General features: G+C 44.6%; 2 protein-coding genes across 4 annotated transcripts; one reads left to right on the top strand and one right to left on the bottom strand.

Moving 5' to 3' along the window:
* Positions 1 to 36,104: 36,104 nt before the first annotated feature.
* FLI1 (Fli-1 proto-oncogene, ETS transcription factor) lies at positions 36,105 to 181,194 on the bottom strand. Of its 2 annotated transcripts, none has more exons than XM_049857594.1 (9): positions 181,120 to 181,194; positions 100,207 to 100,418; positions 87,811 to 87,965; positions 82,582 to 82,785; positions 70,809 to 70,874; positions 43,653 to 43,718; positions 41,163 to 41,222; positions 39,277 to 39,324; positions 36,105 to 37,786 (listed from the first exon to the last, which is right to left on the bottom strand). In XM_049857594.1, the coding sequence occupies exons 2-9, from the start codon at positions 100,335 to 100,337 to the stop codon at positions 37,257 to 37,259; spliced, it is 1,260 nt and encodes a 419-aa protein (XP_049713551.1). In that variant the 5' UTR covers positions 100,338 to 100,418; positions 181,120 to 181,194; the 3' UTR covers positions 36,105 to 37,256. The 2 variants fall into 2 exon arrangements, with proteins under 2 accessions (XP_049713551.1, XP_049713550.1); XM_049857593.1 differs by lacking the exon at positions 181,120 to 181,194 and adding an exon at positions 179,657 to 179,998.
* On the top strand, positions 179,933 to 183,687 carry LOC126061206 (uncharacterized). Of its 2 annotated transcripts, none has more exons than XM_049857596.1 (3): positions 179,933 to 180,939; positions 181,171 to 181,263; positions 181,790 to 183,687. In XM_049857596.1, the coding sequence occupies exons 1-3, from the start codon at positions 180,630 to 180,632 to the stop codon at positions 182,041 to 182,043; spliced, it is 657 nt and encodes a 218-aa protein (XP_049713553.1). In that variant the 5' UTR covers positions 179,933 to 180,629; the 3' UTR covers positions 182,044 to 183,687. The 2 variants fall into 2 exon arrangements, with proteins under 2 accessions (XP_049713553.1, XP_049713552.1); XM_049857595.1 differs by having other exon boundaries at positions 181,115 to 181,263.
* Positions 183,688 to 246,985: the final 63,298 nt, after the last annotated feature.

The raw sequence follows: 246,985 nt of genomic DNA, 5'->3' as shown, positions 1-246,985 counted from the left end.
TATCTTACAGTGAATTCCCAGCACTAAGGAAGACAGAGGGAGTGCCAATTCCTTATGACTCAAAGCACCTACTTTCTATGACGTCTATATAAATAACAGGAATATTCTTCAACCACATGTGATGTAGGGGCTAGGCTGACAAAGGGTAGGAATATGGTGTGCATAGTGATGGTTAAAACTTCAGAAGACAAAACTGTTTCAAGAGTTTTTCTTCTTTATCAGTTAGTAAGACCTGCCATGCTATCAGAAGATCTGCTGTAAAATCTTAAAAATAACATCTCATACCCTAATGCTGTTTTCTCTGTCCTTGAAGATGGCTAGAAAGAGGGGCTATGACTGATTTACTGACTCTTTGTAGTGGGTAGGCCAGGCTTGAGAGGAATTTATGTTGCGTCTCTTCCTCAAGAATGCACTTTCTTCCTCTGAGTAGATGTCTTCACCATTGGTTCTTAGCTCTGAGCTTGCTGAGATATTAACTCCAAACTTGGGCTCAGGCAACCCAGTGAGGGTTGATGACCCAGGAAAGAGTATGTTAAGAAAGGGGTGAGGGACAGGAAGAAGGGTGGTGTGTTGGAATTTGGAATAATTAAATTTGCTCAGCAGCCGGCATTTATGACTTGGGTCATCTGTTGGATCTTTGGCCGTAAATCTACCAAGACCAGGAAATTCCATGGTTAGGCCAATCTTCCCATTTTCCTCAAAGATCAAGACGGTTGAGGATTTAGTGAGGGATGATTTCCACCTTTTGGAAATGATATGACTCTAATATTTTTACATTAAGATTTTTGACTTACGGCCTGGAAATCAAGTTCCCCTTTTTGTCATATTTTCTTTCTCAGGAAAATTGTAGGTCCTCATGTGAAAAGGATGCTTGGCCACCTATTCTGATTGCCCAAAATGCTGGTAGCAGAATAGGCTCCCTTCAGGGACCTACCACACCTGAGTTGCCAGTTGTGAGGGAGTTGCTTTTTCTCTAGTTTTCTATCCATTGCCTTTGGGCCATTGCCTATGCAAAGATAGGTGGCCATTTGTAATTAACTCTCAACAAACTGGATAACTTCTGAAAACTAGATATTTCTTCCAAAGTAAGCTTTAACCTAGATGCACATTAAATGCAAGTGTGATTTTTATGGAGCCTTGGAGTTTTCTGGAAACTCTACAAATATTCATAATATCCCTCTTAGAATTAGCCAAGCCTCCCCAGAGGTAAGGGGTTTGCATCTTCTGGGAATGCAGGTCACCTAAGTGTGCAGGGCAGCCTGGGGCAGGGAGGTGTCTGTGTTTTTGACCATGAAGCCCACTGTGGGGAGGGAAACCCCTGCTTCCCTCTACTCCTCCTTCTCACTCCCATTGCCCAGAAACCGTTAAGGATTATCTGAGCACAAATGGCAACCCTAGGATTCGGTTTCTGCGTTGAAGCCACTTCAAAAATTGGATCCATTCAAATTTTGTGTCTTGGATTCTGATGAGGTAATCACTGAAGTTCATAAAGTTTCAGTGTAAAAGGACAAGACTGAGAATCATCCGAAATACCCTTTTGAAGGCAGGTTTAAGCTGTAATCCAATTACCTTGTTATTCAGATACTAGTGGCAAGTTTACATTTCTTTCCTAGAAACCAAGACCTTATGGATAGAGAGTTTGTGTTCTACACCTTTGAAAATTCTCAGATGGATTTCTGATGCAGCTTGGTCTCCTAGTGGTCATATGTTAAGTTATTATTATTTTTTAATGGAAACACTAAATTGAGTAATCCAGAAAAACTAAATACGTAGAAGTTCCTAAAAAGGACAAAAAGCAAAGGAAAAGAAAGTTGACAGCAAAGGCGGAGCCATCTGGAAAGTATTGCTGGAATATTGGTGCTGCTTGATTAAACATTTCTGAAAACCAGGGGTTTCTGGGCAATATACATCATCAGCTGCAAAAGAAATACTACATCTTTTGGGGAGACCAATCAATACCAAACACAGACTCTACAAAAATTGCCAGGAAATTAAAACGCCACTCTGATCTTATACAAATAAATGTAACATCCTTTCAAATTTTTTTTCTCTGTGTCTCTCTGGAGTGACCAGGAACTGAGCAGAGCAGACACCTCTCACTGCCTCTCAGAACTGCCGGGCACCAGTACTGGGCTTTGAACACTTTCTGCCCAGCAGGTGCAGTTGGACAAACAACAGGTGTGCATTGGATCCTCCTATAGGGCAGACATTTGCTAGGTGCCAAGGTTAAATAGACTCGATGGCAACTGGTAAGGTTAAATAAAAAGAAGGAATAAACACAATTGCTGCCCCTCGTGTACTTACAGTCTAATGGACGGCACAGACCTTCAAAACACAGGTAGATCCTGGGGCCATAAGACTCTGCCTTTGCATGATCCAACAACCAAAAAAATTTTTTAAATGCTGTTCTTCACCACAGCTCCTATCAAAGAACATTAAGGTTATAACTCAGAGCATGGCTTGTCCAGATTTCAACTTTTGCTCCTGCTCTGGAGCCGCTCACTCACTAGCCATGCCCTGTGTCTCTTCCCGCTTCCAGTCTCTGCCCTAGACACACTAGCACAAGGTGTTATTCTTATTTTTTCCACCTACCCCTTTGCCAACCAGCTCCTAGCTCTTTAATCCCTACTAATAGTTAATTCTAGGTAACGACTCCCCCATCCCCCTCTCTATCTAACTGTTCTCAAAAGATGCAGATGCGGGTGTGTATGTCCTATTTTTGAGGGGGAACCAGAAAGGCAGGCAAGAACTATAGATTAATAAATTTTGCAGCCCCTTTTCCCATCTGAGGCCAAACACATCCACACATTCAATAAGATATGTGCAGTTTTAAATGCATAGTCATGGATATTTCCTCCTTTCCTTTCTCTCCCTCTGTCCTTTCCTTCCCCTCCCTTCTCCTTGCCCTGCCAAAGGATGTATTCCTAAAGCCATTAGGTGCAGCAAAGCAAGGTAAGTATCAGCGTGCCATGGCTCAGAGTGGAGGGGCCAGAGCCCAAGCTAGGTGAGGAGGGCATTCAAGCAGGGGTGAGGCAGGTGTGGGGTACCAGCACCTGAGCAAGGCAGAAGGGCATCCATGTGGAGGGTCCTGGTGTGTGGGTTTAGCGCCCAAGTGGAGTGGGAAGAGCATCCATCTGGACAGATATGGGGAGACAGGCTTGAGCAAGTTAAGGAGGCATCCAATTAGAGGCACTGCCTGCTTTGGGGGTCAGAACCCACGTGGGGTGAGTAAAATAGAAAGCCACGAATCTATAGATAGATAAATTAATGAAAGAGTACATTGAAATTTGATGATGAATGGAATAGTTACATAACTTTGAAGTACCTCCTACAAAACACTTATTAATTACAAAGGGGAAAGCAGTAACTTTACATGTAGAAGCCTGCCAAACACCATCTCTCATGGATTGAAATGTGTTCCCCCAAAATATATGTCAACCTGACTGGGCCATGATTCTCAGTAGTTTAGCAGTTACGTGATGACGTAATTTGGCCCTTACGTAATCATCCTCCATGATGTGATCTGAAGCAATCAGCCAATCAGCTGTAAGGAGATTAGGGTGGGATGCAACACCCTTACTCAGGATACAGCACTGATCTGATGTAAGGGGAGTTTCCCTGAGGTGTGGTCTGCATCACCTTTTATCTTGCAAGAGATAAAAGGAATGAGAAGTGAGCAGAAAAAGAGGGACCTCCTATCACCAAGGAAGAAGAGCGGGGAGTACAGCCTGTCCTTTGGACCTTGGGTTCCTGTGCTAAGAATCTCCTAGACCCAGGGCAAGATTGGTGACAAGACCCATGGAGGTTTCCAAAATTTCTGTTTGTTAAAGCCATCTACTTGTGGTATTTCTGTTATAGTAGCACCAGATGAATAAGGCAGGATTTGGTACCAGAAGAGTGGGGTGCTGCTCTAACAGATACTTAAAATGTGGAAGTGGTTTTGGAATTGGTTAATAGGTAGAGGCTGGAAGAGTTTTAAGGTGCATTTTTTTTTTTTAGTAGTAAAAGCCTGGAGCCCTGGTGATGAAGTGGTTAAGAGCTCAGACTGCTAACCAAAAGGCTGGTAGTTTGAATCCACCAGCAGCCCCTTGGGAGCCCTATGGGGCAGTTCTACCCTGTCCTATAGGGGCATTATGAGTTAGAATCAACTCAATGACACACAACAATAACAAGAACAGTAAAAGCCTAGATTGCCTGGAAGAGACTTTTGATGGAATTATGGACATCAAAGGCAATTTTGGTGAGTGCACAGTGAGGAGAGTTGTAACACTGCAGATGGTGCAGACAGCAAGAAGCACCGCCCTCACCAAAATCTGCAGCAGAACCAGGAGACCAGCAAAAGATGGTGCTGGAGCCAATCCATACAGCAAGAAAGCTAGGTACCTTCCTGGTGGAGTGGGGTGCCTCTGGGCACTTGTCCACTGAGCTAGCCTTGCGACCCACAGAACATGAGAGCTGAGTGCCTTTGCGCTGAGGCTTACTGGGAGAGTGGGATGCACCTGGGCACTTATCAGTGAGCTAAAGAGCTTTATAACACTTGCCCAAGCAGGGCAAAGGCCAGGCCAGCCCAAAAAGCCCGAGGGGCAGAGGAGCTGAGAAGCCAAGGCACCAGAAAGCAAAAGCTGGAGAGAAAAGGAGCATGGGAAGCAGAGCTTCCTCGGTCTCAAAGAGTAGGGACATGACCTCCGGGGTCTCAAAAGGTGGAACCACGACCTGCTGAGTCTCAGTGTGCGGCCCCAGCCTCTTAGGATTCAAACAGTCAGATCTTCACCAACTCAGTTCAGGGGGATGGGGCCAGAGCCGCTGCCCACAGCTGAGGCGGCAGGGCTGCCAGGCCCAAGGAGCAGAAGAACAGGGCTTGTTGAAGTCAAGGGGATAGAGTCGCTACTCAGTTGGATTAGGAGAATGGGGCCACCCAAAGCAGAGGGAGCAGAATGCTGTCCCTGTGGGCCTGAAATGTGGAAGTCAAGGGCCGAGGGGCCTCCACCCAGACTACAGGCAGCATGGCCAACATCCAGAGTCTGGAGGGCAAGACCATTGCCTAGATGGTCTCTGAGCACAGAGGATTATTTTCAAAGCTTGATAGCTGATGTATACCCTTCTACTAGGCTTTTGACTTGTTTAATGTCCATTATTCCTTCTTTCCATACAATTTCTCCTGTTTGTAATGGAAATGTCTATGTGCCTATTCCACCACTGTATTTTGGAAACAAATAACTTGTATTCTAGATTTCACAGGTTCACAGATGAAGAGTGTCAAGGGTAACCACGTATACTCTGAATAAAGTAAAATTGAAAGATTTATTGGAAGTAAAGAAACAGCTTGAGCTAGCAGTGGATTTCCATGCAGTGAAATCCAGTAATTCAAAATGAAGACACTACAATGATGTTTTATAAGGGGGGGGGGGACAGGCAGTGCCTTTCTTGATTGGCATTTACAAACTTAAGCTATCAAAAGACATTACTTGATTGTTAGTAGATCACTATAAGGCAGGACTTCCTGTGGTGGGAACTTATAAGGCAGGATTTCCTGTAACGGGAGCTCATAAGGCGACTGACTAAAAGAACATACATGTCTTTCTTAGATGGGTTACAGTGTGGTAATCATGAGGGTATGTGGTGGGAGGGTCACAGGATAGTTATGTCATCATTACTGGACATTCTTCCCTTAGAAACAACCTGCCAAAACTGGTTAGGTTTATCACAGGGGGAGGATGTTTTCTTAGTTTCAGGATTAGGTCTGCATGGAAGATGGCTCTTGCTAGGGTGAAAACAGAACTAGCAATGAAGGAATTGTACCCAAACTTTAAGTCTTTATTTGCTCCTTTTGATCAAGGATTTTGACAGAAATTCTTTGATCAGCTCACCGACCACTATTCTGAAAGAAGGCTTTCATCTGCATTGACTTTGGACATATGTTTGTTCTGGATGGCTGCTAATTTAATGAGCTTTTAAGACCTCAGACACTATGTGTGAGAATAGGTTGTGATTGTTGTTAGGTGCTGTAGAGTCAGATCCGACCACAGTGATCCCATGTACAACAGAATGAAACCTTGCCTGCTCCTGTGCCATCCTCACTTCTGTGGAGAATTCTGGCTGTACTTCTTTCAAGACAGATCTGTTCATTCTTTGCCAACACTCTAGTACAAAGACATCAATTCTTCTTCAGTAGTCCTTACTCATTGTCCAGCTTTCACATGCATATGAGGCAGTTGAAAATACCATGGCTTGGGTCAAGAGCTCCTTAGTCCTTAACATGACATCCTTGCTTTTACATTTTAAAAAGATCTTTGCAGCAGATTTGCCCAAATATCATATGTTGTTTCACTTTTTGAGTGCTACTTCCAGGGGCATTGACCATGGATTCAGGAAAAATGAAATCAAACTATGAATAGCAGCAGAACAATTTGAAAAGTTATGTGGTACTATTTGATGTCTTTACCATGCCATAGCTTTAGCCTTTTGTTTCTGTGGCTTTATTACTTGAGGGCTAGTGCAGGGTAGGCCACATTAGAGAAATACCCTAACATCTGATGGCTTACTCAAGGAGTGGGCTCAAATCCATCTGAAACATAAGTACTGTCAATGTACATCATTCTTTTCACGGACATTAAGTTGTCTTTTGTGTAACGCTATTTATCAAAAATTTCATACAACATTTAATATTTCCTTCAATTATTATGGAGCCCTGGTGGTGCAGTGGTTAAGAGCTTGGCTGCTAACCAAAAGGTCAGCAGTTGAAATCCACCAGCTTCTCCTCATAAACCCTACAGGACAGTTACAATGACAATGAGAACTCTTAGTCTGGTTAACAATATAGACTTAGTCCATGATCTGACACCTGAGGGTAGCCAGCTGAAAATATCCAGAAAACGGGAGTCTGAGGGTGAAGGTATATGGAGCCAAGTAGCCTTCTGGTGAATTAGTTTAATATCTTGTTCTACCTCTCCTGAGGTGTTTATCCATGTGCAACAGGAGGTGTTAGCAATGGCGCAATCTCTTCTTTGTTATGCTACAAGGAAATCAAGTACTATTATATGATCTAGTACTACTTTGACAAGGGAGTTTAAAGATTTCTGTTGGACTGCCATTCCATTAGCAATATCGTCAGCTATTTGTTCCACCAAAAGCCAAAACCAAACAAAACAAAACCATTGCCATCGAGTCGGTTCTGACTTATAGTGACCCTATAGGACAGAGTAGAACTGCCCTGTAGGGTTTCCAAAGAGTGGCTGGTGAATTCAAACTGCAACCTTTGGTTAGCAGCCAAGCTCTTTAACCACTGTGCCACCAGTGTTCCATAGTATTAGATAAATTTCCAACTGCATGTTCTAAGTCAGCAACTCTGTACCAAGGAAGAAATTCTCTTTAGAAGGAGTAATCTAGGTCAGAATTTTCCTTTAAAGTGTTTGCACTGAGTTGGCCTTGGTTGTCTCTAGACCGTTTAGCTCTCTCTGCCTCTCTATCTCTTTTTAAATAACTTTTAATTATCAGTCCTGTGGAGGCTTTCATTCTAAGAGTGAATATTTAGGGGAACCCCTAGATAGATTAATATGTACTGGCTATTCATTTTTTTTTTTTAATTATTCATGCTCCATCCATTTAAACAAGGTAAAGCCCAAGTAAAGAGTTTGCTGTTGGTGCTTTCCCCTAAATATTCTGATCCTCCAAATAAAAATATATATCCAGATGGTGCACAAAGGATTCCTGCTCCAGTCTGATTATTAGGAAGAGGGTAGTTTGATTTGCTCTCTCAAGTCAATTTTCAATGAGAAAATTATTGCAAATAGACAATCCCTCTAATTCTGATTGTCTTTAAGACTGGAGCAATGCTTGTTTGCATTTCAGAGGTTTACTAGTGCTTAATATCAGTTATTCTCCTCAAAAGGAATAGGTCATCTATCAGCAGAAGTAAACTGAGGACATGTTCAGCAATGAATGAGGTAAAAGCCAGGTACTAAAGGGTGAGTATAAGAGCCAGGTGGATGTCAAAGTTTGACATGAATGGCTCTTTTTGCAATGGTGCTAGTAGTCACTGTGGCTTTGGGTACAAAATTATAATTCAAAAACTGGCAAGGCTAATGGGTCAATTGTTCATGTCTATTTTTGGGAATTTGATGGCATCAGAATAGCAGTGTTAGATACCGCTGGACTAGTCTAATAAAAGCACGTTCATACCAAACATTAATGGGGATTACAAGTAGGAAAAGAAGATACCTTAAGAAGTTTCATAATGAGAGAAGATTGTCCAGAAATAGTATGTATGGGCTAAAAGCATACAAATAATAGTAATAAGGAAGTAGGTTCTTTTGGTTATTGGCATAAAAAATAATATAACAGTGGATAGAAGGAAAATCGGAAGAAGTGGTTACAATACCAAAGGCAAAAAGGTATATAAGAACTTCTATGTTTATATTATAAATGTGAGAAACTGGACAATAATAAACATCTTACCAGTCAGTAAAATCAAATTAGTAAACCAAAGCTACTTCAGTGGCTACAAGTATCAAGCAAAGAGCAACTATCTCGAGAGTTGCATTACCATGTGATAATACCTACTTTATGTAGTAAGGCAATTACCATGAAGGTATCCCAGAATAAAAAACAAAGTCCAAAATATTCTTAATTTAGGTTTTCATCATTTTTGTCTTGTGAAAAACTGCTTCCATCACAGCCATCTGCTTCTGACCACCTGGGTGGCTGAAGTTTAGTTTGAGTCCCTCAGTGAGTTGGACTGTCCAGGTGGGAGCTCTGGCCTTCTTTAATTGGGAGATATGGATCCAAGTTTTAACTCCCTGTAATTTAGCAGCACAAGTATTAATGAGAAGGACCAAATAAGATCCTTTCCATCAAGGTTTCAGAGAATCATTTTAATTGGAGCCAGAATGCTTCTTAGAAGCAAGAATGGCAAGACTATGTCTTACATACTTTGGACATGTTATCAGGAGGGATCAGTCCCTAGAGAATGACATCATGCTTGGTAAAGCAGAGTGTCACCAAAAGAGAGGAAGCCCTCAATGAGATGTGTTGACAGAGTGGATGCAACAATGGGTTTAAACATAACGATTGCGAGGAGGGCACAGGACTGGCCAGTGTTTCATTCTGTAGTATATAGGGTCACTATGAGTTGGAACAACCTTGACAGCACCTAACAGCAACAACATAATTTCCAGGTTGAACATCAGGTAATCTAAAGATTTCTTTTTTTGATTATCAAAAGCTTCTTTAACTTGTGTAAAGTATTCTTTACAATATTGAAACAAAGATTTAAAATATTGAAACAAATCAGATTAAGCTAAATTTGAATCAGGACAAGTTGCTCAATAGGGGAGGGCCATTGGCAGCCCAGTGATAATTTCATGAGGAGTCAACTTGTGAGGTCCAAGTGGAGTAGTTCTTAAATTTAAAAAGGACCAGAGACAGCACCTTAGTCCAAGGCAATTATAAAGGTTTGGAAAGATGGTTAGTTGAGTTTTTATTGTACTGTTAGTTCTTTCAATTAAACTAGAGGATTGAGGCTGATAGGGACAATAAATTCTTTGAAAAAATAGAGAAGATTTTACTTATTTCCTTAATTATTTGCCCAGTAAAATGGGTTCCTTTGTCACTATGAAGGACCCTTGGGGCTCCCAAAATGGGGATAATATTCTCAGGAATTTTATTAGCCACAAAAACAGCAGTAGCTTGATGATTGGGGAAAGCAGCATCTTTAAAGGGTGATTGGGAAGTGGCTTGTTTAGCTGCTCTATCAGCTAAGGTGTTTCCTTTAATTTCCTGTTTATGAAACCCCTTTGGGTTGATGGATCTGGATTTTAATTACAGCAATATCAGAAGGGAGCAAAAGGGCTTCTAAGAGGACTACTACTAAGAGGATATTTTTAATTTGGGTCCCAGAAAAAAGTTGGGAACCTCCTTTGTTTCCATAATGTGCTAAAATCATGAGTAACTCCAAGAGCATGCCTGATGTTGTTTAAAATAGTTACTGACCATCCGGAAGCCAGGTTGCATGTCTTCGTGAGTGGTATTAGCTCAGCTTGGTGAGCTGAAGTAACTTCAGGAAGGGTACCACTTTTGAGGACCTTGGTGGAGGTAGTCACGACATATTCTTCCAGGTAATGAGACCTGGTAGGTTCAGGTTTTAAATATGACCCATCAAGAAAGAGAGGTAAATTAGAATTTGATAACATGGGTTCTTCTAAATCTTGTCTAGGAGACAAATGCTGTTCAGTAAGATTTAAACAATCTTGGGTGGATGGTCATCATTATTACATAAAGGTAACAATGTAGATGGATTGAGAAAGGTTATACAAGGTAACTGAATATTAGAAGTGGCCAAAAGAAGAACTTCATAAGAATTCAATCTGCTGGCCATCAAATGCTGAGTAAGTGTTGAATTGAAAATCACTAATATTACATGAAGAACATCAAGAAAATTTCCCAAAGCTATATCTGCTATGGTCTCAACTAGTCTGGCAGTTTCAGCAACTGATCTAAGGCAAGGGAGTAGCCCCTTGTGACGAGGCCCAGCTGAATGCTGTAATAACCAGTAAGTCTCTGTTGTCCTCCATGTTTTTGAGTGAGAACTCCAAAAGCATTCCCAGAAATCTTGTGGACAAAAAGTGAAAAGTTTAAATTACAGTTAGGAAACCCAAGAGCAGAAATGTTAATTAATGCTTCTTTTAGTTGTCTAGATGTTCTTTTGGCTATCCTCGGAGAACTGAAAGGGGTCAGGCTCTGAACTCTTTCGATAATGGTAAAGAGATTGAGCCAGCAAAGGAAAATTAAATACCCAAATTCTGCAATAGCCACAGAGCCCTATAAATCCTCTTAACTGTTTCTTTATAGTAGGGACAGGGTAAGCCAAGATGGTTTCTTTTCTTCCGGGGTCTACGGTGATACTTTTTGCTGATATAATATGTTCAAAGAATTTAACAAAAGGTTGAACTAACTGTAATTTTTCTCTGGAGGCTTTATGATCTCCTCTGTCCAAATGCTTTAACAACAGGATACTATTGGTAAGACATGCCAGGTGAGAGTTAGAACAGACGAGTAAATCATCCACATATTGAAATAAAATACTCCCCTGAGTGAACTGTAAATCAGCATGTAATATCTGAGAAAGTGGGTGGGGGGGATTGATAAAAACTTGGAGAATGACAGTCCAGGTAAATTCTTGGAATCCCCAAGTGAAGGCAAACTGATATTGACTGTGTGGATGGACAGGGATGCTAAAAAAATTAAAAAGCACTGCAACGATTGACTACTGTAAAGTGAGTCACTTCAAGGGGAATATTAGAAAGGAGCAGGTGAGGGATAGGAACTATGAGAAACCTTGGCATTACTGTATGATTAACAGTGCATAAGTCTTGTACACCCCCACGTGTCTGTCATTTTGTTGTACTGTGGGGGCTTGTGTGTTGCTGTGATGCTGGAAACTATGCCACTGGTATTCAGATACCAGCAGGGTCACCCAAGGAGGACAGGTTTCAGCTGAGCTTCCAGACTAAGACAGACTAGGAAGAAGGACCCAGCAGTCTACTTCTGAAAAGCATTAGCCAGTGAAAACCTTATGAATAGCAGCGGAACATTGTCTGATATAGTGCTGGAAGATAAGCCTCCCCAGGTTGGAAGGCCCTCAGAAGATGACTGGGGAAGAGCTGCCTCCTTAAAGTAGAGTCGACCTTAATGATGTGGATGGAGTAAAGCTTTCGGGACCTTCATTAGCTGATGTGGCACGGCTCAAAATGAGAAGAAACAGTTGCAAACATCCATTAATAGTCGGAACCTGGAATGTACGAAGTATGAATCTAGGAAAACTGGAAATCATCAAAAATGAAATGGAACGCATAAACATCAATATCCTAGACGTTAGTGAACTGAAATGGACTGGTATTGGCCACTTTAAATCGGACAATCATATAGTCTACTATGCTGGGAATGACAACTCAAAGAGGAATGGTGTTGCATTCATCGTCAAAAAGAACGTTTCAAGATCTATCCTGAAGTACAACCGTCAGTGATAGAATAATATCCATACGACTACAAGGAAGACCAGTTAATATGACTATTATTCAAATTTATGCACCAGCACTAGGGCCAAAGATGAAGAAATAGAAGATTTTTATCAGCTGCTGCAGTCTGAAATTGATCGAACATGTAATCAAGATGCGTTGATAATTACTGGTGATTGGAATGCGAAAGTTGGAAACAAAGAAGAAGGATCGGTAGCTGGAAAATATGGCCTTGGTGATAGAAACAATGCTGGAGATCGAATGATAGAATTTTGCAAGACCAATGACTTCTTCATTGCAAGTATCTTCTTTCACCAACATAAACCTCGACTATACACATGGACCTCGCCAGATGGAACACACAGAAATCAAATTGACTACATCTGTGGAAAGAGACAATGGAAAAGCTCAATATCATCAGTCAGAACAAGGCCAGGGGCCAACTGTGGAACAGACCATCAATTGCTCATATGCAAGTTCAAGCTGAAACTGAAGAAAATCAGTGCAAGTCCACGAGAGCCAAAATACGACCTTGAGTATACCCCTCCTGAATTTAGAGACCATCTCAAGAATAGATTTGATGCATTGAACACTAGTGACCGAAGACTGGATGAGTTGGGGAATGACATCAAGGACATCATACATGAAGAAAGCAAGAGGTCACTGAAAAGACAGGAAAGAAAGAAAAGGCCAAGATGGATGTCAGAGGAGACTCTGAAACTTGCTCTTGAGTGTCAAGCAGCAAAAGCAAAAGGAAGAATTGATGACATAAAAGAACTGAAGAGAAGATTTTAAAGGGCCTCTTTTTTTCTTGAGAAGACAAAGTAAAGTATTATAATGACATGTGCAAAGAGCTGGAGATAGAAAACCAAAAGGGAAGAACACGCTCCATATTTCTCAGGCTGAAAGAACTGAAGAAAAAATTCAAGCCTCAAGTTGCAATAGTGAAGGTTTCCATGGGGAAAGTATTAAATGATGCAGGAAGCATCAAAAGAAGATGGAAGGAATACACAGAGTCATTATACCAAAAAGAATTAGTCAATGTTCAACCATTTCAAGAGGTGGCATATGATCAGGAACTGATGATACTGAAGGAAGAAGTCCAAGCTGCTCTGAAGGCACTGGCAAAAAACAAGGCTCAAGGAGTTGATGGAATATGAATTGAGATGTTTCAACAAACAGATGCAGCACTGGAGGTGCTCACCCGTCTATGCCAAGAAATATGGAAGACAGCTTCCTGGCCAACTGACGGTAAGAGACCCATATTTATGCCTATTCCCAAGAAAGATGATCTAACCGAATGTGGAAATTATAGAACAATATCATTAATATCACACACAAGCAAAATTTTGCTGAAGCTCATTCAAAAACGGCTGCAGCAGTATATCGACAGGGAACTGCCAGAAATTCAGGCTGGTTTCAGAAGAGGACATGGAACCAGGGATATCATTGTTGATGTCAGATGGATCCTGGCTGAAAGCAGAGAATACCAGAAGGATGTTTACCTGTGTTTTATTGACTATGCAAAGGCATTCGACTGTGTGGATCATAACGAACTATGGACAATATTGCGAAGAATGGGAATTCCAGAACACTTAATTGTGCTCATGAGGAACCTTTACATAGATCAAGAGGCAGTTGTTCAGACAGAACAAGGGGATACTGATTGGTTTAAAGTCAGGAAAGGCGTGCGTCAGGGTTGTATTCTTTCACCATACCTATTTAATCTGTATGCTGAACAAATAATACGAGAAGCTGGACTATATGAAGAAGAACGGGGCATCGGGATTGGAGGAAGACTCATTAACAACCTGCGTTATGCAGATGACACAACCTTCCTTGCTGAAAGTGAAGGACTTGAAGCACTTACTAATGAAGATCAAATACCACAACCTTCAGTATGGATTACACCTCAACATAAAGAAAACAAAAATCCTCACAACTGAACCAATGAGCAACATCACTGTAAACAGAGAAAAGATTGAATTTGTCAAGGATGTCATTTTACTTGGATCCACAATCAACAGCCATGCAAGCAGCAGTCAAGAAATCAAAAGACGCATTGCATTGGGCAAATCTGCTGAAAAGCACCTCTTCAAAGTGTTGAAGAGCAAAGATGTCACCCTGAAGACTAAGGTGCGCCTGACCCAGGCCATGGTATTTTCAATCACATCATACGCATGTGAAAGCTGGACAATGAATAAAGAAGACCGGAGAAGAGTTGATGCCTTTGAATTGTGGTGTTGGCAAAGAATATTGAATATACCATGGACTGCCAAAAGAACAAACAAATCTGTCTTGGACGAAGTGCAGCCAGAATGCTCCTTAGAGGCAGGGATGGCGAGACTGCGTCTTACATACTTTGGACATGTTGTCAGGAGGGATGAGACCCTGGAGAAGGACATCATGCTTGGCAGAGTACAGGGTCAGCGGAAAAGAGGAGACCCTCAACAAGGTGGATTGACACAGTGACTGCAACAATGAGCTCAAGCAAAACAACGATTGTAATGATGGCTCAGGACCGGGCAGTGTTTCGTTCTGTTGTGCCTAGGGTCGCTATGAGTCAGAACCGACTTAACGGCACCTAACAACGACAACAACGAGTCTTGTACGAATCTCCAGCCCCGATTGTTGGGTTTCTTAACAGGGAAAACTGGAGTGTTGCAAGGACTGGTGCAAGGGATTATTAAGCCTTAGCCAAAAAGTCTTGGATTATAGGAGCAAGTCCTTTCCTAACTTCTCATTTTAAAGGATATTGAGAAATTTTAGCTAAGGTTTTGTTGTTATTGTTAGGTGCCATCAAGATGGTTCTGACTCATAGCCACCCTACATACTACAGAACGAAACACTGCCTGCAACATGCTCATATTCACTGTTATGCTTGAGCCCATTGTTGCAGCCACTGTGTCAATCCATCTTGTTGAGGGTCTTCCTTTTCTTCGCTGACCCTGTACTTTACCAAGCATGATGTCCTTCTCTAGGGACTGATCCCTCCTGATAACATGTCCAAATAATGTAAGACTTGCTTCTAAGAAGCATTCTGGTTGTACTTCTTTCAAGACAGATTTGTTCATTCTTTTGGAATTCCGTGGTATATTCACTATTCTTTGCCAACACAACAATTCAAAGGTGTCAATTCTTCTTCCATCTTCAGTATTCATTGTCCAGCTGTCACACGCATATTATATGATTGAAACTATCATGGTGTCTTAGTTATCTATTGCTGCCATAACAGAAATACCACAAGTGGATAGCTTTAACAAAGAGAAGTTTATTTTCTCACAGTAAAGTAGGCTAAAAGGCCAAATTCATGGTGTCAGCTCCAGGGGAAGGCTTTCTGTCTCTGCTGGCCTTACCAATCTTCCCCAAACAAGAAGCTCCTCTGCACAGGAACTCCAAGTCCAAAGGACGTGCTCTACTCCTGGCACTGCTTTCTTGGTGATATGAGGTCTCCCCGTGTCTCTGCTCACTTCTTTCTTTTAGATCTCAAGAGATTGCCTCAAGACACAATCCAATCTTGTAGACTGAGTCCTACCTTACTAACACAACTGCCACCCATCCTCCCTCATTAACAGCATAGAGGCAGGATTTACAACGTACAGGAAAATCACACAGTACCAGGAATCATGGCCCAGTCAAATTGATACACACATTTTTGGGGGGATATAATTCAACCCATGACATTCCACACTTTGCCCCCCCCCCAAAATCACATCCTTGCAACAAGCAAAACATATTCACCCCATTATATCATAGCAAAAGTCTTCACTCCATGTCCCAAATCCAAAAATTCCTCTTCATCTGTAAAATCTAGAACACAAGTTATTTGCTTCCAAACATAAAATACCAGAATAGGCACAAGCTAGACATTTCCATTACAAATGGGAAAAGCTGGAGGAAAAGAAGGGATAATAGGCACTAAACAAGTCAGCAGAACACATTACTTTAGCCCTCAAAGCTTTGAAAATAATTCTGTGTTCTCTGAGACCATTTACACAATAGCCCTGCCCTCCAGACTCTAGGTATTGGCCACGCTCTCCAGATTCTGAGTGGAGGCCCCTCGGCCCTGGGCTTCAGCTCTGCCTCCCAGGCCCACTGGGATAGCAACTCTGCTCCCTCGGATTTAGGTGCACAATTCTCCTAGTCCATTTGAGTGGCAACTCCACCCTTGGAAACACCAGAGGCCATGACTCCACCTTTTGAAACCCTTATGGTTATGGCCATACCTTTTGAGACTGAGGCAGCTCGGCTTCTTGTGTTGTCTCTTCAGCTTCTGCTTTCTGGTTCCTTGGCCTCTCGGCTCCTTGGGCCTCACATACACATCTGCCCTGCTGGGGCAAGTGTTCCAAAGCTCTGTATCTCCACCAATAAGGGCCTAGAGGCACCCTGCTCCACCAGGAAGCCTCCTGTGCACAGGCACTCAGCTCTTTTGCTCCGAGAATTGGCTCCAGGGCTGTCTTTCACTGGTCTCCTGGCTCTGCTGCTGTTGGCTCTCTGTCACTGCTGCCTCTCTGCAGCCACAGGTTCTCCAATGCTGCTGGCGCTCTGTCACTGTTGCTCCTCTATCCATTCACAGTTTCAAAACCACTTCCACATTTTAGGCATCTGTTAGAGCAGCACCCCAGTCCTGGTACCAAATTCCGTCTTAGTTATCTAGTGTTGTCATAACAGAAATACCACAAGTGGATGGCTTTAACAAAAAGAAGTTTATTTTTTCACAGTAAAGTAGGCTAAAAGGCCAAATTCAGGGTGTCACCTCCATGGGAAGGCTTTCTCTCTCAGTTGGCCTTCTCATCAACCTTTCCCCAGACTAGGAGCTTCTCTGCACAGGGACCCCAAGTCCAAAGGATGTGTTCTGCTCCTGGCACTGCTTTCTTGGTGGTATGAAGTCCCCATCTCTCTGCTCTCATCTTTCTTTTATATCTCAAGAGATTGCCTCAAGACCCAAACCAATCTTGTAGATTGAGTCCTGCCTCACTAACAACACAACTGCCGCCCATCCTCCCTCATTAACATCATAGAGTCAGGATTTACAACATATAGGAAAATCACACAATACCAGGAATCATGGCCCAGCCAAGGTGATACACACATTTTTCAGGGGACATAATTTTAATTCTATCCATGACACATGGCTTGGATCAGGTGCACCTTAGTCTTCAAGGTGACATCTTGGCTTCTCAACACTTTAAAGAAGTCTTTCACAGCAGATTTGCCCAATGCAATGCATCTTTTGATTTCTTGACTGCTGCTTCCATGGGCGTTGATAGTGGATCCAAGTAAAACGAAATTCTTGACAACTTCAATCTTTTCTCCATTTATCATGATGTTGCTTATCGGTCCATTTGTGAGGATTTTTCTTTTCTTTATGTGGAGGTGTAATCCATACTGAAGGCTGTGGTCTTAGATCTTCATTAGTAAGTGCTTCAAGTCCTCTTTCAGCAAGCAAGTTTGTGTCATCTGCATAATGCAGGTTGTTAATGAGTCTTCTTCATATAGTCCAATTTCATGGATTATTTGCTCCGCATACAGATTGAATAAGTATGGTGAAAGGATACAACCCTGACAGACACATTTGCTGACTTTAAATCACGCAGTATCCCCTTGATCTATGTACAGTTTCCTCAAGAGCACAATTAAGTGTTCTGGAATTCCCATTCTTCACAATGTTATCCATAACTTGTCATGATCTACATGGTCAAATGCCTTTGCATAGTCAATAAAACACAGGTATTCTCTGCTTTCAGCCAGGATCCGTCTGACATCAGCAATGATATCGCTAGTTCCGTGTCCTCTTCTGAATCTGGCCTGAATTTCTGGTGGTTCCCTGTGGATATACTGCTGCAGCTGCTTTTGAATGATCTTCAGTAAAATTTTGCTTGCATAGGATATTAATGATATTATTCAATAATTTCCACATTTAGTTGGAATCACCTTTCTTGGGAATAGGCATAAATAAGATTTTCTTCCAATCTGTTGGCCAGGAAGCTGTCTTCCAAATTTCTTAGCATAGATAAGTATGCACTTCCAGCTCTGCATCTGTTTGTTGAAACATCTCAATTGATATTCCATCAATTCCTTGAGCCTTGTTTTTTGCCAATGCCTTCAGTGCAGCTTGGACTTCTTCCTACAGTACCATCGGTTCCTGATCATATGCTACCTTTTGAAATCGTTGAACGTTGACCAATTCTTTTTGGTATAATGACTCTGTATTCCTTCCATTTTCTTTTGATGCTTCCTGCATCATTTAATATTTTCCCCATGGAATCCTTCAGTGTTGCAACTAGAGGCTTGAATTTTTTCTTCAGTTCTTTCAGCTTGAGAAATATGGAGCGTGTTCTTCCCTTTTGGTTTTCTATCTCCAGCTCTTTGCACATGTCATTATAATACTTTGTCTTATCTAGCCAACCTTTGAAATCATCTGTTCATCTCTTTTACTTCATCATTTCTTCCTTTCGCTTTAGCCACTTGATGTTCAAGAGCAAGTTTCAGAGTCTCTTCTGACATCAATTTTGGTCTTTTCTTTCTTTCTTGTCTTTTTAATGAGCTCTTGCTTTCTTCATTTATGATGTCCTTCCACAGTTGGTCTGGTCTTTGATCACCAGTGTTCAACATGCCAAATCTATTCTTGAGGTGGTCTCTAAATTCAGGTGGGATATACTCAAGGTCCTACTTCGGCTTTTGTCAACTTTTTCTAATTTTCTTCAGTTTTAACTTGAACTTGCATATGAGCAACTGACGGTCTGTTCCACAGTTGGCCCCTGGACTTGTTCTGACTGATGATATTGAGCTTTTCCATCATCTCTTTCCACAGATATAGTCAATTTGATTCCTGTGTATTCCATCTGGCAAATTCCAGGGGTATAGTTGCCGTTTATGTTGGCGAAAAATGGTATTGCAATGAAGTAGTTGTTGTTGCAAAATTTTATCAGGCAATCTCCAGTATCATTTCTATCACCAAGGCCATATTTTCCAACTACTGATCCTTCTTATTTCCCAACTTTCACATTCAAATCACCAGTAATTATCAGTGGATCTTGATTGTATGTTTGATCAATTTCAGACTTCAGAAACTGGTAAAAATCTTTAGTTTCCTCATCTGTGGTCGGTGCATAAATTTGAATAATAGTCATATTAACTGGTCTGCCTTGTAGGCATATGGCTATTGTCTTATCACTGGCAGTGTTATACTTCAGTATAGATCTTGAAATGTTCTTTTTGACGATGAATGCAATGCCATTCCTCTTCTCATTACCAGCACAGTAAACCATATGATTGTCTGATTCCAAATGGCCAATACCAGTCCATTTCAGCTCACTAACATCGAGGATGTTGACATTTATGTGTTCCATTTCATTTTTGATGATTCCCAGTTTTCCTAGATTCATACTTCGTAATTCCATGTTCTGATTATTAGCAGATGTTTGTAGCTGTTTCTTCTCATTTTGAGTCATGCCACATCAGCAAATGAAGGTCCCAAAAGCTTGATTTGTCCCTTAGCTCTGCCTCTGCTCTTGTGGCTCCACTGGCTTCTACCCCTGAGCCTGGATAATCCATGAGAAATTTCTCCTCTCAAGATCATTAATCACATCTTTTGTTATATAAGGTAATAACATTCACAGGTTTCAGATATTTGACATGACATTTTGGGGAGGCCAATTTTCAGCCTACCACAGGGCACAGACTAAGGCTAGGAAAAAGAGCCCAGCAGTCTACTTCTGATAAGAATTAGCCAGTGAAAATTTCATGAATAGCAGCTAAAAGTTGTCTGATATAGTGCCAGAAGATGAGCCCCCCAGGTTGAAAGGCACTCAAAAGATGACTGGGGAAGAGCTATCTCCTCAAAGTACAGTTGACCTTAATGACATGGATGGAGTCAAGCAAGGTAAGTGTTTAGAAGTATTTGTTTGAATTTTAATTAGTCAGCTGATAGGACCCTACCAACATCAGTAGAAGTAGTGGCCCATAAACCTTCAGGTATAGAAGAAAGACGTTCCATACAACTAGATAAAGTAGGGGAATGACCTTCTTGCAGTGGTGTTACAGATTGAATTGTGTCCCCCCAAAATGTGCATCTACTTGTCTAGGCCACGATTCCCAGTACTGTGTGGTTGTCCACCATTTTGTGATCTGATGTGACTATCCTATGCGTTCTAAATACTAACCTCTATGATGTTAATGAGGCAGGACACAATCTACAGGATTAGATTGCATCTTGAGTCAATCTCTTCTAAAAGAGAGAAGTGTACAGAGAGGAGAGGGACCTCATACCACCAAGAAAGAAGTGCCGGGAGCATATCGTGTCCTTTGGACTCAGGGTCCTTCTGCTGAGAAGCTTCTAGACCAGGGGAAGATTGATGGCAAGAACATTCCCCCAGAACTAACGGAAAGATAAAGCTTTTCCCTGGAGCTGGCCCCCTGAATTCAAACTCCTAGCCTTCTAAACTGTGAGAGAATAAATTTCTGTTTGTTAAAGCCATCCACTTGTGGTATTTCTGTTACAATAGCACTAGATAACTAAGGCAGAATTTGGTATCAGAAGAGTGGCATGCTACTCTAATAGGTACTTAAAACGTGGAAGTAGTTTTGAAACTGTGAATGGGTAGAGGCTGGAAAAGTTTCAAGTTGACTAATAGTAAAGGCCTAGATTGCCTTGAAGGGACTATTGGTGGAATTATGGACATCGAAGACAATTCTGGTGAGGACTCAGAAGGAAGTGAGGAGAGCTATAACACTGGAGACGACGCAGATGGCAAGAAGCAGCAGCAGAGAATCGGCAGCAGCAGAACCAGGAGACAGTCATGAGACGGCTTGGGAGCCAACCCACAGAGCGAGGGAGCTGAGTGCCTTTGGGCAGGTGGCTTTCTTGTGTAGTGGGGTGCCTCTGGGCACTTATCAATGAAGCTAGGATTACTGATCCATGGAGCAAGAGAGATGAGTGCCTTCCGGCCGAGGTTTACTGGCAGACTAGGGTGCCTCTAGGCACTTTTGGTAGAGCTAAAGAGCTTTGGAACACTTGTTGGAGCAGGGCAGACGCTAGGCCAGCCCGGGAGGCCCAAGGGGCCAAAAGGCCAAGGAACCAGGAAATAGAAGCTGAAGAGACAAGGACCACAGGAAGCAGAGCTGCCTCAGTCTTACAGGGCAAGGCCAAGGCCCCTGGGGTTTCAAAGGGTGGAGCTATGCCCTCTGGGGTTTCTAAGGGTGCAGCCACAGCCTCCAAGGTTTCAAAGAGTCAGATCTTCAGCAACTCAGTTCTGGAATGTGAGGCTGCCTTTCGCAAGTGCCAGTGGATTAAGGCCAGATCTACTGCCCAAACCTGAGGGGAAGGGATGTTATGCCTAAGGGGTAGAAGAACGGGCCCTGCTGGGGTCAAGGGGGTAGGATTGCCACTCAGATGGACCAGAAAGATGGGGCCACCCAAATGCGAGTTTGCAGAATTGCTTTTCCAGTGGGCATGGAAGGTGGAGCTGAAGCCCAGGGCTAAGGGGCCTCCAACCAGAATCTGGGGAGTGTGGCCAACATCCAGAGTCTGGAGGGCTGGGCCATTGCCTAAATGGTCTCAGAGAACAGAGGATTATTTTCAAGGCTTGAGAGCTAATGTAATGTGTTCTGCTCACTCCCTTGGTGCCTGTTATCCCTTCTTTTCCTCAAATTTCCCCCGTTTGTAATGGAAATGTCTACCTTGTGCCTGTTCCACCATTGTACTTTGGAAGCAGTTAACTTGTATTTATATTCACAGATGAAGAGGGATTTTGCAAGAAGATGAAATTTAGGACTTGGAGTTGATTTAAGACTTTTGGGATGATATGATGGGTTGAATGTGTTTTACATGAGGCAAGGGTGTGAAATTTTTGAGAGGCCAAAGGATGAAATGTAATGGATTGATTTGTGTACCCAAAAAATGTGCATCCATTTGGCTAGGCCATGATTTTCAGTATTGTGTGGTTGTCCACCATTTTAAGATCTGATGTGATTACCTATCTGTTCTAAATTTTAATTTCTGTGATATTAGTGAGGCAGGAATACAGGCAGTTATGTCAGTGAGGCAGAACAGAATCTATAAGATCAGGTTGTATTTTGAGTCAATTTCTTCTAAAAGAGAGAAGTGAGCAGAGAAGAGAGGGGCTTCATACCACCAAGAAAGAAGCGCTGGTTGCAGAGCATGTCCTTTGGACCTCGGGTCCCTGTGCTGAGAGGCTCCTAGACCAGGGGACGATTGATGACAAAGACTTTTCCCCAGAACCAAAGCAGAGAGAATCCTTCCCCTGGAGCTGGCACACTGAATTCAGACTTCTAGCCTCCTAAACTGTGAGAAAATATATTTCTGTTTGTTAAAGCCATCCACTTGTGGTATTTCTGTTACAACAGCACTACCTTAATCAATTCATCAAAATGAACTCCATCAAAATGGGATAAATTGATATCACATGCCATTTGGGAGGCTGTAGTGAGGACACAGCCTCCTTTTTGTGATATTTCTGCCAGACATGCAGAGCCTCTTTTAGTCATGAAGAAGTACCAGACAACCCCAAACTGAGGAACATTCTACGAAGTAACTGGCCTATAATATTCAAAATTGTCAGTCATGAAAATCAAGCAAAGACTGAGGCACTGTACTAAACTGAAATTACATGACAATTAAATGCATTAAGTGATTCGGAACTGGATTCTTTTCTTTGAAAGGCAATAAAGGCAGTCCCCAGGCTACGGATGTATGACTTATGGACAACTTGTGCTTGCCCTTTCATGTGATTTAAATTTACACTCAATTTGAAATGATTGAACCAACTCCTACTGGCAACATATTCTTCATCACAGTCATCTTCACTTGGTGCACATGCAGCTTTTACGTCATTGAAAAGGCTTCAAATTTTTCTTGCACTAAAGTAAGGCTGGAGCCTTGGTGGCTCAGTGGTTAAGTGCTTGGCTGCTAACCAAAAAGGTCGGCAGTTCAAATGCACCAGCGGCTCCTTGGAAACCCTATGGGGCAGTTCTACTCTGTCCTATAGAGTTGCTATGAATCGGAATTGAATCATCGGTAATAGGTTTTTTTTTTTTTTTTTCATTTAAAGTAGAGCTAAATAGAAACTGTCTGCACCTATTCCAACTTACCTACAAATTTGACTTAAAGGCATAGTTAGGAACTGATCTAGTTTTGAAACCCAGGGACTGCCTGTACTGAGACTATTGGCAAGTGTGAATTGTGACTGAGCATTACGTGGTAGTAATGCTAGTTTTCTAATTTTCATGATTGTATTGTAATATTAATTTCCTGATTGTCATGATTGTATTGGATTATATAGGAGAGGATGGCAAGACTTCATTCAGCTTGCCTGCTTAGGACACGCCATCAGGAAAGACCAATCACTAGAAAATGACATCATGGTTGGTAAAGTGGAGGGTCAGCAAAGGCGAGGAAGGCTGTTGGTGTTTGAAACAATGGACTCAAACACACCAATGATCATGAAGATGGCACAAGACTGGCAAAATTTCATTTTGCTGTGCGTAAGGTGGATATGAGTTGGAGCTGACTCCGTGGCAACTAACAACAACAACATCCAGAAGGAGGTTCTTGTTTGTAGGACATGCACGCCAAGTATTCGGGGTGACGGAGCATCAGGGTGGCAACTTGCTACCAAATGATTCATTAAAGAGTGTTTGTATTTTTCCAACTTTTCTGTAAGCTTGTGATTCTCAAGATATGGAATTTCATAAAGTTGAAGTATATTCATAATATGCAATATCATAGAGGGGTATGGTTAACTCTCTTTTAATATCAGAGAAGAACAGAGAGCTGCATAAAGTTTTGAATGAGAAAAAGGAGCCGCCTAAGTTTATCATCATGACAACACTATCTTGCACCTTCATAGTCCTTTTCAACATACAGAACATTTTTACTTATATTATCTTACTTAACTCTTGTGACAACCTTGTGTGGTTACTACTGTAATCCTCACTTTACAGATGGGGAAATCAAGCTCGGAGACATTACATTACAATATAACGTAAGGGCTCAAACTGCCGACCTTCTGGTTAGCAGCCGTAGCACTTAGCCACTACACCGCCAGGGTTTCCGACAGTGTAATTAGGGTAGCGGAAATGCTGAGATCACTTTCCCATATGTTGTTGTTAGTTGGCTTTGACTCAGATACCCAGGTCTTTGACTCTAACTTCACCGTTCTTTGTGTACTCATTCAGCATGTATTTACTGAACTGCTACTGTGTACTGCTAATAGGATAGACACAGTTCCTTCTCTCATGGAGCTTACATGCTGCCCTGCATCTAAGATTTAAAACAAACAAACAAAACAAACCAACCAGCTGCCGTGGAGTCGGTTCTGACTCATGGTGACCCCATACGTGTCAGAGTACAACTGCCCTCCATAGGATTCTGTGGTTGTGACTTTTCGGAAGGTGCTTGTGGACAGGTTTGTCACCTTTCAGTCAGCAGTGCAGTGTTTGTTTGTGCCACTACGATTAAAAAAATAAAATAAAATAACACAACCTTGTGTGCTACAGAGTAGAACTGCTCCATAGAGTTTTCTTGGCTGTAATCTTTATAGAAGCAGATCACCAGGGTTTTCTTCTGCAGTGCTGCTGGGTGGGTACAAATCACCAACCTATAGGTTACTAGATGAGTGCAAACGGTTTGTGCCACCAAGCTACCTTAAAAACAACAATGACAACAACAAAACTGTTGCCATCCAGTCGATTCCGACTCATAGCAACCATATAGGAACAGGGTAGAACTGCCCCATAGGGTTTCCAAGGAGTAGCTGGTGGATTTGAACTGCTGATCTTTTTGGTTAGCGGCCTGAGCTCTTAAATATTATACCACCAGGGCTCCACAAGGGGCCTTATTAGGTATAAAATCCCAGCTCCCAACCTCTATATTTTTTGCCAACTTAAAAATCCAATCTAACATTTTTGACAAAGTACATTTTTAACATTCCTTTATGACAATCTCACTTTATTTGTAACATCCTGCAGTTTGGCAGCATGTTCTACTGACTTTAGGTGTGCAGAGAGCCAGAGAGGACAGAGGCCTAAGTGGGACGGGCTGAGGGCTGAGGGTGGGGAAATCCCGTTTGCTCCCACTTTTCACTCCTTTGGAAAATCCTTCTCTGACCACACAACAAAATCTACACTGTACAGAACCCCAGTTATGAAGGACTTCATGACTGTTCTTGGGAAAACCTAGCAAATGCCAACAGATAACAGTGATTTATAAATATACTTTGTGTACATCATTTTACTAAGGGTTTTGCACATATATCACCTAATACCTCGCAGGAACCCTTGCAGGAAATATTACTCAGAATAGATGTCGACAACTTGCCCAGTATGTGCAAGGGTCAGGATTTGAACCCAGGGCCTCTAGCATTACATCCTTGCTCATTTGTCTACCCAAACTGCCTCTCCTCCTACTAAGGAAACACACAAGTTAACTCTGTGAAAATCCATAAGGTTAATCTAGCGATTGTAGGTAAGTGAGTGAGTGGTCTCCCTGGAAACTTTTTCTGTTTCCCCCTGGAGCTTTGAAGCTAAGTGTAAATTGGCTGTGTGCTTAGGAATTTGCCAGCTCAGGCAGACTGAAACAATTAGACAGGAGGCCAAGTAGGAGTGAGCGAGGGAGACAGACAGACCCCAGGCATGTGAACTGACACCGCTTGTAAAAGCTTCCCTCCATATCTTTTCTCAATTGGCTGAAACCCTAGAGGTTTGGCTGGCTGAACCACTTCCTCTCCGAAGTGGCCATTCCCCAAGGGAGCCTGGGATTTGTAGTCTCAAAATCAGCCAAACTTCCATAATCCTTTTGCAAGACTCCCTGGCTGAGAAAGTGTAGTGTAAATTTCGGTAGCTTTTTATGTGATGAAATATCCAATGTGCTTACTTTGCAGGCTGGTGGCCTGTTGCAAAACACAAATTCCTTCCTGGGTAAGAGTCAAAGCTCTGTATATGCACCAGAACAGGGTGCCCTGATTCCTAACTCTAGTTCTTTACTGACTCCCTCCTCCCATTGATACTAAGCATCATCTTACCCCTCCCCTGAAGGAGTGCCAGACACAAGCCCAGCGTTGCTGTTGAGCGTCCCAGAGCCTCTGGGAGATGGATCCCTAGCTAGCTGGGGGAGCAGGGCTGGAGCACAGTGGGTCATGCTCAAGGGTTGATTCCCCAAAGTGGCTGCCTTTTCAATAGTTTTTAAGGTAACATGTTTACATGATGGTTGTTAAGAAATAGATATTAGAGGAAGTAGGGTTTGAATCCAAGTCCATGGGCACTTACAGAAAATGCTGCATTTTTAAAGACTTATTCCCCCTCCAACCGTTGTCATGGCCTGGTAGTGCTTCGGTTCAGGGTAGACAGATGTTCCTTTCTGCCCTAGTGTTCTGGGACATTCTGATCTTACTTGGTCTAAACTAGTGACACTCTATCTGAAGGCCCACACTTGGAGGGATTGCAGAGATTACTGCCACCATCAACAACTTGAAGGATGCAGGGGTGGTGCTTCCTACCACAACCCTGTTCAACTCTCCTATTTGGCCTGTGCAAAAAACAGATGGATCTTGGAGAATGACAGTAGATTACTGAAAATTTAACCAGGTGGTTACTCTGATTGCAGGTGCTGTTCCAGATGTAGTTTCATTGCTTGAGCAAATTAATACATCTCCTGGTACCTGGTATGCAGCTGTTGATCTGGCTAATGCATTTTTCTCCATACCTATTTCAAAAGACCACCAGAAGCAGTTTGCCTTCAGCTGGCAAGGCCAGCAATACATCTTCACTTACCTACCTCAGAGCTACATCAACTCTTCAGCCCTATGTCATAATTTAGTCTGCAGGGAACTTGATCGCCTTTCCCTTCCACGAGATCTCACACTGGTCCATTACATTGATGACATTATGCTGATCGGACCTAGTAAGGAAGAAGACTTAAGGACTCTGGGCTTGTTGGTAAAACATTTGCATGCTAGAGGGTGGGAAATTAATCCCACAAAAATTTAGGCACCTTCCACCTCAGTGAAAATTCTAGGGGTCCAGTGGTGCGGGGCATGTTGAGACATTTCTTTTAAAGTGAAGGATAAGTTATTGCATCTGGCTGCTCCCACAACTAAAAAGGAGGTACAATGCCTAGTGGGCCTCTTTGGATTTTGGAGGTAACATATTCCTCATTTGGGCGTGCTACTCCAACCTATTTATCAAGTGACTCTAAAAGCTGCTAGTTTTGTGTGGGGCCCAGAACAAGAGAAGGATCTACAACAGGTTCAGACTGCTGTGAAAGCTGCTCTGCCACTTGGGCCATATGACCCAGCTGATATAACAGTACTGGAATTGTCTGTGGCAGATAGAGATGCTGTTTGGAGTCTTTGGCAGGCACCTATTGGTGAATCACAGCATAGGCCCTTAAGATTTTGGAGCAAACCCCTGCCATCCTCTGCAGATAACTACTCTCCTTTGGTGAAACAGCTTTTGGCTTGTTTCTGGGCCTTAGTAGAGACTGAACACTTAACCATGGGACACCAATTCACCATGCAGACTGAGCTGCCCATCGTGAACTGGGTGTTGTCTGATCCACAGAGTCATAAAGCTGGACGTGCACAGCAGTACTCCATCATTAAATGGAAGTGAGATCGGGTCTGAGCAGGACCTGAAGGCACAAATAAGTTGCATGAGGAAGTGGTCCAAATGCCCACGGTCTCTACTCCTGTCACATTACCTTCCACCTCCCAGTCTGCACCTATGGCCTCATGGGGAGTTCCTTATGACCAGTTGACTGAAGAAGAGAAAACTTGTGCCTGGTTTACAGATGGTTCTGGGCAATACGGAGGCACCACTCAAAAGTGGACAGCGGCAGCACTATAGCCCCTTTCTGAGACCTCCCTGAAGGACAGTGGTGAAGGAAAATCCTCCCAGCAGGCAGAACTTCAAGCAGTGCTCCTGGCTCTTCACTTTGCTTGGAAGGAGAAATGGTCAGCTGTGCACTTGTATACTGATTCATGGGCTGTGGCCAATGATTTGGCTGGATGGTCAGGGACTTGAAAGGAACATGGTTGGAAAATTGGAGACAAGGATTTATGGGGAAGAAGTATGCGGATAGACCTCTCTGAATGGGCCAAAGAAGTGAAGATATTTGTGTCTCATGTGAATGCTCAACAAAGGGTGACCTCAGCAGAGGAGGATTTTAACAATCAAATGGATTGGATGACGGGTTCTGTAGAAACCACAAATCCTCTTTCCCCAGCTACTCCCATCATTGCCCAATGGGCTCATGAACAAAGTGGCCATGGTGGCAGGGATGGAGGATATGCATGGGCCCAGCAACATGGACTGCCACTCACCAAGGCTGACTTGGCTACAGCCACTGCTGAATGCCCAATCTGCCAGCAGCAGAGACCAACACTGCGTCCCCAATATGGCACCATCCCTCGAGGTGATCAGCCAGCAACTTGGTGGGAAGTTGATTACCTTGGACCATTTCCATCATGGAAAAAACAGTATTTTGTCCTTACTGGAATAGACACTTATTTTGGATATGGATTTGCCTTCCCTGCATGCCATGCTACTGCCAAAACTACCATCCATGGATTTAAGGAATGCCTTACCAATTGTCCTGGTATCCCACACGGCATTGCCTCTGATCAAGGGACTGACTTCACAGCAAATGAAGTGCAGCAGCAGGCCCATGCTCATGGAATTCACTGGTCTTACCATGTTTCCCATCACCCTGAAGCAGCTGGCTTGATAGAACAATGGTATGGCCTCCTAAAGACACAATTATGGCACCAGCTAGGTGGCAATACCTTGCAGGGCTGGGGCAATGTTCTCTAGGAGGCTGTATATGCTCTAAACCAACATCCAATATACAGTACTATTTCTCCCATAGCAAGGATTCATGGGTCCAGGAATCAAGGGGTGGAAATGGGAGTAGCACTGCTCGCTATTATCCCTAGTGACCCACTTGCAAGATTTTTGCTTCTTGTCCCAGTGAACTTATGCTCTGCAGGCCTAAAGGTCTTAGTTCCAAAGGGAGGAATGCTCCCACCAGGAGGCACGTCACTGATTCCATTGAGCTGGAAGCTAAGAATGCCAGCTGGCCACTTTGGGGTCCTTATGCCTCTGGATCAACAGGCAAAGAAGGGAGTTACCATACTGGCTGGTGTGATTGATCCAGACTACCAAGAGGAAACCAGATTGATATTACATAATGGAGGTAAAGAAGAATATGTCTGGAAATGCAGGAGATCCCTTAGGGCACCTCTTAGTAATACCATGACCTGTGATTAAAGTCAACGGAAAACTACAGCAACTCCATTATGACATGACTACTAACGGCCCAGATCCTTCAGGAATGAAGGTTTGGGTCACCCCACCAGGCAAAGAACCAAGACCAGCTGAAGTACTTGCTGAGGGCAAAGGGTAGTGGAAGAAAAAAAAAAGAAGGTAGTTCTAAATACCAGTTAGGGCCATGTGACCAGTTGCAGAAGTGGGAACTGTAATTGTTATGAGTATTTCTGCTTTGTATGCATGCATCAGATATTTTTGTTTTCTTCACTTATAAAATATAAGACGCAAACGGGGCTAGTGCGTTTTTGATTTATGTCTGTTAGTTGTATCGTGTTAGGTGCAAGTATAACTTTGTAATTGTATTTATTCAGAGATTATGTATGGCTTGGGGAGATGTGTACAGATGCCAAGTTGACAAGGGGTGGACCGTGATGTTTAAGATTGTGTGTTAACTTGGCTGGGCCATGATTCTCAGTGTTTTGGCAGTTGTATAATGTTGTGATCACTTCCCTGTTGAAATCTGATATGCGATCACCCCCATGATGGAATCTGCTAAGTGGTACTGGCAGGGGTGGGGACTGTGGCAGCTCATTGCTCCCTCAGCCTTCATCTCTTTACCTTCCACCGCCTACTTCCTCCCTGCTTGCCTTGCAAAGGTTATTGGCTTGTTCTGGATCCAGCAGCTGTCTGTCTTCTGACCTGTAGTTCTTGGGACTTGAGCTAGCAGCTTATCTGTCTATCTGGGGATTTGTCGATCTTCATGGTCTGTGAGCAAGAGTCCTGCTCCTGGACCTGCCTATCTTGGGTTAGTCAGCCCCCACAGCTATGTGAATCAGGAGAAACCTTGCAGTCTTCCTCAACCTTCCCAACCTGTGAGCGGGAGCCCTGCTCTCCAACCTGCTTATCTTGGATTCACTAGCTTCTGTGGCCCCATGAATTGGCAAAGGCCTCTGTCCTGATCTAAGAACTTGGGACGGTCCAACCCCTACAATTGTGTGAGTTGTTTTCTTGATATAAATCTCTCTGTGTATACTTATACACCTTACTTGTTTTGCTTCTCTAGATAACCCAGCATAAGACAACCCATGGCCTAAATAAACATCATACATATTCTTTTTTCAATTGCGTGAGATATTATTGGTTAAATATAATAATTATCAATATTGGAAAACAATAACTCATTGCCGTTAAGTCAATTTCAACTCATTGAGACCCTATAGGACAGAATAGAACTGCTCCATAGGGCTTCCAAGGAGCAGCTGGTGGATTTGAACTGGTGACCTTTTGGTTAGCAGCATGAGCTCTTAACTACTGTGCCACCAGGGCTCCACTGATCAATATAGGTGTTATTAAATTTCTAGTGGCCATCGCCCATTAAAGATGTTTGAAAACAATAGATATTGATAGTATAACTTCCTTTGTATGGGGGTCAACAATATTTTTTGACATTAAAAACAAAAATGACCTCCTCAAGAGGGCTGTTCTGCAGTGTCCTGAACTGAGGGGAGGAATGGTTTTCACTAGAACAGCTCATGGGCTTAGTATGCCCCTCTTTGCTTGGCTTGCATTTTTTGTTTGACTGGATACACTTCATGGCATAGGCACAGAATGGGAGCGTGGGAAAAGTAATGGACTGGCAGCCAGAAGGGCAAAGATCCTGCTTATCCTCTGTGACTAGTCGGCTGTATGCTCCTGGGCAACCTATTGTTGTTCAACTTATTTATATATCAAGTTGACCCCTGACTCAAGGTGCCCCACATACAATAGAACAAAACACTACCTAGTCCTGGGTCACCCCATGATTGGTTACAAACCAGACCATTGTGATCCATAGAGTTTTCACTGGTTGATTTTCAGAAGTAAAACCAGGCCTTTCTTCCTAGTCCTCTTAGTCTAGAAGCTCCCCTGAAACTCATTCAGTATCACAGCAATGCTCAAGCCTTCATCGACAGACAGGTGGTGGCTGAACATGAGGTGCTCTAAACCTCAGCATTACGGAGATTAAATGCCAGCCCTCCCCTCTTATGAGGAGAAAATGGTGTCATGGTTGTTAGTGAGTAGACTAATTTAAAAAATGTGAAATAAATCATGGGCGAGTAAGTTCAGGGGGCAAGACCTGGCTAAAGTTCTGAGACTTTTGTAGAGGTGAGCAACTTAAGTCAGTGTTCAAATAGGACACGTAATGAAAACCTCTGAAGATGGTGAAAGACCCTCATAGTCTGGCCACCCCATTTTTCTTACAGCACTCAGAAATATGTGCCTCTTAGAATGGGAGATAGACCACTTGAAAAAAGCGGCCTATCCCGAGAAGGTACCAGGCTCAAAACGATCTCCTGTTACGGATGGAATCGTGTCCCCGCAAAATGTGTGTCAACTTGGCTATGCTGTGATTCCCAGTATTGCCCTCCATTTTGTCATCTGATGTGATTTTCCTATGTGTTGTAAATCCTATCTCTAAGACGTTAATGAGGCAAGATTAGAGGCAATTACATTAATGAGGCAGGACTCAATTTACAAGATTAGGTTGTATCTTGAGTCAATCTCTTTTGAGATATAAAAGAGAAAAGTGAGCAGAGAAACAAGGGTACTTCCTACCACCAAGAATGAAGGACCAAGAAGGGAGCGCATTCTTTGGACCCGGGGTCCCTGTGCTGAAGGGCTTCTAGACCAGGAGGAGATTGATGACAAGGACTTTCCCCTAGGCCCATCAGAGAGACAGCCTTCCCCTGAAGCTGGCACCCTGAATTTGGGTTTCTAGCCTCCTAGACTGTGAGAGAATAAATTTCTCTTTGTTAAAGCCAAAAAAAAAAAAAAAAAAGCAGCAGCCCAGTGGACCTCCTGTGGTCCGTACATACTACTCCTGTAGTAACCACATAGCCCCTTGACAACCAGGATCAATTACTCCCACCAGAAGAATAATCACCTTCATTGGCTGTTGGTTCACCTGCATGAGGAGGTCAGAATGTCCAGGAGGCAGTTTCAGCTTCTAAGTTATTGGAGACACAAATCAATGTAGACCTTTAACTCCTTTTTCAGGAAAAAGGAACAACCAGATTTACTGTTCAAAGCTCTTCCCCCGGGAGAATCTCCATAAACACTGTTCTTCAGAGCCATCACTAAATGGGATTGTAGTGCTACAGTTGTTCACTTTTGGGTGGTGCCACCATATTGGGCAGAACCACGCATTAAAAACAAAAACAAATATATGTGTGTGTGTGTGCATCCATTTTCCCTATTGATGGGAAAATTGCTTGGCTGAGATAGATGTTTGCAAAAGCATCCATCTAGACCATCCTTAAACACACTTGGCCCCCCTCATCTCTCTTTCCACGCTTGGGACATGAATGCTAAGGTTTTATTTTCTCCTTTCTTGGAAGTCACTAGAAAACTCATATGTGTCTGTGAACATATACACTCACTCCACCAAAGACAACTTCGTTGTTTTGAATGTTGATAGCAGAGGGTATGCAATATAAAGAAAACATTAGAATTTCAATTTATTTTTTTAAATTAATATTTTATTGTGTTTAAGGTGAAAGTTTACACAGCAAGTTAGGTTCTCATTTAAGAATTTCTACACAAATTATTCAGTGATATTCTTTACATTTTTCACAATGTATCATTATTCTGCATTCCATCTGGTTGTACCAGTTCCAGTACTCTAGTTTCCCTTGCCTCCTTACCTTTTCATCTTTGCTTTAGAGTAATTTTTGACCATTTGGTCTCCTACAGATGATTTTTCTCAAAGAAACTCATTACTTATGAGTGATATTCTTTATTTTATTAGCCAATCTGTTATTTCAGTGGTGGCCTCAAGGGATAATCTTGGTTTAAGGTTTAAAGTGTATCTCAGGGCGATAGTCTCGGGAAGTCCCCTAGGCTCAGCCAGTCCAGTAAGACTGGAACTTTTAAGAACTTGAACTCTGTTCCACGTTTCTCTTGCATTCTATAAGGATCCATCTATTGTGACCCTGATCAGAAGAGAAGGTAGTAGTAGCCAGGCATCATCTAGTTCTTCTGGCCTCAGGGTCATTGTGGTTCGTGTAGACTATTAATTAGTCCTGTAGACTACTTTCTTCTCTGAGTCTTTGGTTCCCTTCTTTCTCTTTTGTTCCAGGTGAGTAGATGGCTGCTCACAAGCTTTTAAGATCCCGGACACTACTCAGCATACTGGGATGTAGAACTTACACTTTATGAACTATATTATGCCAACTCCCCAAGTTGTCCCACATGACTATGGTCCTAAGTCTAAAAAACCAATCTTGCGAGATGTTTGGTTATGTCTAAGAAGTATACTTACCTATGTCCCTGTGGTTTATTGCATATATGGATATACACGCTTTCACACACATAACTGTATATTCAAATGGCTGTAGTTATTTCTGTCTGTGCACAGATGTGTGCCCACATATTCACACTCATACACTTACATGTCTAGATACAAATTTGTGTAACCATACACATATTTCTGGTTGTTGTTGGTGTTGTTGCAAAATTATATTTGTCATATCCTTTATTAAAGGCATCCTTTTCTCTTGTGCACTTCTTAACGACATGGCTGACCTTGGTCAAGCTGTGTGCCCTTCACCCACATTTGATGCTACCTCTCCCATCACCAAAAATAACGAGTGTCTACTATCTCAATAGTGCTTCCCTCTCTCCTCCCCACTCCATCCCAGTAACCACCAATGAGCATTGGTCTCTGTATTTATATCTATTCTTGTCATTATGAAAATACAATCACACAATATTTGTTCCTTATGGATTGACTTATATCACTTAGCATAATGTCCTCCAGATTCATCCATGTCATAAGATATTTTGAGGAGTCATTATTATTTTTTATGGTTGCATAGAATTCCATTGTGTCTGTGTACCACATTTTGTTTATCCATTCAGCCATTGATGGGCACTTAGGTTGATTTCATCTCTTTGCTATTTTGAGTAATGTTGCAAATGAACATAGGTGTGCATACACCTATTTGTGTCACTGATGTTAGATCTCTGGGGTATATACCGAGGACTAGGATTGCTGGATCATAAGGTATTTCTATTTCCAGTTTTTTGAGGAAGTGTATATACTGTTTTCTTTAGTGGCTGTAGCATTTTACAATTCCACCAACAATAGTAGATGAGGGTTCCAATCTTCCAACAACCTCGCCAGCATTTGTTGTTTTCTGTTTTTTTTTTTTTTGATCAGTGCCATTTTTGCAGGATTGAGATAGTATCTCACTGTAGTTTTGATTTGCATCTCTTTAATGGTTAATGATCCTGAGCATCTTTTCGTGTGTTTGTTGGCTGCTTGAAGGTCCTCTTTGGTGAAGTGTCTGTTCATGTCTTTTGCCCATTTTCAAACTGGATTGTCTTTATGTTGTTGAGTTGTTGAAGTTTTCTATAGATTTTAGAGATTAGACCCTTATGAGATTTTTTTGTTCCTGAAGATTTTTTCCCAGTCTGTAGGTTCTCTGTTTACTCTTTTGATAAATTCTTTTATGAGCAAAAGTATTTCATTTTTAGGAGGTTCCAGTTTTCTAATTTGTCTTCTGTTATTTGTGCATTTGTACCCATGTTTGATCAATGTTTTTTTATATCATTCTTTAAAATACTTTTGTGTTAGCTTTATAATATAAAATTAATGTGACAGTTTGTGTATATGGTTCATAAATAAATCAATGTGCATATATTGGGAATACATGCTTAACAAATTTAATGGTAGATGCAAGATTTAAAAAAAAATGGAGACCAATGTTTTGGAACACTTCCATTTCATTTAGGTAGACAAGTTGTCTAGAAGGTACTCAGTGCTACCCAGGGAAGGTTATAGGGTTATCAAGGCTGTGTGTCTAATTACTTGCAATATCAAGGACTTTCCAGATCTCATTCTCTTGCATTATAATATAGAAGAAATGAAAACAAGCTATCTAACAGTGAAGCGATTTGAAGCAAGTCTCTTCCTTGGAAGAGAAAAGACTGTAAAACTCCACGTGGGTTATAAAATCCCAGCTTGGGACCAGAAGGAAGCAGGTAATCTTATTCTCTTTTTGAGTATCAGGAGGATGGCCACCTGGGTTCTCAGTGCTTAGTGGATGCAACAGAGTGAGATTTAATGGATAAGACTACCCTGGAGGGACCTAATTCCTTGCAACATCAAGGAACTTCCAGATCTCATTCCCTTGCATTATAATATAGACGAAATGAAAACAAGCTATCTAACAGTGAAGCAATTTGAAACAAGTTTCTTCGTTCTGGTTCTTGGACACAGATTACTACTGGCTTTGGCTGCCATCTTATTAACTCTCTGAGGCTGGAGAAAGACTTAAATAACACATTTCTAAAACATCTTCATCAACAATACCACCACCAACAACAAAATACATTGGTTTTGTACCTTTTGCTGTACTGCAGTGTACATTTGAAAAATTCTTGATGGTGCAAGAGGTAAATAGACATTTTCCCCTGAGAAACCTCTTTGATATAACGGGGTAAATAAGAAAACAGTGTCATCACTTCTGGGAGAAGAAGGCACAATTTATTTAGTCAAATTATTTTACAACATAGTCTTCATTGACAGTTGTCAGCTTAACACTTAATATAGTTAAAAAAGTCAACGATTACCTGAAAAATTATATATATTTTAATATCTAAAAAATATATTGCGTATATGGAGCAGGAAGGTCCCTCGTATCCACAAGGGAAAGTTTGGTTTCTTTCTTCCAAGTTGTGATTATTGCAGTCCTGTTATTTACAGATATTTCCAAGCATTACTGATTTAAGTGGATTGCTTTTACCTCCTTGTGCACTCCTGTTAAATAACTGCGCCAGTGCTTCTCTTTCTACTAAGTCGGTGACTCCACAACATCCTGTTTTTCACAACAGTCACATTATGCTTTTTAAAAACCAGCTATAAAAACATACAAACAGCCCAAATGTACAGATTGACAAAAGATGTACAAATTACACTTAAAAAAATAACGACGACTGATTTGATAGTAAAATTGTATTTGTGACCGAGGTCAACTCGTTTATTTATTCTTTTTAATTTTTTATTTACTTATTTTTAATACTGTGAGATATAGCAAAATAACTCTGCATAATTTATACAGTAAGTTGCCTTCTGGTTGGTTGACCCTGGACTGACGGTCTGACAAACGCACAGCGCTTGCGAATCTGCTTGTATTTAGAAATCCCTAAGACTCTTCCAAGTTCTGGGACCCACTGTCATTATTAAAAAAAAAAAAAATTAGCTATTTAATTCTGTCTTTCTGTAATGCCTGTATTAGCATTAAAGTTCTGTATTTTCTATCTTGACTATTTCTAGAGACAATGGTCAGCCTAGTGCATCTTACCATTAAGAAGGCTTTTGCAATGCCCATGGCTTCTTAAATGCACACACGTGTTCTTTCTTTTAAATTCCAGTTGAGTTCTCACTGGCCTTACAGCCAACGTTCCAGTTGCCATCCACTGAATTAAGTCCTCCTAAAAGAAGATCATAAGCTTCTTGCCTGTGTTTTCACTAACACTCAAACAAGAACATGACTGGATAAGCCCATGATCCTTTACCATACTGAACCCCACAGGGTCCATGATGAGACCCGTGTGTTGTTAAGAATCTGCTTTGGTCATAAAAATATAAAGAGATTTTACAGTTTCTGTCCCAGAACTGTATAAAACCATTCCAGTAATCTAAACGTTTAATTCATAAGATGATAGGAGGTTGAGAATCCAAATTGGAGTACTGGCCCATGGAATTACCCATCTCTTTGTTGAAGGTAGAGGAAGCAAAAGTTACCAACATTAAAAAAAAATTGTTTTTAAAGAACAAATACAAAGGTTCTATCCAACAAGAAAGAACATCCAGTTTTGTTTGCTCTTCAAGGCCGCGTGTGTCCTTAGAGTCCAAAGTGTCCTGGGAGCGGGAGAGCCAGGGCTTTGGCTAGAAGGCCACCGACGATTAAGCTTCTAGTAGTAGCTGCCTAAGTGTGAGGGCACGTGGGTGTTAGGGTGGCGGGGGACATTGGGGTTGGGGTAGATCCCGCCAGTGGGGGAGGTCCAGTATTGTGACGCTGCTCCGAAGAAGCTGGAGGAAGTGACCGGCATGGAGGAGGGGTGGGGAGGGACAAAGTTCACCTTCTGTTGGTGGGTGTGGTAGGAAGGCATGTAGGGGATGTCAGAAGGGTACTTGTACATGGACGACTCAGTCGGATGTGGCTGCAGGGCCTGGGCGATGCCGTGGAAGTCAAATTTGTAGGCATACCTTTTGCCATGCACTTTGGTCATAATGTTTTTGTCATAGTAATATCGGAGGGCCCGGCTCAACTTGTCGTAATTCATGTTGGGCTTGCTCTTCCGCTCCCCCCAGCGTCTGGCCACCTCATCGGGGTCCGTCATTTTGAACTCCCCGTTGGTGCCCTCCCAGGTGATACAGCTGGCGTTGGCACTATCAGAAAGCAGCTCAAGGAGGAATTGCCACAGCTGGATCTGCCCGCTTCCTGCAGGCAGGGAGGCAGACAGGAGAAGACAAGATATCTCAGCCAGGGAAAGTCAGAACCCAGTTCCCTAAACATAGGGATTCTCACACCCGTTCTCAGAGCGTTTCCTGCTAGACTCGACCTATTTGACAACACTTTATCATTGTTGGTTTGCTTTTCTGCTTGCTACTGAGATTGATATAATACAGTTAGAGCTTAAGATAATTTGCCCCCCCTCCCCAAAAACCAGTTGCTGTTGAGTTGATACCCACTCTTGGTGACCCCATGTGTGTCAGAATAGAACTGTGCTCCATAGGGTTTTCAGTGGCTGATTTTTCAGAAGTAAATTTTCATGCCTTTCCTCTGAAGTGCCTCTGGGTGGACTCCAACCTCTAATCTTTCAGTTGGCAGCCAAGAACCTTAACCGTTTGTACCACCCAGAGATGCCCAATTTGTCCGAAGGCCTGGTAAAAACCGAACAAGGGAAGGAAGTGCTAGCTTTGCCCAGAGCTAGCTGTGTGATCCTGGGCAAATCACCCCCTGCTTCCTTTTGGCAAGTTTTTCGAATCCCTTCTTCTAGGAAGGCCTGAATCACTGTCTGATCTCTACTTGGTGGTGATGTCCCCCAAAGGTCTTCCCTGGCACTGTTAAAGAGAGCTGCTGGCCAGGTCCTGAGAGGTTTGTCAGGTTTATAGGAAGAAGCTTGTGGGCACACGTTTCAGGCTGACCCGTACCCAGATTGCACCTCAGCAGTCTTAGTGCTTGGCTCTCAGCTGTAGATTCCATGGAGGATGACTTGGGCAGAGAGGAAAATTACAGGAGAAGGAGCTGTGTGGTGTCTGTCCCACATAGGGACAGACAGGGACTAGAGAATGGCAGCGACTAAAGAATGGGCATGGACGGCCATGAATTAAAAAATGGGTTGAGAGACCCTGACAGCACTAAGTTAACAGAGAAAGGAAGATCTTTATTATTGCAAAGGGCCTCTTAGCTCACTCTCTCAATGGTCTTGTTTTAGAAGAACCTGTCTGAAAGTTATTTTTAATAACAAACCCTGAAAGTACCTTGTCAAATTGACATTATCTGTAACTTTTCAGGGATACACCTCTTTCATAAAGCCAGATAACTCTGCAGTACTTTCTAAAGTCAAGAATAAAACACTTTTGGAAGATGTACCTACTTGTTCCTCGCATTGGGGAGATAACTGAGAGCTCATTGGAAGCGTTTTCTTTTTCCTCCATCTTTCCCTACTGAAATGTCTACCTGTGGCCTTTATCACTAACCTAAAACTCAGTGGCAGACATGCAGTGCTAATGTCTGTTCTCCAGAAACACCTTCAGCTAAAAGACATCGCTCTCTGAGAGTAAACCCTGACCTCTCATTTGTACACTACAGAAGCTTTTGATGAAAGCATATTTCAAGGATAGAATACATGCTACTCTCCAGTCACGTGTCTGGACATGCAAACAGAACATTCTGGAAGAAAGTCTTGCAGGCCAAGGTGAACTCACCAGGATTGGCTAGGCGACTGCTGGTTGGGCCCAGGATCTGATATGGATCTAAGGAAACCAAAGGGGAAATTTGCTTCACTGTTCTCAAAAATATAAAAACAGCAGGATCATTAATAACAAAACCCTACAGGTTTATCCTTTTTTTTTCAATACCATAGGAAAGCTTGATTTCAGAAAACTTTACTGCTTTCCCATGCATATCTCAAAGGTCTTGATCACAGTTATGGTCTTCATCCCAATAATTACAGAAACGACATGGAACAGTAATGGTGTCACTTTTTCATATCAAGTGTCTAAAATTTATAGTTAAAGCTGTCATTACCCAAAACAAAGTAATGAAAATATTTGGAAAGGAGCTGGCTAATATTCAATCACACAAAGAATAAATGAAAGGACAGCTTAGTCAATGGGCTTCAGGAGGATCTAATAAAAATTGTTTCTCTGATGTAGCATAAAGAACACAGACTAGAAATAAGCAGCCTGGGTTCTAGCCTCAGCTATGTCATGAACTAAATAACTTGTTGGACAATCTCTGGATATCAGTTTTCTCATCTGCAAAATGAGTGGGTTGGGCTACTGGATTCCTATGGTCCCTTCTAGTACAACACCCTGTGATTTTAAGCTTGGAAATGGCCACTCTAACCAGAATTTGTATTTTAGCTATAAAATGACTATTCTTAAAATACCAGTTTACTTAAAACTTATGTGATTATTTAGCCATAAAAAAATCTTTGTAATACTGGTTAAGGTGAAGTTTGTCTTCTTTTATTCAGTTAAGGAAATCTTGCTAGAGAGCTGGATCCCAACTTGGCATGTTGTCAAATACTTTGTAAAATTTTCCTATATGAATTTTTTTTAATCAACAGAATTTTTAGTTAGAACCACGGGTTAACTTGGAGAGTCTTCAAGGCCATTTAGCCCACTCTTCTCCATGCACACAGTATGACAACTAAATATTTTTGACAGACAATGTCTAATTTTGTTGTTGTTGGAGAATCTTTAAAACTCTCTAAGTCTGACTTGTCATGTTTCACAGTCAGCAAGTCCTTTCTTAATCTGTCTGAGAAAATGGAGGTCAATTTTCACTTGCTCTGCCTTTTAGTGGAGATGAAGACAATGTTTGTCCTTCCCAAAGAATACGGCTGGTTCAGAACCATACTGTCAATTGTATCACATAGAGAAGACAGAGTAGAGCTGGGTCTCAGAGGTCAGCACACAGCTGTCTTTCAGATTTATGAAGGACCTTCTACAGAGAGGGAGGAACAACACTCCAGAGGGCAAAACTGGGAAGTTTGAGTGGAAGTTACAGGGAGGTGGGCTTCGGCTTAGACAGTGGAATCAAGCTTAGCAAGGGAGTGAACTCCCAGTGCTGTCACTATTCCAGTAGAGGGGAGGAAACCATAGGACTGAGATGTTATAGACCTCTATGGTTCAATATTCTATCCCAGGTCCATGGCTTTAAAAATATCTTTGCCTTTAATTGTTAGCCAGATCCATCGCAAGATGAAAGTAAGGTTTGGTGATGCATAAAAGACCTGGACAGGAGCTTGGGAGTCTGAGGTTATAGCTCTAGTTCTCTCAAAAACCAGCTTTGTGGCTTTTTAGCAAATCACTTTATCTCTCTGGACCTCGGTTTTCTCTTTTATACAGTGAGGCATTGGAGTATTTAATCTCTACCCTCCTTCCATTTCTGATATTTAACAAGTCTCTACCTGATTCCAGTACCTCTTACTTAATTCACAGATTGACTACAGGAAGTAATAATATATAATTTGAAAGAAAGGTGACAACAAATGTAGTATATTGTTTACATCCTCCATCAGTTGATCATTGGCATCAACAGCTACGCAAGAAACAAAGGAGACTGCACATCCCTGGACAGTTACCTGGTTGGGGCCGTTGCTCAGTATTCTTACTCATCGTTTGTGCTCCTCCAAGGGGAGGACCTGTAGAAAGAGGAAATGAAATATGAGAAGTGGGGCCATCTTCGTCTTCCATGAGAGGAGAGAAAAATCTTCTCACATGCCCTCCAGGAGGACCAACTTGCTTTCTCATTCATTCATTCATTTAGTCATAAATATTTTTCTAGAATCTGCTATGCACTGGCACTGTTCTAGATGGTGGAGATTCAGCAACGAAGAAGCAGCTCCTAGTGGAATTTACCTTTTAATGGAGGAGACAACAACAAACAAATACAAAAAGTAAAACATATAGTATAGCATGTTTGATAGCATTGGGGCTGTGGATTTAGTTTTTAAATAGGAAATTGAGATACCCTCAATATGAAGATAACATTTGAGCAAGGATCACCTGCCTCCTGTACTTCCATGTTTTTTAAGTTCTCCTCTACAGTATCTTTCACATATGTTCCTTCTATTCTTATCATCTCTTCTCTAATTTACTTATTTCTTTATTACTATTTTATGTTTTTGTTGCTGTTGTTGGGAATATAGATAGCAACGGATATATCAAGTTTCTGCACGTACATTTCAGTGACATTGATTGCATTCTTTGAGTTGTGCAACCATTCTCATCCTCTTTTTATGAGTTGTTGTCCCCCCATTTATGTAAACTCACTGATCCCTAAGTTTCCTATCTAATCTTTTGAGTTGCTGTTGTCGATTTGATCCCACATAGACAGATTTTAAAAGAGCATAATGCTCAGGGAAGATATTCTTTACTAGTTAAGCTACACTATTGTGTGGTTTTAATAATACTTTAGGGGATATTTTTGGTTTAAGGTTTAAAAATTATCTTAGGACAATAGTTTTGGCATCGTCCAGCCTCCATGACTCCAGAAAGTCTGAATTCTATGGGAAGTTGAAATTCTGTTCTGCACTTTCCCCCTTTCAATCAGGATTTTTCTATAGAATCTTTGATCAAAATGTTCAGTAATGGTAGCTGGGCACCATCCAGTTCTTCTGGTCTCATGGCAAAGGAGACCGTTGTTCATGGAGGCAATTAGCAACACATTCCATATCTTCCTTCTATTCCTGTCTCTCCTTCTTCCTCTGTTGCTCCAGGTGAATAGATACCAATTACCTTGCCTTGGATGGATGCTTGAAAACTTTTAAGACCCCAGGCACTACGCAACAAATTAGGAAGTAGAAGAGAAGCCCTAAAAAGGTTATTAGGCCAATCAACTGAGCTATCTCATGAACTTTGGTTTATGGTGATCAAAAAATCACATTGATTAAAGGTAGGGTTGCATAGCCAATTAGTGTAATTGCTGTCAATAAGCTGTACACCTGTAAAAAGTTGAATTGGAAAAAGTTGTGTGATAGATATATTTACAATGACAAAAAAAAAAAAAAAAGAGTAGCTGCTGAGGCTGCTTATGTACAACCAAAAACCTCATGGCATTTGGTTCCTTGGTTTGGAGGTTTAGGCTGTTCTCTATTTTAGATCTGCATTCCTTCTTACATGGTCTATGGCTTCATCTAACTGATATCTTCACCACTCCTTTCTCTTCCACCAAACTATCATATGTTATTTTTTGTTGTTGTTGTTAGGTGCCATCGAGTCGGTTCCGACTCATAGCGACCCCATGTACAACAGAACAAAGCATTGCCTGGTCTTGCCATCCTCACAATTGTTGCTATGCTTAAGTCCATTGTTGCAGCCACTGTGTCAATCCATCTTGTTGAGGGTCTTCCTCTTTTTCGCTGGCCCTCTACTTTACCAAGCACGATGTCCTTCTCCAAGGACTGATGCTTCCTGATAACATGTCCAAACTATGTGAGATGCAGCATGCTTTTTGGCCACTTTAATCTCCCTGAACCATTTCATTCCACTGGTCAAAAACTTTCAGTGATTACTCACTGACTACAGAATTCAGGTCTATCTTCACAGTGCCCTTCATGACTCATTTTCTATTGACCTTTCCAGACTTCTTTCCCTTCACACATCTTAATCTCCAGGAAGTTGGAGTCCTAGCTGACTTTCAGACATAAGCAAAGCTTTTAGGTCTTTCTCCAGGCCCCCACCTCTGCTGGGCGTGTCTTCGCTCTCCACTTTCACAGGCCCAAGTCCTGCCTCTCCCAGAGCTAACTCAAATGGTTCCAGGTCCACAAAGCCGTCCTGATATCACCCAGAGGAAAAGTTATTTGTGTGAATGACTCCCCTTCCCTGTTAAGGAAACAGTCCACGTCTGGTTCCTTTTGGTGAACTCCTTAGTGCAAACTGTTGTGTGCCAGGCAGACAAATATTGAGTACATGTTATTGAAAGGGATCTTGGTTCTTGCTTGTACAATTAATTTGTAATCTCAACCTTTTTCTTGAAAGAATTTCCTTCATTACCCATGTATGACCCTGTTTTCCACCCCTGTCCTGAGATAAATATTTTCCTCCTAAAGAGTGGTATGACATGTACTTACTTTTGTTGAGGCCAGAATTCATGTTATTGCCCCATCCTCCTCTCCTGACTGAGTCATAAGAAGGATCTAATAAAAACAACAAATAGAGGTGCATCAGCATCTCCTACTCTTCAGAAAGGTTGCATGAAAATTACCTCTTCGTTATCAGGAGAAATTAAATTTAATTCAGTAATAATTTTTTAAGCATCACTAAATTCCAGAAGTTTACTCTTCCTCTGTGGTGGAAGGAATTAGAACTGTGAAGTTGAGATGATTTCAGTCTTATATGGGAGCCAAAGTATTGGGAAGAACCCTGAATTTCAAATTATAGTCAGAGGATTGGTTCAAATACTAGCTGGGATGGGTAAGTAAAACTTTTCTGAGCCTCAATTTTCTTTAATATGGAAATAAAAAATCTAAGTAGTTTATCTAGTTATAGGGTTGTGGTAATGATCAAATAAGAACACATGTGAAGTACTTTTTTATAAAGCTTTCTATAAACATAAACTAATTCAAGGCTAGAGAGAACAACAACAAAAAAATGTCTATAGCTGTGTAGAAAAGCCATCTAAGCAGCTCTGAGGAGATTGGGAATGTCTGGACAAGTGAAGACTATCTCAGAGCTCAGGACTAGGAGAGCTGCTGGAAGACTGCCTCCAGCCCTGCGTTTCAGCCACATTCCAGCTCTCTTGGGCCTCCAGTGCGTTTCTGTTGATAATGGAGAGGGTTGGGCCCGATGACCACAGAGAAAGGAAAAGGGCTAGAGGCCTGGTGGGAAACAGGGTTGACTTAAGACATGAGAGGATGGAGAGCTGCTTCCCACCTGGGAGTGACTGGAGGGGTGCCTCCGGATTGTCTTGCAAAATTGTCCATTGAACCTGAGCATTTGTGACCCCAACTTCTTTCTTGAAAGAATCCACTTGTCTATACACTCTGCTCAGAAATTACTTAACTAGCTGGCTGGAAACATCCCTCTTTTCCTTTCTCATGGAGTGAGTCCCTCTGAGACACTGAGCAGGGATAGCAGAAGAGCTGAAGGACACAGAATTATGACTTTGAAAGTTTTTCCATGAACAACAAAGAAACCATAAAAACCATCCAAACAAATGGAGCACAAACCTCATCAAACAACAGTCTGACAGGGTGAAACACAAACCATTCCCTTCCACCCCATCCTGAGCCTCTCAGACAAATGAGAATGAGAGAGAGGAAGATAGATGGGCTCATCCGACTGCCTCGTTTCTGGCTCAGAAGAACCAAGAGCAAGAACAATTTTCTTTTGGAAAAATCCACGTGCGCATGCACATTCCTCATGGCCCTGGAAAAGCCAGTTCAGTTTTTAAATTACAGACTTCAGCAAATGGCATGAAAAGCAAAACAGAAAGTGAGGGGGATGGGATGGGGAGAAAGGGCAGAGAAGGCCAAGCTCAATTCATGTAATTCGCCTGCTTTTATTTTCATTTGACTTTTTCCCCCAGAGTTCCTCCAGTAAATAGACTCTTCTTCTTACTCAAAAACAAAACAAAACAAAACCAAACAAACAGAAAAACCAACTTGTTTACGTGCTTAGGATGAACGCTCTGATGGGCATCTTCTGGGATTTCTTGCATAGGTCTGCAGAGTACGTACAGCGCGGGTATAAACCAAAGGAAAGTTGAGACTCTTCGATGTTTTTTCTTTCTGGATAGGGTCGATGGTTAAGCCTCCAATAATTCATTTGGAACTAACTTCTTCAGTGTATGGTATGCTCGGCCCTACAGCGGGTGTGAGGCAATATGAAACAAGTTCCCTGTGCTGGCATTCAAATATAAATATGTAGAAACATGAATCATGTGTCACAGGAGTGGAATAGATATGAAGGGCTACTAGAGGTTAAGGAGGGACAGGGGAGTGTAACCAGGGTGGAAGTGGCCCTCATGGGGCCATGTTACTTGAATTAGACCTCTTTGGAGAAGAAAGAGTAAGCCATGCAGGCAGGGGCAAGGACAAGTGGGGGGTGAGAATGCGGACATAATGTCTGGGGACAAGGTTGGGTGGAGCTGTATGACTAAAGTGGTCGATAAGAAAGGGTTAGAAGACAAGGCTGGGGCCGTGTCCAAGGCTCTGGGTGGCCTTGATGTCAGCTAAGCAAGCTTTATGACAGGCAGTGGGAAATCCAGGGAGGATTTGAAGGATGCAGGGACAGAATGAAAACAGGGTGTGGTGAAGAACGAACCTCATGGTGGTGTGTAGGGCAGATAGGAGAATCAGGGGAAGGAGGCGATTTAAGTAGGAATAGAATGGAAAGTGAAAACAGAAAGTGACACATTTAAGCAAAAAAAAAAAAAAAAACACTGAGTTCCAGGAATTGGTGTGTGTGATCTGAAGCCCTCATTTCTGACTTACTGTCCTGATATAATCTCTGTCTCAAAATTTTTTACTCAGCTTTCTACTCAATCATTAGTCCACAGAAGTCTTCAGTTCTCTCTGAAAGCTTTGTTATGACCACTCAGAAGAAAAGTTTTTTAGTCCCAATTACAGCCATGGCTATAGTTACATTGACTTCTTATCAACTTTTCTTCCTATTCTTTTATTCTAGCTCCTGGTTCAGAGCAGACAGGCAAAGTTATAGAATGAATAAATTCCTTCTAGCCCTGGTGGGTGACCACTGGACTTTCCTCCAACTCTAAATGACCAATCAAAGCCTGAAGTTGGTGCCTTATCAGAGAAGTGGCTGCAAGCCCTGATCTCTTCTGGCAGCCTGAGGAGGAATACAGAGTTAGGAGGTAATGAGATAAGTCTCCTACAGGCTACCTCAGGGTGAAAGCCTGGCCGAGAGAACTTTAGATGTCCCATCTAAGCCTACAGCCCTCGGACAGGTACAAAAGGAAGTGACAGAAACAGAGGCCACAGAGCCATCAGCCTTGCTGTGTTCTCCCTGTGAATCTAATAGAGTAACGACGGGCAGCGTTGTAAGCTAGAGTCTTCAGCAAATGGGGAACACAGCAGCATGTGGAGCCCAAGCAACGAAGACCACATGTCTCCCTTTCATTTGCCCTTGCATTCACTCTATTTGCAGAGAAAGTCCTATCACTGGCTGCGAATTCACCAAGGACAGCCTGGATCCATGTACTCTGGAGTTAAACAACACATTCCGAGGGCTCTGGGGTCCTCAGGGACATCTGCCAAGTGTGAGATTTAAATCCAAACCAGTATTTCCAGAGTGATCCCTACTGCAAAGACAAAGCATGAAGATGGAGAAGTCCAAGGCCAAGAATTAAGGTCTGACATTCTGCCTTAGAGGAGAACCAGAGCAGCTTTACAGATTAATTGAGATATTCATGAAAATCCCCAGCAGAGTGCCCCGCACACAGCCTCAGTAAATGTCAGTAATTGATATTAGTATTTACAATAGTACTATAGGTCCACCAGCTGCTACCTTAAAGGCTGGCAGTTCGAACTCACCCAGCAGTGCTGCAGATGAAAGGCCTGGTGAACTGCTTCTATAAAAGTTACAGCCAAGAAAACCCTATGGAATCATTCTACTCTCTAACACATGCAGTCACTATGAGTGGGAAACAATTAGATGGCAATGGGTTTGGTTTTTTTCTTGGTGGTGGAAACTGTTAACATGCTCGGCGGCTAACAGAAAGGCTGGGGGTTTGAGTCTACCCAGAGGCAACTTGGAAAAAAGGCTTGGTGACCTACTTCCAAAAAATCAGCCATTGAAAACCCTATGGAGCACAATTCTGTTCTGACACACATGGGGTCGCCATGAGTCAAGGTCAATGCCATGGCAACTGATACCTTTATCAGATGCCTAGGAAATGTTCACACCCAGAAACACGTTCACCAGCCTACCAAAGACAAGCACTTCCTCTCCCCTTTCAGCACTCCCCCTTACTCTGCTCTCCTCTTTCTTTTTTTCACTCGTCACCTAATTTCCTCAAAAATTAATTCATATCTGTTGTGGACTGTCAGCATCTCCCACCTAACTGTGAGGTCCACAAGGGTAGGCATCTCTCTTCTGCTCTCTGCTCTCTGCTACGTCCAAGCACCTTCAACAGTACCCAAACAAAACCAAAAACCAAACCCAGTGCCGTCAAGTCGATTCCGACTCATAGCGACCCTACAGGACAGAATAGAACTGCCCCATAGAGTTTCCCAGGAGCACCTGGTGGATTTGAACTGCCAACCCTTTGGTTAGCAGCCGTAGCACTTAACCACTACGCCGCCAACAGTACCCAGCACACAGTAAAGCACCCAAAAACTATTTGCTGAAAGAATGAATGAATGAATGAACTGGGTCCATATTTTCTCCTTCTTGGTAAGTAGACTCAGTTCCTCTCATTGTTCACTCTATCGACAGCTGAAGAGAATTCAGCACTCCTGCTCCAACATGCACACTAAACTCCATCTCTACGTGGTATAAGTCTGAGGCAACAAGGAATGTAGGTTATAGGCCCTTATGTCCCCTCTCAGTATCATGGACAATAAACCACCCATGAAGTAGACATAGGCTACAAACTTGCCCCCATGGGAGATATAGGTCTAGATGCTATGCACTGAAGTTGTCTGTGCTGTATTTTATATATTTTTAAACAATATCATTGTTGAAAGGAGGGTTCAATTTTTTTCCTACTAAAAGTCAAGCAAGTGAAAACTTAGCAGTGTGGTCAGCTCTAGTCCCAGATAAAAACCAAAACCCACTGCCATCCAGTGGATTCCAACTCATAGCGACTCTACAGGACAGTGTAGAACTGCCCCACAGGGTTTCCAAGGCTGTAATCCTTATGAAAAAAAAAAAATTTATTTTTAATCCTTATGAAAGCAGACTGCCACATCTTTCTCCCGCAGAATAGCCAGTGGGTTTGAACCACCAACCTTTCAGTCAGCAGTCAAGTGCTTTAACCACTGCGCAACCAGGGCTCCTTAGTTCCAGACACACATGCACACATGCATACACACACACACACAGACAAATATGTGTAAAACAAAAGTAGAAAAGCCTGGACAGGGACTTAATCCAACAACTCACATTTCTGCAAAAACAATATCGCTTTTGAGCTCCTTGGCACCCCAGCGGCTGGTCAGTGGATGGAGGTGCCAAGGAGCCGCCCAAGTACACTCAGAGCCAGCCCAAATGTGGTGCACATAGTCTGCTTTCTGAAAACTGACTTCTACAAAGACAAGCTTGAGGCAGAGCCAAGGGTGCAGTGTGCAAAAACGTGACCGTGAGGGACCCGCAGACAGAGCTGATGATCTCAGACCTTGTCTGTGGTGGCCAAAGGCTTTATCAGCAGAAAATCACACCCTGCTTCCGACAAGCTCACTTTTTACTTCAGTGAAGCCTGACACCGGTGGCTTTATGGAGAACCCAGATGACAAATCCCATTGGGATTCTTTTCAGAGACGTCACCAGAAGGATCTCATCTGGCGTTAATGGTTTGGGGGAGTTTGAAATCAACTTTTGCCAAAGCAAAGAGGCTTGAGCCTTGTCCTGGTAAATCTGGGAATTGCCAGCCATTGTGCATAACTCAGCCTCTGTATAGGATGGCCTCAACAGTATCGCCATTATGTGATGCTCAGGGTGGCTGCTCTGGACACTAAATGGCCTCTTAGTTTCCAGGAGAGGCTTCCAGGCTAGAGAAATGTAAGTGTGGAGGTTTTTTTTTTTTTTTCTGAAAAGTCCCTGTTGGGAGGAGAAAGCTTTTTCTGGACACAACCCCATAGACATCACAGCGTTAGCTAAGTTTCTATGTGAAGCTTTCAAACTGGTCCTACATCTGGCCAAGTGTCTCAAGACCCCTCTTTCTGTCTGATGCCTTGGGATGGCATCTGAGGGCCCAAGTGTATCCACCCACACATGGCCCTCCACTCTGTCATGACCTCACCCAGAGGCTGAGACACAGGGATACCAGCACACAACAGCCTCTCTCTCCCTCCTGCATGACACAAGGCCTTGCTCCCAATGACTTTGTGGAAAAAGATGAATTTTCCCTGAAACTTCTCATCGAATTTCTGGTTGATGCTGAAAAGATTGGCAACACCTAGCCCTGTTTATCCTTGGAAAGCCTAGCTTCTGAATGCAGGCCTTTCAGCCGAGGACTGGGCAAGGCTGCTCATGCTAAGAGCAGGGGCCTGGGCCAGATCCAGACCTCCTTTCTTGAAAGAGGGGAGTGCCAAAGGAGGGATGCTCAATTAAAGGGTGGCCCTGAGGCTTCCCAAGAAAGAACCTAGCCCACCAGAGGAAAGAGATTAGCCAGACTCTGACAGGAAGAGCTGTGGAGGGGAATAACAGGTTTTGTTGTTGGGCAATCAGACAGGTTCCAATATGACTGGTAGAGGACTGGAGCTAATGATCCTTTAAGAAGCCTTCTTCCTCTGAGGTCCCGTGATTCCAACAGGCCCAGTCTCAGAGGAGGACAGGACCTGTTGACAACCAAGCCAACAGGCTGCTCTCCTCTGGGCGTTCCTTGGCTCTGCCTTTGACACTGTGCCCCACCAACAAATGCACGCTCTGCATCATGGGCCTTCCAACCCACAGCTCACAACCATGACCTTCCTGTGTGCTCCTGTTTCTGCTGTAATCCCTGCCCTTGGCCCTACAAGTGACCACAACAATACTGATTCCTTCTCGTCTGACCTACAGTCTCAGCCTACTCAGGCCCTAGCCTACTGGCCTGGCATCCCACTACAAAAATGGTGCAAAGGTGACTAGTGCGAGAGGAATCGAAGTTGATGCAGAGCTTAGGATGCCATCAGGAAGGAATCCTTTCTCCCTGCTGGGCCTCGGGGTTACTTATGGTTACCACACAGAGGTTAGAATCAGACCAGTTTTCAAATCCCAACTCTGCCATTCAGTCTGTTGGCTAAGTGAGCTTGGCGGAGTTACGCTACCTTTTTGATCCTTGGGTTCTGCTTCTCTAAAAAGGACCGATAGCAAATGTTTCAGAGAGTTGCTATGAGGATTAAATAAGTGTTTGATAGGAGTCCCTAGGTGGCACAAACGGTTAAGAGTTCTATTGCTAACTGAAAAGCTGGAGGTTTGAGTCTGCCCAGAGGTACCTGGGAAGAAAGGCCTGGTAATCGACTTCTGAAAAATCTATCACTGAAAAGCCTACAGAGTTCAGTTCTACTCTGACACACATCGAGTCACCATGAGTCAGAATTGACTTGATGGCAACCAGCAATTGGTAACTTAAAAATATACACAATATATGTATAGTCTACTCAATCTTGCTTGCACCTCTAAAACGTTTACAATGGTGAAATGAAGTTAAAATGTACATCAACATCCCACTGGCCTCACCCATTTGGGCTCAAGGAAGAATGAAGGAAACTAAAGACACAAGGGAAAGACTAGTTCAAAGGACTAATGGACCCCATCTACCAAGGCCTCCACCAGACTCAGTCCAATACAACTAGATGGTGCCCGACTACCACCACTGGCTGCTCTGACAGGGCTCACAATAGAGGGTCCTGGACAGAGCTGGAGAAAAATGTAGAACCAAATTCTAACTCAGAGAGAAAGACCAGACTTACTGGCCTGACAGAGACTAGAGAAACCCGGAGAGTATGGCCCCCAGACACCCTTTCAGCTCATTAATGAGGTCACTCCTGAGGTTCACCCGTCAGCCAGAAACCAGACAGGCCCACAAAACAAAATGAGACTAAAGGGGCACACCAGTCCTGGGGCAGGGACTGGAAGGCAGCAGGGAACAGGAAAGCTGGTAATAGGGAATCCAAGGTTGAGAAGGGAGAATGTTGACATGTCGTGGGATTGTTAACCAATGTCATACAACAATGTGTGTACTAGCTGTTTAATGAGAAACTAGTTTGTTCTGTAAACCTTCATCTAAAGTATAATAATTTTTTTTTTTTTTTTAAAGTATATCAAGGAAGGCCTTGGAAAGGAAGAGTAGCCTCAGCTGAGCAGCCTGGGGACCATAAAAGAGAAAGGAGCATTCCATTCCTTTGTCTCTAGGTCACTGGTTTCCACATTTGAGTAGAGTATGGTTCTCTTTTCAAAGATAAGTCCTGGCCCCTGATTGGAGAAACACTGCCCTAGAAGATAGTGAGGGACGGTGGTTCTGGGCTGTCTGTTGGTACACTGTTGTCAGCTGCCACGGAATCAGTCCCTGACTCAGGGAGAACCCACGCACAGCATAATGACGTGCTGCCCGGTCCTGTGCCATCCCCATGATCAGTTGTGGATCAGACTGTTGTAATCCATAGGGTTTTCAGTGGCTTATTTTCAGAAATAGATCACTAGGCTTTTCTTCTTAGTCTACCTTAGTCTGGAAGCTCCACTAAAACCTGTTCAGCATCATAGCCACACACAAGCCTCCATCGGTGGGTGAGTGATGGCTGCACGTGAGGAGGACTGGCTAGGAATTGAACCCAGGTCTCCTGCATGGAAGGCGAGAATTCGACCACTGAAGCGCTGCTGCCTCCGCTGGTATATTGGCTTAGGTATTATTATCCAGCATTCACTGATGGTACCTCCTCTGCCCTCCCTTGCTTGGTATGTCCCTTCCCAGCCAGGTCCTGGAGATGAGTACTGGGTCAGCACCTCATTTCAACCCGTTCTATAGGGCAGCTCAGCCTTTGCTAAGGTGGCATCTTATGTCCCAGAGAGCAAACAGGAGCCTGGCTGCCATTGGGATCACGGTAGGAGGGAGACACCCAGGGAAGGTTTTCCTCAGACTTGGAACTCACAGAATAAATAAATAAATAAATAACATCCTGGATCAGATTTCCTGAGCTCAAGGATCTTGTCCTGGAATCCAAACAGCCCTTCAGCCCCAGCCCCAGGCCTGCTGCGGAGCACAATGGAGGCACTGTCTAAAGTATTACATGCGCGAAGGCAAAGAGGACATATGAGAAAATGCCTGAAAAAATGGGTGGTTTTTAAGTATGAAAAGTTTGAGATGCCAAGTGACACATTCTCAGGGCACAGCCTAGCCAGTCACGCGAGGCTCCCCAAAGAGCACGGGGCTCTGTCATCTGTCATTTTCTTTCTCCCCTGAGCTCTGTGTATGCATCTAAATGACCTCTTATTTCACGAAGGCCTCAAAGTGGGATCTGGAGTGCAGCCTCTTGGGTGGTACAAACGGTTAAGCTCCTGACTACTAACCAAGAGGCTGGTGGTTTGCACTCACCCAGAGGCACCTTGGGAGAAAGGCCTAGTGATCTGCAACTGAAAGTTCACAGCCTTGAAAACCCTATGGAGTGCAGTTCTGCTTAGCAGACACGGGGTCACCATGAGTCGCCATCGACACAATGGCAACTAACAGAAACAACAATATGTGGAAAAGCAATTCATAGTGAGTAGGTTACTCAGATGTTTGTCAAAACTCCCTTTGGACATTGGACCATGTAGATGCAACTCAATTTGCGTACTTCTTTAGTTAAGTCTGCCTCAGGTTTAACAGGATTCCAGGTAGGAAACAGAGAACTTACTGGTTCACTTGGGCAACAGGGCTTGAGGATGAGTGAGGGTGGCCTATGCTTACCCTCCTCTGCCCTGCCAAGAACCCTGGCTGGATCGCTTACCCAGAAAATTCCACTGCCTGGTGGGCCACAGTGAGGTTGCTCTCACCTTCTTTGGCATTCAGCATCTTTTTCTTCCAAAGTTCTGGAGGTCAAGGCTCACTGGTAAAGGTCTCAAGCTTATTGTCCCTATCTTGATCAACCTTCTAGTGTACTTTTTGATAACTTACTTTCCTTGCTAGGTGGTAATCTTTTGGAAGAGAGGGACTATATCTTAATCACCTTTGTTTAGCTTGTTGGGCATAACTGATACTTTATCTCCCACAAAACATTCCTTCATTCAACAACATTTCCTTGAATACCTACTGTTGTGCCAGGTATTATTCTATGTACTGAGGGTAAAACGACGACTAGAGAAATCCTTGCTTGATGTAGGGAGTTAACACTCAAAATAGATAATAGCCTATGTTGTATATTAGAAGACAGTAAGTGCTATGAAAAAAATACAACACAGGAAAGGGGGGAGGCAGTGCTGGAATGGGGAGGGTCTCATCAAAACTGTATAATCTGACTAGAGACCTGACCCGTCCAATGTTATGAACGTAGAGCTCTACGTAGCACCAAAATTTTCCTCTGACAAGCAATGGGACAGCCCTACATTCATTGCCTTACATTGACTGCAATGTCCTCTGGAAAGTCACTTCCTTTTTGTTTGTTTTTTATTTGGTGAGAATTGCTTTACAGTGGAGGAAAGCAAAAGTAGCTAAAAACTTGACAGCTCCTCTTTGACCTTAGGTGAGAGACAGTGAACGGGAGATGAGCTCAGCCTAGTAAAGATTTCACTACTTTTTGCATATTTAGATCCAGGGTAATTGCCCAGTCTGTGGTCTCAGACTCACACTGATTTACAATTGCCTTTCAAATGAAGAAATTTAAAATTCCAACACTTCTCAGTGACTTGACTTTTGACCTGTGTCTAAGGTGGTTTGCAAGAAACAGCAATTCTCTGGGGTCAGTGGGGGAAGGTGGCCAGGTTTGTTCATGCTGAAGGACACTCGAGCTCTCGTGGCCTTGTGGGCGAGCACTGAATACTCTAGTCCCTGAGTCCTGCATCCACACATCACACAGAATCACAGTAGTTAAGAGAAGAACCATCAATTCTTGGTAAGTGGAATGTGGTCTCCCTTATTATATTATAGAATCAGAGGCTACTTCTCAGGCTGGAAGGGACCTCAGACATTATCTAAACCAGACATGCAAATTAGCACAGGCCTGGAGGCCCAACGCCTGAGAGAAAGCATATGTGGTCATGTAAGAATTTTAATAGAAATTGAAAATGTGACTCATAGCATACAAACTGCCTTTCTTTAAAACTCCCCTAGGATATTGGGCAGGACTGATCATTATTTTGCAGGCAGGCCAAAGATGTTTAAGCTCAACAATTTTTTCAAAATTATACCAAGTGATTTTCATCTTTTTGGAAAAGTGGTACCTAAATCTTATCAGGCATAGGGCTGTTGGTGCTACTATTACAGGCTCTTAGAGATTTTAATGGGAAGAAATTCTAAAATTTCTGTTTAATCCATTCCAAGTGGGGAAGCAGTGAAAAGAACCCTGGACTGGGAGTCAGAGCCCCTCTGTGTTTATCTCCCTTCTCTGTCACAGTTGGCAGTTGTGTGAACGTAGGCAAGTGACACAACCTCTCTGAGCTTTGGGTAGCCTATCTGTAAAAGGGAGATGCTTGGAGAAAGTGATTAGTGCTAAACTGGACAGTTCAGAAAATGAAATGGTGCATTTAATCCTACAGGGTTCTTCAGAGAATGTTATTGTTATTGTTAGTTGCCACAGAGTCATCTACTGACCCTTGGTGACCCCATGCACAACAGAACAGAACGTTGCCCAGTCCTGTGCCAGCCCCATGGACCAGTGGGACCCACAGGGTTATCATTGGCTGAGTTTTGGAAGTAGATCACTCTTTCCTCCTAGCTTGCTTTAGTCTAGGAGCTCTGCTAAAACTTGTTCAACATCATATCACTCTTTCCTCCTAGCTTGCCTTAGTCTAGGAGCTCTGCTAAAACTTGTTCAACATCATAGCAACGCGCAAACCACCACTGACACACAGGTGGTGACTGTACTTGGGGTACATTGGCTGGTCATTGGAACTGGGTCTCTTTCATTGAATGCAAGAACTTAAGTGAGATACTAAAAAAAAAAAAAAAAGGAACACCAAACCCATTGCTGTTGAGTTGATTCTAACTCATAGCAACCCTACAGTATAGAGTAGAACTGGCTCATTGGGTTTCTAAGGCTATAATCTTTACCTCTTATCTTTCTCCCATGGAGCAGGTGGTTGGTTCCAACTGCTGACTTTTCAGTTAGCAGTTGAGTGCTCAACCACTGTGCCACCAGGGCTCCTTTATACACTCCCGAGTGTCCTTTGTTGCTGCTATTCTTTACCAGAGTTTAATTCATGGCCATTAAATTAATCTTTCTTGTGTCATCCAAAGCTAATTTCTTCTGATTCTTTATTGGAGCAGAAGGGCTCACTAACTATTTAATTAAATTGACAAAGACTAAATTTTCTTCCCCCCGATGACTCCATCAACTGCCAGTGATATTTACTGAATATCTGCGGGGCTGGAAAAAGGGATACAGGACAAAACTCACAATTAAAGACTACAAGGAAATCTGTAATTAGTTCCATAAATAGGTTGTGAGTGTGGTGGGGTTCACAGGAGAGATTGTAGTCCTTAGGAGTAAGGAAAAAATGTTGAGGAGGGTGGAACTTGAATTGGGCTGTGAGGGGTTATTGGATTTTGACACGTAAAGCAGTAGTCCCACTTAATTTTGCTACTTTCTCTTTAGGTAGTGCCTGACACAAGAATTCGGATGTCATCACAGAGTCATGCTAGGTTTTCTGTTGATCATCACATGTGGAAAAGCGTATTAAATTCTGGGCTTGTGTTTCTAGCCTTAGCATTTCTTCTTCAAAGGCTTCACCTTCTCCCCCAGGGACACATCATGAGAAATAAGCTCTTAATGATCGTAGATAGGGGCTTTGCTGAAGAGAGGACGTTGTTATATCTACAAAAAGAACTTGGGAAAGTTGTTATTTATATTAAAACGACAAATCATGCTAAACCCTGGCTTTTCACAAGATGTTCCATACCCACTACACATCTGTCTGGCCCAAGAAAAACTTTTTTCTCTCAATAGCTAGATAGAGATAGAAAAAGAGATAGAGAATTTAGTTTACAAACTTGGGACTAAACAAGCTTCTTTTAAGACTTTCCAACAGCCATCGTACCCTCAAACAACCTCCCTGAGGTGGAATTCCGAAATCAGTGTATTTTGCAGAACAAATGCCTTAAAAAATATTCTGTGTTGAGGTGTCCACTAGTGGGTCATTTGGAACACTTGTGGGTGGATCTACCCTTTTTCACAAAGGACTTTGGGACTCTACTCCTCAAAACAGCCAACTAGGTTCACCTAGAGTTCTCATTACAATCCAAAACCATATGGTAAGGGAAACGAGCTGCATCTACCAAGGCTGGTTTCATTCTGAGTCTTGGCTTTGCCATCTGGAGTAGGATGAAATATTCAAGCCAAAGTGAAACTTGGTAGAGATGGTAGGCCTAAAATAGACACGGTCAGCAGTCTGGAGATGAACTAGACATTGAAAGCCCAAATGGCCCAGCCAGGAAGTGTGACATGGCACTGGGAAGTTAGCCAAATTGCACTGGAGCCCCACTTCATTGAGTACTCCCAGTCGTGGGGCCCCTCGCTGGCAGTGGTAGGAGGAGTAGCTATCATCTGACTAGAAGCCCAACTGGAAGGGTGCCCTAGAGGCCAAGTTGCCCCCAAATACCTTTCCCACTGCTTCCCTCCTTTTTCCATCCCACCTAGAGGTTTATTCAAAGTCATTTTCCCTTATAAAAATGCAAATGGGGCCAGCAGGGCTCATGCATTCGTTATTATATCCTAATGTGACAGCAAATTGGTGCCTACCAGTTCTTTATTTCCCCAGGAGCTCCTAAGATAGGTTTGATAAGCATAAATACAAAAGACATACCCAAGAGGTCAGGAAGGCCCGCCTTCTAAGCACCCAAGGAATTGAACCAGGTGGCGGGGATGCCTTTGGGCCCAGGGAGGAGGAAAGGTGAGCACTGTGGTGGCAGAAAGGCTATGGATGGAGTGCAGTGTGAGGACTCATTTCTTCTCTATTGAGTGTCCACACGAGGCACTGGTTCACAATATTTCAGAAGCGATACCAAAACCAAACCAAACCTATTGCTGTCGACTGGATTTCAATGCATAGCAACCCTATGGAACATAGTAGAACTGTCCCTTAGGGTTTCCAAGGCTGGAAATCTTTATGGAAGCAGACAGCCACATCTTTCTCCTGCAGAGCAGCTGGCGGGTTTGAACCATCAACCTTTTAGTTAGCAGCCACAGTGCCTAAACACTGTGCCACCAGGGCTCCTTTCAGAAGCAATGGATGGGGCTTATTCTAAAAACACAAATGCTGAGCTACAACTCCCTCGGCATACATGAATTTAGAAGAGTAGGGTGGGATGGCTGGTTCACCCTGGCAAGAACAGTTGCTGTCAAGCTGATTCTGACTCATGGCGACCCCACGTGTGTCAGAGTAGAACTGTTTTCCAATGGCTGATTTTTAGGGAAATAGATTATCAGGCCTTTCTTTGGAGGCACTTCTGCGTGTACTCAAACCACCAGCCTTTCAGTTAGCAGCTGAGCGCGTTAATCAATTGCATCTGAGGACGCTTGGCAAGGGTCTTTAAGAATGCTTCCCAGGTGATTCTGATCTGCTGTTTTGTCTTTTCCTTGAAAACCATGGGTCTATGAAGCTTATGGAGCCCTGGTGGTGCAATGGTTAAGAGATTGGCTGCTAACCAGAAGGTCAGCAGTTCAAATCCACCAGCTGCTCCATGGAAACACTGTCCTCTATAGGGTCACTATGAGTAGGAATCAAGTTGATGACAATGGGTTTGGTTTGGGTTTGGATGAAGCTAATAGGGGCAGGAAACTGATTCCCTGTTGTAATTTAAGGGAAATTTCTCAACTATATACCAATTCACTGGACTAATACCCCTCCCTTGTTTTTTAAATTAAGTTTATTGCAATTCACATACTTTGGACATGTTACCAGGAGGGACCAGTCCCTGGAGAAGGACATCATGCTTGGTAAAGTAGAGGGTCAGTGAAAGAGAGGAAGACTCTCAAAGAGATGGATTAACGTAATGACTACAACAATGGGCTCAAGCATAGCAATGACTGTGAGGATGGCACAGGACCAGGGAGTGTTTTGTTCTGTTGTGCATAGGGGCACTGTGAGTCGGAGCTGACTTGACAGCACTTAACAACATGTAATATATTACAATTCTTATTGGCAGAAAGAGTTACTTAATGTAATATTTCCTTTTCTAAATCTTCTTCTACCTTTCCTGTATCCTTTTTAATGTAATATTAAAAACAAAATAATATATGAAATATTATATTAATTATGAAGTATAATAATGAAAAGAACATCCATCTGTGAAACCCCCAAGTATGCTTCCTGAAATGCAAATTGAACTGAGTACCATGAGTCAGGCTCGTGATCTCTGGGACCATGTTTTTGTGTTGTTATTATTAGTTGCCTTCAAGTTGACTTCTACTTATGGTGACCCCACGTGTGAAAAGTAGAACTGCTCTATAGGGTTTTCAAGGCTGTGACCTTTCAGAAGCAGATCACCAGGCCTGTCTTCTGAGAATCCTCTGCATGAGTTTGAACTGCCAACATTTTGGCTAGCAGTCAAGCACTTAACCACTGTACTACCCAGACATCCTTTTGGGACCACTGTCATTGTAGCTGTTAGGTGTCATCGAGACGGTTCTGACTCAGAGTGACCCTATGTACAACAGAATGAAACATTGCCTGGTCCTGCGCCATCCTTACAATCGTCGTTATGCTCGAACGCATCATTCTAGCCACTGTGTCAGTCCATCTCATTGAGGGTCTTCCTCTTTTTCGCTGACCCTCTACTTTACCAAGCATGATGTCCTTCTCCAGGGACTGCTCTGTCCTGATAATATGTCCAAAGTACACGAGATGAAGTTTTGCCATGCTTACTTCCAAGGAATATTCTGGCTATACTTCTTCCAAGATGGATTTGTTTGTCCACAGTATACTTAATATTTTTCAACAAACTGACAGATGTGTGGTGGCTTGGGACCATAGAAGGAATCAACGAATCTAATCATATCGTCTTAATAGTCAGATGACATCAGCCACCTGGAAAAAACAAGTCTTTTGATGGAGTGTAGACAGAGTCAGAGGAGGTAATTTTGTGTCACTGTGTGGATAGGGAGGGGCCTGCAGCAAAAGACTGTTCTGCTTCATACTGGCTTTGTGATTTGGGACAAATTGCCTAATCCATCTGTTTCCTGGTTTTCTGCTATGTAAAATGGGAATAATAACACTGTTGTTGTTGTGTGCCATCAAGTCAATTCTGACTCACAGAGACCCTATATGACAGAGTAGAACTGCCCCATAGGGTTTCCTAAGCTGTAATCTTAACGTCTACCTGTGTTTTATTGACTATGCAAAGGCATTCGACTGTGTGGATCATAACAAATTACGGATAACATTGCGGAGAATGGTAATTCCAGAACAGTTCGTTGTACTCTTGAGGAATCTATACACAGAGCAAGAGGAAGTCATTAGAATAGAACAAGGGGATGCTGTGTGATTTAAAGTCAGGAAAGATGTGTGTCAGAGTTGTGTCCTTTCATCATACTTATTCAATCTGTATGCTGAGCAAATAATTTGAGAAACTGGACTATATGAACAAGAACTCAGCATCAGGATTAGAGGAAGACTTATGAACAACCTGCGACATGCAGATGACACGACCTTGGTTGCTGAAAGTGAAGAGGACTTGAAGCACTTACTGATGAAGTTCAAAGACTACAGCCTTCAGTACGAATTACACCTCAGCCTAAAGAAAACAAAAATCCTCACAAGTGGACCAGTAAGCAACACCATAATAAATGGAGAAAATATTGAAGTTAATAAGATTTAATTTTACTTGGATCCACAATCAACAGCCAAAGAAGCAGCAGTCAAGAAATCAAACAATATATTGCATTGGGAAAATCTGCTGCAAAATACCTCTTTAAAGTGTTAAAAAGGAAAGATGTCACTTTGAGGACTAAGGTGTACCTGACCCAAGCCATGGAATTTTCAATCACCTCATATGCATGTGAAAGCTGGACGATGAATAAGGAAGACTGAAGAAGAATTGATGCTTTTGAATTATAGTGTTGGTGAATAATATTGAATATACCATAGACTCCCAGAAGAATGAATAAATCTGTCTTCAAAGGAGTACAACCAAAATACTCTTGGAAGCGATCATGCTGAGACTTCACCTCTTGTACTTTGGACATGTTATCAAACCAGTCCCTGGAGAAGCACATCATGCTTGGTAAGGTAGAAGGTCAGAGAAAAGAAGGAGGCCCTGAAGGAGATGGATTGACACAGTGGCTGCAACGATGGGCTCAAACATAGCAACAATTATGAGGATGGTGGAGGGCCAGGCAGTGTTTCTTTCTGTTTCACCTAATGACAACAATCTTTATGGGAGATGGCCAGGTCTCTCTGTCTGAGTGCCTGGAGGGTTTGAACAGCTGACCTTTGGTTAACAACCAAGCACTTAACCATTGTACCACCAGGGCTCCTTGGGAATCATTGTAGTGCACACTTAATAAGGTTGTTGTGCAGTGGAACTGTGTAAGTGCTCAGTAAATGTTAGCTGCTATTGGGGGAGGGTGATAAGAGAGAAAACAAAAGAAAGGTTGCAGACAGCGGAAGATATTTTCCTTGCAACATCCTTTTTCCTTGGATGGATTCTGCTCTTTGAGGGTTCTTTCCTTGTCACTCATAGATGGGACTGACACAGCTCGACAGGAATCACCTTGGGGTCAAATGACGTGAGAAGTTAGGGCACGGTGGAGAGGAAAGGCAGTGCCATGTCAGTATCCAGAGTGGATGACGCCAGAACAGTCAGTATCACATTTAAAAACATCACGTAGGGTTCGTTTTGAACTAAAAGCTTGAGGAGCGTGTGGGTGCATTTGCCTACAGCCTTCACCCATCTATGCATCCAATGGCCTTGCTAAAACACGGTCCCCATCTCCAAGATGCTTCAACTCTTGCCGATAGAAGGCTGTTATGGTAACCCACTGCCGTCGAGTCGATTCCGACTCATAGCGACTGTTATGGTACAACCTGCTAAATGCTAAATTGGTAGAACAGTGTTATAAACAAAGCACCACCGGGAGGGGTGGATGGAGACTTTACTGAGGAGATGTCACCTGACCTGGGCCTTAAAGGGTGAGTGTGGTGGGAGCCCTGGTGGCGCAGTGGTTAAGAGTTTGGCTGTTAACCAAAAGGTTGGCAGTTCAAATCCACCAGCCACTCCTTGGAAACACTATGGGGCAGTTGTACTCTGTTCTTTAGGGTTGCTATGAGTTGGAATTGACTCCATGGCAATGGGTTTTGATGGGCTCCTGGAGTGTAGACTGAGGTCAGGGGTGAGGCAGGGGAGGAAGGCATACCAGGCCAAATGAGAAGGGGAAGCATTAAAACCACTCCCTCGGGAACTCACCTGGGTTTCAAAGTAGACTAAACAGGGATCAGTTCACATCAGGTAACTCTTTGAAGTCAGATAATTTGATTGGGCAATACTGTCACATGCCTGAACTGGGAGGTTATCTAGACAATTCTGGGACTCAGGCCCCTGGCAACGCAGCATATCTAAATTTGGATGACCATCAAATACAAGTATATTGAAAGGTAGGTTTTTACCTATTATGGATTGAATTGTGTCCCCCCAAAATACGTGTTGGAATACTAACCCTTCTATGTAATCCCATTTGGGAATAGGGTTTTTTATTATGTGAACGAGGACATACCAAGAGTACGGTGTGTCTTAAACCTAATGACTTTTGAGATATAAAAAGAGCAGATTTAGACACACAGGGCAAGCAAGCACAAGCGGGGAAAACAGAGGCCACGTGGAGATCATCAAGGGACCTGGATGCTAGACAAGCTGAGACAGAGAAAGCCTTCCACTAGAGCCAGTGCCCTGAATCTGCACTTCCAGCTGCCTATATTGTGAGAAAATAAACTTCTCCTCATTAAAGTCACCCACTTGTGATATTTCTGTTACAGCAGCACTAGCTAACTAAAACATGACTTCATAGTCTCTTGTAACTGAATGGCGAAGCAGTAATTAGGAGAGGCCCTGGTATGGCCCCATCCCAAGGGAAGAGGGTTGTCTACTTGGACCTTCAGATGGAGACCCCTACTTTCTCCCATCTCTCCACCACAACCTCCCCCCATGAGGCAGCGTGTGGTGACGTAATTCTTTAAAATAACAGATAAATCAAACCCAGGTCCTGAAGAGAATGATCACTGGAAGGTATTTTTTGTTTGTATATGTTTCAAAGGAATCCCCAAAGGAGGGGGGGTGGGTGGTAGTATGCATCCTGAATTATTCTTGAGACTGAGGAATTCTTTTAAGTAGGAGAATTTATGCCTTTGCTGAAGCTAGAGAGAAAGAACTGCCCCAATGAAATTCCTTTGATGCAACATAACTGTGTCTACGAGGCGGTGGTACAATACTGAAAGTCATTTGCCTCATTATCCTGGAGCAAATTCACACTTGTCTTAGGAAGCTGGCTAACTGTTTCCAATAATTTAGAGAAAGTGTGTCCCAGCCACTATGTAACCAACACGTGTGCAATAACACTGCACACAGCACACCCACGGAAAAAAAATAACAGTTCTTTCACTGAGAGAAAGGAAGGATAATGGTTACTTAGAAAGTGTCCCAGACAAGCTGTCAAGTTGAATTCGGAGAGCTGGAGTCTGACTCTGGGACAGGGCTGGCTGGCTGAACTCCCCTGGGACTGGGGTTTCCTGCCTGCTACAGTTTAGACAACGATTCTTTGTTTCCAGTTCTCTCTCTTTCTCCTTTTCAATCTCTCTCAATCTCTCCCTCTCTTTCTCTCTCCTTCTGTCTCTCCTCTCTTTCCCTCTCCCTGCCCCCAGTCTCTCTTTGGTGAGGAAAAAACAAACAAACAAACAAACAAACATGTAGCTCTCCAAAGAGGGTCAGATAGGAAGCAGACAAAACACTAACTCTGGAATTTCAAAGGAAAACAATTAAAAAATAAAATGGAGAGAGCTAGCTACTATCTGTTCTACAATCATATATCCTGCCTTTGGACCGACCAGGGAAACAGCAGCACATGCATACACACCCACTTAGCAACTGTTCCTGCTTTTTGCTAAGAATGAATTCAGGGTATTTCACCCTAACGGAAAGGCATCTAGTGACCAAGTTCTCACCAGGCTTTCCTGTGAGGCCTCCATGCCTTAGCGCTTAAGTGCATGTTAGTTGGCATAGGCGGGGCCTGTGGAGCGACACAACCTGCTACATAAGAGATGTTATTTACTCCCTAAAAATAACAGGACATTACCTCACAGGATTACAGGCCTTTTCCTTCAGGCCCACTGGTTGCAGAACAACCCCTTCCCCCACACGACATTACAAAAGGCAACACACACACAGCCAAAGACGTCCACACTGAAATCTAGGTGGGAATCATTCCCTCCCTGTCCCGTCCTCCCTCCCAGAGGTGGCCCACAGGCCACCACCAAGGCCCAGCCTCCTAAACGCAGGGTCCGCACCCTTGGCAGCAGAGGGCCCGGCTTCAGGAACAAATGTTCTGAGCCCTGTCCTGTCACCCAGGTACGCTTCTATCACCGAAGCAAAAACTCCCAGGCCTTTTTGCAACGATGGAAAATGTCAAAGACACAGAAAATTAGAGAGAAAAGCATAAGGACTCTCAGAGGAAGGAGCCATCAGTCTGCTTCAACAATGAGGAACTCTGGGCCAGTCTTATTTCAGTTCTCCTCCCACCCGCGCCCCCTCCCTGGCCCCTGGCTCCTTGCTGAGTGTCCTGGCCCCTCACAATCGAACCTCTCACTGGACTGGTCTTTCAGCTTCCTGTGGGACCTACCTGGGCTCCTTTCCCAAAACCCAGCCTGAAAACTCACACAAGCACCCTCACTCACACACACACACACAATGGAGCTGCACACACTAACTGGTTTCTTTCCCTTCATTTCAATATCCATTTCCGGCTCTATTGTGTTGCGTGTTTCTAGTGGCCTCCCATCTTTCAGCATGACCTCTAAATCATAAAGGATACCCCATGGTGGATGCAAATGCCGGGGAAATTGCAAGATTTGGAGATACTCAAATACACAGCATTTGATTACTTACTACCTGTCTGAATTTCTGTTCAACTACAACCCCCTCTGAGGGCAGGTGCTATGTTATGTTCACCATGCCTCTAGAGCTCAGCCTAGTGCCCCACACCTGACCGAGTCTTTAGTGAGTGAAGCGATGAATTAATGAATGAATGGGGTAGGGAGGATATGAGTCACAGAATTCTGTTCCATTTTTGATTTAAGCTACTGAGATCCGTCACTCGTCTCTGGTCTCAGAGTCTCTTCTGTGATGTGAAAGGTCTGGAATAGATGATCAGCTTCAGCATTTGATGACCTTTGGTCTCTTCATTACCCTCAGAGAACTTCTTGCATATACTATGCATTTTTCTATTGGATTATACTTAGTTTTATATTATTCCTTCGTAATATCATATGTGCATCTCCCTAATAAGATTTTGAGCAACTTGTCGGTTTCACCTATGTTATGGTATGCTGTGATGTGGAATTCTTCATCATCCTTGGCAGAGTGTTAACATAGTGTAAATTTTTGAGAAACAGTGCAATTATTTTCAATAATAATTACCATTCTAATTTATAGAGCTAACTTTTACTGAGCACTTATTATGTGTCAGATACTATGCTAAGTGCTTTCCAAGTGTCATATCATCTCTGAAGGGTATTATGTTGTTAGCTGCCATTGAGTTAGTCCCAGCTCGTGGCAACTCCATGAACACGGAAACAAAACACTGCCCAGTCATGCACCATCCCTGTGACCAGTTGTAGATCAGGCTGTTTTGATCCATAGGGTTTTCACTGGCTGATTTTCAGCAGTAAATCACCAGACCTTTTCTTACTCTCCATCTGAGTCTGGAAGCTCTACCGAAACCTCTTCAGCATCATAGCAACATGCAAGCTTCCACTGACAGATGGGTGGCGGCTGTGCGTGAGGCACATTTGCAGTGAATCAAACCTGGTTCTCCCACACGGAAGGGAATTCTACCACTGAGCCACCAGTGCTCTTTGAAGGGGTGCTATAATTATCCTTACTTTATACATGAGGAAACTGAAGCAGAAAAAATGTAACTTGTCCAAGGGGCAGAATTTGTTTGATTCCAGGGCCTGAGTACTTAGACAATATGCTGTACCTGCTGAAAGACGAGATCAATACCTGCATTAAATGAGTTTAAAGTATTAAAGGATGTTTAAGATGTCAGGTGCTTGAATTAAACATGTTGAGATAATGATGTGAGAAGCAGTCAGGAGGGAGGAGAGAATACCAAAGACCCGGATTTGAGCCCTGGTCCTGCCACCAAGACCTGTCGTTGTTGTTAGTTGCTGTCGAGTCTGGCCCGACTCACGGCGACCCCATGTGTTCAGATTAGAACTGTATTCCATAGTGTTTTCAAGGCTGTGACCTTTTGGAAACAGATTGCCAGTTCTCTCTTTCGAGGCACTGGGAGGGTTAGAACTGCCGTCCATTTGATGCTTAGCCATTTGCATCACCCGGGGACTGTACCATCAAGACTTGGGCAACTTTAAATGAATCTTGCCTTCTCTCTGTGTCTTACTATCATTATTTGCAGAATGGGGATAATAGTCAGCCACCCTCTGTCTCCTGGTGACGTGGTAAGGCGTAAATGAGACAGAGATGTGAAAATGCTCAGCACACAATCAAGTGTACAGAAAGGGGCTGCTACACACACAGCCACACCATCTGGAAACCTCCTTGAGTGAGTGGGGCAGGGCTCTCCTTAGCGCCATCTCCCATGACAGTTAGGCATCCCACTCTAAAGACACAGAGAGGTAGCTTCTCCCCTCTCTGTTCCAGCCTTAGAGGGTAAGCAGACAGGCATTCTGTCTATCAGCAAGGGCTAGCAATGATTACGCACAGAGCTATTGCTCGTAGCTCAGTGGAGAAGAGGTGTGGACAGGTCCTGAAAGCCTTCCCAGGCTGGGGCCAGATCCTCAGTACCACACAGGCCTTGGTGTACTTATGAGTTCCAGGAGTCAGTAAACAAGGAGTTCAGTATCCTCTGTCCCTTGGCCAGCCGGAGGTACTGAAACGGATTCAGAATGAGGGGCTAAGGAAATGAGGGTTCAGGCATGCAAAGCAGCTCTGAGAAGAACTGCTGATTTCTGCAGGCTGGTTTTAGAGCTGACACATTGGAGGGCCCTAGGGCAGGGTTTACACCGCAAAAAAAGCTGCACTCTGACCTATGACCAGTACACAATGATGTCTCCAGCATGGGACAGAAAGGACAAGGCTTAGAGAGCTCAAGTCCTGGCTCTAGGACTCACGTACTTGCAAAGGTCATTTAACATTCCAGAACCCCAGTGTCCCCCATGGGAAATCATGTTACCAATACCATATCTACTTTTTAGGAGGATCATGGGTATTTGGTGTTCCTGGGTGATGAAAACAGTTTGCACGCAGCTGCTAACCTAAAGGTTGGTGGTTTGAGCCCAGTCCCTAGTGCCACATAAGAAAGGCCTGGTGATCTGCTTGTGTAAAGATTACAGCCAAGGGAACCCTATGGAGCAGTTCTGCTTTGAAACACATGAGGGAACCATACTGTGAGTCAGAATGGGCTCGACAGCAACTGGTTTGGTTTGTTTGTTTTTTGGGGTGGATATACTGGAAAGGAATTTGTAAAACGTAGTGATGTGCTAATGGAAAGTCGTTAAAATCAACAATAATTACGGCAGCATCAGTGACAAAATGGAAAGAACTAATCATGACCGCATGGTCCCCCCTGGCTAGCCTACCCTTTCAGTATACCTACAGGGCATGCTGTTCCTTTGCAGGCACTATGGAGCCAGGAAGGGTCCAGGTCAGCCCCCCAGTGGGTCCCCAGAAGGCCGTGGGGTAGCTCTGAGATGTGTCTCATTCTCCTCTGCCTAATTTCCCTCTGCAGGGTAAAGCAGGGCTTCTCAGCCTGGGCTGCAGGGTATGAGTCACCTGGAGAGCCTGAAAGAAGTCCCAGTGCTCAAGCACGACCCCCAGAGATTCCAGCTGAACTGGGCATGTGGGGCCTGAGCATCAGTGTTTTCAGAGGGCTCTCAAGGTGATTCTCCCTGCACGCAGGACAAGGGCTGGTGCCGGATTAAATTCATCTTTTGGGAAGGAGAACATTTTAGGGGAGTCATTGGAGATGAAGGTGGAAAAGTTGCAAGGACAAAGAAAGAACATGGAAAAAAATTCCAATCTACACCCAAACTACATTTAGGCGAGGTATCGGTTTTGTGAAAAGTCAGCCTGAAGGTAAAGGATGCTTTTGTCAGGGAGAAGATTTGAAGTGTGGGACTTTTAAACTTCTAACCTGGGTCTGAGCCTTTGCTCTGCCATTGAATAGCTCTGTGTCCTGTTGTAAGCCACTCAGTATTGCTGAACCTCACTTTCTTTGTCTGCAAAATGGAGACAATAATATCTACCTCACAGGGGTGTAGTCTGGCTCACACGCAGTGGCAAAACATGGCAAAGTGTCTGATGAACTACAAAATCCTATATAGGTGACAGTTGTGGCCGCCGTTGTCAAGGGGTGACAGAAGGTTCCAGGCTAATTTATGTTTTAAAGTGCATTTGCCTTGATACTTGAACACAGAGAAAGCATAACTGTTCTAGCTGGGTCCAAACCACGGCCACAGGATATTGAATCTAAAGCGGCTTTAAAGATCATTATAAATAAATGTTTTAAATTTAGTCTTACTTCCTGGGCACAAATAAACCTTAGAGATTGCAGTCAATTTCAAGAGACAAGCTAGAAGGGTGTTTATAGCATTTAAAGGAAAAAGGCATTCTAGTTTCCTAAGTGCTGGAAGGAGCAGTAATAGACAGGACCTCTTTGACTTTTTTCCTTTGTGCTTGATGCCAGTGCCTGCCCTTTGTGGTACACACACACACACACAGCACACAGAGGTAGAGACACACAAACACACAGAGACACACAGAGACACAAAGACACACATAGACACACACACACAACTCTAATGCTTTTGATGAACTCTGGGTTGCTCTTGGGCTGTGTGTGCCTTATTCAAACAAACGGGAACCAGGGCTGCAAGAGGTCTTCTCTTTCTTTTTCCATTTAATATTAAAAAAAAAAAAAAAAAGATAGCTTTTACAGCCCAGCAGAAGAGAGGGTGAAAGGGAGGGAGCGAGAAGCCCAGGACTTTTGTCTTGCTAATGTACTTTGTTTTGTGGCCTGATGGGTCCTTCAGACAGATTCAGAGCACCTCACAAGTGGCGAGGCGGGAGAGGGGTAAGACAGCTTAAGTGGAAAGCTTGACTGGGGACAAAAGACGCACCTGCAAAGCACAGCCATAATCATCTCCGGAGACCAGGGCCGATGCTGGGAGCTCAATGCCTGGCACCACCTGTATGAGGTCCTGGCAGTGTGCACTTGCCTGGATACCACACTGAATTCATCTCCGAAGATGGAGTTGCTCCTGCAATCAGCCTGAATGAGGCCAACAGCACTACAAACACACTCGCCAAACACAAAAGGACCCCAGGGGAGGGAACGCAGTATAGGAGGTACAGGGGAGGGCTAAAAGCTGAGACACTGAGAGGAGTCGTGAGTTGATCATCCCTAGAGTTCATCTCTAACAAACCAGCTTCTAAACTTAAATCCATATTTTAAGACCAGCATCAGAAATTCTCTCATTGGTTGTTTCTGAGCCTCGTCGGTTAACTGTCATGTCAGTGGTACCCAGGCTGTAGAGATGGTGAACTTGGAAGAGTGCTAATTCAGCAGTTCAGTGGTGCTTTCAGCTGCTTCTTCCATCCTTCCATCCTTCCTTCCACCCATCCTTCCTTCCACCCATCCTTCCTTCCACCCATCCTTCCTTCCACCCTTCCACCCTTCCACCCTTCCTTCCTTCCACCCTTCCTTCACAGTGGATCCCTATCTTGAAATGAAACCTTCTTTGAAGCTCAACATCTCACACAGACCAAAGTAGAGTGACTGTGGATGAAGGTGGAACCCTGTGCTGTGTCTCCTGCACCATCTCCTTAGAGGCCAAGAGCTCCATGAGCCTGGGCTTGATTCTTACAGTTCCTTCCTTTGACAGGAAACTGAGGTTCAGGATGAAGTGATTTTCCCAAGTTAAGCCAAAGGTGCCCTGACCTCCAATCCAATGTGTTTGCCATGATACTAAATGTTATCTCTTAAAATGACATTTACAACATGATGTTAAAATAGATCATCAGGAAAAATGTGATTCAGGCTGTAGAGTGAGCTAATATACCTTCTTTTCACAGCAAAATTAAATACATCCAATTTGGTAAGGAAATAGTAGCAGAAACAGGACTGGCTCAGGGTGAGGTGGGGAGAGGGAAGCAAACAAGAAACAGAAAAGTGTAAAGGCAGATTCATTATGCTGCGTATTTCTTACACAAAACGCTCTGGTCATGATGTAAATATAAATTTTTAGTGGGGAACACAAGATCCTAGGTAATTAAAGATGTGGCCTTGGACCTCCATCTCCTCCATTACCCATGAGGACTTTGAACCAAGTAGTTGCTAAGGTTCTTACCAGCTCTGAAATATTACACTGTGCTACACCATATGCAATGGACACTGAAAACTACCTTCACATTCTGTTGTAGCAAGCATGGGTTAAAGAGAAAGTAGAGAGAAAGAGAGCTGAGGAAGAGAGAATACCTACCGAACTCCTATTCATGCCTCAAGACCCCCCTCAAATGTTCCTTTCTCCATGGAATTGTTCTTTTTTCTTGGTCATATTTTTTTTTCCCACTCCCTTTTTGTTTTCTAAGATTTGTTCACATTCTCATCTTCCTTAAATCAGGCACCATAAATTACTCACTCTTTCAAATCCCCAGAATCTAACACAGTGTGTGGAACAACAAACCTACCATGTCGTTTCGTAAATGAAGATGTCAAGAAATCCTTCTGTAATGTTTGCCAAAACCCTTATTGGCAAAAACCATTTGCTTAAAACTGTTTTATCTTTCAACCAAACCAAGCCCCCTGAATCACCTTTTGAAAAATAAATTGGCATTCAGAAAGTGTGTTAAAAAAAACCTCAGAATGCGGACATGCTGGAATCTTTGAGGTATTCTTTTCATTATTTTCAACAGAGAAAACCCCAACTTTCAACTTTAAAAGTGAGCAGTACACATTTTATTCCCCTCGCAGAGTAACCACTCTAAGTTATATCTTTATAACATTGTTGCAAAATATTTTAAAGCTTCATTATATTTTTACATCTAGAGTCATAAGCCAAAGCTTCTCCCCTTGTATGCTGACAAAATTGAATGGAACAAGGGACTGGTGCCCAGACCTGGTGATGCCCAGACCTGGGGGTCCCCAGCATGGGACGAAGTCACGCCCGACGCCAAAGAAAGCCTGAGTGCACGAGAGAAACAGACTCACCTTCTTTAACACTCAGCCGTGATGACTGGTCTGTGTGGGAGGTTGTATTATAGGCCAGCAGTGAACCTGGAAGGCAAAGAAAAAAACGGATTATAGACAAAAAGATATTCTGAGATCAAGAGTAGGAGACGCGGGAGGGAGGAGGAAAGGCGAATCATTGCTTGGGGGCGCTGAGCTTCTGCTGAGGGTGATGGAAAAGCTTGGAAATGGATAATGGTGATGGCTGACAACATGGTGGACACCCTTAATGTCACTGAATTGTGTGTGAACAATGCTGAAACGGCGAATGTTTTGTTACATATGTATTTACCACAATTCTTAAAAAAAGAGTATAAAATAAAATGAAGAGGGAATAAGAAGAGGAAAGATAGGGAGAAGGGTACGAGAGAGAGATTACCGGAGGGAAAGAAAAAGGCCATGTGATTCATTTATTTTGGAGTGAACCCTACAGGACTGTAATAGCTTCATTGAGTCAGGGTCAGAGTGAATTAGGACTAAAGGCTGGGCTTGGGGGTGGGGGCACGGCCAGTGCCCTTTAAGTTCCCTGTTTATCTGTGTATCATTCGGAAGGTCTCAGGAGGCCACACCACCTCATGGTGAGAACACAGGACAGAGAATCAGGAAACCAGGGTCCTGGATCTGGTTCTGGTTCTGCTACTAATTCGCTGTGTGACCTTGGTACATGACTTTTCATGTCTAGACCTTAATTTTGTCATCAGAAAAATGAAGGGACTGGATCAAAACAGGAAACAGCAACCTTTTTCTATAATAGACCAGATAGTAAACACTTTAGACTTTGAGGGCCACATACAGTCTTTGTCACACATTTGTCTTTGTTTTTGTTTTCAGTTTGTTACAACCCTTGAAAAATGTAAAACCCTTTCTTAGCTCAAGAGCAGTACAAAAAAAAAAAAAAAAAAAAAAAGCCACAGGCCAGAATTGGCCAGATTTGGACTGCAGGTCATAGTTTGTCACACCCTGACCTGGAAGATCATTAAAAGTCCTTCAGCTATGATATTCTTTGTTTTTTTTTTTTACGTACAGATCCTTCTATGGGAGGAGGTGATAGAAGTTGGGTTCATTGTTGGTGGAAGGAGTTGAGAAGTGGATGGGGCGTATGCCCTTAAGAGAATTCAACTAAATGAGAGGAGTAATACATTGGATTTGCCGTCATCCCAGAGTGCTGGTTTACAGTCTTTAAAAATTAGAAGTTAAGGCACTAGTCTAGGCATTTTGAAGGGATGATTTGTTGTTGTTGTTGTTGCATTCTCCCGTCTTTCCTAAGACAGCATTTATACCTGTGTTTAAAGTCAGTTTGCAAGTTTTATTTTGTAAAATTTAGGCATTTTTCAGATCTTCCTTGAGATTCTCCTGAAGAAACCCTAAACAGCCAACAAGAAACCCTAAACAGCCAACAAGACCAGGGCCGGGATCTGCGTTTACAAAGGACATGATAAATCCGTTGCCTTCCAATCGATTCTGACTCGTCGTGACCCTATAAGACAGAGGAGAACTGCCCCATAGGGCTTCCAAGGCCGTAATCTTTATAGAAGCAGACTGCCACATCTTTTTCCTGCAGAGCAGCTGGTGAGTTTGAACCACTGACCTTTCGGTTTGCAGCCAAGCACTTAACCACTACGCTACCAGGGCTCCTTAAAAAACATGACAGGCTTGACTTCTGTGTTTGAAGGCTGGGAAAATCTTTCTAAACAATCCCTTCCCTGCTTCCTGTGAATGAATGGGCTCATTTCAGGGCCAAGACTTGGAAGAGGAGCAGGCAGTCAGAACATTCTGATTTTTTTGTCTCCATGGAAAGGACGCGGGAGTGGAGCTGCTGCCTGGCTCAGCTGTGGGCATTTTGCTGTGCACCTCAGAGGGAATGTGGGTCCTGCTGGGTCAGACAAGGCAGAAAACTTCACAAGAACCATCCAACTGCCTAGAACGCATGAGTCTAGCTCAGGTGACTGTCACTTGGAGCTCTGAAACAGTCCCAGATGAAAACAAAGGGTGGGGAGAGTGAAGACGGCCACATGTCAAGAGTGTGGGGGTGGATACCATTCTAGAACTGAGACAGTCACATGAATGTAACATCCAAGAACCAGCTCATTTTGGTCGTTCCGTTCTCGAGAACATCAACAACAAGGTGGAGCCTGGAGCCGGACAACCTCATTTGAATATAAATTATCATGAAGATGAGAGTTTGGAATTGTTGCTGGTGTTAGTTGCCATGAATTGGAATCGACTCAATGGCAACTGGTTATTTGAATACAGTTGTTGAGAAGGTTAAGTAATGCATATAGAGTGGTCAGAACAGATCCTGGCTCGTACTCTGTGTCTGTTATGGATTGAATTGTGACCCTCCCCCCCCCCAATATTTGCTGTAAATCTTAACCCCTATACTTGTGGTTATAATTCCATTTGGGAATGGGTTTTCTTTGTTATGTTATGAGGTAGTATTAGTGTAGGGTGTGTCTTGAGTTAGCTTCTTTCAAGATATAAAAGGAGCAGATGGAGCAAAGAAGCACAGAACCTGAGCTGGGGGAAGACAGACACCTTGCCACATGAAGATGAAAGGAGCCAAGGAATAGAACCTGAAGAGACATGGACCGTTCCCCAGAGCTGACAGGAGAGTCTTTCCCTAAAGCCAATGCTCTGGTTTTGGACTTCTAGCCTCCAAAACCACGAGAAATTAAATTCCTGTTTGCTTAAAGCCACCCACTTGGGGTATTTGTTATAGCAGCACTAGATAACTAATCCAGTATCCAGTAAATGCTAGCTACTGTTTTTTACTATTGGCAAATCCTTCTCTCCCACAGACGTCACAATTATACACGATAAAAGCCCCTTTATAAGAGCTTGCTGAGCACTAGTCTGGCCCTCTGGCATTGGAGTTATGAATGGGTTCAGCTGCAATGAGAAATAATTCCTATGACTGGAAGAAGGTTAAGAAATGGAACTAAACGTTCCAAGGGATTAGAAAAAAAATCTCAGGAGTAAGACCAAGAATGTCTGCTTCTCTGTCCCCACATTCTCTCCCTCAGGCTAAAGCCTCCCTGCCGGAGCCAATAAAGAAAAATGAGGGCCTCTGTGGAGCAGGCTGCCTGAGCCGTTAGTGCAGATTCAGCCGAGAGCACGGAGTTTAGATAAACCACATTTATTACATTTTCCCCTTGGTGAAATTTCTTCTTTAGGCACAAGTGAATTCCACAGGAAACTCCCAGAAAGCCAAGAGAAAGGGTTGTTTGACCTCTGCAAAGCTTGCATGAAATGCATATTTCATGGTAACCTAGAAAAAGTATTTTGCCCTGAAGACTGTTCCTGGTTCAAGTTTCTTTCCTAGAAGGAGAGACAGCCCTCCCTGAAGAGGTGGGGGGCCCCTGGCCTCTCTCCCGATGGACCAGCATTCCCTCCTCTCCTTGGAGATTTATTTAACCAGCTTCTCAGGCTACAGAGGGTGGTACAGCACGCTCTTTTCCTAAGGGAGCTTGTTCTGGGCCCTAAGATCCTCCTGGAGCCAGGCCTCCTCCAGCTCTGTGGCTTTGGAGTTCTTTCTCCGGGTCTACTGGTCTGCGCCGACTCAGGAGGCTCATGAAGTATGGAATCCAAGCCTGTCCTGACACCAGGAAGGAGGGGAGCCGACACCCATGGATACTTACTATGTGCCAGCCCTATGTCCATTCTCTCATTAAGTCCCTGTGTGAGCCATGCAAAGCCGATACCATGTTATTCCCTCTTTTGGAGATAAGGAAAACAATATTCAGAGAAGTCAAGCAATTTTCCCAGGATCACACAGCTAGAAAGCGCAGGAGGCAGGATTCCTACTCTGGCCTGTCCATCTCTAAAACTTATCCCCTGTCCAGCCACTCTGAAGCCTCCAGGCAAAATTAAAGAAAACTCCAACATGGAGTTGGAAGCCCGATAGTGGTCACCTCTAGGGAGGGAGGAGGCTGGTGATTGAGAGCAGGCACAAGGGGGGCTTCTATTCTACTTTTGAGCTGGGTGGTGGTTATGTGAGTGAGGGGTTCACTTTGTGGTAATTTACCGAGTTGTATATTTATGATTTTTGCACTTTGCTGCATGTTATACGTCAATTAAAATGTTTTTTTAAACTTATTTGTTTATGTATCTATGTATATAATGTGCGTATGTATGTACCCATTACTGTCAAGTTGATTCTGAATCATAGCGACCCTACAGGACAGAGTAGAACTGCCCCATAGAGTTTCCAAGGAGCACCTGGTGGATTTGAACTGCCGACCTCTTGGTTAGTGGCCTTAGCACTTAACCACTATGCCACTAGGGTTTCCATGTACGTATGTGTATCTATTTGTTTTGTGCCTCCTTTTCCCTGAAAGGAGTCTGTGGGTGGCACAAATGGTTACCGGCTTGTCAGCTAACTGAAAGGTTGGCAGTTCGAATCCACCCAGGAACCTTGGAAGACTGGTCTAGCGATCTGCTTCTGGAAGGTCACAGCCTTGAAAATCCCATGGAGCAGTTCTACTCTGCGCACACAGGGTCATCATGAATTAGAATCCACTTGATGCCAACTGGTTATGGTTTTGTTTTTGTTTTTGCCCTGAAAACCATGCAGTGGCTACTCCTGAGACTGGGGTGGTCTTCCCAAAGGAAAAGTATAGGAAAAATAATTTTTCATTTCTGAGTCCTTTGTCACTAGATACAGTACTTGGGGTCTGAAAGAAGACAGAAATGAATGCAGAGACACTTTGCAGGTGTCGGGTAGGGCCCCGACAACAGGGCTTTCTTGCTCTGCATCCCTCCACCTAACCTGCTCTTCATTTGGAACACCTGGCCGGAGGAGAAACTGCCCTGGCCACAAAGTGCTTTGTCTCCTGCCTCATTGTGAACACAGAATTCACCAGCTCCCCCCTCCTCAGTCCATTGAAGCTGTTTTGCCAGCCCCCCACCCCTACCCCCATCTGTCAGTGGAGAAGAGTGAAGTGTATGGTCGGGAAGGGGAGGCTGGGAGGGACAGGGAAACGGGCTCTGTAGTCTTTACACAACGGGCCTGGCTGACTATTGAGTCCACAGGAAAGTGGGCCTTTTGTTCTGCCTGAGTCCTGTTCTGCTTTATGGGTCAGAACCTGGGGCCTGGAATGGATAAGACTTCACCCACTTAATTGCCCAGACCCATCACCTTTGCCCAACCATTTGAGGCTGCAGGTGGGAAGACCACAAAACGTAAAATGTGTTTCCCATTATGTTAAAATTAAAAGTGGGAATCAAGATAGACACCTTCCCAGTGGTCTTCCTGTCACACAATGTATTTCATTCTCTCGTGTCACCGCTGTTTGCCAAGTGCCAGTTTTTCGTACTGTTCACAGGTCAGACACAGACATACGTACAGCATAGAACTCTTTTGTAAAATGAAAGAAGACTCTTTTCCTTCTTCTGCCTCTAGCTACCCCCACCTAGGACCTGTTGGTCTCCCAAACATCCCCCAGCTCCTCCCAGTGGGCCCGCATCTGAACTGCCCACTGGTGAGAGCTCTCACTTCCTTCGAGGTCTCCATTTCCTGCCTGCCTTCTGGAAATATGGCCTCTGCCAAATGGGGCGTGTCTGAGAGAGATACCGGGAGCCACCTATCAGGCCCAGAGGAGGACTGGGTAAGTGCGGTGACAGGTTTGGCTTAATCTGCTTCATTCCAGAGCCTGCATGGAAAGTTTTCGGAAAGCATTTATCTCTTGGTACAAATAAAAACAGAAAATGCTGTGGGAAAAGTGGCCTGGCCCCTGAAGTGGAAGCCACAGGGGAGCGAGGCCAATTCTAAATGGAAATAGGGGACCAGGAGTGCACAGGATGGCTTGCTTCTCTGCATCCCTTCACCCAGGGCTGTGGACCAGGTTTCAGGCTGGCAGTCAAAGGGCCTGAGTCTTAGATGCCAAGTTGCCCTCCACAGGCTGTACACCTATGATCCGATTTTGGAAGCACTCTTGGCCTCAGTTGCTTTGGCTTTAAAATGGGGATTATAAATAGTTGTCAACATGGTGTCCACAAGGGGGCATCCTGCCCACATTGAGTAACACCTGGGGAGATGCAGGCTGAGCCTTGGTGTTAGGAAGACTTCAGAACGGAGTACCACGGGCATCCTTGCCGGCCTCAGCTCCAGCCCCACAGTTCTGCTGTGCATTTCAAGTGGAGGCGATGTGACAGAGGCCGGGGTAGGATACAGCCACTTGGCCTGGGACAGCTGAAATGTCACAGTATGAAGAACAAGTCTTTCCAAAATAAAAGAACCAAACCCACTGCTGTCAGTCAATTCCAACTCATAATGACGCTATAGGACAGAGTAGAACTGCCCCACAGGGTGTCCAAGGAGCAGCTGGTGGATTCGAACTGCCGACCTTTTGGTTAGCAGTCAAGCTCTTTAACCACTGCGCCGCCAGGTCAAAAAAAATCCTAACGCCCCAGGTCATTAGGCAGTATATACAGACGCTCACCCTGCGTAGTGCAAATGGTTGACACAACCAGCTGCTAAACAAAAAGTTGGAAGTTTGAGTCCACCCATAGGCACCTCAGAAGAAAGACCTGATGATCTACTGCTAAAAATTCAGCCCTCGAAAGCCCTATGGAGTACGGTTCTGTTCTGACACAAATGGGGTCACCATGAGTTGAAGTCAACTTTATGGCAACGGTCTTTTTTTTCTCCCAATATAGGGATTCAAAACCCATTGCCATCAAGTCAATTCCAACTCATCGGGACCCTATAGGACAGAGTAGAACTGCCCCATAGAGTTTCTGAGGAGCTAGGGATTCAAGACATTGCTATTTCTCCTCCACCCTGGAAAATACATACACAGTATATAAAATTTACAAGTACAGTTCCCCTCCCAGGCAGCCAGAATAAATACTCAAGCACCTTTGGTGAAAGTATAAATTAGATGCTGAATGAAAGTCTATCCTGCACAGCTTCCCTTTTTCTACTAAAGTCCAGAAGACCAAACACTTTGAGAAGCACAACCACTCTGGACTCCTCTGATAGCTTCACAAGCTCCGTCCACAGCTCCGCTCCATTGGCTCTCACCTACCCTACTGTCATGGCGCTGTCTGTGCTGAGGGTCACAGCCATGTTCCTTCACCTAGTGTCAAAGTGGATATGTTCCAACCCCACCGCCTCCCCCCCACAGGACAAGATGACAAAGCACCAGGAATTAGCACCCCTTCGACTCAGTCCTCCCAACTTCTTTCCCCAAAGTGCTGACCTCCCTGCCTAAGCACAAAACATCCGTTGGAAATAAGTCTGGAAAAACAATAATGCGTTTGAGGCATTTCAGTCGGCAGGAGGGCGTTCCCAACAATTCCCAGCCCAGAGTGCTGACAGTCACCAGGGTAGGGAGGGCAGACACCTTAGCAAGCCAACCCCCACCCGAGAGGGTCCCAGCGTGGGCAGCCTGCACACAGATACCACGCTAGCACTGGTGGGGCTTTCCTCCCAAATTAGAGAGAAGCAGGAGTCAAATCTTTTTTCCTGGAGGTACATGATTTTATGTCTGAGTTCCTCAAAAGGCCTCTAGACTGATGTAATACTAGGCCGGGGCAAGTGTTTTTTTAACCTTAATATGACTATTACCAATTTTGCTTTTGCAGGCAGACATTGTTTTTATATCAATGTGCACACCTCTTGATGTGTAGTTTCCACTCAACATCATATCGCAGAGTTTCCGTGTTTTTCCACAACAATTATTTTAATGGCAAAATAACCTTCCATCTTATGGATGTCCTATCACTATCCAAACATCTCCTGATTCAGGAAAACTGTCCTGCATTTTCAAAGATCTTCCATAGATGTGCTGGATTCCATCCCTTCTCTCTCCGAAAATATGCTCCTTTCTGCAAACTCCATACTTTGACTACCTCATGGCACCTTCCTTTCTATAGGGTCACTATGAGTCAGAATCGTCTCAACGGCGAGGTTCGCCCCCCCTTTATATCTACAAATATGCAAAAGAGAAGAAGACCCTCAATGAGATGATTGACACAGTGGCTGTAACTCTGGGCTCAAACACAGCAATGACTGTGAGAATAGTGCATGTGTTTCCTCCTGTTGTACACAGACAGTGTCGCTATGAGTCAGAACCAACTCAATGGCACCTAACAACAACAACAAAGAAAAAGCAATCCATGCTTTTTCTTACCATGCTACAACCCCAAAATACCAAACCCTCCGGCCTCCACTTCTTCACCACCTGCTCACCCCTTTGTCCTTTATCTCTGCCCTCCAATGGAAAGCCTCCCTGATGGTACCAACGACTTCCTCATCACATTCCTGAGCAGGTGTTTGTCTCACTTCAGTGTCTGTGTCTGGGGCTCATCTGTGACAGGTACTGGTCAGCACTAGCTGGAACCTGAGCTGCCCTGGGCTACTAAGAATGCAGTGCCTGGGGGTCCCGTGGTTTGAATGGACTTTGTCTCCTGGAGTCAGAAGGTGCTTCCACATTCCCCCAACAAAGGCATCTGCTGTAGTGCCCACAATGACAGGGCCACTAACTGTCCAGACCATAATGCTTCTCAGCTCTTTTCTCACAAAGGAAGCAAAGGGGTCAGTGATTCCTGAACCTCCAGCCACAGAGGATGCCGGGGAGAAGCAGAAAAGGTAGAACTGACCAGTGTTTTTGCTTTGCTGGTTTCTCCTTGTTGTTGCCCAACCTCTCTGTGCCTCCCTCCACACCTGCCATGCCTAGTATCATTGTAGCATTCTATCCATCAACGAACCTATTTTTTTTAATTCTCCAAACACTTAAAGGATAAGAAATATAGATTAGAAAATGCTAATTATCCAAAGCTTAAAAAAAACTAGGTGGAAAATTGAACCCCTCTTTTTGAAATGGTTGTGTCTTGGGCTGACCTCATGTTGCAAAAAAAAACTCAGACATGAGATCATTGCTCTGGTGTTAACATACACTGCATCTCCGCACTCCCTCACTGGTTACCAGATGCCTCTGAGGGGTGACCAACCAGATAGCCTGGAGGCACTGGCAGAAACTTTCAAAGGCATTTAAATTTTCAAAATTTTTACAGCCAGTGTATATCCCCGCACCCCATGTGGTACACTGTTGCAGAACAAGATAGAGCATCGCAAAGATGGTGCGTTAAAGTCTCCCCAAGAAATGGAGAGCAAGTAAGGAGCTAACATACTCAGAGCCAACAAGACAAGGAGAGTGGGCATTGTAGGTGCCTTCAGAGGATCTCAGCATTCAAAGGGGACTTAACATCATCTAGAAGTCTCTGGGTGGTGCAAACAGTTAACATGCTTGGCTGCTACCGAAAGGTTGGAAGTTCCAGTCCACCCAAATGCACCTAGGAAGATCTGCTTCTGAAAAAGTAGCCATTGAAAACCCTCTGAAGTTTTCTGAATAAACTGAATGCTTCAAAGGCCAGCGTAGCAGGGGCAGGGGTTTGAGGACCATGGTTTCAGAGGACATCTAAGTCAGCTGGCATAATAAAATCTATTAATAAAACATTCTGCATCCAACTTTGGAGAGTAGCGTCTGGGGTCTTAAACACTAGCAAGCAGCCATCTAAGATGCATCAGTTGGTCTCAAACCACCTGGAGCAAAGGAGAATGAACAACACCAAGAACACAAGGTAATTATGAGCCCAAGAGACAGAAAGGGCCATATAAACCAGAGGCTACATCAGCCTGAGACCAGAAGAGCTAGATGGTGCCTGGCCACAACCGATGACTGCCCTGACAGGGAACTCAACAAAGAAACCCTGAGGGAGTAGGACAGCAGTGGGATGCAGACCCCAAATTCTCTTAAAAATACCAGACTTAATGGTCAGACTGGGACTGGAGGGACCCCGGAGGCCATGGTCCCCAGACCTTCTATTAACCAAAGACAGGAACCATTCCCAAAGCTAACTCTTCAGACAGGGATTGGGCTGGAATATAGGATGGAAAATGATACTGGTGAAGAACGAGCTTCTTGGATCAAGTGGACACATGAGACTATGTTGGTATCTTCTGTCTGGAGGGGGGATGAGAGGCCAGAGGGTGCCAGAAGCTACCCGAATGGACGCAAGGAGAGAGAGTGGAGGGAAGAACTGTGCTGTCTCATTGGAGGGAAAGCAATTAGGAGTGTATGGCAAGGTGTATTCTGGGGCAAGGTGTATGTAAATTTTTGTATGACAGACTGACCTGATTTGTAAACTTTCACTTAAAGCACAATAAAAATTAATTAAAAAAAAAAAAAAAACCCTCTGAATCACTTCTACTCTGACACACATGGGGTTGCCATGAGTCTGAATCGACTCAATGAAAACTGGTTTGGTGAAATCATCTAAACACCCTCCCACCAATAACTCCGGCAAGATTCCCAGCAGCCTCGGGCATTGACAGCATGCTTGCTGCATCCTGAGGCTGCACAACCTGTCTTTGGACAGGACCAGGGCTTCAAACCTTTACAGAGCAGTGTCTCTCAAAATTTATTATACATAAGAATCACCTGGGGATCTTGTTAAAGTGTAGATTCTGATTCAGTATATCTGGGGTGGAAATGCCAATTCTCAGCAGGAAGTCAAACCGGAATGAGCCATTCAAAGACCTGAACAAGACTGACTGGTAGAAAGTTTCTGCATAGAGCAAGCCCAAATCTGCCTTCCTGTAGCTTCAATTCCCTGACCCTAGTACCATCTTTGCAGGCAATAAAGCAACCCTTCAAATACTTGAGGACCGCATTGATACTCTACCTGGCCTGGATTTCTGGGGGAGGTTAAAGTTGAGGTTATCAATGAGCCTAAAAGAATTCCATTTCTATTCTCAGCATACATTTTATATCAAAAGACAGAACCGATAGGATATTGGTGCTAGAGAACCCTGATATTGGATAAATAGTTTGGATAACTGCTTGCTTTCTGCATAAGCTCCCTCCCCAAAGCTTGACGTACCAGGAGAAAGCTTCCAGTAGATTCTAATTCATCTGTCACATCTGCTAGGACCCTGTTTAGCAAGGAAGCATGCAGGTAGCAGCAGCAGCAGCAGCAGTCATGTAAAGGTGGGGTTAGGGAATACTGCAATCAGTAAGGCCTCAACTACCAGCCGAAAGGTTGGCAGTTCGAATCCACCCAGAGACACTTTGGAAGACAGGCCTGGCAATCTGCTTCCAAAAGGTCACAGCCTTGAAAGCTCTGTAGAGCAGTTCTACTCTGCACACACGGGGTCACCATGAGTCAGAATCAACTAGACAACAACTAGCAGCAACACCAACAGGGAGTGCCAGTGACCCAAGGATAAGAGGAAGTTAATACGTAAATTTTCAAAACTTTAACGCTAAATCTACGAATCCAGAGTTTCCTGTAGGAACTTTGAATCATTGCTCAGGAAAACACTGGCCTGGGTAGCCACCTGTATATAATTACAGGGCACCATGGTTTCTGGAAAGGGGAAGAGACTGCCCTTCTCATGGAGGAGTGAGGCTAGCCCCTGGAGACCCCAGGAGGTCACAGCTCTCTGCTTTCTCTCCGTTCTTTATTTTCCTTTCTTCCGCTCTACAGAGGACACTTGACACGCAGGCTTGGGCCTGCCCCTGGCAGGGTCTGCAGGAGTCGCCCTGACCTTGGCAACTTTACTGGCGGCAAGCATCAGTCCAACATAAACCCCTAGCAAGGAATCAGTTTCCTCTCCCTGGGCTGGCTCTGTGGGAAGCCAGTCTTGGTCATGGTGAGGCAGGCTGGGCAGAGCACAGAGGGCCGGGCCTCTGCTCCTGGGCTCCCACAGTAGGCTGTGAAGCTGCCCCCAAGCAGACAGCACACTTACTTTCCCTGAGGTAACTGAGGTGTGACAACAGGACTTCGGTGTTGTAGAGGGAGGTGGCGCGGAGGAAGTCCTCTTTGTTCATTTTACACAGTTCCTTGCCGTCCATGTTCTGGAAGAAGGAGGTGTCGATCTCCATCAGGCCATACTCCTTGATGGCCCACTCCAGCCACTGCCGCACATGCTCCTGCGTCCAGAGCGTGGGGTCTGCAGAGGAGAGGGGCCGGGTTAGCAAGGGCGGCCAGGGCCTTGGCTGCTTCTCTCTGCCTCGGTGGGGAAGCTAGCCCCCTCCCACGTGGTTGTCCCAGCACCCATTCAGCTACACCACATCTAGCCCTGGCCGGACCACTTGGCCCTCTGGAGAGGGGCTTAGACTCCATGCTGTGTACCTGATAGGATGCTCTTTAAAGTGTTCAGAGGGCAATTAGAACTTTTTCCTGATAAATGGTGGCATCGAAGTGAAAATAAGCACAATGCCACCATCCCTAGAAAGAGAAACCATCTGTATTTTAAAAATATTACTGATTTCATGGAAGAACTCAGATCTTTCTAGGGGGGAAATACACACACAGACACACATACACACACACTTTTACTGCAACCCCATCTGTAGTGTTAGTCTTTAACATAAATCCAGTCTGGCTTTTTTCCTTTTCGGGGCAACTGTGCTGAAATTCCTATCAGACTGTCCCAAAAACATTTCTGAAGCTTTTAGGATATTTAAATCCCCAAAGATGAGAAATGGTGTCAGAGAGAGAAAACCTTTGCGCTCTTGAGTGAGCATAAATAACAGGAAGACTGAGGACATTCCACTTCAGAGTCCTCATGGTGACTCCTTCTCAGCTAGGTGCGTGTCTGTGGGGGTCCTCTTGGAGACCTCATGTCAGCCGAGCCCTTCTATCTTACCACTTACCACTGTCTGGATGCCATCCCTTCACTTGGCTACAATTATTAATTACTGAATCCAATAAGCACTTCAGATATGCTCATTATAGGAGAAAAATACCTGGCCCTCGCCCTCAGCAAACACCTGTGTGCTTGAAACAGTCAGAATACAGGGTGGGAAAGCCCACAATGGAGCAACATATTTTGTGGTGGTAATTCAAGGAGTCACAGGAGGAGAGGAATAGCATGGATTTGGAGACAAGGAAGGCTTCAGGAGGAGGTAAGACTTGACACCTCAACGTCTGTCATCAGCCTTCAGCCCCCAGCTTTGACTGGACCTGTGTTTTGGCACGGTTGCCTGGCATTGATATCTGTGCCACCTCTCAACCAAGCCATTGTGTCTGTGGCCTCAGCAAGATGAGAACCCGGATCTAGTGATCGGGGAGTGAACAAGTGGAAAGAAGTAAGGTTTCGGGGTGTCCCTCATAACCTGTGGCTGGGCTGCCAGAGGCAAGCTCCCCAGCCCTTTGACTCAGAGCTTTGGCTGACTGCCCTTGTCGCCTGGACTCTGGGCTTTGCAGGGCCCAGCACAGGCCTACGCACAGGAGTGTTGTTGTATCTACTGGACATGGAGGAGCTGACAAGATGAGGGGTTAGGAGAGGAGAATTTGGGGTCTCAGGCTGCTAGGATGTTGAAACATCATACCAATAATCTAGTATTAGTGATAGCCCAAACTTTAGGTGCTTACTCTGTGTCGGCTGCTTGTGAGTCCTATTTTTATTCACCAAGAAAATGTTGCAAAATGGATTTTATGCAGGGCTTTGAACTGGTTCATTCTGGTTTGAACCCCTGCTGAGAATTTGCGTTTCCACCCCAGATATACTGAATCAGAATCTACATTTTAACAAGACTCCCAGGTGATTCTTATGTATAATAAGTTTTGAGAACTACTGCTCTACTAGTGGTTCTCCGAATTGGTCCCTAACCAGCAGCAGTAACATCCTCTGGGAACTTGTTAGAAATACAAATTCTCAGCAGGGGTTTGAACTGGCCCGAACTGGCTGGAAGCCCTGGTTTTGTTGTCCCCATTTTGCGATGGAAATTGAAGTCTTAACAGGGTGAGTCGCTAGCCCAAAGCCCCACTGCTGGCAAGTGCTGAGCTGGAATCTCAACCAGTCTTCACAGGACTTAACTTGGTTGGAGAGGTAGGCCTCCTCCGAAACAAACAAACAAAAAACCTAAACCCGTTGCTGTCGAGTTAATTCTGATTTGTAACAACCCTATAGGACAGAGTAGAACTGCCCCATAGGGTTTCTGAAGAGTGGCTGGTGGATTTGAACTGCTGGTTAGCAGCCCAGCTCTTAACCACTGCACCACCAGGGCTCTGGTCTCTCCCCAGGCACCTCAAATCTCACCTTCACACAATCCTGGCTTCTCTTAACCTTCCCTTAGGCCCCAAACCAGAGCTCCCCATAAAGGTTCATTGCTCAAGTATATAACCTTCTCTTTCTCAGGTTAAGTTTCTTCTTTGTTCTATTTATCCTCTCTTACTCTCCAGAAGCACTCAGGCGTAGGCATGGACCACTGGTAAATGGAAATAATTTTGCAACCATTTCAGAATTCTGAAGAAATGTCTTGAGGAGAGCTGGATTACACGGCATATTCTCTCATCTGATCTCCTTCACGTCTCCTAACTCCTCAGTTCTCATGTTTAATTTTACACTGTGTATTTTATTTATTTTATTATTTCCTCCCTTGCTTTGGGCTCTCTCACAATATTATTTCTTTCTCTCGGCAGACAATGAATTATAAATCTTCCACTCTGGATCCTGCTAAAGTCTTCTAAATGTATCTTCTGGATGATTTAGACCTCGTTTCTTCCCATCTGAATGTGGAGCTGGGGATTAACTAGGGTCTTCATTTATACTTGTCTTAAAATCCCACCATAAATTCAATCAGTTGCTCCACGAATGTTTTATGGCCTTGATTTGTGGACTTGCACAAATGAGCCTTTCCCTCACGTTCAGGAGGCTGACCTGGAGGCAGCCAAACTGTCTGAGGAAAAAGCTTACAGGTTTAGCCAGAGGGACAATAATTAAGTAAATCCATAGGTATGAATTCATGATGTGGAAGTACTTTAAAAACAGTTTGATATGAATTTATGGTATTTTCACAATTATACTATGGCTACCTTGGCCCACTGAAGATGGACATCTTATTACTCCTTTTGAAAGGATCCAAACACCAGTCCGGAGTTGGAGTATGGACAAGGTTCCTGGCTATTCTGCTCCCTTTCCCTGACCCCTCCCCAAAGTGAGCCACCTAACTAATAGTGGGCTCTCAGACTATCTCTGATCCCCAGCCCTTCAGGCTCTGAAGACCTCAGTTCCATGCTGGTGGCTGTTTGGCTGAAGCAGGAGAGCTTAATGCCCAATGAGCAAAGACCTGCTGAGGTTTGACTTTGCTTTGGGGAGCATAAAGATGCTCCCTGTGACCACGTCAGTTTTAATACAATTTCACTGTCTGCCTTCTTTACGTGAGGACAGAGAAGATGCTGCTGTCTTGGACCTTATCAGTACTAGTTGCTGTCCAGTCAACCCCAACTCATGGTGACCCCATGTGTGTCAGAGTGGAACTGTGCCCCACAGGGTTTTCAGTGGCTGAGTTTTGGGAAGTAGATCGCTAGGCGCCTATTCTGAGGTGCCTCTGGGTGGACTCGAACAGCCAACCTTTTGGTTAGCAGCCAAGTGAATTAAATGTTTTCAGCACCCAGAGATTCCTGGGATAAACATTACTAACTGCTCTTCTGAGGGAGGTGGGAGGTCAAACATTAAATGATATAAGTACTGTAATGTAGGTAAAGTCATTGACATGGTGCCTGGGACCTAGAAAATACTCAATTAACGAGGATGGCGGAGACCGGGCAGTGTTTCGTTCTGTTGTACATAGAGTCGCTGTGAGTCGGAACCGGCTCAATGGCACCTAACAACAACAATTCTTCCTCTTCCTTTGTTAAATCATCTGCTTGTGGAAGAAAAAGTTTATCAGCAGTTTTTAAGTCCTATCCAAACCAAACCTATTGCTGTTGATTCCAACTCATAGCAACCCTATAGGTCAGAGCAAAACTGCCCCATAAGGTTTCCAAGGCTGCACTGTTTACAGAAGCAGACTGTCACATCTTTCTCCCATGGAAAGGCTGGCGGGTTCAAATCGTTGACCTTTTGGTTAGCAGCTAGCATAACCACTGCACCACGCAGGCTCCCTTTAAGTCCTTAGGGCACAGAAAAATCTACAGTAGCCTGGCCCATCTCCTGTGCCACTCCTTCCCACACCCTCCTCCTCCCTGCCACGTTTAATGTGGCCCAGAACACATGGATGTGCCCGCAGACCTCGGAGGTGGCTGGACACAGACTCCCACGGACCAACAGACAGCGACCAGGAGAGGCCCATTGCAAAGTCATGCCTTCTAGACCGTCAGACACATTTCTCTGGACTACCTCAAAGAGCTGTCTAATTCTTTGCTTTCAGACATAACTGTATTTACACTTTTCCAAATAGGTGGGGCTTTGCCTTTTTGGTAAAGTTATTTTGGTAAGATTACTTTTACCTCCTGCCCTATAATTCTCTTTGCTTAATGTTTGGATGTTCTTGCTCCTTCTACCTGGCGCAGATTCTACACATTGCAGCTTTCAAAATCCCTTTTTGACCAGGCAGCTGAGCTTGGCCAAAGCAGAGTGTCCAGCCAATGGACTAGAGTGCTGAACAATGATTTTACTTTCTGTTACAAATAGCCCCAATACCTAGGAAAAATAGGCTATTTTCACATTCTGACATAACTCACTGCACAAATGCTAAAGTACTACATTTGTTAAATATAGTTATTCCTATTTTAAAACTGAAAGAGCTGGCTGTAATTGTGGAAAGGTGGCACCCTGCAGATGCCAGGAAGTCCATGCCTAATGGGGCAGGCTAGCCTTCTGTAGCTGTCTTCTCCTTATAGGCAGGCACGGTTACGTCTGGGGATTCATGGGACTCTCTGGGCTCAGGCAGCCTTGCTTCTGCTCACTTTGCAGACCTAGTTCCTATGGTAGCAGGCCACTGATGTGACATCTGTGATGGGATCTGCCTGAGGGTGGGACTTCAGGAATCAGCACGCCAGGGATCTGGTGACATTGAGGTGCGTCTTGGGGGGCAGTAAGGGAATAAGGGAGGAAGTGCAGCCTTCCCCGTTCTGTGTTTCCATAGAGAATAGGGGATGAAGTAAGGGTTTAAATGCCCACTGGGCAGTCCTACCCTTCCACTACTAACCCCAAAGAGGGAGGAGGCGAAGGCCAGCCAGGCAGTACCTGCAGGGACGATGACTCTCCGCTCGTTGGTGGTCATGTTGGGAGGAGGGGGGCCATTCTTCTCATCCATGTAGGTGTTGTAGTTCATGGGGTTGGACTCGCCTCCACCAACGAGCTTGCTGCATTTGCTAACACTGCAGTCCACCGGAGACTCCCTGGAAGTGAGAGGAGACAAAGCCCAATGGGAAGTCATCGAGAGGGCTGCTGTCCACCCGGCCTGGGTGCAGCTCGCCAGCAGCCTGGGCACTGTAGGCCAAGAGTGCTCAGGCCACTGCGAGCCGCTTCCTAGCCTCGTCTGGTGGGATGAGGAGGATGACGATAGAGATGCCTCATTTTTGTCTTCCATACTGCATCAGCATTGTCTGCAAATCCCAGCCCTGTCCAATAATTATGGTACTTAACAACTTTGGGCAGCTCCTTCCTGCCCTCATAGTAACGTCTGAGCCTTTTAGGACGGTACTGAAGTCCTCCCCATCTGATGGCTGCCTCACTGCCAGGAGAACTACGTTTGCGCTGCTCCTTGTTCCCAGATCCACCTTCTTCCCACTAAGATGGCACTTTGCTACTGCCTTTTTTTTCCTTCTAGGACTTATCCTGCCATGTGACAGTTAGTTTGCCAGGCACCCTTCCCCCTGATGGGTTGCAAGTTCCTGGATTGTGTCCTAGCTTTCATTTCTTAACCTCCAGTACCTTCCACAGTGTCTTACATAGTAAGTGAATGATAAACATTTTCTGAATGAATACTTCTATTGCATGTACATAATTTTAACGCATTTCTCATACACTGTTCTATTTGAACTTCCCAGTAACCCTCCAAGATTGGCATGACAAGGGTTGCTATCACCTTCTTATGGCTAAGGAGAATGAAGCTTTCCTGAGTGGCCCAGGGTGGGTCACAGTGGTGGAGCAGCACTCAGGCCTTCGGGGGCTTAGACTTCCCTATCAAAACACATTTACGAAACAGCTGGTTGCTATATGCAGGAGGAATAGAGTCCAGGAACTTTGCCCTGGAAGAGAGGTTATGGCCCTCTTAGTACTTTACAGCTCTGGTGACCAAGTTCACAAGGGAAATGGCATGGACGTGTACAAGGGACACAGCAAATGACCCAACCTAATTACCCAAGAAGACTAATTACAAACCCAGACACAGTTGCCATCAAGTCAGCTCTGACTCGTAGAAACCCCACATGTGTCAGAGTAGAACAGTGTTTTTTAATTACCCAAGAAGACTAATTACAAACCCAGACACAGTTGCCATCAAGTCAGCTCTGACTCGTAGAAACCCCACATGTGTCAGAGTAGAACAGTGCTCCATAGGGTTTTCAGTGGCTGGTTTTGTGAAAGTAGATCACCAGGCCTTTCTTCCAAGGCACTTCTAAATGAAATTTGAACCTCTAACCTCTTGGTTAGCAGCCAGGCATGCTGGCCACTTGCACCATTCATGGACTCCCAGGCCCCATTGGCATCCGGTATTCTACACCATCAGTGCAGAGAGGCTGCTCAGTGGCTTCACCTCAGCACCAGTGACATCCCACCCGTGGCTACCCAATGTCCAGGAACAGGCAGGACACACATTCCCCCAACTCAGAGTCACAGGCTCCCGCAGGGTGCCCAGGGACAAGCCAACCTTCCCCGGCCAGCTCCTACTCAGGCAGCGGCTGAACCAAAAAGAGACCATTGGACGGCCAAGGTGAGGCCGCAGCTGTGGTTACAGCAAGTAGGAGGCATCAGTCCTAGCGCCCTGGGAAAAAGCCAGTTATCTCAAGAGTTTCCAACCAGGCCTTCAGGCCCAAGAAGTTCAGATAAGGCTCAGATTAAATCCTTCCAACTCTGGGACCCAGAACTTCTGGACTTCCCAAAGGCCTGGTTGCTGCCCCTGTCACTGCTATGGGTGGAGCTGGTGGTGCCAGCTGGGTCGGGCCTGTGTGCCATGCTGCAGGGGTGGTGCCGAGGCAGGGAGCGTGGCAGACAGGAAGGCAGTCACCAACAGGCGGAACAGCTCAGGATTCCCGAGACGCCGCAGGGGCAGGGGAAGCCCAGCATATTCAATAAAGAAAATTAAATGAATTTGTTTCTTAATGTGAAAGGAAAAAAATATTGAAGCTCACTTATCATAGCTGGGAGATAAACGCTCCACTGAGATATTAGAAGTCAGACGGTAATTTTTTCCTGATGTCTTACAGAAGGGAACATGGGCTGAAAATGAAAATAAGATGTATAACTTACACATGTTAGAATTTAAGGTTTTACTATTTGCCTACTGTTTTTCCAGGCAGAGAACCAAGACCTAGCCGTCAGAGTCCCAGGCCGCTGAAGGTTTAACGTCCCCGTGGCAGTCAGAGGGGAGGCGGTAGCACTTTGGGGCTTTTCACCAGAGTTTGGCCTTTTAGCTTCTGCTGTTGAAGGACTTGGCCTGAGATGAAGCAGCCCCAGAAAGCCCGGGTGCCTGACTGTGTGGAGTGCTGCCCTGGACTCGCCAGGCCCCACCCCACGGCTAACCACACACATGCATGCACGCACACACACACTCATGCAGACTCTCACCACACACACACACACACACACGCACACAGACACGCACCACACACAAAGGCACGCGCACACACACACACACGCATGCACACGTGCTATGCACACCACACCACATACATGTACACACACACACACCACATGCACACAAACACACCACTCATGCGTGCACACACACCACACACATGCACGCACTATGCACACCACACCACACACATGTACCCATGTACAGACATACACACACCACACATGCACACAGAAATACACACCACTCACGTGCACAGACATGTGCACACACCACACGTGCACACACACACCATGCTGTCTGGCAGCCTCTTCTAGCATACTTGTCAGTGTGGAACAACCAAGTGCAGCAGAAGTTTGGAGGATTAAGGCAGGCTACAGCCAAGAGAGCAACTTTCCTGTTGGCAGGGGAAAACTGGCAGAGGGTGGGGCTGACAGAGCAGACACTTCCCCGAGGAGAAGGAGGGGTGAGAGGCCATGCGCAGGGTCAGGACTCTGTGAAGGCGAGCCTTGCCAGCAGGTGATGGAGCAGGAGGTGTGTGCCCAGGGCTCTCCCCTTGGGCATGGGAACACATTTCTTTGTATCTTTGAGCCTGCCTTTCTTTTCCACCTCAGCGGGCCTCAGGGGGTTGCTGAGTTAACTGCTGACCTCCTGCAACACAGAGGTGAGAAGTCACACCCTCAGGAACTACCTCCTCGGTGACTCTTTAAGGTTACAGTAGAGGGGAGAGAGGAAGCGGGCAGCAGGGCCCAGTCCTGGTTGCCAGGAGAAGAGAAAAACAAAGAAGATGAAACCTTAGGTAAAACCTGCCTGCTAGGTGACCTGGTAAGGACAGGAGCCTGGAGCACAATGGGACCCAGAGGCTGGCCCCTGCTCAGCAGTGTGCCATCCCACAGAAGTTCTCCCCTCCTCTCCTGTTCCTCCAGTGCCTGTGTACACACCTGCTCCCCACCTGACAAGGTAGCCTATCTGGCCATCCACCTGCCTGGGGCTTTCTCCTCTGGAACAAGGCCCTGTCCTCACCAGAGAGCTCTCTTCTAGGATCTCCAAAGGGGGGCCCTTAGGAAGAAGCCGGGACACCCCCTGGCCCCTCACACTTCCCCCGGCCTGCCCTGAGACAGAGAAAGAAGGAAAGCCATACCTGTGCCATGGGCCTGCCTCAGCTCCCTCCATGCGGCCAGCTCTCAGGCTCTGTGCCTCGCCAGGCTGCAGGCGCCTCACTCACAGCCATTGGGCTGAAGGGCACCGCGAAGGGTGGGCACAGGTGAACAGAGCATAAAGGCTGCTCTTTAATGAGGCAGCTGGCGCCTGTGAAGAGGGCTGCTGAAAACAAGAGGGGGAGGGGGAGCAGGGGCCGAGGCGAAGAGGTTTTGTCCTTCAGCTTGCCTACACTGCCTGCTCGTTTGTATTGAGACCTGCGTTTACAGCTAGCATGGGCTTGGGGGTTGGGGCCCATGGGCAGCTGACAGCACTGGGGCAGGTGATCAGAGGGCCTGGGATGGCACAATAGAGCAGGGAGGAGGTGGCAGCTTAGAGAGTGAAACTCAGAGCATCTCCGTTTCAGGGTGACAGAAAGCAATGACACGGGGGTGTCACAGCAAAGGTGGCATGGGCCCTACAGCTCTTTTCCCAACTGAAGACATTTGTCTTCTCCACTGGGCATCAGCTCTTCTAGCCCATCTGGTTCTACTTTTGAGTGTTCGGTAAACATGGCATTAAAAAACTGCTAATGATTTCCAAAGGTGCCTTGCAAACTTAAGCAATTTAAAACAAGATGCAAAATCTTGGGTGTCTGGATGAAAGGAGACTCCAAAAGCTTTTCCCAGAGATTACAGCGCCAGACTACACAGACATCTGCTCTACCTTCCCATTCATCTCAGAGAGGCTCTCAGGATGTGCCACTGCAGACCTCCAGCCTGGACGTGCTATCAAGTGGTGCCTACAGGGTGGATTATCCAATAGGCAAGGTTTCCACACGGGTTTCACTACAGGTTAAGAAGTAAACACAACTAATCCTGTGCTTACCTTGCTTACCGGGTGATCTGTCCCTGTCAAGGATTGTAAATTTGAAAAGAGGCTTTGATTCTGTAGGAAGACGCTGTGGGGCTGGAAGAGAGACAGGTGCCAGCCATAGCTAGAAGCAGCATCCTTGATGTAGTGAAAAAAATGTGAAATTTTCCACTACTGATGATCTGGTAAGAAAATAAGCACTGTGCTTACCTTGCCTGTTGGATAATCCATACAGCCAACGCGCGGTTGCAAGCACTACCCAAACCAGGCAGGTATGGTAGGACCGTCCTTGTATGTGCACATCGCACAACAGTTAGGCCATCTGCGTGGCCTTGAGGATTTCTGTAGGGTCTATGCATCGATGTGTGCATATGACTTTTTGTTCTTGAAAAGGTGATGCAATAAAAGCAAACTTCAAGGAAAAAAAATCACCGATAATAAAGCCAGCTCCCTAACAGAGTGCTGTTTTCATCTGCGTACGCAGGAGACACTGACGGCTTTTCCAGGATGCTAAGTATAGCTTCATGCGCCCAGGTTACAGTCCACCGTTCAGAACTTGGGAACTTAGGAAGGTGCCTGCAGTCGGAGAGGCACAAGTTACTGGGTGGGTGTGCAAGGCTGATTTCTGTATGTGGAATGTCTAGGTATCTAAGGCTAAAGACCCCACTGGTCCTTGCTGGGTGTCAGGGCAGGCTAGCCAAGGTCCCACACGCCAGGCACACAAGGCAAGCAAGTTCCTGCACTTCCCTTCCATAAACTGATGTTCTTTCCTTCACGGGATGTTTTCCCCAGGCCCCGTGGTTGAGACAGGATGCAGCTGAGAGCTATTTGTAGACCACAGCTTGGATCAGGTTGCTGAAGTCTACGTCCAACACAGAACCTGTGGGCTGTACTGTCTCAGGGACACCCACCCAAAAAGATTCCACTAACGACAGGAAGATGGGAAGAAGGAGGGTGCTAGCCTCCCCCAACACGGCAAACCCAGGTGATCCCTGAGTTTCTCAGAGCTCAGTCTCTGGCCCCTGGTCCAGATGACAGGCTGCTGGGATAAAAGCAAGAAGAGCATTATAGTTTTAGCCACATAGAAACCATCCCTCCCACCAGAGGTACAAATATCTACAGAGCCTACGATAAGCATGGAGCGGTACCTCAGAAACGATGTTAGCAAAAAGCCTGGAGGGAACCCTCTGTGGATCACAGGGCAGTCCAAAACATTCTAACCCAGCACCATCCAATCAAAGTAGGATGTGAGCCACATATATAATTATAAATTTTCTAGAAGCCATGTTTAAAAAAACTGAAAAACAAACCCCAAAACAGGTGGAATTAATTTTAATAACATGTGAGCTGATATTAATATATTAACCCAATATAGCCAAAAGATTATCATCTCACCAGAAAGCCAAACCAAATCCACTGCTGTCAAGTCCATTCTGGCACCTAGTGACCCTGCAGGACAGAGCAGAACTGCCCCAAAGGGTTTCCGAGGCTGCAAATCTTTACAAAAGCAGAATGCCCCATCTCTCTCCTGCAGAGCGACTGGTGGGTTTGAACTGCTGATCTTTTGGTTAGAGCCAAGTGCTCAACCTCAGTGCCACCAGGGCCCCTTCATTTCAACATAAGAATATAACAAAGGATGAGCTATTTCCACTCCTTTTCATACTAAAAAAAAAAAAAAAAAAAATTTTTTTCATACTAAGTCTCCTAAATCCAGTGTGCATTTTACACTCAGAGCACATCTCAGTTTTGGACTAGCCACATTGCTTATGCTCAGTGGCTACATGTGGCTGGTGGCTGCCGTACTGGACAGCTTGGCTCTGGCCCATGAGCCAAGAGACCCCAAACGGTACACTCTACTAGGGTTTTCTCATCTCAGGTTAGGAAGCTTTACAACTATCTCGTCTGTCTTTTTTATTATTTGATGTTGTTATTGTTAGTTGCAGTTGAGTTGGCTCTAGCTCATGCTGACCCCATTTGTGTCAGAGTAGAACTGTATTCCAAAAGGTTTTCAGTGGCTGGTGTTCCAGAAGTAGATTGCCAGGCGTTTCTTTTGAGGTGTCTCTGGGTGAACTTGAACCTCCAACCTTTTAATTAGCAGCCAAGCAGTTAACCATTTGTACCACCCAGGGACTCCTATAATGAATCACCCCTCTGAAAATCATCAAGTCATATACAAGCAACAAAGTGCCGTTATCACTCAGGAAATATGAAAAGTGCAGTGTTCAGGCTAAGAAAACTTAGTGGCCTGGCATCTATTTTACCATGTTATTTCTTTTTTTGCATAATTAACTAATAGGACCTGATACGGTTTCACTCTAAGCAAAGACATTTTTCTAACAATCCTTGCCTCCTGCAGCCCACCAGCCCGTCTACATGTGAGCACTTAGACAATATTTATGAGGTGCTGGAGATGGCTGTGCCCAACCTGCTGGACTCTGCGGAGTCTATTCCATCTTCTCTGTTTCCCCAAAGGGGGAGAGAGCTTGTTCATCTTTCTGAACCTGCTCTGTCACCTGCTGATGGCCCAGGTCATGACAGGCAAAGCAAAAGCAGGGGCTGCTTTGTGCAACTGGAGCCAGGTAAACATCACGTCTGCTCACCAGGTATTTACAAAGCCCTCTTCCAGCTGGCTGCTGCTGTGATGGGAGCCAGGTACCAGCTGACAAGTGGGTTCTAAAAACTGATTTCCTTGGGGGGCCCTGACTGTGATTAGTATCCTGGTGTGCCTGGGGCTTTTCCTGTGGCAGGAGAGGGAGCAGTTAGCTCATAGGTGCAGCTTCGCTGAGCAGAAATGCGGGCTCCGCATGTGAGGGGCTAGATCAGCCCGTCTATGTCCTGGCTTGCTCATTAGTTATCTGCATGGCCTTGAACACACACCTTCATCTGAGTCTAGTTAGCCTGCATTCGTTCATTATTCATTTGACCACTGCTTATTAAGCTCCTCTTGTGTGCTCGGCACTGCTCAGGAAACAAAGCCAAGACCTGCCCACATTTTAGTGACAGAAAGAGACAATAAACAATAACCAAACAAGAGAATGTGTGGACGTGACAAGAGCTAAGAAACAAAGAGCATAAGGAGTAACCAAAAACCAAACCCACTGCCGTTGAGTCTATGCTGACTCATGGCAACCCCATGTGTGTCAGAGTAGAACTGCTCCAAAGGGTTTTCTTAGCTGTAATCTTTACAGAAGCAGATCACCAGGCCTTTCTTCTATAGTGCTGCTGGGTGGGTTTGAACTACCAGCCTTTAGGTTAGGAGTCGAGCACAAACTGTGTGCCATCCAGGGACCTAAGGAGTGAAGGGGTTCTATTTTACATCAGGTGGTCAGGTGTCATTATGGATAGAGACCTGAAACAACTGAGGGATGCAGTCATGTGACTAGATGGACTGGGAATGTTTCAGAAAGAGCGAACACAGGGAAGAGACTTTGAGGCAGGAGTGTGATTGGGGGCCCAGGAGTTTTGAGTGGCTGACTTGGAGCAGTGAGATGGAGGGGGGCTCGAGAGGATGTTGGAGGGATGTTGAAGCCACGCTAAGGACTCTGGATTTTGCCATGAGCCATTAAAGGGTTTTGAACAGGAGATTTAAATATTTTCTAAGGATTACACATTCTGCTGTATGGAGAACTGACATCAGGAAGGCAAGAGGAAGTGTGAGGCTAGGGCAGTGGCCGAGGAGAGAGAGAGGCATGCTGGCTTGGAGTGGGGGAGAGCAGTGGGGTGAGAAGTGGTCCAATTCAGGCCACGGAGACCCTCCAAAGGGGGAGGGGTCTGAATCTCCAACAAGCACCAGGAGCTCCTTAAAAACAGGCCGGTTTGGGAATCATCGCTGAATAGGCCACCTCATGGCTGGGTGTTGGCAGAAATGAGATTGCAGTGCCGTGAATTACTTAACATGGCCCTTCTAGCCATACTTTCTAGCCTCCCACCAAATGACTGGATGGGACTATGCAAATGAGGTGCTTGTGACCCACGAAGGGGATCGGTCAGTTTTGTCATCCTACTAGGCCTAAAATGAGTCATCCCAGAGACGGGACGAGAGGACCTTACCACCACCAAGAAAGAAGAGCCAGGAGTGGAGTGCATCCTTTGGATCTGCGATCCCTAAGCTGAGAAGCTCCTGCAACCAGGAGATCGAAAGAGAGAGAGAAAGAGAGCACTGTAACACTGAAGACGATGTGAAGCCGTGGCAAAGAAACGGTGTCAGAAGAAGCAGGAGACCAGCAGGAGATGGTGCAATGGAGCGGCCCATAGAGCTGAGTGCCTTCGGGCAGGAGGCTTACTGGCAGAGTAGGGTGCCTCTGGGTACTCATTGGTAAAGCTAAAAGGGCTTTGTAACACTTGCCTGAGCAGGGCAGAGGCCAAGGGGCTAGAGAAAGACTTGCCTGAGAAGGAGAAGAGGCTGTCTTAATTTAAGAACTGTGTCCTGAGGGTTCCTGAACCTGCATTGTAACCTGTTACTTCCCTAACAAACCTCATAATCATGAGTATTGTCTGAGTTCTGTGTGGCCATTGCAATGAATTATTGAACTCGGCGGAAAACCAGAGTGTGCTATGAGGGGGACAGTTGGTGTCAGAATTGGTAAAAAGGTTGGAGGGTGGAGGCATGTCTGACCTCTGCCTCACGGGAATCAGCCTTGGGCTGTTGATCTTGATTCTCCTTCCTTGTGAAGTTAGAGGACATCAGATATCTCTGCCACACCATTTTTACAAAGACGATGAATGCAAAATTGTGATATGCAGGCAGACAGGGAGGGGTAGAGAGGGGCAGGACAGATGGTATGCAGGGGTAGGAGTCAATGCCTGGGCTCTGTGGCCAACTTTTTCTGGTCTAAAGCCTTAGACCAGTCATCTGTCCCCTCAGAGCCCAAGGTGCCTTTACCTGTATAAATAGAGTTAGAATACCTATTGATAGGATGGTGGTGGGGAACAAAGGACAGGATAATAGGGAGAAATGTTTACAACTGGTAGGAGCTGCAGACTTGTCATGGTTATCTATGTGGCTCCTGGCTCAGAACACACAAGCCTTCCTGAAATCCTAGAATCTGGGAAGGTGGCTGAGATCCCAGGCCCTGGTTTGGTTAGTGGAATTGCCATGTGGTAGGTTGGATGTTCCCACAGGCAGTCTGCGACCATGGGCTGCTTGGAGGGGGCTCACTCTCACTGCACGCTCACTGGCTCTGCTCTTCTCTCTGGACTTGTTTCCTTGGTGAACTCATCCATTTACCCAGTTAGAACTCCTTACAGATGGTGCTCTCATCTAAATCCCAGCCCCAAAACACTATCTGACCTTCAGTCCCCCAGTTCCAAACCCTCTTAGACATTTCTGTCTGAACGTTTGGCTGATTGCTCACAGCAAATCTCAAAGGGAGCAGTGACTTCCCTTCTCAAAGCATTTCCTCCCCTCATCCTCGCTATGCCTGCCAACAGCACCATTCTTCTTCCATATGGCCAGGCTTCGGAGTCATCTCTGAGTCTTTTTTCACATTCGCCTCTCAACACACTTCAATATTTATTCACCCAAGACCTGTTTGTTATCTCTCTGATAGGTCTCTCACGTATCCCTTTTTATTTCCATAATCATTGCCATCACCTTAGCTCATAACTTCACTATTGCTTATCTGGGATATTTCATTAACTTAGCTTATCAGTGTCCCTGGGTGGCCCAAAGAGTTTGCGCTCCACTGTTAACCGAAAGGTTGGTGGTTCAAATCCACCCAATGACACCATGGAAGAAATGGCTGGTGATCTGCTTCCATAAAGAGTATAGTCAAGAAAACCTTATAAAGCAGTTCTATTCCATAACACATGAGGTGGACATGTGTCGGAATCTACTTGATGGCAATGAAATTGGTTTTTTGGTTTTGCTTAGCTTACCTTCCTGATTCCAATTCTCTCCCCTCCCTACTCTCTACACATCATGATTGTTGGCTCACCATCTTAAATTATAGCTCTGATGATGTTAATTGTCATAAAAAAAGATTGTCATATCGGTGCTTAAAGTTGGTCTCTGGTTGGTCACAGTCTGTGGATTAAATTCTGTATTTTTTCAGCCTACCACTCAGAACTGTCATGGATTGAATTGTGGCCCCCCAAAATATCTGTCAACTTGGCTAAGTCTTGATTCCCTTGTATGATTGTCTACCATTTTATCTTCTGATGTGCTTTCCCTAAATCCTGTCACTATGATGTAATAAGATGGATTAGTGGCAATTATACTGATGAGGTCTACAAGATTAGGTAGTGTTTTAAGCCAATCCCTTTTGAGATATAAAAGGGAGAAACAAGCAGACACACAGGCGCACCTCATACCACCAAGAAAGCAGTGCCAGGAGCAAAGCACATTCTTTGGACCTGAGGTTCCCGTGCTGAGATGCTCCCAGACTAAGGGAAGACTGATGCATGACAAGGACCTTCCTACAGAGCCAACAGAGAGAGAAAGCCTTCCTCTGGAGCTGGTACCCTGAATTTGGACTTCTAGCCTACTTGACTGTAAGAGAACAAACTTCTCTCTGTTAAAGCCATCCACTGTGGTATTTCTGTTATAGCAGCACTAGGTGACTAAGACAAGGATCCTCTCTTGCTTTTCATCTTTATCTCCCTGGGCTCATCGAACTACCTGATATTTCATGAATGAGACTTACACTTTCTCTTTCAAACCTTGGCTCATAACCATGCCTACTGCTACGGGACCCTTTCCAAGTCCTTGGCATTGTCCTGCATTCTCACCCTACAGAATCATATGTTATACCCACGCCAAGCCCACGGAGGTAAGTACCCCAGGCCTACTTCAGAAATGAGGGAGTGGTGCTTAAAGAGTTTAGACAACTCATTTTTATTTTTACCCAAAGGCCAAAGCCAGGACCTGAGCCCTAAGCTACCTTGGCACGAAGGCAGTGCTCTCACTTGCCCTCCCTGTGGATTTACTCTCCCTGACCACCTCTTCCATTGCCTCCTTTCCAGGTGCATGTGGTCTCGTCCTTTCCCAGTGAGCCTCCAGTGCTTTGCTTCATCACTCTCTGGACCTTTGCTACAAGAATGCTTTGGTCTGGAAACAACCTGAATGTCCCTCAACAGATGACCGGATAAACAAAATGTGGTGCATACATACAATGGAATATTACTCAGACATAAAAAGAAATGAAGTCCTGAGACACACTACAACATGGATGAACCTTGAAAACATTATGCTGAGCAAAATAAGTCAGTCACAAAAGGACAAATATTGCGTGATCCCACTTATATGAAATATCTAGACTAGGCAATGTATAGAGACCAAAGAAAAGTGGGAGTTATCACTTAAAGGACACTGAGTTTCTCTTAAGCATGACAAAAAAATATAGAAGCCGATAGTGGTAATGGTTGCACAGTACGGTGAATGTAATTAATGTTATTGAATTGTACCCGTAAAAAAGGTTGAAATGACAAGAGCTTTGTTATATATAATTTTAGGACCCACGCATTGAGGCTAAGTATCTTCAACGGGACAGGGAAGAGTATCTTACCTTTATCTCAAAGTCATCTCCAAGAAGGGATGTGCCTGGATCTGCCCAGTGCCCCACACTGAATAGGTGTTCCATAGTATCTGAATAGGGTCCGGGGGCCTCTGAAGGCTGCACAGAGGCCGAGAGAGTCAGATGGGCTTCCTGGCCCTGCTCCATCACAGCCTTCAGTTTTGTAGCCTTTCTGGTCTCAGCTGTCTAGGGACTGCCTCCCCAGCAACAATCACTATCTGTTGCAAATGCCTCAAGTGCAAGGAGCATGCCTCAGCCCCTCCAGCCCCCACTGGGAGGCAGACTGCCTGCCCTTGAGCAGTAGGCCTGGTGCCTTACCTGGATCCGTTCATGTGGTCGTACTCCCTCTTGACGTTGACCCGCACTGGCTGGTTAATCCACTCCTGCTGCGGCGGGAGAGGGTTGATCTTGTGGGGCTGGCCATAGTCGGGATTCCCTGAGGCGGTCATGTCGGCCTTGGGCAGGTGGGCCGCTGCTCCGTATGTGGAGTCAAAGAGGGACTGGTCGTCGCTCACCACTGACAGAGCCTCCTGAAGGGCAGAGAGGAGGCAGAAAGCTCAGTGTCACTCTTCCATCAGCTAGTGGCACTCTCCCTTTGAGCTGGCAGGGCAGTCCTAGGGCAGCTTTCCAGGAAGTCCCAACTGTGCGGATTGCTGATTGACTCAATTCCCCAGGGAGCTCACTGTTATGCAAAATTGATGGTTCTCTGCTAGCTACCCTGGACAGTGGAATGGAAATGGGCTCCTACCCAAAACAGTGAGTCTGTTTGTTGGGTCTGTGGGCTGGGGCCCCACAGGAAGGAGTGGGGGGTGGAGGCCAAGAACCGTGGTCAAAGTGTGGACATGTAGTTGTGGTAGTGTTCACACATGTGGGACTCTTTCAGGCATATGTAGAAATGCCTTTTACCAGCTGTGTGGAGTAGTCAAGCCACTGAAGGTGAAATGGGAGCAGACATTTATTTTACGGTAGGTCCCTGGGTGGAGCAAATGGATTGTGCTTGTCTACTAAAGGTGGGTAGTTCAAACCCACCTAGTGGCACTGAAGAAGAAAATCCTGGTGATGAGCTTTTGTAAAGATTACAGCCATGAAAATTCTACGGAGCAGTTCTACTCTGTCACATGGGGTCGCCATGAGTTGGAATTGACTTGACGGCAACGGTTACTTATTTTGTAGGTGAGGCCAATGAGACCCATCCAGAGAAGCTAGGTACCTAGCTCAAGGTTTCCACAAGAGAAGGGTGGGGCCCAGGGATGTCAGAGTCACCTAGCTTGGCGGCTAACCAAAAGGTTGGCAGTTCAGATACACATGCTGTTCCTTGGAAACCCTATGGGGCAGTTCTACTCTGTCCTGTAGGGTCACTATGAGTCAGAATCGACTCGATGGCAACAGGTTATAGTTACGGTTACCTGTAAACAGGAGTAAGAATAGCCTTCTCACATGTGGAGTAAGAGAAGATGTAGGGGCAGGTGTCTAGCTTGTAAGAAATGCTCTTCAGTTTGCTCTGAGACTCTCTAAGATGTGCTGAGCCACCTTCCAGATCTACTCCTGCCTCGGATGAGTGGCGGCCTACCACCCCTGGAATTAGAGGGCTTGGTCATGTTTTCTCGCCTGACTCCTTGAGATGACAGTTTCTTGTCTTAAGTTTGATGACTGGGCCTGCCAAAGGACAAGGGAGGAGTCTTAAAGAACCTGAGGTCTGTGGGCAGGGTGGAGTCAGGGGAAGAGCCTCTGAAAGAGGTCATTTACTCCACCCATTCATACTACCCCACCACCTGATCTGGTTTGGCTCTTGGAGATCATGGATTGAGAAAGGAAGCCCTGCACTTTCCAGAAATCTTCTACCAATCACAGCATGATGAAATTCTCCCATTAATCAAACCACATTAAATCATAGGGACCTTGGAGTGTAGTTCTCACTACAGTCCGTGTAAATCAAAGCCACTGCCTCATGGCAACCACACGTATGTCAATGTAGAACTGTGCTCTATGGGGTCTTCAATGGCATATCTTTCTGAAGCAGATCACAAGGACTTTCTTTCACACCTCTGGATGGATTCACACTTCCAACACTTTGGTTAGCAGTCAAGCATGTTAACTGTTTGCACCACTCAAGGACTCCACAGTTCATGTAATGACACCAAATTAAGTTTACCACTTTTCAGCAGAAGGTGGTAGTATTTATTATTCATTATCTGTAATCTTACAGGGCTGTCGTGAAGATGAAATGGAATTATACATGAAAAATGCTTAAAGCAGCTCTGCCACTGAGTAAGTGACACTCAATAAATGTTAGCTAAGATAGCGATTTTGGGAAAACCCGGTGGCGTAGTGGCTAAGTGCTACAGCTGCTAACCAAGAGGTCAGCAGTTCAAATCCGTCAGGTGCTCCTTGGAAACTCTATGGGGCAGTTCTACTCTGTCCTATAGGGTCGCTATGAGTCAGAATCGATTCGACGGCACTGGGTTTGGTTTTTTTTTTTGTTTGTAAGATAGCGATTAGTATTCAAATGAAGATTCTCTTAGGTCACCTTTACTCAGTATATAAATAAACCAAACCCGTCACTGTCAAGTCGATTTCAACTCAGAGGGACCCTATAGGACAGAGTAGAACTGCCCCATAGAGTTTCCAGGGAGCAGCTGGTGGACTCGAATGGCCAAACTTTTGGTTAACAGTCCAGCTCTTAACCACTGCGCCACCAGGACTCCAACAAATAAGTGAACAGCACCTCTTAAACCTGAGGTTTGTCTGTGTTCGTTGTGCAATTCACATTCCTGCCCACATCTCCACAGCCGATGCCCGTAAGCCTGGAACATTACAGTCTGCCCACCAGCTAACTGCTGGCCTCTCTCCAGGCCATTCTCAGCCCCCGCAGGGAGGACAGCCATATTTCTAAGAGGAGGGCTCTTCCTCAGCTGTTTGCAGCTGGAATCAGGGAGGAGCACTGGAACACGCTCCAGGAACTCTTCCCCTGCACCAGGAGTCTCTGGGGGTTGTAGATACACCCAGAGGTGGCAGTGTCAAAGTGAGCTTCCCCACAATGTGAAAAAGCTCACATCCCCAACCAGGAGAATGTTCCTATACTGGGACCTAAAATCTGCTGGAGTCCTTCCTCGTTCCCCTCTGACCCCCTGTGTAATGCTCAGAGGGAAGCTGCACTTCTCTGAACCACTTTCCTTTGCGTATCTATCCGTCTATAGTCAGGGACCAGGTCTGGCTTCAGATCCCAGCCCAGTTCTGAACTCTCATCCATGCACAAAGCCTCATGGCTCCTAGTGGAAAGGCATGACATTGTGACCTTCCAAAGGACTGACCCTGAACCATGAAGTTACTCAAGTTCCATACTAGGGGCACACGACACACCCAGAAGCGCCCTTTCGGTGATAAAGGTGAAAAATGTTTACTACAGTTCCACTACAAAAAAGAGACTAAATTTTAAGGAATCAGATATTGTCTCCTGCCATAGAGAGTGCTTTTTCTATTCTCGGTTTATCATATACGAACCTTGAGTTTTCCAGTAAGAGAATTCCTCCCCCCTCCCCTCCCGCAGGTAAGGGTTGAAGATGATGAAGTACGGGAGGCATGGAGGCTGGGAGACAGGACTGAGCATAGGAATGGTCTGCTGAAGCATTATCTCAAGGGAAGGCAGGCCAGGAAACAAGAGAAGGCAGGATTGTCAAGTTCAAGGGGACAAGCAGATGGCAAAACCAAGGTTCACAGCAAAGACGTTGCAAAAGAGAATGGGTAAGACAAAGCTGGGGTTCTAGTCTTAAGGAAATGGACAGTACACAGTGAAAGAAAATAATTTGTGGGACAGACAGTTGTCATTGTTAGGTGCCATCAAGTCGGTTCCGACTCACGGGAACCTATGTACAACAGAAGGAAGCGCTACCTGGTCCTGCACCATCGTCACCATCGTTATTATGCTTCAGCCTATTGTTGCAGCCACTGTGTCAATCCATCTTGTTAAGGGTCTTCCTCTTTTTCACTGACCCTCTACGTTACCAAGCATGATATCCTTCTCCAGGGACTGGTCCCTTCTAATAACATGTCCAAAATATGTGAGATGAGGTCTCTTAATCCTTGCTTCTAAGGAGCATTCTGGCTGTACTTCCTGCAAGACAGATTTGTTCGTTCTTCTGGCAGTCCATGGTATATTCAACATTCTTCACCAACACCATAATTCGAAGGCATCAATTCTTATTCAGTCTTCCTTATTCATTGTCCAGCTTTCACAAGCACATGAGGCGACTAAAAATATCATGGCTTGGGTCAAGCGTACCTTAGTCCTCAAAATGACATCTTTGGCTGCTAATCAAAAGGTCGGCAGTTGGAGGTCAGAGCGTAGGTGTTGTAAAGGGTACAAAACTGGTTTAGACTCACTTAGGAATGGAAATTTCCATCAGAATACAGTTCACAATTGAAAGAAACTTCAGTCAACTGGCAACATCATAACAGGAAAGTACGCTGACTTGCTCCAAAATCCCTCAAGTTTCTCACAGCTGTCCCATCTGTGTCCAGGGTCCAGGGTGGATTATGCCAACTGCATTTCTCTTTCAGGCTTTTTGCTTGCTGACAACACACTTAAACACTCTTCTCACAATGATTTCAACTTGTGTATTCCCTGGCCAGATCCAACTTCTTCGAATGTTGTGAATACTATCATCCTACCATTAAACCAGTTGCAGCTGAGCAGTGGTGACCTCATGGGCATCAGAGTAGAATGGGGCTCCATATGGTTGTCAATGGCTGATTTCTCAGAAGTAGATCACCAGGCCTTTCTTTCTAGGTACCTCTCGGTGGACTCCAACCTCTAACTTTTTGTTTAGCAGCCAAGTCTATTGCATCACCCAAGGAGTCCTTACTCCATAAAACCTTCCTTAACAAATGCTTTCTGAAGATTTGAGTTTTTCAAAGCCAGGTTAGCTTGATTAGAGACACACATACACACAGTGTTCTGTTTGCAATCATTATTAATGGGCAAAGAGCTTTTTTCTGATAACAGTATGTTGTTGTTAGTTGTCATCGAGTCAGCTCCAACTCATGGTGGCACCATGCACGGCAGAAGGAAATGTTGCCCGGTCCTGCGCCATCTTCATGATTGTTGGCATGCCCGAGACTATTGTTGTGGCCACTGTGTATTTTCAGTATTAAACACTGTGTATCTGGAGCCCTGCTGGTGCAGCGGCTAAGGGTTCGGCTGCTTATCAAAAGGTTCGAATGTACCAGATGCTCCTTGGAAACGCTCTGGGGCAGTTCTACTCTATCTTACAGGGTCGCTATGAGTCAGAATCAACTTGACAGCAATGTTTTTTTTTTTCCCCCCTAATCTCAGGGGGCTTATCTTCCAGCACTATATCAGACAATATTCTACTGTGACGCAAAGGTTTTCCGTTGGCTGGTATTTCAGAAGATCTCCAGGCATTTTTGTCTCAGTCCAGAAGCTCCACTAAAACCTGACCACCATGGGTGACATGCAGCTATTTGAAACGTTGGTAGCATACCTTCCAGCAACACAGCAACACACAAACCACCACAGTATGACAAACCGATAGCAGTGTAGAGAGAAGAACTGGTGGTTGGTGGGCACTGGGCAGACAGAGAAGACTGAAGGAGAAGGGGTCCCCGTCTGGCCTGCAAGGCTGAATGTGAAACGTTAGTATGGGAGGGGGAGAGAGGTGAAAGCAATTAAGTGGGAACGAGTGATTTGGAGAGAGATGAATCGGGATCAACTCAATGGCAACAGGTTTTGTTTTGGTTTTAAGCCCTGGTGGCAGAGTGGTTAAGAGCTCAGGCTGCTAGCCAAAAAGGTCAGCAGTGTAAATCCACAAGTCGCTCCTAGGAAACCCTATGGGGCAGTTCTACTCTGTCCGATGGGGTCGCTATGATTCGGAATCAGCTAGACAGCAATGGGTTTTTTTTGGGGGGGGGAGGGGGGCGAGTGGCTGGGTTGGCCCCAAACAAGCTGATTTTGGACCCAGCTGAAAAATTAAGGTTGGGAAGGAGAACCTTCTTCCCTCCACAAGAAAAAAAAAAAAAAACCCAAACCAAACCCATTGCCGTCGAGTTGATTCTGACTCATAGTGATCCTATAGGACAGAGTAGAACTGCCCCATAGGGTTTCCAAGGAGTGCCCGGTGGATTTGAACTGCCAACCTTTTGGTTAGCAGCCATAGCTCTTAACTGCTATCCCACCAGAGTAACAGCACCCTTTTTGCCCACCAGAGCTGAGGACTTTGGGAACATGTCTTTGCAAATCCACTGTCGTTCCTATGATGGGTCATAGCAGTAGGGAGCCTTCTCAAACAGCTTCAGGGGCAGTGGACACTGATGGGGGGCGGTTGGGGCGCAGCAGGGGCAGAGCTAAAGAAGGTAAAGGACGGGGGCGGTTCCGGGGGGCTGCAGCTGACAGGAGGGCATGAGAGCACTCACGTCACCGCTGGGACTTGGAGAAGTCACTGGGGTAAGGACACAGGGGTGGGCACTAGGGTCCCGCATTTCTCAGGTGGGGCGCTGTTAAGCTGGCAGACATCACAGTTACACGCTTGTAGCTTGCCACACCCTGGTAGCTGTTGCTGTTTCATGCATCTTATGAAGCCCTTTATTGACCCTGACAGGAATGAGCACTTTGCTGGTGTTCAAGAACTTTCCACTGAAAAAATTGTTGATAAGTATTTAACTTTGGAATGCCAGACAGAATATAGGAAGAACATCAACATAAAAGTTCAAGAGCTATCCTCAGAGTGATTAAATTCCCTCCATTTTTAAGATGGCCTGGCTTGCCCTACAGCCTCCGGGACTTGGTGGGTACCGTCCTTTCATCCAGGGGAGGGCCGGTTATTTTCTAAAAGATGTGGTAGTGTCCAGGTTGCTTGTTGTTAGCTGCCACTCAGTTGGCTCCCAGCTCATGGTGACCCCATGCTCAGTGGGATGAAATGCCACCCAGTCCTGCACCATCATGCAAGGAAGGTGAGAAGGTTGCTTCAAGCCATGCTATATCAAAATTGATTTCAAAGTGAGAAACACAGGAGGCGTGAGCTAAGAGCCTGTGTGGTGCTCAGCTCTGGGGTTTCCCCTGCCTCAACCAGTTGTCACTTTGAAAGTAAGCCCTGAGCTGGCTTAGTACTTGGATTCTGAGAAGTACCTTTCCTCTGCTCTGCCGAATGCTAGAAAGACCAAGCCACTGAGTTGCTTGACTCCAAGCAGGTAAGTTTCTAAGCACATGGGTGCCCGCTCTGGCCCTTTACCAGAGAACTGGGGCATGGGGCACCTACAGTGGCAGCTTGAGTTCTGACCCAGAGCAGATGGCCCATATGTGGCATAGACATGCTGACCTCCAGGCAGCCAGCAGAGCAGATCTCAAGTGACTCGCTTGTCCTGATTTGAGACTCTCCTTGAGTGATGGGTGAAGCCCGTCTCACCCCCACCCCGCCAGACTTGGGTAAAGTGTCTTTAGCATATCACTTATAATACATTCTGTGTTATCACTGTAAAAAACAAATAGACAAAAGCAGCAGTCAATTATCCATGCCCTCATTAAGTGCAAAACACTATTTACTTTACAGGACTTATTTAATTTAATCCTACCAGCAACTTTATTAAAACAAACAAACAAAGAAGTTGCTGTGGCGTCTATTCCAACTCATGGCGACCCCATGTACTACAAGGTAGAACCCCATAGAGTTTTCTGAACTGTAATCTTTATGAAAGCAGATCACCAGGCCTTTCTTCCCCAGTACTACTGGGTGGATTCAAACCGCCAACCTTCAGGTTAATGGTCGTGTGCAAACCATTTGCACCACACAGGGACTTTGAAATTCTCTGAGGGATGTCTTACTATCACTCCTGTTTTTTCAGATGAGAAAATGGATACTCAGAGAAGTTAGATAGCTTGCTCACGTAAGTCAGCCATGGAGAGAAATGAAGTCCTGATGCATGCCCGAGCACGGATGGACCTTGAAAACATCACGCTGAGTGGAAGAAGTCAGTCACAAAAGGAAAAACGCAACATGCTCCCACTTATATTAAACAGGCAAACAGAAACCAAGGCTTATCAGTGGTTACCAGGGGCGGGAAGGAGGGGACGAGTGGAACTATTGTGTAGGGACTCTGAGTTTATGTTAAAGTGGTGGGTTAATCTGGAAAACGAGAGTGGTGAAGGACGCACAACATGAAGAAGGTAATCAGTGTCACTGAATATTACAGGCAAAAATTGTTGAATTGGCAAATGTCTTGTTATGTATATTTTTACCACAATTAAAAAAAAAATTCTACCCACACCTCAAAAAAATAACTTGCTCAGGCACACAGCAGTTTAGGGTAATCTGGGATTTCGATTCAGTCTGCTGCCTGGGCACTTCACCATCACCACCCACTAATTCTCCCTTGGCGTATCTGACTTCCCAAGTGTTCGCTGACAGTAACTCTTGTGTGCATTGTAACTCAGAGCACAATCTTGGGAGTGACAGTGATCTGAGCTCCAATCCAAGCTCTGTCAGTTGCTCGTTAGGTCCCTAGTGCAATTTATTTATACTCTATGAATCCATTTCCTCATCGTTAAAATGGATAAAATGGTACCTAGACTGAAATATTTTTAATAAAGATAAAATAAGATAATGTGAGTACAGAAATCAGTTCTGGGAACATAGAAAATGCATTATTATTATTATTAATTGCACTTTAGGTGAAAGTTTACAGCTGTAGTTTCTCATACAAAAATTTATACACACATTGTTATGTGACCCTAGTTGCTATCCCTATAATGTGACTGCACACTCCTCTTTTCCACCCTGGATTTCTCACTACCATTCAACCAGCTCCTGTCCCCCTCTGCCTTCTCATCTCACCTCCGGACAGGACCTGGCCATTTAGTCTTGTGTATCTACCTGAATTAAGAAGCACTCTCTTCACTAGTATCGTTTTATGTCTTATAGTCCAGTCTATTCTTTGGCTGAAAATTTGGCTTCGGGAACGGTTTTAGTTCTCGGAGAGAGTCCAGGGGCCATGTCTGCTGGAGCTCCTCCAGTCTCAGTCAGGCCATTAAGTCTGGTCTTTTTACTAGAATTTGAGTTCTGCACCCCACTTTTTTTCCTGCTCTGTCAGGGACTCCCTGTTGTGTTCCCTGTCAGGGTGGTCACTGGCAGTAGCCCAGCACTATCTAGCTCTCCTGGTCTTGGGCTGATGGAGTCTCTGGTTTATGTGGCCCCTTTTGTCTCTTGGGCTCCTATTTTCCTTGTGTCTTTGGTGTTCTTCATTCTCCTTTGCTTCAGGTGGGTTGGGACCAATCGATGCCTCTTAGATGGCCGCTTGCTAGCTTCTAAGACCCCAGAGGCCACTCACCAAAGAGGTAGAAAATGCATGAAATTTTTTAAAAACCATTTTTAAATGAAGCCCAACATGGAAAGACGGCATGGAAGTCATTGGGTTGAAAATGGGGTGGAGTGCTCATTTAGCCAGGGTCCTCCTTCTCCGCTGTGTTGCTTACTTAAAAGATCAGTTGCTTAAGGTTCCAAATGACCAGGTTTTGGTGATAATAATTTGATTATGAAATGCTAATTCTATGGGCTTCTAGAGAACAGAGCCTACTTCACTACGCCATGCTTCCATTCTTCCTCTTCAATCTATGAGCGCTGTTCTATTCTAGTCTCAGTCCTCCCCATCTCCCTGGCCTCTGAGGTCAGGCCTTTCAGTGGCATAGATAAAACCAAAAACCAAACCCAGTGCCGTCGAGTCGATTCCGACTCATAGCAACCCTATAGGACGGAGTAGAACTGCCCCATAGAGTTTCCAAGGAGCACCTGGCAAATTCGAACTGCCGACCTTTTGGTTAGCAGCTGTAGCACTTAACCACTATGCCACCAGGGTTTCCGTGGCATAGATAAAGCTCTGTTAATTAGCCATGCAAATGAGGGGAGGAAGCATCTACTGCCGAAATAATCAAAATAGTAGCTGACTAATCAAAATAAATAAATAAAATCAAAATAAATAAATAAAACAACTAAATTCCAACTAATGGTGATCCCCTGTGTTATACAGTAGAACTGCTCCACAGGATTTTCTTGGCGATAATCTTTATGGGGAAACCCTGGTGGCATAGTGGTTAAGTGCTACAGCTGCTAACCAAAAGGTCGGCAGTTCAAATCTACCAGGTGCTCCTTGGAAACTCTATGGGGTAGTTCTACTCTGTCTTGTAGGGTCGCTATGAGTCAGAACCGACGCTACAGCAACGGGTTTGGTTTTTGGGTAATCTTTATGGAAGTAGATTGAAAGGCCTTTTCTTCTACAGAGCCACCGGGCAGGCTCAAATCCCCAAACTTTGAGTTACCTGTTGCAGTCGAGTCGATTTCCACTCATAGCGACCCTATAGGACAGAGCAGAACTGCCCTATAGGTTTTCCAAGGAGTGCATGATGGATTCGTACTGCCAACCTTCTGGCTAGCAGGAGAACACTTAACCACTGCACCACCAGGGCTCCCCACTAACCAAAAGATTGGCAGTTTAAATCCACCAGCCACTCCTTGGAAACCCTATGGAACAGTTTCACTTTGTCCTACAGGGTCGCTGTGAGTAGGAATCAGCTTGACAGCAATGAGAACCATTGAGTTGGTGGCTGAATATTGCTCTTCATATATCCGAGTACTCATTAAATATCAGACAAATGCTATGTGTATGTTCATGAATTCACAAATAAAAAGACTTCGCTTATTTTAGAATTTGTCTTTTTTTTTTTTTTTTTTAACCAGGAGATATAGCTTCCAATTTTTTTTTCCTTAGATTAAGTCAAATATTATTTTCCAGGTGCATGTCAATTGAGTGAAGGGGGAAGTGTTCAGAGCATTGTCACCTGACGGCCTGACTGACAGTAATGATGAGCAAACGATCCTGTCTCCAAAGCTTAGCTAAAGCAGAGGGGGAAAGGCCTCCAGAGTGGCAGTGAAAGGCTGAAGAGGGCGCCCTGAGGAGACCCTAATTCTATTCAGGAACACACAGAAGAAGTGAGGATGGAAACATGTCCTCTGTGCAGGAAGGACATAATGAGCTAAATGGATCTAAAAAAACAAACACTGCTGTAGAGAAGAACTGCCCCATAGGGTTTCCAGGGAGTGGCTGGTGGACGCTAATTGCCAGCCTTTTGGTTAACAGCCAAGCTCTTAACCACTGCACTTGGAGGAAAAGTCCCAGACACAGCTGTGGAGGGCAGGGTCTTTCCTTGGTCCACCCTTACAATTAGGCTGAGTTTCCACGTCGAACACAGGGAATGACCCAAGATGTGGGCCTGAGAAGCACCAATCACACATTGTGTCCCTTCCTTCCTTTTTTCTTGCCCTGAATCTTGAAAGGACAGGATCCTGGAGCTGATGAGCTTTGCTGGAGGAGGGTAAAGGAATGTCAAAAGCAGCCAGACCAAGCTTCCTGCTGCTGTCTCTGCTCAGTGGTCCACCCATTCACTCCCAGAGGAGGCCTCTAGACAGCTAATCTCTAGCATATCTGTCACCCAGAATCACCACAGAGAGCACGCTTCCTCAGCTTTTTATTACATTCTTTGCATAATGACATGAAATCCTTTCTCTTGCCAGTCAGAATGCATACACAATGAACTTAGCGGAGAGTCTAGGAGCAAAGTCCTCTCTCTCCTCTGCTTTTGGAAAACAGCAGTGAAGGGCCCAGCGTGGGGCGGGGATGTCACCCCACAATCATACCAAGAGGGGGTCAGCTGCCCTTAGTCAGCTCAAGCCTTTTACTTCTCCTTCCTCTCCAGTTCCAGCCACTGGCCCATTTCCTGCTCATTATTTTCTTCTTACAGAAGGCAGGCAGAAAAAGAGAAGAGAGGGCAACTTTTATAAAAGGTTGGGTAAGGAAGAAGGTGGAGAACACCATTCGGTCACCAAGTATTAACTGAATGCCTTCTTTACAAAGGATGAAGTGTCTTGTGCTACCTGTGTGCACACCTGACAGGTTGTAATATCCAATAATGGCTCTACCAACATTTCCAATCTTTACCACTTTCCTTCAGGAGGTAGGGTCTATTTTCCCTCCCCCTTGAACCCAGACAGGACTTTAGACTGCCTCAACAAATAGAAGGTGGAAGAAGTGGCTTCATATGACTCCCAAGGCTAGGTAATAAAAAGCATTACAACTCCCACCTGGTTGTTGTTCTTTCTTGGACCTCTAGCCCTTGGAACCCAGCCACCATGCTGTGAGGAAGCCCTAAATAGCCCGAGAGAGGCTCAGATGGAGAGGAACTGAGGCCTACAACTAATAGCCAGCAGCCAGCATGTATGTCTGTCTATCTGCATGGCCCATACAGACGGGTTGTGCCTCAAATTTCCAGGCTATCATAGACCGCTAGGAATGAGCCCCGTACACCCACTGGCATCAACCACTCTACGGGTGCTATGTTCATCTGTGATCAAGCCTGACACATGAAACACTTACACGGTGTTGGCAAAGTGAAAGCCATTATTATTATTTATAGAGAGCAAGCAATAAACAGTAACAACAGATTCGCAAAGGAGAAACCCTTCCCCTTCCCCAGATTACCCATGTTCATTTTTTTTTTTAATTTTATTGTGTTTTAGGTGAAAATTTACAGTGCAAATTAGTTTTTCATTCAAAACTATACACAAATTGTTTTGTGACATTGGTTGCAATCTCTGCAATGTGGCAGCACTATCCCCCTTTCCTCTTCCACCCCGGATTCCTCCGTGTCCATTCCTTCAGTTTCCCTGTCTCTTCCTGCCTTCTCGTCTTTGCTTTTGGGCAGGTGTTGCCCGTTTGGTCTCGTATACTTGATTGAACTAAAAAGCGTATTCCTCATGTGTGTTATTGTTTGTTTTAGAGGCCTGTCTAACCTTTGGCTGAAAGGTGGACTTCGGGAGTGGCTTCAGTTCTGAGTTAGCAGGGTATCTGGGGGCCATAGTCTCAGGGATTGCTCCAGTCTCTGTCAGACTAGTAAGCCTGGTCTTTTTTTGTGAATTTGAATTTTGTTCTACATTTTTCTCCCACTCTGTCCAGGACCCTCTACTGTGATCCTTGTCAGAGTGGTCAGGGGTGGTAGCTGGGCGCCATCTAGTTCTTCCAGGCTCAGGCTGTTAGAGGCTATGGTTCATGTGGTCCATTAGTCCTGAACTCATATTTTCCTTGTGTCTTTGGTTTTCTTCATTCCCTTTTGCTTCAGGTGGGATGGGACTAACAGATGTGTCTCAGATGGCTGCTCACAAGCTTTTAAGACCCCAGATGCTGCTCACCAAAGTAGCATGTAGAACATTTTCTTTATGAACTATGTTATACCAATTGATCTAGATGTCCTCTGAGACAATGGTCCCCAGCCCTCAGCCCCAGTAACTCAGTCCCTCAAGGTGTTTGGATATGTCTAAGAAGCTTCTATGACTTTGCCTTGGTCAAGTTATGCTGACTTCCCCTATACTGTGTGTTGTCTTCCTCTTCACCAAAGTTAACCCTTGTCTACTATCTAGTTAGTGATTTCCCCTTCCTACCCTTCCTCGCCCTTGTAAACATCAAAAACAAAAAAATTTTTTTTCTGTATTTACCCTTTCCCTCCCTTGTAAACATCAAAAAAAAATTTTTTTTCTGTATGTATACCTTTTCTTGAATTCTTGTAATAGTGGTGAGACCAGTATTATAAAAATTAAGAAAAGGTTTAAACAGAGAAGTAAATATTCTTTGATGGTTATGAGGGTAGGGAGGGAGGGATGGGGTATTCACTAACTAGACAGTAGACAAGAATTATCTTAGGTGAAAGAAAGGACAACACACAATATAGGGGAAGTCAGCACAACTGCAGTAAACCCAAAAGCTGAGAAGTTTCCTGAATACAACCAAACACTTCGAGGGACAGAGTAGCAGGGGCAGGGGTCTGGAAGCCATGGTTTCAGGGGACATCTAGGTCAAAGTGTATTAGGAAAACGCTCTGCATCCCACTTTTGTGAATGGAGTCTGGGATCTTAAAAGCTAGCAAGCGGCCACCTAAGATGCATCAATTGGGCTCAACCCACCTGGAGGAAAGGAGAATGAAGAACACCAAAGACACAAGGAAAATATGAGCCCAAGAGAAAGAAAGGGCCAGAGACTCCATCAACCTGAGCCTGTGAGGATTAGATGGTGGCCGGCTACCACCAATGATTGCCCTGACAGGGAACACAACAGAAAATCCTTGATGGAACAGGAGAAAAGTGGGAAGCAGACCTCAAATTCTAGTAAAAAGACCAGACTTAATGGTCTGACTGAGACTGGAGGGACCCCAGAGGTCATGGCCCTCCGACTCTCTGTTACCCAAAACTAAAACTATTCTGGAAGTCAACACTTCAGACAAAGATTAGACTGGACTATAAGACATAAAATGATACTGGTGAGGAGTGTGCTTCTTAGCTCAAGTAGACACATGATACATGAGACTATGTAGGGAACTCCTGTCTGGAGGCGAGATGAGAAAGCAGAGGGCGACAGGAGCTGGTTGAACGGAATGGGAAATATAGGGTGGAGAGGAGTGTGCTGTCACTTTGTAGGGACGGCAACCAGGGTCACATAACACTGTGTGCATAAGTTTTTGCATGAGAAACTGACTTGAATTGTAACCTTGCACTTAAAGCAAAATTAAAAAAAAAAGTGGTCTCATACAATATTTTTCCTTTTGTAACGGATTTATTTCACTCAGTATAACGCCCTCCAGATCCATGTTGTGAGATGTTTCGTGGATTCATCATTACTCTTTATTGTTGCGTTGGATGGAGTATTCCATTGTGTGTATGTACCATAATTTGTTTATCTATTCATCTGCTGATTGGCACTTGGGTTGTTTCCATCTTTTTGCTATTGTAAATAATGCTGCAATGAACATGGGCATTCATATGTCTATTCCTGTGATGGCTCTTATTTCTCTAGGATACATTTCTAGGAGTGGAATTGCTGTATTGTATGGTATTTCTATTTCTAGCTTTTTAAGGTGTACCATTTCAGATTCCCATCAGCAGTGTGTAAGTGTTCCAATCTCCCTGTAACCTCTCCAACATTTGTTATTTTCTGGTTTTTGATTAGTGCCAGTAATGTTGGGGTGAGATGGTATCTCATTGTAGTTTTGATTTGCATATTTTTAAAGGTTAATGATAGCAAGCATTTCCTCATGTGTCTGTTAGCTGCCCGAATGTCTTCTTTGGTGAAGTGTCAGTTATATTATCCTTTGCCCATTTTTCAGTTGGATTATTTGTCTTTTTCTTTGTTGTTGTTGAGATGTTGAAGTATTCCACATATTTTAGAGATCCGACCTTTGTTGGATATGTCATAGTGAAAGATTTTTTTCCAGCTCATAGGTTATCTTTTTAATCTTTTGGTGAAGTCTTTTGATGAGCATAAGTGTTTAATTTTTAAGAGCTCCCATTTACCTAGCTTAACTGCTGGTGTTTGTGCATTGTTAGCTATGGTTTGTATTGTATTTATGCCATGTGTTATGGCGCTTAGCATTGTCCTTATTTTCCTTCTGTAATCTTCATCGCATTAGGTTTTATATTTAGGTCTTTGATCCATTTTCAGTTAGTTTTTGTGTATGGTGTGAGGTATGAGTCCTGTTTAATTTTTTTACAGATGGGCATCCAGTTTTGTCAGCACCATTTGTAAAAAAGACTATCTTTTCCCCATTTAATGGGCTTTGATCCTTTGTCAAAGATCAGCTGACCATAGGTGGATGGATTTATGTCTGGGTTTTTAATTCTGGTCCATTGGTCTACGTGTCTGTACCAGTATCAGGCTGTTTTGACTACCATGACTATATAGTAGGTTCTGTGATTGGGTAGTGTGAGGCCTCCTACTTCATTCTTTTTTTTTTTTTTAATAATGCTTTGCTTATCCCTTTCCTTTCCATATAAATTTGGTGATCAGTTTTTCCACCTTGTCAATGAGTGCTGCTGGTATTTGGACTGGGATTGTAATCTATAGATTGCTTTGGTAGAATTGACTTTATTACTTCCTATCCATGAGCATGGTATGTTTTTCCATTTATGTAGGTCTCTTATGATTTCTTGCAATAGTGTTTTGTAGTGTTCTTTGTGTAGGTCTTCTACATCGCAGGTTAAATATATTCGTAAGTGTTTTATCTTTTTGGAGCCCTGGTGGTACAGTGGTTAAAAGCTTGACTACTAACCATGTGGTCAGGAGGCTGAATCCACTAGCCACTCCTTGGAAACTCTATGGAGCAGTTCTACCTTGTCCTATAGGGTTGCTCTGAATTAGCATCAACTTGACAGCAACAAGTTTGGCTTATTTTGGTTTTTGATCTTTTTAGGGGCTCTTATAAATGGGATTTCTTTCCTGATTTCCTTTCCATAGTTCTTTGTTGGTGTATAGGAATTCAATTGATTTTTGTATGTTGATCTTGTATCCTGCTACTGCACTCAATCATTCTAGTATTTTTCTTGTGGAATATTTGGGGTTCTCTATGTATAGTATCGTATCATCTGCTATTAGGGATAATTTTACTTTTTCCTTTCCAATTTGGATGCCCTTTATTTATTTTTCTTATCTTATTGCTCTAGGTAGGAGTTCCAGCACAATGTTAAATAGGAGTGGTAATAAAGGGCATCCTTGTCTTGCCTCTTTTCAAGTGGAATGCTTTTAGCCTCTCTCAGTTGACAACAATATTTGCTGTTGCTTTTGTACAGATGCCCTGTATTACGCTGAGTCATTTCTATTCTATTCGTGTTGAGAGTTTTTATCAGGAGTGGGTGTTGAACTTTATCAGATGTCTTTTCTATGTTGATAGACATGATCATGTGACTCTTCTTTATGTCGTGGATTACATTGATTAATTTTCTGATGTTGAATCATCCTTGCATACCTGGTATGAATCCCACTTGGTCGTTGTGTACTATTATTTTTTTTTTAATATGATGCTGAATTCTGTTGGCTAGAATTTTGTTGAGAATTTTTGCATCTATATTCATGACAGATATTGGTCCGTAATATTTTTTTTGTGGCGTCTTCGCCTGGCTTTGGTATCAGGGTTCTGTCAGCTTCCAAGAATGAATTTGGGAGTATTTCTTTCTTTTCCATGCTCTGAAATAGTTTCAGTAGTACCGGCGTAAGCTCTTCACTGAATGTTGGATAGAATTCTCCAATAAAGCCATCTGGGCCAGGGTTTATTTTTAGGGGGATTTTTTTTTTTTTTATTAACTCTTCGATCTCTTCTCTTGTTATGGGTCTGTTCAGATTTTCTATCTCAGTTTATGTTAATTTAGTAGACAGTATGTTTCTAGAAATTTGTCCATTTCTCTAAGTTCTCAAATTTGTTGGAGTACAATTTTTCATAGTATTCTGTCATGATCCTTTTTATTTCAGTTGGGTCTATTGTAATGTCCCCTCATCTCATTTCTTATTTGGATTATTTGCTTCCTCTCCTTTTTTTTCTTTTGTCAGTTTGGCCAGTGGATTGTCCATTTCATTGATCTTTTCAGAGACCCATGTTCATTCTTATGTTGCTGGGTGGGCACACCATGGTTCAAGTCACATGTTGTGTTCACATCACCAATGACTCTGGTTACCACTACACAGCTCCTGAGGCTTCTACACTCCCGTTGGGCCTCACTGGCCTCTGCCGTTGGCTCCTGACATGCTACCTGGGCCTGTGAGGGTCTCTTGACACAATGCTATCCAGCTCCATGCTGCCCAGTGTGGGGTGTGTAGCCCCTGCATAGGGCACACTGAGACCTCTCTTGCCCTGCACAAGCAAGTGTTACAACTCTTTTAGTTCCACTGACAAGCTTCCTGACCAGAGGCATCTGGCTCTGCCCTGCGGTAGGAAGACCCCTGCACAGGATCCTCTGAGACAACCCCTGCACAGGGGATACTTAGGCCTCTGCCCTGCATGTGCAAATGTTACAGGTTTTTTAGTTCTGCTGGCAAGCCTTCTGCCCGAAGGCACTCAGCTCATGCTCCATGGGCCTTCAAGTACACCACACTGTCTTGCTCCATGGGCCAGCAAGCCCACCACCACTCTCTTGCACCATCTCACGCTGTCTTCAGTGTTTGCTTTCTTCTGGGTCTAGGAGGTTCTCCACATAGGATCCTAGTTCCTTGGTCCAAAGGATGCGCTCTGTTCCAGACTCTTCTTGATGATAGTGAGATCCCCCTGAATCTCTGGTAGGGTTGGCCTTTATATAAAGTCTAAAAAGTCTACTCCTTGTCAATTTCAAGGCATGGTCACAAACTGACCAATCCCCTGGGTAGACCACAAATCACTCAATTTGCATAGTAAACTGACTAATCCCCTCAGCAGAGCATAGGTCACTCAGTTTGCATAGTTCCAGCCAATCATTTGGTGGGAGTTACAAGACCTTGGCTGAAAGCAGAGAATACCAGAAAGATGTTTACCTCTGTTTTGTTGACTATGCAAAGGCATTCAACTGTGTGGATCATAACAAATTATGGATAACATTGTGAAGAATGGGAATTCTATAACACTTAATCGTGCATGTGGGGAAACTGTATATAGACTAAGAGGCAATCATTCAAACTAAACAAGGGGGTACAGCATGAATTAAATTCAGGAAAGGTGTGTGTCAGGGTTGTATCCTTTCACAGCACTTATTCTATCTGTATGCTGAGCAAATAATCCAAGAAGCTGGACTATATGAAGAATGCAGCATCGGGATTGGAGGAAGACTCATTAACAGCCTACAATATGCAGACGACATGACTTTGCTTGCTGAAAATGAAGAGGACTTGAGGCACTTACTAATGAAGATCAAAGACCACAGCCTTCAGTATAGATTACACTTTAACATAAAGAAAACAAAAATCCTCACAACTGGACCAATAAGCAACACCATGATAAATGGAGAAAAGATTGAAGTTGTCAAGGATTTCATTTTACTTGGGTCCACAATCAACACCCATGGGAGCAGCAATGAAGAAATCAAAAGATACATTGCATCGAGCACATCTGCTGCAAAACGCCTCTTTAAAATGCTGAAAAGCAATGCTATCACTTTGAGGACTAAGGTGTGCCTGACCCAAGCCGTGGTGTTTTCAATCACGTTATATGCATGAGAAAGCTGGACAATGAATAAGGAATATTGAATATACCATGGACTGCCAGAAGAATGAACAAATCTGTCTTGGAAGAAGTACAGCCAGAATGTTCCTTAGAAGCAAGGATGGCAAGACTTTGGTCAAGTATCTTGGACATGTTATCAGGATGGACCAGCCCCTGGAGAAGGACATTATGCTTGGTAAAGTAGAGGGTCAGTGAAAAAGAGGAAGACCCTCAATGAAATGGACTGACCCAGTGGCTGCAACGATGGGCTCAAACACAGCAAAAATGGTGAAGATGGCACAGGACTGGGCAGTGTTTTGTCTGTTGTACATAGGGTCGTTATGAGTTGGAACTGACTGGATGGCACCTAACAACAACACATGGCTAGAGAGGCCATATAAAAGCAATTCATTGCATCACACACCAACAACTATCAGGCTTGTGAGTGAACGAGGCTTCAGAAAAGTTTGGCAGAATTCATGAGCGCATCAAACAGTAGTTTTATGCCACCAGGTTTTTGAGTAATCTTTTATGCAGCTTAGTAACTGGAAGATTTTCTATATCTTTAATCAACAACACAAGAACCCATATTCAAAGGTGTAGATGATTCTCTAAATACCCTTTTATCTATCCTGGCTGGCTAGAATTAGTACCATGACTAACCAGATGGGGAAACTGAGGCACAAAGTATAACGTCTCCAGGTTTGCACAATGAGAGAGTGTCAATCTCAGCATTAAGAACTAGCTCCACTGACTATGGAGTGGACTTACCCCCAGACACACAAACAAAACAACCACAAACATATACACAAACAAGGATCACTTTAGAAATTGGAACAAACAGAACAAGTATTTTTTGATATCTAGACATGTCCAAGGGATTTTTACAATCTTTGCCTCATTTAATCCATTACTATGGAAGTTAGAATCCTCAAATTATTATTGAAAAGGAAACTGGGGCTTAAAGAGGTTCAGTGCTGGCTTCAAGTCCCTCCTTTAGCTTGTCTCCAAGGCAGTAGCCCAACTGCAAAACTGAACTCTTCCTCCAATCTGGTTTCTGTTTGTCACCACTAACCCCAGGCCATGCCACACAGCCAAATCTGCTAGGTCGCTGATTTCTAAAGTCATTTTATTGAACACTGCCCTCTCCCCGCAACTTCCTCCCATCATTTAAATCTTCGTGTTTTGGGGAGGAGGCTTCTGCAGCGTATGATCCAGAGAAGTTAGCCAGCAGAGCTCCTAAAAGATGGAGTCAAATCCTTTGCAGATGAAAGTACTTTATTTAACGAGGTTTAATAATTTTAAGGGCGTGTGCCTAAATGAGTTGAGAGAAGAGAGCCTCCGAGCTCTATAAAGGCATGTCATGTAACAGAAGCCAGGGCTGCAGCCTCTGCTAATCACCGGTCTCCATTAGATGCTTCTCCAGGTCTCCCCTGGGTATTTACCTTGTCTGTTGACTTTGAGTTTTCGCAGTCACTTTTTTGACCATAACCACATTTAAAGGGCAGTACTAAAGATCAAAGTTATATTTTCCTCCCACGGAGAATGATTTTACTGCTGAAAACAAAAAAGTGCTGAATGTGGAAACTAACAAGAAGGGGGATAGGTTAGCCTGAGCCCCAAGAAAGGAAAATTTTATAGTATGTTTTACTTTCTGCTTCTTTACAATGAGTCTGACCACTTTCCAAGCTGCTTTTTCTCAATGACAGTGGGAACAGCAAAAAGGTTGGCAATGACCTGCTATATATAATCCATCACATTTGACGATCCAGACAAGCCCCTTTCAGATAATAAACCAGGGGGTGACCTGACCACTAAGGTGGGCCACATTGGTACTGGAGGGACAGGGCAGAATGAGGGTGGGATGTTGAGGCTTACTAAGGTTCAAGACGCTTCAATGTGCTCTTCTGTCAAATGGAGTCAGTGTTCTCCTGCCAGTTCCAATGGGCTGGAAGGGTTAAATCAAGTCTGACTGGTGTAAACCATCAACCAACAAGCAAAATCCCATATGTCATGGGGAGAACAAGTCAGGGAAGGCAGCAGTCCAGCAGAAATGGTTTCCTATATATCTTGCCGCTTAGCACTTGGACAGGGACTGTTTTTGGCCTATTTTCACTGGAGTGGCTATACCAGTCATTAAATATATGAAAATACTTCCATGTTGTTGTTGTTGTTGGGTGCCATTGAGTCAGTTCTGACTTAGCAACCCAATGCACAACAGAACAAATCACTGCCTGGTCCGGAGCCATCCTCACAATTGTTGTCATGCTTGAGCCCATTGTTTCAGCCACTGTATCAACCCATCTTGCTGAGGGTCTTCCTCTTTTTTGCTGGCCCTCCACTATACCAAGCATGACGTCCTCCAGTGACTGATCCTCCTGATAACGTGTCTAAGGTATTTGAGACAAAGTCTCACCATCCTTGCTTCTAAGGTCCATTCTGGTTGTACTTCCAAGGCAGATTTGTTTGTTCTTTTGGCAGTCCATGGTATATTCAACATTCTCCACCAACACCACAATTCAAAGGCATCCATTCTTCTTCGCCTTCCTTATTCATTGCCCAGCTTTCACATGCATATGAGGCAATTGAAAACACCATGGTTTGGGTCAGGCGCACCTTCGTCTTCAAGGTGACATCTTTGCTCTTCAACACTTTAAAGAGGTCTTTTGAAGCAGATTTGCCCAACGCAATGGTCTTTTGATTTCTGGACTGCTGCTTCCATGGGTGTTGATTGTAGATCCAAGTAAAATGAAATCCTTGACAACCTCAATCTTTTCCCTGTTTAACATGATGCTGCTTATTGGTCCAGTTCTGAGGATTTTTGTTTTCTTTTATGTTGAGGTGTAATCCATACTGAAGGCTGTGGTCTTTGATCTTCATCAGTAAGTGCTTAAAGTCATCTTCACTTTCAGCAAGCGAGGTTGTGTCATCTGCATAACACAGGTTGTTAACGAGTCTTCCTCCAATCCTGATGCCCCATTCTTCTTTATACAGTCCAGTGGCTCTGATTATTTGCTCAGCACATAGGTTGAATAGGTATAGTGAAAGGATACAACCCTGACACACACCTCTCCTGACTTTAAACCACGCAGTATCCCCTTGTCCTGTTAGAACTACTGCCTCTTGACCCATGTATAGATTCCTTACGAACACAACTAAGTGTCCGGAATTCCCATTCTCTACAATATTATCCATAATTTGTTATGATCCACACAGTTGAATGCCTTTGCATAGTCAGTAAAACACAGGTAAACATCTTTCTGGTATTCTCTGCTTTCAGCCAGGATCCATCTGACATCAGTAATGATATCCCTGGTTCCAAGTCCTCTTCTAAATCTGGCTTGAATTTCTGGCAGCTCCCTGTTGATATACTGCCACAGCCACTTTTGAATGATCTTCAGCAAAATTTTGCTTGCATGTGATATTAATGATACAGTTCGATAATTTCCACATTTGGTTGTTTAACCTTTCTTGGGAATAGGCACAAATATGGATCTATTCCAGTCGGTTGGCCAGGTAGCTCTCTTCCACACAGGTGGCTAAATCACTGCTGCTGAGTCCCCTCCCTGGGACAACTACAGAGTTAATGATCGGCACAGCAGGTCCTCCAGGACACAGCTCCCAGACAAGGGGTTGTGCCCTGGTGCCCGTGCATACTGGCTGTTACATATTTGAATGTTTTCCCTGACTCAGAGAATGGTTTTCTAATTGCAGAGACTGTGCCACGTAAGGCTGTAGCCTGGGCTGGGTGCAACCTCTTTCCTGCAGAGGATCCCTGGTGATGTTTGCTGCAGAAGGGGTCAAAAAGAGGAGGGTAAAGGAAGAAAGCACTTCATTGCTCTCTTCACTCCAGAGGATGCTGTTTCTAAAATCCATTCCAATAAGAAGCATAAGCTTCCAGAGGGGTCAGGGCAAAGCTTTATATTCTGTGCAATTTTAGGCAAGTTACTCAACCTCTTGGTTCCTGGAAAATTTTAACTGTCTTCCACCAAAGGTCTCATACTGTTTACGATGATAAATGGCCAAAGTGTCCAGACCACAGAGAGCTGAGAGCTGGGGGAAAGCGTCTTCAGCGGAGAGTGACTGTGGTGTTTTCTCACAGAGTCTGCATTTACCCCACTGCAGGAATTCTAAGGAAGTCTGGGGGCTGGGATGAAGATCCCATAACCTTCCTATTGCTTGACTGTGAGTCTCTATGAGGCATGGTCCTCATGGGCCTGACCTGGCAGCGGGACCCACAGGCTCTCATCCTGGGTCTGCATCTGTGAGTAATGGTAGGGAGGAGAGGAGCGAGGAAGTTCAGATCTGAGAGGACAGGCTTCCCCTGGGGCAAACAGACACTTGGCACCAGTGGTAGAGACAACACTTTTTACAGTTTCTGTAAGAGTTTGGAGAGGAGGAAGTATGGCGGTATGAGCCCCTAGGTGCTTCCTTAACTCCTGCGGTCATGGGAACTTTCTCATCCTTTTTCCCAAACACCAATTTTGATGCTTTAAGCCCCTCCCCCAACAGAGGAATGACATCTATCTTATTCACTGTGTTTCACCCCTGTTGCTAGCATAAAAAAATAGTTCCTGTCAATATCTTTTAAATGAATAAAAACCTCACAGCATGATGGGAAATGCAGAGACCCTGCCCCCCACACCGACACCTGTACCACCAGCCAGGCTTCCAGTCCTGTCTCTGTGCTTGGAGCAATGTCACTAAAGCTTGCTCCCTAGGTTTGTCAATTTTTTTTTTTTACCAGCCACACCCAATGACCATTTCTTGTCCAAATTTAAACACGAAGCCACTAACCACTCCCCCTAAATAACCACTTGAGGTCCTATTCCTAGAAGCTATGATCTTATCCGACAATTTCCTCATCTGAGTTTCCGTGGCAACTGGTGCCCTCATGATCACAGGAACCCCACGAGGAAACATGCACACAGAGGGAGGGCTCTTTGCTCTGATCATTTCGGCAACACTCAGGAGCACCCTGGCTGGAGGACAAGAGCAAAGGGTGTCTGCCTCACATCTTGGCTTTGCTTCGGGAAGTGTCTGTGAACCACGGTTGGCCCCAGCCTGGGAGAATGCTGTTTTAGCGAGATGGACAGACAGGTGCACAGAAAAGAGCCCATTTCCTCACGAGGCATTGGACACGGGAGTCCCTGAGCCCATTTCCCAGTTCTTACTAGCTGTTTCCCTGTGACTCACGCTGAGGAGCCACGCTTGGTGACCTCATGCCCATCAAGTGTGGAGGCAGCTCTGCCTCTGGTGGGGGCAGGGGGCGGGGCAGCATTTCCAACTTTGGCATCTGGTTGAACCATTCTCTCCAAGGTGTTTAGTTCTTTTGTGGCCAGAAGGCATATGGTGACCGTATTGTTGCAGCGACATGTGGAAACAACCTTGAGGGTGGGAGTCTTGTTAGAGGATGGGCCAACGGTGTCAATTCAGCAACCCAGGCTCTCCCTCTGTCTGACTCCCGCCCTTCATTCTATTCTCCTTCTTTCCTTTTGCACTGGTACCCTCTGCTTAGTGCTCCCTTCTGCTTCCTGCTCCCATTCCTTCCCTCTCTCTTATTCCTTTTCCTGGATTCTAATGTTCCATTTTAATAGTTTTTCTTCCTTTGTCCTAGCGGACACCCACATTTCTTAATTGCTCTTTGGGTGTCTGTAAGAATTCATGTGAAAATCAGCTTTCCTTTCCCCTTTGCTCAGAGTCCCTGGTTGGTGCAAATGCTTAACACACCTGGCTGCTAACTGAAAGGTTGGAGGTTTGAGTCCATCCAGAGGTACCTAGAAAGAAAGGCCTGGCAACCTGCTTCCAAAAAAATTAGCCATTGAAAACCTTATCGAGCATGGTTATACTCAAACACACACGGGATCTCCATGACTTGAAGTCAGTCCCAAGGCAACTGGCTACTGGTGGTTCCCCTTTGCTCAGTCTGGTTTTTCCTGCCTAGACCGGTCTCTCTTGCCCCCTCTGTCTCATCAAATCTCATTTACTCACCAAGCCTTTATTAAGTACTCATGTGTCAGGCATTCTGCTAGGCAGAGGGGATATAAAAATAAATGAGACATAAAAATCGCATGCTTGCCCTCAAGGAGCACCAGGGCAGGGAGGAAGTCAGACATAAATATTTATGGGTTTGGGATGGGAGGAAGGAGCCCTGAGTGGCTGTTTTACTAACCTAAAGGTTGATGGTTCAAACCCACCTAGAAATACCACAGGAAAAAAGGTCTAGAGATTTGTTTTCATCAAGATTATAGTCAAGAAAAACCTAAGGAGTAGTTCTACTCTGTAAGACATGGGATCTCCATGAGTCAACTCCACAGCAATGGGTTTGGTTATCTGGGGTGGGGGGAGGCAGGGGTGAAAGGGCGGGGAGGGAGCAGCTTAGGAATGGGCTCCTGGCGAGGTGGTGCCTGAGACAGCGTAAGAGGCCATTTTCAGGGTGTGTCAAGACTCACCACCTCCTCCAGGGACTCTCCCTGCCTGCTGCAGCCCACCATGGCCGTCTCTCACTCTGCCGAGGTCTTCAGTACTGACCATTTCCACCACCCCATCTCCACACTGATTAGGCATGCTATCCTCGCTGCCTTCCCTCACTGTTTTTATTTCTCTTTAACTCATGCCTTGTTTTGTACTTTGTCATAGGTACATGTCCTGTCTCTCCAGTTAGACCATGAATCCCTTGAAGGCCCAGGCAATGTGTGTTCTTTATGGTTTTCCATAGACATCATTACCACTTACTAGCTGAGGGCCTTCCTTCCCTCATCCACATAATGGGTGTAACAACAGTACTTACTTCCAAGAGTTAATGTGAGGACTGAGTGAGTTAGCAAACATAAAGGGCCTGGCTTGGGAGAGAGAGCAGACTATCAGGATTTGAATTCTGGGTCTACCACTCGCTAGTTCTGTGACTGTAGACAAGTTCTTTAATCTCTCTGTGCCACGGTTTCCTTTTGAGTCAAATAGGGATAATAATAGTATTCTAATTCATGTCTGTCACATAGTAAGCACTGCATACCGAAAAAAAAAAAAAAAAAACCACACTCTTTGCCATCAAGTTGATTCCTACTCATAGTGACCATAGGGTTTCCAAGGAGTGGCTGGTAGATTTGAACTGCCAACCTTTTGGTTAGCAGCCATAGCGCTCAACCACTATGCCACCAGGGCTCCATGTACTTCATAAATGTTAGTTATTCTTAATGTTCTTATTACCCACAAGCTCTAGTATAGGAAAAGCACTTCTCTTCTCTGAGCTTCTGTCTTTTTATTTATAACATAAGATCCCGTCCAGTGCTTCAATCCTAAAATCTATTAGTGGAATGATCCTACAGCCCCGTTTGCCTAGGACAGTCCCGGAAAATTCTTAGTAGTACTCCCTTTCACTCTCAAAATTTTCCCAGTTTGGATGATAGTGTATATGGCCACCCTGTCCATAAGTGAAGGAGCCCTGGTGACATAACGGTTAAGCACTTAGGTGCCAACTGAAAGCTCAGCAGTTCAAACCCACCAGCAGCTCCACAGAGGAAAAGACCTGGCAATCTGCTCCCATAAAGATTATAGCCTAGGAAACACTATGGGTAGTTCTACTCTGTCATATAGGGTTGCCCTTGGGTTGAAACCAACTCAATGGCACACAACGACAGCATCTGTAAGCAAGCTCTGGATTCTCAGTGGACCTTAGCTTCGAGGGCCCACGGACTGTCATCCTTTCTGGCCCTCACAGGGAGGAGGAAAGGGGAACTGAGGACAGCTTCATCTATACACAAGAAGCCAAGCACACGCTCATCTTGGAGCTCAGACTCCACCTCCGGTCCACAGCTGGTCTCTCGGTTGGCTGCCGCCCTTGGAGCAATCACCTACTGGGTTGGCCTTCATCCTTGTTTGATTTGAATGCCAAATCTAGGCAGGCTGGCACCAGGGCCTCCTGTGTCTCGGCATCCATCTCTAGGAAAAGCAGATATTTTGTGAACAAGTCCTGCCATGGCCGTCCAAAGAAAACATCTCAGCGGGATTACAGGGAGATACTTTCTTTGTCAATCTCAGTAAAGCTATTTCAACAAAAAACCCAGCTGAAACTCCCTGACAGTTCCTAGGGGCTTGGGACTGATTTAGTTACTCCATAAAGGGCCTTAGTGTTCTAATCTTGGAGGCTTCTGGAGGGATCAGCCTTGCTCAGTAGGAGCCATGCTGACTGTCTGTCTCAAGGACCTGTATCAAATGGCAGAGAGGCTCAATGCTTGACATTCCCAAAACTTAGGGGAAATGGGAAGCTAAACTTCCCAGGTAGGGATGCCCTGAGGAGATGCCCAAAACCTCATCAAGAAGTCCACTTTGCTCTTTTTTTCCTGCTCCATTTACTTTAGGACCCATTATCGAAGGCTGCCAAGTTCTTAGGCCACTATTCTTGCTTGGTTTTCTGCATAATTGAGATCTCATATTCATGATGGGGTGGGTGATTTTCATGAGAAGTCTCAGAATGGGCCAAAGTCAATGGTGCCCCCTCTCCCAGGAAACCGTGGGAGCAAAATGCCCAAGGGAGCTGTCCAATAGAAATTTTCATGATGATGGAAATGTTCTATAATCTGTGAGGTGCAATACACATGTGGCTATTGCAAGGTGGCTAGTGTGACTGAGGAACTGAATTTTAATTTTATTTTCAGTAAATTTAAGTGGCCACATGTGACTTAAAAAAAAAAAAAAACTGCTGTGGAGTGGATTCCAACTCACGGCAACGCCATGTGTGTCAGGATAGAGTTGTGCTCCACAGGTTTTCAATGACTGGTTTTCCAAATGCCTCTGGGTAGACTCTAATCACCCACCTTTTTTGTTAATAGCTGAATGTGCTAACCATTTGCCCCACCCAGGACTCCCACCAGTGACTGGTGGCTAGCACAGGCTCCAGGCACTTGTGGTGGTAGCTAGACTACACGCTAGTCAAAACACCCAAAGGCCACTTTACATATTTCTTTAACATGTCTTTTCTCATGGGGTCAAGGAGTCCTGGTGGCGCAGTGGGTGAGCGCTTGACTGCTAACCAAAAAGTCAGTGGTTCAAACCCTCCACAGGAAAAAGATGTGGCAGTCTGCCTCCATAAAGATTACAGCCTCGAAAACCCTATGGGGGCAGTTCTAGTCTGTGCTACAGAGTCACTATGAGTTGTAATCCACTCAGAGGCAATGGGGTTTGGCTTGGTTTTTATCTCATGGAGTCATGAAACTTACGTTGCCAGCAAAAAAGAGCATTCATTCATGGGTGCAGTCTTTGATTTAACAACTATTTACTGGATATCTGCTGTGTGCCACGCACTGCCATAAATGTCAGGGATCTGTCAAGGGCAAAATGACACTGCAGGGTTAATGACATTTACTGATTACTGTGAAATTTGGAGATTTGCAGAAATTTGACCCTCTCTGACCTGGCTATTTCTCCACAGTGAACTAAATATTTGACAAGTCTGTAGATTATTTTGTGAGTATCAGTGGCAGGTAAGTAGCCACTCCAAATTCGCCCTGCTAACACAGGCTGAGCTCGCAGGTAGGAAAGGTGATGGCAGGAAAAGGAGGAGGCAAGACCTGAATGAAAATATGGTTGGAATTATGGTATGTTGTGGGGATTAAATTAAATGAGAAGGAGGTCCTTGAAAGAACTTTGTGAAGTATAAGGCATTTACAAATTAAAGCAATGGAGTGTTGATGTTATTGGGAGCTCATTGAACAATCTGAAGCAATGGCTTCCCCAGCCACCCCAATGTCACCATCTGACCCATTGCCTCACAGAAGGTGACAGGACGTGAAGTAAAGAAAGATGGCACAATCAACTGACAAGGTGGGGGTTTCAGAGGGTAGAGGCTATGAGCCAGGGAGGCCTGGGGCTGAGAGGCAGGGTGTTGACACTTCACTGGTTGCCCACAGAGCACTCTGAGGGACTTTTCTGGGCATAAACAGTCAGCTAGGACTGCAGGTAGACATTGGGTCTAGCCTTCTAAAGACTAGATAGCAGGCAGAAAGGGGAGCAGAGACTCCCTGCCAGCAAAGGCATATTCCTGGGGGGCTGCCCTGTCTGCCTTCAGTGGACTGTGATGGCTCTCCCTGCAGGGTCTGGAAACCGTCTGTATATCTCAGCGGGGCTGGCCTTGTGTCCTGACCAGCCAGAATGAAAACTCGCCAAACTCGGTTGCTCAGGCCCTGGAGGCAGTGAAGCGGAGTAGGCTGGGTGTGAATTAGTGAGAGAAACCGAGTTTTCACCCAGAGCTCTCAGACTGTGGGATCTTAGCCCCTTAACACATCTCTAACCCCTTGCCTTTGAGTCAATTTTGACTCATAGTGACTCCACAGGGCACAGTAGAGCTGCCCCATAGTGTTTCCAAGGAGCACCTCGTGGATTCGAACCGCAGACCTTTTGGTTATCAGCCCTAGCTCTTAACCACTGTGTCACCAGGGTTTCCTAACACATCTCTGCTGCTTCGGAAATAGTAAGCCCTCAGGAGAGCAGCAGCTTTGATCTGCACAGCCTGCGGCTCTGGTGCACCAACTAGGACTGGTCATTCTTCCCTTTTCCCCTTTGGGTTAATGACACATTTGCATGAAAACAGGATCTCTGCCGCTGAGCTTTCTCTCCTCCCTAATACCCTCTCCTCTGCTCATCCCGCCCCATCCCTGCCTCCAAACTGCAGCCCAAACGTCACCAAGCACCCCCTCACCACCCCCAACTGAGGAGCAGCCACCCACCAGGAGTTGCCTGAGGGGAGGACTCCCAAAACCAAAACCAAACCCAGTGCCTTTGAGTCGATTCCGACTCATAGCGATCCTATAGGTCAGAGTAGAACTGCCCCACAGAGTTTCCAAGGAGTGCCTGGCAGATTCGAACTGCCAACCCTTTGGTTAGCAGCCGTAGCACTTAACCACTACGCCACCAGGGTTTCCAAGGGGAGGGCTATAGAGCACTAATTCCTCCAGGTGCCAGACACTGTCAACATCTGAGTGATCTAATTGAGAAAGATTTGCTCTGAAGCATTTACTGTTGTGACCCAAAGGAGTTACTGGACTATAGTTGGAGAGGGATTCCCCCTCCTGCCCAGCAGATTAACCCTCCTAATTGCTTTTAATTTAAGCTAAGGTGAAAATATTTGCATTCTCCAAGCATACAGAAAAATAACTGCAGCAATGAGGTAAGAAAAAAACAAAAACAGCCCAGTTGCCATCAAGTTGGTGGTGACACTGTGTGTGTCAGAGTAGAACTGTGTTCCATAGGGTTTTCAGTGGCTGATTTTCCAGAAGTAGAGTGCCAGGCCTTTCTTCTGAGGTGCCTCTGGGTGGATTCGAACCTTCAACCTTTTGGTTAGCAGACAATCCAGTTAACCATTTGCACCACACAGGGACTTTGGAGGGGGCTAAAATCTGAGCCAAAGTCAGGCCAGCCTAGGGTGGACCCTATTTATGGGGTCTTATTCTTTGACAGAAGCTTTAACAATTGGCGCTGCGGTTACATACTCGGCTGCTAACTGAAAGGTCAGCAGTTCAAACCCACCAGCTGCTCCACAGGAGAAAGATGTGGCAGTCTGCTTCCATAAAGATCACAGCCTTGGAAACCCTATGGGGCAGTTCTACTCTGCCCTATAGGGTCACTATGAGTCAGAATCAACTCGACAGCAGTGGGTTTGGTTCTTTGACAACTCAACATTGTTGAAAAATTTCTTTGAATTAAATTTTAGGACTCCTAAGGGCCATTGAAGGAAACCCTGGTGGCGTAGTGGTTAAGTGCTAAGGCTGCCAACCAAAGGGTCAGCAGTTCAAATCCGCCAGGCGCTCTTTGGAAACTCTATGGGGGCAGTTCTACTCTGTCCTATAGGGTCGCTATGAGTCAGAATCCACTCGATGGCCCTGGGTTTGGTTTGGTTTTTTAAGGGCCATTGGAGCTCTGGTGGCACAGTGGCTAAGAGCTTGGCTGCTAACCACAAAGTTGGCAGTTGGAATCCACCAGCCGTTCCTTGGAAACCCAATGGGGGCAGTTCTACTTGACGGCAGTGGGCTTGGTTTGGTTTTTTAAGGGTCACTACTTTTGTAAGCACCACGTGTAAGCACCAAAGGGAGAAATGGATAGACAGAAAAGGCGTTGTTTTTAGACACACTGTTCTTTGCTCTCTTAGGGGGCACAGACATGGGCAGAAATTGGTAACAAGAAGGCATCGCTTCCCTCCTCAGATCAGGGTAAGTGAATCAAGGTCCCTGGGTACCCTCACACATGGGACAGGGGCCAGCCAGGAGGGTCTGGCAGGGCCTGATGTGGCTCAGACTCGGCCCTCTGCTCCTGCAGCAAAAGGAAAATCCTGTCAAGATGGCTTAACGATCTTCTAATATTTCCATGCAATTAAGGCCACATCTGCCTCCCAGGCCCCGCACTCCTTGGCTAGTGCACAGACATGAACCAAACAGTCTGTCTTGTCGATCTGGAAGGCAACAAAGAGTTCCATTCATAACTGGAGGCACTTTCACCAATTTTTTTTCCAAAGTAAAATAGAGTTTTCACTTTGAGAATAACCTGTGTGGCAAGAGAGCAATGGATTTTCCCCCATAATAAATCAAATTCAACAGTCTAATAAAATGCGGCTCCCCTCGCCCCCGCTCCCTCTGGCCTCTCCTCTGTCCCAGCCTCCAACTGGCCAATCTGTCTGTCTGAATAGAGAGCTGGGCACCCAAGGGAGGGCAGGGAAGGTGGGTGGGGCAGAGGAAGGGAATTAAAACTCTTTCTGAGGTGCAACCAGCTTGTTTGGCAGATTACTGACAGGGATGGGGGGCCCTAGGTCATCTGCCTTCCCCTCTCCCTCCTTGCCGACTTTCTCAGCCTTTCTGGTCATCTTTCAAAATACTCCTTTTCTTCTCTGGCTCCCTCTGCCCTCATGCCCATCCCCAAACATTCAGCAAGCCCCTGCTTTCTTCTTCTGCTTTGGGAGGAGCTCTACAGGATGGAGCAAGCTCTGGGCCACACCTGCAGCCACAGGCACTCAGGCGTACTAGCTCCCAGTCAGAACAGGCTGAGAGATCTCCCCTGTCTTTGAAGCCTCCAGAGAGTGAGTTTGCAGGAGATAAGTGCTGATAAACATCGGGCTTGATGCTTCTCTGCAGCAAGCACAATCTTTTGAGGTTCTCTCTGCACTCGCAGCCTGTACAGACTCTAATCAGAAAACAGAAGGGAAAATGCAAAACCAAGCAGTATTCGCTGCTGCCCTTTCTTCTTCTTTTTGTTTTGTTTTGTTTTGAGCTCCACACTGAAAAGCTCAAGAGAACGAGTGTAATACAGGGAACTCCAGAGCAGAAACACAGCCCTGGGTCTTAGCTTTGTTCGACTTTATCGTTCTGACATCAATAGGGGATGTATTTTCAGTCCTGGGTAAGACAGGATGAGCTGAGCATTGATAACAACTACAACCAGTATACAGCTTTTTTTTCCCCAAAGCTTTTACAGGCGCTATGTTATTTCATCCTCGTGACACCCTTCTAAGGTACGTAGGACAGATGTGGTGCTATCCCCGCCTTACAAGTAAAGAAAACGAGTGCTGAGCTAGGTGATGTGAAGTGTCTGACGTAACAGGGCTTGAGCGGAGATGCCACAAGTAAATAAAGCCAGAACTTTGTGGCTATTGAGCTGGGTTCTGTTCACTCCATCACAGGCAGGAGCTCAGCAGCTAGAACCAAACCAAAACCAAACCCGTCGCCACAGAGTTGATTCCGACTCATTATGACCCCATACATTGCAGAGTGGAACTGCGCTCTGTAGGGTTCTCATGGCTATGACTTTTTGGAAACAGATCACCAAGACTTTCTTCCAAGGTGCCTCTGGCTGGGCTGGAACCGCCAAACTTTTGGCTCCATTTGCATCACCCAATGACTTTCTGTAGCTAGAAGATATTCTGAAACTGGAAAGGCCTTGGGCCTGGACATGCACCTGGAAGCACTCGGAAAGCTTGGGCAGCAGAAGGGTAGGGCAGGACTCTAAACCCTGCCTCGCCGAAGTGCTGCGGGAAAGAGGGAACACTGGCTGTCTCGAGGTTTCAATGCAGTTGTTGCTGTTAGTCGCCGTGGAGTCAACTTTGACTCATGGTGACTGCTGCAGACTGAACTGTGTCCCCCCAAATATGTGTGTAAATCCTAGCCTCTATGCCTGTGGTTATAATCCTCTTTGGGAATGGGTTGTCTTTGTTGTGTTAATGAGGCAGGATTAGTGTAGGCTGCATCTTTTGAGATATAAAAGAGATTAAACAAGCGAGCAGAGCAGAGATGGGGGAAGACAGATACCAAGCCACATGGAGATTGCCCAGGAGCAGAAGCTCAAAGTGACAAGGACCTGCCTCCAAAGCTGACAGAGAGAGAAAGCCTTCCCCTAAAGCAGGCACCCTGAATTCAGACTTCTAGCCTCCTGAGCTGTGAGAAAATAAATTTCTGTTTGTTAAAACCACCCAACTGTGGTGTTTCTGTTATAGCAGCATAGTAACTAAGATGGTGATGCCATGTACACAGAGTAGAATTGTTCCATAGGGTTTTCAACCTTTCAGTAGCAGATCACCAGGTCTGTCTTCTGAGACGCCTCTGCGTGGGTTTGAACTGCCAACCTTTTGGCTTGTAGTCAAGTGCTTAACTGTTTGTGCTACCTAGGGACTCCTGTAAATGCACCAGTTATACTGTGTGCTATCTGAAATAGATAGCCAGGCCTTTCTTCCAAGGTTATACTTTGGCTATACCATATTCCTTAGCACGGGGTTCTAGCAATACGATGATGTTCACGAAGTAGTATAGCGTCCAAAGAGTGCAGGACCAGGGAGCGCAGAGTCGACTCTGCACCGTCACTGCCGGGCAATGGGGCTTGGGCAGAGATGACTTCTGAGTCCAGTTTTCTCTTCTGTGAGATGAGGGAGTATGACGAGATGGCACCTAAGACAGAGGGTGGTCAGCAGACGAGGGTAGGATGGAACGTGTTTGCTCCCCCATGAAGGCACGCTCCAAAAATTACACAGTAACAACAACAAAATTAAGGTAAGGATTTGTTAGGACTGATATGACAGGCAGGACGGCAGAACCTGGCCATGCTGACCCCTCCCAGCTCCAAAGTTCCATGGCGTTGATCTGGGAATCTTTGACTAAGGAAACTACCCATGGTCATGTTACGTCCATGAAGATGATGATTGATTTCCACACAAGTTTTTACTAAGCAATTCTACTCCTGATTACCAAGTTCTCAATGTTGTACACCTAATAGGCCTCAAGCTTTCATCTGCACTTGAATAGGAAGTAAACTTTAAACACACACACAGGAAGTAACATTACGGCAAAAGTAACTAAAAGTCAGCCTAGAAGAAAGTTTCCTGAGGAAAAGGGTGTCTTATCATTTGAATGATCCACCCTAGGAGTTTGGAGTCCCTGGGTGGTGCAAATGATTAAAGTGCTCCCCTGCTAACCAAAAAGTTGAAGGTTTGAGCCCACCCAGAGGGCACCTTGGAAGAAAGGCCTGGCTATCTATTTCAGAAAACATCAGCCTATGGAGCACAGTTGTACTCTGACACACATGGGGCCACCACGAGTCAGGGTCCATTCAACAGCATTATTTACGCCATTAAAAATCAATTTTAAAAGATGGGGGGAAAGGAAAGAGAAATTATTAGTCTTGGATAATTTCCTGGTTTGTAAATAGGGGACTGGACTAAATTCTCGACGAAGGTTCTTTCAAGTTTTAGAACTCGCTGACATTAGAGAGAAGCACCATTTTGCAGAGAGCTAGTGTGTGGGTGTGGGGAGGCCACCTACAGGGACACGAAACATGCCGTGTCTGTCTCTAGTGCGAGTCTCACTCGAGGATACCTGGCACTGGGTTAGCACTTTGTGTTTACGTGTTGTGTTTTCAGCCACCAGTGAATGTGGTCCTAACAACGCCAAGGTGGCGTGGAGCGAGCAGCTCCTTCACAGATGAGGGAATGGAGCTGTGCTGGCCCCGTGGCCGTCTGTCCGTCTCTGTTCTGTAGTTGGAGGCCTTTCCTTCTTCCCACTGGGCACCTACTCCTTCACCCTAAGCTGGAGTCAGCGAATTCAGTTTGAAAAGAGCCTTTCAAGTCCCTGTCCCTGCAAGGGTTAAATCTACTACAGAAATTTGCCTCTGGAGCTCAGAAATATACCCTACCCTTTTGCATACACACACAAATCCTTTTGAAAATATTTGCTTGGGTCTTGGGGAGGGAGGCTGAGCATTCTCTTTTGGTCGGTACAGTGTGGACTGTGGCCTGGGGGCTGTGCTGGGGTGCTGAGTCAGGCTCCACCCTCAGGGACAGGAGTCTGTGTCTTGTTCATGGTCACCCCCCACACCTGCGTACTCACAGATACCCACAAATTACGGCACATTTTGAAAACCACTAAAAATTGTGCTACAAATATTTAACTTATGCAAATGCTCTTAGAGCAGAAAGTCTGCACACAGACGAAGCAGTAGCTGTTTATCTTCTCTAGAATCTGAATATTAACCATTCTTTCTAATTTTCCATTGATCATACGCACTGTATTTGCTGAGCATTTTCTTTGAATAATGGCTAGCCAATAAAAACAGCAGTTTAGTGATAGACATTAGCCATAGGCTTCTGTTGTTAGGTGATTTAACTACACTGGAAGCTTTGATCTGTGCCTGTCACGCTTCTGGTCTATGAGAGATGAAAGTTCTCAAGAAATCTCTCCAGGTTGCTAGTCAAACAATCTCTCCAGGTACTTTAGTCAAGCAATCTCTCCAGGTGCCTAGCCAAGTAATCTCTCCAGGTACCTAGTCAAGAAATCTCTCCAGGTTCCTACATTCTCACCCTAAGTTGCTCAAGTGACAAAACAAGCCAGGTATCAGGCCACCAGTTAGAATTTTCAAGTGTGACAAGACTTCTACATTTCTTAATTATGACCCCAAAGGTTTCAGAATCCAGAGTACTAATTCAACCATCAAAAGCCGTAGCTTATAAATTCACATTATGCCTTTCACTGGAAGTTTCCGGAATGGAAGCTTCCTGAGTGTCAGAATTACTACCAGGTCTTCCTTTTCTAATAATTTCTAGCGCATTACGGTGCATATTAGGAAATGAATGTATACAGCTCACCAGAATGGAAAGCAGAAAATGCTGCATTATGCTGGGTGGGGGCTGGGGGCAGTTATACGTTCAGCTCACACAGCTTGTATTTCCTGTGGGGGGGTGGGAGGGTACAGGGTTTACACAGGAAAGTCTCAATGCTGAGTTAGATAGACAGTCTTATGGATGATGCCCCAGGAACTAAGATTTAGCCTCTGGATATCAGATGGAGGCTGGGGGGTCGGCTCCCTGAAAATTAGAACCAAATGGTACTGTAGGAAGGACATCATTTTCTTAGATTTCTTCAAACCCCAGAAATGACAAGTTCATCCTCCATCTCTCAGCACGACTGGTAGCCTCCATCACGTCTGCGTTATCACAGAGGAAGGTAAGCACACAGGAAGGTGCCAGGAGAAAGGCCTGGCTGCTTTAACGCCCAGGCTCGGGTCAGTCTTGGTCTCACTCTCTTTAATGGAAATGGTGGGAGATGCATTTTCTAGATTTATCTCCCTCCAGCTACTAATAGCAACAACAATAATAATAACGGGGATTTGTAGGCCATTTTTAGTTTGACATTTATCTTAAGAGCTGCTTTCCTATACTAATAAGCCTATTTAATTTTTACAATAAACTGAAAAATAGGTACTATTATTCCCCTCTCCTCTTCTACGGATGAAGAAATGAAGGTCAATTCATGGTCACAAAACCACCAAGTGGAAAACTCCGAAGATATGAGCCCAGCCAGTTGGGCTCCTGACACCTGCCCTGCCCATTGGAAAACCCTACCTCTGATGCACTCTTTACTGAAAAACACCATGACAATGAGCATTTTTCCACATTGATGTTATTTTTCTGTTCCTCTTGATCTTGCCACTTTGCTTAGATGGTAGGCAGTTTTAAGGCAAGATCTTATTTGACCCCGTTCCTTACAGTTGCAGTGGGCTCCTTGGAGTCCCAAGGCATGTGTTGATTGACTACACGCATTGGACGGGAGCTTGCTGGCTTTGACATTTTAAAACTGCACACTTCCTTCAGTGACACAGTGCCCAAGCTACCGGTCTCATTGCCATTTTCTCAAAACCAGGAAATGAAACTGGCCACCAAGAGCAACTGACCACCCGCTGGGGTATTAGTACAAACTCAGCAAAATGCACCAAGATGCAGGCAGCTCAGATCGCAGGGATGAACGCATTCAACTTGCAGTTATCTTTGCAGACATGTGACTTCTTCCTTCCTGACGTGAGTCACAATCATCCTCAGCATTTAAAAAGTTAAGTGATGCTCCTATGTGTGTGCACCTCCACAAAATGCATCCCAAGACCTGCCCTTCGCTGGGCTCTCGGTCTCCACGTAAGCACAAACACAGCCTTCTCTGATTTCTTTGGCTGAACATTCCATCATAGACACGAGGAGGATGAGGTATGGATGTTCAGTGTGCAGGGGGACTCTATTTTTCCTCAGGTTCTTCTTTCTATACTCACCCCTACCCCGTCTCTTTTAATCAAGTCAAACCTCTAACAAGTGTTTTTAAGATCTTTTCTGCGTGTGACTGCAGAGAAGGTCCCTGAGTGGCATAAAGAGTTGTGCTCCACTGCTAATCTGGAGGTTGGTGGTTTGAAACCATCTGTGGTACTGTGCAAGGAAGGCCTGGAGATCTGCTTCCATAAGGATTACAGCCAAGAAAACCCTATGAAGGACAGCTGTACTCTATAACACATGGGGTTGCCATGAGTGGGAATGCATTTGTTGGCAACAGGTTTGGCTTTTTTATTGCAAAGGCGTTTTCTCTCTGGCTGCGGAGCTGTTTGGAGCTCTTCAGCCTCGGCTGCTGCACAGGTACCAGTAATTGGAAGACTTGCAACTCACCAGCAAACCCTAGTCAAGGTCATGTGCTCTGTCATTCTCCTGGTTGCCACTGATGGTAACCCAGATAGGAGGCACATGTGTGAGCTGACTTCTCTCTCAAAAGAGCCAGCTTCTCGGACCTTTTTCATTCTGATACGCCATAGCAAGAGAGAGAAAAAAGAAGACAAAACTTCTTTGCATATGAATGCATCAAGATGTGTCTTTCTGGGTACCTTTGTTCTATGTGAAAAGAAGGGAGACAGCCAAGAGACAGGGTTAATTAGACAAAGACAGATGGGCACATCAGAAAAATGCTGCTGGATCCTGTGTTTGCACAGCTTCAAGACGTCTGAATGCAGAGCATCTTACACCACACGTGATCCTCCTGCAAACCAAATGACAAATGTGCTCTACAGCTCAACTTGTGACACCCAGCAGATTCTAGTGCAGGGCTGGGTGAGTCTGTGACTCACTTTGCATATTATTTTCTATCTCTCCTGGCCCAATAACTTGGCTGTGTTCGCTCAGCATAAACTGGGTTAAAAGCAAGGAGGTGAAGCCCAGAAAGCTTTAACCTTCTCTTTACGGTGATGGGAAATTCGGCAATAATTATCGGTGCTGGCTGCATAGCATGATTTATCTAACTGATATCACTAAACTGTACACCTGGATAGTGTCAAATTGGCAAATGTTGTGTTAAATGTATATTTACAACTATACATATATAAAATATGTAAATATGTAAAGAAAGCTTGAGCGATAGAAATAATCGGAGCGGATAAGCTGCTCCTACTAGTTTTTCTCAAAATTTGGTTCTTGCAGGTTTATTAAATCCGTGAGCTGTTTATTAAACATGAAGACTCCCAGGCCCATTCCAGATCTAGTGAACTAGACTCTCCAGAGCTGGAGCCCATGAATCAGCATTTTTTAACAATCCCCGAGTGAGTCTTATTATACAGATGCAAGTTTCAGATCCACTCCGTTAGATGTCAGTGAGGAAACGGTTCCCTAATCAAATCAGTTTGGAAAATGCCACAGACTGTATTACCAGCCCCCTTCGGAGCTTCATGCTATACGTTAGCACACACAGACTCTGAGGCACAAAGCCCTATTTAAGTTTGTTTAAGGAAGGGTTTCCCACACTCATGTGAACACAGATTGTAGCTTTCATAAAGCACCTTTGAACATCCCTTGAACACATTTTGAAAGGAGCGAAATACCCCAGTAGAACCTTTATCACAGTCATTAAGGGCCTCTATCCCCCCAGTCTAACTTTTTTTGTTTTTTCCTGCCATGTTGTTAGTTATTAGGTGTCCTTGAGCTGATTCCGACAGAGTAGAACTGCCCCGTAGGGTTTCCTTGGCTGTAATCTTTATGGAAACAGATCACCAGGTCTTTCTCCCGCTAAGCCCCTGGATGGATTCAGACCATTAACTTTTTGGCTAGCAGCAGAACGCTTAGCTATTTGTGCAGCCAGGGATCGTTTTTCCGACCATACAACCACAAAAAAACGAATCTGTTGTTGAGTCAATTTTGACCCATAGTGGTCAGAAAGGACAGAGTAGAACTGCCCCGTAGGGTTTCCAAGGAGTGGCTGGGGGATTCAAACTGCAGACCTTTTGGTTAGCAGTGGTAGCTCTTAAGCACTGTGCCACCAGGGCTCCCAAATTATTGTGACAAAGAGGCACGGTACCCTTGGCAGAGACAAATGCTTCATACCCATTTGTTGTTGTTGCGGTAACAGGTTGCTTCTTATAATCATAGTATGCTTTGGTTTCTTCTTGGAAGCAAGGTAGCATCCCCCCATCTTCATCATTTAGGTGTAGGATGTCCTAGCTTTATGCTCTGAATGCCAGGGATCCTTGAATCTCAGAACACTTCTCACTTTTTCTTCATAGAAAAATACAACATTTATAAGTACATATCCGTTTGTGGGAACGTGTGATTAACGTCTCTCCCCAACTAGGCTGACGTCTAGGAAGGCAGGGTCTCCATCTATTTTGTTCACTGTGTACCCAAGGATTTAGTAGAATTTGAGGCAGACGGTAAGCACTCAGGAAGTACTTGTTGCATGAACGAATTACAGTTTTAATTGAACAATGCATATCGAACATGGAAACCCTGGTGGTGTACTAGTTAAGAGCTACGGCTGCTAACCAAAAGGCTGGCAGTTCAAATCCACTAGGCGTTCCTTGGAAACCACAGGGGGCAGTTTTACTCTGTCCTATAGGGTCGCTATGAGCCGGAATCGACTGGACGACAATGGGTTTGGTTTTTTTTGTTTTGTTTTGTTTCATAGAACATGAGAGTTGAAATTACTTAGACACACAATGGTTCCCAAACCAACTGCCTGCCAGCATTTCCTCAAAAACTTTTTAAAAATGAAAGGTTTTACCCCAGGCCTGGGGCGGGGGGAGGGGGGGGTGGGGTGGGGCAGGAATGCAGTCATCATGGCCTTAGTGGCTCCAGAAAGGCAGGCACTGTGAATCTTAGCCTGACCTTTCCTCGTGACTTGCTGTAGGTTTTTTTTGGACATGGCTCTTCATGTTTCGGTGCCTGAATTTCACTGTTCAGTAAAGTGGGAGTCCCGTGTGCCACCTGCCTCTTGGATACCAAAATTACATACACAGCAACCACTTATGCGTTTTGAAGCCCTAAGATGAGAGGTGATACTGAAGTTCAAGTCCTGGTTCCTATTTCTAGCATTGTGGCTTCCCAGCACGTGGCAGTATACCTTGTGTTGTGCCAGCTAATTCTTCCTAAAACTTCACTAAGGGAGTTTGTTTTTCACTGACACTGTCACTTTAACAACGGCAAAACAGACGGCTCAATTTGTTAACCGTGCTTTCATACTTGACCTCTTGTTTTGTGGTGCAAAAGTTACACAAGCCAACCGTCAGACACGCATGCTGGCTCACGGGTTTCTGCAGTGACGGCTCTCTGCAGCCAGGCAGGCTGGACCTGGGGACAAGGAAGGCACACCTCGCCAGCCCCTCACCCAGCTCTCCAGGCTCAGCTGCAGTGTGAGTCCAGCCCAAGTTGTAAGCAGCCCAGGAAGCTGAGAGCATGGCTAATGTACATATCACCGTGTGGGTTCTGGTTGCATCCTCACCCTACCTGAGAGCCTGCACAAGCTGCGACAGCAACAGGAAATGGCCAAGGGTGTATATATAGCCACACTGTGTTTCTCCAAAGGCGCTGTTTTGCACCAATTATTATGAACTTTCTCGTTGGGACAGGACACGCTGGCGCCTTCTCCTCAGGGCCTCCTGAGGAGCTTGTAACACTCATCAATCACTCCATCTGAGGCCTCTTTGACTTTTTCGTTTTCAAGGTGAACAGACCAGTGCACTGTCTTTTACAAAGGATTTCCAGATAGATTCAGCAAAGGCCCAGTCGGATGGGAAACAGCCATGGAAAATGCAGACTTTCCTGAGCCTCAAAAATGCAGCCATCTGGGAAAATCATTCACCCCAAACAGTGATTTCCCCGGCAATTCCTTCATTAGGCTTTGCTTCTCTCGATTTCATTTTCCTGGCCAATAAAGACGTACATCTCTTCATGGGGTATCCAACACAAACTCCCCCCGACTAAACCCACCCCCAAAATCCTATCTGAGCCAGAGCCAGCAGGAAAGCGGTCTGTGTCAGGGCTTAAAGGGTCCAGTACCACAGAGAACCTTTGTCCTCAAACTGGGCCATTCAAACGAAAATTTTAAAAATGTCTCTCCTTCCAGGTTCACCCTTAGAGCAAAGCCCTTCTTCAGGGCTTTGGAAGCAGATTTCTTGGAATGCCAGCTTGTTGATCTGCATTCTAGATGACAGCGCATATTCCTGAGGCTTGGACCGTGGCTTCAGCAGTGCTGAGCTGCCCTTTCCCTAGCTCCCGGCCTCTACTGACTAACCGTGAAAATGAGCACCACGAACATGGAGCCCCCGTGGCACTATTGAAACTCTGGTCCCACAAAGGTGGGTGTCGATGGCTTTGGTCTATATGTGCATGCTGGATGATCTTGGGCAAATTATAAAACCTGCATGAGATGGGAAATCCCTGGGTGGTGCAAGTGGCTAACACATGCTGCTGCTAACGGAAAGGTTGGCAGTTCCAGTATACTTAGAGGCACCTCAGAAGAAAGGCCTGGTAATCTACTTGTGAAAAATTAGCCACTGATTTTTACGGAGCTCGGTTCTACTCTGACACACGTGGGGTTGCCAGGAATTGGGACCAACTCAGCAGCAACTGATTCTGGTTAGAGATTCAGGTTTTCATCTGTAAAATGGGGACAATGCGACTGTGGAAGAATATAAAGTCTTTAGCGCAGCGCCCACTAACAAACACACCACAAATGGTAGTCACAGCAAAGCAGTAGTCATATGAAAGTCGGAGTGGTACTTCAGAGCAGAGAGAATCCTGTAGAGGACAGACCCCGCTTTCGAGATTCATCTCTTCCATGTCGTGAAACTTTTGAGTGCTCATCCAGTTGCTTGGCTCATTCAACGCAACGTGGATAAACTGTCTATTCTGACATTATCACTGCTTAGTGCTCAGGTGCTGGGTCTACATAGTTCCTTCAGAGCAGTTTCTAACATGCTGCCACTGAATAAATGTGGTGCCTAAAATTCCTGGCCCTCCCTATGCTGAAAAGACATTATAGTTGTAAAATGCATTTTGGAAAAAAAAAAATCGTTGTTGTTAGGTACTGTCGAGCCAGTTCTGACCCATAGCGACCCTACATACAACAGAACGAAATATTGCCTGGTCCTGCACCATTCTCACAATTGTTGCTATGCTTGAGCCCACTGTTGTAGCCACTGTTTCAGCCCATCTCACCGAAGGTCTTCTTTTTTCCCTGACCCTCTATCTTGAGTGCTTTCCAACCTGAGGGGTTCATCTGCCAATGTTCCGCTGCTATTCTTAAGGTTTTCACTGGCCAATTTTTTTAGAAGTAGATTGCCAGGTCCTTCTTCCTAGTCTGTCTTAGTCTGGAAGCTCTGCTGAACCCGTCCACCATGGCTGACCCTGCTGGTATTTGAAATCCTGGTGGCAGAGCTTCCAGCCTCACAGCAACACACAAGCTCCCACAGTACAATGAACTGACAGGCTTTAGGGCAAACATTCTGGAGAATGTTTAAAAGCTGTCCATCCTCACAGTTCCATCAGCCAGTGTCTGTGCCTCCCAACATCACCTTCAGGGACAGCACCCAAAAAGCAGAGGTTTTCATCCTTTTAAAAAAGGTAGGGACAAATGTGCTTATTTTTTATGCTATAAATTCATGGTACACGGAAGCCAAAGGGAGTAAAAGGGGACCCAAGTTGTACTAACCCCCACTCCTTCCAGAGCCTGCCTGTTGGATGGAAAGCCCCATATCCCTCAGACACCTCAACCCCATCCTTTTCCTTTCCCACCTAACTCACCAAATCCCAAAGCATTGCTCTGCCTCAGTCCTGAAAGGTGACCGCACGGTGGCACGGCCCGTGCCTGGGTGTGTGCCTGAGATGAGGGCTTGTATCTGATCTCCGACAGCTCGGGGAGAAAATTCTGCTCCAACACTCACAGCCCTTCTCGAGAGGCTGCCAGCAGTGCTTCCTCCCACCTGCCAGGTAAATCTGGACACCTAAAATGCTAACATGGGCACCTTGTTCATAAATAAAAGGAGCTCCCTTCCTGTCAGTCATCTATTAATCCTTCCCCCTTTTTCTTTTAAACCCAGAGCATCACAAAGTCCTCAGCGGAGCTCAGGGTGTACTTTGTGGGGTCCCCATTCATGCCCAGGGATGAAGTGGAGGTGCCCAGCAGAAGATGTTCCCTGCAAATAAAAACTCGGAATAGCGTGCCAGCTTTGGGATTCACGCAGGAGCTCAAGACAGGCACAGGCGGCTCTGCCAGCAAGAAACTGTGGCTCTCGAGTAGATTCCCACTCATGGCGACCCGTGTGTCTCAGAGTAGAACTGTGCTCCATAGGGCTTTCAGGGACTGACTTTTCAGAAGTATATTACCAGGCCTTTCCAAGGAGTCTCTGGTTGGACTTGAACTGCCAACCTTTCCTTTAGCAGCTGAGTGGGTTAACTGCCAACACCCAGCAACTCCTCTGCCAGCGATGCGAGGCCCCAAAGTAAGTCTCCAACCCTGGAGTGGAAGGACATCAGGCCGAGGGCAAGTTCTCTGTTGTCTGAGGTAAAGACTGTAGTTCCTTTAATCCCTTCCGGCCCCAGCTGGGAGGCCAACGCATGTGGATAGCTTTATATGGCTTATTCTATCTCTCAGCATGATGTAGACAATGCAGGTTTGTCTGAACCTCAGGTAAAGTTGGTGATGCCTGCTAGGGTAAATGAGGAGTGGAAATGAAATATTTCCTGCAACTGAAGGAAGGAATCCCAATACAGAATTTGCTATGGAGGGAGGCCCTGAGTGGTGTGAACAGTTAATACCCAGCTGCTAACCGAAAGGTGGGAGGTTCAAGTTCATGCAGAGGGGCCTTGGAAGAAAGGCCTGGAGATGGACTTCCTGAAAACCCTGTGGAGCACAGTTCTACTCTGACACACACGGGGTCGCCATGAGTTGGAACTGACCCCAGGGCAGCTGGTTTTGGGGAAGTGGGGGTGGTCTGCCTTTCTCTCTTGTGCCACCACGCCTTCCTCCACTTCCCTTAGCACAAAACGGGGGCAGACTGGGTTTATCTGCAGGCCAGGAGTCTGCCCCGGGCTGCGCTGGGTGCTGTGGGCATACACAAGAAGGAGAAGACACAGGACTCGCCTGAAGGTGCTTATACTTACAGGCCCACAGGAGGTTCAGAAGAGATGACATGAGCAAAGAGCATGACCATGCAGAGCGCCACCCAGAGGCAGGCAGGCAAGCAGCAGCATTCTCCTGCAGGATGGGGCGCAGGTGAGAGCTGTGACCCAGGGCCATGTCCTTGCCTGTCAGCAAGGGGGTGGACAGACACCCGCTAAGGTCTTTTTTGTAATGTTCTGTGATTCTGGGACAACCCCAGCAGAGAACTCATTAAGGACGAAGGCAGGCCCAGCCACTACCCTAAAGAGAAACCAGAAGTGACCCCTGGATCACCCCGGCACAGAGGCAGGGCCCACAGGGCACCGCTCCCCTGCCAGGGCATGGGGCAATGCTTTGCTCACCTTAGCTCACCAGAGTGAGTGTGAGGCAGACCAGATGTCAGGGCTTTCGGGGCTGCGCTCTCGGATCCCTTTAAAACAGGGCCCTCCGCTGAAGGGCTGAAGGCGCACTTGAGAGAGTTCTCTTTGTTTTGTTTCAGCTTGTGGGGAAAATGAACTTGCTAGTCAGTATGGAAGCGCCCTGAGAGGAAGTGTGTCTTGGGAGGGAACCTTTACTTCTGCCCAGTACAGGACAGAGGGAGCAGGCATGCCTGCCCTTCCCTCCCCTTCAGCTCCATACCTCTCTACTTAAACAAGCAAGAAGCAAAACTAGGCCAGGTGCGAAGGAAGGAGCCCAGTTGGCTGAGATGGGCGTGGCCAGCTCTGTGCAGGGCTGCTGGAGAGGGCTTGCACCGTGACAGCTGGGGGGCTTCTCCCCTGGACATCACCTTCAGGGACAGCACACGGGTAGCTTGAAACCATCCATTAAAAAAAGAAGAAAGAAACAGCTGCTGTGGAGTCGATTCCTACTCAGGAGAACCCCACGTGTGTCAGAGTAGAACTGTGCTCCATAGGGTTTTCAATGGCTGATTTTTCCGTAGTAGCTCACCAGGCCTTTCTCCTCAGCTGCCTCTGGGTGGACTCAGGCCTCTAACCCTTTAGCTAGCAGCAGAGCCATGTAATTGTTTGCACCACCCATAGTGGGAGTTAATTACCTGGGTTAATTAACCACCAACCACTGGCCTGATGCACTTCCTTCTCAATCAGATATACCCAGATCCACTTATGATGCTCCTGGGTGCAGCAGGCCAGCTTTTGAAGGTGATAGATCAGTCCTGTGCACGACCACTACTACAGACCCCCCGTTTGAACTCTACCCGAATCCTGACTGACCACCACACTAAAAGGTTGCAACCGCCTGACACACTGAATCAGCACCCAGTCATCCCAACCCCTACACTCTTCCTTTCAAGAGCTTCAAGCAGTGTGCCATGACACTCATTTTCTAATCCGTAAGTACAGACATTCCCCCGATTATTAATGAGTTCCGTCCTAAGTCTGTCTTTAAGTCAAATTTGTACATAAATCGGAACGGTTAGGTATTGTTCGTATCTAACATCAGTTAGTCAAATATTTGTCTTAGTATATAGTGCACCTTTCTATGCATAAAACACACTACAGAAACACTTCCAGATACGCTGAAACATTTTAAACATGATAATACAGTATTAATAATGTTTTAATGCCCAACACACAAAGTCGTACCCTTTTGTTATCACTAACCATTGTGTGTGCCTCGAATTTTTAATATAATAGGCTTTACGGGGATTGGTTCATAACCCGACGACTGCCTGTATAATTAATAATATTAGCCACTATTTATTTAGAAGTTAACTGTTTGCCAGGTAGGAGTCCCTGGGTGGTGCAAACAGTTAACATGCTTGGCTGCTTACCAAAAGTTTGGAGATTCAAGTCTACCCAGAGGCACCTCAGAAGAAAGGCCTGGCGATCTTCTTCTGAAAAATCAGCCGTTGAAAACCTGTGTAGCACAGTTCTGCTCTGACACACATGGGGTTGTCATGAGTCAGAGTCGGCTTGACGGCAACTGGTTTCCTATTTGCCAGGTACAGAACTACATACTTCGCAAACATTATCTCATCTGAGTTTATTCTCACCAGAGCCTTATGAAATAATTTCCTCACCTGATAGCTCAGGAAGGTGAGACCCAGGAGGTCACCTGGCTTAGAGCTTACAAGTGGCAGAGCCACAATTTGAACTCAGATCTGTCTGATTCCAAAACACGCTCCTCCCAAAGTTCTTGTCCTTTCTACTATACAACATGTCCATTTTTCATAAGTAGTACTGTCCTTTGTCCTTGGAAATACACCCAAATAACATTAACTCTAGGTATGGACCTTCAAGCACGGCACAGTTCCTAGGGCCGCCCTGCAATCAGTATTACCCTTCCCAAAGGCCAACCACCCTCCCCCACAGTACACACTTCCTCTTCCCCTCCTTCAAACTCAGCTCAGAACTTACTTCCTCCTTGAAGCTTTCTCTTATTAACCCCACCCAGTTTTGATCACTTCACCAATTTTGTTTCTCCTCAAATACCTCTGCTCAAATGAGTACTAGAGTTTGTTTGTCTTGTTTTTGCCACTCGAGTTCGAGGGAGTCTTCTTTATGAAGCGGTACTTGTTCCTCTCTTCTGTCCTCATCCCACGGTGCCTGGCAATGAGCACCACTCACAGTGGCCTCTTGGCCGCCTTTGTCTTTGCCTGTGGCTCCTCAGTGCCCTGCTGTTCCCATCCAAAAATGAGTACGAGGACATTCTCCCAAGTATTTGGCCAAATGATTCAAGTAACCACCTCGTTCTGGCCAAAGAAGTCATTGATGTGGGGCTCAGGCAAAAGGTCAGGAGAAGTAGTTCCTTGGAGGAGCCCTCTTCAGCTTTAATATCCAGTGACACGTCTAAGAATGTCATTTGTCTAGTCTTGGGGCTACACCAAGGCTCAATTCTCTCAAAGAGGGTCTTCTCTTAGGTCTCCTGTTACCACGTTCCTCCTACTCTCTTAGACTGAGTTGTAGGTTGAAACTAGCGTTGGGGTAGGAGTTTGGGGCTAGTAGGCTAGGTCTGCGGAGGCGTCTGTTTAGTCAGTGGTGTTCTGAAAGGCATGAGTACACAGGCGAGTATGTCTGAAGGGGCCTTAGCTGGGGAGGAGGTGGAGGATGGGGCTGAGGCAGGTGTTGGGAGACAGTTACATGTTAGCTGTGCTTCAAAATCTTTTGAAAGGACTTAGAGTGGAGGCCGGACTGGGAGAAGACACCAGTAATGTGATAGCAACAGCAGGTCTGATTTGCATTTGGGAAGCCAGGCTGTTTTCAGAGAGCCATCATTCCTGAGAGGGCTTCCCCTGCTAGTGAGAATCTCCCTCCTGCCCAAACACGTCTCCTGCCTGGTCCGCTATCTGCCCAGGCCCTGGACACGCAGCAACCACCCCCCCCAACTCCAGACAGCAGCCTGTGAGCCCGCTCTCCCTAGCACTGTTCTCCCGACAGGTTAGCAGGCGCCCCCCCTGCACTGCCTACCACTTTTAGGCTGGCACACAGTTTTCACAAGATGGGTTTTTGTGGTTTGCGTTTTTTTCCTTTGTAAGTTTGCAGCTGCTAGTTTTGAAACCACCAGCCCTGAGGCAACTCAGTCAAAAAGAGAAAGAGAGAGAAGGAGAGAGAGTAAAGGAAAGGGATAATATGTCTTTTGGTAAATCATTTATGACATGTAACAGGTCTGTGTGGTGGCCTTGTCCTTGCTCTGTCTTCTCTGCTGCAGTTGGTATAAGGGCTGCTTCCCAGAATTCAGGGGACATGGGTCTGCACTGGGGTGGTTTGAGGGAGTGTACTTCATATGCCTGAGCCTCTGGCTGCCTGAGGGTGACAGGTGAGTTGGGATGGGCCACGACTTTCGGCTGATTACCTGTGTAGGGACCTGGATTGGACCTGCGGGCTTCCTACATGCCCACCGCCAGAATGCTCTGGGTGCATAGACCACGTGTGAGGGGGAAAGGGGGAGGGGTACAGGAAGACCCTGATTGAGTTTGCAAATGTCAGGTGGGGATCAAGTTCAAGCCATCCAACCGGGTTAGTTTGCGTATGCAAACGTAAGTATTTAGCTGAACACAGACTTCAGGCCAGAAGCAGAGACAGAAATAAACTGACTGCGGAGCCAACTCTTCACATTCAGGTCCCCTTCCCCTCCGGCATGCACCCTCACTTGTGACGGTTAATCATAGATTCTTATCTTAACCAAGAAAGCACCAAGAGTCACAGCCTGGAGGGAGCAGTTGTCCACCTCTCACCCCTGGCAGAGCACAGACGGCTGTCAGGGCAGCGAGCTGCCAAGCTTTCTTTGGGTAGCTTTTGTGTGTCATCTACTTGCTGACATTTTTACTCTATCCCTATAGCTCCCTGTAGGATGAATAGAAGCAATTTTGCTGGTGGGATGAGAAAAATTTTGGTGAGATTACCAAATCAGAGCAATGAAAAAAGGTTGGGCCTCCAGATGAGGCTTGCTTGGACCTTAGAGGACAGGGACGAATCTGAGCTGTTGGGAGTCTGCTTCGTCATTCTTTTTTTTTTTTTTTTTTTTGTGCCTTTTCTAGAACGCTTAACCCACCTGGGTCTTACCTCAAAATTATTTCCCTTCTCTCCACTCACAACCCTCCCCAAATTTGTTGAGAGTCCCTGAGGGCTGAGGTACATTCTTTATATCTGCCATGAAACTCCTCAGCACAGTGAGTGCTGTGCACGCAGTAGGCACTGCATAAATGCTTAGTTAACTGAATTGAAGGGTATATAGGTCATCATACTCTTACAAAAATACATTCTCATAATCCCTGTTGTCTACCACATAAAATCCAAACTCTCGCTACCGTTGACGTGGAGTCAATTCCGACCCATGGTGACCTCACATTGTCACAGTAGAACTGTGCTCCACAGGGTTTTCCATGGCTGATTTTTTGAAAGTAGATCACCAGGCCATTTCTGTAGCGGCACCTCTGGGTGGACTTATACCTCCGACTTTTCAGTTAGTAGCATGGTGCATTAGCGTTCGCACCACCAGGGCATGAATTCTCTACAGCCTAGCGTAAAAGGTTCTTCACGATCAGGCCTTAACCTGTTTTTTAACCTCACCTCCTGGGTTGCCTTTAAGCCTATTTCCTTCAGCGGACCTTCCATGCATCAGGACAGGGATCCTGTCTTACCCATAGGTGCATTCTCAAAGTTGCAGAAGGCCCAGAAAGAGTTGGTACTCCGTAAATGTTTGAAGAGTCCACTAATGAAAGAATGCATGGGTTCCATGGATCTAGTCCTTGGACTCCCAAGTCCCTAGTATATCTCTCCTCATTCTTTCCCTCTCTGTTATCACTCACCCCCTCACTATCAGCACACATGACCACCTCCTGGAGCTCAGTATACAAATGGGGGCCAGGAATGCAGTCCTTGAGTTTCCATTCCTGAAATATACGTGCACCATTCTTGCACACATACTCCGAGGGCCTCCAGCGTTTGCAATGGACGTTAACTCAGGCCCCTTGTTATCCAGAGACTTAGACATCCTAGGTCACAATGCACTCCTCCATGGAGTCCTCCAGGGGCCGCAGTGCTGCATCCAAACCAAACACCAAACCCGTTGCCGTCGAGTCAGTTCCAACACATGGTGACGCCATGTGCTACAGAGCAGAACCGCTCCATAGGGTTTTCTTAGCTGTAATAGTTGCAGAAGCAGATTGCAGGTCTTTCTTCCACAGCGTCACTGGGTTCGAACCACCAACCTGTAGGTTAGTAGTCGAGGGCAAACTATTTGTGCTACCTGGGGACCCCAGCGCTGTTTACGGGGCCAGAATACAAAATTCATGTTAGATGTTCCTGCGCTGCCTTTCTGTACCTCGCGGACCACCCCCACTCCCCATGCCACGGGCTGTCCTGAAGGGACTTTGCCTGATCTGACTAGCTACCGATCGAGTAATATTAATTAAGAACACTTCAATGACTGTTTGGAATAAACAGTCCTATAATTCCTCTTGTGGAATAAATCTCCAAGAATTTATATCTTTTTGACCCATATAGTTGCACTTTGCTGTGGAAGCCATAGTACTTACTTTTTTAGTTCAAATATTGCTAAAAAGTATAGAACTCTGCCCAGCAAACGGAGCTGCTTTCCCTGGGGCCTGAGCAGGTACACCCCAGCAGGCAGTGAACGCCCAGTGTGAGGGCAGACTCTAGCTCAACAGGCCAGCTTGCTTTTGGGTGTTTACAGTCACCAAATGAGCGTCTCCAGCTAGCTCTGCTCTTCCAAGTACCTTCCTGCTGTTCCTCATCTAAACAACTCCTACTGTGGTACCCTCCCCCTTAGAAGCATCCCTTGATCTGGGTCATCTTCTCCTTTGCTTTTTCCCCCAAAATGTGCCCAGTTTCCCTATTCACAGGACTTTGCTAAGCTAAGCTCATGTAGTAAAAAGCCAATCATGTAATGGAGAAACTTCTGGACTCTGACATGAGGCTCCTGGACACTCAGAGGAGAGAGCTCAGGTGGGGGTTTCAGGCCAATGGGATATGCGGGATGGAGGACACAGGTGGTGGGGTGGATCTTTCAGGACATCCCCACACCTACCTGGATGCCTACTTCTAAGGCCAGCTGTGGACAGACAGGCCGACTCTCCCAACTCCAGAATGACCAAGAATCTCTGATCTTAAAGCCACTTAGTGGAGCTTTAGGCAGGAAGGGTAGGGGAAGAAGACTCCCAAATTAGTAGCTGGCCTAAATCTTCCAGCTCGGACTTCCGGGTTTGGAAAATCACCCAAATGCCTTAGTTCCCTGCCTCATTCCCAAACCTGGCCTTTGAGGGAGACTGGAGGTGGCGGGCTTCAGATGCATTTACATCAGCATGTTGTTTGGTTACTGCAGCGGAGCATCTAAGCCCATTTTCTTAGAAACAGGAAATCCCAGTGTGCCAAGAGTAAACAGATCCCAGCCCCCAAAGGTTTGAGCTCGTTTACAAATTCCCTCACCACAAGGGTCTGTGGGGCTTTGTGGGCCCAGCACACTCTCCCCTCGATAACTGAACTTGTACAAAGAGATGCTCTCTTTGCGGCTCAGTGGCTGGAAGAACTATGAACCTAAACCATGTGAAGGGCGGCTGGGAATAGGCTAAGAGCGTTGTTGCTGTTGTTAGCTGCTGTCGAGTCGGCCCTCCACTCATGGAGATCCCACGCCCAACAGGTTGGGACTGTCATGATCCATAGCGTTTTCACTGGCTGAATTTTGGGAACAGATCACCAGGCCTTTCTTCCAAGTCCTCTGCTAAAACCTGTTCAGCATCATAGCAACACGCAAAGCTTCACAGACAGATGGGTGGTGGCTGTGAATGAGTGCATTGGCCAGGAATCGAACCAGGGTCTCCCACATGGAAGGCAGGAGTTCTACCACTGAACCAATTTAAAGACTCTTCAATTCTTCTTTTTTTTTTAATTCTATTTGCTTCCCTTTTTAATGTTTGTATCTTTCATGAGAGCAGGAGCCTGTCTGTTTTGTCTTCCCTTCCATCCCTACCTTCTAGCACAGAGCCCAGAAGAGGAGGACCTAAGTGAAGACTAGATGAATGACTGAATCGTTAGATAAATGACACCATGTGAGTTGAGATGGCCACCACAGGAGGAATCAATGAAAGGCTTAACAGTCATAGCACTCTCTGAGCGAGCCTGGCAGAGTTACCGGTCTTGAGGGGCTCACAGAGAATTCTCTCTCACACACCTGTCAGTGCCTGGCTGGCATACACATAGATTCAACAGCAGCCACCAGGAGGTTGCAGCTTCTCCAGGCTAGCTCAGATTAGCTGGGGTGGGGGAAGAAGACACTTGTTGGCTATGCAGAACGTGACTGGGTGGAGGTGGAGGGCAGGGGATACCAGAGGGCGTCTCTGCCGCAGAGAGGTCCCTGCTCACCAGACAAAGGGCCCTCAGCAAGTACCTTACTGACCTCTGCCACACACAGAGAAGGCAGAGAGGCCTGGCTGTTTCTGACAAGGGCCTGGCTGACTGTATAGCTGAGGCCCTGGGACTGACAGACAGCTGCAAGAGCAGTAACTGCAGAGCCTTACAACGGAAGAAAAGCAGCAACTGGCTATTATTAGTAGCTGCTTTCCACGTACGTGTAAATCAAACAGCCTATGCAAAAAGAGGCCCCGAGTCAGTTGCAGGAAACTCAGAGTTGTGAGCATCTCTGTGCTATCAGATCAGCTCTATCGGAGCTGCGTCAGGAGGTGAGTGCAGGCCCGGCTCTGCCCCAAGGCCCCTGGTTTGATGACTCAAGGGGGACTTTGTGACTTCTTCAGCACAGCCTTCTCAGCATTTCACACAGGTTCATTTCTAAAGCCTCCAGTGAATATCAGAATAAAAAAATAAAATAAGTCTAGCCTTGCTTCAAAGGCCCGGGAGCTGGCGATGGCAAGGTGATATACCGTATTCAAGAGCCAGCACTTAGCATTCCCCGAATGGGTTACTGAACATGTCTTGGAGATAGTGCTGTGGAATAATATTCAATGACACAGGAAAAAGTTCATAATTTAATATTAAGAGAATGAAAGGAGGTTAGAAGACAATATGATTCTGATTATATAAAAATAAGACATATATGCCTACATATTTGCATTAAAATGACTGGGAGGAAATACACCAAAATATTAATAGGTTGTTTGGGGGTTGTGAGACCATGGGTGTTTTTGCATATTTCTTTTGTGATTTTCTGTATTTTCCAAACTTAATACACAGACGATATATTACTTTGGAAATCACTAAAAATAAACACCAAACCAACACTTAAAAATAAATAAATAAATAAACCGTACATGTAATGAATTTAAAAAAGTATAAGCCAAGAAGCAGAGAAGACAAGGCGCAGCCACACACAGGGCAGAGGCTCACACAGGCGCCATTGCCCCGCAGCTATGGTGGGCTTCTGACCAACCTCCCCATCCCTGCCCCTGACACCACGGCTTCCTGTGTTCCCAGCTTTTGCTCATTTCAACCCGTCACTGTGCAGTGCTCAATGGCACCTTTGGTTCCCTTGGCACCTGCTTGCCTGGCATTGCTTCTCAGCTCACCCCGGGAAAGCAAGAGAAGCCCTGGGAGCAACGGCAGAGAAAAATGTAACTCTGCATCCAAGTCAGGTTTAAGGCTCACGTGTCACTCGAGAGTGCGTGAGATTTTTCCAGTCCCACAAATCTCATCCATTCTGAATTCCAAGCCTTCCTTATATTTTTGAATAAAGCACCATTCCACAATTAATTAGGTATAAACCCAGAAACCCAGTGCCGTCGAGTCGACTCCGACTCATAGCGACCCTATAGGACGGAGTAGAACTGCTCCATAGAGTTTCCGAGGAGCGCTTGGCAGATTTGAACTGCCGACCCTTTGGTTAGCAGCCATAGCACTTAACCACTAAGCCACCAGGGTTTCCATTTAGGTTTGTTTTTATAGTTCAGTGAATTTCAAACGCCTGCTCTATCAGAAACTGACTGCCTAAGACTCCCCTGCGAAAGTATTCAAAGCATAAATAACTATGGGGCTGTGGTGGTTCAGTGCTAGAATTCTCGCCTTTCATGCAGGAGACCCAGGTTCAATTCCCGATCAATGCACCTCATGCATACAACCACCCACCTGTCAGTGGAGGCTTGCATGTTGCTCTGATGCTGAACAGGTTTCAAGGGACCTTCCAGACCAAGACAAACTAGTAAGAAAGGCCTGGTGATCTATTTCCAAAATTCAGCCAAAGAAAATGCTGTGGATCCTAATTTTCCAATCCACAACTGATCATGGAGATGGTGTAGGATTGGGCAATGTTTTGTTCCGTTGTACATAGGATCCCCACAAGTCAGGGGCTGACTTGATAGTAGCTAACAACAACAACATAGAAAATACACACACACACACGTACATATATATGTGTATATATAAAAAATAAATATGCATACACATGTGAACATCCAGATACATATATATCATAAATACACACACACTCCCACACACACATCATTCTGTCCTCACAGAATTATGAAATGGTATATTTTCTTCATCTAACTGATGAGGAAACTGAGACTCTAAGAGGTTAAGTCACATGACCGGAAGTGGTATTTGAACAGAGCCCTGCCTGTCTCCAAAGCCCGGACACTTGACCAAAGTACCAGGCTTCCTCCGACGCTGCAGCCCAGGCAGGCAGCCCTGGTTGCAGCGAGTCCCGAAGCTCCATAATTACTGAGTTCAACTTGGCCTCCAGAATAGCCTGACAAAATTTGTGGAAATGTTCACAACAGCTCTTTACTTCCAGGTTCTGAGATCAGAAACGGAAGTTTCAAAATACCGAAAGTTCGTTTATGTTGAACATACTGCTTCGGCTAAAAGCAGGAAGTCCAAGAAAGCCTGATCTCATGAGATTTTTCAGCCCAATTTGGATCCACATCTGCACTTCTGGATTTTCCGCCGAGTCCAAGCTCAGCTGCTCAGCTGCTTCTCCCGTTTCACCGACTTTGCACCTCCAGTGTGAAGCCTGTTGCTATTAACGGGGTTTTCTCCAGTGACTGGCCAGTTGCAAGGCGTGAGATGGGACAGTCAGGAGAGAGGAACAATTGAAATTTGAAAACTGTGGACATTTCTTTCCATACACACACACACAAAAACACCTAAACCAAAACAAACAAAAGCTCTAAACAATAAGTCATCTGAATAATGGCTCCATTGTTATCTCCAGGTGCAGGAAACAATGGAAAGAAATCTTGCCACCTACTCCCTCCCCCACAGACCTGGTCTCCCCATTGGTCAGACTTCAGCCAGGATGGAAGGGGACAGCAGGCTGACGCCCTGGGCAGCACCTTGGGGTGCCATCTTTGGGGGCCCCTCAGGACACTGGCAGGAGTTGGTTTCCATCTCCACTCTCATGACATGAAGAGTTTTGGAGATCACGTCCCTCGTGTTGTAGACGAGGACACTGAGGCCAGGAGAAGTTAAGTGATGTCTGATCAGGGTCACACATCTGGTTGGCAGCGGGAGCTGAGGTTAGAACCCAAGCCCACCCCATAATGGTGCATCTTTTTTCAGTTATAATGGCTGTCCTCCCTCCCTCTCAACACATCTACGAGTTCACAGACATGATAGTTTTTTAAGGATAAGGCACAAGGCAAACGTTAGCCGTTATATTTTTAAGTATCCCGGACATTTACATATTCTGGACAGTGGGTTAATTGGTGTATCCGATGTGATCTTTAATTTGGGACCCTTTCCATTCCAAACACGGGATTTTCTGGGACACCATTATCGATGAGGCTTCCCTGATCGGAAAGGCTTGGAGGAACCCAGGAAATCCTCACCCCCCACGCACCGATTGCCGCCCTAGCACCCGCCTTAGATGTCCCATACAAACATCTGGAAGGACTTTGGATAACCAGGATCCACAGGACATGGTAGCTTGGGCTCCTCTGTTCTTGAGGTGCAGCCTGGAGAGGTGGCAGGCCACATCCTAGGGCCTCCCTTCTCAGCTGGAGGCGTGCAGGCATGCAGAGGTTACTGTCTTATCTGTAAACCTGTTCAGACGGGGTACAAATGGCAATGTAGCAGGCCACATTAGCAGCTGTACAGTCTTGAGTAAATTATCCAACCTTTCCGAGCCTCAGTTTCCTTTTCATAAAATGGTGATAGTAATGTATCCTTCATGGGCTGGTGGGAAACTTAAAGGCTATGTTCATAAAGAGCCCAGCACACTCATAAATGTGGGCTCTTTCTGCCCTCCCTGCCAGCCTGCACTGCTCTTTGGGGAAGTACCCTTGAATTCCAGAAGAACTTCCAGAATCTGGAAGATTATGTCCTCAAATTTTATACTACACCATTTATTTGGGACGGATTCCTTACACGTAACAGTCTTTCAGCAGGCCCCTGGGTGGTGCAAACAGTTTGCGCTTGACTCCTAAGCTAAAGTTTGGCAGTTCGAATCCACCCAATGGTGCCGCAGAAGAAAGGCCTGGTGATCGGCTTCCATAAGATTACAACCAAGAAAACCCTATGGAACACAGTTCTGCTCTGTAACACATGGGGTCGCTATAAGTCAAAATCTACTCAACAGCAAAAGGTTTGGTTTTGTTTGTTTTTTCTTATACTGAACAGTCTTTAAATAAATGCCACATTTAGGAGCCTACTTTTCTATCAGTGAGGGCCTTCTGGGGGCACCCTCTGTCCCCTCCCTGAGCCACGTCACAGGTGCATGCTCATCACTGGGTGCTCTGGTGTGGGGTGTGCTTGGAGCAGGGAAAGAGGGTCACTGCCTCCACTCTAAGTTGAAGTGAGAGGAAACAGGCCTTTCATGTGGAGGGCCAGGCGCTCTCCCAGGACCTTAGGTTCCCTGGAAGCCAAACTGGCCTCCTTCCTACCTTGGAAAATTACACTGAGCTCCATCCATGTCCCCATTGAGGCCGGGGCAGATGCCCTGCAGCGTCTGAAGTTACTCCGCCTCCTCAGAACGAAGGACAACTATGTGCTCCCACCCACGGTGACCCCATGGTGAAGGGGTGCCTGCCTGCTCCTCTTCCTCCTCCATGCCCTGGAAAATGCAGGATCTGTAAACAAGTCATTAGATCCCAGATCCTGCCCAATTTAGACTCTTTGTCTCCGCTTTCTCCAGAGTAAACTCGTGGTCACACCCACCCAAACCAAGCAAAGGCTAGAAGGAATGCAGAGCCCTGCGGCCAAGCTAACCACAGCTGACCCCCCATGCCCAGGCGCTAGCCCTGGCTGGGAGGGAGCAGCCTGGGTGTGGGCTAGCGAGGAGCCCAGAGAGCACCAGCTCTGCCAGGAGAAGGACCCTGTGCTTAGATGGCAAACAGCTAGGACCTCACTCTCTGGGGTCAATTCCCCAAAGCAGATTTTTCTTTCTGGAAATGTCTCCCCAAACTATCAAAAGGCCTTTGAAGTCTGGCAAGGAAACTCCAAGATCAGTTTTTCTTCCATTCCTGTACTTCCAGTATAGGCAGGCTTCTAGAAAACAGAGGTTGGAGAAAATGAAAGCCAATGCCAAAGACTAGCCAGACAGAAGAATAACTGCTTTTCCCTGCGGCCCTCCACCCCCAGCTCTGGCATGATGGGCTGGGAGCTGGGCCCCTCTCCTGCTGCTGAAGGTCTGTTTATTTTGCACTCCATAAAGGGAAACCAGGCCTTTTCTGACATTTTGGCTGGGAGGGGGTGGGGAAAGGAGGAGGTCCAGAATTTAAACTCAAAACCAGATCGACTTCTCTAAATCGCCTGGTGCTTTGCTATGATCCCTAAATGGGCCACATTGTATGAATCAGGCCTTTTTCTCTCCCAACCGATGTGCCTTCGTTGCTAACAGTCTGGCTCCTAGCCCCTACTAATGCCATCAACTGCAATGACCTCTTATTGACTTCCAGCCACGCATATGCTCCCCAGATGGAATTGGGGACAGACGTGCTAATAAACGGCCTGGTGGCCCTCCATCCGCACTCTGCCACCAGTCTTCCCTCTCCCCTCTCCCCTCTCCCACCAGCAGGGGAATCCGTGTCTGTGCCCCAAGCCTTGTTCTCCTGCATGGACTGGGGCTTCCTTTAAACAATAAAACAGGGAATTTCCTTTGTCCTGAAAATGTTCCGCCTGTCATCAATGGTATCCTTATCAGCAGAGCACAATGCAGCCAGGAGAGGACCCAGCATCCTCAGGACTCATAGCATCTCATTGCAAAATGTTTTCTTCGTTCTTCCCTCTGCCTTGAGTTCAAAGCTTAACCTTTACAGGCAGAATTCAATCAGGTCATCTCTCAGATGCCCCAGTGGGGAAATAAAAGCAGCACAGGCAAAGCCTATTGTTTCCATTTTTCAAGAAGGGAGACATGTCACTTTTCTCTCCAGATTACCCAACTAAATGGGGGTGGGATGCAGGATAGGAGAGGTCATAAAAGACCCCTAAAAATTGTTGAAGCTCTTGTTAATGAAACATGGACTCCCTAGGTGGTGCAAATGGTGAAAGAGCTCGTCTGCTAACAGAAAGTTTGGAGGTTTGAGTCCATCCACACATGCCTTGGAAGAAAGGCCTGGCCATCTACTTCTGTAAAATCAGCCATGAAGACCCTATGGAGCACAGTTCTACTGTAACACACATGATACCACCATTAGTCAGGATCAACTTGATGGCAACTATTTTTTTTTTTTTTAAATAAAACACAGCTTAGACTCTACAACCCCGGTACACTGACACAGTGGATTCTCACCATAGGAACTGACCCCTCTATTTCTCCAGGCCTTCACTGTGGCTTTCACGTTTTAATGTTACTCATTTTCTATTTGCACAGGTTTGAACAGAGATTTTTTTTCCCTTGAAACAGCAGAGCAATCTACTTAGGAAATGAGGCACATGGGGAACCCCAGAAGGCCAAAGGAACTGCAGAAAGTAAACCTCTGCTAAAACTAACACCGTGTTGCGGGGTAGGAATAATTAATTGTAAACGTTGAGTCACTTAGCAGCCCTGAGGTCTTATTCTGAATAGCACAAATTATTTCACATACATAGTGAATAATGACTTCGGTGTCTGACAGAGCCAACTAGCCACATAACTCTGGCAAGTGACTTGTCTGTGCCTCAGTTGCTCTGACTGGTAAAATGTGTATAAGAATTGATATACTCCCTGGGGTCGTGGCACACATGAAGTGCTGAAATGAATTTATGTGCTCAGCACAGTGCTTGGCTCTTCCGTGGCTACTCAATAAACACCATCATCGTCATCATTATTAGGATTCCTGACACCTCCTGCCAAAGTTGTTCTAAAGTAACAATGAAGTAAAGGGCACAGTAATTCAGAAAAGATCTTGCAAGCCAATCCTAGTTTTTAACTTCTCCGAAGTCGTGGATCAGAGCATATTCTCTGAAATTCTACCAAACACCGGGTAGAGAGAGCATACCTGCTCAGTAGACACGCTTTTTCTTTCTTTCATTCTTTCCTTTTTTTTTGATCTTGCAAAATGCTTTTACCACCATCTCTATTACAACATCACTTCGAGGTAAAGTTATCATTGGCAGAATCTCCCTGTTTTGCAGTTAAGGAAACTGAAGCATGGGGCGGGGGGACCCAGGCCCTGGTTGAAGGGCAGATAGCAGTTCATATCAAAGCCAGGGAGCATGTCCTCAGAGCCGTATTTGCCAGAGAGCTACCTTACTTTACCGGCCGAGACCAAATGGATTCATAGACCAGGATTTTCAAAGGTAAAAGGAAGCCTTCCAGAATCATCTTGCCCTTGGAATTTCTGGATATGTGGCATATTAAAGGCATAGTAACCAATCTTTCGGTATTCTATACACTCAGTAAAACACTAGTCTAATAACACATTCAAAGATAACTGTCCTCTGACAGTAGTCTTCATTACACTTTGCTTGCCTTTTTTGAAGAAAAGAGAGGCTAAGAAAATGGCTTCTGGTCAGCCAGATAATCCCTGGAGGGACTATGGTTAGAATGACTAAGTTTATGATACTTAATTTAGCAATGCTACAGGGCGGCGGTGTAGGAAGGCACCATTTCATCCATTCATTCCCTCATTCAGCGAAGACTTATCGAGGACCTATTTTCTGTCGCGATTGCTCTGGGGTATCTCTCAGGGTTCAGCCCAAATGTCACTTCCTTAGGAAGCCTTTGACCTTGGAGACTAGGTTAGGTACCCCTGCTATCCTCTCCTCAGGCACTCTGAACTTCCTCTTTCACAGAACTCTTCGCGCTCACAACAGCTTGCTAAAGATCTGCTGTCCCTCTTGGCTGTAACGCTGTCGCGGTAGGGACCATGCCTGTGTGTCCCCAGCACCTGGCACACAGAAGGTTCTCAACAAATAGAAGAATATGTGCCAGGCACTGTGTCAGGTGCTGAAGACTCAAAGACAAACCGGCAGAATGTCTGTCTTCAAGGGGCACAGCAAACAGTAGAACCCAACACCTAGATGCTTCAAACCATCTAAGAGGAATAACCGAACCATCACATTCACAGAGTTGTATTCTGTACACACTTCTCACCTTATTGCAGATGCAATCTGAAAAGAAAAAAGGCAGAATGTTTCCCGCTGAAGACAGGGTTTTGAAATTGTGTGAGCTGCAGAAATACAGACCCAATCATGGGCTATATATGCAATCTGGATGAGACTATTGAAGATTCTAAAGGGGGCTTCGTTAGGGGCCTGTGGGCTGATCTCTGTTTTATTCTCTCTGACAGGCAGGTGGGAGTGAGAAGCCAGACTATGGTGGCCCATCACCCCTAAAGCCTTTATGGAGCATAGGACTCAGGGAGCTTTGCCTTATTGCCTCTGCAACTCAGAAGCGGATGCACACAGTCTTCACCATGGACGTGGAACTGACCTCCACAACGAGGTCACCTAAAGACTTCCGAAGCAGAAGCCACAACTGACTTGCTCCTTAGAGACCTTGGTCATGAAGTCAGACTTCCCCTGGAAGAGGAGGGGATATTTAGTCCTTCTGGGAATTCCAAAGCCATAGCACGTGCGCCAGGTCATATATTCCTGTTATCCGTGGGTGAGGGACATTACAGAAAGAGAGAAACTGCTTCATGGCTTGGGGATATCAGGATATGGATGTTTGTAACTGAACAATACAAACCTAGGGAACACTCACCGGGGAGAAATTGTATCTCAAAGACCACACTTTAGGTAGTTATTTGCTCAGTTAAGTTGCTTTGTTCCCACTTACACTTAAGGAAAAATCTTCCTACGGTGAGTTACAGGGTTATATAAAAAAACCTATAGTACAGAAAGTTACAGCAAAGCAAACCATCTGTTAATAGCACAGAGTTCTACGTAATAGGGAATAATGCCATCATGGTGGCATAGATCATCAGAGCAGAAACTCACCCTAGAAAATCATTTAGTATAGTGCTGTAATTTACAGATGAGAAAACTGAAATCACCAATGTGGATAGGAGCTCTTGTTGGGCAAGGTTATTTTTCAGTGAAAAAGTATAGAGCAGTGAGAAGGCGAACACCTTTCTCCGACAAGCCCAATATACATTCAGTCATGATTTGTAAGCGCCCTGTGATAAATTCCAAAAGGCCCCATTTTATAGGAGGGAAAAGAAGGCATTACATTCCCAAAGGGCAGCACAGAACGGCGATGAAACCAGAAGACTAGACCGTAACCTTAACTTCAGCCCCAAGAGGCATCCCCAGACTGGACTGTAAAATTATAGAAAATGAGGAATATGGGTAGTAACTGGGCAATGCTGGAACTCACTTTTCTGTTTCGTTTTGCTTTAATGTTAGTCTTAAGAGTAAGCGGGAACATCAGTCTACATGTGGATAACACATTGTTGACTCGGATAAAGATAATCCACGTAAACACCCTTCTGGCTGAATTCAGAGTTTAAGACAGTGTATTTGACCTGAATTATATACACTTGCGCTGTCCAATATAGGTAACCGTTAGCCACGTGTGGGTATTTAATTTAAAATTAAATTAAATTAAATATGCAGTCCTCCTGTTGCACTAGCCACTTTCAAGTGCTCCGTGACCACCTGAACACCTAGGCTAGCAGCTGTCATATTGGACAGTGCAGAACAGGACATTCAATCCTCACAGAAAGTTCTATCAGACAATTCTGGTAAAGACAATTTTCTTAATCTTTTTCTTTCTTTGGCCTTCGAGATAAGGCTAAAGAGGTTGAAAAGTACTGATAAAATTTCCCAAATCTCTTATCCTAAAAATTTTGCAAGAGGAGTTATCTCTCATTTCTATACATCGAAGCCTTTAAAAGACATTTAAGCCTTCTACAGCCAAGAAAATATTATCATTCCCTTGTACTCAAACGAAATTCAAAACCAGAAGTTTAAAGTTACTTGAAAAAAATTAGAAAGTGTTACATTAACTAGTTCCAGATCTGAAAGTGTTTGGGCAAGACATGGGACGTAGTTAAGATGGTAGGATGATAAGTTTGAACAGAGCCTTTATACAATCTCGCGAGAGTAGACATCGCCGTCAAAGACATGAGTTTCCTACACAGCTTCATTCTCTTCCATTATGTGAGATTCTCTTTATAATCTGAAATACATATCTGAGATGCTCCCTAATCTCTACCTTCACCCTGCAGTTTTGGTGTAGGAAAACATAATACTCCTTGAATACAGCATCAAGGTCTTGGGGGCCACTTGTTTTCGTGGGGAAAGAAGCAGTAGCACAGATCTTAGCTAGATTGTGGTCCTTAGGACATACATATCAGTGTCTGAGCACCTTGAAATCCAGCCCCATACACTTTGGACCTCTAATTCTGCTGTCCAGGAAAAAGACTCTTACCCTTAATCCTAAACGTCTGGATAAGCGCTTTAAAATGAAAACAGTCAACTTGATTTCCCTTCTTCATTGCTTCATTGTTTACCTACTTCAGTGTGGGTGGAATATGGGCAAATGTTCTCCCCATTCTCTTCCCTTCTGGTCACATAATCATATTTGTTGCTTAGTGTCCCATGGGAGACAGAGATACAGTCTTTCCAAAATGTTGATGAATGATGAGAATCAAGACTCAGCTTGCCTTGCTTGGTCTTACTGAGAGAAGAGCCACCAATATTCTTGACTTCAACACCAGCAGAGGACCACCTTCAAGGCAAATTGCTTCTTTCACTCTGTTGTCCCTTTATTCACGCTTTAGTGAGTTAAACCTATGTTTAAGGACTCAGCTTCTAACCAAAAGGTAGGCAGTTCAAATCCACCAGCCATACCTTGGAAACGCTATTGGGCAGTTCTATCTGTCCTATAAAGTTCCTATGAGTCAGAATCGACTTGATGACAATGCTTTTTTTTTTTTTTTTTTTTGGTATGCTTAAGACAGACCCATCACAACCTAAACAAGTTCACATCCCTTGATCAGAGAAGCTCAGTTCTACTATCCCTCCTAGACTGAGAAACTCCTCTTTTTGGAAAGGGATGGTCAAAGAGGAGTATAGAGGGACTGGAATGTTAGCTCCTTTCTGAGTTACCCGTCATCAGGGCTGGCCCTGTGTTCCCTTAATCCATCATTACAAGGACAGTAAGGAGACAATGGATGAGGTGGCACAGGCAGCTAGTAAGCCCTTGGCCCACCAGATGGGCATTTATAAGCTATTCATAGGGAAATGCTGCAAAAGATCTATGTCTTATATTCTATCTACATTTAAAGGCAGAGGTAAACTTTAAAAAAAAAAATGGAGTTGGGTAGCATAAGTTGGACAGGAGGATTTGTTTCTCCGGTGTTTTCTGTTTGACACAAGTCTTTTTATCAGCAGCACAGCCTAAAATTCCTGAAGCCACACTCATATCCTGCCATCAGTTTTTACGTAAAACCCCCATTGATTGGGATGGGAGTTTCACGACTAGAACAATGGCCGGATACGAGGGAGGGAAAGGAGGAATAGGGGGTGTTTGATCTGTACTGGCACATTCAGGGGGGCTGGTGTCTATATGGGCAAGCAGATATGAATAAATTGCTAACCAATGAATTTAACCAAACGTCTTCTGAATCATCAAGGCTAGGAAAAAGCAACCCAAGAGACTCAGTTTAAGAAACATTTATTACCTGTTATGTGTAAGCACTGACCTGGATAGTAATATCAACTAACAGTAACCAACGTTTGTAGGGTGCTTTACAATGACAAACGCGCTTTTACTTCCATATTCTTTCTAATTTGTATAATTAGTAAGGCCAGTGAAAAACGTAGCATTATTTATTATTACTCTTCTTGTTTTACAGATAAGAAATAAGATGTGAGAGGTTCATATCTGGCCCACGATCACACAGCTAAGTGGGCTTTGAACTTGAAGCTACATTTGGCTTTTACTGAATCATTCTCCCACAGTTAGAAAAATCTGGCAATGCACTCCAGCCACCCCACTGCTGGACTTAATAAATATTTGTGTCACCTTTCTTATACAAGAAGCACCACAAGGCACACAGCACAAATTACCACATGAGCACACAGAGCTACATTCTGACACTTTGGCTGACGGAATACTGCTAGCCTGTCCCTTCTAACAAAGACGGAAGGGTGCTCTCTCCTTAGAAAAAAGTCCAATAAGAGTCAGAAGCTGAAAAGTTGCCCCTTTATAATTGGTAACAAGGGCAACAATATAATGAGCCATCCAATATGAGACAAATTGTACTAAATAATTTTTTTTTCTGCAAGAAACCCAAAGCGTCTCAGTTTTCCATATTTTACCAAATCCATGGAGAAGGGGATTCTACTGTTAGTCCTAATCCCTTGGGACGAATGGAGAAGCTGAGGTTAAGAAAGAGAGAGTAGCTTGCCCAGCGCCACCCAGCCAGCCTACGGCAAACTCGGGAGCAGAATTCAGATTGCTCAAGGAACGGACAGATACCTACAACACGGGAACTCTCGGAGGCGGTGAGTCTGCTCTGTCAGTCTCCTCTGCATTTACTTCAGAGGTGTACCCAGACGGGTTCATCCCCCAAACTTTTGAGTGATAAAGAGGACTGGAGAATGTGACCTGCCATAAATGCAGACAGCTGCCTTCCATCAGGAGTTGGAAGCAGTATTAGCATCTGGAAAATGCCAGTCCACCTCTTCCACCTCTGATGAGACTGACCGCCCAACAGACAGCTTGTTGGTGGTGACCGGCTTCACTAAGAGGACCTTTATATTTCATGTAGCACTGTCCTCACCCCTCCAGAGGACCTGGAACGACCCCTTCCTTCCCAGCCCCACCCAGTGATGGGAACAACAAGGTGTCCAGCTCCAGAGATACTTTTATTTTCCCACAGAAGTTCACCTTCGTGGAGGCATTTCTCTCCTTTCCCTTGTAAACTTGCTTGTTTTGTGCACTCTGGTGAAATATTCTCTCCTGTTTCCAATTATTTTTAACAATTAAGCATGCAAATGTCTGAGCAACATTTATTAAATTTCTGTGGACTTTAGAAGGAAAAAAAAAGTTATGAACCAACAAGGATCTGAATCATCAAAGGGCTCTTACAAAACCAACACTGAGCCTTTAATTGGAATTGAATCAGAAACAGGCGTGTGAAATTTCCCATGAAATACGTACAGGGCTTAAAAATTTAAAAAAAAAAAAAAAAAAAAGCATGCTCTGGGCAAAAGGGAGTTTGGGTCATACCCAGCCCAAACTGATGGAAAGAAATCATTAATTCTTATGAGCTCCAAACCCAGCCCCACTGCCCAGTCATGGTTTGTACACATGACCTTCTGAGGGCAAACTCTGGGTAGGCAGGGAAGGGCAACCATGGTATTCACTGACCACACTACAGACCCGGTAAGTATATGGTGATGCACAAATTTCCAGAAGGAATAACGTAGAGGTTCTACTGTCCAGAACATCCAACCCACAGGCCTGTATGCCTTCCCCAAGGCACCTGGGAAAATCTTCCACATGCCAGTCTTCTGAAATGACATTTCCAGAAAAGCAGTCTGCTCTGGCTCCCCTCCCCTTTCTAGAATAGTGCAGAAAGTACTGTTCATGTAACTCTGTCTTCACCCCCTAGAGGTAGTCCTCCAGTCCTGACCTAGGGAAATCTGATATTGCACCAAAGGCCCTATTTGAGCAAAATGACCTGTGCCCTTTGACCCAATATGCTCTTACTATGGAGGAGGCTAAGGTCAGTTCTCCATAGGCACTGATTTCAGGGCTGGGAGATAGCATGAGATAGCGCATGGACCTGGGCTCTAGGATTCCAGGCTCGTCACTGGCCCGGTTACAGAACTGGTGGCAGAGAGCAGTGCTGGGGTCGTCCAGTGCTCGGAAGGATCTGCTACTCATGCATACAGGTGCAGTCATTCTAACCCTCGGCGTCACCAAAGCGAGTTGTGCAGAAACTGAACATCCCTAATCACGCCCACGCCCACTCTCACACTCCTCTCGTGCCACACAGTTTCTGAGTTATTTTCCGCTTCGAGAATGCCCTTTAACCCATTTTCCTCTACAGATGATCATGTTGAGGGTGGCACTGGGAGACATGAATATGAAGGAACTGGGCCCTCTTCCCTTATCGACGCCTCTTGCCAGGGGAGTTACACTGCAGCTTCAATTCTTTTCCAGTCCATATCAGTCATGGTTGTAAAGGGAAAAAGGCACTCCATAACATTTAGGGGCCCTGGTGGCACAGTGGTTAAGAACTCAGCTGCTAACCGAAAGGTTGGCGGTTCAAACCCACCAGCCGCTCCACAGGAGAAAGATGTGGCAGTCTGCTTCCATAGAGATTACAGCCTTGGAAACACTATGAGGCAGTTCTACTCTGTCCTATAGGGTCACTATGAGTTGGAATCGATACAACGGCAACGAGTTTCATCTGGTTTTTAGTAATATTTGGGTGCCTACATAATTGCTTAACAGCCTAGATGGCTCCCATGGAAAGTGCCATCTGCAATTTCCCAGGAGTATGATGACAACGGTCAGGAAATAGGAGCAATGAACAAAAAAGACCTGAGTGCCTGTGGGTTCAATGAGCCTTGATGTCTTTGTTCCAGGCAACACAGTTATTGCAGAATGTCTGAGTTCTGCTTTCAGTGTCTTCCAGAGTCTGCTGCCCAGTTCTCATCTTTGGACACAGCTAATTTTAGTCTCCATGACTCAGTTATTCTTCCATGCAATGGTCTTTTACTTCCTATGAGTAGTGGGAAGGAATACAATTCAGCAAGGTGTGAGAGTTGCTTCGGGAGATGTGACAGAAAGAAATGCAGTTTATTTAATAATGCTCTTTGGTTAACTTGGTTATAGCTAAAGGGCGTTCAGTAATCACGTGTAAAGTAGGTAGCAAGGCCTAGAGATAAGGGGTGAAATGGGCACTCCAGGCAAAAGAGGAAAGCCACAGTTGCTCCAATTTCTGAGTTTTCTTCTTCAATTGACTTGGATGAGACTTAAGATGCATTTTGAAATTATTTTCTTGTAAGTATGTTTTTACTTAGAACCTCAAACACAGTTAGGTTGAAACCTCTAACTAAGAGGGTTCCTTTGATGACCTGTTATGCTGAATGTGAGTAATGAAAGAGTAAAACCTATAGAGAGAGGTGGTCCATGTAGGTCTTAAAGTGCATGTGTGTACGGGGCAGGGGGCGCTCACACAGTGTTAGAGGGGAGAATGGGTTCATTTTCCTCCCTTGAATGAAATCAAACCATCGCCAGGATGGGTTCAAGTAGCTCATTGACCCCTGATAACTGCATGTGGCGTTCACCACGATGATGTACAGAACGCACCGAGAATATGCAAAGGCAGGCACTAGCCCCTACGCGTGGAGAATGAAAAATTTTAAATAATAGGTTCTTCGGTGCTAAATTATGTTTTGTCCCAAGGATCCTTGGAGCTATGGTTTTCTTTGTTCTGCCAAAGGAAAAAGGAAATATATCAGGAAGCTGGGCCAGTCCACAGGAAGTCTCACTTGTGCTGATAAAGGAACCGATGTGAGGTGGCTTTGGATGCAGTTACGAGTCAATCAACCTTGAAATAACAAGAAATGCTATTGAGGAGAAGCTGGAGCCCAAAGCTAGACTTTCTCTACAATTTCCTTTTAACCTTGCAAAACATTCCCTTCTTTGGGTTTTTCATAACCTCCCAAATCTGTTTTTTTCTTTAAGTGTGTGTAGTTGTGCGTGTATCTGGGTGAAAGAGAATGAAAAAGAGAGCAAGAGTTAGAGCAAGAGAGAAAAAGACAGAAGAGGTAGAAGGACAGAGGAGAAAGCATGGTCAAAAAACATGCTCGTCTCTACTGAGCTACAGAATTTTTTTTTTTTTTTTAATACATTACCACTTTAGCTCATTTAGGTAAAACAGAACCCATTGATTTTACCCTGCCTTGCTACTCGCTAGTATACCTGCTAACAAAGGCAGGCAGGTTCTCTTACCCGGGAAATACAGTGCTTAGGCCTTCTTGAGTAAAGGACAGCAGAGAAGGGAGTAATTTAATAAATCTGACCAGACCAAAGGGCAAAACAAAATCTGACCAGACTAAAAGAACAAACAACAGCAATGGAACCCATGTAGTTCTCAACAGGTAGGTTAAGTTTGGAGCCTAAACTATGTGGATGTGCATGTCAATCTGGCAACGTGTCACTGCAGCTAAACTCTATGAAAGAGATCATTGATGGTTCAGTGGTAGAATTCTCACCTTCCATGCCAGAGACCTGGGTTTGATTCCAGGCCAATGCACTTCATGTACAGCCGCCACTCTTCAGTTAGTGGAGGCTGGCGTGTTGCTATGACGCTGACCAGTTTTCAGCAGAGCTTCCAGACTAAAACAGACTAGAAAGAAAGGCCTGTTGATCTATTTCTGAAAATCAGCCAATGAAAACCCTATGGGTTACAATGGTCCCATCCTGTTGTGCATGGGGTTGCTACGAGTTGACGACCAACAACGACAAGCTCTATGAACTTTGGAGGTAACTAGGGTTAAAAAAATTCTAGCCATAGATCTTAGGTAAGTTATCCCACATCTTCAAAATGGAGATTTTAGTACCTTTCTCGGGTTGTTAAAGATCAAATGTGATTGTGTCTATAAAGGTTAGAATATATATTGGCACCTAGAGCTGGATAAATAGCTTATTCTTTTTCCTACTATTTTGATTGCTCTTCCTCATTGTTATTCCCCCTTAGGTGGGAGGCGCATGACTCTCTTGCTTTAGGTAAGTACCAGGAGAAGAAAGGTCTTAGCTGGGGCCATTGGGGCTCGTGAAAAATGGTGGGTGATATAGTTTCACACTGAATTGGGGCCTTTTGGGGTTGAGTGTGTTTGCCCATAGTGCGGTACCACTTCCTGTTTGAAGAAGAAGAAGAAAAAAAGCCTTCCAGAAAACTCATTACAAGGCTCAAAATTTTTCTTGGACATCAAATAAGTCCTCAAAATACTGCTTTTTGTTATTTTATGGTTTGTTTTTTTTTTGAAGGGCTAAGTGTAAATGAATTAAAACCAGACGAATTCAATTTCCCTCCTATTAAACAGGTTTTTTAAAAAGTCAAGTGGGAAGGCCTATAAGGCCGAATGTGCTGTGGGCTTTAAATGAGACAAAATTTTGGAAAAGAGTCTAAGACCCCAAAGCAGAGTCAGGCCCTATTCTTAGTTTACATTAATGCAAAAAGATTATCACAGTGCCAGTGTCACCTGGCAATAACAACGACCAGCTCACGGAAATTCACAGAGCACCTCCTAGGAGCCCCAGCCTTCAAGTGGCCTCGACTGCCACTCCCCAAAACGAAACTCAGTCCCGTGGTTGAGGAAGAGTATGTGAGCTCTGCTAGAACGTCCACGGGAGCTTCAGCCACCTGCGCCCCAAAGTAAGAAACATTCTTGAAGCCTGCCCAGGACTTCAGTTATACAAAGGCAAGAGCTGAAAGGAAATTGTAAAGTCATACCTTCATTTCATACCTGAGAGAACCTTACATACAGGAAGGCTGAAGGAGTGAAGCGAGTTGCCTAAGATCTCACAGCTAGTTTGGGATAGAGCTGGGACTAGAATTCAGATCCTAGACTACTTCTCCCTGTATTTACTCCAGAATGAGACTCAAAAATCTCTGAAATCAACACATTTGGGGCAGAAAAATGGTGCCCATCAGACTTTTTAAAAGTTTACTGCTTTTGATTTTTTCTATCAGTTTTTTTTATTATAAAAGTAATATATACAAATGATTTTAAACAATTGAACACTACAGAAGTTTCTAGTGTGAAAAATAAAAGTCTCCTTCTCCCTGCCCAGAGGTAGCCACTGCTAAGCGTTTATTTGTCCTTCCAGATGTTATTTATGCATAAGGAATCACATATTTGGGTATGTTTTCAATTTCTTTTACATAAATGAGACCACACATTTTGGAAGTTTTTTTTCCCCATGTGGTAATATACCTTGGAGAACTTTCTAAATCAGTTTATATAACTGACTTTATTCCATTTCACAGTTACATGGCATTTTCTTAAATGACTTTTCCGTAACTTGTGTAGCTAGTCCACTGTTGATGAGCATTTAGGTAATTTCCTTTTTTTTTGCCATTATAAACAATGCTGCAGTAAACATCTTTTATGTTTATCTTTAGTGTGTCTGTGTATATCTGTAAGATTAAATTCTTAGAGTTGGAATGATTATCAAATTTGTATAAATATTTAATATCTCATTAGATATTTACCGAATTGCCCTCCAGAAAGATTATACCAAGTAACATTCCCACTTCTAATAGGGTAAGACGGTGACATTTCCTCTCACCGTTTCTAACATGAGGCTTCAGGAAACTGCTTTAACCCTTGCCAGCCTCATAGGTGATACACGTTGGAATTTCATTATTTTCACCTGAATGTCTCTACCCAGGAAGTTGAGATTCTTTTCACATGTTTATTGGCTGCCCTCTGTGTTTCTTTTTCTATGATTGCCTGTTCATAGTATTTGCTATTTTTCTTATTGCTTTGTAAGCAGTCTTTGTATGTGTAAGGCATTTTGCCCTTTGTCTTATGTATGAGAAATATGCTTTCTCAGTTTCTCATTTATCTTTTCACTTTATTTACGGTATTTTTCTCTCATGTTAATATGCAAAAAGCTGAGAAAGGGAGAAGGAGTTTTCTTGGCTGAAGTCCCAGTTTTCAGAAAATGTCTCCACCATAGAGCAGTAGTACCAAGAGCAAAGCAGCCATGGAAGTTATGAGCTGGCTGTCACCTTTGCAATAATGAATCCAAACTTGCTTTTACCAAGAAGCCACAAATAAAGATCCCCCTAACGAGTATTGCTTATTTTGGAATCTCCAAAAGTTAGAGCTTAAAATCAGAAAGCAGGGAAACCTCTGCTCCCTAGCAGTCTGGAAGGCATCACTGAGGCATTTTGTTTTTGTTCAGTTACATGGAGTTCTGTTGAGCACTGTGCAGGGCAGTGTTATTCAACTGTTTGGTGAATGAATGCATAAAGCCACAAATGCCTAAAGACAAGATGACTGCAAGACTAAGGGCTTCCATCTAAACATAAGAAGGTATATAGATTCTAACGGTATTAAAGATGACTCTCAAACTGAGTAATTCCCTATAAATTCACCTGTCTGTTTTCATATTCCTGCTACATGAGAGATACCACAAAATCACTCACACACAGACTCCTTCACACATGAAGTCAATGCACACCCAGATGGTCAGACCCAACAACTGTGCTACTGGAATGCTGGGTGTCTAACTGAACCCCATGCATGTCTAGAAACTCATGGTTAAGGCTCCCACGGCACCTGTAATCCTGGCCTCTCGCGTGCGGGCAGTAAGATGTGACAGTAGGCCTTTCACTGCCTTGGACGCATAGCACTGGTTGGGTAATTGGGAGTGAATTTCAGTTTTTGAGCCTGAATTCTCTTTGGAGTGGTTAGAAAAAATTCATACTCTGGAATTTGGACCATGAACTCTATGGCAGATGCATTATTCCCCCAAAGGGGGGGGAGGAAATTTTCAAATACGCTGGTGTTTTGGTTCATTTTGGAATTTATGAACAATTTAAAAGCTGATCTGCAGTTGGTCTGAATTATCTGAAAATGCATCTGAACACTCACTCTCTGGTCCTACCTGCAACGCAGGAGATAACTCTTAGAGACTTTGGTTTGCTTGGGTAAATTGTCAATATTTCCAACTGACGATCAGTTCCTGAAAGAATACGACGAGACTCCTCTGAATTTCCATAGAAATATGATTTGAGTTTCAGGGAAACAACCTTTCCTTTTTGTCTCTTCTCAATTACTATCTGCTGACTCATTCTAAAAGGAACTAAAATTGTAGCCCAGGATAGATGTGCCAATTGAACGACTTGCTGTGAAATCCCCAGAACCCTGACGGAGAAGCCACATTTAAGGGAAGGAAAAGGATAAACACATTTTTATGAGATCTGATTAAATGAGGGTTTCTCCCTCCCACCCCGGCTCTGCATTTAATATACATATTTCTTTAAAGACAGCTGGTAGTGTGGTCTCGTTGCCTGGACATATCACTGGTTGTCAAAATTTTCTGCCTCTAATCCTGACTGTCGCTCACTTGTGTGGCCTCCCAGAAGTGATGGGACCACTCCCATCTCCATTTCCTGCGAAGTGGGGTGAGAATAGGAAGGATTCAGTCCATAACAGATTCCCATAGCTATGTAGATCATCCCTCAATTCAAAAACTTCTCACCCCTCCTTCCTATATATTTTATAAAACCCAAACTCTTTTATGGTATTTAAATTCTCTGGGTGACACAAGCAGTTTGAGCTTAGCCAGTAACCAAAATGTTGGCAGCTTGAACCCATCCATTGGCACCACAGAAGAAAGGCCTGGTGATCTGATTCCGTTAACATTACCACCAAGAAAACCCTATGGGGCAATTCTACTCTGTAACACATGGGGTTGTGTGAGTCTGTATGGACTCAATGGCACAAGACAACAACAAGGTCCTCCATAATCTAACCCCATCCAGTCTCCCCACTTTTACCTTCTCCTCCAGATGCACCCTCCCCAAAACTAATCCACTTTCCTGAAAGCCCTTCGACACCGGATCTTCCTTTGCAAAAGTCCTTCCCATCCTTCAAGGTCTGGATACGGATCCACCTGCACCAAGAGGCAGTGTGGCTGATACGTGCAGGAAAAGCGAAAGGCTGGAAACCTGGCTCTGTCACCCATTACCTGTAATCTTGGGCAAGTTACTGAACCACTCTGAACTTTAATTTCCTCTGTACAAAACGGGCATGTGATGATGCTACCTCGCATAGAACTGTTGTGAGGATTCAATGCAACAGTGTACATGAAAGAATTAGACAAATAACTACTATTATTAGACCGCTCTCTGCCTCTTAATTGAAATCTCTCCTTCCTCAGGGCTATCATCACACTTAATGCATTCTGCGGTACACACACATGGTTACCCTCCTGCTAGGTCACCAGGGCAGCAGCCCTTCTGTCCCCTTGCGTGTCTTCACAGGACACAGTCACCTAGTTCAGTCCCTGCATAACGGTCAGTTTATGAGGCCAGCGAGGCTAGGGTTATATATAGATCCCGGTAAGGTCAGTTAGCTTGGCACAGAGAAAGTTATTCTGTAGACCGTGCATCTAATTCTGACAAACTTCTGAGATGCCGGCGCTAACGGTGACAGCATGAGGATAGAGAAACCCCATCCATTGTCTCTAGGGAAACATCTCAACGTGCATGGGCTACTGATGGTGGATCAAACAGATCAGTAGCAGAACTGTAACATATGAAGAGTGACATCACTTAGTAATACCGCGCCATCGGTGAGTTAATACATGGATGGGATGAGCACTACAGATACTAAGTCATTAAAGCAACAGAAAGTGAAACAGGGTGTGGTCTTCTGCAGAAGAAAAGACACCTGCATAGCTCTGAGGTTACTAAAAAAGTTATTATGGCAAGTTGAAGGTTTTGTGAGATTGGTTGTGTCTATGTACACACATAATGGCCAACGTCCTTTCGCCTAGTCAATTTGCCACAAAACACCAGGCAAAGGATAAACTGAGAAAGACTATTCTGGTACCCCCGAAAACCCAAACTCAACTGCTGTCAAGTCAATTTCTACTTACAGTGACCCTACAGGACAGAGCAGAACTGCCCCATAGGGTTTCCAAGGCTGTAAATCTTTTGGGAAGCAAACTGCCACATCTCTCTCGGGATGTTGGTGGGTTTTGAACCACCAGCCTTTTGGTTAACAGGTGAATGCATTAACCACTGCACCACCAGGGCTCCTAGTTTTGGGTACAATCCAAAAAAAAAAAAAAAAAAGTCATGCTGTTCAAAACAAAACAAAAACGTTATTCTATACCTACACAATGCAAGTGGTTGTCTAAATTGATAGGAAATAGTGGATTTTTCCATTCCAGACTCTAAGTCAGTCAAATGGTAACTCTAGACAGTTGGGCCTAGCCTGAAAACGTTATACTAAGCTTCAGACAGAATCAGACTACTCCCAGGGAAGACTAGGACTTTGCCTATGGCCTGTGTGCTGATTTACAATTTAAGCATATTTTCTGGAAGTTGAGGGTGTATAAACGTCCAAACCCACTAGAAATTCTGCTGGTGGCTCAGCATCATAGAAAGTTTCTCAACTTCTTTTGCTGGGGGCAGCTAAGTTCTCACATTAGATTAATGCCATATTTCTAGAAAATAAAAAAATAGGCATGGTTTAAATGAACCACATTTTGAAACCCATGCCAAGCTAACTGGTCAACCCCAAATAGAAGGTGATGTAGAAATCTTGACTCTTATTTGATGCTGCTGTCATTTAGGATCTACTTGATACACAGTCTGAAAAATGTGTTCCAGTGCATCTGATTACATTTTATTTAAATAGGCAAATATTAAATTAATAAAAGAGTTGACATAGGAATTCAGCCTACCTACTTACGGCCTATAGTGGGGCCCATTGGTTATTTAAGGGAAATATTATCACGTCTTCTGGTATAAAAAATCTGATTTTCTTTGTTGACAGGAAAAAAAGGATTTGTTTTGGGAGACAGTTGTGTAAAAATCCTTCCTGGAAGTTTGGAATTACCTGTGTTTAGTATGGGAAGAATTCAAGATGATAGTAATACATTTTTCAATAAATAACAGAAGTGTCTTTAGTCTGAAGTGCCAGATTGTTCGTGACTGTTCTTTTAAACAGCCCTCTCTCTATCGCTTTATTTCTTCTCTCTCTCTTTCATACACACACACACGTACACACACACACGTGCACTGCTTCTAGGATTCTATAATTCACCATAATGTAATGAAAATAGATGAAATCATCATGGCATAGTGATAAGAACATGGCCTGAGGATCAGGAGACCTGAATTCTCACCCTGACTCTGTCAGTGTGTGACCTTGGACAATCTACTGTGCCTCAGTTTCCTCACCTACAAAATGAGAATGTCAAGCTAAATATTCTCTAAAGCTCTAAAGTTACAAACCTATAAGCCTGAGCAGCAGTTGAAGTGGAAGGAAGCTGTTTTGTAGACATTTTTCACAAACCAAACAGGATTCAGCATTTGAAAATAACCTGAGGGACGCAATTCTGCCAGGTCATGGGGGCAGATAAACTGATTGAGTCCATCTTGTCTCCATTCTTATGATTTTAGGTGATGGGACGGAGGCAAGGGGGGTGAATTTTCACTCTTCAAATTTCAGGCTACATCTTTTTGAGGCCGGGAGTAAAGGCTTTGTTCCCATGTGTTTGTTGCCTAAATTCTTTTTTTTCTTCTGCTTCCTTGCAGGACCCTGCCCTGACGCTTCCCATGGGCACCAGCGCTGCCCGTCACCAACAACCTCCCTCCTGCCTGTCTGCCACATTGACCTCCCTGGTTCTCAGAGCCTAGCTGAAAGGGCAATCTTTCTTTCCTGTTTCCCTGCTCTTCCATCATTGATGGTTGTGTGGTAAATGTGTCTTTTCTGAGATGAAGAATGATCACTAATTGTCTCTCGGCTCAACTGGGACCTCCTTAGAGATGCCTTCCCTGACCATCCTGATCTATCTCAATCATTTTCTTTCCCCTTACCTGCTTTATTGTTCTTCAGAAGATGTGCCACCACCAGGCATGCGTTTGTTTCTTTCTTTATGTCCATCACCTCTGCTAGAGTGTAAACTACCTAAGACTTTTGGTCCCTATTTTGTTATTCAATACAGAAAACAGTCTTGGAACATAAAAAACCAAACCTGCCGCCATCAAGATGATTCCAACTCATGACAACCTCACGTGTGTCAGGGCAGAACTGAGCTCCATACAGTTTTCACGGCTGTAGCCTTTCAGAAGCCAGTCGCCAGGGCTTTCTTGCAAGGTGCCGCTGCATGGACTCAAACGTCCAACCTTTTGCTTGGTAACCGAGCACTTAATTGTTTGTAGCACCCAGGGACTCCTTGAAACATAACAGACATATGATAAATACTTGTCGAATAAATGAAATATGGATTATAGCTAATCTAGACCTGTGATCTAGTTTTCTGGCCAATCAATCCCTACAAGTCCAATGTCAAAGGAGAAATTCAACTAAGTGTATTCAACTAAAGTCGTTGTTGTGTGCCTTTGCCTCCTAGGATTTCCTAGGCTTAAATCTTTATGAAGTAGTTCACTAGATCTTTTCTCCTGTGAACCAACAACCTTTGGCTGCCAGCCAAGCACTGAACCACTGCACCATCAGGGCTCCTTTTCAACGAAAGTACCAGACTTTAATTCTTACTGCATCTTGTGACCAGGAGGTAGTTTAGGGCCCACGTTATAACTGAAGAAACGAAGAAGACTCAGGGAGCTACGTGCCTGGCCAAAGGGCACATAGCAGTAAGTAGCACAACTGTGAATGAACCCACATTTCCTGACTTTGAGTTGCCTATTCATTTCCCTATTACATTCACTACAATTGCTTACCCATTTTGGAGGGCACTATGTGCTTGAGTTGAGCATCCACAGATGAAATTATTGGACTCAGTCGAAGCTTGCCTAGAACTAAGATGCAGTTTTTGAAACCAGGTCACTTCTTAAAGCAGCCGCCAGTATCACATGCTTTTCAACACTGATACTATCGCTGTGTGGAGCATGGGCGGAGTTGGGCGTTGTTTCATATCACAGGTTAACATGTCTGTGGCCAGAGAGGAGTGGAATGGATCCTGCCAACTCTGGTGGTACCAACTTGATAAGAAGATAACACGATACAGAAGGATTTATCATAATAAGGACAATGAGATTAAGATTTTGTAAAGACATGGAATTGTGCAAATTATGTACAGAATAAAGAGCTTCTGTGAAGAAATCCAAACTTCTCTGGCTTCTTAGACCAAACACCTCCCGAGCTCTAAGACCCACAGATATTTTAAAATATAGACATGCCTTATATCGGAGGATGAAACATGCAGGTGCGCAAACCACATCCCAGAATCACTCAGAGCTGAGTTTTCAGGGCAGTTCAAACTGGGATGCATGTTCTGAATCTGTGTCCACAAATTAGATCTGTCTATAGACCTCTGACAGGGAATTCAAGTCGGACCTCTCTCAATATAGTACCGGGTTTATTGGATAGGAAGGTAAGTACTCTCCTAAGAGCATGTGAGCAGGCTATTTGAGGACTAGAGATGGTGATGGAGACTCTGGTGGAGGTAAGTCAGTCCCACTGTTTGTTTCATGATTACTAACTTACCTCCACCAGACTCTCCATCACCATCTCTAGTCTGGGAACCCCAACATTCAGAGGTCACACGTGCACAGGCAACTTGACTTTTGCACAATTTAAATGCTGAAGTCTACGCTAAGATTCAATCCTTCTGAACTGTGGGACTGAAGATAGCTTGAGAGGCTCTCACAGCCAAGTAACCAAGCGAGAGATAAGAAATGTTCCTAGGGCAAAAGTGGAGGGATGCGGAGGCTCCCAGCACCCGCGTGAAAAGAGAGAACCTGCACTTCCATCCTAGGCATCAAGTGTCAGGTTCCTGGTCCAAGCCTATTCTCGCTGTCCGCCATGCCAATCCCTGTGTGTGTCTGAGAGGTTAGCACATCCTGGGTACACAGCCCACAGCTTCCTCCCTCCGCTCAGGGCCTGTGCTTAGAGGTCTGAGCAGTGCAGAAATATTGCTTCACTTCTCCTTAGGATGTCAAGACCCTGGAGCCATCTTACCACCCTTCCGGATAGGAGGTGGGCCTTCTGGGTAAGTGTCCTGACCAAGGGGGAGTTTTCTGGAGCGGAGCATCTTCTTACTAAATCCAGGGACACAGAGAATTGTACGCACACACCAACATGAAGGAGAGACCCAAAGCAGGCGTAAAATGGTTCCCTCCCCCAAAGCTTCTCTCACACACTCCTCACCACACTTAAGCTTGAGGGACCCAGACTCACACAGACTCCCATTAATCCCTTACAATCAGTTATCTCATCTCTAGATTTTAAAGTTCCTTCGGTTGGTGCCTTTTACCTAAGTCAGCATATTTCAAACTTTGCAGAGAAAACAAAACAAAATAAAAACCACGCTCTTTAAACCCCACCCAGATGATAAAAATCTCTGAAATTCTCCAAACGCAACATTCTTAGCCTCCTCTTACTCAGCCCCGAGCAAGGAGTCGATTCCTTTGGGCTCTGGGGTTGGCGGGCTCTGCCAGTCCCCACCTCACCAGCCTAATAGATTTTGCAGGCAACCCCTGCTTGGTTGTGCGCTGCACCGCGCAGCCGACTCCTGGCCCCATTCATTCCCCTTGGTCCCGGTCGGAAGGCCGGCCTTGGCCCGCCCTGAGGCTAGACACGTTAGGGGGTGTCCCTCCTCTCAGCTCTTGGCCCCACTTCTCCCTTTCAGAGGGAGCGGGCAGTCGACCGTCCTGAAGTTTTACTTGGAACCAGACCTTCATCATCCTCCGCTGCTGCACATTACAACTGACACCCGGGCGGGGGGCGCGGGCCGAACCGGTGCCGGGCAGCGGAGGGTAAGAAGCGGCTCTGAGGGGCACGGGACCCTCTTGGAGAAGACAGCGCCGGGAGTCCGTCCCCTGAGGCCGGAGCACTCCTGGGCGCCGAGGGCCCGGGTCCCAGGCCAGGAAAGAAGAGTCCCTGCCGGAGGGGCCGCTTCCAGCGCCGAGATCAGGTCAACAGACGGAGCGAAGAGGGAAGGGAAACCGGCCGCGCTGACATGTAAACAGGGCTTGCCTCCGGAGGAGCACGACGCAGACAGACCCGCAGACACACTCGCGTGCACCCCGACCGCCAGCAACCAGCCCACTTGCCCATCTCGGGGCCCCGCCAGACGGGATCCCGACTATTGGCGGCTGCACCTCCGCCCCCGGCTCCTTGGCCTCGGGCGGGAGGAAGCTGGCGGCCAGGCGATACCCAGCGCCCGGGCCCAGGCGCCTGGGCTGCCGGGTGGGCGGGAGTGGGGACCTGCCGGGCTCCTGCCCGGCTCCGGCTCCGCGCCCCGGGTCTCCGGGTTCCACCGCGCCCCGCCAGCAGCCCGGCTGCCGCTGGGTGGGAGGGGCCGCCCTCCTCTCTGGGGCCGAGGGAGCCGGGAGATCGCCTCGGCGGGGAGCCTGGTCGGCGCCCCGGCTCGCGGCACTAGCCACCCCAGCGCGGGAGGAGCCGGCGCGAAGCCTGGGCGGGGGAGGCAGGGAGACGGCCACGTCTTCCGGGACCCCGCGCCCCGCGCCCAGCCCTCCCGGGCCGGCCCTGCCGCTTACCTTAATAGTCCCGTCCATTTGGCGAAGTCTGCGGTCGAGCCCCCCAATATTCCACACATTGACCCGGTTGCAGCCTGCCCTCGCAGCCCCTGCGAATTCGCCCGGCGCGGCCTCCTGGCGCCTCGGGCCCTCCCTGCGCGTCCCGCGTGAGCGCCCTGCCCTCTTCCCCGGCGCACGTTTGTTGTTGTAGCGGAGTGAAAAAGAGACAGTTAACCGGATGAAACTTTTTTTCAGCTAATTTTGGGAAGTGACTTCACTTTGCGATTCAGAGAGGAAGTCCTATCTCTCTCTCTCTCTCTCTCGCTCTCTGTGTCTCTCTCTCTCTGTCTCGCGCTCTCCCCTCTGCTTCCCCTCGTCCTCCCTCCCCCACACCCCCTCTCCCTCTCCTCGCGGGTCCTGCTTTTCGCATCACACAGGCTATATAAATATACGCGAGATGCCCAGATACACTCGCGCTCGGCGCACACAGGATACTGGCTCTCGGAAGATAAGAACGCGCCGGGAACAAAGCCGAGGGCCTTGCCAGCCTCCCGCGCCCTGATTCCCGCAGTCTGCACCCCCCCCCGCCTTCACCTTCCCCAAAAGTCCAAAGCCAAGCGCCTTTGGCCTCCTTTCTTTTGCCGGGGCTGTTGGCCGAAGGCGGCCCTCCTGACTCATTCACTTTCCGTTTCTTCCCACAGATCCGTTCATTAATGCTTTTTCCAGCCGGAGTAAAAAAAAAATTTTAGAGGGGGGAGCCGCGGCGGGATAGTTCACTTGGGCTGGGGGTAACCTGGCGCCTTCTGCCGGGAAACCGCGGACACCCTCCGAGGCACACCAACAACTAAAAAGTGCATCCACCGGCAGTTCTCCACTCGCGCCCTAGCTGCCAAGGCGCGGCAGCTGTTAGTGCGGCTTCCCACTTGCCCGCGCGGACTCGGCAGTGTCTTGGTCGGACCCGGGCGGTCAAGGACGCGGACTGGGCTCAGAGCGCATGGTTCCGAGGGGGCACCCTAGGGATTCCGCGCCTGGGTCCTCACCTCCTGGAGAGCTTCCGGCGCCCACGGAGGGCAAGGATCGGTGGCACCCAGGCCACCTATCCGCTCCGTCGTGGGTCAAACCCTTCGCGTTAACCCGGATGCCACCGCCCAAGCCCCAGAGCCCCGGCCAGAGTCGCCTGCCTGACTGCACCCCCGACCCCCTGGAGCTAATACTTCAGGGGGCAGTATCTTCTTTCCTCGCTGGTCCGCGGGTCTCCGGAGCGCAGGACGCACAGCACCACACCGACCCCCATCTTCCCCAAGGTGAGACCTGGGCATTCGCGATCCGGACCGTAATCCCACCCAGCCAGGAGCCCGGCCTCCCCTCGGCCCGCATCGCCTCACCGTCCCCCTACTGTGCGGCCGCGCACTCCTGTTAGCGCTGCGTCCGGGGTCCGGCCCAGTGAGGGGACTCCCTTCTTCCCAACCTCCAAAACAGGTTACCTTGTCCACGATCTCCAGACCACGCTTTGGACTGTCTCACTTTTACTTAAGAGTCCGCCCGGGGAAGGAGGAAAGATATCCAGAGAAGATCCGAGTCAATTGGAAAGACAGTTTTTCATAAGGGTGTCCACAGCGGCGGTAAAGGTGACTTATTAATTATTTCTTCAGAGCAATTGAGCCCGGGAGCGCGCTGTTGTCCCTCCCTCCCCCCTCCCTCCTGTTGAAATTAGTCTCATCAATTCCGCTCCAATTTGGTGTTCGAATACAGACACCGGCCTGAACGTGACCAGACCTGGAGTGGCGGGCGCAGCCTGCCAGCAATTGAGACTCCGTGTGCGCTGGCGGTGGGGGTGAGGGGGGGCGTATGGGGGCCGGGCGCACTCCCCCCACTCCTGTCTGCTTCTCAATCCAGGGGTCTGCTCCGGGGCTCCCCTGGGACCGCCACATCTGGTTACCGCTAGCGGGGTCACTCCCCCCCTTTGCCTGGGGCCACCAGCTCTGGAGTTCAATTAAAAGAAATCAGGCTTAACCCTTTCCTGCCCGCGGCCTGCCTGCCTGCCCGCTAGCTCTTCCCTTCACCGTTTCCACATGCTTTCCAGAGAGGGAAGAGGTTAAAGGGAAAGGAAGAATGAATTACATCCTTTCAAACCCCAAATTGTTTCCTTTTCAGCCCAGACTCTGCCGACCTTCAAACGACAACCGGGCTTTCAGGAGGGCGTGGGGAGACCACTTCCCACCCCGACCTCACCAGAAACCCGTGCGCCCCCTGCCATACTACCCTATTTTCTGCCAGAAAGGAATTCAACTCCATCAGCCAGCGGCCCCTTCCCGGTGCGGGCAATCACTGTGGCCGTTAATGGCCACCTCACACGTGGCGACACTCCCTCCCCCCAACACACACACACACTCCTCCTAGCGCTTTAGAAGGCACCTTGGTGGCAAACCTTCCCTAGGTTTCTCTTCCCAGCTCCCTGATCGATCCTGGGACGTGACGGATAGCCTTCACTGTGCTGATTCCTCAGAGCCCCTCTACCACCACCCCCAGACCCTTTTAGCAGAGCTACCTTTCCCATCCGGAGGGTTGGATATGGAATTGGATTATTGTGAGGACTCCCCCCTTTCTATTTAGCTGTGGAAGTCAATAGCGCTTTCTGTTTCTGCCTGTAAAACCAAAGCTAGGGTAATTTCGCAATTTTCAAGATAGGGGGAGGGAGGAAGAGAGGCTGGCCTGGGAATAACCGTTGCCCCTTTGTGACTCATGGGACAGGGCACTGGTGCCAGTGTCTTTTGTTATTTTCTAGCCCCCTCCCCCTTGGGATATAGTTCCTGCCAGTCTACAGGGGTCTCCACCCAGACAAGAACTCCCCCCCCCCACTCTAAGCAGCTCCCTGAGGGAATATCAGGTTCCCTCCCCCCGCACTGATGTGCTGGTGGACAAGTGAGACGCTTATGTAACTCTGCGTTTGATGCTCAGCCCTGGTGCTGCTTCTTTTTTAAATCCCAAAGGGGGATAAAGCCCTAACCAAACACAACAGTAAACAAGTCTGCCCTGTTTAATGTGGTTACCACCAGACATCTGGAAAGATGGTTTGATCCTGGCAGCTCACATTGTTTTCTCGAGCAGCCAAAGAGAATATTTTGAATGTTTGCATTGAGACAAATTGATAGAGAGCCTGCGGTGAGGGCCGCTACAAATGAAAACTGTCTTGAGGTCAGAAGGAAAAAAAATTCCTTCCCCTTTTCTCTGGCCCCTTCTCTCCCCTCACCCGCCTGGCTGGGGGCTGGTTCACCGACCCACACATCTGCACACACCGTCTTTTTGGCTCACCGGGGACTGCTCTGCCTCTCTTTCCCAGACTGGGCAGGGCTGGTGGCCAGGGGCTGGTGTCGGGTACCATGGAGGCCATTCCACCAGCCTGGGCTGGCTTTCAAGTCAGGGGACCAGTCAGTGGATGCTCAGGCCAAGGAAGCCTGTGCTGAGCATCAAAAACAAACAAACAAACAAACAAACAAACAAACAAACAAACAAACAAACACCATTGCCAACTGAAGGGGGGGACCCAACAACCACACAGCCCACCCCGCATTTCTCAGTTTGGGGCCACTTATAGAAAGCATGTGCCTGGAGGCAGGTATTCAGGAAATAGCGGGATTTGGAGCACTGTCCCTGGAACGTCGGTGGGGAGGATTTGCCTCGCACCATCCACACTTGACAGTATTTTCAAAGATGCGGAAGTCCGGCTTCCCCCGGGAAGAGAGAGGCGGCGGGGCTAGACGTGTCTTGGCTCGCTCAATGTCAGCCCTTTTGACCGGGTCAAAGCTTTCCAGACGCGGCTTCCCGGGCTCGTTTGGTCCCAGCCCCGGTTGAGGGTGGGGGGAGGCGACAACTGGAGCCAGGTTCCTGGGGTGCCTCCGGAGCCCAGGGCGGCTCGGTCACTTGAAACCCCGAAAGATGCCAGGCCTGGCCCAGCGTACAGGGCAGATCCTCGCCCCTCGGTTCTGCTTACCCCCTTCGGGTCCAGCGCGGCCTCTGCGGGGATTCGAACTGGCCCGGGAGAAGGGAAGAGGCAAGGGGGTGAGGGGGAAGGGGAAAGACGAGCTTGGGGGAGGAGGGCGGAGGCGGGAGCGGGAGCGGGGGTTGGGGGAGCCAGCTCCAAAACTCCAGACTGCACAACTGCAGCTTCGAGTGTCTGGCCCCTCGCTCGAGGCCATAATTAATTTGAGATTTATTTTTATTGGAGAACTCGAGTCTCGTCTGACCTTAGCCAAACAAGGCCGCTCCGGCCGCCGCTGGATGCGCATGAATGCCGGGGCGTATTTCTGCAGAAAGGCTCTGCAGGCGCGCCTGCTTTGAATTTGCTTCTCAGACTTCATCTGCTCACAGATTTGAAGAAAGATTTAGGGCCCCTGCTTGCCCCCTGCCCGCTCTCCACGCTCGTTTGTGCCTTAGCGCCAAGTGGGTTCCAAACGCGACGTGGGAGGCAGCGGCTGCGGAGGCCCGGCTGACAGGCCCGAGGGGCGGCGGCCCCTGCGCCCCCGGCCCCCTGGCCCAGGCGTGGCGGCCCGGTCCCCAGACCCCACGGCGTCGATGAGGACACCCCGAGGGAGTTGGAGGCTCACCAGAGACAGCCGGCTGACGGGAGGTGGAGACAAGCGGGAGCCGGGACCCTCACCCCGGGGAGGCAGGCGCCAGGATGGTAGTGTTGGGGCCTTCAGCCTTTCCCATCTCCACTGGCCCCCGCCTCCCAGCAGGCTCAGACGACGTTCATTCTAGGTGAAGACCGATGTCCTTGCTACCTAAGGCAGCTTCAAAACCTTTGCCCAGATGCCGCCCCTGGGCCGCGTCACCGAGAACGCTCTGCGCTCCTAGCCACCAGTTGGTCCGGCAGTGGGCAGCGTACCCCTGGGAATGCGCTGAATCCGCAGGCCAGTGAGGGCGGGGCGGGTCTGGGAGCCCAGAGCCAAGGATCTGGGAGATGCACAGGAGGACCCGCCAGTTTTGGGTGGGGCAGACAAGGGGTGGTCAAGAGTGGTCTCCGCTGCTGTGGCCGGGAGAGAAGAGTGCTGTGTGCACTGCTGGGACCCTTCAAGTATGGATTTGGGTTAGTCACCTGGGGCTCCTGTCCCCTGTGCAAGCAGAATGTCTTGATGGAACATTGGTGTTCAGCCATGGGGCTCCCTGGGCTTAAATTCTAGCTCTGCACTTGCCAGTTGTGTGGCCTTGAACAAGGTTCTTAACCTCTCTGTGCCTCAGTTTTCTCTGTAAAATGGCAATTATTGTAGGACCCACCTCAAAACGCTGTTGTAAAGATCAAATGAGGGTTTAGAATTTGCCTGGCACTCAGCAAAATTTTGCTGTTATTACTTGTATTTTGGCTCTGTGTGATCCATATGCTCAATTAATGTCTCTGTACCCCGGTGGCACATCTGCAACGTAGACCACCACATGTACAATGCTTAGATCAGAGACTGGCACATGGTAAGGGCTGGCTGAGAGCTGGCTAGTCAGGTCACCGCATTATTCCTGTTATCACACAGCAGCATCTTGAAGAGTCACCCTCTTTCTTGCTCTCCTTTCCCTCGCTCTTTTCCATCCCCATCGCTTTTCCGTCTGCCTGTCCAGCTAAAGGGCTCTTCTGACATTACCACCCTGAGTGCCCACTGGTGAGCTCCTGATGGTTCCCAGGCCACAGCAGCCTGTGGAGTGTGCACCCTTGGCCTCTCAGGACCCACCTTGGGCTTCTGGATTCTGGGGTCTTGGTGCCTGGGTCTGCAGGGTTTGTCAACAAGCTGCATGCCGGGTGCCTGATGGAGTTGGCAGCCATGGACTGTTTGTGCCCCTCTGGCAAATGGTCAGTCGAGGGAGCTGGCAGAACAGACCCAAGATTGTCCCCACCATGCAGACCTTTCGCCGCCGTCAATGCACCCCTTTGTGCAACAATACAAACTTTGTGGCTGCTAAAAAATCCATTTTCTCCTTGAAAAGAGCTCTGGTGGCAAAGGGCTCCTCTGGCCTCTGGCCGCTCCAGATACCGCCCCCCCACCCCCAATTTGGCCACTCTGTCTTCTTGGGCCTCTGTGCTTTCTCACTGACCCTTGACCTAGGCCAGGCTCCTGGGCTCCCAACTATGCTACTAGTGTTCCTCATCCCTGAGGTGCTGGATCCCAGTGTGAGTGGGAAAGAGACAGCAGTGCCAAGCCCTGGGGCCATTTGCAGCCCTGAGACACAGCTAGAAGAGTTCCCTTGGCTTGGCACACTGAGAGTGCTGGGCTGGGAGAGGCTGCCACTCCCTTCACCTCTCAGAAAAACTGGAGACAGCCTGCCTCTGCACACTCCAATAGAATCCTTTATGCTCTGGCACTTCCTGTGAGCCACTCCATCCATTCATTCACTGATCATTCATTCATTTGTTCACTGTGATTAAACACTGGGCCAAGCCTCCAGCACGGGGCCTTCCGGAACTGACTACAGGTTCCTTCAGACCTCGACTAGGGGAGAGGGCAAAAGGACGCTCCCTGAGGACGGTCCGATGTATAACTAGCGCTCCTGGGACAAGACCCCAGCCTCCACACCCCATCGAAGTGTCCACGTGCCCGTAGACAGGCCCACAGGGGCCACCACCACTAATCTCGGCCCACACATGGCCTTTGCCCTAGCTGTCGCCTCAGTGAGCTCAGCTGGGGCGCACACAGGAGGGGGGCGCTAGGGGAGGGGTTTCAGGGCCCGGACGTGGGAAGGGTCATGGCACGTTTGCAGAACCGCAGGTGGGTCATTCCTCCTGAGCTAGGAAAAGCTCAGAAAGTCTTGGCTCTGGACCGCCCCCTCCCCACCCGCAAGGCAGGTAGTCTGAGGACTTCGTCGCGGTCCCTATCCGCGGCAGGGCAGCCTCTCTGGGCCCTCTGCCCCGCCCCGCCGGCGGATTTTCATTAAACGTGTAATCCAGATGTCCCGGCCTCGGTTTGTTTACATTCTTGGGAACTGTTGTGGGGCGGGGGGGGGGGGGGGGACAAAAAACCTCTTCTATGTTCTCTCGAATATAGCAATCTGCGCGTTCTAGGGGCCAGCAGGACCACGGGAGGTGGGCTTGAGGGCTGAAGGGGGCGTCGACGTCAAACCAGTAGGAGAAGCGCTTCCGTCTGCACACACACGACACGCCCACTAGCACACACACGTTCTCAACGCGGAGAACTTTGTGTGCGCCAGAGGCGCTGAGCGCACAACCCTTTGGGACCAGATGCCGGCACTCGGATCCAGGGCCGCAAGTCCTGGTTTCCCCGCACGGACTTTAGCAGGCTGAGCTGCTTCCAGTCTCCCAAACAGAAGCGTCAAGAGCTTCTCTCCGCAAACTGGGATTGCTGAGGGTCTGCACCACCCTCATCTGCCCCGGAGGCCCCTAGCCAGAGACCCATGGGCTGATGGCACAGCCGTTTCCCCCCACCCTTTCCCAGGGAGGTGGAGGGGCTGGGTCATTACCTGTTTAAAAACGCTGTCATGTCTTACCTTGACGTAAGACCATGTGTCGGGGACTGTCTGAAACATCCTGGAGTTAGTGAGGAGGGGTTGGGTAGGCTCCAGAACCAACCTGAGTAGAAAATCTCAGTCACCCACTAGCGGGGGTCAGTGAGGGACTCCAGGGGAAAGAGGTGAGACATTGAATAGGGTGAAGGGGGAATGCAAACGGCAATACTTCGATTCACCTGGACCAGGGAGGGAGGGTTAAGTGCTGGCACCCTGCCTGCGCCCTGTCCAGGACTTCAGGCTCAGGACCAGGGGCATGGGATTCTCCCTGGAATCCCAGCTGGGAAAAGGAGAGGAACAGCTTGAAAAACTGGCTCTTTTCTCTACAGTCCTGTAACCCTCCTCTACTGGCAACCTGAGACACTCATTTCTCAGGGGCCTGGGTAGCTTCACACCTGGGGACATCTGTGGCCATCCGGACCAGAGGACAGAATGGACCAAGATAGCCGTAGGTCTCCCAGGTGATGCTGCTGGAGTCACCCAGAAACAGGTATTTAAATTGCTGCCAATGCTCACACCTTGAGGGCGCAGACCTTCAGCTTGACTCCCACCACCCAAGGACCAGGACTCTGCAAGCAGCCAACTGCTCCCCCCCTTCCCTTCTGGTGGATGGTTAAGGGGAATCGCTGGCTCCAGAGTTCAGGTCTTTGAAGGCCCCTTTCCCAGATCCCCCCACATTCCTACCCCCTCCCAGCCTCTGAAAAGAAAACAGGTTTGCAGGCAGAGGGCAGAGAAGACAATGCGTGACAGGGCCTAATTTTTGGAGACTAGGGAGGTGGTGTCTGCTGCCTGAATATTTGGGCTGGAGCAGTGCAAAGCCCACCCTAGGATGCCAGGTGCCTCCAGGTGAGAGCGTCTACCCAGGCAAGTCTGGTGGCAGGTTCTCTGCTCTTCCTTTCCTGCCTTCTCTTAAGCCATCTTTAACGTGGCAGCGCTTCTCCGGCAGCCAATGTGTTTCTGATAAAGCACTTTTCTCCCACTAACACATTCCAGCTTTTCTGGCTCCTGAAGCCGCAACAGACACAAGCGAGTTCAGGGATAAGGTACTTTTGCCAACTCATAGAATCCCCTCACCGCCTCCACTCCTGGGGCGCCCTGTCTCCAGAACCTCCCCCACTTTCTCTCAGAGCCTGAGTGAAATTTGGGAGAAAAGAGAAAGGGGCGGGGGGGGGGGAGGAGGGAGAAAAAAGTAAATCCCTGAGAAAATGCGAGAAAGACAGAAACCCAGAACACTCCGTATTCCCCTACTGCAACCAGGGAAGACAGCCAAGATCCCTGTATCGCCTGGCCGAGATCCCACACAAAGGACCCCTCACCTTAGACACGCTTTCCAGCCCAGCCAGCAGGAGCGGAATCTCGCAAATCCAGGATGGTCAAGTTCTCGGTGTGAATTCTCTGCTCCCAGAGCCCCCCAGCCCTTGGCAGTGCTGAATTACACCCGCCGGCTCCCTCCAAGCAAAGTTGGCCTTTCTCTGCCGCCTCAGCTCTTGCGCACCCGAGGCGCAGCTGGAACCGCTCGGGTTTGTGTGTGCCGCGACTTTCCTCTCCTCTGCCTGTCTTCAGCTCTCTCTTTCCCGCTCCCTCTTCCTCTCTCTTTTCCCCTCTTTTAATATGATTTCCGTTTTCTTATCAATATTTCAACTGCTGACTGGTGGATTGTTCTAATAGCATTGTCGCACACCTGCCGCCAGCTGCTTTTCCAGAAACCTCTCTGGAAACTAGGAAACTTTAGGGAACGCTAGAAAAGACAGGCAAGCGCGCTCGCACACACACACCCACCCACCCACACGCGCGCACACGCACACACACGCGCGCGCGCACACACACACTAAATATGAAGACAAGAGGAGGCACGGAGTAGAGACCCAGGCCTTTTTACAGCCAAGAGGACCCTATGGCACGGTTCTATTCTGTAACGCTGGAGGTTCCCATGAGTTGGAATCCACTCCAATGTAACTAACAACAAGGAGGACAACAATAACAACAGATTTCTTCCTTGAAAGTTCAAGTTATTGCTAGGCAGGTCATTACTTCTTAGACTTATTTTTCCTAGGTAAAGGTTATTTGTTCTCCTGATTTGGCCCTCCTCCTCCTTTATACACTTCCTTCTGCCCCACGTTTTCTAGGTGGTATCCGTAAGAGCAAAGTGGATTCCAAGTGTCAGATAAACGGTCCTACTCTGGGGTTGTAATAATTAAAATAAATAAATAAATAAAAACGCTTTTGCTAAGGAGTTGTTTCTGGACCCTCACATTTGTGTTTTCTTCAAACCTGGGTTGTTGTTCATTTCTTCACTTGGGTGGGGCTCTGATTTCCTGGTCCACACTCACATTCACTCTGTGGGTCACCCAAGCCCCTGAGACAGGCCAGTTCTCACCCCCTAGCTCGCTCCTCTTTGCGTCTCCTGAACAGGGGATGGCTCCCCAGGCCCCTGCCCTGAACCCACAGCAGGGGCCACAGCAGAGGAACCGGAAGGGTGGTTTTTAATTGAGGGGCCACGGGTGGAGGTGGCAGGTAAGAGAGATGGGGATGCGGCTCTTTGTAAAGACACAGACTGAGGGAGCCTTGAGGACCTCCTGAGTCGGCCTAGTTCATCAAGCTTCACCTCCTCCTCCCTTATTGAGTATACACATCCCTGCCTGCTTTGGTTCTGGACACCCTGAGAAAATTTGATTAGTAGACGCTCCCTCTTCTTCACTCCTCCCCTCCACTGGCTCTGGAAATTTCTGACCAAAGGGCAATGGCTAGGATTCCAATTCAGGAGAAAGCAACTTGTCACCCCGATCGCCCCTCGTGGGGGGTATGAGGACAGGCGGTAGGGTTATTCATGATTTCCTGCTCAACAATATCCCGATTTTTCTCTCCTGTCCCTCCCCCAAAGCTCAACATATTGAAACATTTTGCTGCTTAATAAGAGCAGCCCGGAGAGCTTCGGGGTGAAAGGCCAGCCTGGGACTGTGACTGGGGTTGCCTGAGCTGGTGCTGACAGCCAGGCTGCCCCGCCCCGCACATTCCTGACCATTGCTTAGGAAAACAAGCTGGACTTGGGGAGAGGTGGGGTGGGGGTGGGGGTGGGGGGGCGAAGCATAGAAGCCGCTGCCCCCATATTTTTGTTCTTGGGGAGACCACCATTCCCTCTCAAAGGGAGCAAAAACACTGTTCCAAACAACCCAAAGAAAACGGGAGCCCACATCAATAACGTATCCTATATGGATGTCAGGTATTGTGAAGACAGTTTCTATTTAAGAAAGTTGGAGATTCGAAAATGAGGCCTTTGGCTGTATCAGGTGAGGTGAGAACTAAACAAATTGTCTGATACCTCATCATGCAGGCTAAGTTGCTCTACTCTTGATCTTTCTTTCCTTCCTTCCCTCCTTTTTTCCTCCCATCCTTCCTTACTTCTTCTTTTACTCCCTCCCTCCCCTTTCCCTCCTTGCCTCTTTTTCTTTCTCCCTCCCTTGCTTTTTGAAGGAAAATTCTAACGGATACCTCAGGAACTTCCCTCTAGGCTTTAATCTCTTCCTTCTTTATGCTTTCACATTCTTACTTATAAACCTACCCATCTGTTAATGGAAGCCTGCATGTTGCTATCATGCTGAACAGATTTCAGCAGAGCTTCCAGACTAAGATAGACTAGGAAGAAAGGCCTGGCAATCTACTCCTAAAATTAGCAGATGAACGCCATATAAACACAATGGTCTCAACCACTCATGTGGATGCTGCAGGGTCAAGCAGCACTTCATTCCATCATGAATGGGGTTGTCATTAGTTGGGGGCCACTGACAACAACGATAACACCTGTTTAATATCTGTCTCCCTCCATTAGATTATAAGACCCCTGAAGGCAAAGGTTGTTGTGTTCACAGCTGGATACCCAGTGTCCGTACTGAAACTGACTGCAGAGAAATGGAACAATTCTTAAGTAACTTCCCTTCTTCCTCACCAATAACTAAAGAACAAAACGAAAATACCAAACCTGTTGCCATTGTGTGAATGCAAACTTATGGCAACCCCATGTGTGTCAGAATAGAACTGCGCTCCATAGGGTTTTCTTGGCCATGATCTTCAGGGAAGCAGATCACCAGGTTTTTCTTCCATGGCACTGCTGGGTGGGTTCGAACTGCCAACCTTTCGGTTAGTGATTGAGCACAAATTGTTTGCACCATCCAGGACCTAATAACTAAAGAGGGAAATACAAAACAAATAAAACAAAACCATCATGTTTCTAACAAAAATCTGACAGGACAGTTTCACCCACATGATGCTGATTCCTTTTCTGCTTTCCAAGGTTAGACAGTGTCGCTGCTCGTGTTTGCTTCATTTCTACACAGATGATGTAACCCCAGAGCCTGAGCGTGCCCTCTTCCCAAACGCCCTGGGAGTGGTTTGCTGATGGAGGTGCTGTCTCCCGGACTCTGTACCAACATCTTTGGGGATGTGTGTGTTTGTGTGTGAGAGATTTTAGTATGCACATGGAATGAATACCTACAACCCTCACCTCAAGTCCAGGGTCAGGAGTCTGGTGGGAGTAGGGTCCAGGCTATGTCATTCTTCAGGAAGATACAGCCAACTCCTTTGTCACCTGGAGCCTTCAATTCATCAGAAGAAAGCTGCTGAAATTGATAACATCTGTGTGAGGCAGAAGAAGAGAGAGGAGAATGGGGGCAGGGAAGACTCATTAAAGCCAGTATATCCCTCCAGCCCTCCCCAAGGCAGAGTGAGGGGGCTTTCTTGACCCACAGTCATGCTTCCTCACCAGCCTGCACCAAGCTGCTTCCTTGGGCCGCAGATCTGCAATCCAGAGCCCAGGCAGCAGGTGATTTTGATGTGGAGGCTGGGAGAGCAGGAGTCTGGAGTCCAGAAAAGGCTCCCCAGAGCTCAGAGATGCACAGGGATGCTACCTGGACAGTGCTGCCTGGGTCACTCATGGAATCTATGATTCTGGGCAAGGCAATTAGGGCTCAGATTGTTATTTGGCAAATGAAAGGGCTACACTTCCATCATTATATTTTCCAATTTGAGTATGCGCTAATTCCATAAGATTAGTTGGCCTGGGAAAGGACGTGATTGAAAGGCAAAATGATGTTCTGGGGCTAGGAATTTTGAGTTTCAGTCTTGGTCCCTGATGTCTAGGGAATAATATTTTGCCTTGCTTTGGATGGCGTTTTAGTTTTCTAGCACTGCTGTAACAGAAATACCCCAAGTGGGTAGTTTAAAGAACAAAAATTAATTTACTCATGGTTCAGGAGGCAAAAGTCCAAATTCAGGGCACCAGCTATAGGAGAAGGCTCCTCCTCTGACTGCTCTGGGGAAGGATCCTTGCCTCTTTTGGTTTCTGTAAGCTTAGTGTTCCTTGGTGATCTTCACAAGATATTTATCCTCCCCTCCCCTACTGGCTGGTTTAGCTCAACGTCTAATCTGCTCTTTTCATAACTCCAGAAGTGATGGGGTTCAGGAGACACCCTCCACTGATATGGCTTCATTAACAGACACCTTATTCCCAGATGGGATACATCCACAAGTACACATCCACTTTGGGGGGACACAATTCAACCCATAACAGATGGTTTTTCCAAGGATCACATTGGCTGACTTCTCTCAACTCCTCTAGAAGCTGCTGTGATGATGGACATCTGTGTACTTGAGCACAAAGCAGTATCCCAGTCCCTGGGGTTCTTTCCACTCCAAATAAAGTCAAAAGCAACCCTGAGTTTCATCCTCCTCCGCGCATTTTCTATTCTTTCAACTTTACATGATAGTGAAGGAAGGAAGCCACTTCTTGGTCTTCGAAAGAGCAATTTCAGATTTTAAAGGGTAGCCAAAAAGGAGGCAGTCTCCTTATCTCTCGTTATCTGTGTCCTTTTGTAGCACTTGACAAACTGCAAACCTAGATTGAGCTCCTGGAAATTTCAAGGAGAGAGAAGGGGCGGGAAATCTGCTCAGGGAGATAAGTCCAGGAAATAGAGGCAGTGACTAGGGCAGTGTCCATGAACAGAACAGTTAGGTAGGGAACTCTGGATTCCGGGGAGTGTGTGACCTGGTCAGACCTTTGATTCCCATAATGTACCAACACACATTCACAAGCACAGGGACACACACACACTCTCACACATACATACGGGCAAACACAAACATATGCAGGCACACAAGGGTACACACAGACACACATGCATACACAGACACACACGGGTGCACATGTACACACAGGCATACACAGGCATGCATATATACCTACAGGCACACACAGGCACACATGTACACACACATAAACGCAGGCACACGTACATGCAGGCACACGTGTACACATGCAGGCATACATGCATACATACAGGCACACACAGACACACACAGGCACACATGTACATGAATACACAGACACACACAGGCACACTTGTACACACAGGCATACACAAGCACACATGGACACATACGCATATACAGACACACATATATATATACAGGCACACATGTACACACAGACATACACATGTAGGCACAGATGTACACATAGGCATACACAGACACACATATATACCTACAGGCACACACAGACACACACGTACACACAGGCATATACAGGCACACACAGCATATATGTACATGCAGGCACACACACAGGCACACATACACACATGCAGGCACACAGAGACACACACAGGTACACATGGACACACACAGGCATACACATACACAGGTGCACACATACACACACAGGTACCCACATACACAGACAGATGAACACATACACACACAGGTACACGCAGACACACACAGGCACACACATACATACACAGGCACACATGCAGGCACACAGGCACACACAGGTGCACACAGACACATGCAGGCACACACATACACACGCAGGCATACATGCACACACAGGCACACATGCACACACATGCAAGCACACACAGGCACACATATGCGCACACACAGGCACAAGCAGGCACACATGCACACACACAGGCACACATACGCGTGTAGGCACACATGTACACACACAGGCACACATACACACCAGGCACACATACATGTGTAGGCACACATGCACACACAGGCACACACATACACACGCAGGCACACACATACACACGCAGGCACACATGCACACACCAAGGCACACATGCACAAACCGAGGCACACATACACACACAGGCACACACATGTACACACAGACACACACGTACCCACAGGCACACACAGACACATGCAGGCACACACACACGCACGCAGGCATACATACACACACACAGGCATACATGCACACACACGCAGGCACACACAGGCAAACACATACACACCCACCACATGTGCACACACACAGAGGCACACACACGCATGCAGGCACACATACACAGTCATGTGTGCTCTTGGTGTAAAGAGGGTCTTCTGACCCTAGGGAGAGATGCAACAGGGAGACCTGCTGGGGAAGAGATCCGCAGTCCAAACAGGTGTGGCAGGAAGGGGCTCCCCTGTGCTAAGACAGTCACCTATCATGCCTACCCGTCTGTCAAACGGATGGAGAGTTTGCCATATTGGGCTTAACAGAGAATGAACGAGACTGTGCACTAAGGCAAAGAGGCACTGGAAAGACCGGAGAATTTTGTATACTGTGTAATCATTCCTTCCAATTCCCTCGGCAAGCTTTTCTCAAGTTCTTCCTTTCCTGGTTGCCAATGAGCTAATTTTATGTTATCAGATAACCCCTGAGGCCTATTCCAGCCTAAAACATGTCATAATTGTAAGGAGCATTTTACTAGACTCATCTGTCATTATATTTTTCAGGGTATTGTGAGACGTTCTCCATCCACTCTCCTATTTAAAAACTGTGGACTTAATCTTTTGCAATAATTCCAATGTGGTTCCAGGTTGGTACATTTTCTGATCTTTTTTCCCATTTCCCTTTTCTTCCTTCCTTTCTTTCTCTCTCCCTCGCTCTCTCCCCTCCTCCTCTTTCTCTTCCTTTCATTTATTTGCAGTGGAATTGGGTGATAGAAAGGACCGAGTAATATAATTTTGCTGTCTCTTAGAATGCAAAGGATTGCAAACACTATGTTATCTTTATTTTATCAGTATGGACTTACTCAAACCTGAAAATGGGCACACAGAAGAGAAATTAAAAAAAAAAGTCACTTTCAGGAACTCTTGTAGAAAAAGCAAGCTATGAGAGGGCACGTTAGTCAGTAACTTAAATTTTTTTTTTCCGCCAAACATACAGACAACTGACCCAGCCACCGCAGCTTCGAGGTGGATGGCAACTGTATTAGTTGGGCGGGGGGGCGGGGGGGGGCGGAGACAAAAACAAAAAGAACTCTTTGGGAGACTGTTGAGAACACAGAAAGTGAACTTACTGTGGCTACTGAGGGCATGGAGAACAGGGGGTATGAAGCACAGAGGCTGTATTCCTTGTCCCCTTCCTTCCTGGCTGCCCCTGATTAAAAAAAAAAAAAAGACCTAAAGACGAACTCAACTGGACAAATGCCAATTGTATTCAACATGATGGTCTTTTGGGTGTGTTTTATAACGTGGGTGGTAGGTGTGGTAATAGTAACTGAATGAGAAGGTATAAATAATATCCCTAATACTTTTTTAATGCCTAAGAATATTCTCTGCATAAGATGCTTTTGATCAAGTGCTTTCAACCACTAGGGGAAAAGACACCATGTAAATACTTCTCTGATCCAATGCTGGCCTGATATGTCATTATTATTATTATGATTACGGCGGTCCTTAGCTTTGGCAGTCTGGAGACAGTAGGGTCCCAGAAAGAGCAGGGTCACTTAGTGTTCCTTCAATGCACTTCACAGCTAAACACAAAACAATGCACCTCACACTTTAACACAACAAACACTGGGGATTCACAGCCTTGAGAGTTCCTCTGAGGAACCTGGCTCCTTAGATAAGAGATCAAAAGTGAAGGGTATGTTTTCATTTTCTTGGTGTCTGTTTTTAAATCAAGCTTTGTGAACTAAAGTGTCTCCCAGATTTTTGACTGAGGGAAAGCGAGAAATAAATTCTTATCCAAACCCTATTTTCTCTTTTTTTAACAGATCAGAATTGTGATTAGCACATAGACAAATGGAGTATTTGATTCTGAAACTCTCATTGTTTCGGAGTGGTTGGTCATATGAGGACGGAATGAGGGGGAAGTTATATTTGATTCTCTATAGCCTGAATTTTACGTCTTTGGTCAATATTTCTTAGGGGGTCCTACTTTTTTAAAAGTTGACTAGAAGAGAAGGGGTTGAAGGACTGGACCTTGAAGAAATAGGGTTCTTCTTCAAGTCTGTAATACTGCCCCAAGCCCCCAGCATCCCTTCCCCAAGCTGTGACTGAGGGAGGAAGGGTGGCCCAAGTGGCTACCAGAGCTCAGAGCACATTGATTTTAATAGAGCTGGTTCACCATGTCTTTTACTAACACAGCAAGCCACTTCTGCTGTCTTTCTTGTCCTTTTGGGGTCTCCACCCTCTTCGTCCTACTAAACTTTTCATGTAAGCAGCACCAGCAGTAAAAAATCAGACCAGGGAGGAGTGTTCCCACCGAAAAATTCATAGGGCAGTCACGAGGCCAGAGTCAAGGGGCGCTATGATTTCAGCTACTGCTTGGGGAGCCAGAGACCCCATCTTTTTTATGCCCTCCCTCCCTCGGTCCACAGGTGGTTCCAATGTGCTGCAGAGGTGAAGGGCTGAGTTCTCTCAGTTTGCTAAAGAAGTCCCAGAGTTCCTGAGTGGTACAAACGGCTAAACACTCAACTACTAACTGAAAGGTTGGCTGTTCAAACCAGACTTGCCTCCGAAGACAGTCCTGGCCATCTGCTACTGCAAGGTCACAGCCTTGAAAACCATATAGAGCAGTTCTACTCTGCACACATGGGGTCTCCATGAGTCAGAATTGACTGGCGGCAGCTAGTTTGGGTTTGGTTTTTAAGGAAGGAAGTTTCATGTCATGAATAACTCTGATGATGAAAATACAGTGTTTTGCAGTAGTTTCTTTCAAGGACTGGCAAGGGAGGGTGATGATCAAAATTTTCGGTTGGGCTGTCCTTTCGATTTGGCACCAAACTGAATTTTGGCCTGCATCATGACTGTGGAGGCCCAGAATCCGGCGAGATGATAAACACTCGCAATCTTGAGCGCTTATCTCCCTCAGTATCTGGCTGTCTTGCATTTATAAAGTAAATCGGGAAATCTCACCACAACAGGCTTTCCTGTGAGAAGGCTGGCATTTCCTGTCTGCTCCAGTGGGGACAGGAATGGAGGGAACACATTGCTGATGTTTAGGCCCTTTGGCTTCCCTTGCAATTGCTGGGGCAGGAAAGTGGGCACCCACCAAGATCAACAATGGCACAAGCTAGAGCTAAGGAGGGTGTTATTTGCTAAGTACACTGTTTCCACAGAGCATTCTTACACGTACGGTTAGGAAAAAACCCACAATTATTTGAATACACACACGTGCACATACGCACATTCGGCATGTATGTGTTGTGTGGATATACAGCTGACATTAATTGATGGCATCGGTATGCTTCTGAAAAACTGCCATGAAATTGGTTTTATGGAAATAAACTTATATTTTAATACACTGAGGAAACACATCTGTAAATTTCATGGTGAACATTTAAAAAATTTTTATAAATAAATAATGCTTTTGGAAAGGGAATTGCCTCTCCTCACACCTCACACATTTATCTTTAGGGTAAATTTTATTCTATTTTTAAGATGTGAGTTTGAAAGGGTCACCAGTGCTAATAAAATATTTCGGGTATTATTTCTGGTTAAAGAAAGAGATGAGTGTATGCAGAATACCTGATATTGTTTTTGTTTAAATAATATTTTATGGTGTTTTTGGTAAAGGTTTTATACAGCAGTTGAGGTTCCCAGTCAATAATTTCTACACAAGTTGTTCAATGACACAGGATACATTCTTCACATGCATGAACATTCTCATTATTTCCTTTCTGGTTGTTCTGTTTCCATTAATCTAGTTTCCCTGCCCTCTTACATTCTCATCCTTTCTTTAAAGTAATTGTTGACTGCTTGATCTCATATCTGTGATTTTTTTAAAGGAGACCAGTACTTACAGGTGATATTCATAAATTTTTGAGCCAATCAGTTATTTAGCTACAAGGTGACCTTAGGGGTTAGTTTTGGTTTAAGGTTTGAAAAGTATCTCCCAGGCAATAGTCTCAGGGAGTCATCCAGTCTCAACCAGACAAGTAAGTCCGGTTTTTTTTTTTTTTTTTTTTTTAGGAAGTTGAGGTTCTGTTCCACATTTTTCTCCCATTCTATCCGGGTCTATCTATTGTGGCCCTGGTTAGAACCTGATATTGTTTCACCATGATAACATTTACATTATCTATTTCGTGTAGAATTAGTCATATGGGACTAGAAAGGACCTTAGAGAAATTCATGCTCAATTTCCAAATGGGAACAGAATCCTAAGCAGAAATTACTTCTGTTTTCATGCAAAATTTAAATATCTTATTTCATTAAGAGATGTGATTGTTGGTATTACTCTCTTTAACTTGGTGAGAACTAATCTCACATGAAAACCCTGAGTCACAGAGACATAATTAACTGGTCAAATACTGCAGAGTGAGCCACAAGGCCCAGCCGGAGCCCAGGTCTTTTACCTTCTAACCTCACACTTACTGGCTGAGCTTCTATCAGCATTCTCCACGAAATAGATTCATTTCCCATCTTCTTCACGTGGTGGTGGGGATGGTTTGCCCTAGATACTAGACTGGTATTGATTTTCCTAATCCCTCTTTCTCTCTTGCAGTGGTTAAAATATCCAACATTGCCTTCTATTTCCTTCTTTTCATCCCAGGGAGGAAAAGTGGCAAAGATAGGACAGAGGGTTCCCTCGGCTTCCCCTAATGTTACCGTCTTACGTAACCCTGGTATGATCATCAAAACTAAGAAGTTTGCATTGGCACAATGCTATTAGCCAAACTACAGGCTTGATTCAGGTGTCCTCAGTTTCCCGACATGACCATATTTTGCTCCATGTCCAATAAGGGATCTCACTTTGTACTTACTTGTTAGGTATCCTCCGTTTCCTTTCACTTGTGACAGTTCCTCGGTCTTCTCTTTTGTGACCTGGGCATTTTCGAAGAACATTGGTGTGCTGTTATGTAGAATGTCTCCATTTGTCTGATGTTTTCTCATGGTCGCATTGAGGGTATGGATTTTGGGGATGAATGTCACAGGCTTGATTCACCCTTCGAAACATATCCTATAAGGCACATCTGTCTCATTACTGGTGATATTAACCTGGATCGCTGGGTTAAGGTGGTGTTAGCCAGACTTCTCCACTGTAAAGTTTAGCATTTATTGGTGGATTTTCCTTGCAGCAAGAATAACTGTGGTGCTCTAATGGCGATTTCAGGATTCCTTCTACATTTATTAATTGGGATTCTTTTATAAGGAAGAGGTGTCCCTTCTCCCTCTTCCTTCTTTCCTTGCTTCCTTCCTCCCCTCCTTCTCTCCTTCCTTCCCTCCCTCCCTCTCCCCTTCCTTCCTTTCTGTCTTCAATTGTTTATTTTTACAGGAAACCTGTGAGACCCAGAGCTCGAAGGGACCACCTTGTTTTTCTGGGTTTCACAGGCTTTCCGCCTTTGACACTGTGCAGTCCTACCATTTTTCTACTGCTTGTTTTAGTGGAAAATATTTGAGGTTTTCTCCTCTGAAAGGTTTCCACCTTACACAGGTTCTGGCTTTCGCAGGTTTTATTGTATCAGTATGGATTCATGGATATTTATTTTGTTCTTTGGGTTATAACCTATTACTATCAGTATTTATTTTGTTGTTCAAACTGTTACAACTTTGGCCACTGGGAGCTCTTTCAAGTCGATTCGTGCATCCTTTCCATGTGCTCCCATCCTTATAAATTTTTTTTTCTTTAGCACCTTCTCGCTTTTTTAAAAAAAATTTATTGTGGTAAAATATATATAATAAAAAATTCTCCATGTTAACCGTTTTAAAGTGTACAGTTCAGTGACATTAATTACATTCCACATGTGCAACCATCATCACTATTCATTTTCAAATATTTTTTATCATCCTAAATAAACTCAAGTAAAAACTCTGTTTTCCTCTCACCACAGCCCCTAATCAACTTTCGTCTCTATTCATTTGTCTGTTCTAAATATTTCATATCTCTGGAGTCATACAATATTTTTGTGTGTGTCTGACTTATTTATTTCACTCAGCATAATGATGTCAAGATTCATCCATGTTGTAGCCTGTGTCAGAACTTCACTTCTTTTTGTTGTTCTTATGTGCTGTTGAGGTGATCACAACTCAGAATGACCCGATATGACAGAGTAGAACTGCCCCATAGGGTTTCTTAGGCTGAAATCTTTAAGCGAGCAGATTGCCAGGTCTTTCTTCCTCGGAACTGCTGGTAGGTTCAAACCGCTGGCCTTTCCATTAGCAGCTGAATGCTAATGATTGTGCTACCAAGTCTCCTTTATTACTGAGTAATATTCCATATATACATAGACCACATTTTGTTTACCCATTCATCTGTTGATGGACATTTGGGTTGTATCCACCTTTCGGCTATTGTAAATAGTGCTGCAGTGCACATTGGTGTACAAATTTTTGATTGCATTCCTGCTTTCGATTATTTGGGCACATACCTAGGACTGGGATTCCTGGATCATATGGAAGTTCTATGTTCACCTTTTTGAAGTACTGCCAAATTGTTTTCCACAGCAGCTGTACCATTTTGCATTCCCACCAGCAACAGATGAGGGTTCCAATTTCTCCACACCCTTGCCAATGCCATTTCATGTTTATCATAGCCATTCTAGTGGGGGTGAAGTGGTATCTCATTGCTTTGATTTCTATCTCCCTAATATCTAATGATGTTGAGCATCCTTTCATGTGCTTACTAGCCATTTGTGTATTCTCTTTGGTGAAGTGTCTATTCAAGTCTTTTACCCTAATTTTTTTTTTTTTGCCTTTGCTGTTGTTGGGTTGTTGGATATTAAACCTTTGTCAGATATATTTTCTCTCATTCTGTGTGTTGCCTCTTCATTTTCTTGATACATTCCTCTGATGCACAACGGTTTTTCATTTTGATGAAGTCCAATTCATCTATTTTGTCTTTTGTTGCTCAAGCTTTTGGTGTCATATCTAAGAATCCATTGTAAAAAACTGGGTCTTGAAACATTGCCCTTATGTTTTCTTCTAAGAGTTTTATGATTTTAGTTCTTCTATTTAGGTCATCTATCCATTTTGAGTTAATTTTCATATATGGCATGAGGTAGGGGTCCAAATTCACTCTTTTGCATTCAGAGATCCATTTATCCCAGCATTATTTATTGAAAAAAAATTTAAAAATTATTTTTATTTTTTTTAATTTGTAAAAGAGACTGCTTTTTCCCCATTAGATGGACTTAACACCCTTGCCGAAAATCAGTTGATAATAGATTCATGGGTTTATTTCTGGACTCTTAACTCTATTCCATTTGTCTATATGTCTATCCTTATATGTCTATCCAAACAGTACCAGACTGTTTTGATAACTGTAGCTTTGTAGTATGTTTTGAAATCAGAGAGTGTGGGTCCTCCTACTTTGTTCTTCTTTTCCAAGATTTTTTGCTTTGGCTATTTGGAGCCCCTTTCAATTCTATATGAACTTGAAAATTTACTTTTCCTTTTCTGCAAAAAGAGATGTTGAAATTTTGATAAGAAAGCACCTCCTTACTTTCTGGCACTACAAGATAATCCCAGATCATCTTATATTTTCTCTGCCCCAGCCCTGGAATCAAACACTTCTCCAAGGAGCTTTGGTTCCTTTTATTGGGGAATGGTGTTTAGAAACCTATATTTGGGAATTAGATGTGCTCGTTGCTATGAGGTGTCATTGCTTCTAGGTTGTGTCAGCATATGGAGCAAAGAAATACATGAATGTATTCTAACCTAAGTATACACACATTTCTATGTTTATTTCTGCATCTTTCTGTGTGTATATATTCAAAAATAAGTTAATGCTGATATCTCCAACTCTAATCCGACACCACAGGGCTCTCATTTATTTGATTTTGTAATTTTCCACTAACAGTGAGAAATCTAGCACTTAGTATCTATAATATATTTACTTACTTGTTCATCCCCAGCCTACCTATAGTTTCAGCATTGCTAATCCATACACTTATGAGAGAAAATTTACCCAACTAATGTACAGTGTTTGTGTATAGTTCTTTTTGCCTTTAGCCTTACCCTATGTAAAAAACAACTCTTTTCAAAAGTCATTTAGGTCATCTCCTTTCTTCCTCACTCCTTCAGTGTGGTTATGTTTTAATTTGTAATACAGTTAGATCCAGTTGTCATAATCTGCATTCCATACTGGATTCCTCTGAAATTGGAGTTAATTTGAAAACTTTGCATAAAGTGCACTCTTTGTGGTGCATAGCTCTATGGGTTTAGACAATGCATAGTGTCATATATTCACCACCACAGTGCGATACCACAGTTCTATCACCTCCACAATTCTCTTGTACTGACCCTTTGTAGTCAATCTTCCTCCTACCCCTAACCCTGACAACCACCGACTGGTCCCCCTAACTCTGACAAACACCAACTGGTCCCCCAGCCCTGACAACCACTACAGTCCCTGTAGTTTTGCCTGTTTCGCAATGTCACATAAGTACAATCATATAGTATATAGGCTTTTAACTCTAGCTTCTTACACTTAGCATATGGCATTTAGGATTCATGCATGTTGTGTGAATTAATGGGCATTTCTTTTTATTGTTGAGTACCAGTCTAGTGTATGAATGTACCACAGTTAATCTGTTCACCTGTTGAAGGACATCTAGTATGTTTCCATTTTTTGGTGACTAGCTCCTATAAATATTTGCATATAGGTTTTTGGAAGTATTAAGTTTTCAGTTTGCGGTGGTAAATACCTACAAGTGAGATATTTGGGCCTTATAGCAAGTGAATGTTTAACTTTACGAGAAACTGCCAAACTGTTTTATGCAGTGGCTGTACCATTTTGCATAACCAGCAGCAGATTTGAGATCCCCACTTGCTCTTAGTGCTCACCAACAATTTGCGTCCCTCTACATTCTGATACTTGTCTGGTGACATCTCATTTTGCTTTTAATTTGCATTTCCATAATGACTAAGGGTATTGAATATCTTTTCATACATGTACTTGCCATCCACACATCTTTTTAAATGAAGTGTTTGTTCAGATTTTTTTGTGCATTATTTTATTTTTTTCCTTTGAGTTGGTTTTTGAGAGCTCTTTATATACTTTGGAAATGAGTCCTCTATGTATGCAAATATTTTTCCCCATGTTGTGGCTTGTCTTTTGATTATAATCAGTGTCTTTCTCAGAACAAATGTTTTACACTTTGATGAAGTCCAATATGTAACTTTTTCTTTTGTAGATCATATTTTTGTTGCCACAACTTAAAACTCTACGTCACACCAAGGTCATGCAGATGTTCTCCTAGGTTTCCTTCTGGAAGTTCAATAGTTCTGAATTTTAGATTTAGATCTAAGATGAATTTTAAATCAATTTTTGTATAAGGTATAAGATACGTGTAGAGGTTCATTATTAGATTAATTAATTTGTTAGCATATAGGTATCTAATTGTTCTAGCACCATTTGTTGAAAAGACTATCCCTTCTCCATTAAATTCCCTTTGTACCTTTGTAAAAAAAAAAAAAAAAAAAATTAGTTGACTGTGTTTGTATGAGCCTATTTATGAGTTTTCTACCCTTTTCCATTGAGCTCCATGTCTATCCTTTCGCCAATGCCTCATTGTATTGATTAGAGTACCTTTAGAGTAAGTCTTGAAGTCAAGTAGTGTGAGTCCTCCATCTTTGTTCCTTTGCAGAATAATTTTGATTATACCGGACCTTCACCTTTCCATATGAATTTTAGCGTCATCTTGTTGATACCTCCAAAATGCTTCCTGGGTTTGAAACTGGAATTATGTTGACTCTATAGGTAAAACTAAGGAGAATTGACATTTAACAATATTGAGAAATACAAAAATTTGAATGCATCTTTTAAAGAAGATATGTATATATATAGTACAATATATAATTGCTATTGATTGCTGCATCTGACCTTATCGTGATACTTTTGGCAAACTTTGTCACTAGTGGCTAAGATGAACCTCAAATGTCAACAGTTAACAGCACACAAATGGTTCAGTACCAAGATACAAAATATAAACATCAGCTTCTCCTGTATTATTAAGAGATCAAGGGTAGTAAGTTTCAAAAGTGAGACCTGAACTATCTTGAAAAGCTTTACTGGAGGCTGATTTGTGCCTGTATTGTGGTTATATTTGCAGTTAAAAAGTACTTCTCTCCTTTCCCTCCCCACCCCCTACTGGAAAACTCTTTAAGAAGGATCTTTAGAATTTTGAGCGTATATTAAACTCACTGCCGTTGAGTCGATTTCCACTCATAGCCACCCTTTAGGACAGAGTAGAAGTGCCCCATAGTGTTTCCAAAGCTATAAATCTTTATGGGAGCAGACTGCCACATCTTTCTCCTGAGGAGCGGCTGGTAGATTCAAACGAAAGGCCTTTTTGGTTAGCAGCTGAGCGCTTTAACCAATGCACCACCGGGGCTCCTTATGAGCATATATTAAGGGCTGAAAAATTTGATCGACTCATAGTGCTGCCATGAACGATTAATAATTACTGTTAAACTAACAAGGAGCCCTGGTGGCACAACAACTAAGTGCTTGGCTGTTAACTGAAAGGTCGGGGGTTGGAACCTACCAGCCACTTGGTAGGAGGAAGATCTGGAGATTACTTCTGTAAAGGTTATAGCCTAGAAAACCCTATGGGGCAGTTTTGTTCTGTTACATGGGGTTGCTATAAGTCAAAATGAACTCAACGGCACCTCACAATAACTACAGCAACATTTAACTATCATCACTATCAGTAGAGTCAGGCAATCTAGCATGGGGGTCAAGATTCCAGCTTTGGCTGTGCTATACTCTGGTTGTATGACCCAGACCAGTTCTCAAGCCTCAGTTTTCTCATCATTAAAATAAGGATAATAGCAACATCTCCAAGTGTTACAATGCATATTATATTATATTATTATTATTTTCTAAATTTTACTTAGGTTGTTGAGAATACACACAGGAAAACATACACAAATTCAACAGTTTCTATATGTACAATTTAGTGACATTGATTACATTTTTGAAGTTGTGCAACTGTTTTCACTCTCCTTTTCTGAGTTGTTCCTCCCTCATTAACATAAACTCACTGCCCCCTAAGGTGCCTATCTAATCTTCCAAGTTGCTATGCTCAATTTGATCCCATATAGGTAGATCTCAAAAGAGCATAATGCTCAAGGTAGACATTCTTTACTGGTTAAGCTACACTACTGTTTGATTTTAAGAAGATGTCAGGGGATATTTTTGGTTTAAGGTTTAAAGATTATCTCAGGGTAATAGTTTCAGGGGTTCATCCACCCTTCATGACTCCAGGAAGTCTGGAGTCCATGAGAATTTGAAGTTCTGTTCTGCTTTTTCCCCCTTTTGATTAGGATTCTTCTATGCAATCTTTGATCAAAATGTCCAGTAATGGTAGCTGGGCACCATCCAGTTCTCCTGGTCTCATGGCAAAGGAGGAAGTTGTTCATGGAGGCAATTACCCACATATTCCATAGCCTCCTCCTATTCCTGACTCTCCTTCTTCTTCTGTTGCTACAGGCAAATAGAGACCAAATGTTATGCCTTGGATGGCCACATGCAAGCTTCTAAGATCCCAAGAGCTACTCAATGAACTAGGAGGTAGAACAGAAGCACTGAACATATTATTAGGCAACTAAATTATATTATGTTTTAAAGCACATAGCACAATGCCTGGAACTTTAAATAAATATTGTTGCATTAACAAATAGCTTTTTGTCTTCAAAGTTTCAATTTCTTTTTTTACTGTAGTTGATGAGATACAGTTTACACCATACCCTAAGGAACTAACAGTTAAGTGCTAAGGAACTTAAGCAGACACTTAAGTATACCTACTCTGAAATCTATTAAAATTGCTGGAAAAGCTTCTAATAAAAAAAAAATCACTAAATCACTTGCATTGAAATCAGTGTATATAGGGTCACGGGGTCACTATGAGTCAGAATCAACTCAACTACACACACAACAACATAAGAGATGTATTCATAAGAAACCATTCATTAGGAGAACTGAAGGTGTAAGCGACTAAATGTTAACTGGCTTTTTGACAGAGGGATGTAGGATGATAATCTAATAGTCTTCTGGACCTAGTTATTAATGGACGAGAGCTTCCTCCAGCTTGTGAGCATGCACACCTACACATATGTCCACACATGGACACAACTGTGGGTTGAAAAGTGAGATGTGTTTAGTCTTAGGAGTTGATCTAGCCTAGTTTATAAGTTATTCTGTTAGGTTACTCTAATACACCCTTTACTGTCTCATTACCCTTGCATGATTGTAGGAAAAATTTGTCTCTGTTGAGTCCCAGATCTTCATCGTTTAGGTGTATGAGTGTCATCTCTACAGCTCCTATACATCTGTAGTATTAATCAAAGGTATCAGTAGCACAGGTTTCTCCATCTCTAGGTCCACAAACATCTCCTGCTTTAGAACTGTAATATGTCAGAGTTGGTGAAAACTGAGGACAAAGAGGTGGAGTGGTGAGCATATGACCTCTCGTTTGGTTAGGAGCAAGAATGGGGCTACACCACCTAATTCTGAGCCCTGAGCTTTGTCCAGTACTTAGCACTATCGAGTTAGTAATGAAGGGAGCTCAGAACAGCCCCTCAAAAGTGACTGGAAATCACCAGGTAGCGGGGATCCAGGCACAGGTTCAAAGGAATTCAGGGAATGCAAAGGGCCATCAGAGCCCTAGAGGGTTGCTCAGGTGCAAACCAGGCTGGGGGCTTTGGGACCTGGAAAAGCTTGCAACCTAGGCTCCCCATGGTGGGTAAGTTTGAGTCTCACTTTCCGATTCTATTTCCTGCCTCTAACTGCCACAGTTTGATCGTTGAGACTTAGCCACCCGTGACTGGAGAGGGAAATAGAGGGAAAATCGAGCTGCTGCATTCATCTCCTCTCCTGTCACAGGGGTAGGGCCAGAGACCACTGAACCCGAGCCGGAGACCATCTCTCACTGCTGCCTTCTGTTTCAAAGCCAGCCTGTTAGCATTAGGGGACAGGGATTAGAAGAACCTTGCAGGAGAGCTTCTTCTCAGTTGATTTTCTTTTCTTTGAGCCTTGCCATTGCTGTCAGGTCGATTCCAACTCATAGCGACCCTATAGAACAGAACAGAACTGTCCCATAGGGTTTCAAGGCTGTAATCTTTACAGAAGCAGGCTGCCACATCTTTCTCCCTCAGAGCAGCTGGTACGTTCAAACTCAGCCTTTTGGTTATCAGTGGAGCGCTTAACCACTGTACCACCAGGGCCCCTTTCTTTGAGCCTAGAGATGAGGAACTCCAACTGTGATGGAGAAAGGTAAAAGTAATGTATATAATTCTAGGGTCTGAGCCAGTAAGCAAATATTGAGACATGGAGATCAGGAACGATGGTAGTTAGTTTTTGCCCTAAGAGAAGTGTTGTAATGTCTAAATATTCACCTCTGCTTTTCAGTCAATCACTGTCTTAGTTATGTAGTGCTGCTATAACAGAGATACCATGAGTGGGTGGCTTTAACAGAGAGAAGCTAATTTCCTCACAGTAAAGTAGGCTAAAAGTCCAAATTCAGGACATCAGTTCCAGGGGAAGTCTCTCTCTCTCTGTTGGCCTTCTCTTCAATGTTCCCCTGGACTAGGAGCTTCCCCGGGTCCAAAGGATGCACTCTGCTCCTGGTGCTGCTTTCTTGGTGGTATGAGGTCCCCCATCTCTGCTCTCTTCTCTTGACTTTTTATCTCTTGAAAGATAAAACGTGGTGTGGGCCACACCCAAGGGAAACTCCCTTTACATTGGATCAAGGATGTGACCTGGGTAAGGGTGTTACAATCTTACCCTAATCCTCTTTAACATAAAATTACAATCACAAAATGGAGAACAACCACAACATACTGGGAACCATGGCCTAATCAAGTTGACACGTATTTTTGGGGGACACAACTCCATGACAGGACCCTTATGTAATTTAATCTTCTCTACTTGGGCCTCTGTCTACCCAGTCTTTTAATGGGGATACGATCTACAAGCAGTTTGCGATTGGCTAGTAACTGAAAGGCTGGCAGTTTGAACCCACCCAGTGGCTCTGTAGAATAAAGGCTTGGCGATCTGCTTTCATAAAGATTATAGCCAAGAAAACTCTATGGAGCAGTTCTACTCCGTAACTCATGGGGTCACCATGAATTGGGTGAACTTGATAGCAGCTAACAACAACAGCAGCAATATCCACTGTTTAAAGCAAAGATGTCACTTTGATGACTAAGGTTCACCTGACCCAAGCCATGGTCCTTTCAGTTGTTTCATACACTTGTGAAAATTGGATTGTGAATAAGGAAGTCAGGAGAAGAAGTGATACATTTGAACTGTGGTGTTGGTGAAGAATGTCGATTATACTGTAAACTGCCAGAAGGATGAACAGATCAGTCTTAGAAGACATAAAACTGGAATGCTTCTTAGAAGCAAGCCTGGAGAACCTTTGCCTTGTTTACTTTGGATATTCCATCAGGAAAAACCAATAGCTAGAAAAGGACATCATGTCTGGTAAAGTAGAGGGACAGAGAAAATGAGGGGAACACTCGATGAGATGGACTGAAGCAATAGCTGCCGCAATGGACTCAAGCATACCAAGGATCATGAAGATGGCTCAGGACTGGGCAATGTTTCCTTCTGTTATTCATAAGGTCACCATGAGTTGGAGCCTACCGTATGACAGCTAACAACACCAACAATCCACTATTGAAAATGGGGTGTGGGTAGCCATGGAAAGCAGAGGTTCTGAAAAGCATGTCCCAGGTCTGTGTGCAAAGAACCATGCCTTAAAACTTGGTTCTAAAAACTCACTGATAACTAAAAATACCCTGCTGACGCAGGCCTGTCTGCACCCTCTGATTTTTTATTTTACGTGCAAAAATGTATGTTTTTCCATTTTCGTTGGCTAGGGTTCTGTTATTTGAAGGTAAGGTGTGGGAAGTCCTTCAGAGGTTCACTGGGAGACAGGGAATCGGATATAGTTTTTCTCTCTGGAAAGAACTTTATCAAGATTTTGAAAAATGTTTAGGCTCTGCTTGCTACTGTAACCTCTAGTCTTCTGCCAAATGGCAACACAACAAAGAAAGCCTTCTTTTCAAGTTTCTGGTTAATAAAACAACACAACGCAAGACAAATAAACAGAAACAGAAGGCTTGAGCTAGCATAGCTCAGTGAGAACATGTGTGGGGGGTGGGTTTCTTCTCTGGACAGGCAGACCAAGATACCCAGCCTGCTGCCATCCTTAGACGAGCCACTGTGCCTAAGATGACAGTCTACTGCTCGGTCCCCAAACAAATGAGAGTAGGCCTGGAAAAATCTCATAGACACACAGGCTTTTCTTTTTGTGCTTTTGGTCTTTCTCCCCCAACACTTAGGATATTTTGCTTATGGGAATTTGAGTTGGTGACTGAGTTTCTAGAGGCAGTGACTGAGACACTGGTTGACCTGCACCTAATGTGACTGAAAGAGAAGTGGCTGTGATAGAAGGGTGGTGGTGGTAAGTAACTTGGAGAGCTTGGGTGGAATTTGATAGGCAGCTGACTTATTTAAACTGTAAGATTAGACTCCTCCAGCTTCTGTTCTTTCCTCTTAGTGATAATATTTATTAGGACTCAGTTGTGCGACATGAGGACTCGGGGCCTTGTGCTAGAATGGAGGGGAGGGTAGGTGCTGCAGAGGAGCTGGTTGTGTGCCATGGTACCATGGTCTGGGTGTCTGGCAGGGACCTGGAAGGTTCACAGTGCTCTTGCAGTTGCGCCTTACCGCTGCTTCCTATGGGTTTGGGGTGGGGACTTGGGCATGCTCAGGCAGTACTGTAGCGGCAAAACCCTACTCATCCATTCCATATTCTTCCTCTTCTTCTTTGACCCTTAAGAATGCTATCTCCATGTGGAAAGGGAAGAGGCCATGGACAAGTAAAGCATTACTGAAGAAGAAGAACAAAGTGGGAGGCGTCGCACTACCTGATTTTAGAACCTATTATACCATCACAGTAGTCAAACAGCCTGGTACTGGGACAACAGTGGTTACACAGACCAATGGAACAGAATTGAGAATCCAGGTGTAGACTCATCCACCTATGAGCAGCTGATATTTGACAAAGGCCCAAAGTCGATTAAATGAGGAAGACAGTCTCTTTAACAGATGGTGCTGGCATAACTGGATACCCATCTGCAAAAAAAAGAAACAAGACCCATACCTCACACCATACACAAAAATGAACTCAAAATGGATCAAAGACATAAATATAAAATCTAAAATGATAAAGATCATGGAACAAAAAATAGGGACAAGGCTAGGAGCCCTAAGATATGGCATAAACAGAATACAAAACACAACTAACAATGCACAAACACCAAAAGAGAAACTAGATAACTGGGAGCTCCTAAAAATCAAACACTTATGTTCATCCAAAGATTTCACCCGAAGAGTAAAAAGGCAACCTACAGGCTTGGAAAAAAATTTTGGCTATGACAAATCTGATCAGGGTCTAATCTCTAAAATCTATGAGACACTGCAACACTTCAAGAACAAAAAGAAAAATAACCCAATTAAAAAATGGGCAAAGAATTTGAACAGACACTTCACCAAAGACATCCAGGCGGCTAACAGATAGATGAGGAAATACTCATGATCATTAGCCATTAGAGAAATGCAAATCAAAATACAATGAGATGCCGTCTCACCCTAACAAGGCTAGTACTAATCCAAAAAACACAAAATAATAAATGTTGGAGAGGTTGTGGAGAGACTGGAACACTTATGCACTGCTGGTGGGGATGCCAAATGGTATAATTACTTGGAAATAGATTTGGCACTTCCTTAAAAAACTAGAAATAGAAGTACCATATGCTCCAGCAATCCCACTCCTTGGAATATATCCTAGAGAAATTAGAGCTATCACACGAATAAATATATGCTCACCCATGGTCATTGCAGCACTGTTCACAATAGCAAAACCTAGGTGCCCAACAACAGACAAATGGATAAACAAAGTATGGTACCTACACACAAAGATAAAGAACAATGATGAATTTGAGAAACATCTCACAACATGGATGAATCTGGAAGGCTTTATGGTGAGTGAAATTAGTCAGTCACAAAAGGACAGATATTATGAGACCACTTTTATAAGAACTCAAGAAAAGTTTGAAACATAGAAGAAACATAGAAGAAAATACTATTTGATGGTTACAAGGGTGGGGAAAGAGTTGAGAGGAGAATTCACTAACTGTATAGTAGACAAGAATCATTTTAGGTGAAGGGAAGGACAATATACAATACACAGGAAGTCAGCATAACTGGACTAAATCAAAAGCTAAGAAGTTTCCTGAATACAACCAAACACTTCAAGGGACAGAGCAGTAGGGGCTGGGGCCTGGGGATCATGGTTTTGGGGGACATCTAGGTCAACTGGCATAACAAAGTTTATTAAGAAAATGTTCTGCATCCCACTTTGGTGAGTGGTGTCTGGGGTCCTAAAAGCTTGTGAGTGGCCATCTAAGGTCCCAACCCACTTGGAACAAGGGAGAATGAAGAACACCAAAGACACAAGGAAAATATGAGCCCAAGAGACAAAAGGGCCACATAAACCAGAAACTCCACCAGCCTGAGACCAGAAGAACTAGATGGTGCCCGGCTACTGCCAATGACAGCCCTGACAGGGAACATAACAGAGAGTCCCCGATGAAGCCGGAGAAAAGTGTGTAGCAGAACCCAAATTCTAGTAAAAAGACCAGACTTAATGGTCTGACTGAGACTGGAGGAACCCTCGAAGCCATGGACCCAGACACTCTGTTAATTCAGAACGAAAACCATTCCCCAAGCCCACTCTTCAGACAGACTAGATTGAACTATAAAACATAAAATGATACTCGTGAAGAGTGTGCTTCTTAGTTCAAGCAGATACACAAGACCAGATGGGCAGCTCCTGTCCGGAGGCAGGATGAGAAGGCAGGAAGGGTCAGGAGTTGGTTGGATGGACACAGGAAACCTAGAGTGGAAAGAGGGAGTGTGCTGTCACATTACAGGGATTGCAAATAGTGTCATATAACTATATTTGTATAAATTTTTATTCAAGAAATTAACTTGAGCTGTGAACTTTTACCCAAAGCACAACAACAACAAAAAGAATGCTATCTCACCTCTGGATGCCACTGAATTCTTTCTCTCTTCTTTTCGTCAGGGAACACAGAGAAGCGGCTTTCATCACAGGATTGAACATAAGCTCTGAATCCACGAAGACAACATTTTTTTAGTAGTCGTTTTTCCTAGCTGTGTAGGGAAGGGTTTTCTCAGCTCTTCATCTGTGTTCTCAGGGGACGTCTTCAGGCCATTATGAGGTAGTATCTGTGGATCAGCTGCTGCTAAAAGCTGGAAACAAAAAGTAAATCCAACACTTGAACTGCTAAAGATTTATGATGCTTCAGAGGAGAAACTGTTCATAAAAAGCTGACAGGCCAACTCCTCTGCAATGTGTTAAATAACAAGCGGAGAGCGTAGAGCTGTTTTTTGTTACTCGGAGCAAATTAAATGACAGGAAAGCCCATGAAGCAGTTGGTGGGTTGTCTGAGTCCTTGAATTCAACTACATGAAATTTTCATCTTTCTGTGGACTTCCTGCCTTTAGCTTCTCTCCAATCAGACCTGTTGCTTCTTCTGTTTTGGATTACTTCTCAATTCTCTCACAACCCACCTCAAATCTCAATTTCTTCTTTGAGGACTTTATCAATTTCTTCTTTGAGGACTTTATCATTCTTTTTGTTGTTGTTGTGCTTTGGGTAAAAGTTTACAGCTCAAGTTAATTTCTTGAATAAAAATTAGATGATCACCCCAAGTAAAGTAGAACCTAGACAATGACCCAAATAAAAAGTGTTTATGTCTTAAGCAGGGTCCCTGAATGGCACATGTGGTAAAGCACTACTAACCAAAAGGTTAGTGGTTTGAACCCACCCAGAGGCCCTTTGGAAGAAAGACCTGGTAATCCAAGAGGTCAGAATCTTGAAAACGCCATGGGGTGCAGTTCTACTCTGCAACACATGGGGTCGCCATGAGTTGGAATCCACTCAATGACAACTGGTTAGCTGGTTATGTCTGAAGCACCATAGAAGGTTTGATGGTGGCCTGCCTAGTTTCCGTTGCCACCTCTCTCCCTGAGGGAATCTGGGCACAGTGTTTAACTCTTCCTCGTACAACCCAAGTTTCTCAGGGACCATTGATTCATCCTCAGCTCCAGGGATGGGCTATGATTTTACCAGGTAATTTAGGGCAATCCCATCTTTCTTGCAAACATTTGGGAGCGTCCATGTAACTTTATTTTGTTCAAGGCAAAGATTGCAAAAGGTCCTGGGAATGTTCTCTCTCACTTTTAAGAAGATCAGTCAACAGTCAGTTTCTCCTTTCCTGCCTCAGTTTCTGCAGGTGACTCTCTTATGGTCACAAGAGAAGCTACTCTGAGGACAAAGCTGATGCCCAGAGAAAGGCAGATGAAAGAATCTTCATGAAATGAACGGTCCTGACTGACTGTTCTTGGAATCTGCCCAACCTCTGGACTTCCAGCTATAAGAGCAAACAAAATTCCTTGTTGTTTAAGCCAGTTGAGTCAGCTAAAAGCATCCTAACTGATTTAGGGGTTTAGACTCTCAGCATGGTGTAGAGTGAGGTTGGCAAAAGAGACCTTTAGTAGGAATCTGAGGATCTTGTCTAGAGTATCACACGATTGTTGTTAGTTACCATCAAGTTGGTGCCAACTCATGTTGCCTGGTCCTGTACGATCCTCACAATGGTTGGTGAGTTTGAGCCCATTTTTGCAGCCACCCTGTCAATCCATCTCGCTGAGGTTTTTCCTCATTTTTGCTGACCCTCCACTTTACCAAACATGATGTCCTTTTCTAGCGATTGGTCTTTCTGGATGACATGTCTAAAGTAAGCAAGACAAAGTCTTGCCATCTTTGCTTCTGAGGAGCAAGACCATTGTTGTTGTTAGGTGCCATGGAGTCGTCTTCCAGCACTGGAGGCCGGAGGAGGCACCGCGGTCGGACACCTGGACTCACTAGAGCCTGCGGGCCACAGGCGGGTGCCTCCGGAGGGAGCCGAGGAGCACGTGGGCCTTCGGTAGCCCAGAGCCCTGAACACATCCAGGGTTCCAACTTCTTCGGTGAGAGTCACCTCAGAAGAAGAGCATGTCGGCACCAATCTGGTGGCCCCAAACGGCCATTTTTGGCGAAAGAAACACCGTGACCCCATGTGATACAGTAGAACTGCCCCCCACAGTTTTCTATGGCTGTAACATTTATGAGATCAGATTGACAGATCTTTCTCCCAGTGGGTGAGCCACTGGGTGGGTCCCAACTGCCAACCTTCGTCGCAGCCAAGTACTTAACTGATGGACCACCAGGGCTTCTTGGGGGGAGCAAGACTACCGTGTACTAATGATGTGTCCAGGAGCAAGTCTTGCTTCATTTCCATGGTAAGAGACTATAAGGATTGCTGTGAAGATCAGATAAGAGAAAGCTTTAAGCAAGTTGTGTAAAACATTGTTATTACCATAATTTTTAGGTTCCCTCCATTAATCCATTATAATAAAAGTAATAATAGTGGCAAACTTTACTGAGAGACTATTATGTGTCAGGCATTCTGCTAAGTGCTTAATGGCTCAGCTCACAGAACTGCATTGCAATTCTGTATAGCATAAATTGTCATATTGCCATTTTGCAGATAAAGAGAAAGCAATAGAAAAATTAATAAAACGTTTTCAATGTTATCCAACGGGCAAGTGGTGGAGCTTACTAATACATATTTGAAGTTAATGATAACATCATCATCATCAAACGTGTGTTTAAGACATTGTCAATTCCAGAAAAGTTGCCACAGGTCTCAAATTCTGATTTAGACTTACTCCTGTTTTTCAGTATTTTACTCCTCCTACCATTATTATCCAGCTTTCTCTTACTGCTCTCAAAGTTCTTAAGCTAAGCTGATAACAGATTTCCCCTTCACAAATGGCTCCTGTGCTTGTTCATGTATGAGGCTCTGAAATGGTTTGTGCTGGTGTTGATTTACACCACACCTCTGTAAGTTTGTGTGTGTGGGTGTGCTTGTGTGTGTGTGAGAGAGAGAGAATTCACAGAAGCAGCCAGTCTTCAAATATTCTGAGACTGTCAAATAAATGCACTCATTGGGATAGTGCCTGAGACAGTGACTTGCTGGTCGTGTATCACAGCTCTAAGTGATCAGTGTCTTGCTTTGGATTTAGGTCTTTGGAAGGCTGAAGGCAGACAGGCATTCGGTGGCCTGAGGCTGGGTCTGCTAAAGGTCTAGGCCAGTGGCTCTCACCTGAGGAAAGTTCTGCCCTGCGGGAGACCTTTGGCAATGTCCAGGGACCTTTTTAGTTGTCACAACCAGAGGTAGAGGGGAGTGTGCTACCGGCGTGTAGTGGGTGGACATCCTGCTAAATCCTCCAGTGCGTAGATCGGCCCCGACAGCGGAGTTATCTAACCCCAAATGTCAGTAGCGCTGAGGCTGGGGAACTCTGGGGTACACATACCGAGGATTTAGTGCTGAGCTTTTCTTTTTCGCCAGCACTGCTTGATTAGGGCTCAGGCAGCCCAGCCTGTTTAGGGGTCTGTGTGTGTGTCCTAGAATTTTCACAGATTGGTGCTGGCATGGGGGCTTAGCAAAGCCTTGGTGCTTGGCCGGGGGTCCTTCCACTGGAGGAGCAGAAATCTGTCGATGGAAGGACCTTACCCCAAAGAGTTAAGGTCAGCTGATAGGAGCCCCGCAAACAGTGCAGGATGGTCTGCAGGCATTCGGATTCTATTTGGGGCCCTGCTGCGGTTAGCTGCTGGGGGTGCCCGGCTGATTCTGCTGATTCCTCCCCCTCCCCCTCATCTCCCAGGTTTACCCCTATTGTCTCCAGTCCCTGGTGTGTTCTGAGGTTCTAATCTCAGCACTTTACTCTTCTTCTACTAACCTGGGTAACCATGCTCAAGTACCTTTAGGGCAGGATGTGATCGTTTTCCTCTCCTAGCTCGTGCACCGATCTGTTTTGGCACACACGACATGCCCTGTTGTGCTTAGGACCTTCCTTTTTGAGTCTCAGAATCAAACAATAGAACATTAGAATGTTTTTCTTTATATATGCTTGCTGTGTTGTTGTGTTAGTTGCCATCAAGTCAATTCCAACTTATGATGACCCCATGTGTGCAGAGTAGAACTGATCCATAGGGTTTTCAAGGCTATGACCTTTTCAGAACCAGATCGCCAGGCCTGTCTTTGGAGGTGCCTCTGGGTGGGTTTGAACTGTCAAACTTTTGGTTAGTAGTTGAGCACCTAACCGTGTGCATCACCCAGGGACTCCTATGCTCTTGCTATGTGGTGTGCTGTCGAGTTGATTCCGACTCATAGCGACCCTATATGACAGAGTAGAACTGCCCCATTAGGGTTTCCTAGGCTGTAATCGTTACAGACCTGGAATCTTGGCGGTGCAATGGTTAAGTGCTCTGCCGCTAACCGAAAGGTTGATGGTTGGAACCCATCAGCTGCTCCAGCGAAGAAAAGACCTGGCAATCTGTCCCCATAAACCTATGCAGCAGTTCTACTCTGTCATATAGGGTTTCTATGAGTCGGAATCAACTTGACGGCACACAACAATAACAATCTTTATGGGAGCATATCGCCATGTCTTTTCTCCATGGAGCTGCTGACCTTTCAATGGTTCAAACCTCTGGACTTTTGGTTAGCAGCCAAGCACTTAACCATTGTGCAACCAGGGCTTCTAGAAGTCAAAATCTTCTTTAAAGGCACGTGCTTACCTCTGACTGACAATGGGAGTGTCAGGACATGACAAAGAAAAAATACCACGAAGATGAATATGTGAGATTTCATGTTTGTCTGCCCTACATTTTGGGGTTAGGAAGGAGGTAACGGTGGTGGAGGGCAATTTTATGGGGTTAGCCAGATGCTGGGAACATCTGGTGACTGGATGTTCATTTTTAAGCATTTCTGAATGCTGTGCATGTAGGATGGAATGGGAAGCTGGAAGGTGGCTGCTCGGGCTGTTCTAGAGACACATTTGCTGTGAGTCTGGGATTAGGGCTAGGAGTAAGGAGGGGTGGTTTAGGCCTGGCATAAGGTAATGCTTTCCTTTCTGTGCTTCCATTTCTTATTTGAAGATGAGATTATATCTATCTCTGATATAATAATAATAAGCATAGCTGTCTTAGTTAGCTAGTGCTGCTATAACAAATACCAAAAGTGTGAGACTTTAAAGAACAGAAATTTATTTTCTCACAGTTTAGGAAGCTAGAAGGCCAAATTCAGCTCTAGGGAAAGGCTCTTTCTGTTGGCTCTGGGGTAAGCCCCTTGTCTCAGCTTCTGCAGCTCCAGTGTTTCTCAGTTCCTTGTGATCTTCACCTGGCATCTATCTTCCTCTGTGCTTGCTTCTCTCTCTGCCTATGATACTCCTTATAACCCAGAAATTACCAGGTTTAGGAGGCACCTTGCAATGTTATGGCTTCATTAACATAACAAAGAAAACACTATTCCCAGACGAGATTACATCCACAGTTAGCGACCCAACAGGACTACCTTGTAGGGTTTCCAAGGCTGTAATCTTTATGGAAGCCAACTGCCACATCTTTCTCCCAAAGAACGGCTGGTGGATTCAAACCAATGACCTTTTGGTTAGCAGCCAAGCACTTAGCCACTTCAACATCAGTGCTCCTTTCCACAAGTACAGGGGTTGTGGTTTTAACACATATTTTGGAGGGACACAATTCAATCCATAATAATAGCTACAAATTATCCAGTGCTTATTGTATACCAGGCACTGTACTAGGCTCCTTGCTTCTGTTTCTTGTTTATGTGCAGTTCTCATATGCTAAAATCTGTGATCCTCTGTAGAGACGGCACTTAACTCTTCTAGAATTAATGTCTTTTTTTTCTTTTATCTCATAGGATATCATTCTTTGAATATACTTTTTAACATAGTGTTCTTATATTTAGACTAAAACATACTGTTCTTATATTCAGGAATTTTACTGTTATTGACCCCAGCGTAATGTTTTTTTTGTTTGCGTATTTCCATGTGGTATTGATGGGTATATACTCATGTCCTTCAATCCAGTTTTCTTGGAGTAGATGCTAAATGGTGTCATTTGTGACTGTGAACATTTTTATGTGAAATAAACTTTCCCACCTCAAAGTCAAGCCTTGGGACATTTGTTTTATAAACTCCAACCGGCTGAACCAATTGATATCTTTGAAGAGAGAGTTAGGTTTTCTGGAGAAACTGTCTCTTGAACCTGAGTCTTTGTTCCATCAAAAGTAGCCTGATGGAATAGAGGGTTGCATTCAGTGCTCAGAATTCACACGTGAGTGAGAAGAGGAAACAGCAATGAGGGAATACCCTGGATGTGTGGATGTGAAGGCCAATGGAAGGAGTTAGTGAGCAGAATCCTACCTCTTCCAGAGCACGGCCCAGCGCCTAGAAGTCCATGTATTCTGAACAGGCTCCTGGTAGTTTCTGACTCTTGTCCTAGGCAGCTCCTGATGGGAGATTTTCTTAGTTACAGAGAGATTATCAGGGGCAGTAGGAAGAAGATTCTGAAATAGTAAAGAAGCAAAAATGGAAGACATAGTTTGAAGAAAGAAACCAGATGCAGAGGCTCTTTCAAAGAAAATAGTAGGTTGAATATGAGTAGAAGGGAAAAAAAATCAAGAATTCAGGAGGTGCGGACAGATCTTGACTTGGGAGCCAGAGACTAGTGGCCTAGCTGAGGTCTAGAAGAATCTGGGAAACATGTGTCCTGAATAAAAGCACTGTCAGTGTCCAGACCATGCTGACCTTCCACATGCCTCCTTCCACCATCTCAGCTCCTGCAGTGAAAAGAGTCTGGAAGAGATAAGTGCAGGGTCTGATATGATCAGTGGTAAAGGGAAACTGGGGAGCTAGTGATACAAATGAGCAAGGCTGTACCCTGGAAGGTGGTCCTGAGCTGTTGCCCCAAGAGGATCTATCCCACTCTGAGAGGATTTACAGGGGATTTGGTGGCTGCCTGCAGTGGGGGCAGGCTTGCTCTGCTCAGATGGGCACCAGTGGGCAGGGCCATCCTGTTTTCTTGAACTGGTGAGAAGGATTTTACTTGTCAAGAGGGCCTTCAGCTTCAAACAGTGGGGTGGGGCATAGAATGGGGTGGTCAGGAGTGGAAGACAAGATGTATTCTGGAAGCTTCTCTGCACAGTGGTATGCGCTCACCTCCCTGCTTATAGGAAAGGACTTCTGACCTTTTCAGAACTCTATTGTAGGAAGTTTAAAAAGTTTTTAAAGCAACTCTAAAGACCAAAGACTCATGGCTGTCGAACTGATTCCAGCTCATAGCAGCCCTATAGGACAGAGTAGAAGTGCCCCATAAGGTTTCCAAGGAATGGCTGGTGGATTCAAACTGCTGACCTTTTGGTTAGCAGCCAAAGGCTTAACCAGTGTGCCACCAGGGCCCCAACTAATCCACACTTTACTTCTGTTTTCCTATGATCCTTGCTTTCAGTGCAGAGCAGCCAGAATTACCAAGCATTGACTGGGAACCTTTCATGTCATAAAGGGAAAGCTTTTCTAAACTTTGGAAATCTTAAAAAAAAAAAAAAAAAAAGGAAAGAAAGAAAAAATGTTTTGTGAATGGATCCTTACCGTAAACAAAGAAAGCGGGGTGATTACCTTGATACGATCAAATTTCATACACAGTTTAAATATTCCTACCTCTTGGGATCAATCAACTGCTTCCAACTCTATAAAGTTTCCATTATTTCATTTAGCCAGAAAAATATGCCAGCTAATATTTTACTGGCTATGAAAAAAAATTTAACTAGTCCTTGCTGTCTCTATCAAGTTCAAAGAGATGACATAGCTCATATATCAATGCTCTATAAAATTTACCTCTTGAAATGTGGACTGTATTTTCAATACTTATGAAAATGTTTTCTTTGTCTATTGGCTGACTTATTTTAGGCACCAGGTCCATGGGCATAAGCTTTTGTTACATGGAGGCTTAGTTCGTATGATCGGTCTAGATGACTCTAGTGTCTTTCTGCTCATAAAGATCATTTAAGATGAAAGACATAAAAGAAGATAGGATTTTAGGTATCTAAGCATCTGTTTAATACAGCCCCTCTAATGCTTATTTCTGGGTCTGGGCATCAAAGAAAAAAATGAAAACTCAGCACTGTTCTCTTAAAAATACGTCAAGGGCCCCCAACTTTTTAACAACACAGGAAATGTCAAATATTATATGGATATAAATAACTCAGTAAAACAGGGTTACAGGAACATCTGGCTTTGCACAGTTCCATGCACTTGGCTGGTGCAAAGATATTTCAGTAATACTATCCAGTCGTTGGGTTGTGTGAGACTGCAGGGCACAGGAGGGAATTTGAGTGTCGAGTGAAAAATGTGCTTGTAAAAGGGTCTGAGCTGTTATCTGTCTAATCCATCCTAATCTGTTCAGTCATTTGCTCTGGGGGCTCTTAAGAGTAGAATAGTGACCCCTCTGGAAGCCAGTCTCTTAGGAGACACTCCCAGGGCCCCAGGGTTAGGGATGCAGGGCAGAAGGCTAACGACCCTGGACAGGCAAGCTGCCCCGATGATAACTAGAGAGATCGTTTTTAAAAGAAACATCTCAATTTTCTGAGGAACGTGAAGCGTATTCCAGTGCAAACACTATGGAAACAATCTGCAGTGAAAAATGATGATATCCGTCTCCTTTGTTCATGCCCGTTTTTCTTTTCGCCCCTTCAGTTCTCGTCTTTGGTTTTCCATCTACTCCCTACTGCCTCACTCTTTCCAGTGTTGGCTCCACTTTATTTAAGATGTGACTTCCTAGGTGTTGGGCAAACTACCACTTGGGGAAGGCAGTTTGTGCAACTCACACTGTTTGGTGACACTCATGAAAAAGAAAGTAAATTCCCCAAAACAAATACATACAAACATTTTACACGTATACACACAAGACTTTTAAGGTTTGTAGTGTCCCTTGCTGCCTAAATTGCAATGATCAGCGTTATTAAGAGTGATAAAGGGCAACGTTATCCACCTCAAAGAAAGGCGAAGCCCTGTATAAATGATACACCCCAAAGGATTTAAGATTCCCAAATGACCTAATTTTTTTCTTTCGTTATTTATTCTTCCAATATTGAGTACCTACTATGTGCTGAGCCCTCTGGTAAGTAGAAAACTCAAGATCTTTGCCTTTCAGGAACTCATAGACAACACATGTAAGTAAAGTTATAGTACCATACCATTCCATAGCACACCATACCATACCACTCCATACCACTCTATATCACACCATACCACTTCATACTATTCCATACCACACCACACCATCCCATTCCATATCATACCATAAAATAAGTTCTAAAATAAGGTGAACAATTAAAGGAGATTCCAGATAAAACTAACTTTCTCTAGTATCTCTCCAAAGTTATATTTGTATCTTTCTATCCCTTTAAGGGTCTTTATGGAAAACACTTGATCCTCTTTTAAAATCCAGTCTAGGTGGGGGATGCACAGGTAACTTAACAGCTGGATGGCAATGCTGCCCTGCCACTGGAGCAGGAAGTAGAGGTGAAGCTGACTCCCTTCTGATGCAGCTGAGGAAAGGGTGCCGAGCTGAAAGACATTCCGTTATTTGGAATATGGGTGTGAAGGTACGTGACGATCTGTTTTTTGCAGGGATTTCTGGAGACCCCAAGGAGCTACCTTGAAGATATATCCTTCTATGTTCTTTCTCAAATGACCTTATTCTATCCATTAATTAATTGGTTAATTCAACTAACACGCATATATAGAGCATCTTCTAGATTTTGGAGTCTGAGTAGTTGACAATTTGTGATCCTTGCTTTCAAGGAATTCAGTTAAGTGGGAGGGGAAGCCATATATACAAAAGATGATACACGGCGTGGTAAGTGTTAGATTGGGATCCGGCTAGAGAATGGGGAAAGATAAAGATCTGGTTAGAAGGCAAACCCTCAAGGTAGGCAGTTAGCAATCATAGATGGATCAGAGTAATTCTCAAACCAAGTATTCAGGAATTAAATTGAACTTTTCATTTGAAATTATCCCGATTGGCTACATACTTTGCTTATATTGGATAATTTCCAAATTCCCTTTCATTGTTCTGTTGTGAGTTGCCATTCAGCTGGATCCAACTCATGGTGACCTTATGTACAACAGAACAAAATGTTGCCTAATCCTGTGCAATCTTCATGATCATTGGTATGTTTGAGGCCATTGTTGTGCCTACCGTGTCAATCTAGCTCATTGACGGCTTCCTTCATTTTCAATGACCCCCTACTTTACCAAAAGTGACGTCCTTTTCTAGCTATTGGTCTGTTCTGACAATATGTTCAAAGTAAGCAAGATACAGTCTTGACATCCTCACTTCTAAGAAACATTCGGGGTGTATTTCTTCTAAGAGTGATTTGTTCGTTCTAGAAGTCCATGGTATGTTCAATATTCTTCACCGGCGCCACAATTCAAATGCATCAATTATTCTTTTGTCTTCCTGTTTCATTGTCCAGCTTTTGCACGCATGTGAGGGGAATGAAAAGACCATGGCTGGAGTCAAGCGCACCTTAGCGGTCAAAGTGACACCTTGCTTTTTAAAACTTTGAAGAGGTCTTTCACAGCAGATTTGCCTAATACAATATGTCATTTGAGTTCTTGACTGGTACTTCCATGGATGTTGATTGTTGATCCAAGTAAAATGAAGTTGTTGAGAATTTCAATTTTTTCTGCTCTGTTGACTTGAAAAGAATAGCCAGTTGGTCAGCCTGAATTAAGGGCTCGCTGCCTAGGCTGAGTGTGTGGTTCTACAGAACCTGGAGAGTGTGTATTCTTAGGATTACTTATTGGCAGGATCCCAGCCCCGCATGCCCCTACCAGCCCAGACTAACATCCTGTTGAGTGTCACTTGCCAACCTGCTCTCCTGCTGGTTTCTTAAACGACTTTCTTTTACATTACCTTTCTCTTCCCTTTCTATTCCTGGGATTTGATGGAACAAACTGCCTCCAGACACCACTGAGATTGTGACACAGCCCAGTACACTTCAGGAAATTGAAACTGACAGAAACTCCTGCCTTCTGCTATTGCAAAATTGACTTAGTGTAGCAAGACGCCAGCTCCAAGCTAGGGGCTGAGACTAAAGGTTCCTGACCCTCTCTGCAGAGATGGGAGTACTTCAGGGGGTGGACATTTTGGCAGGGTTGAGATAAACACTCAAGTTGAGGCATTTTTCATCTGTTTAAGCAGATCTCATTATATTGTCAAATAAGACTGCAGTACTCACAAGAAACAGCTTTGGTATTCTTGTTGAGAGCTGGGATGAGAACTAAGAATAGAGTTTTTCCACGGAGGTATATTTCTCTGACCCTGGGATGCCAGGCAAAGTTTTCACTGAGGTAGAAGTGGTGTGTGGGGAGTGTAAGCTCTTGGCGCCCTTGAAGAAAAGCCTAATGGGTCTTCAGGTAGCCCCACCCCAACTGTTGTTGGGGAAGGAAGAGGACTTTAGTACAAATATCCTGAACAGAGAACCCCTTCCACCTACAGAACACTATCCCTGTTCTATGCTCCCTTGTTATGTCATCCTCTACACGCCCCTTCTCTTGACTCCTAGAAAATGACACTTGGATTTTTTTTTTTTTTTGGTTTGTTCGTTTTTAATAAAATAGCTCCTCTTTTCTTTTCCAGGTTGAGTTAAATTTAACATCAATAGCTTCTTCCTGAGCACACTAAAAAATCAGGTAAATTACCACGTTGCCCAGCCATTTGTTGAAATTGTATAGGGATGGTGGGGAGCCATGTGAACACACTTACAAACAGTCCTATAAAGGTGTCTTAATGGAATCCAATGTCTGCATTTCAGAAAACCCATAGCAAATGTCTGGCAAGTGATCTTTTTTTAACCATTGACTTCAACCATAACCCTACTTTGTGCTTGTGTGATGCATTTCACACAGAAATTCATTTTCATTTTAATAACAAAACTCTGTATGTAGCTCTGAAAGTTTTTAAGTTACTTTCATTTATTTATTCAGAAGACATTTATTGAGATACTACTTTGTTAGGGCAATCTTACTACCTTACTACATTCTTTTCCCTCTTTTGCAATGGCTATTTTAAGCCTTCTTTGCTCTCCTTATACCTCCAGCACTCCCATTCACCTCCTGCTCTATAGACAACCTGCATCCTACTTCACTGAGAAAATAGAAACTATCAGGTGGATACCCCTTTAACTTTCTGCTACTCAAACTACAAATCTATCCTATATTTGCCTCCATATTACCCTTCTTTCTTCCTATGGTAGCAATTTTACAGAGCAGGAAACATGGAGCATGACTTTGAGAACCATCCAAGATCTTACACCCTAGTAAAAGGCAGAGACAGAATTTGAACACAGGTCTTCTGATTTTTTGGTCCCAAAGCCCCTTTCACCATATCATAATGTCTCTTAATTTTTTTAAATTAAGTAAACAAGTATTTTGTTTTTAAATGTTTTTGGTGGACATATCTATCAAGCATCTCTTCCCCCTTCACCAATTTCCAGTAGCCCTGAATTTCTATTTGGTGGCCCATGCGGTTCTAGGGAAGCTGACTGCACTGTCAGCTCCAGCTGTGGAGAAAATGATCTGGTAGCATCCCCAGCCACAGTGATTGGTTCAGAAGTGGGCCTGTGTCCTATAGTGGTCCAGTCAGATAGGGAATTTTGGCCCATAGATGCCCTCTCTCCTTTTGTATGGTATGGTGTAAGGATGGGAAGTCTGGAACCCCTACAGCTATTTTGCCATTATGAGAAAAGTCAATCTGAGGATGAAGCTAAACACAGAAATAGACAGAAAATGAAAGAGTTTCAGGAAATAGGGCCAGAGACCTGATTAAACCATAACTAAACCTTCACAGTTACGTTAGCCATAAATTCCCTTTCTTATTGAAGTCACCATGAGTTTGGTTTTCTGTAACTTGTAACAGCAAGTATAACTAACTGGTAAAAGTTTTCCTGCTTGTAAGATTGACTGTATTTCTTATAAATAACTTAGGAAATTCTAAAAAAATAAGGAACGAAAAAGCATCCATAATTTTATTACCTACAATAACTGCCGTTAACACTTTCAAAGTTCCTTTCCAGTTTTTCTTGGGGAGGAGGTAGAAATTAAGGTTTTCTTGTACAAGGTTTTATATCCTGATTTTTTTTTTTTTTAACTGAACAAGGATATTATACAAAGGTTTACATGTCCCTAAACAACCATTGGAAACCCTGGTGGTGTAGTGGTTAAGAGCTATGGCTGCTAACCAAAAGGTCAGCAGTTTGAATCCACCAGGCACTCCTTGGAAACTCTATGGGGCAGTTCTACTCTGTCCTACAGGGTCGCTATCAGTCGGAATTGACTTGACAGCAACAGGTTTGGTTTGGTTTTTGGTAAACAATCATTGAAAAAGTGTTTTTAAATGGGAGTATGTTTGCATCTATTTTTTTTTGCAATATATATATACATTTACATGCATATACATTTTGCACATATTTTTTCAAAGCTGCTATGATTTAAGTTAACGTTATCATTTAGTTTTCTGTTTATATTGTTTCTTGAAATATCTTTTTTATCACTTGCGCTATATAAAATATGTTCTAGATTTTGTTTTCAATAAAGAAACATTTATCGAGCACTGGCCATATGCTAGGCACTGTGATAGGTCTTGGGGATGGTGAGTAAAAACCTAAACAAATCCCTGCCCTCATGGGACTTAACAGGCTGATGGAGAAGCAGACACTAGCCAGAAACCCACACAGATGATGCATTATTACAAACAACGATGCTTATTATAAAGTAAAGAGAATATACACGATGTGCAGAATAAGATCTAGACCTGTGGGTAGGCTGGGGGTGGGGGCAGTGAGGTGAAAGCCATGGTTCCATGTGGACATGATGGCTTAGTGGAGTTGGCAAAGATGAGAAGTTAGCTGGAGCGAGGGATGTGTGGGGCAGGGGAAACCCTTCCCTGCAGAGAAAACAGAATGGCTAAAAGCCATGTGTCAGAAGATAGCCCAGCAGATTTGAAGAGCTGAAAGGGTACCAAGGTATGAATGCAGAAAGTAGGGGGAGAGAGATGGGGATGAGGCGAGAGATGGGGCAAGGACCAGACCAGGGAGGACCTTTGAGGTCTTGCTAAAGACTTTGGATTCTTTCTTGAGAAAAATGAGAAAGCATCAAAATGTTTTAATCTTGGGGGCTGACATCATAAGATCTGTGGCTGAAAAGTTCACTTAGGTTGTTGTGTGAAGAACGAATGGGAGCAAGGCAAGGTGGGCGTGACAGTACCAGTGGCAGACACCTGTGGTGGCCTAGAGAGACATTGTGGTAGCTCGGTTTGGATTGGCGGCAGTGAAGGTGGAGAAGAGGTAGGTGAAAAGGAGATGCCAAGAAGGTTCCATTATTAGACTCTTTGATAGGCTAAATGTGCAGAGTGAAGAAGAGACAGGTGTCAAGGTGGTATCTTGTTTCCGGCTTTGTGCAAATGGCTAGATAGTGATGCACTGAGAGAAAGGGGATTCCAAGTACAGTGCTGGGTCATGAGAGCTTGAGGGGACTTCTGATATCAAGTAGGATTGGCTGTGTGAGCCTGATCTCAGAGGAAGGGCTTAGCCTAGAGAAACAAATTTGGAGAGCATCAAAGAACAGATGGAAATTGCAGTCATAGCCATGATGGAGATTGCCGTTTATGGAAGAGAGTATAAGTAAGAAAAAAAGAGTGCCTAGGACTGGGTTTTCCTGGACACCAGATTTTAATCTCTGGGTAGGGAAGGATGAATCTCTAAAAGATCCTGAGAACGAGCAGCAGAGAAGGAAGAGAGATACCTAAGCAGTGCGGAGTCACAGAAACCAAAGGAAGAGTGTGCCAAGAGGGTAGTGATAAATACTGAGGCCCTGAGAGGTTAGGTATGATGAAGACAAAAGAAAAAAAAAATGTTTATTGGATTTATTGGAACTTGGGTCTTTGGTGACGTTAGCAAGAACAGTTTCAGGGAAATGATGGGGGCAGAGAACCAACTGTTATGGGCTAAGGAATAGTTAGGAGAAGAGGCGATGGAGACAGGCTCTTATAAGAAACTTTTAAGAATTTTTGCTGAGAAAGGGAGCAGAGTGTTAGGGCTAACCATGGTTCTCAACCTTGAGGGACTTTTAAAAATTCCCAATGCCACAGACCAATTAAGTCCAAATCTCTGGGAGGTGAATCCAAGTGCCAAAATGTTTTTTTTATAAAGCTCCCAGGTGATCCTAATATGCAACTAAGAGTGACAATCACCAGGTTACAGAGAGATGTGGAGTGGAAAATACAGATACATATATTTTGTGTATTACAGAGGCTTGACAATGTTTAATTGATGCTGGTGGGATCTGGATGAGGGAAAAGAGAAGAGGTCATTGACTGTGGGAGACCCTGGGGGTGGAATTCAGAGCTGCAGTAGAGAGAGAAGCTTCAGGAAGTAATGGTTTGGAAGGGGTGTGTTGTGCTTTTCAATGGACTATTAGTTATCTTTGGAGCCCCTGCGTGGTGTAGTCAACATGCTCAACTGCTAACTGAAGGTTGGAGGTTCAAGTCCATCCAGAGGTGCCTCAGAAGAAAGGCCTGGAGATCTACTTCTGAAAAATCAGCCATTGGAAACCCTATGGGGCACAATTCTACTCTGACACATGTAGGGTGGCCACAAGTTGGAAATGACTCCATCCCAACTGGTTACTGGTTTATTGGCTACCTTTATATTAAAAAAAAAAAAACAAAAAACTATATTTGTTTAATTATCCAAAGTCAAGAAATTGCATTTGGAAGCATTTCTCACAGAATATAGCGCATTTAGGCATTTATTACTTAGCCACACACTCTTTTTCTTTTCCTGAGTTTTAATCCAGATGATTGTTGCAAAATACTTATTTTTTAACTCAGTTTTTTTTTAAGTACTTCTGATATTTGCATTTAATTCATAACCAGGATTTAAAACAGTTATATAGGCTTAACTCTACGTGTCACCGGTTTAAATGTTTTCTGCCAGAATTATTACACCATGGCATTCCTATTCTTGGATTCTTCAATTCCTCTCTCATTTGGTTCAAAAGGCGTGCATGGTATAATGTTTTCTGAACTCTTGCATTAATGAGCATGTTTTCTATTGCCTTCACAAATGAAAGACAACATTGATGAGTATATAATGATTTTATTGCAATATTCTCCATAAAAACGGTCAATCTTATATTTTGATCCTTTATAGGTGACATGGTTTTCCAACCTACATACTTGTAGGATGTTTTTCCTGTTAAAATAAATTTCCAGAATATGGCTAGATGTTGTATCCATTCATTGATTTTGCCTGGTGCATGGTGAACATTTTTAGTCTCAAGGACATTTTCTTTCCTCCTCAAAGAAGTTTCTTTCCATTTTGGCTTTGATTATTCCTCTGGTGTCAGTAGTCTTGGTCTATTCCTCAAGAACTCTGTAAAGCTTAAACTAGTCTTTGTTCTTTGTCTTCTGTGTCTAGAACCCTTTTTTTTTTTTTCTTCTGTTTTTATTTTAGTCTTTTTCCTTCACTTTCTGGAAAAACTTTTCAAGCTTATTCTTCAATTACTGATTGTTTTTCTTCCATTTCAAGTCTACTTTTTCCTGCCTTCAGTGTAATTCTGATATTATATTTTTTCGTTAGATTGTAGTCTCATTATCTTACTCATAGCTCGTTTCCCCGCAGTGGCTGTGGTTTTTCAGAAGCACATGGCCAGGCCTGCCTTCTGAGGTGCCTCTGGGTCATCTGTACCATCAACCACCAAAAGGACAGCTACAGCTCCCCTCCATGAGTACTTCTTTAACATTCATCCAGCATCTCATAGACTGCGTAGATCTCTCCTTTCTCTGGGAATTCTGGGATTCCCTACATCTCCTAAAACCCCTCTTAGGGTGTTTAAGATGTTTTAAAATTTAGTGCAGCAGATTCACTGTGTTATTACTCTTTTGGTGAGTGTTCAACCATTTGCACCACCTAGGGACTCTCTTACTCATTTTTTTTAATATGTTTTTTAATCATACTCTGAGGATGTATTAGTCATCTAGTGCCACTATAATAGAAATACCACAAATATTCCCTTTAACAAAGGGAAGTTTATTTTCTCACAGTAAAATAGGCTAAAAGCCCAAATTCAGGGTGTCAACTCCAGGGAAAGGATTTCTCTCTCAATGTTCCCCCAGACTAGGAGCTTCTTTGTTCAAGGATTTGGGTCTGAAGGACATGCTCTGTTTCTGGTGCTTCTTTCTTGGTGGTATGAGGTCTCCAACTGTCTTCTTGCTTCTCTTTCCTTTTATCTCTTAAGAGATAAAAGGTGGTGCAGGCCACGTGCCAGGGAAACTCCCTTTACATTGGATCAGGGAGGTGGCCTGAGTAAGGGTGGTGTTACAATCCTACCCTAATCCTCTCAACATGAAATTACAATAACAAAATGGAGGACAACCACACAACACTGGGAATCATGGCCTAACTGAGTTGATATACACATTTTTTGAGGGGCATAATTCAATCCATGACAGATGGCAACTGGTTTTGGTTTCTGCTCTCTCCTTAAGCTTCTGTTACTATTTCATAGAGGCCATAATTTCTGGCATTCTATTGAAGTTGCCATTTTAAAAAAAAAAAAATTTTTTTTTTTTTTTTTTTTTGCCATTTTAGAGGTCTGTTATTTCCCTGAGCCTTTGAGAGAATGTGCCTCTTCTCATGTTTTGCAACAGTTTTTTCATAAGACTCATACCTAATCAAAGAAAGTGTTCTCCAGAATACAAAGTGTGTGGGTTGCCTGTGCATATTCTCTGTTGCCTGGGGCACTGGTTGAATCCCTTTTCATTTCAACAGATAAACTTCAGGTTGATTACATCCAGGGCTTAGCTAAATTCCAGTGTCTGGCAGTTCATCTAACTTGGCCCATTGGTGTAGGAGAGCACCCACTACTACCTTTGGTTGACTGTTCTCTAACAAGATAAACACACAGGCTCCATGAAAATCTATGAACTCCAGCATTCATGGTAAGGAGGATTCCCCCTTGCTTCTGCTACTTTGCATTTCCTTACTGAGCTTTACTTCTGATGCTTAAGCCTTGGGGGAGCCAATGCATTGCTTTCAGTCCCCTCCACCCCACAGTCTGCCCTGCTGTATTCTTGGATTAGCAGTCTCTAAGTAGTTGTGGAAGAAGGTACTGATGGGATTGTGAGTGTGAGTTGGGGAAATGACACACTCTGGGATGCCCCAAAAGAGTCACCCACAGGACAGAGGGATAGCTGACTGGTTTTCCTCCTGGCCTTTATCAGTCAAGTTCTAGCAGATTTAGGGTCAGCAGGAATTCTATCAGTAGTTTCAATTTTCAGTATCGTGGATTTTTGTCTTTTTCTGTCTTAATGACCATGTTAATGGGTGATGGGCAGAGTTTTAAATTGAGGCCAGATGCCACTTCTTGTTTTGATTTTATAATTTGAGTGGTGGTGCCACAGAAGATAAATTTTACTTCAATAAGATGAAAGCTTTTGGCAAAGACGAGGAAGAGATGAGAACCAGCCTAATGATACATGGCAGGTGGCTTGGGGAGTTGTAGTCCTTGCCATGGAGTAAGCGTTTCTTTTGGGGGCACTGTCAATGATTCCTACAACTCCCTACCCTTGGGCACTTCTAAGCATTCATCCAGTGCCTTGTAGACTACACAGATCTCTCCTTTTTTGGGGAATTCTGAAATTTCGAACATCTCCTGAAATCGTTCTGATCTTCTATTAAAAAAAAAGCCCATTGCTGTCGAGTCGATTCTGACTCATAGCGACCCTATAGGACAGAGTAGAACTGCCCCATAGAGTTTCCAAGGAGTGGCTGGCAGATCTGAACTGCCGACCTTTAGGTTAGCAGCCATAGCACTTAACCACTATGCCACCAGTGTTTCCATCCTTCTATTAGTGTCTTTAAAATGTTCTAAAATTTAGTGCAGCAGATCACTATAATATTACTCTTTTGACACTATGTGTTGTAGGTTTTCAGAGAATAGTTCCCATCATCTGTCCACTGAAACCAGCTCCCTTTCTTGTTTCTTCTCTATTCCATCATTCAAACACCTATGTTTAAAATCTTGAAGTCAGGCTTGATTGTTTCCTCTCTCACAATTGATTAGTCCAAACTTACTGATAATAAATATATACATATCAGAACAAACCTGTTGTTGTCCGGTTGATTTCAACTTATAACGACCCTATAGGACAGAGTACAACTTCCCCATAGGGTTTCCAAGGAGTGACTGGTGAATTTGAACTGCCGACTTTTTGGTTAGCAGCCAAGCTCTTAACTACTGCTCCACCAGGGCTCTCTCTCTCTTTCTCTCTCTCTCTATAAATACATATATATTTCCTTTTTATTGTGGTGAAAATATGTAACAAAACAAACCAGTTCAACAATTTCTACACATATTAATTCAGTGACACTGATTACGTTCTTCAAGTTGTGCAACAATTCTCAATGTCTATTTTCAAATTATTCCACTTCTCTTAAACTTCCTTCCCCCCAGGCAAAAATCCCTCCTTTCTCCCTCCTTCCCACCCCTGGTAAGCACTAATCATTTTTGGTTTCTCTATGTTTGCTCAAAAGCCGTGCTGGCATAATGGCTAAGTGCTTTGGTGCTAACCAAAAGGTCAGCGGTTCAAATCCACTCTGCAGGAGAAAGATGTGGCAGTCTGCTTCAGTAAAGATTACAGCCTTGAAAACTTTATGGGGCAGTTCTGCTCTGTCCTATAGGGTCACTAGGAGTCAAAATCAACTCAATGGCAATGAGTTTTTATTTGCTTATTTCATAGAAGTGAGATCATGCTGTATGTATCCTTCTGTGACTAATTATACTAAGCATAATGTTTTCACCCATGTTGTGGTATGTATCAGGACTTCATTTCTCTTTATGGCTGAGTAAAATTCCATTGTGCGTATATACCACATTTTGTCTTTCCATTCATCTGTTGATGGACAATACAGTTGATTCCACCTTTTGGCTATTGTGAAGAGTGCTGCAATCAGCATTGGTGTACATGTGTCTGCTTGTGTCACTGCTTTCAGATCTCTTCATAGCATTTTCATTTCCACAGCCACTGCCCTACTCATGGACCTCATTACTGATTGCTTCAATTATTATAACATTCTTCTTATTGTGTGGAAGAAGTTATAGGAGAGGATGCTGGCAGACTGAGACGTTTGGCTGTGACTCTATAAGGCAGGTAGGTGCCAATCAGACATTGCACAGACTTAGAAATACTCATGAGCCAACAGAAGGGAAACGCTTGGAGGACTTGCTAGAGTTTTACCAGCAACAACATAGAGCATGTTTGGAAAAAAGGTTATTCCATTCATTTAATAATAAACCGAAAAACCCAGTGCTGTCGAGTCGATTCCGACTCATAGCGACCCTATAGGACAGAGTAGAACTGCCCCATAGAGTTTCCAAGGAGCTCCTGGCAGATTTGAACTGCCGACACTTTAGTTAGCAGCCACAGCACTTAACCACTACGCTATCATTATTAATAAGCCGATACTTATTAACCAGTCATAGCCCTGGAGGCATAGTGATTAAGAGCTTGGCTGCTAACCAAAAGGTTAGCAGTTTGAATCCACCAGCCGCTCCTTGGAAACTCTATGAGGCAGTTCTACTCTGTCCTGTAGTGTTGCTGTAAGTCGGAATCGACTTAATGACAATGAGTTTGGTTTGGGTGGTCTGATAGGTATTGGGGATACAACAGTAGATAAGACACATTCTCTGCCCCAAGCAGCTTTTAGTTTATGAGTGGTGCAGGAAATTATATGTGCTAAGTCCTGAAATTAGGGTAAGCTTATGGTATTATGAGTGAAGGAAAGGTCAATAAAACCAATCTCAGTAGATCAAGGGCTTCCTAAAGGAAGTGGTGCATGGACTCTAGAAAGAAAAAGGGACAGGTAGAAAAGATTCAGTATTTAAATAAACTCCAGTAAAGAGAATATTTCTGATCTGAGAAAATACCCATGTCTGCAGAATCAAAGGGGGCACCGAGATCCAGGCAAGTCTAATATAGAAAGGTGCACACATGGAGAGAGTGAACAGCAGAGTCTGGAGCCAGACTGCTAGGACTGGAAGCCTGGCTCCATCACATGTGAGCTGTTTGAGTTTGGGTCATGTCCTTAATCTCTGAGTCTCAGTTTCCTTATCTGTAAAATGGAGATAATAATGGTATTTACCCCCAAATGTTGTTGTGAGGATTAAATAAGCCAACACAGGAACATTGTTTAGAGTAGTGCCCACCATATAGTAAGTGCTCAACAAATATTAGATGCTAGTAGACACATTCTTGCAAGGCACAGGACTTCCAAATTAAAGGGAAAATCTTTGGAATTTCCAGATGGAAAAAAAAGTTATACAGAAATTAAAAGCAATCAGAAAATGCTCAAGGAGATTGGCGTAGAAGGAGGATTCCTCAATATGATTCTGGGTGTATATGAAAAGCCAACAGCTAACATTATACTTAATGGAGAAAGACTGAGAGCTTTCCCCTTGAAACTGAGAATAAGACAAGGGTGCCTACTTTTACTACTTCTATTCAATATTGTATTAGAAGTCCTCATCAGATCAATAAGACAAGAAAAAGGAATAAAACTTATTCAGATTGGAAAAGAAGTAAAATTACTTCTGTTTGCAGATGACATGATCCTATATAGAGAAAATCCCAAAGAGTCCACACACAAAAAATGTAGCTTTAACACAGGAATTCAGCAAAGTTGCAGCTTACAAGGTCAATAAACAAAAAATCAGTTGAGTTTCTATACACCAGCAATGAGATATCTGAAAGGGAAATCAGGGAAACAATTCCATTTACAACAGCATCTAAGAGGATAAAATACCTAGGAATAAATCTAACCAGGCATGCCAAGGACTTACACAATGAAAATTATAAAACACTGCTGGAAGAGATTAGAGAAGATTTGAATAAATGGAAAGATGGTCCATGTTCAATGGGTTGGATGGCTTGATATTGTTAAGATGTCAATACTACCCAAAGTGATCTATAGATTTAATGCAATCCTGATCAAAATTCCAACAGCCTTCTTTACAGAAATAGAAAAACCGATCCTCAACTTCATATGGGAGAGAAAGAAGCTGGAATAGTAGAGCAATGTTGAAACAGAAGAGCAAAGTAGGAGGACTCACACTTCCTAGTTTTAAAACATATTTTACAGCTACAGTAATCGAAACATCTTGGTGCTGGCATAACATCAGACACATAGACCAATGGAATAGGATTGAGAGTCCAGAAATAAACTAACATATTTACGGTCAACTGATTTTTGACCAAGGTTGCTAAGTCCATTTGATGGGAAAGAAGAGTCTCTTCAATAAATGGCATTGGGAAAATTGCATTTCCACAGGCAAAAAAATGAAGCAGGATCCATGCCTCACATGATACACAAAAGCAAATTCAAAATGGATTAAAGACGTAAGTGTAAAAATTAAAAATCTAAAATTCTTAGAAGAAAATGCTGGGGCAAGGCCGCCAGGCCTAGCTTTTAACAATGGATTATCTAATATAATTACAAAAGCACAAACAGCAAAAACAAAATAAACAAATGAGACCTCAGAAAAATGAAAAACGTTAGTTCATCAAAAGACTTTACCCAAAAATTGAAAAGACAAGCTACTGACTGGGAGAATATCTTCGGAAAGCACATATTCACTAGGAATCTAAATATATATATATATATATAATTTAACAACAAAAAGGCAAATAACACAATCATAAAATGGACAAGGGGCTTGAATAGATATTTCACCAAAGAGGACGTTCAAATGGCCACCAAACACATGAAAAAAATGTTCAACATCATTAACCATCCCCTCACCCCCCAAAAAAAACCAAACCCATTGCCATTGAGTCAATTCCGACTCATAGCAACCCTACAGGACAGAGTAGAATTGTCCCATAGGGTTTCCAAGGAATGAACTGCCGATCTTTTGGTTAGCAGCCAAACTCTTAATCACTATACCACCAGGGTTTCCCAGCACATAGCAGGTACTCAGTATTTGAAGAATAATGAATGAAAGAAATCAGGTGATTTGGGAATCTTAAATCCTTTGGCGTGTATCATTTTATACTGCACTTTGCCTTTCTTTGAGATGGATAATGTTGCCCTTTATTACTGTTAATAATGTTGATCATTGTAATCAACACTGTGCAACAAGGACTCCCTTTAGGAATGCATACTACCTATCTACCTGTTGCTGTTGAGTCCATTCTGACTCACAGTGACCCTGCAGGACGGAGTAGAACTGCCCCATAGGGTTTCTGGGGAGTGGCTTGTAGATTCAAACTGCCAATGTTTTGATTAGCAGTCAAGCTCTTAATCAGATCCTATACACTGTAAGGGGAGTTCTAATAGTGTTCTAGAATTAAGCAATCTCAACAAAATGAGTTGGGGAAGTAGGGAAGGGAAAGCTTTGTAAAGATCACTTCCGGAGTAGAGACAAAATGTTCTAAATATTTCATCACATTGGCAGTACAGTGGGAGGACAGGGGGAAAAAGAACATGGTGGTGGGGAAGAATAGTTGGGATTTTGTTCTCAAGCAATAGTAGAGTATTATGTGCCAGGTTAAGGGTACTTGGAAAAGGAAGGTAACCAATCACTAAGGGAGTGGAAAATTCCAGTAGAACTCCAGACTAGTAAGGACAGAAAACGGAATGAATAGTTACTTGATCAAAGCAGAAAAAAATTAGAGAAAAAGGAAAAAAGAGTAAACAAGCAAAGTAAAATCAATAATAAACATAAATTGGAGCAGCCACGTGGGTTAGTGGTTAATAGTACTCATGGGTTTGAGAAGACTGAAAACTTTAATCACATAAAGGGTTTAGGATCATGCTAGCACAAGGCAACATTAAGTGCATGTTAGCCCTCTTCTTACCCATCCTCCTCCTGCTTCATCTCCTCCTCCTCCTCATTACTGAAATAAATATGAGTGAATTGAATCATCCTATTACAAAACAAAGACTGTCAGACCGGAATTAAAAGGTTGTGATTCAGCTATATGCTGTCCCTCAGAACAAAACTTAAAGTGAAAATGAACAGTTTAAGATAAAAGGATTAACCAAGAGAAACCAGGTAAACGGTAACAAGAAACTAACAGAAAGGGTAATATTAACCTTATACAAGTTAAAGGTTAAAAGCACGCACATACTCACACATACACACACAAAGATAAAAGAGGTTCATTTGTGTAAAGCTGGAAAGCACAATTTATGAAGATACACAAGAATGAGTTTGCGTCAAACCACATATATAAAGCAAAAGAAAAAACGAATGAAAAGCTTGATGAAATAAAATTATAGGAGGAAACTACAATACATGTTATTCAGAATTTGCCATATAACCTAGACAAATGTAAGTAGGACTATAGAAGAATGAAATAATATAATCAATACCAGTAACAAAACAAAACAGAACAAGACACAAACAGTTGCCATCAAGTAGATCCTGACTCATAAAGACCCCCATGCTGCAGAGCTGAACTGCCCTTTCAGAAAGAGATCTAGAACCCTTTGGATAGATTTGAACCACGGAATTTTCAGTTAGTAGCTGAATGCTTAACCATTTGCCCCACCCAGGAAATCATGATACAATCAAGAAATGCAATTTAATTACTTATAAACCCTTTGCCATCTAGTCACAGAACTTGTATACAGTGGTGGGTATACATATATTGTTGTTGTTAAGTGTCTCATGTAGGTTCCAGCTCAGAGTGACCCTGTGTAGAAACATTGCCTGGTCCTGCACCATCCTCACAAATGTTGCTATGATTGAGCCCATTGTGACAGTCACTGTGTCAATCCAACTCATTGAGGGTCTTCCTCTCTTTCACTGACCCTCTACTTTGCCAAGCATGATGTCCTTCTCCAGGGACTGATCTCTCCTCATCACATGTCCAAAGAACCTGAGATGAAGTCTCTCCATCCTTGTTTCTGAAGAGCATTCTAGTTGTACTCCTTCTAAGATGGATTTGTTCATTCTTCTGGCAGTGCATGGTGTATGCAATATTCTTCACCAACACCATAATTCTTCAATCTTCTTTATTCATTGTACAGCCCTTGCATGTATATAAGGTGACTGAAAATACCATGGCTTGGGTCACGTACACCTCAGTCCTCAAAGTGACATCTTCACTTTTGAACACTTTAAAGAGGTCATTTGCAGCACATTTGCATGACACAATATGTCATTTGATTTCCTGGGCTTCCATGGGCATTGATTGTGGATCCAAATAAAATGAAATCCTTGAAAACTTCACCATTTTCTCTGTTTATCATGATATTGCTTATCGGTCCAGTTGTGAGGATTTTTCGTTTTCTTTATGTTGAGGTGCAATCCATAGCGAAGGCTGTGGTCTTACATTTCTGTCGGTAAGTGCTCTAAGTCCTCTTTGCTTTCAGCAAGCAATGTTTTGTCATCAGCATAATGAAGTGTGTTAATGAGTCTTCCACCAATCCTGATGCTGTGTTCATCTTCATATAGTCCATCTTCTGGGATTATCTGCTCAGCATACAGACTCACTAAATATGGTGAAAGGACACAACCTTGACACACACTTTTCCTGATTTTAAACCATGCATTATCCTCTCATTCTATTCAAATGACTGCCTCTTGGTCTATGTACAGGTTCCTCATGAGCACAATTTAAGTGTTCTGGAGTTCCCATTCTTCCCAGTATTATCTGTAATTTACTATGATCCGCACAGTCCAATGCCTTTGCATAGTCAATAAAACACAGGTAAACATCATTCTAGTATGCTCTGCTTTCAGCCAGGATCCATCGGACATCAGCAATGCTAACCCTCATTCCATGTCCTTTTCTGAATCTGGCTTGAATTTCTGACAGTTCCCTGTGGGTGTACTGCTGCAACTGTTTTTGGGTTATCTTCAGCAAAATTTTACTTGCTTGTGATATTAATGATAATTTCTGCATTGTGTTGAATCACCTGCCTTTGGAATGGGCACAAATATGGCTCACTTCTAGTCAGCTGACCAGCTAGCTGTCTTCCAAATTTCTTGACATAGGTGAGTGAGTTCCTCCAGCCCTGCATCCATTTGTTGAAACATCTCAATTGATATTCCATCAATTCCTGGAGCCCTGTTTTTCGCCAATGCCTTCAATGCAGCTTGGACTTCTTCCTTTAATATCATTGTTCTTGATCGTATGATACCTCCTGAAATGATTGAAAGTCGACCAATTCTTTTTGGTACGGTGACTGTGTATTCCTCCCATCTTCCTTTGATGCTTCCTACATCATTCAACATTTTGCTCATAGAATCCTTCAGTATTGCAACTCAAGGATGAATTTTTTCTTCACTTCTTTCAGCTTGAGAAATGCCAAGCATGGCCTTCCCTTTTGGTTTACTAAATGCAGGTCTTTAAATATTTCATTATAATACTTTACTTTGTTTTCCTGAGCTGCCCTTTGAAATCTTCTGTTCAGCTCTTTTACTTCATCATTTCTTCTACTCACTTTATTTGCTGTACATTCAAGAGCAAGCTCCAGAGTCTCTTCTGACATCCATTTTGGTCTTTTTTTTTCTTTCCTGTCTTTTTAATGACCTTTTGCTTTCTTCATGTATGATGTCCTTGATGTCACCCCACAACTCATCTGGTCTTTGGTCATGGTGTTCAATGTGTCAAATCTATTCTTGAGATTCTCTCTAAATTCAGGTGGTCTCTGAATTCAAGGTGGTACTTTGGCTCTTGTTGACTTGTTTTAATATTTTTCAGGTTCAACTTGAACTTGCATCTGAGCAATTGATGGTCTGTCTGACAGTCAGTCCGTGGCCTTGTTTTGAGTGATGATATTGAGCTTCTCCATAGTCTCTTTCCACAGGTGAAGTTGATTTGATTCCTGTGCATTCCATCTGGCGAGTCCCACAGGTACAGTTGCCATTTATGTTGTTGAAGAAAGGTATTTGCAATGAATAAATTGTTGGTCTTGCAAAGTTCTGTCCGGTAATCTCTGAAGTCCTCTCTATCACCAAGGCCATATTTTCCAAACATCCATCCTTCTTTGTTTCCAGCTTTCACATCCATTCACGAATAATTATCGATGCATCTTGGTTGCAAGTTCGGTAAATTTCAGACTGCAGAAGTTGGTAAAAAATCTTCACTTTATTCATCCTTGGCCTTAGTGATTGGCGTGTAAATTTGAATAATAGTTGTATTAACTGGTCTTCCTTGTAGGCATATGGACATTATCCTATCACCGACAAGATTACACTTCAGGATAGATCTTTTGATGCTGAATGCAATGTAATTCCTCTTCAATTTGTCATTCCTGGACAGTAGGCCATATGATCCTCTGATTCAAAATGGCCAATACCCATCCACTTCAGCTCACTAATACCTAGGAAAGGAGCTCTGGTAGTGCAGTGGTTAAGCACTCAGCTGCTAACCTGAAATGTCAGCATTTTAAACCTACCAGTGGTTCTGTGAGAGAAAGATGTGGCAGGCAGTTTCCGTAAAGATTTACAGCCTTGGAAACCCTGTGGGGAAGTTCCTCTCTGTCCTTTAGGGTCACTATTAGTGGGAATTTGACTCAATGGCAATGGCTTTGTAATGCCTAGGATATCGATCCTTATGTGTTCCAATTCCAACTCATTTCCAATTGGTCCAATTTTCCTAGATTCATGCTTCGTACATTTCAGGTTCCGAATATTAATGAATGTTTGCAGCTGTTTCTTCTCATTTTGAGTCATGCCTCATCAGCAAATGAAAGTTCCCAAAGCTTGACTCCATCCACATCATTAAAGTCGACCCTACTTTGAGGAGGCAACTCTTCCCCCGTCATATTTTGAGTGCCTTCCAACCTGAATAGCTCATTCTCTGGCACTATGCCAGACAATGTCCTGCTGCTATTCATAAGGTTTTCACTGGCTGATTTTTTTAGAAGTAGATCTGTTTTAGTCTAGAAGATCTGCTGAAACCTGTCCACCATTGGCGACCCTGATGTCTCAGCAACATGCAAGCCACCGCAGTGCGGCAAACTAAAAGACGAGTGGTGGATGTGTATATGAGGTATACGTACATACATAAATGTATATGAGACTTAATTATGTATACATACTTTCATATCCCTTGAGTAAAAAATACATATGTTTTCATATGTCCAAGTAACATTTATAAAAATCTATCAAGTACTTGAAAGTCTTTTTATTACAGTCTCTGACCATACTTAGAAATACATAATAAAAAGATGTACAGAAATTTACCTACTGAGAAATTAATACCCCCTACAATACCCCTGAATTAAAGAGGAAATCAAAAGTGACATTACAAATTACCTAGAAATGAGAGAAAAGGAGAATATTCCACCCCCACACCTACGTGCTCCTGTGACTACCATCACCCAGGACCCAGGGAGGTGGTTCTCCATAGCAGGTTCAAATGCTGTGAAGGCTGGTGGGTTGTGCCACTCTTCCCATAGGTGGGGGCCAGGAGGATGTGAGTGGAGCAAGGATTTACATCAGGTAAGAGAAGAGATAAATCAATTCATTTTTCAAATCCTTCCTCTCAGCTGGCATGAGTGCGATAGAGACATGCCTGATGAAGAGTTTCCAGGTGCGCCTACTGTCACATCTTGCTGGTCTTAGTGATTCACGCTATAGCATGGTGTTGGGATTTGCAACAGTTTCACGTGGTGGCTGAGGCACATTTTGCAACATTGAATAACTCATATAACTCTCAGGTTTGTGTACGTGAAAGTCTAGACATGACAAGCTTGGAGCGTGACTCTTTGCACTTATAACTAGAAAGACACTGAATATTGATTCCAAATGGTTTAAAAAATTATTTTAAAGTACTTAAATTTTCCAAAATTTTCAGCATTATAATAATTTTGATTTAAAATTTGATTTTTATGATTTATAATTTGTCCCTGCATTTTAATTTAATAGAAAATTTTGAAAATTTTAGAAGAAAATAATGTTGAAAAGATCTATGAAAAACAATTTTAACTTCACGTTTTAAATATTTCCCTTAATTTAGGTTTTGAGAAAATATATTTTACATTTTAAGTTACTGTTGTCAATAGAACACAAGTTATGTGAAAATCCAGATTATAGTAATATAATTAATGATACTAGTATAAAAAAATAAAGTTTACGGAATAAATAAATAAATGTTTATTATTTATATTTGTCTTTGTTTTTTTCTCATCCAAACATTTGATCCCTCAAGAGAATAATCAGAACTTCACTTTAATAATTAAATTGAATTATCTTTGATATTTTGCTGATTTTCAGTACTATAAAACCACTGCCCATCTGTCAGTTTGTTGTACTATGGTGGCCTGTGTGTTGCTATGATGCTGGAAACTATACCACCGGAATTTCAAATATTATTAGGGTCACCCATGGTTTCAGTGGAAATTCAGACTAAGACAGACTAGAAGGAAAGGCCTGGAAATCTACTTGTGAAAATCAGCCAATGAAAACCCTACAGATCACAATGGCCTGATTCTGTTGTGCATGGGTAGCCATAAGCCAGGGACCAACAGCTGACAACAGTAAGTGCTGCAAAAACCATAGCTTTACATGTTATTAAAAACCTTGTCGCTATAAAGCCTTATTTATCAAATTAAGAGGCTAGAACGTATTTATTTACCAGTTTCCTAGATGAATTAAACTTAAAAATTTAGATATATGCTGTCCTGGTCTCCATTTGTACTCTTGACCTGGGCCCCACAAATGTTAAGGACAGACCTATCACTCAGAGCTTAGCTACTCCAGTGTCATTAGCATAGCATCTGAGGGGACCTGCTAAATTGAACATGTTATAGTTGAAAATCTATTAGTAATTCTCATATCAAATGACTATATGAAAATCTGTATCCTTGAATCATATTGTTCTTGTAATATGGAGCTTATATTTATACTAACTTGGAAACCCTGGTGGTGTAGTGGTTAAGTCCTGAGGCTGCTAACCAAAGGGTCCACAGTTCAAATCCGCCAGGCGCTCCTTGGAAACTCTATGGGGCAGTTCTACTCTGTCCTATAGGGTTGCTATGAGTCGGAATCGACTCGACGGCACTAGGTTTGGGTTCTGGGTTATTTATACTACCAATTTTTTTTCATGCATTATTATAAGGGAAATTTTAGCACGAAGTTGGAAATATCGGAAGCTTTTAAGCAGTAGAAGAAATCTGAATTAGTGAGGTGTCTTCATAGTGCTTTATGACCACAAAGACTTTTTGCTAGTGCATTGCAAAGCATGCTCTTTTCAATATTACAAGCAGGATACCTCCCCCTGCCCCCCCCCCCCCAAAAAAAGGCCAAACTCATTGCCATCAAGTCAATTCCAACTCATAGCAACCCTGTAAGAGACAGTAGAGGTACCACATAGGGTTTCCAAGGCGTGACTGGTGAATTTGAACTGTCGACCTTTTGGTTAACAGCTGTAGATATTAACCATTACACCACCAGGGTTTTCTCCAAGCAGGATACCAGAAAAACCAAACCTGTTGCCATCAAGTTGATTCCAACTCATAGCAAACCTATAGGACAGAGTAGAACTGCCTGCCTCATAGAGTTTCCAAGGAGCACCTGGTGGATTTGAACTGCTGACCTTTTGGTTAGCAGCTGCAGCTCTTAACCACTGTGCCACCAGGGTTTCCAAGGTTTCTAAGGAGTGGTTGGTGGATTTGGACTGCCAACCTTATGGTTAGCAGCCATGTTCTTAACCACTGTGCTACCTTGGGGCTCCTTTCCCAAGCAGGATGGTGGAACATAATTTAGTTTATGAATGTTTTAGAATCACTGTGACCCTGCTTAACAAAAGTGTGCTTGTCAATTCATTAAGAGGATCATGGCTTGCTTGTCTTTGTACTTCTAGATCTGGAATAGTTGTTATTGAATAAATGTTTGTTAAATTGAAAAAGCTTCTAAAAGTTATAAGAAGCAGTATTGTGTCATGGCTGAAAGCATAGATTCTGGATCCAGACTGCCTGGGCCTAGAGCCTGCTTGTGACATTTATTTCCTGTGTGTTGTTGGGCAAGGACTCAATCTCTTCGTGTCCCTGTTTCCTTGTCTGTAAAAATCTCATAGGGTGGTCGTCAAGATTAAATGTTAATACATTAAAAGTATGCAGGTAAGTGTCTGGCACAGAGCAAAGACTATATATGCATCAGCTGGGGCCAGTATTTGATCCAGTTTAACAAACATTAATTGAATGTATGTCTTACACCAGGTCGACAGAAGGCAGATGAATGTGTATCATGTGGCAGGCATTGTGCTTAGCTGTGGCTCTCAGAGAAAACAGGACCTAGTGGCGCAGTGGTTAAGAGCTTAGCTGCTAACCAAAAGGTCAGTGGTTTGAATCCACCAGTTACTCCTTGGAAACCCTCTGAGGAAGTTCTACTCTGTCCTATAGGGTTGCTATGAGTTGGACTTGACGGCATCGGTTTAGGCTCTGCCTATCTGGGTATCGTGAGGGATTTGGAGAACAAACGAGGTGATTACAGAACAGTATGCTTTATCATGTGGTTCTGGAAGTTACAGGAGCACGTGGGAGTGCCTCATCCCAGACATGGGCAGTCAGAGATGATTTCCTAAGGGAGTGGAGATCGTAATAGACTATTTATGCTTATCCTCCACTCCTCTGCCAGTCTGTGGTGACTTGTGTGTGGCTGTGATGCTGGAGGCTATGCCACCAGTATTTCAAATACCAGCAGGGTCACCCATGGTGGACAGGTTTCAGCGGTACTTCCAGAATAAGACAGACTAGGAAGGAAGATCTGGTGATCTACTTCTAAAAAAATCAGCCAGTGAAAATGTCCTGATATAGTGTCAGAAGATGAGCCCCTGACGTTGGAAGGCACTCAAAATATGACTGAGGAAGAGGTACTTCCTTGAAATAGAGTAGACCTTAATGATGTGAATGGAGTAAAGCTTTCAAGGTGTCTGTTTGCTGATGTCGCAAGACTCAAAATTAGAAGAAACAGCTGCAAACATCCATTAATAATAGGAATGTGGGATGTATGAAGAATGAATCTAAGAAAATCAAAATTGTCAAAAATGAAATGAAACATGTAAACATCGATATCCTAGGTGTTAGTGAGCTGAAATGGGCTGGTATTGGCCATTTTGAATCAGACAATCAGGTGGTCTACTAGGCTGGGAATGACAAATTGAAGAGGAACAGCATGTCATTCATCGTCAAAAGGAACATTTCAAGATCTATCCTGAAGTACAACCCTATCAGTGATAGGATAATATCCAGACGCCTACAAGGAAGACCAGTTAATACAACTATTATTCAAATTTACACACCAACCACTAAGGCCAAAAATGAAGAAACTGAAGATTTTTTTACCAACTTTTACAGTCTGAAATTGATCAACCACGCAATTAAGATGCATTGATGATATTTGTGATTGGATGTGAAAGTTGGAAACAAAGAAGGATGGGTGGTTGGAAAATATGGTCTTGGTGATAGAAATGATGCCAGAGACTACAGGATAGAATTTTGCAAGACCAACAAACTATTCATCGCAAATACCTTTCTTCAACAACATAAACGACAACTATACGTGTGCGTACTCTATACATATCAACTATACATAACTCTGTGGAGCACTTCTACTGAATCGACTCGACAGCACTGGGTTTACTGGGTTTATACATGTGCAACTCGCCAGATGGAATGCACAGAAATCAAATCAACTACCTCTGTGGAAAGAGACTATGGAGAAGCTTGATATCATCAGTCCAAACAAGGCCAGGGGCTGACTGTGGGGCAGACCATCAATTGCTGAAATGCAAGTTCAAGTTGAACCTGAAAAATATTAAAACAAGTCAACAAGAGCCGAAGTGCCACCTTGAATTTAGAGACCACCTGAATTTAGAGAGAATCTCAAGAATAGATTTGACACATCGAACACTCATGACCAAAGACCAGATGAGTTATGGGGTGACATCAAGGACATCATACATGAAGAAAGCAAAAGGTCATTAAAAAGACAGGAAAGAAAGAAAAGACCAAAATGGATGTCAGAAGAGACTCTGGAGCTTGCTCTTGAATGTATAGCAAATAAAGTGAGCAGAAGAAATGATGAAGTAAAAGAGCTGAACAGAAGATTTCAAAGGGCAGCTCAGGAAGACAAAGTATTATAATGAAATATTTAAAGACCTGCATTTAGTAAACCAAAAGGGAAGGCCATGCTTGGCATTTCTCAAGCTGAAAGAAGTGAAGAAAAAATTCAAGCCTTGAGTTGCAATATCAAAGGATTCTACAGGAAAAATATTGAACAATGCAGGACACATCAAAAGAAGATGGGAAGAATACTCAGAGTCACCATACCAAAAAGAATTGGTGGACTTTCAACCATTTCAGGAGGTATCATATGATCAAGAACGATGATACTGAAGGAAGAAGTCCATGCTGCACTGAAGGCATTGACAAAAAACAAGGCTCCAGGAATTGGTGGAATATCAATTGAGATGTTTCAACAAATAGATGCCGGCCTGGAGGCACTCGCTGGTCTACGCCAAGGAATTTGGAATACACCTACCTGGCCAACCAACTGGAAGAGATCCATATTCGTGCCCATACCAAAGAAAGGTGATACAACAGAATGTGGAAATTATCCAACAATATCATTAATATTACAAGCAAGTAAAATTTTGCTAAAGATAATTCAAAAATGGTTGCAGCAGTACATTGACAAGCGACTGCCAGAAATTTAAGCTGAATTCAGAAGAGGACATGGAAAGAGGGATATCATTGCTGATGTTAGATGGATCTTTGCTGAAAGAAGAGTATACTAGAAAGATGTTTACCTGTGTTTTATTGACTGTGCAAAGAGTATATGGATCATAACAAATTATGGATAACTCTGGGAAGAATGGGAATTCCAGAACACCTGATTGTGCTGTTGCAGAACCTGTACATAGACCAAGAGGCTGTCATTTGAACAGAACAAGAGGATACTTCATGGTTTAAAATCAGGAAAGGTGTGTGTCAGGGTTCTATCCTTTCACCATACTTATTCAATCTGTATGCTGAGCAAATAATCCGAGAAGCTGGACTATATGAAGAAAAACGCAGCATCAGGATTGGAGGAAGACTCATTAACAACCTGCGTTATGCAGATGACACAACCTTGCTTTTTGAAAGTGAAGAGGACTTGAATCACTTACTGATGAAGATCAAAGACTACAGCTTTCAGTATGGATTGCACCTTAACATAAAGAAAACAAAAAATCCTCACAACTGGACCAATAAGCAACATTGTGATAAATGGAGAAAATATTGAAAGAATCAAGGGTTTCATTTTACTTGGACTCACAGTCAACACCCATGAAAGTAGCAGTCAGGAAATCAAACAACATATTGCATTGGGCAAATCTGCTGCAAAAGACCTCTTTAAAGTGTTGAAAAGCAAAGATGACACTTTGAGGACTAAGGTGTGCCTGATCCAAGCCATGGTATTTTCAGTATCCTCATATGCACGTGAAGGCTGTACAATGAATAAGGAAGACTGAAGAATTATGGTGTTGGTGAAGA

This window comes from Elephas maximus, chromosome 17 (assembly GCF_024166365.1).
Source record: "Elephas maximus indicus isolate mEleMax1 chromosome 17, mEleMax1 primary haplotype, whole genome shotgun sequence".
Taxonomy (NCBI): Eukaryota; Metazoa; Chordata; class Mammalia; order Proboscidea; family Elephantidae; genus Elephas; species Elephas maximus.
This window is presented reverse-complemented; position numbering and strand designations above follow the sequence as displayed.

What these genes read in the sequence shown, in the direction of transcription:
- LOC126061206 (XM_049857595.1), top strand. Translation starts at nt 180,630, where the DNA reads ATGGTTCCGAGGGGGCACCCTAGGGATTCCGCGCCTGGGTCCTCACCT. An exon ending in CGACCCCCATCTTCCCCAAG is followed by an intron (nt 180,940 to 181,114) that starts GTGAGACCTGGG and finishes CCTCCAAAACAG; the next exon opens with GTTACCTTGTCCACGATCTC. An exon ending in TGTCCACAGCGGCGGTAAAG is followed by an intron (nt 181,264 to 181,789) that starts GTGACTTATTAA and finishes TTTCCTTTTCAG; the next exon opens with CCCAGACTCTGCCGACCTTC.
- FLI1 (XM_049857593.1), bottom strand. An exon ending in GACCACATGAACGGATCCAG is followed by an intron (nt 87,966 to 100,206) that starts GTAAGGCACCAG and finishes TCTCACTTCCAG; the next exon opens with GGAGTCTCCGGTGGACTGCA. An exon ending in GAATTCTGGCCTCAACAAAA is followed by an intron (nt 41,223 to 43,652) that starts GTAAGTACATGT and finishes CTCTTTCTACAG; the next exon opens with GTCCTCCCCTTGGAGGAGCA.